General features: G+C 39.9%; 9 protein-coding genes and 3 long non-coding RNA genes across 23 annotated transcripts; 5 read left to right on the top strand and 7 right to left on the bottom strand.

The window, feature by feature from the left end:
* Nucleotides 1–75,284: 75,284 nt before the first annotated feature.
* Nucleotides 75,285–86,596, top strand: hnf4b (hepatic nuclear factor 4, beta). The gene is made up of 10 exons (XM_085401973.1): nucleotides 75,285–75,658; nucleotides 77,802–77,973; nucleotides 78,302–78,396; nucleotides 80,002–80,108; nucleotides 81,197–81,352; nucleotides 81,457–81,544; nucleotides 81,646–81,798; nucleotides 82,904–83,161; nucleotides 83,360–83,443; nucleotides 83,686–86,596. Exons 1-10 carry the CDS (start codon nucleotides 75,553–75,555, stop codon nucleotides 83,727–83,729), a joined length of 1,263 nt encoding a protein of 420 aa, XP_085258099.1. The 5' UTR covers nucleotides 75,285–75,552; the 3' UTR covers nucleotides 83,730–86,596.
* A 7,324-nt stretch (nucleotides 86,597–93,920) lies between these two features.
* Nucleotides 93,921–94,901, top strand: LOC146678640 (uncharacterized). Its single transcript, XR_014912395.1, has 2 exons — nucleotides 93,921–94,070; nucleotides 94,653–94,901. It is a non-coding gene; the product is annotated as an uncharacterized LOC146678640 (long non-coding RNA).
* Nucleotides 94,902–107,417: 12,516 nt separating this feature from the next.
* Nucleotides 107,418–122,644, bottom strand: crispld2 (cysteine-rich secretory protein LCCL domain containing 2). 3 transcript variants are annotated; one of them, XM_085401953.1, is made up of 15 exons: nucleotides 122,492–122,644; nucleotides 119,893–120,251; nucleotides 118,366–118,484; nucleotides 116,428–116,560; nucleotides 115,085–115,200; nucleotides 114,587–114,687; nucleotides 114,322–114,504; nucleotides 114,177–114,237; nucleotides 113,996–114,062; nucleotides 113,520–113,650; nucleotides 113,353–113,396; nucleotides 113,160–113,232; nucleotides 112,379–112,454; nucleotides 111,087–111,217; nucleotides 107,418–109,334 (listed from the first exon to the last, which is right to left on the bottom strand). In XM_085401953.1, exons 2-15 carry the CDS (start codon nucleotides 120,160–120,162, stop codon nucleotides 109,283–109,285), a joined length of 1,557 nt encoding a protein of 518 aa, XP_085258079.1. In that variant the 5' UTR covers nucleotides 120,163–120,251; nucleotides 122,492–122,644; the 3' UTR covers nucleotides 107,418–109,282. The 3 variants fall into 3 exon arrangements, with proteins under 3 accessions (XP_085258079.1, XP_085258087.1, XP_085258072.1); XM_085401961.1 differs by having other exon boundaries at nucleotides 119,893–120,292; nucleotides 122,492–122,632; XM_085401946.1 differs by lacking the exon at nucleotides 122,492–122,644 and adding an exon at nucleotides 121,806–121,817.
* A 7,561-nt stretch (nucleotides 122,645–130,205) lies between these two features.
* usp10 (ubiquitin specific peptidase 10) lies at nucleotides 130,206–151,396 on the bottom strand. 2 transcript variants are annotated; one of them, XM_085401928.1, is made up of 15 exons: nucleotides 151,116–151,396; nucleotides 145,402–145,470; nucleotides 144,984–145,029; nucleotides 144,508–144,567; nucleotides 141,792–143,024; nucleotides 139,723–139,814; nucleotides 139,065–139,174; nucleotides 138,924–138,982; nucleotides 138,731–138,834; nucleotides 138,187–138,286; nucleotides 137,175–137,355; nucleotides 136,140–136,305; nucleotides 135,336–135,480; nucleotides 134,702–134,767; nucleotides 130,206–133,127 (listed from the first exon to the last, which is right to left on the bottom strand). In XM_085401928.1, the coding sequence occupies exons 1-15, from the start codon at nucleotides 151,134–151,136 to the stop codon at nucleotides 132,940–132,942; spliced, it is 2,640 nt and encodes an 879-aa protein (XP_085258054.1). In that variant the 5' UTR covers nucleotides 151,137–151,396; the 3' UTR covers nucleotides 130,206–132,939. The 2 variants fall into 2 exon arrangements, with proteins under 2 accessions (XP_085258054.1, XP_085258061.1); XM_085401935.1 differs by lacking the exon at nucleotides 144,508–144,567.
* A 1,485-nt stretch (nucleotides 151,397–152,881) lies between these two features.
* On the top strand, nucleotides 152,882–154,978 carry marveld3 (MARVEL domain containing 3). 2 transcript variants are annotated; one of them, XM_085411156.1, is made up of 4 exons: nucleotides 152,882–153,045; nucleotides 153,449–153,636; nucleotides 153,781–153,878; nucleotides 154,191–154,978. In XM_085411156.1, the coding sequence occupies exons 2-4, from the start codon at nucleotides 153,449–153,451 to the stop codon at nucleotides 154,799–154,801; spliced, it is 897 nt and encodes a 298-aa protein (XP_085267282.1). In that variant the 5' UTR covers nucleotides 152,882–153,045; the 3' UTR covers nucleotides 154,802–154,978. The 2 variants fall into 2 exon arrangements, with proteins under 2 accessions (XP_085267282.1, XP_085267275.1); XM_085411149.1 differs by having other exon boundaries at nucleotides 152,886–153,045; nucleotides 153,445–153,636.
* A 5,368-nt stretch (nucleotides 154,979–160,346) lies between these two features.
* Nucleotides 160,347–199,915, bottom strand: phlpp2 (PH domain and leucine rich repeat protein phosphatase 2). Its single transcript, XM_085401915.1, has 19 exons — nucleotides 199,593–199,915; nucleotides 197,592–197,875; nucleotides 193,794–193,927; nucleotides 185,064–185,254; nucleotides 183,883–184,008; nucleotides 179,998–180,152; nucleotides 177,574–177,720; nucleotides 176,921–177,151; nucleotides 173,546–173,748; nucleotides 173,327–173,387; nucleotides 172,575–172,670; nucleotides 171,882–172,037; nucleotides 169,343–169,543; nucleotides 168,934–169,096; nucleotides 168,722–168,852; nucleotides 168,505–168,618; nucleotides 167,605–167,799; nucleotides 167,263–167,494; nucleotides 160,347–167,113 (listed from the first exon to the last, which is right to left on the bottom strand). Exons 1-19 carry the CDS (start codon nucleotides 199,803–199,805, stop codon nucleotides 165,824–165,826), a joined length of 4,323 nt encoding a protein of 1,440 aa, XP_085258041.1. The 5' UTR covers nucleotides 199,806–199,915; the 3' UTR covers nucleotides 160,347–165,823.
* An 898-nt stretch (nucleotides 199,916–200,813) lies between these two features.
* Nucleotides 200,814–204,943, bottom strand: LOC146678635 (uncharacterized). Its single transcript, XR_014910443.1, has 8 exons — nucleotides 204,676–204,943; nucleotides 204,160–204,199; nucleotides 203,968–204,014; nucleotides 203,611–203,655; nucleotides 202,183–202,212; nucleotides 201,653–201,721; nucleotides 201,372–201,446; nucleotides 200,814–201,002 (listed from the first exon to the last, which is right to left on the bottom strand). It is a non-coding gene; the product is annotated as an uncharacterized LOC146678635 (long non-coding RNA).
* Nucleotides 204,944–205,151: 208 nt separating this feature from the next.
* LOC146678634 (uncharacterized) lies at nucleotides 205,152–206,690 on the top strand. The gene is made up of 2 exons (XR_014910444.1): nucleotides 205,152–205,530; nucleotides 206,158–206,690. It is a non-coding gene; the product is annotated as an uncharacterized LOC146678634 (long non-coding RNA).
* Nucleotides 206,691–209,973: 3,283 nt separating this feature from the next.
* On the bottom strand, nucleotides 209,974–231,988 carry ap1g1 (adaptor related protein complex 1 subunit gamma 1). The gene is made up of 23 exons (XM_085401821.1): nucleotides 231,860–231,988; nucleotides 224,700–224,903; nucleotides 224,476–224,600; nucleotides 224,096–224,237; nucleotides 223,815–223,911; nucleotides 222,770–222,846; nucleotides 220,538–220,633; nucleotides 219,703–219,783; nucleotides 219,518–219,616; nucleotides 219,383–219,438; nucleotides 219,176–219,289; nucleotides 218,933–219,073; nucleotides 218,453–218,507; nucleotides 218,222–218,344; nucleotides 217,936–218,025; nucleotides 217,713–217,837; nucleotides 217,280–217,384; nucleotides 216,986–217,127; nucleotides 216,629–216,755; nucleotides 216,118–216,222; nucleotides 215,784–215,944; nucleotides 214,737–214,835; nucleotides 209,974–214,623 (listed from the first exon to the last, which is right to left on the bottom strand). The coding sequence occupies exons 2-23, from the start codon at nucleotides 224,898–224,900 to the stop codon at nucleotides 214,522–214,524; spliced, it is 2,463 nt and encodes an 820-aa protein (XP_085257947.1). The 5' UTR covers nucleotides 224,901–224,903; nucleotides 231,860–231,988; the 3' UTR covers nucleotides 209,974–214,521.
* A 5-nt stretch (nucleotides 231,989–231,993) lies between these two features.
* Nucleotides 231,994–249,862, top strand: znf821 (zinc finger protein 821). Of its 7 annotated transcripts, none has more exons than XM_085401860.1 (6): nucleotides 231,994–232,126; nucleotides 243,678–243,809; nucleotides 243,951–244,069; nucleotides 245,606–245,704; nucleotides 246,092–246,258; nucleotides 247,859–249,862. In XM_085401860.1, exons 1-6 carry the CDS (start codon nucleotides 232,123–232,125, stop codon nucleotides 248,823–248,825), a joined length of 1,488 nt encoding a protein of 495 aa, XP_085257986.1. In that variant the 5' UTR covers nucleotides 231,994–232,122; the 3' UTR covers nucleotides 248,826–249,862. The 7 variants fall into 7 exon arrangements, with proteins under 7 accessions (XP_085257986.1, XP_085257977.1, XP_085257969.1 ...); XM_085401851.1 differs by having other exon boundaries at nucleotides 232,031–232,167; XM_085401843.1 differs by lacking the exon at nucleotides 231,994–232,126 and adding an exon at nucleotides 234,287–234,707 and having other exon boundaries at nucleotides 243,954–244,069.
* A 3,726-nt stretch (nucleotides 249,863–253,588) lies between these two features.
* atxn1l (ataxin 1-like) lies at nucleotides 253,589–263,924 on the bottom strand. The gene is made up of 3 exons (XM_085401812.1): nucleotides 263,805–263,924; nucleotides 260,962–262,154; nucleotides 253,589–260,380 (listed from the first exon to the last, which is right to left on the bottom strand). Exons 2-3 carry the CDS (start codon nucleotides 262,030–262,032, stop codon nucleotides 258,926–258,928), a joined length of 2,526 nt encoding a protein of 841 aa, XP_085257938.1. The 5' UTR covers nucleotides 262,033–262,154; nucleotides 263,805–263,924; the 3' UTR covers nucleotides 253,589–258,925.
* A 2,984-nt stretch (nucleotides 263,925–266,908) lies between these two features.
* mtmr10 (myotubularin related protein 10) lies at nucleotides 266,909–287,158 on the bottom strand. 2 transcript variants are annotated; one of them, XM_085401800.1, is made up of 16 exons: nucleotides 286,027–287,158; nucleotides 284,545–284,605; nucleotides 279,942–280,078; nucleotides 279,384–279,456; nucleotides 278,013–278,155; nucleotides 275,962–276,055; nucleotides 275,688–275,832; nucleotides 274,296–274,383; nucleotides 273,973–274,061; nucleotides 273,622–273,752; nucleotides 271,819–271,888; nucleotides 271,470–271,540; nucleotides 271,119–271,291; nucleotides 270,836–271,006; nucleotides 270,208–270,387; nucleotides 266,909–269,730 (listed from the first exon to the last, which is right to left on the bottom strand). In XM_085401800.1, the coding sequence occupies exons 1-16, from the start codon at nucleotides 286,081–286,083 to the stop codon at nucleotides 269,119–269,121; spliced, it is 2,295 nt and encodes a 764-aa protein (XP_085257926.1). In that variant the 5' UTR covers nucleotides 286,084–287,158; the 3' UTR covers nucleotides 266,909–269,118. The 2 variants fall into 2 exon arrangements, with proteins under 2 accessions (XP_085257926.1, XP_085257917.1); XM_085401791.1 differs by having other exon boundaries at nucleotides 266,909–269,733; nucleotides 286,027–287,156.
* Nucleotides 287,159–288,358: the final 1,200 nt, after the last annotated feature.

The raw sequence follows: 288,358 nt of genomic DNA, 5'->3' as shown, positions 1-288,358 counted from the left end.
ATATATATATATATATAACAATTCTGTAACTGTAACTTCGGTCGTTGCTGTGCTTTTTGGAAGTCGAATTTCCCAGAGGAACCCACCCGAGGGATTAATAAAGTTCTATCTTATCTTATCTTATCTTATCTTATCTTATCTTATCTTATCTTATTTGATGTAATATAACAATTCAGCGTCAAAAATGCTTTTACCAGCTCATAATACATAAGTAGAGGCTATTTAGAGGTGCAGAGATCACTAATCATCCACTGAGGCCTAATGCTGTCATTTGCACCTCCGCACATGGCCCCTCCAATTATGCCACCAAAATTCAAACCTCTATACACCCACACACCCTCACACATTACAAGGACAGGACACAGTGGCGACTGACACTCAGCGCAGGAGCTCATTATCACCTTCCGCTGGCTGTGAATGGCTTCCTGTCCTGGGCACCGTGGAGGACTTTGGTTGCAGCCCTTCTCTTCTCGTAGCAAGGGAGGGGCGCATCCTCTAGTTTATCTGGCTCTTGGCCCTGGGCCTCAGCACTAGCCTCCTCAACACTACAGGAGCTGCTCTCTAGCATGAAGACATGATCCGAGAAGAGGGCAAGTCTACCAGTCAAAGCTGGCAGGTATAATTGCACTGAAAATCACTCTAAATATGCTCCTTAAGGATCCCAGGGCATGGGAGATGTCAGCCTCAGTCCCATGCAGTGAAATATGTTAAGAGTGGAGTCGAGCTCTCTTTCGGTCTGCCATGCACAAATACACACTTCTCATACTCGCCCACATTCGACTGCACACTAACGGGGAGCATTTTGTGTATGTGTGTTCATACAGTAGATACACATATACACAGAGACCCATACACACACACACACACACACACACACACACACACACACACACACACACACACACACACACACACACACACACACACACACACACACACAAAGAGGACAGATGAAGCTGTAGGGCTGATTCTGCAGGTTTTCCTGCTGGCATCAAGTCCACTCAACTGCGAAGACATTTCCTCATTAGCCAACCTCAGCTTTAGACAGCTGTGGGGCTCAGAGAGTGTTCATAACTGTATATATGAAGGTGTGCACAGCAGGCATGTGTGCGTGTGAGAGAGCAAGGATCATAGCATAGTGTAAAAGTGAGTGTTAGTGTGTATGTGTGTAAAAAAAAGTGAAGGCAAGGAAAGACGAAAGAGGCAGACGGATTCTCAAAAGTAGAAGAAAACAAAAACAATCAGATCAGAGTACAGTAGATTTGCAGCGGGTGCACTTCAGTGGTGGTAAGAGGTCTGCCAGCTTGACCTGCATCTCTGACCCACGTTTTTTTGTGTTGCTAACCCTAACTGTCAGAGGTTTTGGGCTCTGTGTCCTATGCTTCCCAGCCCAGGCTAAGCTATGTTCCAGAGCCAGTCAGAGTCAAGGCCAAGATCAGAGCGCCGAGTGAGGTGCTACATGTTTTAGCCTGCCCTGGCCCCGTTGCAGAGCAAGAGAGATGAAGGGATATGTGTGAGATAAATCACTAAGTGCCTCACCTTGGGTCACCGATCACACCAAAGGCCACCAGCAATCTCTATTTGAGGCACTGCATTTGCTGCTTCAGGGCTTTGCTCTCTGGCCTTGCTATAAATCAGCATACAACATCTTAACCCCATCTCTCCCTGTTCTTTATACCCCCATCCAAACCCACCCCGCCCCATTACTAAAGATTACATTAAAACTGTAAAACTGCGTCAGTTTATGAGACGCTTCCAAATAAAATAACGAAATAGCAAAAACTATGGGTACTAAACCTAATTTTATTACATGAATTAAGCTGGTATTAGGTAAATATGCTCTTTAATTAAACAGAATATATTTAATCTAGCATCTGCAAAAGCAAACAGAGTGCCAGACGCATTACAGCTCGCAGCTTCCTTCACTAATAAATCTTAAGCTATGGCATAATAAATAGACTGTTAAATGTGATGCTGTGTCAAGATGAACAAAAACATTAAGAGGAAAATACTGCAGTGACGTGACTGCTATAAAAATATTAGAAAACTGATAATCACAATGAGATTGGAGTCTTAAATTGTTGTTTAATTTCCTCTAAAACACTAATAGTGAAGTTCATGGAAATCACTACAATACTGATAAAATATAATTGGTGCACAGATACAAGTTCCACCTTGAAAAGATAAAGCCCATAACTCTCAGCATACCTTACTAAGCTACATGGTAGATGAAGAGCACAGATGCAGATTTTAATAAATGGTAAATAATGTTTTTCTTTTCTTTTTATTACAGACAAACCAAGGTTTATGTTTAAGAGCAGGCATAATGCCAGTAGTCCTGTCAAGATTCTTTCTGCCCTTTGTCCTGCTTTAAATTGTCCTCTCTTAATATGACACAGACCCTTCTCCAGTGAAAAGGCTTTAAGGAAGCAAGAAAGAGAGATCGTATCCTGGGAATAATAATTGTCAGTGTACCCCAATGTGTTTCAGGTACTTGACGTTGTGGATACGCTTACGTAACTTCACTGTAAATTTACAATATCTAAAATGTTAAAATATATACTATGAAATTAAACTATTACATCATACCAGCCCTTGGATCATTAATATCAGCCAAACGTTTCACCCCATTTCACATATTTATTATTCATCATATCCAAAACACGGATGTTTATGAATCATTTTTGACCACAAGTAATGTCAAAAAACACGCCTAACCCATTTACACGCTCCAAAGTCATAAATGAGCATGGTTTGGTTAATTTAACATGACGCTAGCTTGAGGAAACAAAAAATAACAAAAAACACAAATAAATAAATAAACAAATAAATGAAATGAAAACTGTTTTAGCCAGTTTTTGCTTACAAATGGCAAATGTTCCAATAAAACTTATATTTCTGGGAAAAATCTGAATGCCTCTGAGGTTTCTTTTTTAAACATATATCTAAAAAAGTCAAAGTCAAATTTAAGCACACCAAAAGCTTCCACATGCACGTGACTAGCTTTCCCGACACATCTTTTCTGACTTTTCCCACCTATGTTTGACTTAAGTCAGCAAACTTAGAGACACCAATCTTTTTGAGAAAAGGTGTGCTATAAAAACGGGGAAATCATACTTATGGAGCTACCTGCCTGGAAACTCTTTTTCCCCAGCCTGTCCAAAAGACAGTCTGTCAGGCTCGTACTGCCCTAAGTGTGACTGTTCTCCTTCTCTTCCATTTCCTCCTTCTCTCCTCAGGTGTCATAATGGCAGCAGACCAGGCCTTGATGGAGGTGAGATGGGAGCAATAAAGAGTGATCCACAGGGAGCAATGCGGGGGTGTCACATGTATGGCATTGCTGTATCACTATGGAACAGCAGGCCTTGGTGCTGCAGGAGAATGCTTTTGCACTGAAGGAATGCTGCAGGTGATACATACAATTACATGACATCTAGAACCCTGACAGGCTGACACCCACAGACTTCAGCCATGTTTGTATGTGTGCGCATGTGGGTGTGAGCATATAACTGTGGGTTGCAAGGTAGAGAATGAACAACAACAGCATAAGTGAAGGAGGAATGAGGGTCCAAATTTATTTTCCAGAAAAACGAACATCCTATTAAGACTGGAAAATCAGTCGTTTCACTCTCAAAAGGTTCTACATCAGCCATTCAGGAAGAATGCTAATAATAATCAGAACGCTTGGGCAGGAAGGATAAAGAATTTCAAGGAAGGATAAAATACTATGGCGCCGTTTGGCTTATAATGTGCTCATGATTGAGGGAAAAAAAGGGTACAGTTGAGAAAGTGTTGCAGAGAGGAGAGAGAAGTAAATACTAAGAGTAATTTTGCTTCTTCTATTAACCTGATGTGATTACAATAGCCTGATGGGCTGCCTTATTTCATGGAATATTAAATTCAAAAGTGGCTCAGAGGAAGGACGCTGCAAAGAGGGGGAAGGGACCACATGTCTTCTCATGTTTACTTTTTCAAATGACCAGCAGCCCTGTATACATATATATACATATACATATGTATGTATATATCCACACATGTATATATAGATACAGATTAAGATTTTTGATTATATTTGCTGTAAATGACATATTACAAACACTAAACGAGTAGCTCATTTTCATTATTATTAGTAAAGTAAAGTGAAAAAAAAATAAGCATGTTTCATTTTCTCCCCATTCATCCACAACAGTCCAGCGATGTTAACTGTAGGATTTCAGAGAGGCAATTGATTTTTCAGGCATAAGGTCAATGTTTATGGATGGGTGGAAACAGGCTGCAGTGAAAACAGTTGTTCCACTTTAGCAACTACAGGAAAGCATGTGATCAACACAGATTTCATGGCTTGTGGCTTTACCTTGTTGGTTTTACCATAGTATTTAGTGTAACACACATCACTCTTTTCCTCATGTAGTCACTCGAATTCTGCAGTTTCTTTTCTGTCTCTCTATCGCATTTAAAAACTGCCATGCCTACAGCATTATATTGGTTTGCAGTGATGGATTTTTTCCCTTTAAGCCTGTCTTAAAGTGTATCTTTGTAGTTAGACGTTAAAATATTTAGTCCCTTTTGAAACGTAACAGAAAAAGACTTTCAAAGTCACAGAGAAAAAAGTATATGAATTAACTAATTTCTAGCCACATTTGTCATAAATCATTATTAAGGCTACAACAGTTTAAAGATAGAGCTGGATTAAATTGTTTAGAATGAAGTTCATAGGTACATGGAGAGCAAATCTAAACAATTTCTACCAATCCAATATGCAGAATTTTTTTTTTCATTTTCATTAGATAAATTTACCATTTAGTGGACAAAATTGATTTAACGGTAGCAAAATGTCAGCTAACTAGTTGAGATTTTTTGTAACTAGCTGTAACATGTTTGCATGGGCTCTTCTAAATACAGGAAGTGGAAGAATAAGAAGAGGAAGGGGGGAAAAGACACAGCTACTCTGTGTTAATTTAAAGAATTAATTCCATCCACTGGAAAAACTGGACTTGTGTTGCCTCATTTCACCAATGTACCTCAGACATTTCGTCCACATGTTTTATAACACTTAAAAACACTAAAAAAAAATGCAGCTGCCCTGTGATGTCTAGAGGAAATGAAGTTAGAAGGCAAACTCATCATTAGTCTTTAGATGAAATCAGATGAGAGTGAGTGTTCAAGCATCGTTATCCAGACTGGGCTTTTATGAGCAAACACTGTGCCGTTGTATAGTATGGGATGCATAATAAGCACCTCTACCCTCTGGGAGAGTGCAGCCATCAGTGCGGCTGTGCTGTGTTGTGATAAACCTCCTCTATCAGCATGTATCTACATTAGCTATCAGCTCTCTGGGTGTAATAACAGAATAGGACACCACCTCACCGGCTTTAGAAGAAAACCCTCAAGAGCAATAATAAAAAAGTGCATCAGTTTTCAGCTTGGCAATTATGTTCTTTCCATATTATGACAAATTTTTCACGAAAGTGTCACAGCAATCATTTTCTATGCAGTGTGAAATTCACAAAGGGGGTTCACCTTGCCAAATAAAAACAACAACAACAACAAAGCTATACTGCACGTATCAGAAGACATGCAGATATTTCGTGTGTGTCTGCATGTGCACTACTAGGTAGGACTGCAGGGTGGAGCCGTGAGATAGGATGCCACCTATTATTTAAACTGAAAGATCTCACTCCAGCATCCAGTGACTGCTGTTTGTTTCACCAGCAAAATTAATGCCTACGACTTCAGTTTCATTAAAAAAATGCTATTTTGGACTAATATTGAGTGCAGTGCTACCCTCCCTAAAAATCTAATGGCACAGTATGGAAAATCTTGCTTCCATTTCACCAATGTCGGATTCCTGCTAACTACAATACAGGTAAAAAAAAAATGCAATCTATTTTCCTTCTTTGTCCCATCTTTCTCCCCTAAACCAACAGATGGCCACCTCTCCCTAAGCCTGAGTCTGCTGGAGGTTTACTAATAGGATGGTCACATGATTGCTGGGGTTTTCTCTGTTTTATTTGTATTATTATAGGGTATTTACCTTAGAATATAAAGCGCCTTGAGGCAAACGGTTATTGTGATTTGGCACTATATATATATGGAATTGAATTGAAATGTATTTATTGTTTGAACTAATCTATACATCAGTTTTAGCGTATGTGTTGTTCAATATGCACTGATACGAAAACTGCTTTGAATAATTTAGATATGTTGATAAAACCATTGTTTACGATATTCTTAACACTGTCGACAGGACATGCAGCAAAGTATAAAGAGGTGTAGACAGTGGTGCAGTCAAGCAGTGTTTTCACCGTAGCACGGTATGTTGCTAACTATTTTGTAAAGTACATTGCTGAAAAGTTAATAAACAATGACCCCTTTGTGTTCCCACTCCGTGATGATTGGCTCCACTGAGTCTGTGAGTGAATGAGCAGAGAAATGGGGGTGTACCGAAGAAAACTGATTGACCTAAAACCAGACAGCTTTCACATTATGCGGGTGATGTTTTTCTGCTTTCTCCATGTTGTCCTTCAACTGACCTACATCTTCATGCTTTGGCCCAATAAAATTAACTTTTGTGCCACATGTTAGGAAGGTGACTATTACATGCAACCTGATGTCTGCTACCCTTTAACTGGCTCTGAAATAAAGAGCAGAACACCTCTGTTTTAGGGTCCTACGGCTAACAGAAGGACCAATTAAAATAAATAAATAAATAAATTTCCAAACATTATTTTATTGAGATCTTTAATACCTAAAAAAGATAGTAAACTCCATAATCCAGTTTCAGGCCTTGAAATCAACACATGGGTCTGTTTTGGTGTGGTGTAAGGGGAAAAGAAGCAGAGGAGAGGGTGGAGAGAAACACCACATACAGGGTGTTTACAGATCTCTCCAGGCTCACCACATGAGATTACAGTCTAATGTTTAACAGACCAATTAAGGTTTTTATAGAACATGGAGCCTTTGTTGCAGGAGGGCTGGCACAGCATTTCTTTACTCTCTCTGCGTTTGTGGATTCGGCACTTAAACACTTTCATTCTAAACTTACAATCACATTCCTAATAAGGTGCAAAGAAATGCAGGTATTGATCAGAACAAAATAATGTAAAGATAGAGACAGAGGACAAGGAGGTTTAAGTGAACTACAGCGAACCCTTTATATAAAGTGATCGACAGACTTCAGAGACACTTTTATGGCGCAATAAAAGTGAGAATAAAAGCTACAAGTACTTTGTAAGAGATTTCCTTGCGAGGCACAGGTAGTTTGGAGGCTACAATTTGGAGTGCAGCTTCAGTGGGTGAAAAAGGTATCCCACAATAGTCACCAGCAGAGAGGATCACTACAATGTTAGGAACACAGGCTTCCACTCTGCTTCTCCCCACTGGTAGGCCTAATCCCCTTGGTAGAAGTCTGAAGCATGGAGGTTGTTACCACACAAAACCACAGGAGGAGCAGATTGCCCTCCTGTGTCACAGTCTGACGGGCTCAGCCTGGCGTTTCAGGAGGGTGCACAAAGGATGCCTCAGCACACAACACAAGCACATAGAATAACTGTGTCTGCACTTTTTGTTTTACTTTCAACATCTACTTGAAATGTAACTAGATCATGCAAAAGACATATCTTCAAACATACAGAACATGGGTGCATGACATCAGCCATTCTGCAGGCCGCTTTGCAACCCACCTCCACACAGGCTGCTGTAAGTGAATCGGTTGTTCTGTATTGATACCGTCCTGCTTCTTCCCCTGACCCTTCCAGCAGGCAGGCACGCTCCTCCCACCTTTTGCTTTTCAAGTACGCTTGAAGATGGGTGGAGTTTCACAAAAGAAACACCACCAGCAAATATAAAACCAAGCAGAAAGTAAAGGATAATTGAACGGTTGGTATGTTTTTTGCTTATTGTGTCCTCTATAAAACTTAGGCTGGTGTAATGTCTGAATAACAGATTTTATCAGTACAATGGAATATATACAATGCAATGATTTTTGAGATATGTGTCAATACAAAAATACTGTTTGACAGTGAACGTCATATATTTTTCCTCTAGTATTTCCTCTAGTAATGCAATAAACACAGATAGCGGCTAAAATATTTGCAGTCATGTTTAGGCATTAATGATCACTAATGCTTTTGGTTGAATGATAGTCCAGCATTTTTCTTTCTTAACATAGTTTGTATACAAATTTGTACCTATAGAAACATTCACAGCAGCTTCATTTGTCTAAGGATGCAAGAGCAAAAATATGTGCAGATCTGAAAGAAAATTGTATTTAACAACCAATATGTGTGGGATGAACAATTTAAGGTTGTTAAACTTGTTTTAAGGTACATTTTCACAAATATGCACTTATGTTTCAAGTTGTGGTGTGGCTTTATTAATATTTGACAAGTCCTTCAAAACTTCAACCAAACATTTTGTTACCTGCGCTTACACAAATGATCAGGAGGTTCACCTTTCTATTCTGAAGTCTTGCAAATCATTGTAACATTTATAGCCAAGTCTTGCTTTATTACCTAGAATTCCAAAGTTCGTAGATATACGTGCTTTGTTTCATATTTCCAAGGGTGCTGTTTAATGCGACATATATTAATTGTGCTTATACTTATGTCATTGAAATTTAAATATATATATATACACTACTCAATTTTCTGCATCGGCTGTAATAGCGTACCCTTTAAAACACCCTAGAAAAAGGCCAAACAAATATAATTTCACTGTGATGCTGGTAGCCACGCTATTCGTTTTATTTAAATACCACCATAGGTGTGATCGAGACAGATTTATGGTTTGAAGATTCTGTGTTGTGAAATATTCTCCTTGACATTTATAAAAGACAGCATTTAAATGAGCTCAGTCAGTATATATATAGACTGTAGTTTTATCCACAGTGATGAAGTAGGGAAGCATGATGTTTGAACCAGGTGTAACATGCAGGTGAAGAAGGAGTGGGCTGTTTAGCAAAGCTGCTCTCTCTGTGGTCATGTTCTATCTCCTCTCTCTTTGCACTAAGGTCTGTTATCAACCCAGATGATGTAGGGAGATACAATGGTGTGTGTGTGTGTGTGGGTGTGTGTGTTATTTTAGACTTTAAATTACAGCATCCTAATAGTAGGGTGTAGTCCTTCATTCCAAATCAGCAAAGGTTTGCAAAAAGTTGGAAACAGTGCTTCACTTTATGCTTAATAGACTCAAATCATGTATTCAAACCAACTTCGGAGGAAAACATTTATATGCATAGTATGCTTTTTTTCTGCCACTGGAACTTTTGTACGAAATTATCAGAATTATCCACAGGGTCCACATTGCTGAGCCATGTACTGTGTGGACAGACTCAGTGTTTGACTCTCTTTGGCTAACTAGGTTCTACAAACCTTTCTAAAGTATAGTACATGAGTCGTTGAGCACCTTAAAATGAGGACTCCCACTGGTAATTGTCACTAATTGTTCTTCCAACTACTGAGGTCTTCATCGCCATTCATTGAGTGCATATTACTACATGGTGCACAGTAATGACATGCTCCTTTTTGGAAGCATGCTGTAATGGTAGGCTCTTTATCCAAACCAATTGTTTAGCTAAAAATGCTGCCAAGAGTTCCATTTTTTTTGCTCTTTTCGCTGCAGTTCAGATGACTAGTTTCAAATCTGTTAAGACTCATATTCTTTACTGGGTCAAAGACGAAATGTTTTCCAGTGTGTCTACATAAAAAGGGCAACAGACATGTCTGCAACTTGCTCATTCTTCATTGTTTTTTGTAAATTTGTAAACAACTAACAATATACAAAGAAACCTTATCAGGTAACCGTGAAGGTGGGTAGAATATTTATAGACTGACTAGGATTTGAACAAATATGAAAATCGGAACAAAAAGTGCAATAGCGATCATATGAGAAGAAACGATCACCATTTAATTGCCTTAATTTACACCCTATATGACAGCTGTACATGTATGATCTCTCATGCCGAGTCCACCAGGACCCAGGACATATATATGAACAGTCATTCACCTGTTTTCAGGTAAGGACATCAGTTTATGCAAATGTTCGCCATCTTCTTGAAAACGATGTCTATTTACCCAAACGTGCACCTGTTTCTTCGATAAAGACCCAGCATGAAAGTGCTGCAGAGCCCCCTGCTCCGCTACATATGACAATAGTCTGGTCTGCCAGGGTGCAAAGCACAACAACCTCTGCTCCCAAATTAGACCTACCACTGAGCCCACTGACAATGGGATGTTGAGATGCAATTACCAAAAAAAACCTACCACCCCTCCACCTAGCCACCCATACATACACACCCATTCACTAGCACCCCCTCTCTATGTACACCCCAAATAACCACCGACTCCACACTTCTCAAAAAATTCCTCCCCTTTTCTCTTTCCTACCCCTTCTTCCCCCAAATTTCACCCACTTTGGAATCCACAGGCAACAGGAATCTGTGTGTTTTGTTCTATGCATCTATAGGTGTCAGTTGCGCTAACAGCACCGCTGACCGGTGTCCGAGTCCCTTCAAGTCAAAATCCCGCTGGGCGGAGACCTCTGTTATTTAGCACCTTTTTCTCCCCTTATAGTCTCGTGTCTCTCTTTCTCTCTCATTATCTTTTTTTTATATATATATTTCTTTATTCTTTTCAGATTCTGTCATCCCTTGATCTTCTGGATGCTGCAGTTACACTCGAGGTTGCGCTGGAAAAGGGGAAGATAATAGGAAACAAAGTGAACACGTTGGTGGGAGCATAAAGGTGTTGACGTGAGGGAGAAAGAAAACAGCACTCAGAAGTAACCTTTAAGCAACATGGTCATTAACACCTCCATTACAAACCATTCTGTATGAGCAGCTCTATTAGTCATTCAGAGCCCACGCTTCTCTTCAAGACAGCCATACATTTCTTTTCTTTCTTTTTTTTTTGAGCAAGACAGCTGGATAGTAGAAAAGACCTCTTTGTTTTCTTTTAAACAACACAGTCATCATCATCACTACCACCAGCTGTTAGTATGGCTCTTGCATTAAACTGATCTGCCTGAATTCATTTACACAGTCAACTGTAAACTATGATATGGCAGGTCAAAACTGAACAGCTAGTCCTCGAAAGAAAATGTTACAGCAAGTAAAATGACCTCATTAAAATGTCACAATTTCACAAAATAAGTATAAATGAGGTAGTTTAATAAAAAATGAGGCTGTGAAGGCGTAACAAAACGTAAACCAATATTTGCCCATTAATTTATTTTTTATTTTCCTTAAATGAAATAATGAAAGCTATCCACAATTTCAGTAATATTATCCAAATTGTGCTTCTAATCACACATTTACTTCTTGTATTTACCTATTTTGGAACTTGCTAATCCATTTTTGAAAAAGCACCTTTTCCTCCTCACCTTTATTAAAGCCACAATAGTTTTTAAACTGAATACTTGTTTTTTCTATGCAATTCTACTAAAACTTCACCCATTCACCCAAGTTGTTTCATAATTCAAATGGAAAAAATTAACAAGACAAGGAGTCATTAACACCTTAACCAGGTGTAACGGAAAAAGTGATTTGTTAGAGGTCTGAAAATAGGTCCTCTTTCCCTACTCATAATTACAGCTTTGAAACATATTATCTTACAGGTAAGGATTTAGAAAGGTCTTCCACACAGTGCTAACAAGGCCTACTGAAACTCCAAAGGACCATGCATAAGTCTTAATTACATAGGTGAATATTAATACCCATCAACCCCTGCTGCTCCAATATTAATTACTACACAACAGACATTTTATCTCACCCATTTTTTTCTGGCTTTGCCTATTACAAAGTTAACTTTCTCTCACTTTAATTCTGAGTCATATACAGCATATTTTTAATTCCTGTAATAATGGCATAAATGCCAGACAATTCAGTGTAGAAATAACATAGACAATCATTTAAAAGAGTAAAATAACATACCAGTGTGTGCCCACTAGATGAAAAACAGTCATTCAGCATAGTAAAAGTTTTGTTCGATGGCTTGTGGAGGAAACTGTACAACAAAATGTATTTACCTGTTAACAATTCTAAACTATTTGAGATGTTTTAAGTTTTTAGTACCAATACATAGTATGTATTTTTGCTATTGTAGATTTCTTGAAATATGGTGACATTCATATTTCATTCATATTCCACACAAGCGGATTCTTTTCTTTTACACAGCAATAGGAAAATTATATATACATATATATTATGTCAACTTCTGTTTATTCTGATTTTATATATTATATCTGGGTTTAATCATTGCCAAACAAACAAAATATATAAAGTGTATGCAACTTTTATAAAGCACAACAAAAATGGGTATGTGCAAATAGGAGCACAACCAAGGACCACACAAATCCATGCACCACACCAAAACATCTTGTGAAAATATGAGCAAAGTCAATTTCAGCCGGGGTCGTGCATGGTGATGCTCTCTCTGATATTGTAGTGGTCACGGTCTGTGTGTATGTGCTGTGGACGTGAGTGGATCCAGCCAGGGGAGTTAGTGCAGGGGTGGAGGTGGGATGGGGTGCTGCTGGATGGGCCGAGGGTTTCTTTGAAGTCTGGATTCCAATTAAACCCCTGACTGAGTTCTAAGCGCACAAGAAAAATGACTGGGGTACATGACATGGCCAGGTCCCCTCGTCCAGCCAAGCCTTTCCATTTTAGCCTCTTTGTCTCCATGCAGCTCCTAATATTTATGATCACCCCTCCTAACATAACCCCCACATCAGGCCTACACCCCCCCCCCCCACCCCCCACCCCCAATCCAATAGTAAAAAGAAAAAAAATCTGGATGGGACTTGAAAACAAGGATGGCAGAGAGGAGAGTCGTTTCACTGTTCAATGCAACTGAGAATACTTGAGGTATGTCCAAACAGAAAGATTAGGTGAAAGTGGAGTAAACAGAAGAGGTAGAAGACAAAGACAAAGTAAAAGACAAGGACAGAGGTGAGTGCAATGTGTAGAACAGGAAGAATTGCCTTTTAGAATTATGCATATTATTGAGCAATACAAAACTAGGGATCTTGAACTACTCACCAAAGATTTCCATTTATTTGACAGTAGGTTTTTATTATTATAAACTTTCCTGTAAGCACTGATTTCCATTTATTCAAACTGGAAAACAAAAAAATAATTTAATAAAAAGATCAAACTCAGTAAGATCTATCCTGTGCAACACATGTAGCTAAGCCTATTAGAATTCATGTCAATAACAAAAAAAAAAGTAAATCAAAAATAGAGGATGCTTTTTCTTCTTCTACTGTAGGCTCACTTGTCTTTTGATTAGCATTTCCTAGAACGACAAGTACCGCGTTTGATGAAACAATCATTTTACGTAACAAAGCAACACAACAGCAGTAATTTTCAGTAATTCTGATCTCACCAGCTAGCCCCTCACAGTGAAAAGCGGTGCATGGAAGGGGACTCTCGCACAATGCCAATCTACCTTAGAAAGCACTGCGATACATCTTTACAAAACCAGTATCTGGCTGTTACTCCGCACAGTTTTGTTTTCTCTTGAAAAAGTGGTGGTAAAACAGTGAATGTGCACCTTAGCTGGGGGACATGTTTTTTGTTGAAAGCGAATGGAGAGAAATAGTGGATTTCAGAGGTATCAGTCCTGCAAGGCAACCGCAGGCAATTCATACAGTACATGGCACTCCGTCTAAAACACACTGCAGCTTTTCTGTTTTTATTTCTGCACCTTCCGCACATGAATTCCATTCTCTTGCACGCTCAGAACAACACGCAGTAGGTAACGATACATACTCCATAATTCATTCAGCATTGAATTTCATTTCCTTTTCTTTCTCTCTCTCTGTCTTTTCACCCATACCCTACCACACATACATACAAAGTGCAAAAGTACAAACGTGTATTGTTTCTCCTCGAACTAAGTAGTCAAACATATAATAACTCAAATACACAACTAAACACACAAACATGCTCTGAAATAAAATACTGAAAAGTGTCACAGACACCTGGTCAAATGCTTATATGATTCCCAAAGGAACCAGCCTGAATAAACTACTTCCTGCGGGAAAGAAAGAAAGAAAAAAAAATGGAGGCAGCAGGTTTGAGCAGAAAGATGAGGTTTATATGATGTCTGTTCTCAGCACAGATGGAGCTGGAGATGGGACGAAGCAAGAAGGGGTTAAGACTGGGAGCCAGCAACCTTTTATCACACTGGAGGGAGACACGGAGCTGAGAGGCGTAGAGTGGTAAATATTTCAAGATGATAGGTGACATAAACAAAAGGTTTACTCTCATTCCCACTTTTTAAGTTGCAAAATTTGGGGCTGGTAATTCATAACATGCAGGCCTCGCTGACACACTAATATGGCACTGAAGAATAGGGCCCTGCAACTCGACACACAAAAAAATATATACCGTTCATAAAACACAGTTTCTTCTGAAACGCTGCAAGAAGATTGAGTCTATTTGTTTAAAATCAGACGAATAAGCATACTCATACTCAGAGCCAAATTGCAGATTTACTATTTTAATATTAAGATAGACAAAAGTGAGAAAGAAATGCAGTAAAGGGGGTGCTATGCATGGAAGACTATGGGGACTCATGAATCTTTGGCGACTTAATCATTCAAACTTTGTTTTGACATCAGTTCTTTTCTCTTGATGCTTGAACTTTTTGAAGATTTTTTTTTTTAGGCGTGTAAATGAATCACTTTCCTTTCTTCAAATCTTGGCCTCCCTTCCCCATCTGAGCCATGGCACTTGGCCTCTGCTCCGTGTCAGAGAGCAGTCTGTCAGTGCGCCTGTGAAAGCCAGATAACCCTTTGATGGAGAGTACCGGTGTTTATTGTTGTCTGTACCCTCCACCTTCCCTCCAACACATATGAAGATTTATTGAAGGAGAGGGCTGAGCAGCGGGAGCCAGCACTAACATGGCAGGCCACGATGGCAACAGGAAGGGAGGCAGGAAGAACAGAGGCAAGAGGGAAACACACCAGGGGGCGATGGGAACTCCTCTGACCTGCCTGTAGAGGACACAATGCTCAGGTAGAGCGGCCATGACGGCTTTTGAGGAGGAAAAATAATTCCGGGACCGACTGTGATTGTCTTCCTCTAACAAAGGTGTGGCTGGAACGCTTAAAGGGAGGGATCTTGGACATAAAAGAAATATAGAAAGCATAGCCACTTACAGTATTGTTAAGTACAAAAAATGTGATTATGTACTTAAATCAGTATTTACATAAAATATAAAATTGCACAACAACAGATATAGTTGTTGGGGCATTTTTTTTGTAACTTTGTATGTAAAACTATAAACACGTTAATATCGTTCACTAAAGGGAGTGCTATTGCACCTTATACTACATGCATAAGGTTAAACAAAGCAGATGAAGCAGTGGTCTGTGCAGAAAATGGTATTTGTAGCTTTTTCACAATTTCCACCTGTGGTTTTAAAGAATGTGTTCTAACTATGATCCTACATATTCCCTCCTTTTTTTCAGACATAAAGTGGCTTTTGGCTTTGAAGTACACATATATGGTGAATTGTTACAAAAAAACAGAGGGAGGCAAAACAAAGTGAGATGAGATGGACACAGAATGAAAGAGAGGGACAGAGAATGCACAGCAGCGACTCATAGTGCCCTCTTCTGCTCGCAAGCTGCATGATGCATGTTTTCCCAACTATTGATCATCAAAACACATGTGCAAAGCACCTGATAAAGGACAGAAGTCCTTCGTTTTTCTTACATTTCTGCACATGCACAATGATTTATATCCTTATTTATAGTCATAATGAAAAAATAAAAAAGCTGATGTGCAAACCTATAAACATCAACACATCAAACATCAGATATCGAAAACATGTAGACAAGGTCTGAAGGCACCACCATTAAAAAAGGAGATAGCTAGCACTGATGCATTCATCACATGCAGTTCTTACAAGTAACTGGGCACAATTAAACTTTATTTATTTATTTATTTTTATTTATTTTATTTTTTTTTTTTTTGGGGGGGGGGGGGGGGGGGGGGGATCACCCTGAAAGCTTAATTTATCTTTCAGTGAATTGTGATACCTCATATAGATGATATAATCACTCTATACAGTAAGAACACTGATCTTTGGCCCAGCTGCAACACACTGTACATATACATATGTGTGACGTGGTCAGGCATGTTTTGATTAGAAAGCTATAAAAACTGAAAATCTTGAGCCAAATTGAATTTCTGTGAATTATCTAAAGGCTCAGTAACAATGACAATTTAATACACCTTTGATGAGATTTATCTCTTTTTTTCTGTTAACTGCATTCAGGGAAGATAAACTACTTTCACCGATGTATATTTTGCTCATATTAAAAAAAAATCACAATGTCATTACAAACTGCACAAAGAAACGTAAAACGCTTTGATGATGAAGTTCTTGGACTGAAAAGAATGCAATAAGTTAGTAAGTTTTCATTGTGTGTGCATAAAAAGAAAACAATATATAGTTGCCCTTGGAGAAAATATTTACTGTATACTCTATATGTATAAGTGAGGGCTTCTTCACTGAAATGGTAAATGTGTGTACAAGAAACCAATGGCGATCAGACTTCTGTGCGGCTGTGAAATGATGACCCAATTTTAAACCCATATTTGATTACCTGGTTTTATTAAAATTGGATCCAAAGAGACCCGTTCCCCATTTGAATTTAATGAAGGCTGTGTGGCTGACAGGAGGCTTTTGATTTATACACTGTTATTAAATCCGACAAGAGAGCCAGCCAGGTAAGCAGGCAGGAGGAGGTGGAGAGGAGGGACAGAGAGAGAGAGAGAAAGACAAAGAGAGCAGGACCCAGAATCCTGGCCCTGCACCAGACACAGCAAGACTCGGGGCCCAACAAACCTTCTCTTCCTCTAACCCCCCGCCCCTCCACCCCCCACCTGCTCCACTCTGAGGAGTGCTGGAGCAGAGAACAGCCAAGGACACATGCTGTGTGGCACCCCTCTCTCACATCCCTCTTCTTTCTCTGATACCTCTTCCATTATTCATATTAAAATACAGACTGATGTAAAGATGAATAATAAATGCAGTCAACACAAAACAAAAGCTGGCAGACCAGTACTGTCAAGGTGGCCACTTGACAGAAATGAAAATTTATTGGGTCCATTTATCTTAATAATGGGTTATTTTTTCTAAGACATAACAAATTAAACAAATTAAAGTTTCTCCACTCCTGAGATTACTTTTGCTTTAATGTGTTTTGTTTTATCGTACATATTATATATATATATGTAGAGAGAGAAAGAGAGACATATAGATATATAGCTATAAATAAGAGAGAGAGAAATAATAAATAAATAAAAGGACACTAAATGACTACACCTGTTTTGTAGAAAGAAATGCCATACCTCGCAGATCCCTTCCTCTTTGGAAGTTCAAAGCAGCTGTTTAAAATACATAAGCATGCTTAATATAGGGGAGCCTCACACTTACAGTCCCGGACTGTACTGCAAACAAATCAGTCACTGACTCTAAGACACTGACCAGAAACTTGTGTGAAAAAGACAGTGGATTTCTCACTTTTGTTTTGTTTTTCCTGCCAGGGTTCAGAAACGATCGAGTGAAAATGCAAAGCATGGCTGCTCTGTGACCAGCTTCAGGACGGAAGCAGTGGGGCTGCTGACGAGCAACGTTTCCTGGAGGTTAGTGTCCGGTGGAAAAGATAGATACTTGCCAGACACACTGGCTAGACATTTACTTAAGATGGAGAAAGATACAGTGTCCCCCACCAAATCCGCATCCCTACCCCCCACTTCCATCCTAGCAACAAAAAAAAAAAAGAAAAAGAAAAAAAAGGGGCAGAAATCAGGAGAATGAGAGACAAAAACATTCAGGGAAAAAGTCTATCAGATTCCAGCCCAGCGTGCCTCTTTTAAGATGATTAGATAAGTGCCTTTATCTTTAAATGTGTTTTGTATAAATGCTGTCATTTATTTCTAGCACTTCAGACAGCATGAATCAAAATGTCCTTGATGTTTGCTCAGTGATTAATATTGTGAAAATTCGTCATGCAGAGTTTCACAATTAATATGGGCCCAACACACTGAGTGTCTGCCTGAATATCTAATATAAAAGCAAAATGGGTGAGGATTGCATTTTGTTTTTAATGTTTTGCTCAAGCGGAGCGCTGCTGTCATGCCTGTTTTTTTCAGGATGTCAGACAAAAAGAGAGGAGAGATGGAGAGGGAGGGATCCTGGAGGATGGGGGGAGGAAAGGAGGAGAGATGGAGGAGCTGCTGACATGCACTTGTCTCCAATCTCTTCGAATCCATTGCACAATTCATCTGCTTTGTCTCTACTGCCACGGCTGAGGACAATCAGACCAGACGCCCATTAGATTCCTCATACTGCCCCCCCTATGTACCCCTCCCCACCCCATTCACCCACCACCCCCAAACACCTTTTTTTTTTTTTTTCATGTGACATGCTGACTGAAGGAGAGGCAATGCAATTCACAAGCCTTCCCAAACAGGGAAATGTCAGGAAGGGAACCCACATCAAAACCATGTTGTCATGGAGATATAGTACAGTCCAGAAATTACAGACTAACACATAAGCATCTGCGATATATACAGTATACACACACAAGCTTCTGTGCGCGTCCTAAGAAATACATTTACTTTCTGCCTTTGTTGTTTGTTTTTTGGATAAACAATATATGAACAGTAAAAGGGAAAAAAATGGCTTTCTGTCTGGTGATGTTTTTTTCCACACTAAATCGCTCTCCTCCTTTAATATATTTTGGTGAATACGATTTTAAAAATGACAAAATTTATAAAGAATACCAAGAATAATTGCGACACAAAAAGCAAATTATCATGTTTTTCTTTTTACCACAGAATTTTAGAAAACGTTCGGTTAATTTCCAACAAAAGGAACACCATTTTTCTTTGTGGCTAAAAAGAAGCATGTTCAAAATTTACAGGAAATAATGCAACAGTTAAAATGAGAAAGTAAAATTCTCACTGAAAGTAAAACTGCATTCAGTTGGTGCGAGTTTGTCTGTACGCTCAAAGACAGCGTAATCGACCCCGATTCTTTGGTGGATGTGTAAATGCTTCCGCTTCGGGGAAATTCTACAGCAAGGTCATGTGACCACTGTGTCCATCCACAGTAGCCATTCTTCAGCCAATAGTGTTATCAGACGAACAGCGTTCCTGGAACGCTTGGCATTTCGATGATCTCTTCTTGCAAAAAAAAAAAAAGGCCGAATGAAAGAGTGAAGGGAGAAAGGAGATAAAAAAAAATGTGCTCCTTCACCTCACTTGTTTAGGAGGCTGCCAGCACTTAGCTTCAGCTTTTGAGAAGAGCTAGACCGGCTCTGACCTAGTGCAAGAGGATCTTCTATCCCAACAGCCATATTCATACACCACCAGGCCTCACTGGGGTCACTTTATTGAGGTTACTCTGCTCTGCACTACATAAAAAAAGAGGAGATTGAGGGATATTAATGGTAAATGTGGCATAGTTACTGCTGTAAAACCCCTTCTTTGCCCTCCCTTTTTTCTTTGTTTGGCCAGAGGAGCTGAAGGCTTAGGGATAAAAGTACTGCTCAAATCATGAGACAGGGATAAAGCCAGGAAGAGATAGCGAGCTCTGACCCAACGACAGAGTGGTGGATAATTAAAACACCCAGGGCCCCCGAACTGCCCTCATCCATCTCTCCGTTCTTTTTCTCTCCTTTTCTTCCTTCGCTTGCACACACTAAGCCTCTCCCATCACCCCTCAGAAAATGCACATACACATTCTTACATCCTCAGATAACAAAACATACAAGACGACACAAATGCACATTGAGATGTGATGCTGAAATTCTACCAGTGAGATCCACCAATGACTGGCCCTCTGGGTAAAAACCATAAAAAAAGAGAAGCACACGTCACTCCCACTGCCTCTGTGCAATCTGTTTATTTTTCATTTGTACATTTTTAAGGATCATGAATGATTCCTGTTTTTATCTGATTACTCCCAGACAGTCTGCCTCCAGTGCCTCATAAAAACACAAAGGATAGGAACAAAATGGCGCTTGACCATGTAGTCGGTTTAATTTAACAAATGTCCCTCTGCTTTGGCTTCTAATAACATTCTAAGAGAGTATTATTATTTATAAGATGAAGCAAATAATGGGTTGACTTCTCAAGCACAATATATTCCTTCTACTAGGAAACGCTCCCTTTAAAAGTGAACTGAGAGGAAATTAACCAAAACCTATAGCAAAGGCGTGCATGCTGGAGAGAAGATCAGAGAGTTTCTCCACGCCACCATGAAAAAAGAAAAAAGGACGGTGATGTCTGCATGTCATCTAGGCATATAACAAACCAAGCAAATGTCAGGTGATCACAATGTTCCAACCATGAATTGCAGCTGCTAGCCATGCTCTTAGGCAGGCCATACTGCCCTCTCTTGGTGGCTCCACGACACTGCTGCTGAAGCTTAACAAAGCAGCAATTAGATCATCAGTTTGAGTCTTTTATTTCTTTTGTGGTCTTCATGCAATTTAATGCTAATACTAAAAAAAACTTTCTGTCACACACTGGTTCATGATGATCACTTCCTGATGATTTAATCTTACAAATATTTCCTTTGCTTTTATATTTGATGAAGTGTGGCTGACTGAATGGGGCTGGTTAAAACAGAGCTGGCTCCATATGACATTTGTGTGGTCGTTGACCCAGCATGATAGAGCTGCAGAGTCCTATGAATCGCCTGTGAATGAGGAAGTGTGAAAGGACCGCTGCGCCTGGGGAATCGCAGCTCGAAAGGACCCCCACACATTACCCAGACTGAAGTCATTACCAGCGAGTCTTTGATTTCCACATGCAAAAAGTCAGGTTTAGGACCAATGTGTTGCTCCCCTGGAGAACCGCTTGCAGTGAGTGTGCTCATGCGTAAAGGCTGTCTGACCAACGTTTCAGGAAGACAGAGGGCAAAGAGCTAGCACTGATGAATTTTGAATGTCCTCAAGATGATTTATTAGAGCACTTAAAAGATCTGTAAGATGTCCTTCACACCCAGCTCACCCTCTAATAGACCACAATGTGAAATGGAACAGTCTTTACTAACCCTGGCACTGTTTACAAAGTCAGACACATTTGTCTGTCACAGCATATTCCTTAATATACTATGAGTATAGTGTCTCCAAGCTGTATTCGACTGCAGGGAGAGGGCAGTTAATGTGGGAAGCGATGGCTTTCTGCATGTGTGTTTTTGTTAAGTTGCAGCTACAGAGGCCGGGGAAGGAGTCAAGGGGCGTGAGAAAAAAAACACCTGCTGTTCACTGACCCGCATGGTTGACTGCAAGGTTTGTCTGGCTCACTCCTTGGGAGTGAGGCTGAGACACACTAAAACACATTAAATAAATACAGTGAAATTTAAAAAAAAAAAAATCCAATATGTATCCAAATTAGTGTCTTTATTTTTAGGATATTAAAAAAAACAGCCCTTTCTTTCTGAACACTCTTCGACACTATATGTACACCAGACTAGTTATTTACATAAAATTAACACAAAATATAATGTCAGGTACTTTTTCAGTTGTGAAGAAAAGCCAATTATTGTTTTTTTAATTCTCTCCACTTATTGTAATAAATTGTGTTACATTTTAAATAATAATGTTAAAATTTTGCTGGTGTAAAGCCATGTGGTAAACTAACCTAGTGCCCAATAAATTGAATGTAAAAGACGAGAGAGAGCGGGAGAAAGAGAGGAGTGGCTGTATCTTTAAACTGAAGTGAACTGAGAGCTGCCTGCTGGCATCTACCACCCATCATGGTATGCAGTAGCAATCAGCAGTGCAGCTCCCTGCACACCTGACTTGAGCAGAGAGGGTTAAAGTCAGCGACAACGGATCTAGCAGCTTTAGTCCCCAGAACAGCCAGCTTACACAGATAAGTGGGCCAGGCTGGATAAGCCTCACTGAAGTATTCTATTACAGTGCCAATTACCTCTTGGTAAATAATATGGGGATGTAGAAAAAGCTACTGACAGGAAGTGGAATGTGTGAGTCTAAAAAAATCTTTTTTCTTTTGTTTCCCTAAATAAACATTTTTAGTCACAGACATCTTAATGCAAAATACGGGAAAGAGAGAGAAAAGGTGTCTATTGCATATTCAAATATCTCAGCCAGCCTATTGTTTCATCATCAAGTGCAGCCAAACTCACCATGGTCAGGCCCAAACCAGGCCCTAGCTGGCTGTTCTCCAGTGCGGCCTGAGCTGCCTTTCACAGCAGACACCCAGAAACTGGGTTCTCTAATAGGGACAAATTGGCAATGTCTGTGCAGGCCGGTGCTGTGTGCTAGGAGCTGTGAATTGATAGTGATGCCTAATGATCCCCCTGGGTAGATCAATACCAATAATCCTCTTTCCCGCCTATCCTCCTCATTGACTATAGAGAACATGGAAGATCTGTGGAAAACTGCAGCCCAGAGTGACAGGGCCAGGAGTTCAAGGCAAGGGCTCCAACTCCCACACATTTAATCCAACTTTCACTTTACACACAAACACACACACAGAGAGAAGTGAAGCCAAAAGCTAAAACAGAGACCAACACTGGCATCTTTTCACCTTTCTCAAAGACCGACATAATATTTATAGACCACAGACATATCCAGCTTAGAATTACAGCTGCACATTTGTAGAGAGGCAACCACAAACATCCAGATGGTCAAACAAACACACGTCTATGCTCCCCACTACCACCAATACTCACATGCAGCAAACTGTACGAATCAAATCAAAACTATCCCATTCTCATGTACTGGGTGATCAATATTTATTTTCTCTTTATGCATTTATTAGTGTGTTCAATTTCACTGGCGAGGAGGGCCTACTTTATATCAATTATTTGTAAAGCACTGTAGCCACAGGCTCCAAAAACTTCAATTGAGATGTGGTTTGTAACAAAGCAAATCTGTTCAGTAATGCAATTATACAACACCACCACAAGAAATATATGATGCCACATTATTCATTTTCTTCTGCAATATTGGAAAAGCATTTGTTTAAAATACCACATATTCAATATTTTCCTGGGCGTGCTGTTTAACAACCAAATACTCCTAATTCACAGAATACAGCTTTATTTATCTGAATTAAGTGATTTATTTTCTGATGATTATTTTTTGATATATTTTTTCCTCAAAATTAAAATATGTTTACAACACCCCACTCCCCCAAAAATCTAATTTTCATCGAGCTTTGAAAGCCAACATTGAAAATATATTTTTTACTGAAGGAGAAGCTAGCTGTGAAGCCCATGATATGTTGAGCAGCACAAGGGTGAGGTGAAGCATACAGTCCCAACGGACCTCTGCGTCCATCCGTGTGTGTGTGTGTGTGTGTGTGTGTGTGTGTGTGTGTGTGTGTGTGTGTGTGTGTGTGTGTGTGTGTGTGTGTGTGTGTGTGCAAGCTCGGCAGTCATAAAGCCTCACATCACCCTATTGCACCCCATGGTCGGCAGCTGATTACTCCCACCAAACACATCCATACACTTTATCCCAGCTGTCACAGTGCATACTCATTACCCCCCCTCCTCCCACACCAGCCAGCTGACTCCACGCGGCCACACCCACCTGGACACGGCTCCAGGGCCATTCTGGGGTTTGCTAATCATAAACTAGAAAAGAATACATTTATAAATGTTCTCTTCTCTTTCCAAGTGCAACAGTACGTGTATTGGTTCTCGCTTTTCCTACGAGCGGCCGCAAATACAATTTTTTGTCCAGAAATGATTTCAAATCTACACCAAATCAATATTGCTTCAATAATTCCATCAATTATATTATGTGTAAATAACTCTACAAATTCTATAAATATTCCACCCATCATGATGTCTTCATTAAGTATGGATTCTGGTGTCAATCCAGTCAATTCTTCCACTGGGGGAAGAACCAAATCATGAACAAATAGAAAAGTAAAGCAAAACTGAATCTGTGTAGCAAATCGATAGCTGCGGAGAGAAGTAAGGTACTGTGAATAATACAAAGTTTGTCGAGATGAGGGACATATCTATCTCCTAAACAAGCCCCCATACTGACCTTACCCACAATAAGAGAGCTATCCCAAATTGCTACAGGTGACTGAGGTGTGTGTGTGTGTGTGTGTGTGTGTCCACGTGTGTGCATGTGTGTGTGTGCTGGGGTGTCCCAGTCATTTCTGTGGTGGGAGATGACAAGAGTGACACACTCCAGCTTCTGTCACACAGTAGGTGTTTCTCCTAAGAGACCCAGGTGTCGTGTCTCAGAGCTTTTCGGCTTCATAAAAACACTGCTTCAGCCAGCGCTTCAATCGATCATATACTCCATACGCCTTTGCTGTTGCCACACACAGTTATTTTAGTGCTCTGTGTTGAAGGCCATAACAATTTACAACGAGACTTGGTAAAAAAATAAAAACACACACACACACATTCAGAGTTTATATTTTAAACTAAATTGTAAACGTTAAAATGCTGCAAACTTACCATGAAAAAAAGAACAAATAAGCCGAGTAGAGAGGGGAGAATATGAGATCCTCGACAATTTTCAAGAAAAAATGTGAATCTTTCTTTTCTTTTTTTCCCCCACACAATCTCTGCGCAACTCTTCAAACATAGACTTTCAAAGACACTGAGCCGCATCCAAAAAGGAAACTAATAGGTCAATAGGCTTTAAAAATAATTTTTAAAACAAACATGTCTTAAGTTTACATTAATTTGTTACATTATATTATATAAAAATCCCCACAAATAAATATAATATAATATCTGATTTGTTATGTTAATGGTAAACACTGGATTTGTACAGATGGTAAAAGGCAAAGGTATGCATGCATCTAATTTGATGCAATCATGATTAAAATCACTGAAAACACAGGAGCGGTTGTAGGTCAAATCAAGCATAAAATGCTATTTCAGTATTCATTTGTAAAATGACTTATAAACTGTGAACTCTGTGCTTGCCAGCGTCTTAGCCTTACTTATTCCTTTCTTGTTTGTTTCCTTATCCCACTGTCCATGCCTCCCACGAAAGCAAAGTGCAGGGCTTAAACAGGAGCATTTAATTCATTACATCATTATGTCATCTCATACTAATCTGCACAGTGGCCTCCGCTGCTTTGACATGCAAATGGATTAGAAAAACGTCTGGGGAGGTAAAGGGGGTGGGAGGGGGAGGGGGGCAAAACAGCAATCATCACGTCTTGTCAATGGGGTGAAAATATGCCCCGAAGCTGCTCCACCATTTTTTTCCCTCTTTCTCTTTAACTGTATTTTTCTATCCATTTTTTCCCCCCTCTCGTTTCCCCCTCACCGGCTCCTCTCTTTTCTTTTCTATATCTTTGTCAGTGAATGCCCCAAACAAAGCAGCAGCGAGATCACACCAAACGCTGGCAATCTGTTGAGGATCAGGCTCCCTATGGAGAACATATAAACAGTAAAGCGTGTGGCACACACTTACGTCGAGCCTCCTCCCATTTACACATGCCCCTCATCTGCATATTCACAAAAAAAAAAGCCCCTCTGGCTTTCCCTCATCAGCAAAACCCCTCCCCACGGCCTCATCAGCACACGCCGGCTTGACTAAGGAAAGGCAGCCGGGCTGCAAACGTGTGCTGGCTGAGACCACACATGCACATCCAGATGATACACAAATACACACAAATGCACAAAATCAATTTTTGCACATGCTGTATACAAATGTGCAACGGCAGAGTAAACAGAAATCAGAAGGAGAGTTAGTGAGATCTGGTGATGTGAGCATTGGCCGTGCTCATCTAATTTCCACCCCTCCTTCCTCTCTCCCCCCCCCCCCCCCCTCCCCTTCTCCTCCTCTCCTCTCGTCTCTCTCTTCTCTCATCATCAGGTACCTGGTGACGAGCGGCCCGTGATAATCCACAGCCTCTAACCAATCAATCAGCAGCATCGTAATCAGCAGCGCAGAGAGGGAGAGAAAGAAAAAAGCCCATAACTTACCCCGGGTCGCCTCCAGTCTGCTCAGCACAAGTAGAGATCTGGTCAGGGCTTTGGATGCAGTTATGCTGACTAGTTCACCAGAAATATGAGAAATATTCTGATTCTATCCTTTACCCTTATTTTTCTTTCTCAAAAAAAGTAAATTGATATATTTCTCTGCATCATAAACATGAAACCAACATATAAAGCTCTCCCCCTCCCTTTTCCTATTTCAGTCTGATTTTCACCCTACCTCTCTCTCTTCCTCCCTCACTCTCTTCCTGTCACTCTCTCTCCCTATTTCCCTCTCTCCTCCCTCAGTGTCTGCCTGTTGCAACAGTGTGGACATATACACACTATACGGTGAAGATATATATTAAGAAGCATGCATCTCTGTGCAGAAGATAGAAAAGGCTCGCTGGTGTAATATCCCGCAGATCTGCTGGACCCTGTGTGTCTGTGTGTGCATGAGTTGGGGGGGTGGTGGTGGTGGGAGGGAGTAGAGAAAGCAAGGGAGGGTCAAAGCTAAATGTTCTACAAAGAACAGGGGGACCGAATTGACTTTTTTTTTTTTTTTTGCTGTGAATCAAACACATATTCCCTCCCTCCTTTCCCTTTTATTCACCCCCACCCCCAAAACCCCATTTTACCCCCACCCTACACCAAAACCTCCTTCCTTCTTCCCAATTTCTGCTCATAGGCATTCCCTCTCCAGACATCAGCATCCTTTGAGGGGGTTAGCTGTCTCTAGGAAGAGGAAGAGGTAACGCCGCCTAGCAGCCTTGTACATTTTGCCTTCAGGGTGAGATAGCTGAAAAGCCATGTGCTATCATCATTTTTTAGGTGTGCAGGGAAAGTAAAGACAAGAAAAACATACTGGTTTTACACAGCTCCCCAAAAGATCTGATGCTGAATTTAGCATAGGATTACACAAAACCTCTCCTCTGAACCTCTGAGCAGAACCCCCATTTCTACAGAGCCTGTGATTCCTCTCCTCCCCCACACCAAAGAACGAGGTGTAGAAACTCCATACAACCTGCAGCTATTGCATGGTGCCTAAGTTTAGTTCTACAACACAGCTCAACCAAACAGGCTCGCAGAGAATGAAATGCAACAACACTGACTGTTCAAGGAGCCTCTCTGTGGAGATATTCCTAAAAGAGTGCACTGCGTTGTGTATTTTTGTATCCCTGTACATGCAAAGAGCTGCGTCTCATTGTCCTGTTGTATCAGGTTGTCAAAAGAAAATACTAGAGGGTTTACAGACGGCGCAGAGAACATAGTGAGGAGGAACCTTGGAAGACCCCGCTGGCCTCAAGCAGGCAGGGGAAGGGTGCTGGCTCACTACTGTACTACTGCGCTGAGAGGGAAAACAAAGCCCAAAAGAAATATAACGATGCCCCCCACCCCACCCCCAGTACTCATGGGGTTCCATGTCTTGGTTATATTAAGGCAGGGCTTTAAGAGTGAAGGGAGGGTTAAAGTGAAAAGGGAGGGGAGAGAGGGTCTGTTGGTAGCCTCAGACTCCTATCCTGTGCACAGTGTTGTTTTATTAATCTTGTGTATTTCTGCAGCTGCAGCCCGCAAAACCCTCAACTGTGAGTCTCCTCTGGCCTCTTGACCCACAGACCGCACCCCTCCTCCCCCACCGCGCTGATTACTCTGCATGGTTTCTCCCCTAAGAGTGAAGGGAGGTGGGTACAGGTGAGTTAAGTACAATGTTGGACTGCCACTCAGCCAGGGGAAAAAAATACCCACACAAAAGACAATAGGCAAAGTGAATGACTAGCCTACACAGAGTGACGGTCCTTATGAAACTCCAGCGATGGAACAATAGGGGAGTAGAGAAGCTAAAGTGCACTGGTGTACCAGGCTAGATGAGAAGCCTCCATGTTCTCAATGAGGAGAGACAGAGAATTTACGCAACATGGCAGCACTGTGTTGTAATGCATCAACCCTACTGAGAGCAGCACTGTCACTACCACTCTTCATCATCAGCAGGAGCAAAACACCAGCCATGCATTGTCTTTGGGGCAAAAAGTGTGTGTGTGTGTGTGTGTGTGTGTGTGTGTGTGTGTGTGTGTGTGTGTGTGTGTGTGTGTGTGTGTGTGTGTGTGTGTGTGTGTGTGCGTGCGAGGGTGCAAGCGCACAGGAGCACTATGTCCATGCGTTTGTGCGTGCATGCATGTGTTGTGTTTGCGTGTGTATGTGTATATGTGTCCGCCTCCACGGCATCCATATTAAACAGTTTTGGAGGTGACTGTGCTTTGCTGGATGTCATGAATATAAGAGAAAGCATCCATCTTCGTGGAATACAATTTCACAGGTAGTGACAGTAAAACTGACTCTACCCTCTGACTGCAGACACAGAGAGAGAAAGACACAGAGGATGGAGAAAGTAAAGATATGGGAACACAGACATAGACAGACGAGGCTGCCAGACATCTTCTGATTTTCAGCACACTGTTAGATTTTCCAGCTGCATCCCGTATTAAACTTCGGCTGTTATGTTCTCAATGGTTAAATTCCATTAAAGACTAACCAGGCTGATTGATTCAGCTTTATTCAACGCATGCTGACCTTATTCAAGCTACAGTTTCTGTGAAACAGGCCTAATATCTATTCCAAACTCATCAGGGAGACTGATATTAGGTCACTTTTCAAACTCCATCCCACGCTTAACAAGTAATTACAATTTAAGAGATGCAAAGTCAAAAGCGAGCAAAGACATCTATAAAATGTATGAAGTTGAAAAAAAAAAGATTTAAAAAAATCTTTCTCTGTATCAAATCCAAAGCCAGAGAAATGTTATCATTGATTGACCTTATTCTGAAAGAACATTTTATGTAATAAAAAAATATATATATATATGACACAGTGGCATCTGTTTCAGTTAAAAAGACTTAAAGAACACATAAAATTATCCACATTTCACATTTAAACTGTGAGGGCCGTCATTTCTAATTAATTACCAGATGGAAACACATGCATGTCTTCATTTACAGTGATTTTTCATTAATGGCGTGAAAGTGGAATTGCAGGTGGGAATTTGCACAATTATTATACCTGGTGTATCACTTCATTTAATTAATCTCATTAACTAATCAAGGGGAATTCTTCCTGTCTTACAGATAAAAGTCACTGTACTTAACACCAAGCTAATTATCTTAATCATGAAGGAGATAATGAAGTAATTAGGGCAATTAAATCACAATTAACGCCATGAGAACAAGTGATTTTTTAATTCATAGAGTCATTTGTGGGTTTAGGGGAAAGAACATAAGATGTGCTTTATGTTACCTTTAAAGGAAAACATTACAAGCAAAGGGAAAAACTATAAGGAATAAAAATTAGTTGAGGTGAACAGTGCATGGCTAATGGTAAATGACAGCTGTCTGAGAGGCCATCACTCTTTTTTGAGGATGGAGGAAGATACCCCTTTTGTCATAGCCAATCATTCCAGCCTTGAACATAAGCAGGGAAAACAATGTCAAGTTCAGGTTGAAAGAACAAAGAATCTAGAAGGCAGAAAAAAATGCACCAAAAGAAACATGGCTCACATATGAAAACAACTACAGCTGAGCTGATAAGCAGCAGAGCCCAGATGCAGAGGGGAAAACCCAGTGATAGTAACTGGCTCCTGCCATCTGAGAATCGAACCACCAGGAAACATTACAGTGTGCACTCTGCTCTCTTGTTTTCTGCTCTCTTTACCGGCATTCACAAGAAAACATGGTTTTCCTCCTACCAAAATCCTGCATGTCTTACAAAACATTTCGCCAGTGAAAAACCAAAGTCCACGCAAAGACGTGTTTTTGTCAACTGTACACAGTGTTCCAGTTTGTTGTCTGTTCGGATTCACCTCAAAGAGATGTACGTGTAATTCACAGACACGTAGACGTTTTCCTGCCATGTTTTATTTCTGTTTCTGCCATTGCTTTTTGTATGTTAGTACACATCCAAAGCATCATCACGGGGAGCCGGGGATACTGTCGATGTGTGCGTTTGTGTTATTCACAAGCTTGGTTTGTGACTCTCTGACCATTGCATTCGCTTCAGCGGCCATCTCCAGGAGTCGCCACACGCTCCGTGAACATGAGTTGATGAAAAACATGAGTGACAAGATTCATGGCTATCAGAGCAGCTGATGAAAATGGTAAGGCGAGAGGCGGATTCAAAAAAAATGAACCTTTCTCTCTCTTTTTTCTTTTACTTCTATTCAAAGAAGAGACGGGAAGATGAGCCATACAGATATGTCAGGAGATGGAAAGAGAGGAGAATAAAGAATAAATAAACACACCTCCCTGTCCCTTTTGTCCCTAAAACTTAAATACCTCAGCCATATCAGGGCGAAACACACACAAAACATTATACTTTACACTTAGAGCATTGAAAGAAATATGTTTTTTATTAAAATTAATTATTTATTAAAACTACCTGTTCTGCACTGTACTCATGCAATTTATAAAATAGAATTAAATTATATTTAATTTAATTAAATGCGTTTAAATTACTTAGTTAAATTATATTTTAAAAATTTAACATTTAGTTTTATTTCTGTTTCATTTTGTATTTTTTGGTAAAATTATGGAGAAAACCAAAATAAATAAGGATACACTAAGAAAATGATATTAAAAATAATCCACAGGTAATATCTGCATGAAAATAAAACTGTGAAAAATATATTTCAGCATATCAAGAAATGTAAAAAAGAATTACGGTAACGAACATTTGTGACATTTTGGAAATTGTTTAAACTAACCAAAATTAGACAACACAGAAATATGTTTTTACTTCGGCGAGGGCTTTCTCTGTTCGGTACAGCACGGCAACGATTCCATCATGCTTGACTTTGCAGACACGCCAGGGATTTAGCCTGATCGGGCTGTGACTTTTGCAGTTCGGCCAGTACTAAAGCATAACAGCCTCTTTCACTTTCAGCTCCCTCAGCGGGGTCAACTGATTCCTACCAGATGCATCTCCACATAAAATACAACATCAGACCGAGCAACGGGAAGCTCCACAGAAAGGTTTAAATAAACTGTAAAGCAAAATACAAAAGCAGACAGCAAGGATGTGAAGGATTATGGGTTTTTAAATTGTATAAACATTTTTTTTTATTCTTTAAGTACATTTTGAATATATGAATATAAATATTTTACTGCTTTGATTTTCATTTGTAATATGCTTTTACATATTTGATTTGAAATATAATCTATTACAAAATAATAAAAAAAAAAAATAAATTGTAAACTCTGAATACCTGCTTTCTTTACCTAAATTCTTCAATCAGTCACTTCAGAAAGCAAATTTAGAAAAACTGCATACACAGTATTATATAAACCATTTGAAACACTTGAGAAAACAGCATGTTTTCCTACGTTATGAAACAGGGTAAAAATGGCACACGTCACAACACCTGTGCTGCAGCCGCCCAAATTGGTGGTGCAGCAAGAAGCGAGGGGCTCCAGGGACAGAAGGAGGAAATGGCTGCTGTGTTTGTTTGAGAGGAGGTTAGCAGAGGGGCAGGCTGGATTCTGCTGTGGCCCAGATTTCTTCAATCCCTTTTGTCCGTTTACTCCATGTTTGAGTGACTTTATAGAGAAATTGCTTTTATTGTGTCCACTCAGGAAAAGTAAAAGCAAAAATACCCCCAGCGTTTAGTCTGAAGACAATGCTCACATAAGCACCGAGGAAATGACATACAAGCCAGGACCAGAGCATCAACAATGTGCTGTACTTCTGCTCCGCTGCTCTGAATGACAGCTTACTGTTAATGATCGAGTACCTCACCACATGTTGCTCCTTCAAGGAAAACTTCCTGTCTTATAACAAAAATTTCTCAACGATTCTGAAGTATAAGTGAGATGACAAATGTAAATCTGACAGAGTAGAAATGGACGCCTATACAAAGCACGAGCTCGTTATTCTGATGTGGATGCTAAACTTTAGCCACAGTGCAGTGACTCTCGTGTCCCCCGTGAAACCAACAGCAACTCATTCATATTCTCAGGCCCACAATTTGAACTAGAAGAGATCTCCAGACCAACAGTTTTCATTAATGCGCAACCTCTCCAACAGGTTTCCTTGCTAAAACCTTCCTGTTGATTTGAATGCAATGCTGACAGACAGAGAAATCAAGGCTCCACCTCTTTGGCAGAGGTAATAAGCCAAGGTGTAAGTTACAGAGAGGTACATGCATCCATCATTCTTCTACTACATGACATCAGTCTGTAAACAAGAAGAGGAGAAAAACTATTACATAACACTGCTCTGGATTTTCCTATTAAAATGTTATTGTATTTATGAATAAAGAGTGTTGATGGTCTCTCTCTCTCTAGTACATATATATACATATATATATATTCCATAAATAATTGCCATCCATATCTTTATTCTTTTGAAACCCCTTAAATCCAACATTTACACATCTGAATAACACTAATGGCACCAAGAAACACTTAAGTCCTAGCATTATCGAGCATCCTACTGACTTTCAGCAGGCGCTGCATACACAAGCAGGTTCCATTACTTTTAGACAACTACGCAGGCTTTTTTGTGATAGGAATCTACTAAAATAAAATCTTGCAGCGGATAAAAAGCCGAGTACTGCAGGTGAAGCAGTATTCAGTGTGTAATTCTTTAAACCCCAAAAAAGTCTAGAAAAAAAGACAAAAACACCAAAAGGGAAAAATAAGAGAAAATATTTCTGAAATTGTTATTTCTGTACGCATTTCATTTTAGAAATTGTGAAATCACTGTCAAATCTAGGTTCTGGGCTCGCATACAGCCGAAATAGGGGCATAAAACTAAAGCATTACCATTCACATTATTATACACGTTTCCTATTCCCTTCTCTTGGATGAGCAATTTCAATGGTTCCTCTTCCATGCCAGAAGCATTTGTGAACATAAATGATAACACGGGCTTTTACGATTTCTGTGCACTTCCTTGTTTTCTAGCTTTAAGAAAACCATAAAGTCCTCTGTCTGTAGTGTATGTGTTAAATGAAGTGTGCAGCATCCGCATGAGTGTGTGCGCATGTGTGTGTGCGCGTGTGCATGGTCACTCACACATGTTTGAATAACATGCTGAGGAAGTGACAGACTAAAGCTGCATGATGGGGGAGGACACAATGTGGTATTTTTTCTTCCATGAGCCTGTTTTTTTTTTTTCCTCTTTTTTTTTTTTGTGGACTGACCAGACGCCATTTCATCACCGACAACACAGGCCCCAAGAAGACATCCCAGGAGAGATGCAAGATGCAGAAGGATGGCAACTGCACCACAAAATGAAATGAGAAGTCAGGGAGGTGCAGAGAGAATGAAGAATGAAGACAGGAGGGGACGAGAGGACGGCAACTTGACAGAGAAACAGAAAATGATACAGCAGTGCTCTCTTATTAATGCCAGTCCACCAGTCAATGAATCTAAAAAAGCTTAGTGGTTTTGTAATATCTACGTCATCCACCTGTTCTGTGTCCTTTTCAGAAAGGACATAAACACGCACTGGAAGGTTAGACACTTCAACTTGTCTGCAACAAAAGAGACGTCTGCATCCTGTTAATTTGCAATTCACCGATTCTCCAGTGATGCTGTTCGAAAATCAGCCTGCAAACAGTTCACGGCTAGTTGTCCAGTTGTTGCTATCGTAATTTTTGTTGTTGTTATTGTTGATGTTTTCTTGTGCATCTTTTAATGTCATGGTAAAGATGTCAACTGAGCATAGGGTTATCCTTGGGCTTATCATGTCAAGCAATACAAATTCATTTCATATTCATCAGAATGGTTGTTCTCTGCAGGGGGTTCATGGCGCTACCTATCCCACTCCCCCTTTTCTCTTTGATTTGGCTCATTTGAGCAGTGCGGTCCCCGGCAGCTTGTTAGAACTGCCACCTCAGTGACTCTGCCCCCTGGATGGAGAGAGAGGGGGGAGATGGCAGAAATGGAAGGGGTGCTCAGAGGGGTGTTGAGGGGGTGCTGGATGATAGGTTAGGGAGGCCTACCCCAGAGCGCTTTCACAAGTCACGGGTGAGCAAGCAAGGTTCAGTGAGTGAGAACTGAGAAAACCTAAACGAGGCACACCATCTACTGGCTAGGCACGAGTACTGCTGTCTGCTTTGAGTGAAGAGGTTGAGAAGAGAGCACTCCCATCAACAAAAGGTCAAAAACAGAGTCTCTGTCTATTGTTAGAACTGCTTTCACTCTGAAACTGCCCATATTTACTGAAATATTACAATGCTGAGCTCTGACAGATTCAAATGACTTCATTTGCCATGGCGGTTGCCAAATCTGCCAGAAGAATCTATTATGTTGCATCCAAAGCAGTTTGTCAGAGCAGCCACAAACAGACATACAGATGCATGCATGCAAAATGACTGAAAATCAAATCATTCAGAAAACCAAAGAGGCAACGGCGAGAAGGGAGCTTGTCCTTTTTTATTATTATTGACAAGCTCCAGAAATAATACCTTTAGGTCAAGGGACAAGAGACTTAACTGCCCAAATTACCCATAATGACTCACATCTGTAGCCTGCGCCTCAGTTTCACTTCAATGTAGCTGAAATGTTTAAATGCAAACCTTTATTAGAAACGGGCGGGAGAGTGATGCACGTTACCCGCTGAAAACGGGAAACGCGGGAGAAAATGATTTCATAAAAAGTGGGATCATTGTTTTCAACCTTTATCTATTTCCCAAGGTCACGTTCATTTATCACAGCAGGGTGTGCAGTAGACACTGGACAAAGACTTGAATATGTAATTGCAGGTGAAGAATAAATAGTGTGATGTTTGGGGATGAGGGGCACAACATATTCAGCATTAAGACTTGGCCCGACTAGATGTCCAGACATGATATAACCTTGGGGATGTGCCAGAAACAAAAAGTAAAAGATAAAAGGGGGTGGAGGGGGGGTTAAATGCAGACAGGGGGGTACACATACACACAAACACACACAGGCACTCACATAACAGCTGAAAGAAATTGCATGGCACAAACCTATTGAGAAAACATTTTCATTTTCTTCCATCTGTACATACATAAAATATGGTGAGGTGCCATTACTGAACCCCGTAACTGCCCTCCATCCTCCTTCTCTTCACCGCATGAAAAAAAAAATCTAATTTTCCCATCACTGTTATAGAATCCCCCCTCCAGACGCGTACACACACACACACACACATGCATGTACACCCCGAGCAGCCCCACCCACCATCAATTCCGGCCCACATTCAGGCTCCCCCAGCCCCTCCCATCTACACACTCATAGTGATGCACCATTTCTTTCTCTAAGCAAGGCTCCATTTTGTAATAAGTTCTGATCAGTGTTTTACCAATTTACATTCAATCCTAAGAAAATGTAGGAAGAGACTTGGTGGAGGGGGAAATGGTGAGGATAGTGTAGCAGAGAGAAACGCACAGGGAAATAAGAGTGAATTATCAAACATCCAGCTGGAATTAGTGCGAATTTACACCGTAGTTGCACGATGCTGGAAGTTTTCTATGGCTTCAAGTGCTCGTGGCTGTCTGTCACTGTTTTCACAGCTAAGTGGTCCAAATAAAAAAGCTTGACTGGCCTTTTATATGTATTTGTATTCAGCCACAAAAGCTTCCTAAGCACTAAAGAGAGAGGTGATAATGTGAATATACTGGCATTTTTAGCTAGCTGATGGCAAGAAAAAGGTAAGGAGGATATAGCAGCTTTTTTTCTGCATTTCTTGCTGCTTTTACGATAATGAGTAGGGAAAAATGTACACAAACCTTTTGAATCAAAAAGAAACTGTGATAGACATTAAGCTAATATACCGTTAGAGCCCGGTTATAATACGTACTCATTTATTGTGCAAACCCTTTAAAGGAAATTGTGGCCATCATTTGAGTATGCATACAGATCTTCAAGATACAGCCCTCGAAAAGAACTAAACACAAACAGCATCATCATAAAGTAATTCCTTTCAATTTTAACTTTAGTGTAAACATGGCTTATTTTGCACAGCATTCTCCACAGTCAATCATATCACACTGAGATTGCATTAGCAATAAGCTACTGATACGCACTGTGGCAGATAATGAATGTGACCATCTATGGACATGGTGCGATTAAGTGTGACCACAAGGCCAAACAATGTGAAACTATTACTAGAATGCAATAAAAAGGCACAATCAAACATGAATCCCCTGTATTACTTACTGAAACATCACCTACTTTTTAAGGCACGGCTAATCGTTGATAGCATCGACCAAAAGAGTTTTTTGGGTTTTTTTAAAGAGTGGCAGTGATGTGATAGCATGAATGATATATTGAACCACTCCAGATAGCTAATGCTGGTGTGCGTATCACTTTTTCCTCTATGAAGCACCGGACATGTGAACAGGAAGTAGAATGGAGGGCAGAACTTCCTAAGGTCCATAGCCAGCCATGACCTGAGCGCGAGCGGACAGCTTTTTGGGGGAAAGTTAATGGCTGGTTCAAATCACGTTAAAGGCTGTAGAGATAGCCAAGTTAATTACAACATCACTGAAGATAGGCTTTTTTCCCCTGAATCTGAATAAGTTTTTCATTAATGGTGTCACAGGGATCAGCAGTTATCAGTACCTCTGGAGGGATAGCAGGGAGGGGGGAAACAATCACTGATTCTTTCACACAATTTCACCATCTAATTTCCGACCATGCATTTTGGAACAAAATTAATTTCCTTGGCTATCTAATAAATCAGAAACAAGTGATTGCTGCTGGTGCCAATCCAGGCAGGCACAATGAGATCTCTCCGCTCTGCTCTGACAGAGTGAATTGCGTGTCCCTGCTGAAGCTGAGACGCGTCATGCAGACTGGGCTGTAGGTCTGCGTGGGATCTCCCTCTTCAGCCATTTCTCTACCATCGCACTCACTCTCATTCACATCAAGGTCTCGCTTTTTCTTTTACTGGGAAGAAAGCTTCGTCAATAGTGCTACATTCTTATACATTCTTATCTAGAGCTGTCCTCCATGATCCCACTCCTTCTTCATTAGCTCAAGTCTTCTGTGATGACATTTGTTAATATATAAGATATAAAAATTACCCACTCTGCGATTTCAAGGTGCATAAAATTAGGATTAGATTGGCTTACATGACCTGCTCCACGCTACATTATACATGCAGCATCTTGTAAGATTCAATGCATGTTTTCCACATGGCTTACCTCTGAAACAACTGGGGGGTTATGAAGATAGGCTATATGCTAAAATGCCTCAGGCTATCTTTACAAGGTTATAGAGCATTAAGAGTTGGAATGCACACCCAGGGAGACAAGGGGGTGAACCTCGTACGCACAAATGCATACGCTCGAACACTAACACCATCACCACACTCTGCACCTCAGCTCTAAGGGTGCTCCCTGGGTAGCGCAATGGGAGAAGTTGGGGGCAGGGTGCAGTGGGTAGGAAGGGTTAAACGATGGTGTTGTAAAACATTTATCTGCTTCAGATAGACCGTTAGATAGGTTGAACCTCATCCCCTGCCATTACAGAATTACCCTAACTGCTGCCATAGTGTGGCTGAGCATAGACACCGTGCCCAATCCCTCTCCGCCATCCTATTGATTTTCACACCCTGAGACAGCGTGCTCCCAAAGGGCAGTAAATTATAGGGCGTTTTACAGGGAATTACACCTGCACCGGAAACTTTACAGGGACACGGGTGTCACGGCCCACTCTTGCTCTCTCTTCTGAAACTGGACATGGAGAGCTCAGTTCAACCATTTTATTCACACACATTAAAGCGTGCACGCAAACAACTATATTAACGGCGGTTTCCCCAGCACAAAAGGAATGTATACCTACAGCTATGGCATTCAAATTCAAACAGGCATGTAAGAAAAACATTTCTAAGTTTATTTAGAAGGCGTATTACTTTCCCTATATAAACACTATAACTGTAAAATAAGGGATGATGCACACATGATTCCCTGGGTTTCATACAAAGAAATCACAGTTCTAGTCTGCAACTCCTTCAGAAATGTTTTCATTTTAAACATCAGCTAAAATTAAGTTAAGCTCCAATGCAACAAAAAAAAAAATCTATCATGCATAGGCATGACAGTGCCAGAAAGCAAAAGTAACTGCTTAGGTTCCACATGATTAAATACAAATTTTATTCAAACTCTTTAAAAGTACAGTTTTCTTGTATTAGAACATAGGATACAGTAGTTAAACTTCCAGATGTGTTCTGGATCAGATGACGTCGGAGCTGTAGGTGCTACTTTGTAAACTATATGCCTGTTTGTGTTTATGCTTTGTTTATTACGTTTCCGGTGTTCAGCAATGGCAAGATTGACAGGCATGGAATTTTGCCTTGAGGATAAAGGTTATTATAGGTAGGCTTAATACCTGTAACAAATGCTAAAAAATACAAGCAAAGGCTATCTTATAATAAATGTCTGCCACAAGACCGAAACATTAAACTGGATAAAAAACAGACATTAATTTACCACACCAAGCTGTTCATACTTCAAAAAGCACCAAGACCGCTTTCCATCTTCTTGCACAAAAGACAACTATGCAACAGATAGGCAAGATATAATGCTAAGCGATTACCGCTACAGTGGTGGAATAAGGAATCAAGGAAGGAATTGCAACTAATAAAAGCTCCAAAACTCTGCAACACCTGGATATATATGGTTTCTTTTCATTTCTTCTCCAGCTCCACTTTCTCCTAGTAAAACTAGCTCTCAACAGCAGCACTCACTGACCTCAGGATAGCCCTGCAAACATCAAAGACCTTTTATCTGTTCCAGGTGTGGGCTGACTCATGCTGTGTGTGTGTGAGAGAGAAAGTGAGTGAGAGAGAGATGCAGATGTTTATGTACATGAACAGATTCAGAGATCCACAAGAAACTTACAAAACTAAAACAGGAGAGCAATACAAACTCATTTAAGTCCCCAAGCATGTGAAAGCAATAGGATAGCCTTGTACATAGGCACTGCTCAGGCCCAGTACTTTGTATCCAGACAATGTGTCTACATACAGCTGAGACAGATTGAAGTTCACACGTAGCATCGGAATGTATCTCAAAGACATTTCAGTTAACCCATGTGATTAGATTTTGCTTCCTGCATGGCTGCGATTTGATTTCATCAGCGACAGACTAGAAAATAATGCCACACAGCTACAAAAGAGGGCCGCGGTGTGTGAGCACGGTTTTTAAAACACGGCCAGGGTTATTTAGCATTGGTAAATTATCTGAAGATACATTGTGCAGTTAGTCCTCAATGAGCTGTTACTGCAATACCACCTGGTTCACATAAGACAGACATACATCCACACAAAACATCGCCTGCAAAAGATGACAGATAAATAGATAAATACAAACATGCAGACTGGTACTGAGCAATATGCTGCACAGTAGTGACCTCAGCCCTTGGCTGCTCCCCCTTACTCTGTCTGGTTTCAGGTTAAACTTGACCCCACACACTTGACCTTTGGGGCTTGCATAGTGCTGGTTGAGCTGAGAGAGGCAAGGGCACAGCTGTGAGGGAGGGTCCACGGCAGGACAGACTCCCCTCTGACAAAGGGAGAAATTCAATTGAAGCATATTAGTGTCCAAGTAGTTGAATATCACTCATTCTAGCTAACTGGAAACATCTTTTCTTCAGCGCTCAAGGCAGCTTCCATTAACCTCTAAAACAGTGGGAGGGTCAGGGTTGGGCGGGTCACACAGAAGAGAGCCCAGCTTCAACTTTGCCAGCACTTCCCTGCAGCACTCTATTTTTAACCTGTGATACATATTGCTCTGGTCATTATTTTCAATGTTTCTGTCCTGCACTGTCAAACGCCTTGCAGGTTTGATGTATGAATGGTGGTCCATCACTTACATTGTTCCCCAGGACAACCAATGAGTGTGTGGTTCCCTGCAGTGGGACAGACAAAGACAGATACATGGGCCTGGCTCAGGCCATGGGCACCAAGGGACACTTCTCAGGACAGCTTACAAATAGGACTGAGAGAGAAGGGATGAAGCTGAATAAAAGCTGATACTCCACAGAGCTGTTCAACCCATAACTGTCACCTCTGCAGATTGAATAGCCATCCCAAATGAAGATAAACTATCGATCCACAGAGTAATATCTGGTGTTTGGTAAGTCTACAATGAGAAGAAGAGTTGCCAGAGAAAAAAATTCTCTTGCTATTTGAATATTGATCTCAATAGAAACACACAGACTTTCCAAGAATGAAACAGGAAGGTATTTAGGAGCTGAATCCAACTTCACTCTGTGAGCTCCTTTATAACAAATTAAAAACAAGAGGAAAATCATACTGAAATTGGGTCCCATCTCGCTGCAACCTCCCTCCACCCACACCCCTTTTCCCCCCTGCCATCCCCAATGTCTCTTTTCTGCACAATCAGTGTCAGAAGAAGCAGTGAGGAACGGTTTGTGAGAAACACTTATCTAGCACAGCGGCAGAGCCCTGTTCCTACACCCTTTATCTCACCAGGAGATGGAATTCAATATACAAAAACCCCATCATGCAGCAGCATCACGCCTGTGCTGGGGATAAGGGCAGGGTTGCCAGGTAATTGGTTGGTGGTGGACGAACACAAGGTTTGAGACTACCCGTGGAGGAGTGGAGATTACAGGAAGGGGTGGAGGGACTGGGTAACTGGTAGTCAGTGGGGGGGGTGGGGGTTCTTGACAAGCTTTTTCTACCCCCCCCTCCCCCCTTCTCCTTCATCCATCCATCCTTACCCCTCCTGTTCATGTAATCTGCAGCCCCACAAATGTACACATGTGCTTGTTGGCTGGTGTGTGTGTGTTTTTTTGAGCGCTCCAATGAATAACGAAAAAGGTCGAGTCTATTTGTATAGTCCCTATGTCACAACATTACCACAAGCCCCCTCCAAATAGAGAAAAAATTGCCTAGGCCTACTTTGTTTCTATTATGCAAGTTTGTATTTAGCATATGTGCGCACATTAATTAAGAAAACCCATCACATCCATGACATTTAAATTAAAATTAAAGCAGATAATGTCAGAAGAACTGAGTATCGTCGTGGAGTAAAAATAATTCCTTTCCTTTGAGATAATGTAAAAGGGGATTGGAGGGTGATGATCCTGCACGTGCAGTGGGAGCGGTGAAAGAGAGAAGGCGCACAGGAAATCCACCGGTACACCATTTCCCGTTTTCCAGCGACTCCTCGAGATAGCAGGCACAGTGAAGGGAGAGATAAAGGAACATGTGAGAGAAAGAGAAAGAAAAAGTCATTTCTTTGATTTATTTATGAAGGAATGAAGGTATGCTGAACGCATCAGAACATGCAGCAGTGGTCATACTGTCAGGAAAGATGAAGTGTCTTCATAGTCGACTGAGCGAAGAGCAGGGAAACGAAAGAGGGGGAGACAGAAAATTAGAGGGAGAGAGAGAGAGTGGAGGGTGGGTATACTGCAGAAGGGTGTTAACCATCTCATCTCTACCGCACCACCGCACTCGCCACAAAATGGCTACTTCGCTCCTTCTGACAACCGGCACCGAGTGTGTGTGTGTGTGTGTGTGTGTGTGTGTGGGGGGGGGGGGGGCATCTGAACCACCGCTATCTCATCTCCCACCTCTGTAGCCTATTCTTCAACCTCAACTATTTCTCATATTTATGGACTCGTTTCATGCACCACTCTGCTGAGTGGCTTTTTTACCTACACGGATTTACAAAATTGAATTAATCAATTAAATCCTCATTTCCTTATTTTTTCAAATGAGTCTTTTCATAATTAAAATAACCTACTTTTAACTTTAGACAAAATAGTGTCCTTGCGGCTGCGGAGAAAAACTTCTGTGTAGATCCCGTGCATAATGCATCAGGAACAATGCAGTTAAGTTCTGTAAACAGATGTAATAGATCCGCAACATGTTGGTATGCCGATGAATGTGAGAACTTGCAGAAAGAGCAGCTGAAAAGGGAAAACGGCACCAAAACACCCAGAGAATCGCATGTTTTCACAGCGTGCTTCAGAAGTGAAATCAAAAAATAAGCATGCACACTGGAATAAAAACAGAGCAGCTAGTGAGCAAGCAGATTGCTGCCTAAAACACAGGACATGAGCTCATGACCAGAACAACATCCCCCTCTGCAGGCAAAAAGAACACAATCACTGTCCACAAAAAGAAAATGCTTTATGAACTAAGATGGAACCTTGGAGGCCATTTCCTTTATTACTTTACATCTATTTTGTGTTATTGTGTTCCTATTTGAAGACCACTTCAGAGAGAACACTTTAAAACAAAGAGACGTGTTGCTTCAACAAGCAGAAGAGAGCCCATGATTCATATTGCCAAAGAGTATACGTGTACATCACACGAAGTACATGCATGCAGCGAGCCTCATCCCACAAAGATTGTGATAAAATGTAGGTTTAATTGAAAATGTTGATGAACACCAAATTGAAAAATAAAATCAACTTGTTTCCTCCGCTCCCTCGTCCAGCCTATCCATTCTGCTCTTATAATTATGTAAACAGAGCCATCTCCAGTGGAAATCACCTTGCCATAAAGACTGAACTGTGTATTCCACCAGCTAAGATTTAATGGGTCACAGACAGACAACGGTCCAAAACTGAAATTGCTGACGTTTTTATACTGCTGGAATTGCAGATAGATGTGCATTTACATAAACTAAGCATAAATGTACTGCATGTTCAGGCCTGTTCTGAATCTTCACCTTATAGCTGATAAAAAAATTGAATGTCTTCTGTTTCGGTTCAAATAAGTTTGATAAATGCAGAGAGTAAAGCGAGAAAGTTCAAAATGGTGAAAGAATATCAGCAAACACACCACACCAAACCTCACATCATTCGATTTTGAGTTTTTCAGGTCAATATAAGTGACAAGAGAGCCTTTTAGTGACTTTAATCTCTATACAGACACGATTATCAAATGATTGGGTCACAGATTCAGGACCATATATCATCAAAGCACAACAAATTATTATCAAATTATCAGCTGCATATCACTAAATTAAAAAGAAATACTATTACCATTCCCAAAACACATATAGCACCACATTTGCTAAGTAAAGGTCTGTGATAAATATTGAATACTGTAGACACATGACTTTCTTTGTTGTAGCAGCAAAAGCAAACAATGTGCTTCACTTACCTGCGCTAACTTAATCTAAAATAATGAATCACATCTTTATTACAGTGTTTACTATTTGTAGCATATTATTTGAAATCACTTTAAAATGTAAGATAACATGCCTGCCAATACCTGTACATTATCATTCTGCTCAGAAAAATTAAATATAAAAAATAAACCTGATTAAAAAATATCCCAGGTGCTTATGTGGTATTGGTTTTTGCTACAATTTATCGAGCGATTGACCTGGTACTTTTCCCTCTGTGTTGTGGACGACTTTACAGCAGAGCCTTTGAATCAACTGATGCTTTAGCACAAGCCCTCAACTCCAAGGTTATTTCTTCAGGATTTCCTTTAAGTTCTTTAAAGAAGAGCTGGCATTTGGAATACATATTATACATAAAAACTTGGTCAAATAAACTAACAAAAGTTAGGAGATCAGTGGCATCAAAGCATTCCTGGGCTGGCTCAAACCACACGATGAGCCTTGTGTCTTTGTGAGCAGACGCTCGTAGATGTTCAGCACATTTTGGAGCCTGGCTTTAGATTTTTTCACAAGATTATCTTTTGGTCTTTGAAGCACAGAACCCACCTGCTTCAATCCTAACAGCGCTACCCCTCCGGTTTCCAGGCTATGGCTCCATTGGTCAACATAAACAGCACCTATAAGCTTTACCCTCGGGGGGGATTCCTGTTTATTACTGACCAAAGTCTGTGAAGAAGCCCTGCAGAGATCTTCAAGAAAGCTCTGGTAAATATGCTCCCTATGAAATATGAATCATTTGGGAGAGTTGCTGGCAATCTGAAATAATTCTGTGAGTTCAGACAAAGTCAACTTGGATCCCTGATATAGTCTTGTGGATTTTACCTTAAGAGGAATCCAAATAATCAATGTGACAAGTGAATCTGCTAAAAAACAAATAGCCATATATTTGTGAACTTAGATCAAGATTAAGTGCATTTCAATTAAAAACTGCTTGGAGTACCATAAAAGAATAATCCATAAATCGCTTTTTATGAAACCAGGAGTTAGCAAGCAGAGGACTGAATGAAAAGGGGTCATCTTGCATGCTACCTTCAAGGTAGAATGAATAATAAATGGGCTAGCAATGGACACAGAGAGGTGTTATCAATATTTTAATACTCGCCCCTCTAATTCGAGACTTACTTTTTCAGACTGCCACCAGTGTCCCAACACGTATTCTTAACCTTTACTTGGCAATATGCTGATTGCACACACGCAACCTTGGAGCTGGAAACACTGAACTTTGGGATTAAACCAAATAGAGTTACATTCATGTGACTCATAAGACGCAACGTAAGGCAATTGAAAAACAAAACATTGCTATTATCTGAAATTAATTATAGATTTTTTCAAGTATGTTGTTATAATGGTCATTGTATTTCTCTACAGCTTTTCCTAGAGATGAAATTTAAATTGCATGAAATAAATGCATTTAAACAATTATACTAAACTTAAGGTTCTCAAACTTTATTTCTTTTAACTTTAGTTCCTATGCAGTCAGCTTCAAACACTGGAGGCAAATGAAATCTATTCCTCTGTCAGGCTTTGTGTGTAAATCCTTTTGTCGTCCCCTCTCTCATAAAGTGTCGCTGTCCTGATTACCCTGCAGTGCGGTAGAGAAGCAAATGCATGAGCGGGAGCGGAGGGAGCAGGGTGAGGTGGGAGGTATGCGAATGAGATGCTCACTGACCCTGCCACCATCACAAAACACCAGTCTGATCTAATAACCTGACTGACTGAATGAGCGGGTGGATTGGTACATATCAGTCTAGTTCTGCCCAGCCGCAGCTCTTGCTTAAGTATCAACCACTCCATGAAAGCCAATCATCAGCCATCCACCACACAACAGTACAAAAACTACTGTTGTAACTTCTAGATGTTGATGCCTGAAATAACAGTAAAAGTAATTTCGCTCACAACTGGACAAACGCAATCTGTATACAGTCTGCATTTTCCCTCGATTGGTAACTTTTAAATAACTTTCCGATCTTCACTGGATGGCACCACTATGAGGTTAGGCCAATATTTAAAAAAAAAAGATTAAATATCACAAAGCTAGCCTTGTCAGCCAGAGACGTATCCTTATACCACCGTCTAAGCCCCTCTGAAGTTAAGTGTTCAGTTTCGATCAGCCAACAACTGGGATGAAGTTAATTTTTTAATCCAAAACACTCTTGGAAAGTTTGATTCCTGCTCACTCCTATCTCTCAAGTGCGCACACCAGGGGTAAGTTACGCATATACTGAGCAAAAGACTGAGATCACCCAAGTCACATAGATTCCTGCACAACAGCCCGCAGACAGGCCTATGCGCTACTCCTCAGAAATCAGCAAAACGGACAGTAACACCAGGGACTGGCTGCATCTCACGTCTGTTCGCATTAAATGAGAGGCTGACGATGTTAATTAGGCAGAGTAAATTTACATCAACAAATTATGTAAGTAGCTTCAAGAGTAACAAAGCGTGATACCAGTTAAGTCACAGTTTGGCAAGCGCTGCCCTGCCACTTCATGCTGATGTGGCCATGGTCGATCAAGCAGAGAAGCCTCAAATGCCAATTAGACATGAGTGGGTAATTGTGTCGGGGGGGCTGGTGGCACAAGGGAGTTTGTTACAATGTCCTGAGGCACTCTGTGTTTCCATCCTTCCCCGACATAGAAAGTGACACATCTGAGTTCACTGATAGGGAATGTTTTTTTCTCACACACTCACGCACACGCACTAACACACGCAAAAGGAATGACTGCTTGACTGTCAGGAAAAAAGAAGATCATTGAAAGGAGGATTTTAAGCAGCTACACTTTTACAGTTTTTGGTAGAGTAGTTTAGAAACCAATATATGAAAATGAAGACAGTCTCACTTACAGTGCCATGAAAAAGCATTTGCCCCCTCCCGGATTTCTTACGTTTTTTCACACTTACGTGTTTCAGATCATCAAACAAATTTGAATTTTAGTCAAACACAACCTGAGTTAATATAAAATGCTGTTTTTAAATGATGATTTCATTTGTTACAGGAGAAAAGCTTTTCAAACCTAGTTACTGGTTGTGCCACCATTGGCAGAGAGAAATGCAGTCAGTCGTTTGTTTTATTTGGCAATGAGTCTTTCACGCTGTGGAGTAATTTTAACCCCTCTGCTTTGCAGAATTGTTTTAATTCAGCAACAGCGGAGGGTTTTTGAGCATGAACGGCCTGTCAATGCATTTCAATCTGATTTAGGTCTTTAAGACTTTGACTATGCCACCATAAAACCTTTTTTTTTTTTTGAGCCATTCAGAAGTGGACTTGCTTATGTTTCGGACCATTGTCCTGCTGCATAACCCAAATACACTTGAGCTTCAGGGCACAAATTGATGGCTGGGCATTTTCCTTCAGGATTTTCTGTTTCCAGCAATTTCAGCCAGTCTCTAGGTCCTGAAGCAGCTAAGCAGCCCCAGACCACCACACTATCACCACCATGTTTGGTGTGATGTTTTTTACTATGAAATGCTGTTTTAGTTTTATGCAGATGTAACAGGACTCAAACAAGAATAAACACCTTTTGTCTCATCAAACCACAGAATACTTTTCCTAAAGTCTTTGGGGAACATCACTTCTTAGGAAGTAACTGATGGTTCGGCCAGCTTAATGTAAGTGCCGACTGGCAAAAGGCAGTAGAAATGTAATCCTGCACAAACTATAAAATAATTCTGCAAAATAAAAGAAAGGCAGTAATATATATGCAAATATGTGCATATACCAGCTCACACAGCCAGTGAGGTACGCAATGATGGGAGCATTGACATGTCACAGTCGGTAGCTAGATCCCCAGTTCGGTCTGTCCACATCTCAAAGCGTCCTTGAGCAAGAAATACATTTGTAATTAGTGGAAGAAAACACAGAACAAGTCATTAGTTCTGTTTTCCCACCACTGTGAATTGAGCCTTTATACAGCCACCTCTCAACTCAGCACTGTTTGATACAGTTTGCACACACTCAGAATATAATAAAGCTCTTAAAAGAGCACATCAAAAATTTAAAAAAAAACTGCACTATTTATAACAAGGACAATATTTACACATTTACTATTACTTCTTATTTGTTCATCATTAGTAAAATTGTTTCATAAAACAACATACTGCTGAAAAATGCATATTATCTTCAAACTGATTATAAACTGCAAGCGTTTTATGCAGTGTATACTCATTTAGGTAAGATTAAATGTATCTACTCACAAAGAAATGGGGTTTTTTGTAATATAAATGCTTATCAGGAGGGAAAAAACATTTCATAGCTGGGGGTATTATTAAAAGACTGAGTGCATTAAGTGTGCCAGTTACTCATGGCTTGTTCTGTTGTGCAAAAAGTAAAAGCCAGTGTCTCTGCTCTACTTTTTGAAGCACTACTGGTTTCCATCAAGCCCTGGCTGTGAAGTCCTCCATCTCTCCCTTTCTCTCTCTCTCTCTCTATGTCTGTCTCTCTCGCCGTCGCAGCAGGACTTGGTAGCCCAGGATGCCCACCCACATCTCCGTTTTCTAGGCTGCTCTTGATTCTAATTGGCTCAGACCAGTCTTATACCTCAGTAATACTCGCATATTAAAACTCATATGGTAACATTCTCTCACCTAATGGCCACACAGTGAGAGGCATTTTCAACCACATTACTTCTTATTGAGTTACGGAGTCCCATCGTTCCAAACACGACAAATTTAATTGATCCAGTCTATAAAAATCTCTGTGCCACTGTGAAGGACCTGTTTCTTAGGTTTATTTATTTATTTATTCGCTCTGTTTCCCCACTTTGGAGAGTGAAGCACTGCATGAGGCACAAGGAAATTAGTTTTATTCCACTCCTTACAAAAAATGAATGGATGTAGAGGAGAAATTCAAAGGTTTCAAAATTAGATCAATGGTCTCAACAATCAATCAAAGGCAGGGTTCCTCCGGTGTCCGCCTTAGTTGTAAGTTCAAAATGAACCTTTAAAACAGCAGGTACAGAGTCCACTCTTAAGTGAAGCACGCAGGGGGGACCAAAGCTGTGGAAAAAGCTAATAAAAAAAATATAAGCACACAAAAAAGAGAGAAGAAGAAAACAGCCACAGCACAGATTTTATATTTCATTATTCCCCATTTTTGTATTTTCTGACACAATTTTCATATTCAGTAAGATGCTTGTTCCAACTCCAAGTACAAAAGAGGCATTCAACATGTGCCAGCCAGACCAGCTGAAACTGACAGACTGCAGCCATCCGCCAAGAATGTTTGAAAAGGAAAATTTACTTTGAAAACTTTTTTTATGCCGTGTACATAAAAAGTATGTTTATGCCCTGACATTCACCCATCATACATATAATGCTGCTACCAACTACTGAAGATACTGAGCTCAGCGTGATACTTAAGTGATTAACCAAAAAATAAATATTATATCCAGTGGAAAAGCTGGGGATTGAATAGAGCTGAACATTAAAACACTGGCCTTAAACTTGCCTGTTGGGGGGGGAAAAAGTGATAATAAGGAGAGAAAAGGTGGACGAATACTGAGGTAATCCTACCAACAGAGTGCTTCCCCCATGAAGGATTTAACTATTCCCAGCAACTAGATAAACCGGATATTATATTGCAGGGCAGACTGTCTCGGTATATGTGCGTATGCAGTTTGCAGTGCAGGTAAGATATGCGTATGCTGGAGGAGGCATAACCTCTGAAAATGCCATGAGGTACGTGGAGAGGTCGGTAACTTGCCAGGGAGGATTTTGCGCTTTACTGTAGTTTAAAAGCAGCTGAACTAGATTTTTGTTCATTAAACCTTGTTTCAGGACACAGAAGTCCTCATTTATTTCCTTTCCTTTGAGGAAAAATCCCTGTAAGTCTCATTTTCCTGATTACAGTTTTAATTAATGATGGTCAGTGTTATGGCTCATGTTCATATCACCTTTCTCCTCTCAAATGCTGCGTAAAACAGTTCAGATAAAACTCGGGCAGAGAAATATTTTCTCTTATAAGCATTTTTACATTATAAATATATAATATGAGTAATACAAGTTGACAACTGCTTATTAAATGCTAAATCAAACTCTGATTGATCATAAAATCTTTCTTTAAGTAAAATCAGGCTTACTGCAGCTGTTAAAAAACAGGTATGGAAGAAGACATATGTTTCTCATACCAAACATTCTCTTGAGTTCACAAAAAAATGCATCTTGATAATTTCCATTCACTTGCTATTACTATTCATCCTCAGAACATCAAGCTCAGGAAAAAAAGCAGAAATGTGGTGCTTCTAAAGTGGCATCATGCAATTAATTACATATCCATCAGAGTAACCCTGTGGTTGAGTTATCCATCAGACACACTTAATTCTAATAATTTAAGAAAGGAGAAAAATCACAAAAATGCTTTCATTTGTTCAATTAGCAGAACCTTCTCATCGAGCTTCTCAGGTCTAGGACTCTCTGAGTGCCTGTTCTTTTCCCCCATGTCTTAATCTATCTGGTTACTTTCCAAAACATTAGCTATGAGCTTTTAATAAGAAGGAAATTAATCATACCAGCCAATTACTGATCTCATCACGTAAGTTAAAGTGGCTTCAAGTGGAGAATCTAATAGAGAACAAGTTTTGGAAAGGAGCTATTGCAAATATATTTCAATGTACACAAGTTTTAAAAAAAGAATTTAAAATAGAGTGAGGTAAAAAAAAATCCTTGAAATCAACATTCAAATGCTCCTGCAAGATGAATACTAATGAACTTTAGAAAAGGGACTGCTGGAAGAAATTGGGAATGGGGCAATTAAAGAATGCCTGAAGCAACTTAACAGAGGACAAAGCATCCAGTCTTTCTAATTAAATTCTGTGGCAGACACCTGGCCTTTCACCTCCTCCTCCATTTCCCTGTGCTCCCAAGTGGCAGTCATGAAGAAGGGTGTCTTACAAGCCTCATACTCCTCTTCTTCACTTAGGGTGCAGCCTGTCTTATTCATGGACAAACACTCCCAGCAGATCTAATCAGTGCTGGTGGGCTGTTGTCATGCACTAGATATATCACGGTTACTATTTGCCACACACCACATGCGCGCACAGAATTATTTCTTTACAGCCTCACTCAAAATTCAGGAATTAGTGAGAATTGAAAGTAGGTTCAGACTTGTTTGGACCTTACTGCCCGAGCCTCGGGGGCTACGGGATTTGGGGTTGGATGCTTGAATCACTGTACATGTAGGTTCATCTAGGTGCCCTATCATCTGAACCGGCGATACACATGACACACTGGCACAAGCCTGCAGAGGGTGGAGACGCCGTTCTTGGCGATTAAAGGGAACACAGAGTACAGGATAAGTGAGGCTTCACAACCTTGCTCCCATAGGGATCTCTTAGAAGTACAAGACAGTGAGGAGGAACAAGTGTCAAAGGGAAGCTCTCTGGTAATGGTACGGAAGTTAATAAAATGAAGGCAGGTAATGGAAATTGGTTTTAAACCACTGGCCACATTCCTCCTGAGATAGAGATGGCTTGGGCTAATGAAGCCTGACAGCCTATTCCACAGCAGTCCCACACTTACAGCACATTCACCTCCAACACTGTCTCCTCCCACCATCAGGACAAACCAAGGTAAAGAGGATAAAGTTACAACTTCACATCGTTTAACTACTGCCTGTTATCTAGTTATTTAACACCCAATCAAACCCTAAAGTGTGCAGTGGCAGCACAGCCCCTCTCACATCAAGTACACTGAAAATTCTCCCCTTCTGCACAAATAACTGAGTCCTGCTCAACCCAAATAGTAGATTTACTAAGCTTTATTGTCATTTTGGTCACTCCAGATCTCAGCAACCCACAATTAACTTTGCAATGGCCACTTGCCACCAGATCTGTAAGGGTGGTTTTTTTTAACTACCACCTGCTTTAACTTCTTTCCTGCAGAGTTGATGCATTACCTCATATAGTGGAGAGAATTTGTGTTTTATCCAGACTTGAAAAAAAAAACACTTATGAGTTCACTGATTCATATTAAATAATTCTTATTAAGGATGGCATAAAAGTAGAAAATAGTTTTGAAAATCTGCACACAGACTGAAAAAGAAAAAAACAACCTTTTTTTTTAAATCTGTTCTAGAAAGTTTCCCAAGTTTAGGCATTAAAAAACCCACCAGCAGGAGATTAAACTGATTAAAAACATCATTTGACATATGATTAATGTCATTTTGGTACAAGATTAGAATTTTCACACACTATTCATTAGTGATTAGTTAAGACCTTAGGTGATCTATTTACAATGGAGATAACTATTTTTAGACAATTAACACTTGGAGCTTACCTAATTTTTAAATGAACCTTCTTAGGGTTAATTGCGTCGAGCTGTTGCGTGATAGAATAAGGGCAACCATGTCAAGGAGGAGGAAAAGTCTTGAAGTTGTACACTGCTTAGCGGGCTGTAAAGAGGAGACAGATTATGGATTGCCCACTGTGTCCTCATAAAAATGTAATGTCAAAATGTTTTTTTCTTCATGTCCAGATTAGGTCCAAGTATGGCATATCTCATATATGCTTTATAGGAAAAATCATAGTGGGTGTCAAAGCCAAAGGCTAGATTACAAAAATGTATTTTGTTTTTATTATTTATTTATTTAGTGCTTATAAATTGAAAAGAGAAGCCTGTATGAATATAGCGTATGCAAAAAGAGAGGAGGGTCAGATAATGCAGTTAATCAACACATTATGGCAAAAGAGCACTAAAAACTTTGAAAGGCAAGAAGAAAGAGACGGGTGCCCCTCTAACACTCCCCAGAGTCCCTCGTGCAGCAGACTTTCTTTAACCTTTTCCCTTTTTTTGCTGTTTCTTTTTTTTTTTTTTTTTAATATTTTTATTGAGAGACAAGTGTACAGTAGTTTACAATGACAACACAATCTGTTCCCCTCACATATTTTTTAGTTTTTCTTACATGAACAGACACAATAACACACACACAGGCACATCTACACACACGCTTAAGTAAACAAACAAAACAAAACCTAATAAGAAACCCAAAACAAACACAAACCCCAAAAGGGGGAAAAAAAAAAAAAAAAAAAAGGGGGGGGGGGGGGGGAAGAGACATGATATTAATCAGCTGGTAGAGCGTTTAATGACTTGCAATAGTCCACGAAGGGGCCCCAGATAGAATAAAATTCTCTGTATTTGCCCTTCGCCACAAGGCCTATCTTTTGCAATTTAAGAGATGACATCACATCTCTAAACCAAAAAGAAACTGAAGGTGGCTTTGAAGATTTCCAAAGGAGTAAGATGCAACGTCTAGCCAAAAGTGATGTAAAGGCTAATATTTTGAAGTGTGTAGGGTCGGTTAGACCAGTGTTGACTGGAAGCCCAAAAACAGCTAGAAAAGGGTCCATGCAGATTTGGGTCCCAAGAGCTTTGGAAAGAATAACTGAATACTGACTCCAGAAGCCATGGAGTCTTGGGCACAGAAAAAACATATGGCCTAGGTCACATGGGGTGGCATGACATCTCTCACACTGATCCATCACTTGTGGGTAAATCTCAGACAGACGAGACTTTGAATAGTAAACCCTGTACAACACCTTGAACTGGATGAGTTGTAACCTGGCACAGGACGTACTATAACGGACATTGGATACTGCTTTCTCCCATTGCTGATCCGAAAAAATTATTCCTAACTCCTGCTCCCAAGCCCCCCTAATTTTAGCAACGGAATGGACATTTAAATCCATAAGTTGTTTATATATTAAAGATATAATTGACTTCTTATTGGGTTTAAGGGATAAGAATTCCTCCCACGGTTGGACATTTGGGAGAAGAGGGTAGGAGGGGAAGAGAGCAGAAGTGCAATGCCGTGCCTGAAAATAACGGAATAGATTGGTAGCCGGAAGATTTGTTTCTGAACACAGGTCTAAAAAAGTTAAGAAAGTGCCATCTTTATAGAGATCCTTAAATGTATTAATACCATGACGCTTCCACTGTACATAGGTACCATCAATGAGGCCAGGAGTAAACAGATGGTTCTGCGTGATGGGCATGTGTACTGACGCAGAGATGTACTTAAAATGACTCCTGAATTGTGACCAGACCCTTAGACTAGACTGTACCACGGGATTTTGGGTGAAATGAGAAGGCTTAAGTGGTAGTGGAGAGAATAATAAAGCTTCTAAGGATGAGGAAGTGCACGACAGGCGTTCCAGTTTGCACCACAGCAGGTCTTGAGATTCAAGCCAATGGGTCAATTTGTGAACATGAGAGGACCAATAGTAAAATAAAAAGTTAGGCAAGGCAAGACCACCATCAAATGTCAGTCTCTGTAATAATGATTTCCTCACCCTGGGGTGTTTCCCTCCCCACAAAAACGATGTAACTAGCTGGTCTAACTTTTTGAAAAAAGCTTTAGGTAAAAATATAGGAATACTCTGAAACAGAAATAACAATCGAGGCAAAATGTTCATCTTTACAGCATTGATCCGACCAATTAGGGACAAAGGTAGCGATTTCCATCTCTGAAAATCTGATTGAATTTGAGTCATTAAAGGGGAGAAATTGGAAGAGTATAGAGAAGACAAAGTACGAGTCATGTTAACTCCCAAATATTTAAAGCCATCAGGGCTAAGTCTAAAAGGAATGTCAGATTGTTTAAGTGTAAGACTTAAAGAATTTATGGGGAAACATTCACTTTTAAGAAGATTTATTTTGTAACCTGACAGAGAGCCGAACTTGTTTAGTAGAGACACAATCGATGGTATGCTAGATAAGGGATCAGAAACATATAGAAGCAGGTCATCTGCATATAAAGACAATTTTACGTCAAGGCCTGACCGGGAAATACCACGAAAATGAGGAAGGGCCTTCAAAGCTACAGATAGGGGTTCAATTACAATAGCAAAAAGTAGGGGGGACAGGGGGCAACCCTGTCTCGTCCCGCGTGACAATGAGAAGTAGCCAGAGGAAACACCATTTGTATAGACACTGGCTTGGGGTGCCCTGTACAACAGTCGAATCCATGAAATGAATCTGTCCTTGAAACCAAATCTTTGCAAGACCGCAAAGAGAAAGCTCCACTCTACACGATCGAAAGCTTTCTCAGCATCAAGTGAGATAACTACTTCTGGATTAGTGGTTGAGTGTTGGGAAAGAATGACATTCAAAAGCGTGCGGACATTAAAGAACAGCTGGCGGCCTTTAATAAAGCCATTCTGTTCATCTGAAATAATAGTAGGAAGAACCTTTTCAAGGCGAATTGCTAAAATTTTAGCCAAGACTTTAACATCATGCTGTTTCTTTTTTAAATAAATGTGGAACTAATGTGTTTTTCCCCTTAAAACATAAGCAACTTGTCTTTCTTTCCAGACACCTAGACCAAAGAGTAATGGGAGAACTGGGTATATGGAGCATGCGCTATGGATTTTAAAAGGTTTCCCACAAATCTGACAAACTTTCTCTCCAGTTTTGGTATTGTTTATGTAAGCATATTAAAAGCGCATTTACTGGAAGCACATTTTTAAGCATTGTAATTATTCTACTGTCAATAAAACAATGCTACTGAAAATAGCAAAAGTAGCTATAAGCACAACATATCATTTAAAACCGTTACAAAATGCTTCAACAGGTCTACACACTGTATCAAAATAATTAAATTGGCATCAATTAAAACACCTTTATGAGTTTTTTTGTAAATTATCATCTAAACAGAGTGACAATGCTTCTGTCTTACATTAAAGGGGGAAAAGGATATTTTGGGGGGCAGTGGGTTGTCATAAGTACAGACAGTTTCTTTCGAAGGACATAATGCATGCTCTTTCATGATTCTCTTGGCGATAACACATAATCTAAGATTCCCTCCACTGATAAAGGTTCTCCTGCACACCCTAGTGGAAACGTAAGGCGAATGTTTGAAGTGAAGAAATACGCCAGTCCCCTGTTATTCAGAGCATCAAAGACAGAGAGAAATATAATCTAGTCCCAACTCCCCTGAACATTTATAAATAAAATATCAAGTAACTGAGACCCTAAGACAATCCCCATCATGCCAGAGTGGCAGAAGAAACAAGCATGGCTGATCACGAGGAGGGCAGCCAGGGGAGAGTATAAATCCCACCGGTGTTTGATAGTTATATTTAATGAACTGGAAGCATGGGCAGTTTTGCTGGGTCCCTGTGCCCCAGTTTGGCCCACACTCACACAGATCCAACCTTCAGAGAAAGGTGCTCTGTCTAATCTGGCTTCATTTTATGCCTCTTTAACCATGACCAATGTATTTAAATGGCTGTTTCTTTGACAGATGCTCAGTTCAAATTATTCCTAACTGGAAATTTGTAGGAGTGATATTAAATATCCTTCAGGCCAGGGTGCCTAAAGAGAACATAGGAACATCAAAAGGCCAAACACTTCAAAAACTAAAACTAATGATCTTAGCCCACCTCCAGGGAAAAGGAGGGCTTCAACTTTGTCCAACATCCCCTTGGCCACAAAAAAACATCACTCCTTTAAATGGAGATTTGACCATTTGCCCAACCCTACTACCACTGCATTTAAAAGTGATTTAACAGGAAATACATAATGTATATCTTCCTATCACTAAATCCACAGGGGGGTAGATGGGGTGAATATGCCCCTTCTTATCCATCACATCTAGCCACATCTTTAAATAAAATAAAAATCTACAATAGAAGCCTACAAAATGAGACACTTCAGAACTTTCTCCCTTTAGTGTATTGTAGAGTGTGGGACTTTTTGACTGCATCTTCAAAGAAATATTAAAAAACCCGTGGTTGGTCCAAGTCTGGATCAACACGACAGTAAAGTACTCAACACTGAAGTAGCTTCACCAGCACAAGGCCACTGTACAGAGTCAGGGGAAAAGGTATGGCCAGAAAAACAAAGAAATATGGAGAGAAGGAAAACAGCTGCAAACTTTCACGTTAAACCATGATGGGGGCTGACAGCAGTAATTAAGTAATAACAAACTCTCCAAACTGTGCCTGTGAGTGGGTTGACTGAACAGGCGCACCTGGTTATACAGGGCAGAGATATCAGGGGTGAGAGAAGCGACGAGGTGGTTTTTTATGCCTCCGTGCCAGCAACAGCTGTGGCAGGAAGCATTATGTTTTCTGTCCATTTGTCTGTACGGACATCCGTCTCATTCTTCTGTTACGGCCCTGGGCCTTGGAGAGAGTGAGACTACCCTTTTGTGCTTATGTTATGAATGCAACATTTCTTGAATGCTAGGAGGAAATATCTGAAAAAAATGGCCCAAGCATTCACCTGGACTTGGAGGAAAAAATCATATTTTGATGATCAAGGGCGAAGGTCGCTGTGACCTAATAAAACAAAGTCATGAATTCAGATGTTTAGTTACGGCAAAATTTCACTCAAATTCCCAGCAGGAAAAAATTATGAAATGATGGATTTTCATATCAAGGGCAAAGATCAAATTCACATCGTTCTGCAGAGACATTTTTCTGGAGATTATTCAGTGCTGTAACTCATGAACAGAAGGGGGAATTGTGACTATATTTCACATTTGATGGGATACTGAGTTAATGGTGCACATTTCTGGTGCCCACCTATTAAATTCCATTAAACTCTTCACTAGATGTATTATGGGTCTGAACAGACATGAATTAAACTGCAACTTAAGTGTTACGGGCAGTCATTCAAGTTTAACCTAATATCTGTTAACAGAAGCCTTAAAGGGAATATTTTTAATCATTTTTAAATTTTATTTTCCAGTATCATCACTATAATTTAGAACTTTTGAATTTTTAAGGGAAAAGCTTTTCTCTGTTCAGTGAACACCTCATACAAAGCACAAAAAGCAAACTACCAACAATAACAGTACGATGTCAGGGGTTTATTTAGAGATGACAACAATTGCGACTTAAATGCGCAGTATGACATTTCTGCCACTAGGGGTCTCTCGTTTAAAAACAAAAACAACATTTTTGAAGTAGCAGAGCATTGTGGGAGTTTTTCTCAATGTATTTAAGTTTCAGTAAAGTTAGACCATGTAATGTTAATTGTTACCTTATCCTTACATGTAGAACATTAGCTGGAAAATTCAATCTTGGGGTTAGCCAAACACTGTTATCTACGGTCAAAACAATAAGGAAACAATCCATTAGTCTGATAACTTAGCCTTGCCAATTTTTCAGGGATTTTTGTTTCTGTTCATTCATAAGTTTTAAAAAAATTAACTGTTGTCAGATGGAAGCTGACTGTATTCTATAGTTATCCTTTTTTCATCTCTGCATGGATTGTTTACCTGAATACCAATGTTTACCAAATCCTGCTAAGACGTGATTGGTCAATAGCACAAAAGTGGCAAAAGTGGGATACAAATAATCTGCCAATAATCATGTCCGTTGCCTACAAAATATGTTTCATGTGAATATTTTAATAGAACTAAAAAACAATTATACTAAAAACAACATTACAATATGTTGAGATTTTTAACATTACAGTTTGCATTGTATTTAAGTTTAAGTTCATTCAGTAGCACTGAGGGTTTTTACCCTCCAATATGAAGTGTTGAGATGAAGTACTTTTAATCAGAGACTGTACACAAGGCAAAAATGAACTAACATTCCTTTAGTTGTTATTGGTCATTTCAACATAAAAGTGCTGAGAATTATCCCGTATACCTAAAGAAAGAAAGAAAAACATCCAGTATATATATGAAAATTCTTCTTCCCTCTATCAGTAAGTGGTCTATTCATGTGTGTTTTTCTATCATCAACATATAACAATACCAGATTCTACTAATATGTAAAGACTTCATTCTTTGAGGCATTCCAAGAAAATTTCATACAGTACAAACAGAAAAACTGAACCACGACTTTAAAGAATAACAGGGCTGTTTTAAAAAAGTGAAATGAAAGGGCACATTATGTTTTCGTTTTTTGTTGTTTTTTTAAAATTAAGCACTTTCTTTTCCAGCGAAAGCAACACTTACTTCCTACATGCAATGGGGCAAACATAAAGGCACACGTTAAACTTAATTTCCTTGAAGCTGTTCCTGCTGGCGTTGCTGTGGAAAGCAAAGTCTGCCCATTCCAGCTGAGAATTACTGACTTCTTCATGAGTCAGAACGAATACCTGAACAGATTAGTGCAAATAATTTATGACACGACTATTTTAAACACCAGTGACATGTTTCCACTGCAACAGCCAAACAGCCAAGAAAGTCAGAGTCTGATGCTATTTCCAATAAACACTGTACAGTTTCATTAAAAACAGGTGAAGAAAGAACCACACTCACTCTTGCCAGCCTGTGACCTAATATTTAGTTAAGGAATGCCACACAAAGGCAGACTTAGCACCATGTATTCCACGGTTTGAGTCCCAACCAGTTTATATTTAAAAGCCCTTGAATATAAATATATGACAATATGTTTTATTTTAAGGAAGTTAAGGCTGTAAAGAAAAAAATATATACAAAGAATTTTTCAAATTAGTCTTTAAACATCTCCATAGAACACACAATAAAGGTCCTCCTTTGTATGTAAGCCACAAATATGCAATATAATGCTTTACACTTCAAAGAATGTGTCTACCTCATTATTTCCCTCGTAGTACCGCCTAACTCAGGACACCAACAAGTATCAAATTCTTTTTTTCAATTATATATAATTCAGCAATCTAAAGTAGCACCAGTTGGTCTTTCTACAGTGAAGCACTGCCCAAAAGAATCAGAGCTCTCTGTGACTTTAAGTCTATAAGAGGTTGGTATTATCCAACCATTAAAGTCAATCAAATCAGACTCCTGACCAATTCTAGGGAATTAAACCTGATTTATGTATGACTACTAACAACAGTAGCAGGGTGTATATGTATATATATATACATATATATATGCACAAAGTCCGCCTCTCCTAACAGCAATGGACTCAAAAAATGTTAGCTATGGCTGGCTGGATGTAAACCTGTAAGTATTAACACAGAGCAGCTGTCCTCTAGCCCTCAGGAACTCTGAGCTCCACCATCAGAAGAGTAAGCTCACAGTCCTGTTAGCCACATGCCACATGTATTTAATTTTCAACATCTGCTGGCTTCATGCTTCTATGCTTTCCATTCCCAGTGCACATTCTTCACAAATTCAGTAGCTTCCTTCTTCTGCATTTGTAAATGTTTGTTGATTGTGGAAACCATCCATGTTTACTTTGAATCCCAGGCCATTTCTGGGCCAGCTCTAATTACTTACAGATGCTGACTTTGCTGCTTCCATGGCTATATTTTTGAAGCACAGGCTTAGTATTTCCATTATAAGGTATAAATGTATAACACACTGCATCTAAAATAAAGTGTTATAAAAACTTTTTGCGCAATGCCAGCTCTAGTTTTAGTATTTTCATATGAACTTTGAACTTTTTTACAATCACAATTAACGCAGATCTGTTAAAAAATATTTTTTTCTACCTCGCCGTAGACTCTTGGATGACCTCTTGCTAAGTCACAAATCAGCATTAATGTCTCAGTGAACTCACACGCTGTTACTTTCAATATGCAGCAGTGCACTAGACATGCTTTCACTGCTTGCCAACATCAACGTTCTCTATAGAAAACACTACCCTGGAGGCATCATCTGCACAAAAATGTCTGTATTTTACTTTGATTGTCGGGCTCTTGAATAACATGTTTATTTATCCCCCATGCCTCTAATGTCTGACTGCAAAAAGGGAAGAGGGAAGTAAAAAGAGAGAAAGAGAGAGAGAAACTCTTAAGGAACAGTCAGCTGCTCCTTGCCTGAGGACCTTGTCAGCTCTTACCTGCTCTGTTTGGCGGCAGTGTAACAACAAATTTTACACAGTCTGGGACATAAATTGGCATTTTGAACTCTGGTTATTCCTCCGGTATAATCTAATTAAAAGACACTGCCAGTGGGTTAGAAATCAGAGCATTATAAAGTTTGATAGACAGACTGACATAAAAGTGTTTCCAATTTCACAACAAGTGTAAAACTTCAAGAGCCTTGGCTGGAAGAGGTTTGGGCTAACTGAATTAGTCCAACTACACGCTCTGTGGTGACTATAAGCACAATATTAGGTGCTGAAATAAGATTTCCCATATTTTCAGCTTTGAAGTCCATCCAAAGATTTTGAGACTGACGTTAGATGTCATGCTTCCAAAGAATGAGTGAACCGGTTGCTCTATGTCCACCAAACCTGTTTTTATTTTCTTTATGGGCATGAAAAAGTATAAGGTTTCCTGGTGACTTGCCAACTTTGACTTAACTGAGTCAAAACTGGGGGCCGACAGAAAACTACTTGAGGACTGTACAACATGACACTTTCATGACGACAAAAAAAAAACTAGACAAATGTTTCGGGTTCAGTTTAGAGACGCGCTGATGATCACACATGTGCAGTACCGAAGATGTTTTTGTTTGCATCAAAGTAGATGTCTCTGTGTAAGACACCTTTTTTATGTAAACATTTGAACTAAAAACATGCAAATTGTAGGATTTTTCTTGTCAGTCTTTAAATCAGTGCGGAGATGCAAAAACGTGGAAAATAAAGCATATTTTCTATCAGTTCTGAGTTTTTATGTATCAGAATATGACAAAAAAAATCATCTAGTACTGACCATGTTCTAAAAAGTGTAAAAAGCAGAGCGTGAAACACTAAGGACACCCCATGATACAGAAGCTACCTTTATTACCTTCGTAGTAAAGACGTTGAAGTAAGCGTTTTCTGTATGTCTTTATTAGTCTCTCGTATCAATGTGGAGGAATTCTGGCCCACTCTTCGTTATAACTTTGCTTCAATTCACTGAGGTTTGTGGGCATTCGTTTATGCGCAGCCACGTTTAGGTCTCACAACAGTATTTCTAGACTTTGTCTTGGCCATTGCAACACCTTGATTCTTTTCTTTTTAGCCGTTGTGTTGTAGATCTGCTGCTGTGCTTGGAAACATTGTCCTCTGGCATGACCCAACCTTTAGCTGTAAGATAGATGGCCTCATATTTGACTCTAGAATACTTTGGTATAGTGACTACATGATGCCCAGGTCACGTGGCTGCAAAACCAGCCCAGATCATCACGCCTCCACCGCTGTGGTTGACAGGTGATATCAGGTGTTAGTGCCAATATGCTGTGTCTGGTTTTTGACAAATGTGGAGATGTGCTTTATGGCCCATTTTGTCTTGTCTCTTCAAAGCACGCTGTTCCAAACACAACTTTTCAAACCTAAGCTGTGCTGCCATGTTCTGTTTGGGTAGAAGAGATTTTCTACTAGCCCTTCCAAACAAGCCCTACTTGATCACAGTTCTTCTAACTGTGCTGTCATGAACTTTAATGTTTCACATTAAATTTAATATTTTAATATTTAATATTTAAGGACTGTGGACTCTTGAGATGTAGCTCTTGGGTTTTATGCAGTTTCTCTGAGCACAGCATGGTCTGACCTTGGGATAAATTTGCTGGGACGGTTACTGATGGGAAGACTGGCAGCTGTCTTGAATGTTTTCCACTTGTGAATAATCTTTTTCACTGTAGAATGATGGACTTCAAATTGTTTGGAAATGGACTTATAACTCCCCCATATTGATGACGGCTGCAATACTTGTTTCTCTAAGATCACTGCTGATGTTTTACCCCTAAGAAAACGTCCAAAGCTTCTGTTTTTTTCAGAGATGTTCACATTTTGTTAATCCAGTGCGCTCTATGAGAATGGCAGTGTGCACACACCCCAATGGAAAAAGACTAGAATAAAAAAAGAACATTTGATACCATCTGATTGGGATTTTAGGGGGTTTTTTGGGCCGATTAGGAAAGAAGGCCTGGCTACTACTAGAGAGTTCATGGCTAAAGCGTCTTTACTTTAGTTAAAAAAAACTTACTTTGTGACAGTGAAAATTCCAGGTTTGGGCTCAGCATACCATGCTACACCCACCTACAGTATTCCTATACCTGTCTTGTCCCACAAGTGATACCCAGTGTTAAGGCTGGAGAAACAAAATCTCAAGCATTACTAAAGCCACCAAACCTACCAACAAAACAGCACATATAATAACTTATATGCGGCTGAAAAACGAGAATTCAAAAGAATAGAAGTAAACTCTACCTTTAGGAATTTTACCAAAAAATAAACCACTTTAAAAGAATATTTAAACAGGAGAGAAAATGTCTTTCTCCCACAAACTCCTCATCAGTTCAATTTCTGCGACTCTGAGACTAAGTAAAAACACAGAACTGTAACTGAGACAATATATTATAGAAATAACCCACAGCACAATGTGGGACCTGTTAAGAGACTATAAATAATCATAAGGCCCTCCAAAATGTCAGCGACAGCTGTGCAAAATGTTAAAGCCAATAGTCAAACAAAGCAAGCAGGCCAAAGACATTTTGTGTAGAGACTAAAACACACAACTTCACAGAGCAGGATATAGTAAATCCTACTTATCAGGAAGCATGAGACAAAAGCTGTCAAACAAAGAGGAAGCAGCTAGCTCATATTTTGCAAAAGAAGACAAGTGTGACCCCAGCAATTATCCACACATTAAGAACAAATCAGTTCTTTAATTAGATCCACAAACAGTAACTGTTCATTTTCAATAACAACCTTGCTGATCTGGCCTGTTTTTGTTTGTTTTTTTTAGCCCCAAACACTATTTTCTTGATCCCGAACCCTTAAGTTCATGGTGTTTAAAGACTAAAATAATCAGTTAACAATGTGTGAGGGGAGGCAGAAAAGAAGATGCAGCAGAAGAGAGTTTAAAGTTGCAGCATATATAAGTTCTTTATGCTGGCTGGGGAGAATTGGAAGAAAAAGAAATCTGCAGTAACCAGATTCTTTAAATTAGTGTTACCAGCTGAAAACAATGCACATCTTTTCTTCACTGACTGGTCTGATCGACACCCACTGGGGCCGTGGGCTTCCTCAAGAGCCGGTTCAATCTTCAAGTATAATTTTCCCATTAAAAAAAGTGAAAAGAGGAGCATTATGATGTGGAGCAAACAGCTCACATTATGAATTGCTGCCTCAAATTCTAGAAAAGACGGACATAGAGTGACGTCAAAGATTTACTTTGAAACCTACTGCTGTGTTGTTTTTATGGAAAGAGAAGATACCACATTTGTACAAAAGGCCGGAGTGCTAGTTATCAGATAATGGCAGCAAAGTTGATTAGCAAGCCACACTAATAGGCCGAGGCACAGATACATATACCTAATTATCACTGATAAGTAAAAGACTAAATGGACTAAAAGAAAATACTAGAATTTCACTCACCAAAACTGAAAAACAAACTACTTACAAAGGCCGTGCTGCCCAGAAAACTATTATTTGTCTGGCGATCCATTAAAAATGCTCCAAAATGCATCAACAGCACAAACACAGTGGAAAGGTCTAGTTCAGTGAGTCCAATTACTTCCTGTGAGGCCTAGCAGACACCAAGAAAGTACAGCTACCCGTGTCATACATAAGAGTGGCCACTGCTCTAACTTTACCTGGATGGATAAAAAAAGAATGACGCCCAGCAGAATCATCATTTAGGAGGAAACTAACCATATAGGGTAAAACTGTTGTGTAGCATGCTATAAACATGCTTTTTAATGCTGTACAGTTGTGCATTTTAACATGGAAGTCTTTGTAGATTAAGTTTACAGAGCCTGCCTCAAGTGGCCACTAAAGGAACTGTAGCTCTGTGTTTCATCGCTGCTGTCCAGTAGATATTACTAGACGATATAATCAATTCTACTTCAATATGATAAAACCCCATTAACATTTTCAATTTGCTCAACAGGAAATAAAACTTTAATGAGGAAGTACATTTAGTAGGTTTGTTGACTACCTCTTCTGCTGACTTTACTTGAATATGTGTCTCATCAACTGTCTCATTAACTCATTTAATACAACTAAAAAACCATATTCCTGGCATTCCTCAAAATATTTATAACTAGATTCCAACATCAAATGTTACTTAATGCTAGTACATTTGATGTCAGCATTCAGGATCCTCACAATGGTACTGTTGTCTCTTTGAAGAAGTGTATTTTTTTAGTAATCCTATTATCAAAATGGAGTAATGATGCCCCACCAAGCTTAGCAAAGAATTTCTCTCTGATACCGAAGTCTGCAGATGAAGATGTACCTGTGCATAGTGACAGACGGTGTTTGTGCCAATCACAAAACATTTTAAACATGAAATATATCACGCTACATGAAGTGTTATGTCATCTTGGAACAAAAAATGGCCATATTTTCTCATATTCATACTTTCTTTTTTTCATTTGTCTTTGTAATTCTTCTGGTTCTCGTGTCATGTCAACTCATTTTCAGGTTATTTTTTTAAGCAGTTAGGGTGACAGCAAGGGTCAGGACTAGGGTGTCATCAGTTAACGCTACATGGTGTGAACTGATCCACAAAAAACACAATTTTACATTGCAAAATTATTCAAGATAATTGGTGTTTTACTCATTTTGTGATACCAAAATGCAGCGTATTTTGACTTCTCTGACCTTTAAGCTGTCAAAGCTCAAACAAAATGCAGTCAAATCCCATTTTCTTTGGCTGAGCAGCAACAATGAGTACCTTTAATTTCTGTGTATACAGCTGGAATATAAGCGCAAGAAAAAATGAATGCAATTGTGTCTCCATTTGCCATCTGTCAATATCTCACAGACATTGCATCCCTTTCTTCTTTTCATAATTTTACATGGTAAATTTCCTGAGACCATAATGAGAACGAACGAAAGAAAAGAGAACCATGAAATAGCTACCGGGTATTGTCCCCTTCTCATTCTTCTCAGTCTATGATAGCAAAGGGTTTTTATTAACATTATTTAATTATCACACATTATCTTTTTTTTTTAACACTGGTCCATCTCAGCCGGTGTCCTACTCCCACTGTGTGAGTTTGTAATTTAATAAAGCTTCATTTAAAAGAGAAGTTGATTAAAAAATTAAGCTCCAGTGATCACCACAGCCTCAGCCCTCCCTATTTTATGAAAAGATCTGATATTTCATATTAAGAACATGTCGGGCAGAAATTATCACCGCAGGACAAGTTAATGCTTTCCATACAGTCGTATGACAATGACAGGAAACTCCACTACAGAGAATGCCCCACTAAAACGCAGAGAATGACAGGGGCTGAAACAATTTCAATTCTTTTACAGTAGGTCAGACGTTTTTTTTCTCCATATCCCTGCTGCCTGCCTATCATCTAACTGTTAATTTTTTCATCCATAATTCACACTTTCCTGCTTCTTCTGACAGCAGGTGACTGTCAAAACTTGTCTTACATGGCTGTAAAGGAGATTTCTTATACTTCGACCTCTTTCCAGCGAATGATGACACATTAACTGCAATACCGGATTGAGGCAGGAGAAAAATTCCAGCCTTCTGCCCTCTGCTTGGTCTTACTGTAAAAAAACAAAACAAAAAAAATACCAAGAGTCTAATTACTAACACTCATACAGACTCTTTGAAATACAAACTCCTTAAGTCATCCCATCTGTGCACCAAAGTGTATATGCACACGAACTCAGTGATATAGAAAATGTGCAAGCTGTCAGTTCCTGCTGTAAAAAAAAGGGGGGGGAAGTAATGATAAATGCAATCTCTACACTGCAGCTTAAAGCTAAATACCTTCTCGCTGCTGAAGAAACATAATCCACACAATTAATGCTAGAAAATTATAGCCTGGATCTAGTGGCAGTTTTGAACCATAAGTTATTGATTTGGAAATGAAAACCTGTGCTCTTCAAGGTTAAATCCAGTCCACCCTCATTACTGCTCTGTCCTTGAGAGGCCCGCACCAGGGCTGCTGCAAGGAGTAGAGAGGACTGCTTTAATGAAGGTGAATTTAATGGGATTTAATGTAGCTGGGGGCAATGGAGCAACAGAGATATGGTTTTAACAAAGAGCAAGGGACCAAGGGTACAGCCAAGAGAGCAGCCATTTTCCTTTCTTTTTATTTATTTCACATTTGGCTGAGCAGAGTAAAAGCACACCACATTTTCGTCTGACTCAGCCCCAAGAGTCAGTGGTTACATTTCTGAAGTCAGGACAATACAGGCCTCTAGCTTTCCATTGTAACAATCCCACAGATACTGCACAGAAGATATCACTTTGGAATCAATGGGTAACTATGTTTGTTTTATTTTTGTATGAAGCTTTTCTTTTTAATTATACCTTTAAATATAAAAAGAAAAACAAGTGTTTTTCCCAGAAGGTACGTCAAATGTTGGTTCCTCAGTATTGTTTTCACAATAAAACGCTTGTGGTGGAGTGTTTTATCTTTCAGGAAGAAAAAGAGAAATGCTATTGAACACTGTGTACTGAAGGTAATGTGATTCAAGATAATACGATGATGAAGGCACTATTACACATTCACAATCATCCCTAAAAATCGTTAGGGAGCCCAGCAGGGATAAGAGTAAAATATTTGATCATTCGTACACACACAACTTTTTAACATCTATTCTCTCTCTCTTCCGTCTTACTGAGGTGGATGTTTTGACAGATTAAGCAATGGCACGATAGCATGCCTCTCCAGTTCAGAATTGTGTATGTGTGTGTGTGTGTGCGCGCACGCCTTAGGCTCCTTAACACAAAGCTTTAAGAGAAATAACGCTCCTACATTTTTAAATTTATTTTCCTAACGTGATTCTTTTATTAATTGTAGAGAGCTCTCACAAATGTTGAATCCCATCTGCCTCGTGCAATTTGGCTCTCAGCGGCGAGGTCACGATCACATGGCTGTGCCTTCAGCTTTTCTGAGCTTGATGTGAACAATGTGCGCTTTCTGCAAATAGCCTTAAATGGGCCGCTTCTACAGTAACACTCCATAAATATGCCAAAAACCTCGAACAGCAAAAAAGGAAAAAAAAATCACTTTTATACCTGTTTTTAAAATGCTTGCACAGTCATTTCTCCTTTTCTCTCTCCCTTCCCTTACTCTTCCCACTCTGGAAATGTGCTGGAGAGCTGACAGGGTGCTAATTCACAAACAGAAAGAAAGGGCAAAAGCAAAGATGTGATTGTAAATGCCAGTGCAACGATATAATTCATGCAGTGTTTGTTGTTATCGGTGACAATTCTTAATAGTCGCATTGGGCATCGGCCAAACTCCTTGCTGATCATTGCTTTCCCTTCCTCTAGACATGCAGTGCATCTGTCCATCCGTCACTTCTTCCCTAGTCTCTCAAAAAGAACCCAAGCAAAAAAAAGGGGGTTATCTGCTCTGAATAATAGTCATCAGTGCATTTTAAATGCTGAAACACACTGCTGATACACCACTGTAGGAGGCAGGATTAAAAGCTACATTTCTCTAACAGATCAAACACAGAGCACATTTTTACATATATATATAAACCCAAGGCACAAGCGGCACCTAATTAAAGTATGCTTTTCAAAAACACTAACCCATATCCACGTGTGGATATGATATTTGAGCAGAGGGCAGCAGGAAATGAAGAAGAGGGCAGAGGCTATCCAGTCTTGCACTTTTTTTCTGTCCTGAGACATTTCTGCACAATCTGATGAAGACGCTAAGCAAGGGTTGATTGACAGGGGTGCTAACCTTGTATCAGCGGTCACAAACGATTTACAATGCATAAAGACAAGCTAAAGAATACAAAACGTGCAGGGCAAATGTTACAGCGTTTGTGATCCATGGGAAAGTTGCACACCAACCAGATGGATAATCAAAGCGCTGCTCACCACACTTTTTTACTGTCCAATCAAAATAACCCTTTATATGCAGTGTCATGTAATTAGGTACATTTAGATTCAACATAATCAGTCTTTTTCCCAGCAGATACTTTGACTCATCACAATAACAAAAACCTGGGTGTTTCTGATAATAATAACAATGGCTTTGTTCTGTTGCAGTAAATTGCTTTTTTTTTTTACATCTATGATTTTTCCACTGTGACATGTCCACAGTAAAGAAATGAAAATGTCTCTGTGGAAAAAAAAGAGCCATAGTCACAAAAGAAGATCATGTCATCTTCCATTCTAATGAAGTTAATATAAAATCCTTTGAGGATTTATTGCATAGTGCTTATAATATGATTGAAAAGGATATGTTTTCAGTGAAATCTCATGGCTTCCTTGAGGACCTCCCCTGCTGACCAACCAAGAAATCTCTTCCAGACATTTCTCTTTCAGAAGATTGTCATCTTTATTTGTAAGTGAAAAGGGAACCTTGTCACTGCCAGTTAATTTTTTTTTTTTGAAATGACTAAAGAGCTATGATAGCTATAAAATGAGCCGCACTGTTCACACATCTGCATTTTCCATCTAATCTTTGATTTGCATTGGTGCCGTCTGTAATCCCTCAAATGTGACTAATGGGAAATATTAAGCACAGGTTTAGGAACAAGTGCTTTTAATTAAAATGCTGGCTCACAGAGGAGCTTGGAAAAAGGGGAGGTTTTTAAACATTTTTCACAGACCTTTTTATGTTTTTATTATTCTTGCAGTTCTCAGATCTTAAAACAAAGAAAGACTATTTTCAGAAAAAATCTCCAAAGTTAAGTAAAGTCAAGTAAATAAATGGCATTTTCTCCACTGACGCTTTAGAAATGGCAAAAACGTAGAGGCACTGCTTCAAACTGTTCTTAAACCTGATACACTGAGCACTAACACTTTTTTAAAATTCTGGATTTCCTTTTAACAAAACAAGGAAGGACCTTAAAACAGATGGGTGGCACAGAAAAGCGGCTCTAAAGGAATACACACAAAGACTTGCTTTATTAATTCTGACAAGAAAAGAGGCTCTCCACTTAAGCCATTCTTGAACTCCTGTTAACAGTAGTCTGTTCAACCCACATCTTACGTTACTTAATCAACAGCACTTCAAGACTTTCAAAATCTCAAGGTCATAGTGACATCATGACCTTTGAAGAATATCACATAAGGACGCATTCACTATAACAACACTGATTTAAGAGCTAGCAGACTGAAACACTTGGCTTTGATGTCAAAACTCACTTCACTGCTGCTAGCAGCTCTAAAAATGAAACATAAGCCGGTAATAATCGTGTCATGGTTGTGATTCATGTGCATAAAGTGTGCATAAAGTGCTAATTTGATTCTATAACACTCACAAAAAAATTAAAAGGGGTTGACTTGAAAGCAAAAGTTTTGAAAAGTGGTTGAGTGCCATGACTATTCCCCGAGATGGAGATTTTTAAAACACTTTAGGATATATAGTCATCTGACTTCTTGCCAAGGTTAGTTTAAAATGATAGATACAACTCAGATGTGCGATGTAGCTACATCTGTATTCTTGTTTTACAAGAAGTTATCTGCTGGTGCTTGGGATGTTCTACCGATTATGCTAACTGGTTACTGTCGGCTGAACTCGCAATGGATACATACACATAGCTGCTCTCACTCAAGCTGCTGCTGAAGCATCGACATTCCTGCCCTCATCTATGGCTATGAGCTGTGGTTAGTAACTGAAAAAATGTAACTGCAGATACAGCAGAAATGAGCTTCCTCCGAAGGGTGTCTGGACTCTCTCTTACAGACAGGATGAGGAGTTTGGGCTTTTGGGAGGGACTCAAGAGCAGAACTCCACATCAAACTGAACCAGTCGAGGTGGTTTGGGCATCTCAGTAGGATGCAAAATGAATGAGACGTTCCAGACATATTCTACCTGGAAGGAAGCAGGGAGCAGACCCAGGAAAGGCTGGAGATATTATATCCCTCAGTGCCTCACTGGTTAAGCTGGAGGAAGTGGCTGGGGAGAAGGAGGTCTCAGCTTCTTTGTTTAGATGGCTGCCCCACAACCCAGACCCAGACAAGCAGCAGAAAATGGATGGATGGATGGAGAGTTCATGTACTTTAGACAGTGGGGGCATTAAAATGATTTCCAAAAGAATGGCTGCTTAAACAAGTATTTAATACTGATGTAATTTATTTACTTGAAAAAGTTGTAAACTGTAAATATTGTTCTGATGAAGACACCAAGAAAGACCCGTCTGAGCAGCTTCAACTGGCTTTCATAAGCCAACAGTAGAGAATAAGTCAAGTCAATTTTATTCATAAAGGTCAGAATCAAAATTGTTTTGAATGGCTTTGAAATCTGTGCACCTGCCAAATTTCCACCTATAACATATTATATGGCCAACTTTGTGGATGCACCACCACCATGTTAATGCACATGGCTTTGGAATGAGACCGTTATTATATCAGTCATTAGTAAGAGTAACATTTGGGTGTTTGTGCACTTCACACACATGTGTGTCCCACTCCCACAGGAGAGCTACTGTACTCAGCGAAAATCTTCATGCTGGTATGATCGATACAGAATACAGAGCGGATCAAACGGGTCTGATCCCGTCTTGAGCCTAATCATGGTCCAGAAGGTCTACAAAGGGGGACACAGTGTCAGAATTAGACCAGCAGCGGAGGATGGTGGCCTTTTTTTTGTCACGTGGTTTGATCATTACATATGGAAGTTGGACGCACTGCTGGAATGAAGCGAGTCAGTGTGATGTGCTCTGCTACAAATACATGCACTTTGATACATACCAACCACATAAACACTGTTGCACTCCTGTTCATGGCAGAGGTATTCCCTGATGGCGCTGGCCTCTTTCAGCAGGGTAATGGACACTGACACACTGCAAAATAGTTCAGGAATGGGTTGAGAAACATGACAAAGAGTAAAAGTTGTTGACTTAGACTCCAAATCCCCCAAATTTCAGCCCAATAAAACATCTATAGGATGTGCAGGAAAAACAAGTCTGATCCATGAAGCCCCACCTCACTACCTAAAAGGACCTGATAAAGGATCTACTGCTAATGCATTGGTGGCTGATACAACACTTTGTTCAGAGGTCTGGAAGAGTCCCCCTGAACTATGTGGCTAGTAAGCCTACGGGGAGCAAAGCTGTTGTGGCAGCAGAAGATGGACCTATACAATATTAGTTTTAATGCTGTGTCTGACTGGTGTATAATGTGTTTTGTGATTTATTTAATTCTTTCTTTCTTTTTTAAGCAGGGGTGGCAGGCTACTTAGTTTTTACCTATCAACAGCTATAAATCAGTTAATGGTGTTGCACGGTTACAGTCCTATTTAGTGATTACTGTTTTTTTTCTATGACACAAATTCACTAAAACAATGAACTAAAGATGTCTCGATATGCAGCTTCATGCTCAAAGTTTCATGAAGCATTTAGCATTACTGCTAGGCCACATATGAAGCAGGACACAGTGCCTTCATTAATTAATGCCTATGAAGTATGATTACAAAAAATAAATAAATATAATTACTGACCCTTTTTACATATTTTTACTCACAAAATATTATTTACATGGCTAGGTAGTCATCATGTAAATGGTGCCGATTTGCTTTTTCAAAACAAACATGGGATACTGCTGCACTTTATATGTTAGCTTTATTTTCTAACCCTACTTTGAATGCTAGGTGATACTGTAGGGTCAGGGTAAGAGAAAACAATACAGTGTCAGTTATGGAGATAATTTAGACAAACTACCGGAAGTTGGAAGCTAGTTATGTGTAACATTAACAGTTGCAGCCCTGCGACTATCTAGCTATCTTAAGCGCTTTAATCTTAAATTCTACTTGTTTTTAACTTAAATACTTCAGTGTTGGCTAAGGTGTACCATTTTTCTGGCTTTTGCAGACATTTAATGGTTAACAATGATTTAGTAGGTCGGTGGTTTTCACACTCCAGTAACGGGCATACTGTCATAGCTGACTTTTAGCATCTTTTTCCCTGACTTAAAGCCCAACTCTTAACATTTCCGTAGTCTCTTTAACATTAGGACAACGTACTTGTGTTTTGAGGACATCGTTCTGGCATCTTAATGACTGAAAACCTTCTCCGTCCACTTTTTTCATTCCTTTCCGAGCAAAAAACTACAGGCGACAGCCGGAAGTGACGATTCTCCTGAAACAAGACTTATTCTTTACAAGAAACAAGTACACAAAAAACAAGTTACTTTACTCATCAGGGCAAAAATGTACAACAAATTATAATTTAACTATAAACAAACTTATTAGCCAAATCGCTTCAGCTAACAAGAATATGAACAACTTACCACAGTTTCATGAAACGTTTTATATGCATCTATTGCATTGGACACCACTTTAAGTTTCCATGTCAAACAACGTCTGTGTTTCATAAATAGATGGCTATTTTGGGTAGGTTTTTAACCTTAAAACTAAAAGTTATGTTAAAAATTACTTATTTTTAACTTGTGTTATTCAATTGGCCATAAGGGTCTCATGGCACAAGCTTTATTCAGAGCCTTTTGCAATTCACTGAAACATCATAACCCCTGACATTGTTACAATAAAAAGTCCAATAAAGCTTTTCCTGTTCCCATCAAAGGGTCCTGCAGCTGTAAGCCTTCTAAAGTTTCACCCTCCTTTTCAGCTAACAACACCCATCCCTCAGGAATACTGTGACAATGGAGCTGCAAAGACAAAGTGCTCGTCACCCGTGTAAAGTCTGTATGTGTCTGTCTGGAAAAGACATTGAAACAAACAGGTTGAAGGGCCAACCGGAGGCTCTTTCTCTCTCAAAATGCCTCCCAGACCTAGTGGTGTCTCTGACAGGCTCTCTCCTGGTGAGCTAGCCTCCATGATGAATGACCACCTTTCCACTCTTTATCGCCCCACTAAATCATGGGCTTACCATGTTTTTATGACCAATTTTTGCTGCTTTGTTTTACTTTCCTCTAGTTTTGAATGAAACTCCAAAGGCTGAGGGCTTATTATTGAATTGGTATTCATGTTGAGATTGGAGATCTAGCTTTATTAATCAAATTCACTGAGACAAATGTGTCAGACCTTGTTTGGACCCGAGTAATGCTCCACGGAGAGATGCTCTTATCTAAAGAGCATCTATTTGTAGAATATTTTATGTTTTTATTAAAGGTTTCCCTGCGTGGTGTTGTACAGCACTTCTTTATTTTATTTTTGCTGTAATTCTGGAAATGTATAAATTATTGAAATGAATTAGGTTCGAACTTGGAGTTGGTAGTAGCCCAGAGATGAGATGGGCCAGGGTTAGGACATAGAGCCTGAAAAAAGGCTGGACAATTGAGATTGCTCTGAGTTTATGCCTGTCCAAGTCCTTATAGGCTTGCTTCTGTCTTTAAATCTGTTTTCTGTTATGAAACCCCAAAACACATTGCAAACTTTGATATATTTATTTAATTTTGCAAAACATAAAGCTGTATAAAAATCTAATGTTATTTTAGATTGTTGTGTCAATATAATAGAAATAGTAATCCTTAACAAGGTCTTAGCCTTCCTGTATCTACTTCATATTAAAGTTTTATAGTTAGAGCTTTCTGCAAGTTTTCTGCCAGGGTTTTCTGTAGTGTTTATATCAATAAGAGCTGAGACACCATAGAATAAATTTAGGTTGTCTTCTGTAACTGAAGCATCAAAACTGTGGTAATGATTGAAGTGTATAAATCGTCTTTCTTTTCTACTTTGTATAACTGGTCAAATAGTCTTATATTGTAATGCACCAGCTGATGTTACAGCTGGAATGTTAGTCGTGTGCATGATGACGCTTGTTGGTGTTTAGGATCAAAGAAAGTAAATCTTGAGTAGATGTGCAACAAACATTTTGATCTTGTCCTTTTCCAAGCTTTGGCTCCTGCAAAGCAAAGCTCTGGCCAGATGTAGTGTACTCTGTCTCCCCCTAGTGGGCTTAGAAAAACCGTCTTTTCTTCTGAGTGACAAACTTTCCAATCTTAGGGGAATAACATGGCCTACACAGATAGGAGGAAGAAAATTAAAAAAATTTAATTTATTAAACATTTAATGACCAAGAGCTGATCAAAAGTATTTTGCACATATTTTGCACATAATTTTCACTATCCTGCTTATCAGTGATGGAAAGGGTAGACAATCAATATTCACAACTCATTTTTAACCCTTCTATGTTAGAAACCCACAAGCCATAGAAACCCATTCTGTAGTCCACTTATGGCTTTGGGGGTTTTATGATCAATCAATCACCTAAGCAAAGCTTGAGTGTGTGAGCCACTGCCAGGGGAGGTCTGACCCACGGCCTAGCATGACATTGAAGGAGGGAGTGCAACTCACCCAGGAAATCCCATTACACCAAAGTATGATGGATATCGGTACTGGGGAAGCTCATATGTGGTCTGACATATAATTTGTTATAATTTGTAAAAAATTGTGTGACGATGCTCACCTTTCTCCCTGTCTTTCACATTTTTAGAATTCTGTCCCTTAACACACCCTGACTTGAATACCTGAAGTCTAAAATCACACATCGTGGTATATGTGCTCTCTTTGTATCTCAGATCATACAGAGTTTAGACTGTGAATGTCTATCCTAAAGTCTTACACCACAGGTATACTTCCATCCTTTTGAATCTTACAACAAACAGAGCATCTCTGATTTTTAATCGGAGCTATATTTTCAGAAGCAACAAAAAGAGCCAAAATCAACATCAGTTTTTTTTTTCAAACAGGTCAGTTATCTTGCTTTTAAAAGTAGCAAGTATACATCAAGCATACATGAAGTATACATCAAGCTACGGTTTGCTTTTTGCGTTTTGTTTTTTTTCCCTGAGCTGTAATGGCATTTTCTGAAGCAACCGCAGTGAATGAAGAGACAACCTCGGATTTTGCACTTTTGTACAGATAACCTGAGGATTTCAGCACTGATCAATAAGACCAAATATACAATAGTCTGCTTATGTGAAAAGGTGAACAAAAGAGGGATGTCTGTCTCTATCAAGCAAATAAAATACCTTCTATCAGTAGAAGGGAGACAAAAACAGCGATCCTCCGTAAATAAATGTCACTTGTGCCCCCTGCAATGTGGCACCGTCTTGTATTACTTACCTCAAAAATTAAAACAAAAGGTTAATCAGGCATGGCCCGTACTCTTCTCAACAGTCTCCCATTCTGTTTGTTTATGCTACATCACTCTTCAGTGGCATATTGATTGTCCAAGCTAAGAGAATACCTTTCCTAAAATCAATGAAAGACATCCCAGCATGTAGTCTTTGGATTTCTTTGTCTTTATTTGATCACATTTATCTTCCTAATAAAGCTAGATAAATAAATAATAAAAAGAAGAAAAAGAGCAAGACATTTATATTTTTAACATCTAACTAACACTGGTCTTATCTATTTGTGCTCGTCACAGTGAGCCAAGTTTGTCTCTGAACTTTCCCCTCGATATGCTTTGCAGATACAGATAAGAAAAAAAGCAAACGGACAACGACCCAATTTGAGTCAATGACAGGTTACTTGAGAGGACCGTCATGGTGCAAGCTTTTCAGCACACCACAAGAATGTTACAAGTGACATTTTAAAGAAGATTAATACCTGTAGAGTGGCTCAAGAGCACAAAGACAAAAGCTTTCAAACAATAGTGGGAACGAAAAGAATTGGAGCCACACACGGGAAACTTGTGAGGGATGAGAACTAAGCCGAATGCATGACCTGGAAGTTAAAATTGACACTGCTGGAGCTTTGCATATCTCAGAAACCCTTCACAGAGTCCAGAGACCATGAAGCTTACTGGGACTATCCTTAAACTGGAGTGCACTCATGGCAGCACAGAGACTAAACTGTTAAACAACATGATGCTGGTTCCTCTACGAGCAAATAAAACAGGTATGATGAGCTTTCACCTAAATTGCTCTTACAAGTAACGATCTTCAGAGTGTTGTCCACTGTCACACCAAAAGATACTGAAACTGCATAACTGAATATTAAAAAGAGATCTGCTTTGAAAATGCATCACTTTGGGGATCTAGTTTTTGTTTTTGTTTTTTATTAATTAGTCCAGCTAACCTTATTTTAATACTTGAAATTACATCCAAGTGTGAAATGCCACAGTTTCACAGGGTCCAAGGTCCAAGTCCATATCGGGCATTGTTGCATAAAAATGTTTATGTATAAGGCATAAATTATCAAAATAGTTGCAGATTACTTTTTCCATAGGTCTACATCAGTTTACATTCTGATCTATTGTCATTCTAATTAGGACTCTGTTGAGCTGAATCAGCCCCTTTCCTTGCCAATTTAAATGAAGAAGCTTCACTACTAGGCTGCTCTTTAAATCCAGATAACTGCGAGGCAAATGTATTCTAATCTCTTAATTCAATCTAGCTGATCTTTGGCCACAGAAAGCATTTCCTTGTTAAATTGAAAATCCCTAGCTGCTTCATCTGCCTAAACTAAGTGTGCAATTTACAGACATTATAGCTGGGGGCATGTAAAATATGTGCATTAGTGCAGGAATATTACACCAAGATGGCATATTTGATGGTCAGTGCTTTTAAAGCGAGACAGTCCTGCAACAAGAGGGGTAAGATGCAGTTTAGAGCAACACGGTGGGAGGCTGAGTGCCCAGTGTAAAATTAGCCAGAGGAGAGTAGTGGACTTTGGTTCTTAACTGGCTTCTAAACTGCTTTAATTAAATGGGGAATTACCTTTTACTCATGGGTACAGTGTTCCTTAGGGGTCCATGCCATTCATATACAGCTGATATCATTACCTATAACCCTGCTTTTATTATCCTCACACTGTTCCAGCTATGAAGCAGTGCGAAGATGATTCTGAGGGGTTCAAAAGTGCATAATCAGCACCTTTCTGCAAATTCATCTCTGTGTACAAAGGTATTATTTTCACGGAGGTGAAATATGATTCATTACGTGTTTCTGTTAATGGGTTAGATGGAAGTGTAACATAATTAGAAAGCAGAGTACAGTTACAACTTAAATAGATGGTAATCAGAAGCTACAATCCTAAAATGAATCAAGGATGAGCTGATCGGAGTTGGTCAAAATATTCTACGTGACCTCATAAAATACTTTTTGGCAGAATTCAAGACTTGGTTAGCTAATTGTGACAAAAATATCACATACATGTCTAATATGAAAAGATAATGAAATGGTGATATTTGTAACATAAGATGATAGCCAGAAACGCACAACCACACTAATGCTTGTTTTCCAGACTGCTTCTTGTTTATTACACACTTACTCACCTTACACCAGCCAGTTGGATGGTGACTGTTTTATCACATGTAGCCTGCCCTCAGTCACAATTTGAGTTAAAACGCAAATGGAAACAGAAGCTCAGAGACAGGAAAAGCCTCTCCAACTTATAACACTGCTTCTCAAAAAATGCCTTAAAGGTACATTCTGCAATCCTGACTCTTGCACAATTTATCTCCAAGAGGTCAAAGGTAAGGTCTGGACAGACATGGAGGTGAAATGCAACATAACAGTGTGGTAGACACAAGGTGGTTTTCAGTGTAGTTTTCACTCTAATGTAATGGGGGGGAAGAAAGGTCAAGGCAAAATTGTGTTTTCTTTCTTTCCAAGTAAAACATCTCTATCGGTAACTCACTTGATCGGTGTTTAGTTTAGGTAACATCATTTTTTGAATGTAGCTTTCATTCACAGATTTACATGCAACAATAATGTAATGCAGTAATAAGTGGTTTAACATGCTTTAAGCTGGAACATTTAGATTCAGGTGAAAACATTTTAGTTGTAACCCACCACTGAAAACAAGATCATAAAAGATCCTCTGTATCACATCACAAGTTTGTTCCTATCAAAGTGGAGGTTCTTTGGAGTATGGCCATCTTTCTGTTTGTGTTGTTTAGAAGCAGCTCAGAGATATTTACTTATTCGTTTGTGACCAGCTAAAAAGGTTCATAGAGAATCCCACTTTCTTACAGTGGACGGCTAGTCAAACCTTTCCTCGCAGGCATATTATCTGAATATTTTCTGCTGTCCCATAGGTTCAGTAGTGTCAGCATCCTCCTCATCCCTGTCAGGGGCCGATGGCGCAAAGACGCAATGCTTCATATGTGCAGACAGAGCCACAGGTAAACATTACGGTGCACCCAGTTGCGATGGCTGCAAGGGCTTCTTCAGGAGGAGCATTCGCAACAACCACACTTACAGCTGTAGGTGAGTACTATCATAGGGCCAGCTGATTGCTGTACAAAGCATAACAATTTTTCTATACCTAAAACAAATCACCAAAATATTAAAATGAAGTCTTTGGTTCAATGGTTTAACATACTTTGAGCTATAACATTTATATTCAGAAAGTACATAACTAGCAAATTTAAAAAAAATGAATAATGGAGCCTTACTTGACCTCTGCTGCTCACTTTAAACCTGCAGATTAACCATTCAGTGCAACGTTAGCGGCGTAAATTCTCTGAAACAGTTCAAGACTGAACTGTTTGTGCTTGAGATGAAGTTCTTATGCAATACGACGCATTCGTTTCAGGTTCGATAGGCAATGCATTGTGGACAAAGACAAGAGGAACCAGTGCCGCTATTGCAGACTACGAAAGTGTTTCAAGGCCGGAATGAGAAAGGAAGGTTAGAGTTAAGATTTTCTTTTTTGTGTAATAAAACTTTCTTTTAGTCTTTAATTTGAAAAAAAAAATGCACTTAGCTATAACAACCTACCTAAAAAGGTTCAGCTGTACCTTATTGAGAATATCCAGGACCTCACATTTTGCTCTGTACTTTTACATTTAAACCTGTCTACTTCAGTGAAAAATAAAACAATCAATATCACTTCATCAAAAAAAGCGGAAAAAAAAATCTTTCTTGAGAAACAGTGAACGTGTCAGTGTCAATTTCCAGGTGTGTTTACGTGGACCGTGTCTATCGTTGGCTTTATCTTTTATCGACTCCTACTGAGAAGCAAGGAGAAAGCGATGCAATCAAAGGAGCCTCGTTTCACATGAATAATTAACACAGCTGAGCACGGCCAAATATTTGCTCTCCATTTTTCTGGACAGCAGTTGCTCACAACCCTTTGAAGTCACGGCCAGCGGTGTGCTTTTAAACGTGTATTTCATTAATTTGCCTGATTTGCATAACATGTTCTAATAACACTTTCAAGTACAGCTGTTGTGGGAACGGATGAGTAAAAATATTGAACAAGTCTCCAGTATCGTGTTATTTTGTACTCGACCTCCAAGTAAGCCGTGTAACTGTTTACTCCAAAACTAAACTTAATTTATGTTCCACAGAAGGCTCATTTGTGACATTGTCATGCAGCACCATGTCAGTGAAGTACAGAGGGACCCTGCTGGTGCTGCTGCTGCTCCTTTTCCTCCTTTAGTTTGATTAATGTGCTCCAGATTGGTTGCTGAGAGGACACCTCTGATGACTGATTACTCTGACACTTGGTTGTGTTGTCTGACTTTGTAGAGCCATTTTAGAATTAGTCTGAGGCCATCCAGATTGCCGTGTTTCTAATGACACTTGCGGATGGGTCAACAACATGTGATGACATCTTCCCTTCAAAATATAATCTTAATCAGCGAGCGCCCAAGCCTCCACATCAACTGTTACTGTCAGTAGCAAATGTAAGAAGCTGTCAAAAACAAAATGTCACATTAAAGCACATCAAACCGAAGAAAGTCTACACGGCTGGATTAAAATATTAACGTCACCAGGTTTACATTTAGATGTACTACATACTTCTTATTGGTTCCCCATACTTCCTCTTCTGCAACTTTATACTTACCAGTGATAAACCTTGAGTAGGATGTTGCCAGCATTATATGAAACATAATTGTGCACCCATTCATATCACATTTCATCATCCTCTCAGTTATTTCATATTAAGGAATGTAACATTTACTCACTCGATACTCCTTTAAATCCTGGAATAGAGACACTTAAATATGCAAACAGAAGGAAACTTAAAGAGGCTCCCGGAGAATTTTATTTTTATCCAATTTGTGCCACATTTCCCGAGTATGCAGCATTTGGCGTGGCTAATATAGCCATAAACAGCAGCTTCAGTGTCACGGGGGATAGAGGGACTCTGTTGAGATGAAGAGTAGGGCATTTCTTTCGGGATGTATTTGCTGAGGAGGCGAGTAAAAAAAACAGTCAAGTGCAGGACTAATGTGCGGAGATGCCAAGAAGCTTGCCTGATGGTTCTTTCCTCTCTTTAATGTCCAGCTGTTCAGAATGAGAGAGACTGCATCAACAGTCAGAGAGCCAAGGAGCAGACAGTGGGCACTTTGTCCATCAGTGTGCTGCTGCAGGCAGAGACCACTGTTCAGCAGGTAACACACTACTGGTCTTAGATGTTATGTTCTTTGGCAGAAATTAATCCTTTTTTAATGTGTATACCACTTTTTTAAAATCATTTTAGAAATGATTTAAATAAAGCTAAGAGATGAAAAATTCTAAGGTTACATGATTTTAATGAATTCATTTTGGTTCGCAGTAAGCCAAAAAGTTAACTAAATTTAACAGAAAAGGAAAATAGTTTTGATCCTTAAGTATTAAAGATTAATCTGAAGTCAAATAAATGCAAGACCGCAAAAAGATGTTAGAGCACACAGCTACTGAACAAAGTGATTCTTCTTAACTGCCCTGCACTTATGAGCCGACTTTTAACCTTACAGCAGTTACAGAAAGCATTTATTTGAAGGACCGTTTGGGTGCATCTCATGATTAGAGGGCAGCCACTAACACTTGAGCCACAGGCGGCCCACTCATGTGCATTTGCATGATATTTGAGCCGATGTGCTGTTTTTAAAACAGCAGTTATCTAAATTCATTTTTTAAAAGTCTGTTATAATTGTTACACTTTAAATGGAGACTAATATCCAAATTGGATGAAGTGTGCAAAAAAGGGTGTAGTCGATAACACTTCTTATACCTGTAATTTGTTAAGTGCTATGTAACAAACTGTGTTGACACAATGGCTAATATGAAGAAGTAATGTGATGTTACAAAGCATAAGAGTTGGTGTGCTTTAGCATTTGTTATCAGGCAGTCTTCAAGCAAGTTTTAAGTAGCACAATGTCACGTCAGACAGTGTCTCTTAGAGTGATTTCTCTTGTTGTACATGTAAGAAAATAGGACTTGGCATTGTCTGCTTTTACATAGTATAATAAGAAACTCAGTAGGACACCATGTAAGACTGCAAGTGTTTGTTATCAGGGTTTACTGCAGCATAGAGAGACGGTTGGTACACTAATTACAGCAATGCAGGAATTCTGAAATGGATTGTTATGTGGTCCAACTGATCCATTTAAAAAAAAAGAATGTTTGTGGTTTATCTCCTTAATCGCGCACATACACTAAGGTTTACATCCATGGTACCTGTTTACTGTGAATTCAGATTATACTTTGTTTCTTTCAGTTCCCAGCACTTCTCTCTCCTAGGAGCCATGACATCACCACCAAGAAGACAGCAGGTGTGGGAGAGGTGTTCGAGTCCATGAAGCAGCAACTCCTCCTGCTGGTGGAATGGGCTAAACACATCCCAGAGTTTTGTAGCCTTCCAATAGATGACAGGGTACAAAGAGGAATGAACCTTTTATACTAAACAGCTAAGATATATCTGTCCATGCCAAGTTTGACTCTTTATATTATGTGAAACCCGTGTATGTGTGCTTGCAGGTAACCCTTCTACGAACCCACTCTGCAGAACATCTTATCTTAGGGGTAGCAAGACGCTCACTGCCTTACAATAATGTCATTCTTCTTGGTAGGACAGATGTGTTCTCTGTAGTATTTTGTGCATTGTAGCCTGAACTTCACACTTAAACTTCTTGGACGTGAATGACTATCTTTTTCTTAATTGACTAGGTAATGACTTTGTGATTCCACCGAGAGGTGCAGAAGTAGAGATATCCAGAGTGGCATTCAGAATTCAAGAGGAGCTGGTCAAACCTCTCAGAGAGCTGGTCATCACAGACAAAGAGTTTGCTTGCCTCCGGACGATTGTCTTCTTTGCCCCAGGTTAGTTCAGTCAGCATGTGAGAAGGTGAATGAGGTTGATTTCTGTTTGCCCTTTTCTATTGCACTGAAAAAAGGCTGATTTTTTTATGTTCTCTCTTGGTTTATTGTTCTTGCCAATTTCAGCTATAGTTTAGTCTGAGCGGTCTGAGTTCAGTACATTTCAGAGAGATTTTCTAATATCAGGATGTGGTGGCATTCTTGGCAGTCAGGCAGAGAGGCTGCCTGCTTAACTTCATTCCCCATTTACCTGTTGTGGTAGGGATAGACCGGAGGTCCAAACGGTCTGAACTGGCAAACATATTCATCTCTGTCCAAGACAGAGATGAATATAATCAGTCATATTCTAGGTTTGATTTCAATTATCCACATATAGTTCATTCAGCCCTATTTTTTCATTTGCACTTGAAACACTCCCATCACGCCTTTCCCCTAATTATACAAAATTAGCCTTGTATAAGTAATCACACCTGTCAAATAGATAACATTCAACTGGAGAAAAAGTTTGTGAATTTGCTATATTTCTGGATAATTATTACCGTAAAACGTCAACAGACTCTCACACAAGTCCAACTAGCTTCAACTTCTATTGGGTTTCAGCACTTGAACACCATCCTGACGTTTGTTGTCTTTCTGCACCACCTACTGTGCGTGTAGATTCAGTCCACAGATAGATATCTTCTGTAAAATAGTGATTGCATAACTCAGAATTCATTGCTGCATTAATTAAGGAGAGCTGTGCTGGCCCAGACACTGAAAGGCAGGCCTAATCAACAATGTCTGTTTTTTCATGCTTCAAACAGAATAGTTCTTATTTAGACTAAAAAATCATATTTCACATAATCTATCTACAAAACATTGTTCTAACAGGATTCTGGTTTGTCTTCATGATGATCAGTTGGTCAGTTCTTATTCAGTGCATTTCATTCTGTGAGGATTGTTGATATTATTTTTATCATTGTCTTATTGTTTCTTTTCTTCTTTCATTTACATTTTAAACTTATGGTTACCCATGCTTAGATTAAATTTGACCAAAGTGCATTTATTTAAGTGGTTCCCTTATACAATATTATATTTACATAAGACTTTCTTACCTTATGTAATGCAGACTGTTCGGGACTGAAGAGTCCTCAGGTGGTTCGACATCTCCGTTTCCAGGCCCATCTTCTCTTAGAAGAAGCAACATGTGAGCAGCGAGGAAGGTTTGGGGAACTCCTGCTGATCCTGCCTCCCCTGCAGAGTGTGGCCTGGCAGATGGTTGAGACTCTTCACTTAGCACAGCTGCTTGGCGAGGCCAAAATGGACAGCCTGCTGCAGGAAATGTTACTAGGGGAGGGAACTGAAACGGGACAAGGAGTCTGTACAGGTACAACAATCTGCTGCTGTGTTTAGTTAAAGGAAATGTACAAGAAGTCTAAAGTGAGCTTCAACTGACATCAAACTTGAAGCTGAGTCATTTCCAATACGCAGCAGTATATATTTACACTAACTTTGCAATTTTGTATTTTCAGTGTTTATTTTCTGTCACTCTTACTGTGTGCTTCAGTTTGTCCTGTGCCTGCAGGAAATGACCCTACTCAAGACCAGCAGAATGACCTGAATGCTTCACCTGCAACCTTCCCATCTGTGATCTGTCATGCTTCAATGGGTGAGTATTGACTGATCAAACCATCACTGCTAATGTAACAGCTTATTTGAGAAACTTTGATTTGGAAGCTATAGCTTTTTAGTAACGACGTAGCAGATCTTCCTACTTTTAGCGGTTTTACGACATCAGAAAAAGAAGCGTATTTAAATCAGCATTTAATGGGTAACACCTGAAGCTGAAACGGAAAATAACTGATATGCACTGAATCCTCGTGTGCCATTAAATTTTTGTATCTCACACAGCTCCTACAAGTGGCTTCCTTGCTGCCCACATAGACTGGCACTGAGGTGTACAGACATGGAAAGTCTGCCAGCGTGCCCACAACATACCGAAGGCACCTGTCCACACCAAGAAACCCCTTGAAAAACAACTTAACTGAAGAAACCGGGAAATTTTACAAGTTCGAACCAGCAAACATACTAATACTCACACTCAGCTGCATACATACATAAGCTACACACATGCAATTATGAATGACTACTGAGAAAATAATGTTATTGTTATCTGAGAAACAACAAAAAATATAAAGTTTATATTTTATACAGGAACTCATGAAAAATTGGAATAATGACATGCAACACTTTGTAATGATGAGTGCAAAAGAAAGCTAAGGCACACACTACAGTAAGTATGGTTAACTAATTGCTAACAAATTATAGCATAATACGTAGAAAGCTGAAATGCAAAATCCATCATCTGTCAGCAGAGGGCACAAAAAGCCAGTGCTTGAACATATTAGTTGGAGCTGTGGGGCTATTGTTTTATCCCAAATGAAAGCCTTGACTAATGGTGTCAACAATTTGCAGCGGAAATAATTAAAGGAGTGTAATCCCCACTGTCAAATCACTGCAAGGAGCGCAAACGTAACAGAATATTGCCTAAAGGGAAAAAAAAGAATATTTTAAATAAAAACAGTTATCACCATCAACCAGATACCTGTTGTACCTGTTCCTGAAAGAATTCACTTAGATGAGCAGTGAAGGTTGTTATTAGAAAGGTTTGATGTGATGAGTAATGAGGGCTCAACAGCACTGAAGCTTAGAGGCTCAGCAGTAAAACTCAGTGGCAAAATTATGGTCTGCAACCCGTTTCTTCTTTCTTGCTACCCTCATTGTTTTGTTACCTTCATCCCCACAAAGAAATCCATCCTCTCCTCTACCATGGAGGCATGGACAGCAATACTCACAGCAGTATGTATAATCTAAACATAGTATTGACTGTTAGGTCCATTGTCCTGAATATCTACCACATGTGCTTTCCTATAAAATTAAATACTTAGATGTTGTCTTTTAAGACAACATCAGGTCGGTGACATATTAGCCTATTCTTAACTAAGAATCATCAGTTTTGGAAGAAGTATATAAAACAATATGTAACTTTAATGTGGTTTGGTGTAATTCGAGAAAAAGAATTGCTTCTTCAGCAAAGACCCTGGAAATTTTCTGGAAGTTTCTATTTCCTTTACAGCAAATGCAGAACAGTGTTTGGCACAGAAAGTATGCCCCAACCACATGTTTGACGCAGAAGAAAAAGAATAAATACACTAAAAGAACTGTAAATTTACGATTTAAAAAAAAGTCCTTTTTCTAACTTTTCTAACTTAAATAAATACATTTTCCTGCTTGTTTATTTTAATGGTAGAGCACAGAAAATTAAAGGAAAGTTAAAGAAAGGGTTTTTTTGTGAAAAAAAACCCAAAAACGTTCTGTCTAAAGAAAGACCTTTTTTGATGGCTGAATCAATAGATAGTGTAGTTGACTCTTTCTCTATTGCCCTGAAAAAAACAACAAACAAAATGATTGTCCAGCAACTTTCCACAAACTTTTCCTGAAGTTAAAAAAAAGAATAAATGTAAACAACATGAAGTGATTACAAAATCTGAGGTTTCAAATTTATCTGTGTTGACCTACATTCACCAATCAGCACGTGTGGGAGAATTGAGAAACAGTTTTATCATGTATGGGAGGATATTTGGAAACAAAAAGACCAGTGGAAAAATCTTCAAATGGGCATTTTTTTCTGAAAAGCTTTCTGTGCAGCAACACAACTCTTAAGTCAGACTCAGATACTTTTAATAATATACGGTGCCAGCAGGACTGCTTCACTGAATATAGGCTAAATAAACTTGAGTTTCCCAAACAGACTCTGTCACAGCGTTCATCTTTGAAGGGTTCAGGTTAGGGACTGTAATTACGCAATCATATCTATTTGAACTGACAAATAATTAGAACCTGATTGTTCATTTTTCACATACTCGCCCAGCACTGACTCTCACAGCCAATCAAACAGTTAATTAGGCTTTTAAACGGGAACACAAGATAGCTGCCAAATTGGGGTCCTTGTCATACTCGGGTTTCATTGTCACTGTAAAAAGGTAAGCAGTGACACTGCTGTGATGTCTTTTTACTTCCCAAGGGCCTGCTGTGAGGCAGTCTATTGATCTGTCAAGCTCAGCAGAGAGCGAAGTGATGCTGAAGTGTTAAAAGCTGAATACTTGCTCTCAGTTGTCAGTGTCATCCCTTACATTCACAGTGGAGGGAGTCCAGAGGCAGGGCTTTTTTTTGTCTCTGCTAAATGTTCTTTTAAAAACAATATTTAACCTCTTTAGTTTCTACATCAAAGATCAGCTGTCTGCTTTTCATGTAGGAGAGTCACAAATTTGTTGGAGCTTCTTGGATTTCTGCTGTACAAATATTGTCCTGTGTTGAATCGCCCTCTTAAAGGGCATAAAGGGCTTGATTATGACACAGTAATATTTGGTTGTGCCAGGAATTCAGAAAAAAGAAGGGAAACGATAATATCAGCAAACCAAGACATGTTAACGATCATACCTTCAGCCATTCAAGTTCTAAAGTTTTTATTGAAACCACACGAATTTCCAAAATTTGATGACCTGTACCATTTGGAACAAAAGAATAGTACACAGAGTTAAGTAAGTTAAAGTAAGTTAAACTCGGATTTGTGAAAAGAATAAAAGAAAGACTGAGAAACTCTTGTGGTAAACCCCATAGTTTAAAGACAAACACATGATTACAGATTGTTAGTATTCTAAAAAAGTTTCAAACTCCACAGATTGATGCTAAATCTCCACCTCATGGTTGACATCCTTCGAGAAAAACAGTACTAAAGTAGCATTGATTTTCTGGAGGAACTCTGCATAATGTCCGAGTGGTATGTGCAAAAGAAGAAACCATTAAAATTTGATGTGGATACTATGCATCTTTTTAAAAATAAAAAATAAAAAACATCTGAAAATATGGCATTCATCTTATTTTAAGATATACTCATTTCTGTATTACAAGAGTTATATTTTGCTTAGTCAATGACAAGAACAGCTCATGGTGGAAAAAAAAAAAGCTGCAACTGAAAGGCTTTGTTTTACTCAATCTTGTAAAGTTGCTAAATGTTGGTCTACGTAACAGTTTTGGGTTCTATAGCCAAGAGACCAAGAAAACATAAAAGAGACGAAACAGAAATAGTGGATCAGCCACTGTATTACTTAAAACACTAAGTACATACTTATCAATTGCAGGTAGCAACACTTTTTTGATAAAGCTTATAGTTAAGACTAGATCAGTTGACCCTGAACAAACCCTTAATATTGCTGCACTAGTCTCTAAGTGCTGCAAGATTTCATGTAATATACTGTGATGCACTGCGCACTTCTCCTCCACTCACCTCCTTTCACTCCCTACATGTTTACATAGCTCTGCAGAATGTTGACTGTCTGTGCTCTTTCTTTCCTTGTGTCTTTCTTCTTTTCTCTTTTCCCCACACCCCTCAGCTGGTCATGGCAGATGGTTGCCTTGCCCTGATCCAGGTCCTACTGGAGTGTTTCCTTCTGTTAAAAGGAAGTTTTTCCTTCCCATCGTAGTAAAGTGCTTGCTCATAATTTAATTGTTGGGATTTTCTCCCAAACACTGTAAAGTACGTCCATTACACTAAGGTGACTGTTGGTTTGATCTGTTGACCAGTGAGTTTCAGACCTGCTGCCGCTTATACCCTGAAGATCGCTTGTGTGATTTTCCATTTAGCTCCCATACTCTCCATCTTACTAACTTCAAACAACTAAAAAAAATCACCTTAACTTAAATAAAACCTACACTATCGTTGCCTTACATTTCTATTTCTGTCTTGTACTGAAGTGTGCCTTTGCCACTATTTCTAGTCATTTGCCATTATTATATACTACCATCATGGATAACAGATAGTCCTTTTTGCTACCAATAGTATTGCTTTTGCATCACAGGTGGGAGAATTTCTACGTATACATCCAAAAATAAACACGTCTGTTTCCCATTAAGGCAAAGCTGCATGTGTCTTTCTATCCAGACCAGTGGGTCCATCGCCCAGATGTTTTTTCTGCCCCCCTCAGGTAGGATGAACAGACAGCAGACTTCTTTGTATTATGTGTTTGAAGCTGTTCAACCTAAATATAGCTGTACAGACAGCTGCTCTTGCTTTAATTTCAATCAGGGATCCTGAAGGAACAGGTAGAACTGAATGTTCACTTAAATTATTCTGTTGTTAAAAAAACAACAACAACCAAACAAAAAAACAAAACACTCTTGCTTTGAAGTAAAAGTGATTCCTGCTGCGTCCTTCTTGAAGGGAAAATGTTGTATTTTTTTTTTCATTTGTTTTGTTTTTTAACCCTTCTTTCTTGAAATTAAATCCAAACAGAACAAAGGTTCATCCATCCCTGGAATGTAGCACCGAGGAAGAAAAAAAAAGGATCTGGTCTGTTTTTAATACTCTTACAAAGTTATATAACTGTACTCTACTGCCCAGTAAACTTTAGATTATTTAACTAACGGAGACAGACAAAAATTGCAGTGTCACCATAAATCCAGAGTTTAATAGTGTGCCAGTCTTTGATCAGTTGTTTAAGTACAACTATAAATAGAATGGATTCTTCCTAATGCTGCACAAGGTCTCTGCTTAGTGTATTTTGGAAAAGAAAAATGTCCTCAAATCCACCTTATCGATATCATTTTGAGTCACGGCTCTGTGTTGAATGTATAATTTTCACAAGGTTCTTAAAAATGACGAAGAAGGCTTACTGGTCCAAAATTCACAATAATAGAAAGGAAGGAAACATGACTGCTGACACCACAGTACAATGGATTTAAAGATTGCCCAAAAAACGTGTTTGTTCTGTAGAAGTTATGGAACACAGGCCACGGCATGCTTTCTCTGAAAGATTGATGATTTATGTAGTTTTGATAACCCGAGAAAAGGTCACTTTAAATAACCACTCACAGCAAAGGCCCAGATCCACAGTCTTCTAGATTTCCCCTCCAGGCTAAAAACTTGAAAACAGCCACACAGATGGAAGTCTCATAGTCCTGAGCAACTGAAAAAATCATTCATCTACACAAAGGCGTTATACAAAAACTCAGTGTGTCTGCTGTTTATTAGACAATATAGATCATCAGAGGCCAATGCACAAAAAGACAAACCAATAACATTGGCCTTTCCCACTTACAAGATTGTTATAGCACTTTTATCTAGTTTTCTCATGTGAAACAGTGCGTGTAAAACACCCTTTTATACCGATTGTAAAATACTTGCTTTGAAATAGGTGCTATAAACATACCCAGTCTGTCTAATGACCTAACCTTACCTAAATAAAATGTGAACATACTATATACCTAAAATGTAGAACAACAACTACAGACCTCATAAATAGCCATGTGTAAACCCTTACAGGGAATTATTAATTCTATCATGAATACACGACAAACTGCAGAAACAAAAGGTGAACTCTGTTGTGTTTATACCCAGTTAATTACAACATATTACATTGATATTCCTGTTAAAACTTATGAGGCACAGTACTTGCAGAAGGCAGCACTTACTTGTGTTGCCTTTGAGTCCTGAATGAATGCTTCTTTAGCACATTTTCAGTATAAACTGGCTGCTACTTCTGTGTTGACCTGCTTGGTTTGTTTGGCCAGGGGAATTCTGGGCAAACGAGTTCAGACGGCGAGGGGTGACGTGGGGACGCAGTAACAGCTGTGTTTGCTAGGACAAGGCAGAGACATGTGTTTGGTTTCTCCTCTGTGTACCTCCCAAGAGCTCCACAATGCTGAAGTTTGGCCACTTGAATAAAATGCACATCCAAATTAGGGCAATCCACATAGTACACACAAAAATACAAAGAGAAAGACTTGCGATTGAGTAAAAAAAATGAAAAGTTGAAAGTTGAGTGAGAAGCAACACGACTGGCTGTTGGCCACTGTGATGCAGGCAATCCTTGAAATCCCCTGCTTACACAGTAAGAACCAAAACTGCCACATAGGCTCATAATTTGGGTTTTTCCACTGTGAAGAAGGACACAGAAGCACAGGTCTAATCGTCCACGTGTTCTTTGTTGAGTAATGTCTTCCATGGTGTGCATTAGTTTCCAGTAATCAGTGTATCATGTACATGTACTTATATCTTGGTTTAAGAATCTGGTAATTGACAGGTGACGTCTTGAAAGTCAGATGTGAGACATCGAGAATTAAAAATTTTATGGTTATGTACCAACTCAAGAACAGCTGTGTTCTCGGGAAGAAAGCACAGCCATGTTTTGGTTTTCTTGTCTTCATACCAGAGCACTACAGCGAGAGAGAGATAGAGAGACAGTGGGAGAGCACTAAAGTTGTGCAACAGACTTGCGCATTTGTGATGCATTTAGTAACCCCTCGCAGGCTGGGTTTTTCAAGTGCAAAGAAGCAAGTGCAACATGTGAAAAGAATTAATAAAACAATTGCAAAGTGTGTGTGTGTGTGTGTGTGTGTGTGTGTGTGTGTGTGTGTGACTTACTACTGGGTCATTGTGTCTCAGATAAATCAGACCTAACTGGCTTTTGCAATTTAATGTTTGTTTGTTTTTTTATTACTGTGTGCTGAACAGAGATGGGCAGTAACGCGTTACTTGTAACGCGTTACTGTAATCTGATTACTTTTTTCGAGTAACGAGTAAAGTAAGGGATTACTATTGCAAAAACGGTAATTAGATTACTGTTACTTTCCCGTAGGAACGCTGCGTTACTGCGTTACTAAAACCGTGATTTTTTGCGAGAATGTCTCATGACAGTGACGTAAGCGAGTGCGCCGTTAGTGACAACAGCTGTGTGCAGATCAACAATGGATCATATATCGAGTGCAGAGAGAGTATGAGCGTGCAGCGTGGAAGTACTTACCTTACTTTGAGTTTGATTCCATAAAAAGTGACAAAAACATTAGCGTCCATTGTGCGTGGGAAGAAAACTTCTTTTTACAGCGAAAAAAAACCCTAAACTTCCAAGCAAGCACCGAGAGCGGAACGATGTAATGGGAAACTCACAGAGACACTGCCATATCCTTCCACTGACCGCTGCACACCTGCACCAGGGTAAACCTCCGCCTACCGCAGTCCTGCTTTACAGGTGAAAATAGAGCAACAGGACCGCTGAGTCTTTGACTTTATTTATTTTCTGCTGTGTTTTACTTGCATCTATTTGAAAGAGTGAGTGTAAACAAAAAAAATATTTTATTTTATGTGCTGGAATGTGCAGAAAATAGGTTTAAATGTTAAACTCATTTATTCAACTCAGAGAATGTTGCATATAATTAAATTTTTGCTTGATGCATAAAGTTAAAAGATTAAAACTGATAAAACAAGTTAAAAAAAGAGACTTTTCCATTTGATTACATTTTGTATGATGGATTATGTAGAAAAAGTAGAATTGGGCTGAGAGATCACTTTATCACCTCTTCAGGTTGTAAATCGTGTTTTTAAAAAGTAACTAAGTAATTAATTACTTTTGAAAATAAGTAATCAGTAAAGTAACGGGATTACTTTTTGGGGGAAGTAATCAGTAATTAGTTACTGATTACTTTTTTCAAGTAACTTGACCAACACTGGTGCTGAAATGCTGGACTTTTATTCATCTTCATTTCTTAACAATCCAATAGTCCGGCAATTTTTGATGCTTCTGTCCCAAACTACAGATCCTGATTAATTTTGATGGTAAGAACAACTGGTGAAGATTTCAGGCTTTTATCCTAATATTCTGTGATATATTAATGTTCAAACATTGCTGCAAAAAGTGACAGTTTTTCAAAAAAATATATCTTGAAAAGTAGTTGATATATGAAGCTAAAATTTCACAGCACGTATTATATATGTTCAAACACTGTGCTATAAACATTGTAACAAAAATGGAGATAGCTGAGCAGGAAGTGTTCTGAAAATTGGTTGATTTGAGATGGAATTACCCTGCTAGGATCTATTAGTGAGTCATTCATGTGTTATTTATGCGTCTAGACTTTATGATGCTTTATATGATGCAATTCACATACAGGATCCAGCAACTTCACGGCTTGTTTGCCTGCATGATGTCTGTTCTCCATCTGTATGCCTGATGACTTTAATCCTCTCTCTGTCATAACTGACTTTCAAGACACCACTGCCAGTGACCAGATTAGAAGCCTTCTTAATCCAAGACATAAATTTACATGATACACTCATTTGCTGGAGCTAATGCACATTCTGAAAGACATTACAATAAGTACTAAAAGACAGATCTTCAGAAATGCGTTCGTTTATACAGTTAAAATGTTGGGTAGTAATAAATTAAGGCAAATGATTAAAGTTTCTGTGAAAGTTTCTTTGCCTTCCTGTAGCAAATATCCTGCAATAACCTTTAAATCTAGTTCACCTCTGATACCTCTTTCCCTAAACAAATATGCACAGTGTAAAACTTGATTCCACGACCTGCCTCCTTTCAGTTTGAAGCCAGCCTGAGATTTACCAATGATTTTTGGACACATAACAAGGAAAATAGCAGAAAAGCAAGACTTTATAAACTGCAGCTCACTTCGTCTCAGTCTTCTCTAGCACTTTTTCTGAACTCAGAGCAACATCTGGCTCAAACCTGGAACCACGTCTCTGACCTTTTAAAAGACAGCAGGTTTTCTAGCGATATAAATAATACAAAATGAGGTCAACTCGAGATTTATCTGTTTGCACTACTTTTGTGAAAGTGTTAATATTTTAAGATTCAGTAACCTGGTAAATATTAACATTACAAATGGGGAAAGTGCACTTTTTGGTACATAATGTACCACATAAGGAAGAAAAGGACATTTTGTCTTGTGTGGAATTTCCACAAAACCAAGTGTTTTGTAAGATGTATGTTTCCATGTGGCTCTCAAGCTGGGGACCATCCAACAGCTTAAACTGTCAGAAGAGTCATCATCCGTGTCTTCTGTTCGAACACATTTTATTGTCGTGCGGTGAAATCATATTTGTTTAACGACCGCTCTGCTTAGATTGGGCGTATATTATTATTGCGTTTTCATTTTGTTTTGAATTCAGGCCAGTGTTTCGACTGACTTTCGGAACAATTTGTTTTTATATTTTTTTGAAAAGGCAGTAGCGCCCGTGCTACAAAAGGGACTTCAAAATAAAACAGAAGCAGCATTGGTAGTCTTTTACTATTCAAATTAAGTCATCTAAAAGCATACAGCGTAAAATTATTATAGTATTTTAAGCAGAAATTCATAATTAAGCACTGAGGAGGCAAAAAAGCAACCTGTTATGAAACCGTTTTTATTGTCTACTTTACATAATACACTTAGGAGAAAGGGTGGGTGGGGGTTGGACTGCGATACAACACATCTACAACTGCACAAGAGTTGCTAGCTGTAAATAAAAGCTATGTGCGTTTTCCTGGAATTAAGTACAGCTGTGTGGCAATGGAAAGGAAAATGCACGAAGACGATGAGAAACACTGAATAACACAGACAAAGTGGGACAACGTAAGCAGAAAAACGTGTTTGTCATCTGTGTCTCAAATTAGCATGTGTGTGGCTAAAATGCTTGTTTTTTATTAGTTTTCCACAGTTTTAACTATTTATCTCTGGTACATTTAGTGCCAAGGGTTGATATAATAACAAGACAAAGCTAAAAACCTGTTTGCAGACAGTCTAGTTAGTAAAAGTGTGCAGAAAATTAAGCACACATGTTACTCAGAAACAGAGGTGTGCTATAAATTAGAAGTACCCAAAAGGTTTGTTTCCTTTTTCAAACTAGCATCCAGCGTAATGGTTACCTAAGAGGATTTGAGATTAAACAAGTTGAAAAAGAAAACTTTTTGAGCTCCCAGATGACATGACTCTTTTCTACCTTTATATTTGTCCAAGGCCATTTTGGACAATAGTTGAAATCTGGAGAAATCCTTTGGAATTCGGAGCAAAATATAGTGCAAAATATAGTGACCAGTATGCTCCAGCAGGAAGCAGCATCCTACACAGCAAATTCAAAAGTGTTAAATTTTTTGGTGTTAATAGTCTCCTTGCAAAAGTAGAGTTAATTTTACTCTAAGCAGAGTCACATTCTTTTAATGTAACTCTGAGGTGTAAAATGATAGTAGTTAAAATCGAGTGTTAAAAATGAGTGTTTCTCTGTCAAATCTGGAGGTGTTAAAATGGAAACATTAACTCTTGACCTCTTAACTCTGAACTCCTAGAGGGGCTATGACACCAACAGAGTAAATTCACAGACTCCGCCCCCAGCACGGCTCCAATCGAAGCTGAAGTGAAGCCGTTTCAGAACATTTTGCTCTACATATTTGAGTTGTTTGCCATGCTTGGTAAGTCATTTTTTCAAAGATTGTTTCAATTGTTATTAGCTTTTACTTCTGTGGCTCTTTGAAGTTGAGACAAAGCTGTGTGAAAGGCATTAGCCATGTTGCTCGCTGATAGCATAATATTCTGTTTTAGCTAGCTGAAAGGTATTGTTTGCGGGCAAATACCACAGCCTTGAAAAAAAGCTTGCATGTGAATTTTCAGTCAAACTTTTGGTCAAATACACCTAAAACAATGTGTAGAATGTGAAATGTTGGTGTAATGGTGCTACTTGAAGCCTGAAAACGATCGCCCATAAAAAAACAACAACGAGCAAACAGCAGTAGCAGACGTCCTGACTGGGTTCTACGTTAGCATTTAGATCCCTCCAGAGTTTTGTGCACACGGTTTAGGTTAAAATGAAAAAGGTTGAGGTTTTACATTTAGTTCAGTATTACCTGTTGCCTGTGTCTTTGTCTTTTGGGAAAATACTTTACACAAGTAATGGCTCAAAGAGGATTCCTTTTTTTTTACTGTGCTGCAATTGTTTACTGGATTATTTGTGCCATTAATTAGTGTCAACTAATTTTTATTCAATCTCCACACAGGATATGCTTGTGAAGATGGAATATGGGGGAGAGCAGAAGTGCGTTGAAGTTCCACAAAGGGATGAATGAAGGACATGCATATTGTATTGAAGAAATAAGTGATGAGAATGCTGTTATTTGCATTTACCATGTCAGACCTTTTGATAAACAAAATTCTAATGAAAGTGAGAACATGTATACTGTTACATCTTTCAGAAAATGTTTTGAAATTGGGGTGCACAGTTCAGAATAAATGTTTTTCAAAAACCATTGCATCTTTTTAGTAAATGTTTATTTCCAAAAGAAATTTCTAGAAGTTCAGAACAGTAAAATTCCCGCTTTTTAGAATGAATTAGAAGATAACTCTTACGTAGTTAAACTAAAATACTCTTTGAGAGTTAATATATAAACTCTTAACACCAAGTGTTAAATTATCAACTCCAGACAGATTTGGTGTTTAACACTAAATCAGAGTTAACGTACCAACTCTCCAAAAAGAGTTAAATTAACACTCTGGTGTGGACCCATATAGACACTTTAATAGTGTTGAAATCAAATCCGACAGTGTTAATTTGGACATGCTGGATTTGCTGTGTAGAGTGACATCCTAGATAAAAGTATTTGTTTCAATTCAATTCAGTATTACTTATACAACGCCATAAGTAGTACTGCATGGTTAAGAAAAACAATTTCACAACATTTAAACAATCACAAGGAGGTCGGCATAACAAAGTCTACCATCACAGGAAGCTTTCATTACTGTAAATACAGAGGGTTTACATGAAGGTGCAAAACACTCGAAAACAAGGCCAAATTAGACTTTGCCAGAAAACATCTAAGAGCCTGCACGGTTCTTTGGACAGATGGAAGCAATATTAACTTGTACCAGAATGATGGGAGGAGGAAAGTATGGAGAAGTACAGAACGAGCTCATGATCTGAAGTATGCCTCATGTCAAACATGCGCATGTTTGGTTGGCAGTGGAACATCATAACTAGTCTTTATGGAAGCAGCAGGATGAACTGGGAAGTGTACAGGGCTGTGCCTCTGAAAATAGGAGACTGTGTGTAAAAATGTCTGTAATTTCTAAACAGTTCATGCAGAATTTTTATAAAATCATTTGAATTAAAGCTGAAAGTCTTTAATTCAAGTGATTCAAAGTACAGAGGGAAAATTACAAAACATTCTATGTTGTCCAGTAAATTATAGTAGTGAATTGCAAGAGGCAGAGACTGGACTTCCTCCAGAGTCGGGGCATTGATGGTGGTAGAACAAAAATGAGGAGATGGCTTATAGAAGCTTGAAAACATGTAACTTAAAGAGGAGAGGCTCAAAGAACAGGAGCGGATAAATTATGGGACAATATCAGCCATACTAAAAACAGAAAGAAATGTATCTGACAGTGTTTGAAAATTAGATGAAGAACAGCAAGCATGGCCTATATTTCCACATTGTTTATAAACTCTTATCACTGTGACTACAGTCTCGTGAGGCTTCTGGTCATCATCTTTAAGGACATACCCACTTTCTTCTGGGCAGTGGTGTCCAAGTGCAACAAACATACTCTGCAGCTGGGGATTAATTATTTCAGATTTCTCAACTTTTTCAATTTTTTAATTATTGTTTTCGTGTGTTTGTATTTTTTAATTTACGCCATCACTGCCCTAAAGTTCTCGTCTACCCCCAGAATCAGGAGAACTACTTTTCCTACATGACTCACTGAATCTAGAAAGCAAAAACTGCACATAGAGGAATCATCATAACCTCAACCCTGAAATATTTTCCATATAAGAAATAGAACCAGTGGTTGTTATGCATTCAGCTTAATGTTTTTGTTTGTTTGTTAGTTATAATTAATTCACATAGACATAGACTTAGGTGAATTTTGTGTGTTGAGAAACAAAATATGCAGCATAAACCTCCCCAAAGATGCAAGTCATGAGTTCCAGCAAAGCACCTCAGCTCACACTTATCAAATCAATGAAGCTGATGTGCATTGTCAGGATTGTGTTGCATTTTCATCAACAGATTTTTCTCCTTTTAATGCTTTTCACTCACTCCAAACAGTACTGTTCCACTTTGACCAACAGTCCCAAATTACAACTCCTGGCTTTGGAATTTTTTAGTAAGTTCATTCCCAAAACCCCACTATCTCCCTACGTATGGTTGTCTCAACACCCATACGTAGTTCACTTGCAAACAGAGCAATGAACCTACTATAATAATTTGTGACCATAAAATACAGAACGGAAAAAAAAACATTTCTGGTTTGTGTTTTATACCATGATAACATAATGGAGGACTCACGTGCATGTTAAGTAAAGTCCAGATACAACTAGAGAAAACATTCCTATAGAGTGAAAACTGTTCAAACAAAATCGTGCATAATTACACAAAGCAAAGCAAATCCAACATACATTAATCAAGCTGTCTGAAGCTAATGTGTAATACTAAAGTATAAGCTAAAAATAGAAAACATACCAAAAACATTTCCTGGTGACTCCCAAACAAGAACAGGAGAATTTTACAGTCTATAACAAAATGAGATAACTCTTAAATACACTACCAACAAAAAAATAATAATTTCTTGGCAGCGCCCTACAATCATGGAAAAGGCCACCAATGAGCAACACGGCCTTTTCTGTCTGGGAACCCAACCTTTCCCAGAGCCCCATACAGTTCCACTGGGCACGAGGCAGCTTAGAAGGGATTTTCAGAGTCTAATATAATAAACTCACTACCACAAGCTGGGACCTGGACAGTGAGGCCTCAGCTGACATTTGTCTTGGCATGAATAGACACTGCCAACATTAGCGCAAACTGCCTGCTGACATCAGTTACATGGGAAACGTGGCCTCAGGGCTTTCTCTGAGATTCTGTTGATTCCGCTCTGTCCAAAGCACTATTAATGAAGCAGGACTGGCATTAGAGTTATTTACAATGTTGCACCACTGGAGGATTTACATGCATCATAAGTGACTGACTCTCGTAGTGTTAGGCCTAGTTAGAGGTAAAACTCGTGCTGTATATAGCATAGAAAACAAAGGATAGTGTAGTGTTTTGCACATTAGCCTGATTAAACAAAAGATCCAGGGTTTGAGGCCAGGATAAGACACAAATCCTTAAAAATAAATAAATAACTGCCAAATCAAATATGTGTGTAAATAGTGTCTCTGTATGTTGCTATCAACTTGTGCGGTGGAGGTCTGAGCAGTTTGTTCTCAATGTGCCATATCTGGAGTGGAAACTTGATCTGATTTTATCAAGTACATAAAGAACAAGGGTATCCATGTGCCAACACCAAGAATGTATATTAATGCAATGCACAGCACATCTGTTATTTAATCTGCTTGGAGTCCTGCTGTCAAGTGTGATGGATCCATTACATCTGCATTGTGTACTTTACTGAGCGCCCTATAAGTATGGCCTCTGCACTAGGCTGAGGTTAGTTAGAGGTAGGAGATTCATTTTTCTCTGAATCGTAAAAGGTCAAATGATTGTGGGGATACTTTTCCTTTTCCGGTGGAGTAAGAGCTACTCTAGCTCATCAAAGTCCTTTTGTCTTCCACTCGTAAAAAGAGCCTGACAAATGCAAGAGGTGCTAGAGTGGAGATTTATCACCACCTGTACGTTCCTTCACATAGCTGGGCAGCAGTGGAGTTGCATAAAATAAAATAATATTGAACTGAAAGTAACCCTAAGATCACATATTCAGCTTAAGGTAGTGATATTTAAGCGTGCGCTGCTCCTAATATGTTGCAATTACAATTTTGTGACTTAAATTCATCTGGCGGTGGAAGTTTTTCTCATACTTGCTGCACTACAGGAAGCTCATTAGATCCCTTACCAGTGATGTGCAACTGCAGTTGTGTAAATAACATATCCAGCGTATTTAGAATTTTGTTTCCATTTAATTTTCACAAAATAAATAATTGCTTTCAGCTCACCCTACACCCAGTTTCGCTTCTGTATTTACAGCGGGGGAAGTGTTTATGTGTTCTTTTATCATTGCTGCCAATGACTGGACAGACTAGGAGAACACAGAAGGCGAAGGTCAGTTTCATCCAAACTCTCGGAGCCTCTCAAAGAACACTTGAGCAAACCAGAGGTTGACCGATTCCTTCCTGCTCTTCTGTGAAACACTGGTTGTGTTCTTTTGCACACTTACTGAGGATAGAGCTGTTTAAACAGATAATAACACTGGCCTCAAGTCTTGTTTACTTCTGAGTAACTTTCCACTTGTCTCGCTGCTCCTCTCAGAAGAAAGTGCCAACGCACTCATTGAATTCATATGTTCACCAAACTGGCTGGATAACAGCAAGGGGAAGAGTTACAAAAGGAGCAGGGGTCCATTAGTAGCATGTGATTATGTGTCCACTGTGTGATGCTGGTAAACAAAACCTGACTCTGAGGCTCAAAATATCCTTTTGTGATGAAATCTATAAAACACTGTCTTTACACTGTTTTACTAACAGCAGGATTGTGTAATACTTTCACAGCATTTTATTGGACCAATATTGGAATAATGGGAATTGTTTTGAGTGGTGATGTGCAGAGAAGGTCTTTTATTAAACTTCAACATTTAGAACTACTTGGGTCCTTGTTTTCAGTATTATGTTTATGAATTTTATGATGTAAAGGATGATTTTGGGCCAAATTCTCAGTTTTCAGAAGGCTAGAATGTATTATTGCTTTTATCTTTAAGTTTTGTTATGTATACTTAAAATCTTAAAATCAGCTATGATAACTGCATACATGGGGTAAAAATTAACACACCAAAATAAACAACGTATTAATAATTTATAAATGATCTGGTTTAGGGGTTGCATTTGAACTCTACAGTTACACTATTTTTTTTTTTTATCAGAGCTTTGAACTCTTCCTGGGAGACAGAATCACTGAGCGGCATTGTGTTTTGAAGGTTGTTATTCTGTGTGCCCAAACGTTGGTTGACCAGTCTGCTGGAGAGGAGTTTGAGCAAGACAACTTCAAGATCATCTTTTTCTTAGTCATTGCACATTTGCATATACAGGGAGTGCAGAATTATTAGGCAAGTTGTATTTTTGAGGAATAATTTTATTATTGAACAACAACCAATGAACTCAATGAACCCAAAAAACTCATTAATATCAAAGCTGAATGTTTTTGGAAGTAGTTTTTAGTTTGTTTTTAGTTTTAGCTATTTTAGGGGGATATCTGTGTGTGCAGGTGACTATTACTGTGCATAATTATTAGGCAACTTAACAAAAAACAAATATATACCCATTTCAATTATTTATTTTTACCAGTGAAACCAATATAACATCTCCACATTCACAAATATACATTTCTGACATTCAAAAACAAAACAAAAACAAATCAGCGACCAATATAGCCACCTTTCTTTGCAAGGACACTCAAAAGCCTGCCATCCATGGATTCTGTCAGTGTTTTGATCTGTTCACCATCAACATTGCGTGCAGCAGCAACCACAGCCTCCCAGACACTGTTCAGAGAGGTGTACTGTTTTCCCTCCTTGTAAATCTCACATTTGATGATGGACCACAGGTTCTCAATGGGGTTCAGATCAGGTGAACAAGGTGGCCATGTCATTAGTTGTTCTTCTTTTATACCCTTTCTTGCCAGCCACGCTGTGGAGTACTTGGACGCGTGTGATGGAGCATTGTCCTGCATGAAAATCATGTTTTTCTTGAAGGATGCAGACTTCTTCCTGTACCACTGCTTGAAGAAGGTGTCTTCCAGGAACTGGCAGTAGGACTGGGAGTTGAGCTTGACTCCATCCTCAACCCGAAAAGGCCCCACAAGCTCATCTTTGATGATACCAGCCCAAATCAGTACTCCACCTCCACCTTGCTGGCGTCTGAGTCGGACTGGAGCTCTCTGCCCTTTACCAATCCAGCCACGGGCCCATCAAGACTCACTCTCATTTCATCAGTCCATAAAACCTTAGAAAAACCAGTCTTAAGATATTTCTTGGCCCAGTCTTGACGTTTCAGCTTGTGTGTCTTGTTCAGTGGTGGTCGTCTTTCAGCCTTTCTTACCTTGGCCATGTCTCTGAGTATTGCACACCTTGTGCTTTTGGGCACTCCAGTGATGTTGCAGCTCTGAAATATGGCCAAACTGGTGGCAAGTGGCATCTTGGCAGCTGCACGCTTGACTTTTCTCAGTTCATGGGCAGTTATTTTGCGCCTTGGTTTTTCCACACGCTTCTTGCGACCCTGTTGACTATTTTGAATGAAACGCTTGATTGTTCGATGATCACGCTTCAGAAGCTTTGCAATTTTGAGACTGCTGCATCCCGCTGCAAGATATCTCACTATTTTTGACTTTTCTGAGCCTGTCAAGTCCTTCTTTTGACCCATTTTGCCAAAGGAAAGGACGTTGCCTAATAATTATGCACACCTGATATAGGGTGTTGATGTCATTAGACCACACCCCTTCTCATTACAGAGATGCACATCACCTAATATGCTTAATTGGTAGTAGGCTTTCGAGCCTATACAGCTTGGAGTAAGACAACATGCATGAAGAGGATGATGTGGACAAAATACTCATTTGCCTAATAATTCTGCACTCCCTGTATCAATACTTTGAGATGGACTAAAGTGTTCTTTCAAAACAGCACTGATTATGGTCTACACCACAAAACCCATACTGCTGAATGAGGCATAAGCATGTGCGCACAACATTGTTTGATCAGTGGGCTCTAAATCTTCGGCGCACTCTTCCAAGAGTAAAAGTGCGTCACGAGTGAGAAAGAAAAACTGTCTATGTGTCTGTCAACACAGACATCACTGAGGTCCTGTCATTTCAGCCCAATACATGGGGCTTATAGAGCTACCCATGGCGTGAAGCTTTAACTGTTCCAGTCCACATTGGTTGACTACACACCATCACCACAGACTTATCATCATCTCGCTGACAAACAGCCTTTGTTCTCGGGCCTGGGTTTGCCTCCTTCTGGACTAGAATTCAAACTGGTTCCCTGGGGAACCCAGCCAGGGATTCACTACGCTGGCTCTCATGCCGAGAAAAAACAAAGAGAGCCCAACCAAAAAAAACAGCAAGGGGGATACATTACTTAGCAGCGCGTCATCACATGAATTTCCGTGTGTGGTTTGGCTGCATCTGTGCTGGATGTCACTTAAACATCAGACTATTCGTCCTATCTGACAGAGTAAATGGAGCAACGCCTTCAGACTGCTTCAGACAGACAACTCGATCCGCATGCATCATGCCCATATATCACACATCGCTCATCTCACGTAATACCAAACACTCCCTTTTTTCAGCCATCAGTTTCAGCTCCAAACTTCTCATGACTCCATCAGATATGTCAGTGTTGCTTCAACACCTCCATAACCACAGGTTAACGAGCAACTGTTTACTTATCACTCTGCAGTTTTTGTATCTATGTCTGCAGAGAGCAATAAGCTCAAAGCCCAAGCACCAAGCTTTAACTTTATTCTTCAGCTGTAGTGAATCCCTGCTTGTCTAACTCAAATGGTTTTCTTACCATAACCATAACAGAGAGTCCACGTCTGAGCAGATTCTCTGCTATCACTTTGTGCGTGCCTAATATTTTGTTAAATGTAATTCTGATGGACTACAACTATGATGTTTTCCTTTATGGTATTAGAATGCTAACACATATTAGCTAAAGCTGATGTCAAATAGAAAAGGATTTGGTCAAAAACCAAACCTAACCAAAATTCAAGCTGTGGCTTTTGAGATTGGTACCGAGTGAGTTTCCAGAGGAATTTCAGTTCATCATGTGAAGAAGATTAATGTCTGCATAAATATCTCAGCAATCCAAGCAGAAATTGTCAAGATAATTAACTGACGACCGCAACTGTCCACCTGTTTTTAGAGGAAAGGACAGATGATAGCTAAAACTATTACTATTCATCATCTGGTAACCGTGACTGTTACCAGATGAGGAATATTAATGAATGAATAGGCTTTATGAAAATTTGGACCAATCATTGATGAGGTAAAAGGATGAAAGTCTCTCCAACATGAAAAAAAAACCAAACCTTGGTGTCAAACTAGTGGAGCAGCTAGCGTTGCCATTCATCAGGATCTCCAGACAGCCAGAACAAAGTGGACCTTCATGGGTCCTTATAGATGTCGTTTTGTTGGCTGTGGGAGGCGCAGGTGCCGGTGTGAGGCTGGATGCAGAGGATAGCTGCTGTAGCACAGTGTGTATGGATGATGCTTACAAATTATTACGAAAGGGAAGTAAGACAGCAGGTACGATGGTTGGTAGACAGCAAAATGAGTTGGAGGCCGCCAAATAAACGACACAAAAAGGGGAAAAATTATGTATCTACTATTGCAGAATAGTGATAATCAGTAGTTAGGAATCTAATCCTTTGTTGTACTGGAACCTTAAAATGTAGATAAGTAATAAATTAATCATGTAAGCAAACATTCGATTCTGCCGGGGCCGAAACAAAGTCCACATACTCCCTTTAAATAGATTTGGTAAAGCCCTCTTCCTCCATTTGTTTCTACAAATCTCAGAGCAATCTTGTGATTAATAAGCATAAACTCAGCTTTGTCTCTTTTGGCACTTGTTTTGACCAGAAACCTAACATCACAATCACATAATTTGAGTTGTACAACAAATTTTTCTCCAACGATCAAAATACTGCTGGGAGGTCCTTTGCGGTATATACAGACTATACTTGGAATAAGCTCTCGTCTTTCCTTCCAAAACCCCAATAATAAAATTGTCAATATTCGGTTAGCATGGCCACACACAAAGTTGTTACACTGTAATCATCTAAAATTGCAAATGAAAGCACAAAGCAGTTCTCTCTGTGTTTCAGACTTCAGCAGCACCTACTGTATGAGTGCTACATGTCAGACAGCATTTCATGCAAAGCTGAGTCAAAGCTTTGTCAAAAACACAAAAGTCAGCTTACTGTATGATTTAAAAATCATCAGAATTAATAAACAATCATGAATGTCTGTCGTTGTGACAGCGCATCCATGACATTTAAACAGTAACAATCCCAAAAGCACAAATGCTGCTGCTTCAGAAAAAGGGAAAAAGGATTATCTGTGTCAGCAGAATTAATTTTATAGGCATCGATAAACGTAGCAGTCTCAATCAAAAATGGTAAATGGCCTGTATTTATATAGCGCTTTACTAGTCCCTAAGGACCCCAAAGCGCTTTACATATCCAGTCATCCACCCATTCACACACAGGTGATGGCAAGCTACATTGTAGCCACAGCCACCCTGGGGCGCACTGACAGAGGCGAGGCTGCCGGACACTGGCGCCACCGGGCCCTCTGACCACCACCAGTAGGCAACAGGTGAAGTGTCTTGCCCAAGGACACAACGACTGAGACTGTCCAAGCCGGGGCTCGAACCAGCAACCTTCCGATTACAAGGCGAACTCCCAACTCTTGAGCCACGAAAATGTTTACAGTGTCAGTAAATTGATAAATCAGTGTAAAGTTCTGCATAGGTTACATGTCTCTAATGTAAAACTTGAAACACTGTTTTACACGAGTGAGGCAGATGCTCACTGTCGCCGGCTATTTTGGCCCTCTTTTTTCAAAACACTCTTAAAAGCTTTTTAAAAACTCTTGGATTTATAGTCCTTGACCTCTTTTTTTAAGTGTCTGAAGAATTTAGATGTTTCACCAGTTGGGAAAATAATATTATTGCTGCTGTGTCACATGTAGCCCAAAGACGTAGCTTATTTCTAAGGAGATAGTCGAAACTGTTTTTTTTTTTTGTTTTTTTTGTTTTCTTTCAGTGGTCCACTCTATTTACTCTCTACACTTTCTGTGTAGAGTTTGCATGTTCTCCCCATGTCTGCGTGACTTCTCTCTGGGAACTCTGGCTTCCTTCCACAGTCCAAAGACATGCAGTTAGTGGGTTAGGTTAACTGGTGACTTTAAATTGCCCCTAGCTGTGAAAGGTGGTCTGTCTCTTTGTCTTGACCCTGTGACAGATTGGCGACCTATCCAGGGTGTACCCCACTTCTTGTCTTATGGAAGACTCAAGATTTAAACTGGAGCTTAAAATGATGATACTGATGCTGATAAAGTTTACTAGAGTCGGTTAGTTACAAAATCGCAACACAAGAGAAGATGCCAGTAGAGGCAGAAAGTAATGTGCACTGTTTGTACATCTGTACGAGGAAAATAGAGTGTATTTGTGAGTTTTAACCCTTCAGGGGTCTTTGTCACGGTCTGGAGGGCAGACCGTGGGGATGTGGGGAAGGAGGACCCAGGCGCGGAGCTCAAAGTTCAAGCAGTGCGTTTATTTACAGAGGGTGATATCAAACAACAATAAATCCCCGTGTTTTTCCCCAGACTCCCGTGTCGTGTCCTCCAAGTGCTCTCTGCTCCCGTGTCTGCACTCCCGGTGCTCGCTGCTCCTTAAGCCTTCCACGCTCCTCCTGCGGGAAACAATAGCGGCAGTAGTCAGGACACTGAACAATGGCAGGCATACACTACACGACCAAAACCTAAACTGGGTAACTAACGTGGAGTCCCAAGCAATTATCCCGTGTCGGTGGGAGCTCCAAGACTCTCCTAAGTAGCTCCCCCGACGAGCCCTGATCAGCGGCAGGTGTGTGGCTTCGGGTGTGGCCCAGGGGCGGAGCGTGGGGGTGGCTTACTGGGCTTAAGCCCGGGTTGTTTTGTCAGAAGCCCGGGGTCTTTTGGAGTGTAATTTTTTCATAGATGCCTGGCTGACAACTGTATAAAACAAAAAGTACACACAATATTCGAAGCACATAGTGCACACTTGGGGGAATTTACGACTGTGCGTGAATCCCCCCTGATATTGGTATGATCTGAGCTCAGGCACTAAGCGACTGAGCGAGGGGGCGGGGCAGCTGCTGCCTGTGTGCGCTGTTGGAGAAACGGAGCCAGCCATACTAAGGAGAGCTTAAGTTTGACCAGGTACCAAAGCAAATCATTCGTACCGTATAAATAATGTAAATATGACGGTGAATCACGAAAGATTGATATCAAACTGATCACTTGACCAATATTACGTTACTTGCTCTTCAAGTGAATCAACAAATGGCGAAATGAAAAGCCGAACAAATGCTATTTTTTTTAGAGAGTCTTAGCTTACGTGTGTTTATTTCATATTTTCAGTTCTTACCCTCCCCGACTAAATCGGTTTCAGTTATGTACTGAAATATAAGAATGGACATTAGAGGCTTCTTTCAAAGAAAAAACTCAGGTAAATGTTATTTTATATATTATGCTTTGTATGTTGTTCAGTATATTTCTATGCAAAATAAGAGGGATTTCAGTACACAGCAGGATATTCACATTTGTAACCAGATATTTACATACACTTTAGGGAGAAAACATAAAAATTTTTACTGTACAACATCAATTTAGAGTAAACTTTTGTTTTAGATAAATATTGAAATATATTTTGAATTAGTTAAATGTCAGAATAAAGAGAGACAGAGATTTCTGTTTTTTATCACTTTCATCAAATTTAGGAGTACATGTACACTAAGTTTATTGTTAATTAATAAGAAAACTCCAGACGATTCCATTCTGAGCTGAAGAAGCTTCTGATAGGTTAGTAGAGTCCATGTGAGTAAATTGGTGGCACAGCTGTGGATGCATATAAGGCAAAACACAGAGTCTGTTTCTTTGACATGGGAAAATCAAGAGATGTCAACCAAAACACCAGGAAAATAATTGTGGAGCTCCATAAGTGTGGCTCAGTTTGAATACAATTTGGTGCCATTTACAATTAAGAGCCAATTAATCTTTCAGTCATTTCTACCCCCCCCCCCAAAAAAAAAAAAAAATCCCACATGCATACTACCCTTTTTGGCTAAGCCCCGGGTGTTTCAAATGTCTGGCTCCGCCTCTGGTGTGGCCAGTCCTTCCGCAGGGCCACACCCCTCAGGCCTGCAGGTGGCTGAGCTCCATCCTCCAAGCATCCCCGCAGACATAAACACACACACTCACATCTACAATCATGGAGGAGAGCAGCAGCAATACCAAAATACATATAATAATAATAATAATAATATAATACATAACTGCTCAGGGATCCTGGGTCGCCCAGTCCCAGGACCCTGACAGTCTTAATGTGTGCGGCAACAAACAAATGAGATTCTTCTGCTTTTACCCTAGGAATCCTTTGTGATGCAACAAAACAGCCTGTTTGCAAAGTACTTCTTGAGCACAAGAAAACATAAAGTTGGTCTGAAACCAGGAATCTTTTTTCCTTAGCAGACAGGGGATTTACTGGGTGAGTACAAATCTTTATCTCCATTGACAATGGGAGTAAAACAGTCATCACACAAGCCAGTTGCAGCTGTTTATCAGTAGGATAGTCAGGGTCCTGTCCAACGAGGGCTTAACTGAAACTGAACATCTGCCTCTCATATAACCCCTGGGCTTATGAGGAGTTATTATTGCTTACAAGATTGTTTTTTCCCTCTTTCTCCATTCAGCCACCTTTACCCCAATCATAAATAACACATGACCTTTGGCCTTGATTTTTTAATTGGAATTACAGGATGATGATATTATAGTCATGCAGACAGACTTCTTTCTTTCTTTCTTCTTTCCTGTATTATTAAGACCCTATTGGCAGATTATGTGTAAGTCCGTGAGAAGTGATCCCTATTTGTGTTGCTCAGCTCCGCCCATTATGCTTGTGCCCACAAGAAGCAGAGCCAGGTTGTGAACATGGTCAGTTATATTTTTCCAAAGATAATGGACAAATCCTGGGTGGCCTGGATCTAAATTTCATTCATAATTCATGTCACACAGATTTTAGTCCAACATTGAGGCCAAAGTACATTTAATACAGTTACAAGATCTTATTAAAATACATTTTTTTGCAATCTGCACAGGCATTGGTTTCAACCACGTTACTGTGGACACCAGTTAAAGCCAGACTTGTAACATTTCATGGTCATGAAGTCAGGACCTTATGTAGCTAAGAGTAAGCTAAGGGTTGCTTCACTTTTCTGGATATGGATATTATCCTTTACTTAGTAAAGCGGCTCATTCTTCAAATATTATTGCTCACAAACACACAAAAAAAAAATCACAAAATAACACCCATGATGCGTAATGATTTCTAAAATATCATATTTGACAAGACTTTTTAATTTAAAAGAAAAAAAGAATTGTGTACACTGGGATTTGTAAGACACTCGATTTTCAAACTGTGCAAAAAGTATAGAAGGCACCCTAAACCTGTATAAACGCAATACATCCAAGACAATTGAAACAAATTCACACAATTACTTAATTTTAATCTTACTGTATAAAGATGATTCAAAAACAAAAATCTTAGTATTTACAGATCCCACAACTTTACAAAACCTTTAGCGTTTTCCACAAAATTCCCACATAGAAAAGATCTAAATACTAAGCACAGCGATAGGACTGAGGTAGGATAAAGAGACAGGAAGTTGGAAAAGAAGAAAACCAGCAGGTAGGTTAAACGGGCTAAATGGGACTATGATGTTGGGTGTGTTTTGCAGGAGGGCAGCACTTCTACACAAAATGGACTTTACATTTATTTCATTCGTTTCTACTGAGTATCATTCCCTCATGTCTGTGCATGTAAAATTATATCACAGAGCTAAATGAAGAGCAAAACTATTAATCAGACCTGACCAAATACAACCGTGCTTTAATCCACTATGGTGAGAGATATTACACTTGTCTCCTGTGTGTTCTGCACAGTGTTAGTGTCAAACCTTCACAACGTGGTCCAGTCTCTGAACAAAAAGCACTCTTTGTACCTGAAACATGCAACACATTCAACGGTCTCACGTGGGAAGGGGGGGAGCATTTTGCATTTTCATGAAATGTATTTATTAGAAACAAAGAAAAGAAGAAAGCACTGAGCAGTTAATAAATATAAATTGGGATGTTACTACTTATTATTATAAGTGCACAAACTGTCTCACCTACACCGGCTCTCCATCCACATGGCAGGCACTGAAGCAACACTAGTCTTCTTAAGGAAAATATTACTTCTCTCCAGCAGTGCCTGCTGCCTTTATACACATTCATTTCGCAGAATATTTGTGCTTCAAAATCTCTGGTCAAAAAAACCCAGCAAAACATCTTTGCTCACACTAAACTTGGACTTCGCTGCTAAGAATTAGAAAAGCAATGATGAAGAAGAGGGCTATATATTTTTTAAATGGCTAGAACTTAAACATGTTATTATTTCTTTAAAAAAACCAAAATATAATATATTCTGTACACAATGATTAAATACAGTGTGATCTGGATACATTCCTGTGTATGAAAAACAAATAACACTTGTAATAAGAACACCAATGTAAACATATTGCTTTTTGTAACACAAGTCTAACTCAAAACTTCCAGCACCAGCTGTTCAATGCATTTTATATAATATAATTAAAAAAAAAATTCTGTATTCACAGATTATGTAAGTCTAAGAAAAGATGAAGGAACATGAAGGACTATCAATGTGTTGGATGAGTGGATGAATTTTACTGTATGACTACTGTTTGTTAACTGAGTGGGGAAAGTTTCTGTCAGTCAGATGGGACAGACAAACAGCCATGGCATCAAAGCTATGGGCACTTTCTTCTCTTCGAGAGCAGCTGAGGTGACTCTGTTGGTCTTCAGGTTACTGAACTTAAGTCTCACTGCCTCACAGTAAAGACTCGGAAGGATCCTCCCTCCATGTTGCTTCTGCTGCAAATGGACATGACAAAAAAGTGTTAATTTTATCACTACACCATGAAAAAGTATGTTCTTTCAAAATTCTGAGAAGCAAATTTCAGAAGCCTGATCAAAGGTGAAGGAGCAAATGTGGAATAATCTTGCTTTCCCGTGAGTTTGTGTGCTCCTTTAAGTCAAATGAGACCCCTCCAGTTCCTCAACCAATCAGAGCCATCAAAAGCACACAGTCATGGTGCACATGATACATTTAGGAGGAAAGGACACATTTGCAGAATCACTCATTGTATTTATATTTCTGTGACTGAATCTTCCAATTACCTCATGTGTTGAACTGGACGGCTGTAATTTGTTCATTAGCGGAAATATCTCAAAGTCTTGCCATGCTACATAATCATGATAGGCCAGTGCAACTGGTATCTAATCACAAATAATTGTCCATATAGGAAAGCACTCTAAGTGGCTGACAGCATTTCCAGCCTCGAGTAATTGGATAGGATGTGATTACTTCCCCAGTAATCCAAGCTGCCCACCCTGCCATGATGTTGGCACATGGCACAGACTTTCTCTCAGCCATCTACTGACCTCCTATCCGAATGCCCCGAGTGAAACCTTCACAGCTCTGCATTAGATTTCAGAGAATAAGACTTGGCATGCTTCTGACCATTCAGCACTTTGCACACTCAATTGAAATGCCTGAGTAAAGTAAGCAAAGGTCCCATGTGTGGGCCGTCCACACACCAAACCACACCATTACTCTTACAACCCCATATGCCACTAGAACTGGCCACAAGGGCTTCTTTGCCTGAGCTTAGTCCACTGGAGCCGGCCACAGATGTGAGACTGATTTGAGAAGCATAGTGTGCATGAAGGGAACCCACTACTTGCAGTATTACAGTGCACATAAATCAAGATAGGGTATAGTGAATAAAAGCACTTTTCTCTGGCATATTTTATAGTCTCTTTTACAGCTCCAAGGTGTAATGGTTAACACATTCACCTTAAACACGACAGATCCCCAGTTTGAGACTGGGAGGAGACACAAACCCAGTCTCAAGGGGTCACGAGCTAATGTAATCTCAGGTCTGGTCCTAAACCTGGAGAAATGAAAGAGTTGTATCAGGAAAAGCATCCAGTGTCCATCCATTCGAAATAAGGGAGCAGCTAAAAGTGCCTTGTTCTATTTCAGACTCTCTTGGACAGTTTACTTGTCTAAATTTCAGCAAGCTTCTGGTTTTTATTTCAGTTGCATTTGACTTTTTGGTGACTACACTTTATACAAAATTTGATATAAAACTCCACCTTCGATTAACTTTAATTTGATTTTTATTAAATTAACTCCTCCTAAAAGAGAAATAAAATGTCCCTTTTTGATAAAGCATATAGTTTGAGATGGAACAGGTGTCTCTGAATCCTCCCTTGAGTTACTGATGCTGCTGGGGCTTCCCTTGATCCACTGACCTTTTCTTCTTTACTCATGTGTTTTCCCTCTCTATGTGTTTATACACCATTGCTATATTTCGTTTAATAACTAAACTCTGCCTCTCTCTCCCACGGTGTGCCTTTTTGCTATCCTAACTTCCCCCCTGACCTCCAACTAGTAGTGGCAGATGGCTGCCCCTAACAGAGCCTGGATCTGCCGAAGCGTTCTTCCTGTTAAAAGGAGTTTTTACTCCTCACTGTTGGCAATTGCTTGTTTAAAGGGCTACATTTTAAACATAGTTGTCAGGAATAATAGTAATCTCCAAAATCCCTGTGGAGCAGTACCTTTCAGATTGGATGCCATTTTTCAGAACTCCTGTGTAGCTCTTTCTCTTGTCCAGAGGCAAAACATCAACAAAACCGCCATTGGGTTTGATTACGCCTGCATGGATGGCCGCTTTGCAAATGCTGGAGTTCTGTGAAGAGAAGATATGGTGAACTTGAGAGAGGATTTAAAAAGATGGAAAACCACTTTTTCACTGTGCAAACATTACTTCAGTTTAATAATTGTTTAATACAGCATGAAATATATTTTACAGAAAGACGTCAGCAACCACACACACACACACACACACACACACACACACACACACACACACACACACACACACACACACACACACTCAAGGAGTAGAGTTTGAGCCAGAAGCATGGCTCCAGCAAAACAGACCATGAGCTCTTATCAACAGTTTGGAGTACAATCAATCATTTCTACTTCAAACATAGATCAGACTGTCCATACACCCTACCAGAGATTGTAACCAGACAGTTTATGCCTCATGTTTAACCAACATTCAGCTTATACACCACTGTGGAAACAGATGTGGGTGCCTCAGATTGCAAAGCATTCCTGGGTGCTGGGCATTTGTTATGAGTCAAGTGTGCTTGTTTCAGGACCTCAGAGAACCTGTGATCTGGTTAAGAGTCAGTTTCATCAGTGGTTAAGCTCTTTAAACCCAGCATTGACCTCATGTGAATTCACAGATTAGCAGCTCTAAAATAAACTTCGAAAGTAACATAAAAGCTTTTACATTTTACATCTGATATGTTTAGTCTGAAGGGCACTTTACAGTGTCCTCTCCACTGTAAACATCTTTTTAAGTCACTTCAGAGAGATATTCTAAACCAGTCTTCCTAGGAGTATTTCTTTCTGTGTCTTCTTCAGTGAAAAAGAGGCACTTAGTTTGAGATAATGCTTGAGTGGTAAAGCCCTATAGAGTCAAAGACATTCTCCGGTTTGTCATTTCATTACTCCAATTCTCCATGATCCTATGATTCAGCTGTTGTTCATGGCCATGCAACATAATCACGCAGACATAATCATTCAGACATCTCCCCGTTTTTGCTGAGGAGGCCAACAAGTTATAATAAACAATCAGCTAATTTTTTTTATTTATTTTTTATTCCTACCATCCTAGCATTATTGGAATAAAACATACACTTTAAAAGCACATAAAAGTACACACCAGCAGGTAGGTTGTGTATTAGTTGCACAAACTGAAACACATACGTTTACTTGATTGTGGTTTATTGCCCCTTAATTCAGAAGATACAGATTGGAAGCTAGTGTTACTTACATCTGTGTAAATCTTGTTTCCAATAACAGGCGACCAGTATGAGGGCTGAGCCTTGCAGTTCTCTGGACAGAAGACTCTGAGAAACAAATTGCACTTGAGTATAAATCTGACAGACAAGAGTCATAGAAAGATGTTTTGCTATGGGAGGGTTTCTTCAATAAGTGGTAATATTTTAGCACTTTCATTTAGCATTCCTATATTCTCAGTTAACGGATGTAGTTGGCAAAAAGACAAACATTTACATTTTATTTTCAACTGCATTATATTAAATTCGAAACTATTTATTTGCTATGCATACAGTGCTGTGCAAAAGTCTTGGGCCACCCCTCCCACCCTTCTTCATATTTCGCTTCCAAGGAGCCAGACTTGTTTGTTCTTGTTCTTGATTTTCAGTTATGTCCTTTTACCCGACAATCTTCAGGGGGATATATTTATTGTTTGTTAAACTATTAATGTATGCTGAAGAATGAAGGTGCTCGTACCAAATTTTGATTTTGCAGCTCATCAGAATTGTACAAACTCTATTTTAGCCCTTTACACCATGTTTCTATGTATGTTTGCACAAGTTTCAAGAAACTATTTCCCATTTTCCTAGCAAAATATAAAGAAATGTGGGGTGTCTCAGAACCTTTGTACAATAATGTAAATAACTAATACAAACACCAAGTGTCCATTTACTTTAATTTACTTTTTATCTGAGAGGACAAGCATTAAATATGTCATCTACTGTTGTAGTAAAAAGCTGTTTTTGAGTAATCAAATGTTGGATGTGTGGTGACACCTTGGACAGTGTGAGTTTGGTTCTTTGTAAGGGCAGATTTCAGCCACTGTGGTGTAACAATCAGCTGTCATTTCTGTCACAGAGAGAGAGAAAAGAAAATCACTTAAAACTCTAATATATATCTGAAAATAATGCAAATCAGCACACAATCGTGACTCAAAGCTCCTCCGAACAAAAGAAATGCTTCACTTACCTTTCACTCTGGCCACTGTGAAGGCATTTCCAGCTTTATATTTACTGTAAAACACATCAAATTTAGAAACCTGTAAAGTCTTCCGAAACCAAATTATTTCATTGTGTTAGTCACAGAAGCAGGCACATTTGTTTCCTATATGTTCCCTTCAGAGTACATATATCTACCTGAGAGACTCAATGCCATTCTTTGTAGATCTGACAAAGAATGGTAACTTATCCATTCTGGAGATATCGATTAGTCCTCCGTTGTTGTCAATCACACCATGATGGATAGCAGCTCGGCAAATACTTGATTGCTGAAACAATGAAAAACAAACGCTGGGTGAAAATCCTGTAAAAATAGCAAAGCTCTTATTTACAAATCAAATACCAAATCAAAACAGTTCCATAATGCGAGAAAAGAATTTAAAAAATGTGAAAACAACACTCATTAGATTAGGATAAATGATAAAACCGGAATTTTAGGAAAAACCTAAAACTTGGATGTCCTGAAGCCTATTTTACATACAGGATACATATGAGATATTATTTAGTGCCTTATATGTTGTCGTCCAGTGTGAAACCAGACTAAACCACGTTTACGGTCCCATTATAAACTGCTGCATGATGCAGTAAGTTTGCTTCATACAGGACAGACTCACCACATCATAAGTGACAGTTCCCCAAACTTTTCCTTTCTTTTGCACACAGTTAGCAGGACAGTTGTATCTGCAGAGTCAGAAAGCAAGTTGGCCACCACAGTGCATGGATACTGCAAACTGTGTTATCTTATTTGCAAATCTTAAACTAATTTTACATTAAAACACACTGAAATAACCTCACCTGCTGCAGGTTGAGCCACGGCATTTATCTCGCAGTCTTGTCTCACACTTAATATTGTGAGCTGCAAGGGAAAAAAAACATATTAAAAAGTGTAAAATATTAAAATTCATGATGATTTTGATAGGTATACAGTTGCTATAGCTACCAAGAAAAGTGCTGCTGGGAGCTTTTGAAGGCGTTGTCCTGGGATTAGTGTTCTTGGGACTGGAGGGTCTGGACACAGGTTTCTTTGGAGCAATAGTTTTAGGTCTGGCAGTGGTACGAGGTGGCAGTGGGACCTGAGGCTTCTCCACCTCATTCATGTCTTCAATCTCTGGCTGCTGAGAGTCTGTAAAAGGACAGATAGGGTTCAGCTTGGTAACCAGTTTAATGTTAAAATGACTGAGGGAAAATCGCGTGGGTTCGCTCACCTTTGTAGCAAAGGTTATTTCTGCATCCTCCTCCATAGCTTGGAGGGCACTGGGAACAAGGTCGGCCATGCTGGTATGGAGCCTCTCCGATCCAGTTGCCCCTGCAGAAATTTTGAACAATGGGCGTCTTGAGTAAGGTGGAAATTAACCATGAGTCAACGTCACTGGGTTCGTGACCTTGTAGCAAAAACACTCCTCTTTGTCTCTAAGGCAATTACATCTCATAGGCTGTCTGGAAAACAAACTCCTACTCTGCTCTTATTTTCTTTCCCCGTACCTCATAATTACTATTTTTACTCTGACTTCTGGAGGAATTTTAATGGCAACAATATGTCATATGAATGCTTTGGACAGCTAGTGTTTCTTATCTACAGTACAACTATATTAACAACTCAAAATGCAGCTTTTGTGAGCCCTGTAAGGAGAAGGTATGTAAACAAGAGCCTGGAGACCAGAGGTGTTAACGATCAGTACAGCATGGAGGAATACTGATCTTACTTTGGGGAATAGTTGCACACAAGGTAAACAGAATTCTCCCATATTTCTCCCCACACGTTCATCCTTGGGCACACGTGCACAGCGCAGCCCACTCGGTTAGTAGTTGCCCACACCAGCTGTAAAAGGGGAGGGGAAAGTAAATGGCAAACATTAGCACGTACAATTTCCGAAAGGACACACAGAAAAGTAAACAGTCGATCTCGTAACCTAGATTTGTTGCCTCTCTTTCCTCACAACCGATAGGTCCACCATCATTCCAGAGGAAGCACCTATTTAGGCAGTTATAACTAATGAGGCCTTTGGGATTTCCAAGACTGCCTGTTCTGTTATTCTTCTTCAGTCACGTGGTCATCACGTGAACCCAGTTTGCCCTCTGTGACACAACCGGGAGTATTTTCATCATCCAGTTAGAAGGAGGAAATGTCAGTTTTTAATATCTTAACTTGGAAAGAAATTCTCCAAGCCCCAGAACTGTCCACAGTAAAATAACGCAGCTCACGAAACGGAAAGCTCCTGCAGTGGTGTTGCAGATGAATGATGTGCCATTTGACAGGGAATACAAGACATCATATTCGAAAGCGTCTCCAAGCTTTCCTCCCAAACGTGCACTCTCCCCCTTCAGGAATGTTCAGTGGAAGCAGTGAGTCAGCTGGTGAGTGCTGGTAATCCAGGACAGTGCGATTAAAATGTGGTTTGACTGCCTGGACTGCACGTGTATCGGCACTTACAGAGAAAAGGTGGTGATGCTCAGACTTGGCATTGCCCACTCTGCAGCATCTTCAAAAGAATCCAGGTCAAACGGTGTGGCATGTCTGGTGGGATGAAAATGACTACCAGATGGCAGCAATCAGGTTTCAGGGAGGAGTCTAAATGTTTCTGTAAACTCATCCCAACATCCACAAAGTAATGTCTGGGGAAGGATGAGGCAGGCTCATTCATTCCTGTTTCTTTTGAGCGTCTTTCTTTCTTTTTTTTTTCTTTTTTTTAAAAAAAACAAACTTTTTTCTGTCCCTTCTCTTGAATTATTTGCATCAAGTTATCAAACTTTGCAGGTTCTTGTAGTAATTGATCAAGTTAAGAGCAGGTTTATAAGTTACTGCTCAGGGATTTCTTAAAAGAGCAGTCCACCAGCTTAAATTTAAACTGTCAGACTCCCAATGCAGCAGATGGTGCAGTGGAAATTTCATGTATTCTTTTTACTTGTCCAAATATGGTGCCAACATTACCCACATTCTGACTTGACCACCAACACTTAAGTCAGAGATTCAGTTGTGTTATGCTATGCAGAGTTAATTGTGGGCTTCAAACAAAGATGACAAACCTTTTTCTTGTATTTGTCTCACCTGGGTGTAATGAGTGCACATTGGCCCAGAGCAACGTTCTGGACACCAGGGATTGCACTCATGAGGGTAGGGGTAGGTGTAGTCCTTCACTTCATCGTACCAGGATTGGACGTGGGAGGAAGGTGAACGGTATCTGTAGGATACACACACACACACACACACACACACACACACACACACACACACACACACACACACACACACACACAAACAGACAGTAGGCTCAGTCACAGGGTACCAGGGGCAAAAGGGAAACATCTGGGGTATCTGCCAGGTGCTTTGGCTAGACTTGAGAAACTACATGAACCTGCCTTGCTCTACCCTTGCTCTAACCCTTTTGTCCTCAAATGATGAGTCTGAATATAACCTGGCACACGGAACAGCAGTCTGTTCCCTCCATAACAGAGGGAATCAAATCAAGCTAAAAGACAACAACAAAAAGAATTAGAGCAAAGCTAAACACAGCTTCCCAGTTTAACAAATCAATTCTAGCTCCTATTATAAACATCTCTTTTTACGGTGTTGAAACGTGCAGAGCTTATAAATGGAGAGCAGAGGGGGAGTGAAAAAATGACTCCGCATCAGGGTTTTTTGGCACAGGAAGAAAAGAAGGGAGTAGGAAGGGGGAATGGGTTTGTGAGAATGAGGGCAGATTCCTGGAAGGGCACCTGCTGCGATAGCCATACACTATTAAACACAGAGGCCTACTGTCTGATGTCCACTTGGACACACACACACAACCTCATTCATATCAGACTCCATATGAACAAGGACTAGCAATACCTATGGTTCATGCACTGACACTTTTGTTATAGTTTAAGTAGCTCAAGTACAACATTCATCACTTTTGCTTAGAGTTGATGATAATCTCTTATAAGGACGTTTAGGAGTCACTTGGTACAAAAAAGCTACAAGAAAACTGCCACTCAGTTAAAGTTCAGATTTATAGCCTTCAGAAAAATGATTGCAAATCTGCTTAAAGGAGCAGTGGAAATAAAGTTGCTCTTAATCCATATAGTAGCTGCTCAGATTTTTTATTCTGGGCTAAAAATGGTGGACTGACTGACTAACAATTCCACCGTGCTAGTCCTAGAGCATGTTTAAAACTCCTGTTGATCAAGCAGCCACCTTAAAGGGCTGAGACCCAACTTTAGCTATGAAATTTGAATTCTTACAAACTCATACAAGCCCTTTTTGGTTTAACTTAAAACGAAAACTGCACAGTTGAGAGGAGGAGTGGGATTATAACTCACTTGTTTGGGACTTAATATTAGGGGGCATGGCCATGTTGATTAACAGCCTTACGTCCACTGATTAAAGTCTTTTATCTGTATTTTGCTTAATACAAATTACCCAGCAAACATGGCTGAAAACCAGGTGTTATCCCCTTCATCAAAACTGGTCACAATAAGGTGAATGAACGCATGTAGAACACAAGCCTCCTCACGCTCTTACAAAGTGAGAAATAAAGTTTTGACTATTGCAAAGAAGGAATTCATTGCTTTGTTTTGTTTTTTGAACAGCAATGCAATGTGGTCAGTACATGGTTGTCAACAGATGTCTAGCATCACTAAAAAAAATTTTTTTTAGCCATTTACAGTTTTTACATCTAAATTCCAGTTTATTTGTTGTGTAGTGAACTTACCTTATTTTGTTTAATATATACATTATATACACATTTAGATGAACTTGCTCTTGCCAGAAATTCTAACAAGGACGTCCACACATCTCAAATGGACATAAAAAAAAACATCCATGACATCAGTTAGATGGTTATTCAACATCAAAGGTGGTCGCATTCCTACAAATGTCTAACAAATAATCTACAAAGTACAGAAGAGGATAAGGTCCAATGATTTTTTTTCTCAGATTTTGAAAAAAAGTCATTTTCCAAAATAAAGCAATAAAATATTCATATTTAATAAGAATGTGTCTCACCTGCCCCAGTGAACTGCCAGGTTTTGTCCAATAGACATGAGCAGGTCCTGAGGTCCATGGTCCCACTGACACTCCTCTGCCCACTGAGTGGCAGATCGCTCCAACTCATCATCCCAAATCTGCATGCATATAAGAAAACAATCATTCATCACCTGCTGTATCAAGTGCAATCCACACTATGCTTTCCTTCCCTCAACCTGCTCTTCTGCTCTTGCACTTCCTTCTCTCCCATTAAGCTGAAACTAAGCCGCACACAAGTACAACAATATCCTTAGATGGTGACATTTGAGCGGAGCTCCTAGCGCCTGGCCTTGGTCCACTACAAATCTCCAGCAATCACAGCTGAATTATCCAAATTTCCTCAGTGGGATTTATTATAGCAGTGGACAAGAGGGTGGAAAACAGAGAAGATACCTGACTCCCACTTTGGAGGGGGCACTGTGAAGTGACTGAACACTCCATACACCATGGCCCCTCAAAGTACATCCCTTCAGTAAATTTCCAGCCTTTTGGTGGTCGCTAACACATGCACACACAGACAGCACTGTAACTCCAAACACCCTTACACTAACACAAACACATCCACTGCCTGTTCGCTGGAATTTGAGAGAGCAAAGACAGTCTGCAGACATTTTCCTTCACAGTGTAACCACACTCCAGAGACACACAGGCCACCACTGCTTCTCTCAACTTTATGGAGCACGTGGTTTTCAATAAGCTTATTTTTGTCTCCACAATAATCCCTCTCCTACTTTATGTATTAATGTGCCATGCGGTCCCTTAAGTTTCCCTTTTCCAGCCTTATTCTCCTTCCTCTTTTAACCAAGCCGCATGTGCTGAGCTGTTTGCAGGTAGGACAGAGTCAGCATTATTATCCTCCCCATAAAAGCGTGGCACAGCAGGCTGGCAGTAGTTCAACATCTTGACTACATGTTTCCAGCAGAGAGAAACGATTGTTTTTATTACGGCAACACCACTTTTTGTACGTCAACTAAAACCCTGATTACCAACCTCATTGGTGCTGCTGACAGATGAAAATTACCTGAGAAGCTGCTATGTTTATATATCATTATATATATTATATATAATCCTGTGTTCATATCATTTGAGTATATATATCATATATATGATGATACATGGTAAAAGATCTGCTTCTCTTACTATGGCTCTTTGTGATGTCACTTAGAGGAGATATTCCTTATATCGTGATCTCAGGCACAACCTGACTGTGAGCACAGAAGCCCCGCCCACCTACTGTTCAACTCCTGTGTTTGCAAGGTAAAGCCAAAAACATGAAGGTTGGCATAAAGAGAAGCTTGTTTCACACAGTGATTAAACTGATGAGCTGAAGAAGGTTCAATATAAGGTAAATAAATGTAAGACTGAACTGTGAATTCTGCAAAACCACTCAAGTAAAGCAAATAAAAAAATCAAGTGCAAGAAATAAGTATAACAGTTTTTTTCCAGGGTAAAGTAAAAGGTTAGCTTTATCTGCATGATAATACTGAAATAGGTCAATAATCTTACCATGTATTCCATGTTTGAAGCGGTGGGGTAAACCCCACCCCTCAGCTTGTTGTGCAGCTGCAGGATCTCCTCACGGTCTGACCAGAGGATGGCTCGGCGGGTCCTGTTACCAGCTGTGTTGCTGGTGCCTTTCTGCTCTGCTTCCTCCTCATAGCGGCTCAGTAGCTTCCTGAGCTCACTGGAGTCTGGCAGGAAGAGGGAAGCCGAGTCTCTGATGCACAACAGCACGAGGACGAGGACAAGGGGCCAGGTCACTGTAGCGCAGGTCATCCTGACACTTGAGCTGCGTAGTTTATACTTTAGGACTAGACAGCAGCTTGTGGATATAGAGAGGCTCCTTTCACAGTTCCAGATAAAATCTGCAGGGTGGAAATGACGATTCAATGATGGTTTCCTTCCTCTGTGATTCAAGAAAATGACCAGATTACAAAATATGGGCACACACACTTCCCACACTTAACTAATATAGGAGGCACTTCTTCTAATAAAGTTGCAAAATAAATGCACACACCTAGAAACGACTGCACAGCAAGACTCTTCTTTAATATCTGTCTCTCCTTCAGGTTGTTTTTAGTTGATAACTCTTCAATATTCCCTTTGCATTGCTATGTGTTATAACTCCTACTGATGAAGAGTGTTTGGTGATGGGGAGGAGCAGTAAAATAAAATTTCCTAACTCAAAGGTGGACTTTTTTTCTCTGCAGTTCTGCTTTGTGTAAGTTCGGCTTTTGGCCATCTTATGACTGTTTTACTATTTGGGCCAATAGACTCTGATGCAATCCAAAATAACTGCCCTGCAATAACAACATTTCTTTGAGAAGCTTCTGAATGCTTGGTTTTATTTAGGCCAAAGCATAAAAGAAATACTTCAATGTTCATTTTTTTGAGGTTATGAAGGTGTTTTTGTTTATTTGCAGTGCCATAAAATATACTGAAAGGTGTATGAAACAGATATTGGCCACGGAGTTCAATCAACCACTCTCATATAGCATGAACAAAATTATAATCATAAACTTCCATTAGATTTATCTGATAAATTGCTGATTATTTGAGGCATTTTGTTTCCTTTTCAGACACTGTGAAGTGTACATGATCAGCTTGTAACATATTGTGACATTAAATGCTTAAATGATCATTTTTAGTGGCCTCAGTCTTAATGTACAAGGATCTGTCTTATTCATAACAACCTCAATTATTTGACCATAAACATTAATATGACATAAAGTGTCCCTAATAAATTAGTTTTATATTCATGACTAAAAATGTATGAAAAAGTCTGTGTACATAACCCACCTGGACCTAGTGCACCTTAATTATATACAACATCCATCCTGTATCACTCCAGTTATTTTAGCCAAGCCAAGCAGCACAGTGAGATCTGCTGAGGGGGACCTGAGTTCAAGCTGACAACTTCTCACTCAGCTCTCATTAGGCAAAACACTGCATTCCTCACACATATTAGGAAGGTTCATAATATTGTGTAACTGACTCTTTACCTGACCTCGCTCCGAAAGGCAACAAGGTGGAGGCAAGACGTCCAAAACTAAAGCTAAACCAAATATCCCTAAGTCATAAACTTCTAGAAAGAGAGAAGAGCAGTCAGTCAGGGTGATCAGAGAAGAAATGAAAAATAAACCAGCTTGCACTGGTTGCTCTTATCCTTGAATCCCTTCACCTCTTTCCCTTTGGCTGGAGATGCAGCCTGAGGTCTGGCATCGGCTCTGTGTCAACATGCTGTGCCAGCTCAGGGAACTGTGAGCCAACAGGCAGCCCAGCCGCCACACCCTTCTTCTTTCCCTGTGCCCCGTCTTCACACTGAACCTCTACCAGCTTCTCTGTCTGGGCCCTTCTCAAGGCTCTCATGAATTCGATACCAGAGTGACAGACAGAGGAGAAAACCTGAACGCACGTACGTATCGACATCTCGTCTATGTAAACTTGACTCCTTTTTCAACTTCTGGAGCTCCTATCTGATCCAAAGACGGACTGACCTCATCTCCAGCTCACCACGAGGCTGAATGTAAACAAAAACACATGCCATAATGTAGATTCTATCATTTATATAACTTTTTGCAGTTACTTGAAATTTTTGTAATTTGCAATTACTTTTTTAAATTTCATTTTATTGTTTTGGGGGTTTGGGCTTTTTTTTTCTTCTTCTTCTTCAGAAACCTTAAAGGTCATCATTAAGTAAGTTATTTCTTCTGTTATATCCTGGTCCCAGAACTCTAAAATATAGGCTTCCATAAATGAAATATAATCTTTTGATCATATCGATAACCTCCAAATACACTTAAAATGCTTTGCTCATAAGGTTACTTCCTGCACATAGGGTTTCCATCATGCTACGGCACTTTCCGGGCTGCAGACACTGAAGACCGGTGTCTTGCTAACATCAGAGTTACAATGTGTCAGAAGTTTATATCGCGATGTGAGTGCATGAATAAATCTGCAGCAAATCTCACCAGGTGGGCAGTTCTGCCTTTCCTGCTGTTGCAGAGAATGTGCATTATAAAGTACGGGTTGTTTCGGAGAAAGAAAGAAAGAAAGAAAGAAAGAAAGAAAGAAAGAAAGAAAGAAAGAAAGAAAGCGTGCTCACCTCTCTGTTTCTTTGTTAGTATCCAGTAGATTGAGTATTTTCGGTGCAGCTTCCTCTGAGCGCCGGAAAGCTGTTAATTCTCTTATGAGAGGAGCAGGCTGCTGCTATTGGTGGTGTTCCCGGGGAACATAGAGACTGTGTAACTCCTGAGAACTCTGAGAGCCTTATATAGAGAAGGAGACCCCTTAGGACCAGAGGAAAAAATTAGTGTCTCTCCCCACTCGCCAGCTTCCCTTAAGCAGACTATGTTCTTGGCACACAGAGCGCACAGTGCGCAGACTAATGTCAGGAGGACATTTACAAATATTGTAAATCAGCGGTCTGTCAAAACAGCCAGCGGCAGGCGGTGGGATTATAATGAGTCATTTACGTTTGGCTTAGATAAGAAAAAACGCTTCAGAAGAAACAAGCGCATAAGTGGACCATCAGCAGTTATAACAAACATGACGAAATTAAAGGACAAACTTTTTATGCCGACGCCAATTCCAGGGTCATTATTATAACTCGAGACCACACACGAGGATCGATAAATTGTAATTATTGGATTTGTGATGGTTAATAAATAATTTGCCGATGCTTTCTGGATTAGTTCATCCACCACTGTCCATTGGCTGGAAGTATTTTCTGTTCGGTCATAATTTGCATATAAATGCCGGTAATTCACTGTTATTAAAAGACAAAACAAATAGTGCTGCTACCATTTAAAAGAGCCATCAGGTCATTGTGAGGATAATTTATCTCATGACTTACAGCTCTGCGCAAAAATCTTGAGCCACTCTCGATTTTGTTATATTTTGAAAGGAAAATTGGGAATCGGTGAAGCGATTTGCTGAAAAACGTGTAAACAACCATGGAAATAAAGTATATAAGACGCATGTGCGTTTCGTAAGTGCTTGAATGTCAATCTTTGGTGTGGCCACCTTTCGGCACAGCCTGGACGCTCTCAGGCTAGCTTTCTTGTAATTTCTTTAAGTAGTCTTCAGGAATAGTTCTCCAGGCTTCTTGAAGGACACTCAAAGTTCTTCTTGGATTCTTTTTCTTGGCTGCCTTTTGTTCTTTGTCAAGATGATCCTACACTACTTCAGTAATGCTGAGGTCCGGGCTCTGGGGAGGCCAATCCATGGCTCCTAGTGATCCATGTGTGTTTTTCTATCCATCTATGTTTTTACTGCAGTGGCAGTGTTCTTGGGATCATTGCCATACTCAAAAATTAAACCACTGTCAATCAGATACAATCCAGATGGTTTTACATGTTGAACAAAATCTTATGTTACTTTTCTGTGTTTATAATTACATCAGTTTTGACAAGATCCCGAGCAATATTGGCAAAAACAGAGCACCAAATCATGACGAGCCAGATAAATCTTTAGACCCTTCTTGTGTCCTCTACTTGACAGTTTCCTCATTTTTTTCATGGCACAGAACGCCAAGGATATGCCAGATTTTCAGCTAACATGTATCTGGAAATCACCTTGTTGGTGAAAAAACACTATTTTAGGTCAAACTGTTTATAACTAACAATGGCTATCAAGTGCAAGTATGAATGCCGTCCTACATCCTGACTTGCACTTACATGTGGGGACTCATAATTTAAAAATAAATTATTTACAACCCATTTAGGATCTGTAATTTCTTGTGATTGTAAAATCTGAATGGCATCGTCTTGGATTGTCAGTTTAACATGAACATGTAAAACCATCTCAGCCAGATCAGATGGAGGCCTGAAGGCCAATTGTAGGAAACATATCAGCTTCATCTGAATTGCAGCCACATCAAAGGGTAGAGCTTTTAAGAAGGTTTTATCTGTAAAAAAGCACTTCCTATAATTTGCGTCATTTGGATGAGAATGAAGAGGAAGGAAGGAGGCTTTGTGAGCTTGCATGAGAAAACACGAATCGTCTGCCCTGAAAAGCGGCTTCATGGTATGATGCTGCCATATCGCCTTACTGACCCTGCAGTGTTCTAGCTGTGTTATGACCCAAATAGTTTAGATTTTATTCCATCGTATACTTGATTTTTATTCTGAAATATACCAGATACGTACAAGAGCGTGGCACTCAGAGGGCATGCCAGCAAACTAAATCCCCAGACAAATTCTCTTCCCACACGGTCTCTGCCAGCACAGGCTCTGAACTTCTTCTTATTATTGCTTTCTTTTGTTTTCTTAAATACATGTTTAACAGGAAGTCTGGCCATCATACCCTGCAGAGATGCTTTTAGTGATGCTCATACTTGATGGGCTTCATTACTAATAAAGTATTCTCTGACAAAATGTAAGAGACGTTTCATATTTACACAGGACGTCAGACCAGTTTTCAATGAGGAAAATCTTGCTTCGAGAGAATTGTGATCCAGATTTTGAAAATAAATACATTTATTCATTTTTAAGGAACTATAAAATAGAATTATATAAATACAAGCTGCATCGAGCAGATAAGGTCAGTAAAATGACACAATAGCTCTGACCTCATTCAGTTCTTGACCTTGCTGACTAATCGTTACGGACTGATTAGTCAAACATAAATCCATCCATGTGCCGGGAATAAGCGTGAATATTCGATCATGTTGCATAAGATTTCATGATATTATCATCGTTGGTATTCCGGATTTGAATCTTATTGTGGTTTTGATCACAATCGGTGTAAATATGAGGTAACATTTAATAGTATCCAGATTTCTTATTATCTAAGAACAGGCAAGTGTTTCCCCTTTAATGTGTCAAATATACTTATCTCAGCAGATGAGGATGAGCAGTTTCTGGTTGTGTGATCTCTGATACATTCGAGTGTTTTATTTAACAAATATTTTGCTGCTTACTACTCCAGACTTTAAACTAATAACACAGCTGTATGCCCGTGTGATAGGAGTAAGGATAATGCCATCTGGCTTTGTAACACTTGTTTTGTGTGCCATTGCAGAGCAGAGGCATTGAATACATTAATGGCTAAAATATTTAGGACAAGAGCTTTGTGATTTGTATATTTCAGATTGTTTTAAAACTGCTCCCCTTCTTTTGTCTTTATGGTGCCACCGTCACTCTCCTTGAACTCTTTATGCACAGATACTTCAGATAAACCTAATGGCTTAACAGATTTGTACTTTTCTGTTTTACATTTAGTCAGCGGGACTTCTTTGGGATTTATCTATGTTGTGTGCTGTAGCCACTTGTTGACAGAGTAATGATATAGATAACCCATCCTTGATGACTTGTTACAGATGTTGAGGTACAATAACTTACTTCTCAGAAATGTTATTCATTACACGGGTCCATTAACCTTGATATATATTATTCATTCCGGGCCAAATGGAAACTGGAAACTCTCAACTCTGCATTAGTCTCAGTTGAAGACAACAGAAGGATTGCACAACTCAAACATCCCCTTCTTGTTTACTTGGGTAGTATATAAGCATTAGCGGGTGGAAAACAAGTTTCCTTTTTGTAAAGATCAAGGAGGAACCACCATCCGTGACATACAACTGTGACAGGACAGTTTGTTTGGACAGACATCCTTGAAATTCTGGTTGCCATGTTGTTTACCTTCCTGAGAAGGGAACTGAGAGCAAGTGAACCTCTAAACACGAAGCAGTAAAAGAGGAGGAAAAACTGGGGGAGAGTGAATGAAGAAACCATATGGTACACGGGGCCGATTATAAAAACTAGCCAGTGGGTGGATTGTAATGGAACAGGAAATGCATAAAATCACAAGTACTGAGGGAAAGATTAGTAAACTGTAAGCACTAACACAGGAATTAGGTGCGGAGAAGCCTTTTTACTGAAGCTTTAGAGGTTTAGAGGTTTAGAGCTTTAGAGGTTTTGTAACATCTTTATTGAAGGATGCCATGTACCTCGTTCAAGGTTACTAAATTTCAAATGAACATTAGAGTAAGAGCAGAAGCACAGTGTTGTTTTTACCTGTGTCCCAAATGTGTACTATACACTCACTTGGCAGGTCATTAGTTACACTTTCCGACTACCAGGTTGTAGTCTTTTCTGCCTCCAGAACTGCATTTCTTCTTTGTGGAATAAAATCATATGACATGATGTCAATCTCCCATTCCACCACATCACAAAGGTGCTCTACTGGACTAAGAGCTGGTAACAGTGGAGGTCATTTGAATAGGATATTCAGGAAGTGTGAGATGCCTATAGCGCTTTGGGGTCCTTAGGGACTAGTAAAGCAATATACAAATACAGGCCGTTTACCATTTACCATGATTCAAGCTTTGTTATATGGCACAGTATCCTGCTGGAAGTAGGCATCAAAAGATGGATGCACTATAGGGCCAGCATACTCAGATTGGGTATGGTATCAGAATGATGCTCATTTGATACTGAAGGAGCCAAACTGTGCCACGCTATGACACCACCACAACTAGCCTGAAATGTTAATACAAGACAGGAAACCAACCACCAACTGGATGGAGGCACACATAAGGTTATAGCATAGGTTATAGTACAGGGTTTTAGAAGGGTGCAGTTACAATCTATGGCATTGATTTAATGCAGACATAAATCCACTGAACTTCAGTAGGTCATCTTGACCTTGTCTAGATGTCTAAATGCAGTGAGCTGCTGTCATGTTATTGACTGATTCTACACGTGCAGCTAACTAACAAACTGACCTGTGAGAGTCTATCAGGAAATACAAACTGGCCAATTTGAAGCTTTTAAAGAGATTTTTGATTCTTGACAACAGATTTAATCATATCAGAAAAGTAGATAAGTGACAGTCTGGAGGTAAATATTAAAGGGAAAAAGTCAGAGTCTCCTTGAAGAGCCCAGTGTGACCCTCGGCGGGGCTTTTAATAATGGAGTCACAGAGCATTGTGCTCTTACATTTTGAAGTCATGGATATCCTTAAGTGCACATTCTGAACAGTAAGAAACTAATCTTGCATTGCAAATTGCAGCTTGCACCCAAGGCATTTGAGAAATGGCAGCTGGACCTTTAAGTGTATTATTATGATCCTTGTTAACTTTTATATAAACCCAGCCACAGGGGGCCACAAGCCAGTATACTCTTAGTGCTGCTCCGGGTGAATGGGAAGGGTTGCATCAGGGAGGGCATCTAGCATAAAATCCTTGCCAAATCAAACACGGGAATCATCAAAAATGTGATCGGTCTGGGCCTGGGTTAATAACCCAGTGCTGTTGGCCAACAGGGTGCCACTCAAAACTGTGCTATTGTTTGCCAAAGTCAATAGAAGAGGAGAGGCAGAAGGTGTATTCAGAGGCAGCTAGAAAGAAGGAAAAGCAGGAGTGTGGAGGTGAGAGTGGGAACTTTAAGAGGAACTATGACTGGAAGATAGATATACTGTGTGAGCAGGAGACCAGGTGGAAGGGAAGCAATGCCAGGAGGTTTAGAGGTGGATTTGAATCGTTTTACCACAATGTATATAAGAATCAAAATAGATTAAAGCCTTTTTTTTATGTAGTTAAAGATTTATGCTGTATAATCGATCCAAAGTGGAAAAAGAGTCATTAAAAAATTAATTAATTAAAAGCCCAAAATTACCATGACATTCATGGCCATGATCACTGTACCTGCAGATACACAGAGATGTCCAGCAGAGAGGGCAGAGTACTGTTTTTTACCATAATATTTAATACAATCTTGGAACGTGACCTGACACCCGAGGCAAGACCTTTAGTGGAATCGATTTTCAAGAACAAGAGTGATGTGCAGGGCTTTAGTAACTACAGATGGATAGCGTTTGAGTTATAACATGAAGACAGGAAAGTTGTTGAAGATGGGTTAAGAAGAGGTGACGATCAGCAAGCAGCACTATGGCTTTATGCTGAGAAAGAGCACTACAGATGTAACGTTTGCTTTGAGAGCATTATGGTAAATGGTCTGTATTTGTATAGCGCTTTACACTATACACAATCATCCACCCATTCACACACTGATGATGGCAAGCTACAGTGTAGCCACAGCCACCCTGGGGCGCACTGACAGAGGCGAGGCCACCGGGCCCTCTGACCACCACCAGTAGGCAACGGGTGAAGTGTCTTGCCCAAGGACACAACGACCGAGACTGTCGGAGCCGGGGCTCGAACCGGCAACCTTCCGATTACAAGAGCCCAACTCTTGAGCCACGATCGCCCGCATTAATGCAGAAGCATAGAGGTGGGTCAGGAGTTGCACCATCTCTCTGGATCTAAAGAAAGCATGTGATAAGGTGCCAAGAGACGAACTGTGGTGCTGCATGAGGGAGTCAGGAGTGACAGAGTATGCGATGGTGGTGCATGTACAAGAAACAGACAATGGTAAGGTGTGCAGTAGCAGTGACAGAAGGGTTCAATGTAGAGGTAGGAATGTAGGGAGTGATAGCGCATGAGTTTACATACCCGGGGTCAACTATCCGAACCAAAGGGCAGAGAGGTGAGGAAAGCAGTACAGCTATTGTGCAGCAGGTGGAGAAAAGTGTCAAGGGTGACTTGTGACAGAAAGATGGCAAGAGAGAATGGGGAGACTTACAAAGGACCTGCTATGACATACAGTTCAGAGGGGAAGGTGGCTGAAATGAAGACAGACCAGATTACAAATGAGTACATCAGAGGGACAGCTCAAGATGAGATATTTAGGGACAAAAAAGCAAGGTTAAGTTGGTCTGGGTGTGTGCAGAGTGGGGATATATTGAACTAAGCATGTTGAAGATGGAGCTGCCAGGCAGCAGTTAAAGAGGAAGACTTAAGAGAAGGTTCATGGTTGTAGTGCAGGATGGAGGCAGATGATCTGCTGTGATAACCCTTAAAAGGGAGTAGCTGAAAGTAGCAGTAGTACCACGTGTCCTGTAGTGTTTGCAGCTTGAAGTGTTTAAATGGTTCTTCTGTCTACCAAAACATGTGCCTCGCTGTAGTTAACAGTTTAGTTGTTTGTGTGGTAAAACTCAACTGCTCCACTACATGTGGTTTGACTTTGTTGCCTAAAGAGACTCAGAATAATCACTAATTCCTGTTGCTTCCGTCACCTTGGCCCAACAATATTCTCACATTACAGAAAATAACATGTGGTGCTGAACCAGTTCCATGCATTCTTGCACTTAAGATCTGGTAGTGAATGGTGCAATACTTGCTGTTGAAAAATAGGCCCTAGTTTTAAAATCAAAAAACAAAAACAAACCATAGGTAGGAGCAGGCCACGACATCATTCCTGAAACAGTTGAGAGAGCCTCTTTGTTAGTAAAGGTGGTCTGTCTGTAGATGTTCCAACGTGACATTTTCTTTTCAGGCTATAATAGGGAAGATCTTAAAGTAGCCTTCTAACGTTAACAAGAAAAATACTACACTCCACTGTAAATTTCACAGTAAAGCCACATTGCAGTAGAGGAGTGAGCTATAGTAAGAAAGGAATAAATAGTAAAGAACACTAAAGGGCAGAAAACCCTTACACTGCAAATTTTTCAATGATAGGTCTGCTTCCCATTAAACCAAACGGAGGCGAGAGCAGCCATGGCCTTAAAGAGCACTGAGGCTGCCAGTGAGACCACAGGAGGGGGAGATATAACATACTACAAATACTACACATAGTACATGTTGACATACAGAAACAAGAGACCAATTAAAGCATGTGTGGTAGACCAAGACTCTGTGGATCATTTTGGGTTTGTTTGTTGTTTCAGTTTATTGTGCACATGTTTCTGTAAGCCAGGCCGCGGAGTAGAGGCTGCAAAGGTTTTCAGCGGATAATGAAGCCAGGTAGTCTTTAGACTACACTTGATTAGCAAACTGCTTTTTGCACAATCCTTTATTTGAACAATAAACAAAATAGATGCTGGAGGCTTGAAATTAAAAGACAGTATAGATTTTTTTTTATGTCAATAATATCCCAACAGTTCCCAGCAGACATTAGAGTTAGGAGCACATACTGAAAGAAAGACATCATTGAAGCATTTCACCAGCACATTTCCTGACCAGCCATCTGAGACCGAGATAAAAACTATACAACTGAAAGCATAAGCCATCTGTTCTAAAGTCCCATCATCCAAACATTCTTTAAAAAGGGAAAAGAAAGAATGCAAATCAACAATGTCATAATGTGTGCAGAAATGACTACGAAGCCAGCGGCAAGACTGAACCAGATTTTAGGATGTACTGACTATCTAAGCAGCATGCCATTCCCTGTGTGTGACGATCAGCGGACTGTGATGACAAATGGCAACGAGACTGAATGAAAAATGGTAGGATATAAAGTGAATGGTAGGCTGTAGGGCCTATATATAATGTTGACCTTTGGTTTCACGTGGGGAAGGCTTCTGATTTGAAAACCTACAAGGAACTTTAATCAATATTTTCACCACGTAACGATGCTAAAATACTTTAAATCTAGTGTGTAATTTTGAAAAATGTTACTATGTTACTAAACTTTAATTTAAAGATAGGAACCAACTTTCTCATTGATTCCCATTTCAAGAGACTTATTAAATTCACACAAAGCTCTTAAAAGAAAATAAAATAAATGTCATTACACTGCAGCTTTTCTTTGATCAGAGGCAGGGAAATGGTTAACCACTATCTCGCCTATGTCCCCAGTTCTTATTGTATAAAATCATGTGAAAATACTTGTGCTGCTGTGTTAATACTGAGATACTGACAATGGTGGTTGGAATAAAATGGGCCTTGAGCAAAACAAACAAACAAAAAAAAAACCCATGACATAAATTGAAATAAAATTCAAGCAAAGAACTAGTTCAATTTTATTTGTTGTGCTTTAGCCGCTGTAATTTCTTTTCAAACCAACTTAAATGCAAGCATATTGTTCTGAAGGGAGCAAGAGCATTAGGACATCCGATAAATGATCAATGACGAAGAAAAACAGAAAAGAAATAAACCTAACATTTTTTTTAGTGACATAAACAAAAATCATCACAATAAGTGAAATCATCAACAGAAAATAAAATCATCTTCAACAAAAGCAAACACTAGCTCCTTTTATGTGCATGCCTGGGGTCTTTATGCAGAGCTTAGCACAGATGTTGTCCAACTTCCCCGCAACACTCAGTTTTCCTCCCTCCACTGTGAGGAGCCACGGAGCCACAAAAGAGTAAATACACAGGTGTCAGGTACATTCCCTTTACTCTTCACCTACATTAGACTTGCAGTCGCTGCCTGATTAGGGTTAGACTCGTACACTGAGTGGAAAAACGTCACACAATGAACCTAAGGCAGCCCCCCTGCTTTCTGCTAAGTTGGGGGTTAAGGAAGATGGTGTGGCTCAAAACTACACTGATAAGCCACCAGTACACAGATGGAACCTTTACATAAGAAAAGACAAACAATTAAAAATCATGATAGGAGAAGAAAATGTACAAGGGTGGGGTTTGCAGTGGGATCTGTCTTAACTGGCTGCCACTTCTCCAGTGTAAGAACTGAGTCTTAAAAGAACAAAACAAAACAAAACAAAAAAAAAAAAAAAAAAAACACAGGCACATTCCTTCAGAACCCAAACAGGCATTCAGTCAGCTAGACCTTAGACTTTTTTCCTTTACATTTGAATCTAAATATTGGTAAAATTATGCATTTTACTGTACTTGTAATCAATCAGTTTATATTTTGTGCACAGAAGCTTATTAAGTTCTAAAGCTCATTAATATTTTGTAGATATTTTTTCTTTTACCCCCTAAATCTAAACCCGAATAACATAAGAAGGACCTCAAAAACAACAAAAACGTTCAGTTCCCATTCCCAACTCACTTCCCGCCCCCCGATGTTTTTGATGGCTCCAGTAGACTTAAAAAGCATCATAAAAGTGACAAAACGGAGGAGAAGGAGTTGGTGGTGGTTGTGGTGGTGGCAAAGAAGAAACCTGGCCTTGGGAGGAGAGACTTGTGATAATGCTGGTGCTGGGCCTTTTCAGTGCACGAGGGCAATTAACAGGCTTTTAAACTGCTGCAAATTCACTAGGCCGACAGTTCCCCCTTAACTAAAAAGGCAAACACTGATAGTCCATTTGCAGCCCGTGGTGGATAGTTTTTCTTGCATGAGTGAGTCCACTGTTTGAGCCGAGCTGTGGGCTCAGTCAGAGGTGAGTCTCAGGTCCTAACCTGCAACCCCAATCTGCCTATTCAACAGTCCTTCCTTGCTGCTTTAAAAATAAATCAAAAAAAGAGGAACTCAAAACACAGCAGTGGTGCACAGAGAAGAGAGCAGTCACAGGGAAATCTTTGTGAATGCAGCTTGCCTCTCTTCTTAAGAAAAGGAGAAGAAAAAAAGGAGACGAGGAAAAAGGTGTTGGAAAAGCTGGTTCTCAGGAAAGCGGGGACAGGAGGGAAGAAGAGGAAAATCTTGCAAGAGAACAAGTTAGGCAGTGTTCCTGTTCATTAGTTTTGTGTGTCTGTGTCGTGTGTAGATGTACTGTCAACGAGTGCATTGAGGATGCATGTTCTGTGTGTGTTTGTGAATATATTCAGGGTATCTTGCATGTACGTTGGGATGTGCGTGTGTGTCTACAGCAGGTCGACGCGACGGTAGTACAGCAGGTAGGCGGTGCGCTCTGCAGTCTGCTTCACCACCTGGTACTGGTTGATGACCTTCACTGTCTGGTCGTCAATGCGCAGCCAGCCGTTAAGACCGATGTGGAAGACATCCGTGGTGTAATGACCGCCTGTCGCACTGTTTCCATGGTGATACACAACTGGTGAAGTTGGAGAAAAGTGGAAAATTTTATTTAAGGTATTACTCATCCATGACCTCAATGTTGGGCACTGTAGTGCCAGCAATTCTTAAGTAAAAGCAAGCCAGTAAAGATCAGGTGATCAGCACATTGGTGTAGCGTAAAGAATACACTATACCTACAGTACATATTACAATGTCTCCTCATATATTTAAGAATAAATAAACCAAAAATGCATAAGCAGCTTTATGTGTCAGCTTCATTCTCTCACATGGTTGGGAATTGTGTTTGCTTTGGTTCATTTAGGTTTGCGGGCATTCATTTATGCACAGCTCTCAAGGTCACATCACACAACATTTCAATGGGGTTCAGGCCTGTTCTTTGACTGGAACACTAGAACACCGATTCTCTTATTTTTCAGTCATTATTGTAGATTTGCTGCTGTGGTTGGGAACATTATCCTGTTGCATCGCCTAATCTAGGAGTCCTCTGGTTGTCAGATGGCCTAACATTTGATTCTAGAATACTTTGGAAGACACAGGAATCAGTTCTTGGTCCACTCAGTGACGTGGTGCCGTGCATTGTGGTCAAACATCTCTAATTTGGTCTCATCTGTCCAAAGGACATTGTTCCAGAGGTGTTGTGGTTTGTTCAGATGCAACTTTGCAAACCTAAGCTGTTCTGCCACGCTCTTTATAGAGAGAAGAGGCGTTCTGTTGGCAAACCTTCCAAACCAGTCATACTTGTTCAGTTTTAACATGCTAACTACAAATGATTTAACTCTTGGGTAACCTGCAGTTTCTGAGAAATACCCAGCCAGGCCTTGGGGTGAATTCGTTGGAACACCCACTCCCAAGATTGTGGTATTTTACAAACACGCGCCTGAATGCTGCAGACCAGCAAACTGCCAAAATGTCTGCTTTTACTGAGGTGTTGCCAATGATCAGTTGCACCTGGCTGCTATTTACCCTCTTAATTCCTTTGAAAGCAGTAAAGATGTATTTAAGCTTCACTCCTGAATTTTTGGCTTGACTTTAATTAACTAAAAAAATGACACTGTGTGAAATTATGTTGTTGAGGCTGTATTTACCCAATTTTAAAACCCGCTAAGGAAGATGACTTTGTTCCCTGATATGACCTTTGAATTTTTTTAACATGACTATGTTCCTGATATCCTAATCACTAAATCTATTTCTCTGACATATTAGGGATAAAGCAGAACTCAAACCATTCCAAGCTCGAGCTTGTTATTGACAGTTGTTTGTGCATTTTTCATATTTTGTATTTTGTATATTGCTTGAAAATAAAACAGGATGTTTAATGTGGCTTTTGCTTGAGCTGAGTGATGTTTGTGTTTTTTGTATTACTATCCAAAATAATTTCCTGGCGTGAAATGAAAGAACCAGCTGAGGTTCAACAAGACAGAACAGCAATCTTTTTTCACCCTTGGCAGCATTGTTATTTTGTGGTCAGTGGAATCGCATCACAACGAATTACTAACTCCCAGAGTGACAACAGAGTATAAAATAAAGCTTAATTACAACATTATGCAGCAGATATAAAAACAATATGGCCCAAATTAACAAAACACAAACCTGCAAAGAGCCTGTAAGTTCTTTGGCCTTTCACAACTTTGCTTCGCACTCCAGAGGACAAAAGATCTGAAAGAAAATCTACTAATTAGACCATGATGTTTTTAATGACTGCTTAAACCAGGACTAAAAAACACAGAACGTTCTGCACCATGTTTTACTGTTGCAATGTGAAATTTGACAGCCTTTAATGAAAATCATGCTGATGTTGCTGTAATTAACAAGCAGTGAGGTCTGAAGAGTCACTTGGAAACACATCTGAGTTTGCACAATTTCTGTCAAATCAAGAAGTTGAAATGTCATAATTTGATGGTATAAACTGCAGCTGTAAGCTCAATTTTATCACATTCACTTGTGGCATATTTGACTACAGCACAGTATTAAACTCAATATCACTTTAAAAACCACATTTTTTTAACATTAATTCGAAAAGCTTGAAACAAAAACAATATACACTTCTCAACTTTTGCCAGTCTGCTTTGTTATGGTGCACACCAATTATCTGGATCAACTCTTAAAGGCACTGTGGGCTGTTCATGAACCAAGTATAACACTGACACGTATATAGACTAGGTAAATCGAATTAAAGGCCTTGCAATGACACTGACACCTCAGTGGAGTGTTGATCGAGCCATACCTTTGCTGATTTCCAAGTCAACGGGGTAATCAATATTCTTTGTCAGTTTCTGGCAGCCTCCAGACTTTTCAAAAACAAATCTCTTGAGATGGAGCACCAGCACAGGGGGCAGCTCTTCTAGAGTAACCCTTCGGCTTATCTCAATCTGAAAGCAACAGCGAGAACAGTGAGCAGTCGCAGAATTTACCATGCACATTAAATAATACAGTTTCACAGTTACAAAACTAACTGTAGAAATAAAATTTGTCAAAAAAAGTGAACACAAAGCAAGGCTTTAACATTTTGCTGGAAATAAAATCAGCTAAGACGTTCAAAGCAGCAACTAGTGTTTTTATATTCTCTGGCTTTTAGAAGTACCAAAGTAACATTTCAGGACAAAAAGACCAACGTAAGATCCCCCCCCCCAAAAAAATGCTTATTATACAGCTGTGGAGCAGATGTTCCTGCACCAGTTCTTCTAGCCTGATGTTCTAACACAGCACTGTTGCACCGATCCCTGAAGTTTTCCTCCTCCTTTAGTTGTTGTTGGGTCTATACCATGGTTCAAGGCAATGATTACAATATGTGTGATGAAATCAGTGATGTTGTGTTCTACAGTGTGTACCCAACATCACTCTTCATCTAAACATCAATTCCAAAAATAAATTACTACACAAAATCACGTTATTTTGTGTGATCTGTTAAAGTCAGAAAAAACATTAAGAAAAAAAAGAAAGGGGAAAAAAATGGAATTCGAGATCACAAAACTGCAACGCAACACCGATCTGAACTGAAACATGTCATCAAAGTTTACTTTTCTAATACCTCTTGCTTGGTTTTAGAAGTGTAGCCCTGGACTGACTCTCGAGCCACCAAGGTTTCGAGAGCTTCCTGGACAGTGCGGATCTTGTCTGACTGGATGTCCAGCTGCAGGGTAAAGAATGGCTGCAGAGTGGCCGACTCTTTAGAGTTTTGCTGATACACCACCGATCTAAGAAAGAAGCAAACCAGCCAGTTGTTAGAACTGTAAACCAATACCAGTAAGATTTTTAATAATATTACCTCTCAGTAGTCAAAACATACAACATAACACAATCAGCTCAAATACATTATGATGCACTTTCTAACCACTTTCTGAAATTCCTGTTAAAACTACTCAGAGGGATTCAGTTTGTTTTGCAGTTTACAGCTTTCACTATAATCATGCAAGTCATTTAATTAAACCTTTAAATTCAAGAAAGATGATAATCTACTAATGATTACTGCTGTAATTCCCCAAGTCAAACCAATTTCTCTGAACAGCGGTTTAAAAGGAGTAGATGGGTTATAGCCAAGCTCTGTGGGCATACCCACCACTCTGTAAACACATGCCTATATTCAGTTTCTCTCACAACCATTTCGGAGAAAAAAATCCTTAAGGACATTTAAAACACTGTGCAACCAGCGTACACCATCACCGTGCCAGACCAGAACCTTGCAGAACATATTATTTAGTCAGGCAACAGCCGCAGATTCTTAACTTTGCAATTTGTCTGAAAGTTAAGACCTTTGTTTGTGGATGGTTGCCCCACGTCATGCTGTCGAGACTTTTGACCGCACTGACCCACATGGGCTGCCATTCTGAAGTGCTGTGGTGCGTGCTGGAGAAGAGCTGGAAAAAACTGGGGGTGGATGACTAATTTGTGATGTCACCATGAAACGAGGTCAAAATCTTTAACCCAGTAACCAGCTGAGGACTCGCAGATGGAGCCGATACAAATTTTTGATTGGTGTATAACAGGAAGCAAGACAATGCAACATTATTAAGTTTAATCAGAACTTCTTCCTATACAGAGGGTTTCACAGCAATCTGGCATGTACCTGATGTGTCCACCAAAGATATCAGTTATGGGTGTGCGGACAAAGTCAGCTTGGCGAGTGATTGAAGTCTTGTTTCGGGGACCCACTTGCTCCCACTCATCCTCACTACCTTCCTCCTCCTTATCAGCACCATCCTCCTCCACACCTGGCTCGGACTCTGGCCCATTAGGTGTGAGAGCTTCTGTTAAAAAAAACATAAATAAATGTAAACCACTCTGAAGAACAGCTATTTGATCTTTAAAGTGCATGAAAGCAAAATCTCTTCTAAAACTGAGCCGTCTTAACTGAGATAAGTACAAATATCTTCCATTCTGAACTACAGGGCTATAAGTTTTGGATTGATTGGCTCTCATTTGAGTAGATTCTCATTTGCTGGACAATTGCCAGTGCTCCTTTCAAAATAAAAATAAATAAAAGTGCTATATCAACAGTCATTAATTCATTCTGTGATGGGAAGAGCTCCACAATACCTGTGAAAAACACCCCCGCATATGGGTGGCTGCCAGCAAACTAACAACACATTAAATAAGCCTTTGCTTTGGCTGCGTTTTGTAAAAACGGCCAAAAGGGTTTACTGTAAACTCTGGAACAATTTCCATGTCAAAGCTTAGCTAGCAGTCCTTTGGCCTTTGGTTGTAAAGTTATCAGAATTGTTATAATGTTTGGTCTAATGATGAAGGCATGAGAATATGTCCACAGCTTCACTCAGGCACTTCAGGCTCTCAGTAGCAGCAGCTCTGCCCAGACCAAGCTGGATGTGAAGTTTCCCTCTGAGCCATTTTTCCATTTTGGCAAGAGTCAATTAAAATGATTTCAGCTTATAATAAAAAAAAAAATAGAAAAAGGAAAAGAGGGAAATGATTTAATATGCTGCAATACTAGCTTTTTGTTTCTATTTATAATTAATTTAGGCCAACACTAGGGAAGTTACTCTAAAGATAACATAAGCAAAAAAGGGCAAAGCATGCTTAGACTTAACCTGGCATATGCTATTCATAGACAAGTTACTTACTCTCTTCCTGAGGCGAGATTAGTTTCTTCAATGCTAGCATCTCCTCATGCAATCCATTGAGCGTGAACCCAAGATACTCCTCCGCGTCCTCTTGTCGACCCTGAGATTAAAGCATAAGGACATCAGCCACATTAACTCTTCAAAGAATGCCTAAAGTCAAATAAAAATCTTGCAGACATTAAAAAAAAAAAAAAAAAAAAAAAAAAAAAAAAAAAGCAAACTCATTCACTGAGGTAAACAGAAAGAAAGCATGCACACAGTAAGAGGCAGGATGAAAGGAAGCCTCATTAAATATCGAAGATAACCATCTCCTACAGTGCATCAGAGTTCTTTTCTTAATTAAAACCGATTCAGACTTGAATCAGCAGGTTGAATGTTAAATAGGAAATAAGTTATGTCCTGCTAAAATGTTTCTTAAATACAACAAAACCTCCCGTGGGCACTGTCTGTCCCACAAGAAGTACATTTAAACTGTTATTTAAAAACAAAAACACCCTTACATGCTGATTTGCAGTGTTTATATAAAGCTGACACCGTGGTTTACCTTCTCAGAAAGACTTGATTTGATGAGAGTGAGGAGTTTGTAAATGTAAGTTGGTTCAAAAGGTGCACCAGGTCGGATGTCTTTTGTGACCTTATCTCCAACAGCTGTAAACACAGTTAGGAATCTTAAATCATCAGTGACGCCAACAGGAAATGACGCAAATATCTTTGGGCATGCTGTGTTAATATCTTACCCTGCTGTTTGGCTTTAGATGGCACGGGCATATTGTTGAACTCGTTCACCAGTCTTACACTGAGAGACACAAACAACTGCGATGTCTGTATGGCTGATGCTTTTTAATAAAAAGATATAAACTTGTAGAAATGCTACTTACAAGTTGTCTATCATGGGTGTGGAGGTGCATGGTCTCTGCGTTTCATTGTGCAGAGGAATGGACTTCATCAGGTGATACATGGGAGGGCAGGCAATCAGGGCCTGTAGAGTCTGTGTGTTCAGAGTCAAGATGAAAAATGATGTGTAGGAAAGGTATTATGACAAGCTACTTAAAGATATCTGCATTTGATGCAAATGTGTGATTAAGTTTTAAACTGAGGAAATCCCCGGTGGTCTTTAAAAGTCTTAAAATTGAGACGTCTTTTGCATTCAATTAGTTAAAATACACGTGGGAAAAGTCTCAAATTTTCCACCAGTTTGAGAGAAAAAAAATCCCAACACTAAACAAAGAAACAGACACCAAAATCACAGCATTGTTGTCAGCAATATCTTATCACATTTACACGCGACTGATGTTAAGATATCAAATGAACCAGATATACCTCAAAATAACTAAGTTGTTAGCAATCTAAATGCCATCAAACGAGCAGGCCCTATAAAGGTTTTGAAACAACGTTACAACCAAGTAATATTTTTACAGTGGCACACGTGCCCTGAGACTTGGGCCATTTGGCTTAATAACAATGTAACATCAAGAAACTAACAACCAAGTAGTTAAAATCAAAAGAACAATAAAATATGAAGCATGAAAAGGATACAGCGTTGATATAGCACCAGTTTCCCTTGTTGATCAGTCCTCTCGGCTGCAAAGACACTGGTTTATGTATCAACTTCACATTCTCAATAAGTTCTGGGGATTCAAAGAAAACACAATATTCTTAAACAGGTAGCTTCGCACAGCTGTGACAATGAAAAAAGTATGTGTCATAGCGATACATCAAAACAATTGTTTCTTCGTCTATTCCTGCCTCAAATGGCAACAGCATAAGAGACTGAATGAATAAGACCAAGGTCTTGCTGTACCACGCCTAGGAAGGAAGACTGTCATTCAAAAAGACAGCTTCCATGGTAACGTGGGAATAGTTTCATAGTTTCACACAAATAAGAACAAAAAACATCAATTTGGCTGAGACTAAAGGAACAGAGGCAAATGCACATTTAGACAGAACAAATAAATCATAAGTACAATCATTGTTACTTCTTTACAAATTGGTATTGTCTCCATTTTCATAACAAGTCAAACCACTGAGCTCACTTTTAAGTTACAATTAAAACTAAATGTCAGTTAATCGCATCTCATTTATCATGTCAGTCACAGACAGCAACCCTTTAACAGCTTTTTCCTATGGGTATTATATTTTTCCAATATATACATATTTACAGTGTAGAAATGGACACTGTTTCATGTCTGATTATGGTCTACTTTTCTGATTTTACCAACCTCTAACTACTTTTGAACAGTGATATGCACACAAGTGTGAAGTATCCAAGAAACTTGCATATAAAGAAAAGGCAGGAAAAAAAGATAGTTTGCTGCAGTGCTAAAGAATATATATACATGGATAGATTATTTTTTCTTTTTGGTCCATTTCAATCAATCACTTTTATATATACAAACAGCTAGTCTGTGGCTCCAAACTGGTGTATTTCAAGCTAGTCTGGTTGTTTAAGTTCAAGACTAAACACCATCAAATAAACACATTTAAATTAACGTGCTTAGAAACCAACATGCCCGCTACTCAACAGCGAGTATACATTTCCATCTTACAGTAAATGCATTAATAATTATAGCCTACCTTCTTTGCTATGATGTGCCATACTTGCATTGTGTGTACTTCTGCACACTTCTAGAATAACTACTCCCTAAAAAAATGGCAAAGATTGATCGCTGTCACGCTACGCGAAATGAGAAAGTTTTATCTGAAGGGAGACATAATATCTGAAGGGTACCTTAGAAGAGAGACAGTGTGTTGAATATGTGAACTTTCACAGGATTGTGTTTAAATTCTACCTCAAACCAGTGTCAGAGAGGACAAACTAATTAAGCCTGGTAAGTTCCCGTAACCTTCTGTGACAACAACCACAAAATGTAGTGTAATTAGGTTCATCTCCCCAGAAAACAATCAGCACACCACTGTTAAGAGCAAAACACTGAATACGATTTGAGGACAAGAAACAACACAATATTTTGCATTTTTCATTCTGTCTACCAGCTTGTAAAATCAGACTGTTCCGATCAATAACACATTTCAAGATGCTGTTTCACTGTGTGAAATCTGAGGCTGTGACTCATCTTGAATCATTATCTCATTTCCTTAAGTAAAAAAACAAAGTATTCATGAGGTGTCACATCTCAGCTCCTTGCAGTTGATCATTTATACCCATACTGCAGCTCTGATAGGAATAACTGGAATGATTTAAACAATAAATAAAATCGGATAGCCATCCTGCATGTAGCACTACCATCTAGTGGTCATTTCTTGAAAATGAATGCAACAGTCCCTTAACTTCTCTTTAAAGTAAGCTGTCAGTGAGAAATCTGTGCATCTCAAACTTACCATACCATCAGTATAATGAGCTGCAAAAATGTATCTCTTTTTTAAAATATACCCTACTCTTTCCAGTGATCCCAATTTTAAAAGCTTATTCTGTTAGATATGCAAGTATGAACAGTACAATCACCTCAACACTGCCACCAAGTGGGATGGATTGAATTTCGCAGAATATACTTTTTGCAAAAAAATAAGTTATAAACTTACACCAAATTAAAAAGTAGTAATGGTGGAATGTTTTTAGAAGGTAAATTATCAGCTTCTTTATAAAATACCTGCAAGTTTAGGGGCCATAGGATCCTCAGATACATGGACAGGGCCTTCTTTTACTTCCCCAACTTTCTCAGGCTGCTCTGGCACAGCGACAGAGGGAGATACTGCTTCCACAACATTCTTTACCTCCACAAATGCCTGAGGGCCACCAGGTAGAGGCTTGGAATTGTGAAAGAGGCTAGCCCAGGATTTCGGAAGATTAGCAGTAGGTGCAGCTGGAGTGGCAGGTGAATGTGCCTGCTCTGTCACTACTGACTGGGCAGCTGACTCTGGGATGACCTGCTGAACCTGGTCCCCACTCTCAATGTCCTCTTTGTGTCCATCTACACTGACAGGAGTGGTAGACTCTGCTAGCCCATTTGCCACCCCATTGTCTGCCATCTCTCCTCCCTCTAGTTCAGTAGTCGTAATGGAAGTGATGACAGAGATGACAGCAGCTGAAGTAGGAAGAGGTGATTTGGAGAGGGGGCTATGTGGAGTATCTGAAAGTTCAGGGCTCTGTGGAGCCAAATGATCTGGCTGCTGATCTGCAGTCCTTGGTCCCTCTGTCATCCCTCTGCTTTGAGAGGAGGATGAACAGGGGGAAGTGGCATTGTTGCCATCTGATAAAGAGGCAGCTCCACTTGCTAAGTCCAAAGAAGAGTCATCAGGGCTATCACTAGTCCTCTGATTGGCAGTGGATGTGGGGGCACACTTGGCTGCTGCCACAGCAGCTGTTGGTGTTGCTGTGGAGGCGGGTCCCGGGGTGGAAAGTTCAGCCCCTGACAATGCCTTACTGTCCACATCCTCAGTACTGTGGTGTGGGCCACTGAGTGCATGTCCGTTCACCAGTGCTGTCACAGGTGTCCCATCCGCTGTACTGGTGCTGCTGCTGTTGCTGCCAGTTGACGGTTCCAGGTAATTGTAGTACCCAGGCGGTCGTTTTTTCTTTTTCTTTCGCTCTCTCTGTCCCAGGCTGCCAGGGAGTCCGTCCATGTCCGGGCACGGCTGGTGATTGTCCAGGGCTGAGGCCTCCGAGTCAGGTCCGTCCAGTGAGTTGAAGTGTGCCCCGTCAGGGACATCAGCTGCTGGAGAAGCCGTCTGTTGAGCTTTCTGGGCCGGCTGGCAGCCCAGGATGAACTCAGGAGCCTGTGGGTTTAGGGTACTCGACACCTTGTATAAAGGATCGTTGCCCCCAACAGCCTTGGAATCCATCACCTCGTCAACACCAAACTCAATGTGCTGATAGTCTTCTCCTGCAGATAATATTTCAGTCAATTAGAAATACAGAGCACTGTTTAGATTAATTCCTACATATTAAAACCAGGCTGTGGTATCTGACTTTGCTGCAGAACGTCACATAAAATCCTTTTTCCTGAACAAGCAAACTGTTACTCAAGGGGTCGTGGGAGCTCTGACAGGATCAAAGATACCAACAAAAAGAAATTCTTCTAGACCTATTTTTGACAACTACTGCTGTCCAATCCAAACCAAATTCCTTCTGGTCTCACATAAATTCCAGAAGTGGGGTGATTCAACACTTAAAATTGGGTCTGGGAAGGACAATATAGTCTTATGGATAAAACTTCTTTCACTTACTTATGATTCTGATTTGAAGGGGGAAAAAACCCCAATAAACTAAAAATAAATAAATAAAAAACATTTTTGGCACAATCCTGTGTGGTCAGTGGCCAGATGTTATCAATATTCTGTTGAAACTATTCAAGTTAAACTGCTACAAAAAAAACATTCAATGTCAAGTTGACAATCAATAGTTTTAACTAATGGTTTATTATAAGCCAAGTTTATTTTGCTGACAATTTGAGATACCATTTTTCTCAATCATTCTTGAAGATTTAATTAAAATGTTTTTGTTTGTTTGTTTTTTATTTAGGCAATGACATGCGATTTAACAAGTGTCTAAAATCACATTAAAAAAAGATTACAAAGGGATACAATACGGTTGATAACCAAAGGTAGTCAATAGAAAGGAAGTCTGGCTTAACTGACTGCAGACACGCATCAATAATCCTTACTTCCTGAATATTTTTAACAGCATTTTTAAGTGTTGGAAACTTCAGCAATACAGAACAATGTAAAACAAATACATCAGTTTTTATAAGTTAATTTTTGGACAAAATGTGTCACACAGCAGTTTGAACTGTAAGTTATTATGCAGCGAGAGGTGCAAAGTGCAAAGGTGAAACATTAGCAAGTGCAAATATGAAAGAAAAAAATCATCCAAGTCATCATGACACAGCTGATTGGCCAACCAAATGTAATCTCTGATCCCCTGCAGAAGGTAAGAGGGCACTGAAACACAAGGTACTCCCTCTACTGAGATGAGAGGAATCTGTTAGTGTTAGTGTTACTGAAATTGCACTTCATTACTGTAAAATGCATTCAGCAGTGAAACCTCAACTTAAGAATAAACATGTACACACATGTTAGCAACCGCATAAAATCATCTCTATGCCCTTAGTAAATAAGCCGTGATTGGTAAGTCATTAAAATGCAATTCAATTTTATTGTAACGGAGACCTACAGTAGTGAAAATGTATTATATGCAAGAAAAGATAAGATACTTCGCAGTACCTTAAGCATGCAAAGCTATATAGGTTTTACCAACAGGCAAGAGAAAGAATACAGGCAAAAAGTTTAGAAAGCCACCAGTTTTTGAAACCTGGATTTTCAGTTTTACAGCAAACGTACAAGAGGGTATCAGACTCCTCAACTCACCGCAAACCTGCAGTCCCATAGACTCCATAATAAAAGGTACAGCAGGAGTGCAGTAAGATCCTAAATAATCAATACAAATCAAGGTAAGGCAATTGTCATGTGCATATAGGTACTATTTGAAAGAAAGGTGGCTGCTCTAACATTTTTGATTTTGGTGGGCAAAAAAAAGAAAAAGAAAAAAAAAGGTGGTGGGGAGGGTCAAGATTTAGTGGAATTTATAAACCGTTTCAAACAATATTGCACAAATGTATAAAAAAAATACAAATAAATGACAGGAAAAGCATCTTCCTGCAAGGCCAGCCAGATCAGCTATACCTGGGCTTCAGCCATACATTTAGTCCTGCTGTGAAAAACAACTTGATGCCAACTAAGAGCAGGAGAACAGTCAGCCCATGTCTACTTTAGAGTATTTTGATGTATTTTGAATAATTAAAAAAATAAAATATAGGAAATTAGCTTATGTAAGAAGTACATACCAGAAGACTGAGTGACACACTGGACTTTGTCATTGAACGGAGGAAGCTGCAAAGAGAGAGAAAATATAAGTTGTGATAAAGACCCAGCAGGTAACCACAAAAGTAATACTTAAAATAGACATGACTGATATCTTAAGACCATTGTCAAGTGTAGAATTACCATTTACCAGATATATGCATTTTGGCTCAATGGTCAATTTCAGTAATCCTGAAGCCCTGATTTTGGACTATTAGGGCTGATAAGCAAATTTATTTTAATTATATTTCTCCAGGAACCTTGCTGTTTCCATTGAGAGGATATCCTGACGAGGCCAACACGACTACTCAAAAAATAAATTTAATTCTTTCTCTTTAATTTAATAATGACTTATTAATGGAATAATGACCTCTACTGCTTTTTCTGGACCAATCTGCTTACCTCAACATAACATCGTGGAGTCACAAAAAACTGATTGATCTCATCAGGGCTGAATTCCCCAAAGATGTACTGTGGGAACAAAATTAATACAACCATTAACTGAAAAGGAAAGACAATGGAATAAAATACACTATAAAATAAAATAAAAAGTTAAAAACAATCAAGAACTTTCAGATTATTCATTAGTATAAAATATAAAATCATGGGGAACATTTTTAAGCAGTGTTCACTGTAGACAGGTCATTCAACCTCATAACTGGAATGCAATCATAAGGTGCCGTCATTTCAGAATCTAGGTATTGGGACACATACAGCAGTCCTTCATCACTCATTCAATTTACAATGCTAACCTGTGCAAACTGATGAGTCATGCAGTGTTATACATAAACCATGAGCACAAACAGCTCTGAATCTAGACCTGTTTTATCTAGGTGAAGTAGGTTTGTCAGTTTGTTAACACAAAGCATTCAAAAGAATGCTTTGTGTTAACCGTTAGGCATCATAAAAAGCATTGTTGTACTTAAACCAAGCCAAAGCAGGCCTCTGATGTAACTTCACGGACTGCTTTTAACACATGTGTAGCTTTGAGGTGACACAAGATTACTGGGATTTGAATTAAACATATTTTACCTACTTTTCCACCTATACCACCCACTCCCCTTATATAATGGTATCTTCACTTTACCTATTAGTGTAGCTGAGTTAGTTGCTTCTGCTTTGACACACACAGACATGGTGAAACAGAGAGCAGAGGAAAGAATCCATCACTGACGGCATATGAACTGATGAGAATTTAGCCATTCCGATTCCGTTATCAATATCACTTATCAATCGATTCATTTATCAATTGTCATTCCATTTTCACCGGCTCCATTTTGAAAGTCACTACCATCGCTATTTTGCATCTATAACACACAAACTGAAATCAGCCGATTGTAGTGCGAGTGCAAGAATGGATAAGCACTATTGATAGGCAAGCAGACTAACAATTTCAAGGAAATTGACTGCTGGGAACCAGTTTTCTACAAAAACTGGTTCTTGATTCCCATCCCTACCTCTCAGACTGACCGACAGACCTTGTTATAATCAACAACTTGTGTCACCCGTGTTTACCAAATTAACACTTGTAGTGAGGTAGGTTCCATCAGTTCAAGACGCTACATGCCATTAAACATTCATCAGTCAAGCGCACACACACAGGACACGAGGAGGTGGCACTAACATAAAATCTATGATCATCTTCGAATTGTTTTTGAAGTTGATATTTCAGGTATCAAAAAATGTATATATGCATTGCAAAATTAAAACTGTTAGAAGTTTATTATTTTGAAATTTTAATAAAGCAACCAGCTAGACTTAAATGAGTAGTCAGCTGCTCAGCCAGCACTTATGGAAAGCTGCATATATGAACTTGAAATTAAGACTTCAAAGTTAACTCGTTTTATTAGATTAGCCAAAAACAATCAAACTACAATATTACTCATTGCACACACTACAACCAGCTTCAAATGAAGCCAGGTCTATGGTAGTAGGGGTTCATATTATGTGTAGTGGATGCAGGCAAAATGAATTAGAACGCTTAAAAATCTTCACGCAGCGCTTCGTCATGCACCCTCTGATGACGTTTAGGCAGACTGTATAAAAACCGACATTATTTGTCATGTTTTTACTACACTGCTGTTTTCTGATGTTGCTTACAGTGTTATTAATTAATTTTCCACAGAATCACCACGACATCAACTATAATTGTGCGTTATACCTTGAGAGGAAAAAAAAAAAAACCCAAAAAAAACACTGAGCCACTGAAGGGCCCACATGCACAACTTAAAAAAGGTAAAATGGACTCACTAGCCATGCTGTTAATCTTTTCGGTGCAATAAACAGTGGAACGTGAAAGGGTAGTCACAGAGAAAAGAAACTGCAGCTCAAGCATATATAACTTTTTGCAAACGAGGCCCCACGCGAGGGCCCACATTGCTGAAATGGCACTACAAGCGACAAACAGCCAGCAATGATCCAGCGGCCTCAGGATGGCTAATACAATCACAACAGAAAGAATGTCCCTTTGCTCCTTTCTGCAGGCATGCCACACGTACCACACTAAGCTTCCCTTGCTGATCGTTTGGACTGCGGATTACAACAAATTAGCCATCTGTATGATTTTAGCACAATTTAATGACGACATCACACAAACAAGAAAGAGCCAAGAATAAGAAGTAAGAAGAATAAGTAGTCATAAGTAAGAATAAGACTAGAAAGATAAGGTGATTTATAGACTTTAGTGAGTTTCACTATTGGTGACTGACTATTAGCGATAGTGTGGTTCACAAATTTAAAATTATGTCAGTGCTGTGAAATATACAGATATGTACTACGACAATTCTAAAACTGATGTCGCGCAAACAATCTTGTTTTATTCTAAGCACAGGCTTGTTTACCTAAACTGATCTGCGGAGTTATTAATGGGCAACTTGGCTGAACATAAAAATGCTGCAGTGCCAGTACAAATAAGGTCAGACTAGTTTTTCAATGAGTTTGCCGAGCATGCCTGTGCCTGCCTGGTAGTGTGATGTAGTAAAAGGGTGGCAACAATTACAAACCATTAAAATTATTAAAAATTGGGACAAATAACGGCGTTACAATCATTTCCATTTCGTCTGCTCTCAGCCAAAAGCAACTGCTCATAAATGTGCGAACACTTTCAATTTTGCTGTATCAGAAAATTGATTCAGCAGACTAAGCCATAACACAGGCACATATTCCCTTTTAATTAATATGAGGACTTATTTGAACATTCTGATTCCCATTGGAAGATGAAACAATGATACTAGAAGAACAATTTAATCCTGTGGGCCCCCGATATTAATCATCCCAAGGACAAGTTCCAGATTAATGGCAGCTAAACTCACTGAGTGATAAATGTTTTTAAGGTGCAGATTTATTTTTACATTCATTTTTAGGATGCTTAAAGTTTGATGCTGCTACATTTTTAATGTGTCACATTGAGAAGAGTTTCTAATCTTTAGTCTCAATTGAACTAATAACAGTGGACTAAATAATTTGCTGATAAATGGCCCTCTGCTATCACTATGTCACATAATCATGTAGATCGGCCAATAGTTGTTGATAAAAGTTACTCTGATAACTAATCTTCACAGCTGGCATTTTCTTTTTGTTTTGCTTTAAATTGGATTAATTTACAATTTCCTGTTTCCCAATCATGGATTTCTTTGTGTTTCTTTGTGTTTTCAGTTTTAACATCTATAATGGGACACATGCCAATTTCAAAACAGGGATCAAACTACTAGAATCCCTCAGTAACAAAGCTGATGTGGTTTATACTTAAACTTCTTTACAGCTTTTTTTAATCTCTAACAGTCAATGAGTAAGATATAAAGGGAAGGCCATTGGTTACACAGCCTTGCTGATACAAGGAGAGGAGATAAATACAGCTCCCGTGTTCAGAAATGAAAAATAGCCATCACTGTGTAAAGATCTTTATGGTGTTATAACATGTCGTACTTACACAAGCAATAAATGCTACCGTGCCTATACCCCTGAACTACAGCTTAAGGTTAATGATGGTATTTCAGCAGAGATGTAAGGCTTTTTGTGGTCAAGACAACTTTAGAAAACCTTGACTCAGATGTCTACATTGACAGTGGTAAAATACACTTTTTTGACAGACTATCATAACAGGACTATCGGAATAAAAGGTTTAAATATTCATGTAATTTAAATGTCTCTTTTTTAAATCTTAGAGGTTATTAAACTAAACCAAAAACCAATACAATCCCAAATAAAATTACCACCCCAAAAAATAAAATATAATCACTGAAATACTTTAACTAGTTTTCAAACTAGGGTTCAACTTTGCCAATAAGCTACAATAAAGGAGCAATAATGGTATGTTAATTTGAAGTGTCACATTTGGTAGATTATGCATTAACAAGATGACTTACCACAAGCAGAACACTATCTGCCTTTATCTCCCAGTGCAGAAGAATTGATAAGCATTTCCAGAATTACCTGTTTGCTAAACTTCTACTCAGAAGACCGATGTCCCTTCTGGTGCTCATATGTCTTTTACTGCCTCACCTGTTTATCGACCAATTTTAGCCCCAGTGTTAGTATTTTTACTCAGCAATAAATCAACAGCAAACCTTTCAGTCGCCTGCCTTCTGTGACTACTTTACAGAGGGATGGCTATTAAAATGAGGGGTTTTGTAACAGAGTAAAAGTGGTGACAAACAGAGGAAAGCAGACCCAATGAAATAGTTGATGATGCTCCAGATCTGCTGGGTTACCGTTGCTGTGGAGCACAGTCTGGAAAACACTAATTTAGAGTGTTTGTGAAAGCTTCCATGCATTACTATTCACTCTATGCTATTCATACTAACAAAAACCAAAAAAATACTATGCAACTCTGTATCAGTCAGTTCAGTTATGAGAATTTATTTCACCAAATATTGACATGTAAATTAAAAAAAAAAAGGGGGGGGGGGGATGTTCAGCCGGCTTTCCCCTGAAACTTTCACTTTAATAAAGAGTGAACCAATAGAAACGCTCAATTTGGAAGCCAGGAAGAAAGTTGAAAGCATGCAGAATTACTTTAGTACAGCAGATTTCCCTTACTACAGTGGTTAGCCAGGTTCCGTTTCCTGAAAAAAAGTTAGAACTGAACACTTCACTTGACTCCATTTCTGATTAATTTTTACTATATGAGCTTTTTCTTCTCTAAACTTTAATTGAGTCCCTTACTAGTAGACTAGAGACCTGGCATGTTTCTTCATGTAAAACTAGACCTCAAAATGGGCCTTCCAACATGACAGCTAGCTTTTCCAGAAATAACACCAAACTTGTTAGGTTACCTCCAATCCAAGTCACGTGGACGGTGGCTCTGTAAGCAGCGTGCACGCTCAACCCTGATCCTCATTGTTTCCATATCAAGTAACTCTTCGCTATCAACGAAGGCCCACACTGTCGAATGTGTATTTAGCTAACTAGCTAGCGGACAGACCGCAAAGTCTAAGCACACCACCTGTGCAAAACAGTTAGCATACTAGAAGCTAAACGAGCAGCACGAAAACGTTACACCGCTCCAGAAACACTTATAAACGCCAAGTGATCGCATGCAAAATATTCCACTAGACCGTTATTATGCTTTCTGACTACCCCGAGAAAACCAATAACTTACTGGTAGTTATAAAAATAAGATATGGCAGCAGGCCTGTGGCAGCACTGAGCAGGTGGGCCATGCATACACGCAGCAGTTTTCGGTCACTTTTCTCTAAGAAATATTACATGACATTTGTGGAATATAACTTCGAAGTATCACGAACATTTGTTTGAGCAAGTTTTCGTGTCGTTTAATTAAAAGCGGTTGTCATCGCCCCAAGAACTGCGACGGAAAGTACTGCTGGTTCATTTGAATGGAAGGACCTGGGGCCTGTTAGCTCACGTTACCATGCTGGTGGTATTCCAATGAGGCTTAGGGGGGGCATTAGCAAGCACTTTTTAGTACTTCAGCAGTTCAATGACACGACAGGCCAAATGTTTAAAATAACAACACACAACTGACCAAAATTTAATTATTGTGTGGCGTTAGCTTTGGTCAAAATGGTGCAGAATCAAAGAGCGATCTGAAGTCCAAAAATAAGAGACTGCACGAGTTGTTTTGGAGGCTAATGATAGCCAGCTAGCTAGCTAGCTACCTGGTTGCTGTAAGAAGCCATGCTCCCGGTGAGGTTTTCTGTCCTCCGCTGACCAGATGAAGAATCCCCCGGAAAGGTGTTGTAGGTTTCTACTGACAGCTACAAAAGGTGGTCTATTTCGACGTCATTGTCATTTGCCCAACGGTGTCCTGCCAGTCGAACGTTTTGATCTATGTAATGCATCAGCACTTCATGCTGTTCGCCTTGCCGTCACCGCCATTTCTGTCTAGCATCTTCCTTGCTTGCTAGCCAGAGCAGCGCGCGGTCGGTTGTAACGGCAGCGTGAGCTCAGGGAGTAACGCCAAATACTTCCGGTGAGTGCTGATTCTAAGATTTCATAATAAAAAGGCTTCATTAATACTTTTAGTACTAATACTACTACTTGCAATGATAACAATATTAATATTAACAATACTCGAAAATTTAATAGAAATAAATTACGGGGTGCAGATGATTGCCTTTATATTTACAAAGTTTCAGCATTTAGACAGTAAATGAACCGAAAGAACAAAACCCAGTGTGGATAGTAACCAAAATTAAACTCAACTGAAAAATAAATAAACACTAAATAAAATATAATAGAATATAAAATTGCACTCCAAGATCCTGCAAAGGTTTCAAGGTATTGTGAAAAAAATCACATTCAGTGTAGCTTCAGTTTGTAAGTGATATTATGATTGCTGATGGTTTACGCTCACTGATAGGTTATCTTGCTTGTGTTCATCACAGCTATATCATATCATATCATATCATATCATATCAGATCTTAATGACCGCATAGTACCATATTATCCCAACATCACACCACCCTCTAAGACTACAGGATTATTTGTGGTTTCTAGAGGTTCTAGAGAGTCTCTGCAGTTTTAATATTAGACTCAAAACATTTGTTTCAACAAAGCTTATAGATGATAAGGAAAAGGCCTGGATAAGATGACTCTGATCCATCACTTATTCATGCTGCAATATGCTCAGACTGCTGTAAAACTTCAAGTAATACACTGTGGTGTACTGAGGACTTCTTCTCCAATCACGTCTTCCCTCCTCTAGTCTGTGTTTTTTCTTGTCTCTCTATGCTCTCTTTTCTTTTATCTTTCTTCCTTTATCTTTTCAATCCCCCACTACTGGTCATGGTGGATGGTTGAACCTCACTGAGCCTGGTTCTGCTGGAGGTTTCTTTCAGTTAAAAAGGAGTTTTTCTTTCCTACCATCGCAAAGTGCTTGTTCATATTAGGTTGTTCAATTGTTGGGGTTTATTTCTAGAATACTGTAAGGTCTTTACGTTACAGTACAAACTGCTTTGAAACAACTATCATATTGAATTGGTGCTAAATAAATAAACCTAAATTCCATTTAACAGCACTAAATATTCAGCTTTTAATTACATGAAAATTCTCCAATTGTCTCGTGGTCATGTCTTAAAGAAATGCACGGAAGAATATGTTACCTATAATTACAGATTGCAGAGCAAGTTAAGAACTCGAGGCATTTATTCTGAAATCTGTGAATGCCTCGGCGGAAATGCTAAAAATAATGTTATGAACTTACAAGTATGAGCGCATGCGCGGTGTGTGTTCTCACTTCAGGTTGGACGTGAATCGCAATTTTTTTTTTCTTTTTCTTTTTGAAAGTTAAATAAAAATAAACGTTTTATTTTAAGCACATTTTTGTTGTTTTTTATGAACCTTGGTGATTTAAGCTGCATAAATACAGTCAAAACAGTGAAATAAACAGCAGCAACTACATGCAATCAACCCCATGTGCCTTTTAAATGAGTAATGCCTTCGACAGTGCAGGACAATACCCAAACTAGTGGGCGTGGCACAATACAGGTGAGGGAAGAAGGTAATCTCAAACAGGAAGCCGTGACAGGTGAATGATCTTCTGGCCATAACAGAAAACAAGACCGTACAAAGAACAGTATCTGAAGGTATGAAACACAGGCATTATATATTTGTATCATTCACAAACGCGCAACTAATTAAGCTAACGTGAATTTGCAACAGGGACGAACTTTACAACAGGGAGGACGTTGCGAATGAGCAACTTGGAAGAACGCTCTGTTTTCTCATGTTGAGATAAGATATCATGAAACGGATAAAAATCATAATTCACAGACGTTTACAGTGCCTCAAGTTATCACCAGCTTTTGATAAGCTGCTTCATTAATGAAGAAACTTCTACCTCATCGAGACATTTTTTTAAGTTATCCCCCATGCTGCTTTATTGCTTGCAGTGCGTCGTGGATAAAAGCCAACTACCCACTTTGTTTATGACAGGCTGTAAAATAAACAAGATACAGGTCTATAATTGTATTATGTTGGCACAGGAAGATGCCAGAGAGGGGAAGACGCGATCAGAGTGGTGACGGCAAAAGCGGGGATAAGCGCTACACGCACAATCGAGACTACTCTGGGTATGACGCCGAGGAGAGGGGCACTGCAGGTGACAGGAGGGCCGGAGAAAACAGACAGAGGGATATGACAACTGCCTCTCACAGACATGAAGGAACCTCAAGACGGTAAATGTAGTTCTAAACATGGTCTGCATTCACTAAACCTTCATAAAGCCCGAAGATCATATTTAACTCTGCAATGTTTTGACCTAAAATTACATAAACCTGTAGCAAAATAAATTATTTAAAAACATTTTACTTTCCTTACAGGCCCAGAGAGACTTCAGGGGATCTCTCTGAGATGGAGTATTACGAACCACAACCGAAGCCAGCGCTTTACAATTTCAGATACATATTAACCAGCAGAGGCAAGTATATTTGGTTTTAATTTCTTCTGTGAAACATTACATGCAAGCTACAATTTTTTTGAAATATCCCTAAAATGCATTCAGGGATGTAAATTATATGATAACGAGAGGATAGTGCAAAAATTTGAAAATATAGCACAATAGTAAATTATTTTTAAATGCTGCATTGGAACAGTTAGTATTTATTTATTTATTCTGTTGTTTAATGTAATGTGAAAATAAGTTTCTTTAAACAATTATTTTAAGGCAAAAGTCAAAATCCCCAATTTGAAAATATCTTTTTCTTAAAAAGCCATAAATCTTTGTCTCCAGGTATCTGCCAGCTTGCAGAGGTGTTTGTGAACCTGCTTATCATAATCTGTGCCGGGGTGCCTTACAGCAACAATGGGGGTTACCGTGACCTGGCCAGCCTCGGTGGATTATACACTTATTACTACGGTGGTGCCAGTGCCTTCACTGGAGCCGATGCAAAGAGAGTGCAGGAGCTAGACCGGCTCTTCCATGAGCTTAAGCGGCCTCCGTACATCTTCACCATGGCGGCTGGTGGAATTTTAATGATCTACGCTTTTGCCATGCTGGGCCTGGGGATTTTCAGAGTCCCTTTCCGGTGTCCTCCTGTGCTGCTGGTTGAGGCTGTGCTGAGTTTCCTGATCGGTCTGGGGTACATCCCAGGAATTGCCATCTATTTTATCAAGCTGAAGGAAACCTATGACAACCCCATCTGTAAGGAGAGGGAGCAGATGTACAAGAGCAAAGGGCACCAAGGGTTTGATTGCAAGTATAATGGTGCAGACATTGCAGAGGGACTGTTTGGGGTCTTGGGGGTGGTTGTTTTCATCTTTGGTGCAGTGTTAGCTATCAGAGCTTTCAGGTCAGTGCGGGAGCTGAAAAAGCAAAGAACAAACCAGGATGATAATTTTTAAGCTGCCTTTCCTTTTTTTATTCACAAGTGAACAAAAGTAGGAGTGAGAAAAAAAAATCACTTTGACAAGACTTTTTTTTCTTGTCACTCTCATTAGGTGTTACTTGTATATAAGCTGTTTTATACATTTTTATGCCTTGATAGTGTTTTATACACACCTAATCTTTTTTATTCTTTATACCTGGAGGAGGGGGAGGAGGTGGAGGTGGTCAACAAGTACAAGTACCTCGGGCTGTGGGTGGACAATAAACTGGACTGGTCATGCAACACAGAGCACCTGTATAAAAAAGCCCAAAGCCGACTGTACTTCCTCAGGAGGCTGAGGTCTTTTAACATCTGCAGGAAGCTCCTGAGGATGTTTTACCAGTCGGTGGTTGCTGGAGTACTTTTCTATGCTGTGGTGTGCTGGGGGAGCAGCACAGCAAAGAAGGACTCATCCAGGCTGGAGAAACTGATCAGGAGGGCTAGCTCTGTGGTCGGCATGAAGCTGGACACTCTGGTGACAGTGGCAGAGAAAAGGACATTAAAGAAACTGATGGACATTATGAACAATGCTGGGCATCCTCTGCACACGGCCATAAACAATCAGAAGAGTCTGTTCAGTGACAGGTTGCTTCTCCCCAAGACAAGAACTAACAGACTTAAAAACTCCTTTGTCCCACACGCCATCAAACTGTTTAACTCCTCACTGGAGGGGAGAGGGAGGGGAAACAGGAGGACAAAGGAGGGGGGAACAACTAAGCTGTAGTGCCTCTTCACCTCACTGTACAATACCTTGTGCAATACTTTCTTGGGTTTCTGCTGCCTGAGGTATTCACTGAGCATGCCTGAGGTATTCACTGAGCAATATATATATATATATATATATATATATATATATATATATATATATATATATATATATATATATATATATATATATATATATATATATATATATATATATATATATATATATATATATACATACATATATATATATATATATATACATACATATATATATATATACCACTACGCTATCCAGCTGCTGGATAGCGTAGTGGTTAAACTACACGCCTTTGGAACAGAGGATCGCAAGTTCGATTCCTGCCTGGGGCGTCTGTATCCAGTAAGGGTCCTAAGGCTAGACCCCCTATGCTAAGCAAGCCTACCGCAGACATGAGCGAGACAGATAAATATGAAGGCATGCCGGCTCGGATCAACAAGGTCCGCGTCAGGTGTTGAGGAACCAGGGCACCCTGACGAAAAGTGGGCTACTGGAACAAGAAGGCATCGGTGGGCAAGAGACGAAAACAGGGCGTTGTTGGAATGCTACTACGCAAGTAACCCCGGCGGAAGGGGCTACATGAATAGGATGAGGGACCTATGGATTCTTCGATACCCAACATCCACAATGACGGCGAAACAACTAGTAGCTCAGTGTTCCAACATTCGAAAGAAGGGACTGCTCTCACAGCTAGAGATTGACGAGGTACAACACAAATGCTACGGCAAGGAGGAGTCAGGACGCCAGGTCAGGGGGGAGATATCATCACCCCCACCCGAGATTGGGTACATAGCCCCAAGTGCGATAGGAGAAGGATCATTGAGTGCGAGAGGAACTGACCTGAAAAATAGGATCATGGCCAAGCTTGAAACCTGGATCCCCCGTAGCCGGTTACCAAGATTACGTGAAGTACCCTCAGAAGGTCTGCTAGATGATGTTAATGCAGCACTACGGGCAATACCTACAACCACGATTACCGACACTAACAAGCTGATCTACAACACGGCAGCAGTGATCAGTGAGATGCTTGGCTACAAGTTGAACAGCCACAAGGGGCAGTACCCTCCATGGAGAAGGAGGCTAGAGGGCAAGATCAAAGTAGCACGGAGGGAGGTTAGCCAACTAACGGAGTTGCAGAAAGGTGCGACAAATAAGGTGCCTAAGAAATACAGCAAGCTATCCATACCTGAGGCCTTGGAAACTGCCAAGCAAAGACTCACAGCCTTGGCCAGCCGCTTGAGGAGGTACACCAGAGAGATAGAAGGCAGGAGAATAAACCAGCTGTTCTCCACAGAACCAGCAAAGGTGTACTCTCAGTGGCAAGGGAACAATAAGAGAACAGCACCACCAAGGCTGGAGACGGAGCAATACTGGAAGAGCATATGGGAGAAGGATGCAACCCATAACGGCAATGCTCAGTGGCTAGTGGATCTGAGGGCAGACCACAGCGACCTCCCTGAACAGGGTCCAGTAACCATCACAGTGGCAGATATCCAAGAAAGGGTCTCCAGTATGAAGAGTTGGACAGCACCAGGGCCCGACATGGTTCACGCCTACTGGCTGAAGAAGCTGACTGCACTCCACGAGCGTCTGGCAGCACAAATGAACCAGCTGCTAGTTAACGAGAGACACCCGGAATGGCTAACTGAAGGCCGGACGGTCCTGATCCCCAAGGACCCCAAGAAGGGACCGGTCCCCTCCAACTACCGACCAATAACCTGCCTCAGTACTACATGGAAGCTCCTGTCAGGCATCATATCGGCTAAGATGAACAGGCACATGGGTCAATACATGAGCGGGACACAGAAAGGAATTGGCAAGAATACCAGAGGTGCAAAACACCAGCTACTGGTAGACAGAACAATCAGCCGAGACTGCAAGACCAGACTGACCAACCTGTGCACTGCCTGGATTGATTACAAGAAGGCCTATGACTCAATGCCCCACAGCTGGATACTGGAATGCCTAGAATTGTACAAGATCAATGGGACGCTAAGAGCCTTCATCAGGAACTCAATGGGGATGTGGCGTACAACACTAGAGGCCAACTCCAAGCCCATAGCACAAGTCACCATCAAGTGCGGGATCTACCAAGGAGATGCTCTGTCCCCACTGCTGTTCTGCATAGGCCTGAACCCCCTCAGTGAGATCATTAACAAGACTGGCTACGGATACCGACTATGGAACGGAGCAGTTGTCAGCCACCTCCTGTACATGGATGACATCAAGCTGTATGCCAAGAGTGAACGAGACATCGATTCACTGATCCACACTACCAGGCTATACAGCAATGACATTGGAATGTCGTTCGGACTGGAGAAGTGTAGTCGGATGGTAACAAAGAGAGGGAAGGTAGTCAGAACTGAGGGGATTGAACTACCAGAAGGCAACATTGCAGACATAGAGGACAGTTACAAGTACCTGGGGATCCCGCAGGCAAATGGGAACCATGAAGAGGCCGCTAGAAAGGCTGCAACCACCAAGTACCTGCAGAGGGTCAGGCAAGTCCTGAGGAGTCAGCTGAATGGTAAGAACAAGATCCGGGCCATCAACACATACGCCCTGCCCGTGATCAGGTACCCTGCTGGGGTAATAGGCTGGCCAAAGGAGGAGATAGAAGCCACTGACATAAAGACAAGAAAGCTCCTTACCATGCATGGAGGGTTTCACCCCAAATCCAGCACCCTGAGGCTGTACGCTAAGCGGAAGGAAGGGGGCCGGGGACTGGTGAGTGTCAGCACCACAGTCCAGGATGAGACAACGAACATCCAAGAATACATTAGGAAGATGGCCCCAACTGACCGAGTGCTCAGTGAATACCTCAGGCAGCAGAAACCCAAGAAAGAGGAGGGAGACGAGGAACCATCATGGAAGGACAGGCCCCTGCACGGTATGTACCACCGGCAGATAGAGGAGGTGGCTGATATCCAGAAATCCTACCAGTGGCTGGACAAAGCTGGACTGAAAGACAGCACAGAGGCACTAATCATGGCAGCACAAGAACAAGCTCTGAGCACAAGATCCATAGAGGCTGGGGTCTATCACACAGGCAAGACCCCAGGTGCAGGCTGTGTAAAGATGCCCCAGAGACAATCCAGCACATAACAGCAGGGTGCAAGATGCTAGCAGGCAAGGCATACATGGAACGCCATAACCAAGTGGCCGGCATAGTGTACAGGAACATCTGTGCAGAGTATAACCTGGAAGTCCCGAGGTCAAAATGGGAGATGCCCCCAAGGGTGGTGGAGAATGACCGAGCTAAGATCCTGTGGGACTTCCAGATACAGACGGACAAAATGGTGGTGGCTAACCAACCGGACATAGTGGTGGTAGACAAACAGAAGAAGATGGCCGTAGTGATCGATGTAGCGGTTCCGAATGACAGCAATATCAGGAAGAAGGAACACGAGAAGCTGGAGAAATACCAAGGGCTCAGAGAAGAGCTCGAGAGGATGTGGAGGGTGAAGGTAACGGTGGTCCCCGTGGTAATCGGAGCACTAGGTGCGGTGACTCCCAAGCTAGGCGAGTGGCTCCAGCAGATCCCGGGAATAACATCGGAGATCTCTGTCCAGAAGAGCGCAGTCCTGGGAACAGCTAAGATACTGCGCAGGACCCTCAAGCTCCCAGGCCTCTGGTAGAGGACCCGAGCTTGAAAGGATAAACCGCCCGCAGGGGCGTGCTGGGTGTTTATATATATATATATATATATATAACAATTCTGTAACTGTAACTTCGGTCGTTGCTGTGCTTTTTGGAAATCGAATTTCCCAGAGGAACCCACCCGAGGGATTAATAAAGTTCTATCTTATCTTATCTTATCTTATCTGTTTACCACATCTTTCATATTTTCTATGATGTTGTAGTTATAATAAACTACCAAAATAGTATAATATTACATGGTCATCTGTCATTGCATTTATCTGTGAAAGAGATGGCTGAAACAGGCTGAACTGACTTCCTGAAAACAAATGTCTTTGACATTTTAAAAGGAAATGGAGTTGAGTGTCACATGGTTTCTTGTTATAGTTTTAAAGCTTTTCTGATGGCTTTGGGGTTTTTTTTTTCCCTTTTCTTTTAACTTAATGTGTTGATTTAAAACACACACACACACACATAAGTCTGAGAAAGACACACACTCTGTTCTTCTTATAGCACTCACAAGAGATATACTTATTTTTAATTAAAATTTATTCTCAGAATTTGTCAACCACTTTACCTGAGCTTAGGATAACTCATAACTCTGAGCTTCACCAACAGATGGGATCTACTGTGATTAGGAATTTACAAAGTTAAAACATTACATATAATTCCACAGCAGCGGTCACTGTTTCTTCTCATTTATTTTCTTGATCTGAGTATTGAACAGGACAACACATCAGCGATAACCGCATAACCTGCCCTTTTGGGCATGGATTAAGGGGTGAGATTACATATAAAAAATGCAAGGATGCTAATAATTCTAAGAATGTAAGAAATTTTAAAGTGATTTTGTTTTTTATTGGGTTGAAATAAACACCCTGAACTGGATACGTGGAAGACGATGGATGGATGGGTTGATATAACCGTTAATAATGATAAGTAAAGTTGACACTGGACAAAAACAAAAAAATTCACAGTAAAAAGTTTTATTGCTACTTGGCTTAAAGTTAAAAACAAAACAAAAACCAGCCTGTCTGCTGAAAACTAATGATAGCAGCATTTAAAATAAAATAACCACCTTCCACTCTCAGTGTTCAAGAACATACAATTCTTTCTGACAAACCACAAAAGTGCCCATTGTTAGTTCTTTTCCTAAATAATTAATCTTCTTAATGATTCTTAAAAAAAAACTAAATTTGTAGCAGTAATCTGCATGCTCGAATAAAAACCTAAAAATATCGGATATGCTCCCTTTTGTACAAATAAATCACATTTTGTATGTATTCTATGTTTTTTTCCCTGTAGCCTTATATTTAGAGCATGCTTTCAACAATAAATACAGTTATAGTACCATCAATAGTACCATAATGGGTGACAGATTTCTTTATAAGCCCAATGACTTTAAATTCTGTAGCAAAAAAGGGAAATATTAATTTGCATGAAAAAAAAAGTACAAAAATAAACATCACTTTCTTGGCATTCAGGAAAAGAAATATTCAAGCATTTCTTGAAAACAATATGCATAAAGGAATAGTGAGATTAAACAATGGCTACTTTGGTCACATTTTAAACAAATGGAGCATCTCTGATCGGTTTCATTCACCATATTCACACAGAATTACAGTCGATCCATTGTTTCACACAGACATGCATACACTTACAGCACGTGTGCGCTAAAGCTTTTATCTACACACAAACACAGACATTTTGCAACACAGATGCACAGGGAGCTTGTTATGATGTGCAAAGAGAAATTATACCGAATAGTTAACAAAAGAAGAAGGTTAAAATAAAAACACTGAAATTGCAGCCTAACAAATGCACTTACCCTCTACTTTGTGTACAAATGCATTTAACTGCATGAGTATTGAGCTCGCGAGCCCCTTCCACTAAAGAATTAAAGGGAATATTTTAAGCCAATGCAATGTACCCCTCCATCTTCCCTCTGTGCATACAATCTGCTTATGTACATGCACACTGATTACCGATGGATCATTATCCAAATGTACTTCTATTTTGTGAGTATATTATACCGGACAGAGGGTGAATACATGGTATCAACCAAAAGACAGACTGAACGCATGAATGTACAACAACGGTACAAATGTTATAAAGCAAAAGGAGCCAGTTAGTTTAAAGAGCACTAAATATAGCAATGCAGTACAGTCCCAGCCTGACATGGCAGCTGGGGGCAAACTCATAAAACCACACTGCCAAAGTGCCAAAGGGACATAAAAAAAAGCAACACAATGCAAATTACAAACACAACCTCCACAAACATTATACACACACACCAGCCAATATTCATTATCAGACATATTGAAACATGAGTCGTATAGTTAAAGGTGATGGGAAATTGACGCTCTGATATACAGGTATATATGTACACTTTGCATATTTTACAAGGGATTTTACCACTGTGGGATATGAAACCTTATAGAAAGTTCAGTTTCTCCTCTCCAGACTTCATTAACATTTCAGATATGTATCAGTAACATTCACAATCATAGGCTAGCTTAGCTCTCCACGTGGCATTTACACCTGCAGTGCCCGTCAGTGTTCCACTGCCAGTAATCCAGATGTGTGGCACTATGTGTGGGCTCCAATTGTGGAGGTCTAGGCACAGACAGAACCACAGAGTCCAATGTGTTTGGCATGTCAGACCCAGCAAGGACTGATCAATAAAGTGACAGGAATAAAATGATTATCTTTATCACAAAACTGGATTTGCTATTTGTAATTTTAGATATTTAAAAAAAAAAGCATTTGGGAGTTAAAATTAGTTCTTGAATTCTGAAAAAGCAGAATACGGACAGTACCGATGCATCTAAATATGATCTCAGACTCCTACATGTGGATAATAACTGTATGTCCTGATTTTCATTAACTTATATTTACACAGAGTAAAAGCAATGCAGGAAGATAGTGTTAGTTTATGTAGTTTTGTGGTGTTAATTTAAAATATTTAAATATAAGTTAAGATAGTAACAAAACTCTAAGTGGTGACAAACAAAAATACTTTGAATGAAAAAAATATCTTTGTGATGTTAATAAGACTTAAAAATATTGTAAATTAACTTTATTGTCAGTGTCGTCATAGACAAAAGATGATGCACTTGGCTGAGGGAAGCCACAATAACCTTAGAACACTATGCTAAAAAAAAAATTATATAATAAAATTAAATATACATAACTCTGGATATTACTATTATATTCTATGTACAAGGTGCTTTTGACAGTGTATATTCTTTTCAGGAGATAAAACAAGGAGGAATTCATACCCACACAGCATTTAAGGCATCATCACTGACTTCTCACTCGTTCACATGGAGCCAAAGACCTCATTCACAGACAGAACATCAACGGAAAGAAACAAAAAGCTCCTCGCTTCAAAATACTGAGTAGTGTTACATTAAGGCTAAAAGAGAACACTGAAAGGTCTGAATGTACAACGGCTGTGTAGTTCCTTCCAACATGTAGTGGCAACCAGAAAAAATAAAAATCTATTGTAGTAATCACTGACAAGAGCAATTACCCAACTTTGGCCTTCTCTTAGCCACAGCAGCTCTGCAGAGTTGCTTCCTCTTTTGGCACAATGCGGGGAGGTTCAGGACTGGACAATGTGAGGTTTCCAAGGCTGCAGAACATATAACTGACAGTTTAAACAATAATGTATTTTTTCTGTCATATATATGACAATAGAGTTGACTATATATTTAAAAAACATGAATGATGTGCACTGCTGAAGCATTGAGTTAGACCCCCTTTTGCATTCAGAACTGCCTTAATTCTTCATAGCATAGACTCAGCAAGGTGCTTGAAACATTCCTCAGAGATCTTGCTCCACGTTAGCATGATAGCATCATACAGTAGCTGCAGATTTGTCAAGCGCACATGATGTGAACCTCCTGTTCACCACATCCCAAAGCTGCTCCATTAGATTGAGATCTGGTGACTGTGGAGGCCATTTGAGTAAAGTAACTCATTGACATGTTCAAGAAACCAGTTTGAAGGAATTGACGTTATCTTTCTGAAAGCAGCCATCAGAAGATTCGTACAATGTACTCATAAAGGGTTGGACATGGTCAGCAACAAGACTCAGGTAGACTGTGGTGTTTAAACAAATCTCCATGGGTATTAACTATGAAGAAATAATACCTCCCACACCCTTACACCACCAGCAGTAGACTTAACTGTTTATGCGAGGTAGGATGAACCCATCCTTTCATGCCATTTACATCAAATTCTGACACTCCCACTTGAATGTTGCCACAGAAATCAAGACTCATCAAACAAGGCAACGTTTTCCCTTCTTTTGTTGTGCATGTTTGGGGAGCTAACACAACTTGTTCTTAGCTCACAGTAATGTCACCCAAGGTGGATCTTCTTAAAGGTTCAATGTGTCATGCAGTCAGAGGTGCTCTTCTTCATATGTTGGTTGTAATCTGTGGTTATTTGGGGTACTGCTGTTTACCTATAAGCTCAAAGAAGTCTGCCCATTCTCGCCTAACCTCTGACATCAACAAGGAATTTTTCCACAGAGAACTGCCACTCACTGGATATTTTCTCTTTTTCAGACCATTCTCTATAAACTTTAAAGGTGGCTGTCTGGGAAAATCTCAAATCAGCAGTTTCTGGAATATTCGTACCATCCCGTCTGGCACCAACAGCAACACTGCATTTAAAGTCACTGAAATGACCTTTCTTCCCCGATTCTGATGCTCGCTTTAAACTTAAGCAGGTCGTCTTGATGAGGTCTACACATCTAAATGCTTTGAGTTGCTGCCATGTGATTGGCTAGTTAGATATTTTTGTTAATGAACAGCTGAATAGGTGTACCTAACAAAGTGTCCAGTGGTTGTACTTATTCTTAATGGAAGGGACTGAAATAGTGCATTCTTATTTGGGCACCTTTTACTGCTGCGACACTCATAATATTTGTACATTAACTGTGTGTAGCCGCAACTAAAGTAGCCATATGATTACAAAGGCGTGTGGACATAAATGTGCCCAAGTAAAAAGCTACATCAAGCTCTTCCTTTTGTGATATGTCATCAATACACAGGCAGCAAATCTCAATGTTTTTATGTTTTTAGTAAAACATACAGGTGCTGTAACTTGTTCCTTCACCAAGTCAATTTATTCTACCGAGAAAGCTAATTAAATGATATGCCAATGCTTTTAATGTAGTTTTTCAGATAACACAGTGATAAGGCAGTCCTTCCTGCATTTTGTTTTTGTCAGTTGCACACATATCTATGGTGTATAATAGATGACTGAAAAAAATGCAAGAGAATAGGGTTTCAGTTCTCTTAAGGGTCTAAACACCACACGCCAAACCTCACCTGGATGTATGTGTAGTGCATTATAGAGGTAAGATTTAAAACATTTTGCAAAGTAAAAACATCAATAATGAAATCTGCCTCAAGGGACAGGATGGACTGATGGTGTCAAATTTTAAAAAGCAGAAGCAGAAGCAGCCTCCAAAATTCAGATATACTAAAATGTAAGTACCAGAGGGGATATTTTCACACATGCAGTACAAATCCTGATTTTATATCTCTTGGCCTTACAATATGTAATACTTCAGTTTTGTGTCTTAGCTCATTTGTCCAGTCCACTATCCAGTGACCATAAAACTGACTAAATTCAAATGAATCTTTTATCTTCCTATGAATGTTTTAAGGAGCTCATTCTATAATGCATTGTCACAGAATATACTGCAGTAACAGTTGTTAACCTCTACTAATTGCCTCTTGCTTTAGAACTAAATGACTTTGATATTGCATTGCTCTACATAGAAAAAATATTCAGTCTTAATGTCAGCAGTGTAAGCACATCACATCGGCCACCCGCTAGATGTGAGTTTGTACTTTACTATGTAGGAGTGATAGACAATTCTTTATATATGGTGTGGAAATGCTAACGATAAAAAACAGACACAATGAAAATGCAGTTGTGTTGTTTTCAGATCTGTGTGTATTATAAGCATTTAGACTCTCTGATTTCCTTCGTAAGCCACAGGTGGAGGAGGAGGAGGAGAGCCGAAGCTGTGCCAGTCCCGGTCTCTTAGAGACACTATCCATCCTGCAAATTCAACTATCAAACTCACGTCTCTGAAACACAGCCAGGATGTAGGGAGCTCTAGGCTGTGTCTTCTGTAGTAGGCACTTTTTCATGTTTCCGTCATAGTACTTCCCTCCAGGATCTGAGAGACAACGGAGCTCCTGGAGAAAAGATCTGACATGATCTCTTGCACACCCTCCAGATTGCTTTGCTTTCCAAGTAAAGGGAAATGCTGCTGACGAGTTCAAACACTCGAGGTATCCAATTTCAGGTCAGGCTTGTTCTTTGTCTAATACAGCCAGCTTTCTGTTTCACAATGTTCTGTTACAAACTGAAATCTTTTTTTTTTTTGCTTTTGTTCTCTCAGATACTCAGACCGTACACTTTTTTTGACCTCACGTTAAAAGGCATTATTTAGTGACCATTAAGATGCCACAGGTTTGTCTCGTTCTCACAAAGTATCTGAATTGGCAACTTTCACTGGACTTTCCCTCGTGTATGAGAAAACTCTTCTGTCCCAGAATGGCACAATCACAGAAATCCTCCCCCTTAGAGGGCGGTATCATAAACCTCCTGTTGTAGGATAGGAGTCGGGCCTGGACCTGGAACCAGGCTGGATGGAAATGCTGGGGGGTGTGGATGATCCCACACCGGATCTTTTAAGGAGGAGGGTGTGGTTGGTGCAGAGGGGCCTGAGACTAGAGGGCTCTGGCCTCGTAGCTGCTCCCTGACTTCCTGCTCCAGACTAGGAGGCACAATCAGCTGGTCCTCTGGGTCCTGCTGTGCTGGAGCTGTGAAATAGCCAGACTTTTTCTTGGGAGCCTCTAGGGCAACCTCAATTAGGTTGTGACTGTCTTCAGGGGCTACCACAGAACCATTGGACAACTTCTTCCCAAACAGGCTGGATGTGGAGGGAGATTTCTTAAGGTCAGCAATCTCTCTCCCACATACAGCAAGCAAGCAGCCGTTTGTAGCAGAAACCACCACGCTGTTCTGTCTGCGCATTTTACCACCGGGATGGTCAAAGCCTCGTTTTTCAAAGTCCAAGTCTTTGGAGCTCTCATGGGGCCCCGACCGCAGCTGAAAAGCACAACAGTGAATGTCTACTTCCACTTCTAATTTGCTGCCATTGGAGATGACACCCTCGAGTGGAGCTTCATCATCACTGTCCAAGCCATTGTCCGACTGGTTACTTGAGAATGTGGTGCTGGACGGCTGCTGCTGGAATAGACCTGGGTGGGGTCCGGTCCCACCTGAGCCTGGCACCATGATGCCGCACAGTGTGGTAGCGGGGTGTAGGCTACAGCGTCTCTCTGGGCGGGTCACAGTGCCAGAGGACGGGTGTTCATCTGAAGCGGTGGACCCCGCTTCGCTGCCGATCTCTGAAGCTGATGTCTCACTGCTGAACTCAGTGACAATGCCACTGCTGGAGGAGAGGTTGGTGGCTGGGTCGCTAGGGCCCGGGATCACAGGCGCAGGAACAGGAGCAGGAGCAGGGCCCCGTGGCTCGGTGGTGGTGACCGGCGGCTCACATGTGCAGCTGTCCTCACCAATGTGCAGGGACACCACGACAGCGCCGATGTTGTCCTTGCAACCGTAACTTTGGGCAAGTGAACACAACTTCTTAGCAGCAGCACGGGGATCCCGGACAGCCTGCACGGTGCAAACAGCCTCCTGGTAGGAAACTCGCTCAAACAGGGCTCGATTCCCCAGGATCAAGAACTCATCCTGGGAACAAAGCGGCTCAGTGTGCACCCAGGGCTTTGGAAGCACCCAGGGAGACAGATAAGAGCAGCCCAACAGGCGAGAGCAGCATGTCACTCCACTCACTTTGTTATCCTACAAAACAGAAGCGCCATTAGAACTGCAGCAGAGCGTATAGCCTCATAATGTTTACACAGTGGAATATGACAGAGCATATTAACACTAGATTAGAGGCTATGTGCAATTGCTCCCATTTAACAGCTGAAAACCAACATAGGCATTACCTCTGTAATAATGGCTTTACTGACTTTAACCCGCTCCATTTCCTCAGTGCAGTTCTCCAAACTGTAAACCTTAGAGAGAGGTACAGGTTGTCCATTTCGGCACAGCACGGCTTGGCAGGTACCCACATTGGCCACAGTAAGGCTAAAGGATGCTCCTGGATCTGAAGTCTCATGGTGGATGTAACACAGCAGGCCAGATGCACCCAGCTTCTGACCGGCCATACCAAGTTTCCTGTGCCCCCACCAATCGGCAAACGACAAAAACAAACTCTTACAGTCAGTGAATGCAAGTAAAAGCCAGGTATTGATAATGAAAAACAGTTACACAGAACAACATGTTACCTGTGTGAGGTGAGGAAAGTGTTGCACATATACACACTGTCAACACTAGAGTGCTGCAGCTCCTCGCACAGCACGTCTCCCATAGTGCACTGCAACAGGCGAGGCACTTCCTCGTTGCGGTCTCCGTCAAAGATACCATAGCATGCTTCCACGCTGTCTCTGAAGTGGTCTACAGCCAGCACAGACACACACAACCTGTCCCCAACAAAAGACGCACAATAATAGATTTAGCACATCCATCCACAAAACTTCGCCACGCTGTGTAAAATGTACAGCGCTCAGCATATTTATCACAACACCACTGATAAATCTATGGCAATGAATGAACAGTGTTTGTAATTACCAACATTATTTATTGTTTCTGTAAAAGTTAATCTGTCACTATGTGTTTCTTAAATATGACAGGCGGTCTAAGAAATGATCAAGTACTGAGAATAAAAACAAAGTGTAAAATATTTAAACTGTGCATTTAAATGAGAAGACATTATGTTCAATGTAGAGACTGAGAAATTAACCAGCGGCCTTCAGTTGCCACTGCATTAGAAAATTGCACTGCGTGGGCTTATGGCAGTGCAGTGAAAACAAGGAATCGATGAAAACTGCATCCACACAAAAACAATGTGAAACTCAACAGTGGAAAGAAACAGATGTGCATATTTTAAGATCAAGAAACTGTGCTGTTGCTTGGCTGGGCCCAAACTCTTAAGATGGGCTGAGGCAAACAGTGTTATAGTTTCACTGTATGAAAGGTAAATAAATTATAAGCCAACACTATATGAATTATTGTTAAAAATAAATGATTCCAGCAACAGGTAATGATAAAATTGATATTAAAAAAAAAGACAACCCTATAACACAGTTATAGAAGAAAAACACAAAACAGAGAAGATCTGTACACACTTGTTCCTTTGCCCGCTCATTTCAGAGTAGCCATGCTTCCAAGGACTGGAGGCGCTCAGAGAGTCTCCTGCTGTTGTGGTAGATTTCTGGTCTAATTTCAGGGTGGTGATGTGGCTAAAAATAAAAGAGAAAAAAAGAAATACACTAGAGTGCACTGTACACCTTTATTGTGTGCCCCTATGTGACAAGAAGTTCAGTATTGGGTGCTGCGCCTCACCTGAAGAGATTGAGGGTTTTGTGTTCCAGCATCAGGCTGCTGTTGCCTGTCAGGTCCAGCTCTTGTAAAGTGGCAGGCAGGGAATCGGGCAGCTGGATCTCAGTGAGCTCATTGCAGCTTAGATCGACAAGCTAAAGAGATGCAAAACCAGGTGAGCCGAAACACGCTTAAAGTTGATCATGTGACACAAAGAAAACTGCAACGGGCCTGACCTTGATCTCAGGGAGGTTGAGGATCTCTGGAAAGACGCTGATGTGGTTCGAGTGTGCTATGAGGGTGTGCAGTCTCTTACAGCTGGACACAGTGGAGGGTATTGTTTTTAGATTGTTGCCGCTTAAATTTAGCTCCTCCAGCAGTTCCAGCTTACTTAGCTTACTAAAGACACAAACATGAAACAATAACAGCTGGGCTGAAACGGGAAAAACTTACATTGAATTTATAATGCAAGTAATGCTTCAGTAATTATTCTTAATAATAACTTCTTTAACTGCACAGTAACCCTAAAGAAGCACCACACATTTTGTTGATCCTCATAAAGTATTTTGTGGGTGCTTAAAAGGGTTCAATTTGCACCTTGGTTTAAACTAATAGTTAAGACACACAGAAGGCAGGAGAACTCACCTGGCAGGGAATGAGAGTAACTGGTTGTAGGCAATGTGGAGGATCCGCAGGTTCTGGTGTCCGATCAGCAGAGCGCCACAATTCTCGCTCAGGTTGTTCTCCGTCAGGTAGAGCTCCTGGAGTGTGCTGAGGCTCTCCTCTGATTGGCTGCTCGGCGGAATGCTTTCCAAGGCATTGGCTGACACGTTTAAGTATTTCAGGCTGTAAGAGAAGACAAACAGAAAAACAATTAACACAACAGCTCAAGTAATCAGCAGTGCATCTGAGGAACGCACCCACCCATTCAAATCCCGTTTACCGCAGCTGATGTTCAAGCTAAAAGGTTTTGAAGACTGTTGATGGCTGATAAACGGTATCAGTAACATCGCATGATTCTCATATTGAATATACTTGACAGGGTATATTTCAGTGAAAGTGAAGCGAGCTCAGTCTGCTGGTGTTTGGGAGGCCGGGTGCAAATTGAATTTGATTACGACACATTTTCACCCTGTTTGCGATGAAACATGTTTAACTGCAAATTAAATAATATTCCAGGTGGCCTCAGCTTCTGCAGCGAAATGAAGACGACTGAGGCGTCTGAAATCTGCATTTAAAGAATTATAGAGATTTTAGGAGCTTCCATATTTTCTAACATAAAAAGCCTTCTTCTAATTTATTCTTGCGGGTGGAGCATTGATTTGCATTTCATTGACCCTGCGCATTAAAGTGGGCCAGTAATATGAGCTCCAGTGGTTGTTATGTAATTGGTGTCAAGTCATTTTCTGTGTTTATCATGTACTGTAAAGTAATAAAACTTGTCCCTCTGACCCAGTGAGGAGTGAATCTCATCACGCTGTTGTTATAAACCAGCCTCAGACATTACTGGCGTGCACTGACAGCTCTCCAGCTCATACACACCACGATAAAGTTTACAGCTTATTTGGAGGTCTGGCTTTTTTTATGTTTAACATAGTTAAATAAAAAATTAAATGGAGTTGTGTTCAGTTAGTTACTGAGAAACCTAATTAAACTATATACACTGTTTAAAATGCTTTTAATTACAAATGAGTAACATCCGTGAGGTTAAGGTTGTCTCCATAGGAGAAAATCGTCTTGGATCTGGAGACTACTGCATCAAAACCCTTTACCTTCTTAATGAGCACGTGCTCAGAGTACAACAAATGGGATGGATAAGCTAAAATGTGACTCTTTTTGACCTGGTTGCGTATTTCTGGATATTCTGGGTCACTAAGTAGTTGGAGAAAAAACCCATAAAAGGTACGATGGCTTACAAGGAGTTGTTCTATACATTTGGGCCACCTCTGTTACTTTGTTATCGATTTTCAGTGCTGCTTTCATTCTGAACTTTTACAAAAATAAAATACTGGAGGCTGCCAGTGCTACCTGTCAGCCTCCTAGTAGATTATTATGCTATAAATTAGAAAATCCTTGGTAATTTCAGAAAGTTTACCTGAACTTGTGTGACATTTTAAGCAGACACACCTATGGCATGAATTTCAAAATTCTAAGTCGCCTCGTTCTCGAGTTATGGCATGGACAAACTTGGGTGTCCGCACCGCCTGCCCGGGAGGGTGGTGACAATACCCCATCGGTCATTTATGGCTAAGGGATAAAAACATAACTTTATACGCTAAAGTTTGTTTACCAGCAATCAAATTTCTATCATTCTACCAAACCTGAAGAAACACCTACAGCCTACAGAGTAATTTCTTTATTGCCCAGTTCATAACATTTAATAAAGCAATAAAGAAAGATTAGGCCATCTTCTCCTTTATTTCCCAAGGGACGGCCACAGCAGATCGTCAGTTTGATCTGTTACAGATTTTACACTGGATGCCCTTCAAAACACACCCCTCCCATTAATCCAGGCTTGGGACCAGTACCAGGAGTCCAGTAGTTTGTGATCCCCTGAGGCTCTGGTCCCATAACAGGGATCTTTTTTGTGTAAGTCAAATATGTTAGCCACTACACCATGGTATCAAAAATTAAGTAAGTAATAAGTAAGTAGCTAAGTAATAAAAAAAGATCATTAAATTTAATAAGTTACATTACAGTACATGTTTTGAATAAACGGTTACATTACATTGCATTTTTCAGATGGGTAGCTAGTATTCTGTAACCTATTTTATTTGGAATAAAAATAACCCTCCTAACATCGCTCTCAGGAAACACATAATGCACAAAGTAGTCACTCCCATTACATCTCGGCAATAGAGACAGTAAAGTGCATTAGACCATTTGAACTGCTAATGGGTGTTAAAAGATTTACCACACAGGAAACAGGAGAGAAAATGAATCTCCAGTTATGGTATGGAATGCTCCACTGATCTTGACCACAATCTCTTCCTATAATCTCCACTTCATTCCCAAAACAATGAGCTGTAGTACAATGACTGTCCACTGCAACACAACAGGGAAGTCACTGCCAATAAAAGTTTCGAAGCAGGCGAGCCAGCTGATAAAGGACACAAATGATAACACGAAAAAGTCAAAAAGGCCACTGAAAAAAGAAGGAGAGAGTACAGCGATTCAGACTTACTTTAAGGCCTTCAGAAACAGACTCTCTGGAAGCTCAGCTAGCATGTTGTGCTGGAGGTCCAGGGCTTCCAGAGGGACATGGTCAAGGAGTTCAGGCACTCTTTGCAAGCGATTGTATCCCGTCAGCAGCTTCCTCAAACTCAAGCTGTTAAGCAGTCTGCTGGAGGCCAGAAGACACATCACAGAGCAAGATCAGGAAAAGAAAAAGCACTTATGAAACTTTGCGGGTGGTGGGTAGCCCTCACCAATCTATCAGTGACCTACTGACCTACAGTTTACCTGCCCATACAAACTAGCACAATCGCTTTTCCCCCAGATACCAGCAACAAAGTTATGAGTGCGTACAAAAGACAGGGGAGCAGCATCCAGTTTTCAAAAGTCTTTTCTGATTCATTCACTGTTGTCTGATACAAATACTAGAGCCTGGCAGTGAATGAGGGTACTCTGAGCCAGGCACTATAAGATGGCCACGTTTTAATGTTGCAGCCAAAACACACAGACACAAGAAAACCTCACACCACATTTTCACTACTGTAAAAAATGGTCTTTATCTGCACCAGCTGGCATTCATGCGAGTAGTTAGAAAGAATGTTTAAAATCATATCTCATTATTAAGGATTTTAGGCAGCTGTTTATTAAACGACAGGCGGAATAAATTCAATTTGTGCAAAAATGTTTAAAAAAGGTTCATAACCTGGAAGGAAGCTCCGACAGGAGGTTACGTGTAATGTCCAGCATCTCAATTTTTCTGCAGTCACACACCCAGTCTGGAAGATACTCCAAGAGGTTCCTGTCTCAACACACACACACACACAGAAACACACACACGAACTGAGCAGTTGGTCAGGCCAAACCGATATTCTCCAGGGCTATTTAGCCCTGCAAATGATCTGTACTTTAACAAAAACAATTAGCGCGTGCAGTTGGGGATAGATGTTTGGTAGAAAGAAATTGTGCAGATGTTTCTCACACTGGCAAAAACACAAGACAGCTTATTTAACCACTGGCCTATTTCAAAGTTTGAAAGGTTCGTGACCTTAAAAGAGATTTCTCAGATTTGCGCATCTTTTACTCATTTATCTGTCCAGCTATTATTTAATCCCTACAGGCAAAGTGACTCTAACAGCTGAAAGGATGAGAATATGCTGCAAAGGGGCTTCAGCTGCCTTTGCCGACATGATAAAAAATAAACCAAAGCGATGATTACATTCCTCCAAGTCCCATAAATTTTCCATAAATATTGTAACTCCAAATCCTTTAACAGTTATATAAGTACACAGAATATGTTTGGAGGTTGTTGGGTGATAATGATCTATTTCAGTATTCATGTTGATTTACAACCACATAAACACTGAGCAGAACTAGATTAATGAGCACAAAGACAAAGATACTATTTTTAGACATCAGCGTCTCTGTAGCCACTTCTTATTCCCAGCCAGAACTCACTGTGATAGGTCCATGTGCGTCAGCTGGTTAGGGACTGGATAGATGTTGACTGTTGTAAGGCCTGTAGGCAGATAAAGGCAGCAATCATCAACCAAACATCTGGACCATTCCTACGTGCACTTACATGATGCATGTAACAGTGGAGGGAAGGGCAGGAACATACAGACAAATAGCCAGTGATGCATTAATAGCAGCTACTTGACGCTCTATTTGACTCACGGTTGCTGCTGGCATGAAGCATGCGCAGTGTGAAACCGCTGAGTGTGAGTGTCCCCAGCTGGTTGCGTTGGCAGTGCAGAGTCTCCAGGTTGCACACAGAGCCGAGGTCTAGCGATTCTAAGCAGTTGTCCCGCAAGTCCAGCTGGGTCACCTGGCTCACTACCTCTAGATTCTCACTTTTCACCCACCGCAATCCATTCAGCCTATATTTAACAGAGAGAACAGAGCACAGAAAAAAGGATTTTGTATGCAAGCGGCATGATTTTTAGGGCTGTCCCAAATCAGTTTATCTTTTAAAATATCATATCACAACCTTTGATGCCGGTAATACGTTTAAAAACACCTTCCTCACATAGTGAAACAAAAAGGAAATACATTCTGATTTCAGGAGTGCACAGTACATCACTGTACTCAGATACATGCTCTTTAGTAGCTCATCCATCTTTCATGAGAGCTGCCAGCATAAATTCACCACAGCTGCACCTTGGTCCTTATAAATATAGCCTGCACACCACAACTTAACTCACAAGGTTGAGAAATTATCTTGCTGTGGTTGGAGGAATGGTTGCCAGCTTAATCTTCGCACCACAAGAAAAATTAGCATGTTTTTTTATCCCAGTTTACCAGCCATGGAGGTCCCCTTGAGCAAGACACCCCACTTGTACGGTGCAGAGTTCTTTCTCACTGTGCTGCCTTGTATAATCATCCCTCTGTTTTCATATAGTTGTGTTTTTCTCTTTGCCCTTTGTCAGTCTCTTGTGCCTTATATCTTTCCATATTCTTTTTATTTATTTTTTTATTCCTCTGGACTTTGTGTTTTCATGTTTTTGATTTTGGTCAATAAAGGCTCATTTTGTTTTCTGCCTCGTCAGGCTCTGCATCTTGCAGTCAGGTCCTCTCTTTGCCGTCCCTCCATATGACATATTGTTTATTTGTGAACTGCTTAGAGGCTGGCATATACAGAGTGGAACAATGTCAGGATAATCAATTCAGGACACTGTCAGAAGTTTCCCTTACTCAGTCAAAAGAGCTTGCAAAGAAAACTTGCAAAGACTACGATGACCTGGATGACTGAGAACCTTCACAGACATATTTTCCCTTACTCACATACTACAGTATATCACACAGCAGGAGATAGTTTACTTCAAATGCATCCTGCTGGAAATGAACTGCGCTTCCAGGATAGAGCACGCAGGAGGTAGGACACATGACACCCACTCACTCGCTTAAATTTATTGGACAATTTCCTGTGCTAGCCTCGCGCAGGCTCAGTCAGCCATGTGATAGGGAGCTGGCAGGTTAAAGGCCACTTAATGTCAGATCCAACTATGTTGATGATTTGCGTTCTCACATTCACAGTACAGGTACAGTGTCATGAAAAGTACCCCCCCTTCCTTATTGCTTAGTTTTTTAATATTTGCCACACCTACATGTTTCAGATCATCAAACAAATTGTAATATCAGATAAACATAACGCAAGTAAATACAAAGTGCAGTTTTTGAATTAAGATTTCAGATATTAAGGGGAAAAAACTATCCAAACCTACCTCACCCTCTGTGAAAACTAACAAGCACTGAATCATGAATTAAGTGTGATTAACATGATTTTTTCAAAAGATTTTTCTTCAATAGAGTGATTTCTTGATTTCAGACTTCCTGTCTGAGAAGTAGTAGCCTAAAACACCTTAAAAAGCAACATATCATACCATGATGTAAAAATACAGCTTAGATACAAGTCAGTGACATTTATCAGTCTGGAATGTGCTTTAAAGCCATTTTTAAGGGTTTGGGATTCCAGTGAACCACAGTAAGAGCAATTATCCACAAATAGAGAAAACTTGAAAGAGAGATAAACCTTTTCAGGAGTGGCCGGCCTACCAAAATTTGCATATCGACGACCCATCCAGGTGGTCACGAAAGAGCCATCTACAGAACTGCAGGTGGCACTTGCTTCGGTTAAGGTCAGAGTCCACGCTTAAACAATAAGAAAGGGACTGGGCAAAACTGCCACCTAAAAACTACACAAAGATTCGGTCTTTGGTCTCACATTTGTCAAAAAACATCTTGATGATCCCCAAGACGTTGGGAAAATATTCTGTGGACTAATGAGAGAAAAGTGGAACTTTTTGGAAGGTTTGAGTCCCGTTACATTTGGCATAAAACTTCTCACAGTGTAACCAGATGGGTTACTCTCCCTGCTCCAACACTCTCTGTCTCTCTCCCTCTCTCTCCCTGCCGATCCAGGTTGCTCCTTTGCCTTTTCTCTGAGCGTGATATCAGGCACCAGGGAATTTTTTTGCGATAACCCAGGCAGCTTTGATCATGTTCTGCAACAGTTACAGGTACTCTAATCTGTGTGTTTGTCCTCCTCTATCCTATCTACCCTACTAGATTAACCACCATGCCACAACAGCATTTTATAAAAAAGAACATCATACCAACAGTGAAACATGGTGGTGGTTGCAACTCTAACTCTGAATGACTCAAAAAAAGAAAGAAAATCAAGGATTGGTGGAGTGGTCTAGTCAAAGTCTGTTTGAGATCATTTAAATGTGATTGAGATGCTTTTACAGGACCGTAAAAAGGCCGGCTGTGATCAAAAAGCCTTCAGTGTGGCTGAATTAAAACAATTCTGCAAAGAAGAGCGGACCAAAATTCCTGTACAGCAATATGAAAGATTAATTGCCACCTACTGCAAATGCTTGGCTGCAGTTCTTGCTGCCAAGAGTGGCACAACCAGTTATTAGGTTTAGGGGGCAATTAATGTTTGACATAAGGTCGAGTAGGTTTGTTTGGCTTGTTTCCCCTAATAACGAAAATCTTAATTTAAAAACTACATTTTGCATTTACTCAGGTTAATTTGTGTATTAATGAAATATGACACGTATGCAAAACAACTAAGAAATCAGGGAGGGAGCAAATATTTTCTTCAGGGCACTGCACATCTAAAAACGTTTAGTGCTGCAGTGCAGTGAAAAGTACAATTCTGGACAGCTCCCTGGTGTTAAATTGGACACTGCATTTATTCAGAGGAAATGTGCCATCTATGAACATTTGTTAAAGAAATAGGTAAGGCTTAGGTGAATGCAGCCCTGGCTGAAGTTCAGGACATTTAATGGAGAAAGAGACAAAAGAGGAACTTGTAGCTAATTGGCAGCACAGAATTATTCTCCACCTGCCACCTCTCTTTGTAGGCACTGAAAGAATGACAGTCATTAGTAGGATCCTTTTAAATATTATATCCTGATCCAGCATTATTCTATTCAATAACATATGGCTGAGCAGAAGACCAAGCAGAGAAGGATATGACAGAGTGGAATGAGTCAAAGGGAAGCGCAGATGCTGAGAGCTGTTTGTTCCTCACTGGCCTCTTACCGGAGGTCAATGTTTTTCAGGTGGCTCATTCTGACCAGAGTGCACAAATCCAGACTCTCCACTCTGTTCCCAGCCATAGCCAGCTTGTCAACTACACTCAATCTCTCCAGCACAGCAGGGACGTGAGAGAAGCTGTTAAAGGAAAGCCCCAGGCTGTTGAGCTGAAACAGGCCACCCATCTCATCAGGCAGGGAGCTGAGGTGGTTTCCATCCAAAGACAGCGTCTGCAGGCTAAGAGAAAGAAAGGGACAAAACAGTCCTTTGCTTTCTTTTACTTTAGAGAGCGGACAAAATATCTGCTCACAACAATTTGTATTTGTAGCCATTATCTATTGCACAGCGACCTAGGAAATGCTGCATGATTTAGCTTTATTTTATCAGAGTGCATAACAAAATGTTCTGTCCTTTTCAACTCCCTTATTCCCTCATTATGTGTATAGTGGATTAAAAGTACAAACCACAATGGCGACTGGCAAAAAATAATTATTGCATCCTTTTCGAAAAATATAATTTAATGCGCCTTTTATTTATTTTGCAACTCTGGCATCTAACTGACATTTCTAACATCTTTTGTCTGTGCTGCTATCAACTGATATCTCAACAAAGTGTACCTATGCAATGTACGCACTGTGTGCAATTGACGTGTGCCAAACCTTTGAAGGTTGCCTATCTGTAGAGGGATGGCGTGGAGACTGTTACAGGAGAGGTTGAGTTCAGTTAGGGTGAGGATCTCGCACACACACTCGGGGAACACACCCAGACGGTTATGAGATAAGTTCAGGCTCTTCAGCTGAGAAAACCTGACAAAAGAAAAAACTGAATGTGAAGTCTACGGGCTCACTTTGTTTACGATTTACATTATCTGCATTTGCAAAAAAAAAAAAAAAGTATATCAGGAATGAACACCATCAAGGCCATCAAACTGTGTTTGAATTCACCACTGTCATGTATCACAGACATACTGCTCTCAAAAAAGTTTAAACTGGTCGATATAAAAAAGAACACAGATGGGCTTTATGTCTGGAACAAAACAGCGATCAAATCATGCAAGTTAAAGTACGAGAGGTAAATGTTTATTTGTGGTTCTGCTTTTGTCATCGTTGTTGCCTTCAGTGGATGACTGGTTCAGCACACTGTGGTGAAAGAGCAGTAAAAATAGTTTAAATCCATGTTGTCCACCCTCCAGCAGAGGCTGAACAGCACTTCTCAATAGTCTGGTGAACATTGTTGGACGTGTGCTGCACGGTAGGAGTTCTGTAATATTTTGTAATGCTGCTTCAGGCTTCACCATGTTATGCCTGTTTCAGGCAACAAAGAACAGTATTCATAACTGATAGGAGCGATTTAAATACACACACACACATATATGTATTTAAATCGCTCCTATCACTTCCCTGATATTAACAGTTGATATCTCAGTTTAGAGTGGCCAGGCCTGCTTTGCATACAACACATAAATGTGATTTTCATTTCTCTCTTCATGTGCATTTGTTGATTAAAACATATAATCACACCCTGTGGTCACAACTAGAAATTCTATCTTGATTACTAATTTTCACCTCCCATTTTGCACCCCAGATGCTGGGAGTGTTGTCATGAGTCACAACATTATTCACATGTAATATTCTTCTCCTTCTTCTTTCGGCTGCCGCCTTTAAGGCTTGCTACAGCAGATCGTCTAGCGCTATCTCACCTTATCCCTAGCGTCCTCTCCTATCACACCAACCCTCTGAATGTCCTTCTTCACTACATTCATGAACTTCCTCTGTGCTCTTCTGCTTTTCCTCCTGCCTGGCAGCTCCATCTTCAGTTTCCTTTGTCCAGTGTATCCACTATCCATCCTCTGCACATGTCCAAACAATCTCAGGATTGACTCTTTAACTCCATCTTGAAACTTTTCAACCTAAGCTTTCCCTCTGATTAATTCGTTTCCAATCTCTGCCATCTTCAACTCCACCTCCATCTGTGCAACAGCTTCTAAACTGTATATCACAGCAGGTGTCACTACGGCGTTGTACATCATCCTTTTCACTCTTGCTACTATCCTTCTGTCACTAATCACATCTGACGCTCGTCTCCACCCACTCCACCCTGCCTGCAGTTACTTCTTTTCCTCTCTTCTGTACTGTCCATAGCTTTGGATCTTTGACCCCATCTCTCTCACACATGTATTCTGTCTTGTGTCTATTGACTTTCATTCCTCTTCTCTTCAGAGCTTAACTCCACCTCTCCGGGCTCTCTTCCACCTGCTCTCTGTAGTTACGTCTGCGAACATCATAGTCCTCAGAGACTCCTGCCTGACCTCATCTGTCAGCCTGTCCACCACAATTGCTCACCAACTTTATTCTAAAGACAACATCAAGAAGAGCAGTGAAATAGAAACCAGTCTTCTTAGTAAGCTGCAGAAAAGAATCTTTTTATAACAGCATGCATTCAGTACACTAACACCCATTCAACCAGGCATTCAACAGAAACTAAAGCGGGTTGAGTCACAATTTATAGCAATGTGCTAATGACCTCAGCTTGTTTAAACAGGCTCAGCTCCAAGGAGCAAGGACATACACCTAAATTCATGCCCTATGTAATGAAAGCCACACATACGGAGCCACAGATATGACATAAATGAGTGGGGATCATTAAATGTGTGATAACAAAGAGATGTGCAACATATGCTCACAGTAACACTGAAACAGCAGACTAACTGGAAAATAACTAGAGTGAAAAACATAGTAATCAATGAATTATTATTAAAATTTTAAAGAGACTATCTAATAAAGCACATAATTAGTGAACAAACAACAAAATATTTTGTGATATTATTAAATAACTAATTTCCATCCTAAAAAGTAACGAAGGGACGGCGACTGTCAAGTTTAAAAGGTTTTACTGATAAAAGCTTTCCAAAGCCCCGGCCATCAAAATAACAAGCACTGGGGATTCAATGCAGTGGCCAAGGCATAGTTCAGCGAGACAGATACTTAGCACCATACGGATATGATAGCGTGCTCTCCAGCCACAGGACGATGTAATACCATCTCTTTCTTGCAAAGATGTTTCATTTGATTTCATGTGGTTACCTGGGGAGGTTGAGCAGGCCTCCAGGTCCCTGCAGGCTCATGAAGTTGTGTCGCAAGTTGAGATGGGTAATGTCCTGACTGTAAAACAGATATTCAGGCACTGCTTCCAGACTGTAGCAGGACAAGTCCACTAGGCTTACCGTCTGAGACACCACCTAAACACGCATGCAGACACAAGCAGACTGAGTTAACACCGAGTTACAATTCATGTACCTAAAGCATCACTCTTACATGCAAACTTGGCTATGTCGAATATTTTTACATTAAAATAAGCATGACATGGTGCAACCACAGCTACAACTGTCAGGCAACATTTCTAAAAATGAGAGCTACGAGCTCACATCTGATGATTCATTTTAGAACAACATATTAGCTATGTGTTTGTCGTCTATTTAAAAGTCAAGGGTCAAGTAGTGAGTTGTGCTCAGCTTTATGATATATGACAAAAACTGAGTTCCACTGACTTCCGTATCGGCACTACCGAGCTGCCTCATCAAGAATTAACTCAGATAGTTTCCCACATTCCAGTACAAGAAGTTTCTAGGAAAGCAACAGTTAAAACAGTAACAGAATAACCAGTTAAAGTCTGATCTTATTAACCAAAAGCATGATGATTTGCAGTATGTTAGGTACAGCTTATGCATTGGATGTCAAAATGTCTTTATATCACGGGGCAAACACAGCCCACAGACCAGTGAAACTCCCCGTTCTGTCACTGTACAGATGTTTAACTGCAAATTTAATCCTAGGGTTATCTTAGTATTAAAAAAGTCACGTAATTACAACAGCATGTCGTTTTTCTACACAATAGGAAGACACTGCGCTAGTAAATGAAGAAAGTAATCTGTCAGCATGACTGTTTGGGCTTTAACTATAAGAAATAATTGTGAATAATTACAGAAAAGTTCTGGGAGCTCGATGCCGAGACTGTCCTGTAGGTTCTATAAAACTTAGCAAAAAATGTCAGTTTCTGTTTTTTTCTTTCTAACTTTGGACACACTGTAATAAAAACAAACAAATTTAAAAAAGAGAAAAAAACAACAACTTTTCTGTCATTTAAATCTTTTCCATTACTTATCTCTTACTTAGTTGGTGTAATATAAATGTCCATGGGGGAGGTCTGGGAGACATTTTCCAAAGCAATTCAGATACTGGTGCCAAGGCCTTACAATTGACACCTCTGGCTTATGCTGTCTATATAACAGCCCTGTCTTTAAGCTTACCATCATCATGGTTGTCTTTCTTTTCTTTTCTTTTTTTCAGGAAACTGATCGTCATGCGTGTGTGTGTGAGGTTTGAGTTTGTTCTTGATTCTTTACCCGTTCCTTTAAATTTATGAATTGTTTATATTCAAGTTTTGTAATAGTTAGCCCTGAAATTTGCATTCTCTAGTGCATCTGAGTTTGTTATTTCTATTTCTTCATTATGTGAGTGCCCCTTTCATGCCCTGTCTGTCCCAGTCATGTCTCTGTGTTTTGTTATCCTTTCTGTCTCCCCGGTCACATTCCCGTGTCTGTCTGATCTCACTGCGTTTTGTCTGCATTCCCTGTCTTGTCTAATTAATACTTGTCCTGTCCCCGTGTTTATCCCTTACTGTTAATGTCTGATTATGTGTCCTAGTCTGAGTCTTAGTGTGTGTTTCTTCCTGTTTTATTTTGATAGTCACCAGTCCTGCGTGAGAGACGGTTCAGGTTTGCCTTCCCTGTCTCGTTAGTTATGATTCAGTTCAGCTATGTTCCCATGTGCGTCCACTTCTCTGAATCACCCTCCTCTGTACACATTGTTTGCTTCTCCCTCATTGTAGGTGAAATCTTCTGCCTGTCAGTTCTCATTATGTCCTGTTATTGTTTAGTTTTGTATTTGCCTTTTTTGCAACGAAGCTCTGATTTTGAGTTTAGTTCCATTTAGTTCCATTCTACCTGCTCACATGACAGTGATTTTATAGAGTTGCTGACGCCTTGTGATCCTGTCCAGTTTGCAGTGCTGTTGTGAAACTTTTTCCACATAAATTTTAAGCACCAGGGAGGGTGTGATTGCATCTAGAGTTGGGATTTTACTGCTGTTTGTCACTGGATTTTTTTTTCCCCTCACAGACCTGGGAGACTATAGTTTACATGCTGGCCATCAGTCCAGGCTATGTAGCAGTGCTAAGTCAGTCTACTCTGACAATCATCTCCCCCATTAGCTCCAGAGCTGCACACTGTGCAGCTACGCAGAAAATGGGATGGCTGCTCAGTCAAGCATGGCATCACATCACTGGCTGATAAAGACGAAACTGCTCTTCTCCCACAAAACAACTCACAGGACAGATGCCCTCTGTTCCTTCAAAAAAAATAAATAAATCAGTGATGCGACACTCTGAGATCGAATTGGAAGGTCGGGACAGATTTTGCTGTTTTGAATTATTTGCTTTGTACTTCAACACTGAAACGATGAAACACAGCAAAGATATGTCAGTTTAGGTATGATGGGTAGTTCAGTCCTTAATCAACGTGACACAAAGTTTCCTGCAAAGCTGAGAAACTGGAGCACTTGGGCCACTAGCACAGCCGATCACAGCTTGAGTTACAACATCACAGTTTAATATTTCATTGAGATTCTGTAAAATGTGTTAATGGCATCTATAAAAGTAAAAGCCATTTCTTGAGAAATATCTAGTCCAGTCAGGCTGGACTTGATTAAAATCTCCACAGACTTGGACATTACTTTTGAGTGACTAAAACTGCATTTTAGCTGCTATGTTATCAGTTTTGATATTTTATTTGATATATATACATACATACATAAAGCCTGGAGGGCTATTGCTTAAGACGATTTGTAAAAAATTAGAAGAAAGTCTGTCTCTTTGGAACCAAAATATAAAGAAATGTTCTTCAAATAGCTAAACGCTCAACAATCGAAGTGCCTAAGATGATGTGAGTTTCTTTTGCAGCAATTAACATCTGACAAACACTGAATTTTCATTGTTAATGTGATTGTTGTAAAATGCAAATGCTTTTTTTTTACAGTCTGACTTCCAAGATATCCAGAAGTGCTAATTAAGAAAGCAAAAATGCACTCCCTGACCGTTAGCCTCGTACACAGGCTTCTGATTTAAGCGATGTAGCATAAACGTCGGCCCAAATCCACCAAAAACCTTCATCGGCCATCAACTGCAGTCTCCATAGAAACCTCTAGTCTAATACTCAGCTAAAATACAGTTCGCTAACAGGCTCGTCTAACCCAGTAATCCATACCACCGTGAAAGAAAGAGATCTTGGACTTAGCATGAATCTGCAGCTAATTGGATTTTCTTTATTTCTGTTGGCTTTCTCCTTCCATGGCTAATTGTATGTTGGCTCAGCCTCTGTGGAGGCTCTCACAGAGGCTGTTCAGCTCCAAGAAGGAGCCGCAGCACAACAGACATTAATTAGGATATTAGAGACAAAGCAATCTGCGCAGTGCAGAGACAATGATTTTCTTTTTGAAGAGCTCTTAGAAGTCTCTGAAAGGCCCATAGATTTATTGTATATCACACAAATACAAAAATACATTCATTTCACATCATCTGACTCACAGACATTCTGATTTAAGTTTAAAAAAAACACAGGAGATAATTAATCTGTATTTCAAGAGTGGGACCACCTCCACACACGCCCCTTCTGGTTCTATATATCTACATATGACCCCCCCCCTTTCCCCATTTGTTCTCATTTTCCCACCCTCCCTCTCCTCTGCAAGGCCCGCCAGTCCCATCTGAGGTCTTCCCCAAACCGCAGCCTCAATTCATGTTCACGCCATCTGCCATTACCTACTAGAAATGCCGTCAAACCTAAAGTGAGGATGTGGTCCCAGCTAGTGAATGTTTAATGTACAGATAGTGAGACGCGCTCGCCTTTGACTTACCTTTGACGCCTGCCGGTGCCATCGCTGATAGTCTGCAAGTGTGTCAAAGTTGACAAAGTATGTCTGGGCCTGAGACCCGGCTGAGCTGAACATCAGACAGTGCTGCCTCCGCTTCACCTCCTCCACCTCGACACAAAGACAACACAGAGATGAGATCAGGAACACTGAACAGACATATTTAATTTGTGGTGATTTTGTGTTTGTTTCTTTTAGTGTGTTTTTGTCTGCTACATTCAGTGATTCTGATTTTGACATTTCCAAAAAAAACCTTAGATAACATGTTTAAATCTGGTCAACTTGGATAAAACATTAGCTGGAGGCCACAAAGACTGCAGCGATAGCGCAAAAGCATTTAACTCTGTATTTCTGTGACACTAGTGGACTCATTCAGCACAACTGGAAAAAGAAAATAAAAAGAAAACCTGGGATACACATTAGCCACAATGCAACTCCAAGAGCAACACTGATTCTGCTATGCTAGTAGAGAATTCATTCAAGATCTAAAACTTGCCAATGTGGAAGTCCTTTAAATCCTGCATTCCTTCTAATGGCCAACAGGGGGAGATACTAAGATTTCCAAATTATGCCTGGTTGTGTAGAGGCTTATAGGAAAATGACCCTTTTTCGCTCACTTGATGCCAACCTCAGGAAAAACTTTTTTTTTCTGGTGAGTTTAGGGTCTTAGCGTCCGTAACAAAGACATTATTAAAAGTTCAGAAGGAATACACAGTAGCAGGTGTGTGACTGAAAAGTGTGCAGTGTCCTTCGGTTTTTCGAGCCGAGCCACCACTCGCTCTACATTTGCAGTTTCAAACCACCAAGCTGCCAACCGATGATTTCCATCTTTTATATACAGTCTATGGTTTCACGTGGAGATACAGAGTGTGCCACTGAAGTTTTATCAGCTCAAACACAAACACACCGATTTTTTATGTATTTTGCGCTTTAGTGTGCAGCTTTGCTAATCTTTGAGTAAGAGGATCTTGCATTCTCTGTTGGCTGAGAACTTTTCATGACACGGTTCTGCAGGCATGTCATCTTTTTAACTTTATCCAGACGACCAACCCAGCTGTGTTGTTGAAGAGTGTTATGGCACAGCTTGGAGCATGTCCTCCGCCCTGGAGAAAGTGAAAGCTTACCACCCTTTCAGGCTGTCAAAGCTCTAAACCCTGAACTCTCACCTTTCCCCCCACCAGGGGCAGGATGTGCATCTTCCCGGTGAGGCTGTCTTTCACAGAGGCCACGATCAAACAGGTGCCACAGAGAATGACCTGCCGCTCGGCCCACTTGTGCAGCTGAGTCTTGCCCTTCCTGACGCTGAACATGCCTTTCAGCAAGGTCCGCTCCTGCTGGTCCGCATTCACTGGACGCTCTGGGAGAGAAAGCCCACGCACAGATGTTAGTGCAAATCTGCAGCAATCGATCTAATGCAAATAAACCCAAAGCCACTGCTGAGATAAGCAAATTGAGCTAATTAATTGCAAATGTTTTGCAGTTACGCATTAGACAAAGGTTCCAGAAAATGAAGTCACATAAGTACTCGAAGGTCATGATGATATCACCTGTCCGTTAGTCAGCTCCACAGTATAGCTATTCCAAGAAATGGTCTTACATCAGTGCTTAGGACTGTGCTTACTGAAAAATAATTCATTTGTTCTTCCACTAATCAGAAGAGAGTTTAAACTTTAAACTCCATTATTAAGCATCTATTAAATTAAAGCCATATTAGAGCTCTTCTGTTCAGCTCAGTTGGAAAGGTTTCTCTCTACTCCCTGCTGCCAACCCAACATATAAGAGGCATCAGTCATATTGATGAATGAGTCAGGGTTTTGTCACATTTAACTCCACTCTGCTCAGTTTAATTATGCCAAGTTGCACTACAGGTAGTCTTAGCTGGCCATTGCTGAAGGATACATCAGACAGCAGTGCTGCCGTCTCTGCCAAGTACACTCAGGTTAATAGCAGGTCAAACAAGCACAGAGGAGACACTGCCTCAGCCTCCTGTCCTCTGTTGTTAAATTTTCCTCGAACCAACTTATGCTGCCTCCCACTCGGAGGCTCTCGTTGGCAATCTGCTTTCGCTCTCTCTCGCTCTCGCTTCACGTCTAACTTGTTTTCATTCTCCACCTCCCCTTCCGCTTCACAAGGGCATCTAAACGAAATGAGAGCCCCCTCATGTTTTTCTTCGCCAAGGAAAACTGATAATGAACAAGCCAAGTGCTTCTGACAACAAATTGGCTCGCTGGCAGATCAATAGCAGCTCCTGATCCTTGGGTGTCCCTCACTCAGAGAGAAAATTAGAGACACAAAAACCTCACGGGGTCGATGACGGGTACAATGGAGGTATCTAAAAGGGGGAAAAACAGCTGGACTGTAGATAAGTGCTTTTTCTTGCCGCCTGTGGCAGGAAACTGTCGAGTCACGCTCTGCTTTAGTTACTCTGTGTTCCCAGAGCTTCAGATTAAAACTCGCAATTAAGAAAAACATCATCCCTCTGCAGTGCACAAATCAGCTCGATACAAACTGACACAGACCGACAGGATGCCCTCACAGCCTTCGCAGCACATCACCAGAAACAACCACGCTCTATATCCGGCTTTGTTAAGGCCCATTTGTGGTAATTTCATGGCAAACCTTTATAAGAGCACCGCATGCAGGATGGTAACACATACGCCCGTCTCTAGTAAAAGACAGAATTCCAAAACAGCCCTAAAACCAGGAAAATGTGGTTTCATCCCTGATAATATTGTCACCCCCTCACCATTTTCTTGTGTATCATCACATTTTTTTCCCAAATCAAATTTTTCTCAGTAACACTAATCATCTGAGAAAGAATTATAATTATCTGTGGATCTGTGTGAGAATCATCGTGCTTGCTCGCTGCAAGAGCACATTGGGCTTACAAAGGAAAATCAAAGTGCCTTGATTAAATTAGTTAACTGTGGGAGTTATCAATGAGAAAAGCGCCCAAATTATGAATACAAATGTGTGCATTCATGGTGCGAACGTGCAGGTGTCCAGGCATACAAAGTCACGGCACTGTCCAAACGCAATATAAAACATCTCCTAGCCATAAAGAGCCAACTTCTAAAATAAAAGAAACACACATGCTATCCCCAAAGGTCTGCGGGGCGATCAGTTGCTAAGGAAACAGGTTGTTCAAAATCAAAGTGTGAGTATGTAAGCCCTTATGATGTCTCCCTCCAAATCAATCCCATCCCTCTCACGACAAAAATGCTGACCGTTTCCCCGTGGCTCCAGAGGGGGTGGATGACACGGTCGTAACATGTTGCGCAACACTGTTTTCTCAAGGAGCAGGGCTGCAGACAGCTGCCTTCAAACTAATCATCAACCGGTGTCAAACGTCCTCCGGGTGGGAGGCTGCCAAACCTCAGGGACAAGTGACAGACCAGAGAGTGGAATGTGTGATTTCTCAGAAGTGTGGCTGAGACCTTCGCACAGCAAATTTAGTGATATCTCACTTCAGATCCAATATAGAAAAGTTGCCAATACGCACAACATTAACACTAACTCTAAATTCTTTAAGGAATACGTTTATATCACAGTATGCCAAGCCCGATGAGTAAAGAGTCAAATTAATTTTCCACTGAAAAATAAAAATGGATAGATAAACAAAGGAATGAGGTGACAAACAGAAAGGAACAAAAGGGGAAGTGAGAGACACGAATGTATAATATAGAAGGTGATTTGATTATTAAAAGAATATATATGGAAACAAGGGAGGAAGTCTAGAAAGATCCAGAGAGCTATTTGGGGAAAACTGAAGCCAGTATGCACTTACAAGCCACTTAATTAGGTACACCTTTTCAACTGCTCATTAAAAATCTCTAAACAGCAATGCAGTGGATTTACACCTGCAGACATGATCAACACGACCTGTGAAGTCCAAACTTAGCATCAGAATGGGGAAGAAAGGTAATTTAAGTAACTTTGAACATGGCATGGTTGTTGGTGCCAGACGCGCTGCTCTGAGTATTTCAGAAACTGCTAATCTACTTGGATTTTCCCACACAACCATCTCTTTTACAGAGAATGGTCTGAACAACAGAAAATATCCAGGAAGCAGCAGTTCTCAGTTCACACAGGCTCAACAAAACTGGACAGCAGACGATTGGAAACACACAGAGTGCAGATCCTTAAAAGAGAATAAAACTGGAATATCTACATACTTATGAGCTGGTATTATTATTGGTTCTAGGAAACTGATGAACATTTATACTGTTCTCTAATGTTTTGTAGGCCTAATGATTAAAGAACAAAGTAGCCTGTAGATGATTCATCACTGAAGAAAGGACAAGGGTCCAAACCAGGCAAAAGTGTCTGTTCTTTCCAAGGAGAAAAACTCTACCAGGAGTTTTAGTGTGTAGGTTCCTCATCTTGGTTCTTTCTATTGTTTTAAAATCAGTTTTTGTCCACATGTTGGATCATTTCAAGGCAACCGCCAAATACAATACTCCCTGTATCCCAGAGCTTTTTTGTCTTGCTCAAGATCGCATAGATTGCATTAGCATGCAGTAGGGGGTCAGTGGAGGCGGAAACACGGTCTGATTTGACTCAGAACAGCAAGCTCTTTTTGGCAGAAAATTCTAATTCAGCCCACCACACAGATACCTCCTCTAGGTGGTCTGTGTTTATCTCAATTTAAAATAACTGTTCGTTAAACTTTGAGCAAGAGTTTAACTCCTGACATCAAATAGAGCAACTGTGCAGAAAACCAGTGGAAGACACGCAGCTGAATGCCGCCTTTGAATACAGATGACTTTAAAACAGAAGATTAAACTGGTGTTTCTCCCTCAGTAAGCCGTCTCTCTTAAAAACTCGCCATGAGTCTAGGATGACGGACGTCTGCAGGTTTAAAATGGGAAAGAGAAAATCTTGGGAGGACCAGAACTTCATCTCAGAAACAGCATGTTTATGAGGAGCTGGCAAGAGCTTTGTCGCTCGGGGCAAGTCTGTGCAAACTTGGATCTGAACAGAATTAAATTTTTTCTTAAGCCTCAGTCCGACTGTTTCTCTTATTTTTGTCAGGGCAAACAATTTATTCCCTTCTTTCACACCGCAAAATGTCTCAAACCTTCACACACCAGTTCAGGATGTCCACAAACTTAATTTGGGTTTAAATTCCATCAGAAAGTCAGCATTAGTCAAACCAACAACTTATAAGGTGAGCTGACTCTGATTAATTTCCCTGTGAAGCAGATTTATTTCCCTCAGGTCTGATCCTGACAGCGGGCCTTACGTGAACTGTGGACAGCAGCTACAAGCCGCCTTTCTCAAAGACGTAAAAGATCACGCAGACAGAGGTGGAACACAGCCCGGGGCATGAACGCCAGAGCTTACAGCCAGCTTCATCTGCGCTGCAGCTGCACAGGCTGACACAAAGATCCGCTGGCCCTCAGGTCTCTGCGGTTGTTTTCACTAGAAGTGTTTTTTATTAAGTCAGTATTTAGAAAAGTTTACTCCCCTGTCCATGTTTGTTTTAATTTCATCCATGCAACACAGCTGAAGGGTGTGCGTGTATGTGTGTGTGTGTGTGTACAGTGGGTGTGGAGAAAGAAGGTCCCAGATGAGTTTCCTGAACATATAAGAGGAGAGTAAAGTTTAATAAATTACCTGCTGCATTGCACTTTGAACCTCTTTGGTGGCTTGAGAAAAAAGAAAATCAGGCTGTAAAGCCCTGTGGTTAGAAATGAAACTCACGTGGCAGTGCGTAGGTAGAAACGCACATGTATTCGCACCACTGTCTTATTATAGAAAGTCGGCATTCTCGTAACCATGATCCACCGTTTGTATGCCTGTGAGACAGTCTGAGATGAATACTTCTCACACTGTCCCACAGATTCTTTTGAATGATCTGAACAAGCCTGAAGACATAACTAATATCAAAAAAAGAGCAAGCTCACAGAAACAATTTTACAAGGGCAGTTCAGCGAAACTTAACAGAGCATCTTTTCTTTTATCAGTTTTCAGGAATCATTAAGAAGGTCATATGTGGATTATTCGAGGCTTCTGTGGAAAGATGTGCTGCTGAGGTCTTTACTGTGCCATTTTAATACCGTGAACATTATAAACAAAAGCCCACCTCCCCTGGTTTGTGATGATGATCCTGGGCTCATAAAACCAAAGCGATCTGCATAGTGAGACAATCTTTAATAAACGTGGTTTTGGGGGAGTTTCCATTACAAACGCTCTCAGATTCAGAGCCAGTAAGGTCCAGTAATGCAGACTGTGCAGAGCGTACAGCTGGCACGCTCAGTGTACCACATTAGGTGGTCTTGTAGCAGCTGTAGTCTTTACTGATGGATCACAGTTTCACTCATCTGCTTAGTCAGATCGTTACCACAACAACGGTTGTTAGGCAAACAGACACCTGGAGGAAGACACACAAGGCCATCGACGCTGTAACTTTTTTTTTTGTTGTTGTTTGGTTTGTTTGAGGTTTTTTTTACTTTTTGTCTTAACTTGAGTTTTGTGCATACTGCCTTAAAAATGTGAGTAAGTTGCTCTCGGCTTGATTTGATAAGTCCTCATGAGTTGAGACATTGCAAAGCTAGTTACAGTAAGGATGCAAGGAGAAATGAGAAATATAAATGCGGTCAACCATTCAAAGCAACAGACAGTGCACGTTGGGGGAGTCATGGCAGGGTGGTGTGGGTGGAGATAAGCATCAGGGGTGATTTTTGACAGAAGGATAGCAGCAAGGTTGAAAGAGATGTTTTACAAGGCCGTAGTGAGTGTTAAGATTTTTAATTTGGAGTGAGCAAAATGGACAAGATTAGAAATGAGTAGGTCAGAGGAACAGATCAGGTTGAGCAGCTTGGAGACAAAGTCAGAGAGGCAAAGTCTGAGATTGATTGGACATGTGCAAATAAGGGATAGTGGATATACTGGATGAAGGATGCTGAAAATGGAGCTGCCATGCAGAAGGAAAAAGAAGAAGAGCACATAGATTCATGGGTGTGGTTAGGAAGGACATGCAGACGGCTGGTGTCACAGAGGAGGATGCTTGGCATTGGGTGAGATGGAGGCAGGTGATCTGCTGTAGTGAGCCCTTAACGGAGCAGCCAAAAGAAGAAGAAAAAGAAAAAAAGAAGAAATTATTAAGTTAAGTTACATTAAGCCATTGAATTGAACCTGCACACTGTTCCAGACTTGATTTACTTTTCTCAGTTTAAACCTGCAGAGTCAGTACAGAGACGACCAGTGACGCTGCTCCCAGTGACAGTTACATAAACTGCTGTATAAGCCAAGTCTATGGGGATGGGGGCTGAATTCAATGCATTTCAATCCTAAACCCCGTAACAGACAGAACCGCTTTCACAATGGACAAAAATAATTTTTACTCTCGTCGCACTAGAGGATAAACAAGATAGCACCCTCTGTACAAGTAGCTAAAAATCATAGCTGCATTAATCTTTTAAGCATTTGCTGGATGACAAGTAGTTGCAAACACCAGGTATTCAAAAGGGGTTGCCCAATGCTTGAGGGCGTAGCACACTCAACCTTTGCACAACCCCTTTCGATTGCAAGACAGCTGAGAGAGGCAACCAATCTCCAGACAGACATGGTCTGACTCAGACTGACTGCCTTGACTGGCAAAGGCTGGCAAATAATTGCTGTGTACTTCATAAATGCAGACCTACTCGCAACACATTGCAACAGTCTGAGCCAATCTGAGTACAACTCAGACACGTCATCATTCCTGTCTGATTGCCTTGTCGCTTGTCTTTATTGCCATCTTGACACAGCAAAGTCACAGCAACTGTGACTGGTCTCGCCTTCGAAGTAACCGTTTGCTCCAACCAATGTTTTCCCTAGTGTGACTGTAACATAATGTGAACATATTAAAAGGTATACGGCAACTTTCCATCATGTCTTTCTTACAAAAAAAGGCAGAATCCCTGAAGAGTTTGAACTTTCTAGAAATGCATCATGGGAAGTATGCAAGTTTTGCCTTTTAGAACAAAACTCTAATGAATTGAGTGAAATTTCATGTGTTCACTCACTTAACTGCAGTGGAGTTTCCTGAAGTTAAAAGAATTTAAAGTAAAAAAGAAAAACATTTTATTTACACTTTTCTAGATCACAAAGCGCTTCACAATAAAAATGCTACAGCACTAAAACAAAAAGTTACTTAAAAGTTTAACATTTTAAAAAGCTGACTTTTTAGCTAGTTGAAAAATTGGTGAAAAAAGTGGTTAATTTTAAATTACGTAAATTAGAAAAGATGAGTTGGTCTGATTAAATCTCTGCACCTGTGCTGTGAGTTAAAATAAAAAGACAGGGTTCTCTGTTACCAGCCAAAGAATTAAATGCAACGGTAAAGCTTGCTACTTAAGTTATTTTAATTCTTCATAAGAAACCTGTACGTGAACAGAAGAGGTGACTTGCCCATTTTATAGATATCTGTCATTTGCTGACATCATTTGTGTCCCCACAACAAACTCAAAGCTTTATTACCAGCTGTCACTTTAGCAGTTTAGCAGGTATTTCACGGCCAAATCAAGTTGTCCTCTTGGCCTGTACTGGGCATTAAACGAGCCTGAAAACCAGTCATGTCTTGTCCCTGGTTCTCTTTTCCCATGAGTCGACAAAAGGAGGCAGGAAGTCTCCAAGGGGCCTGGCTAGACTCTACCCAGTGTGGCCTGATTGCTGATAGTAGCCAAGATCTGACCAGTTCTCATGTTGACAAGAAGAAAACAACAGTGGGCCTCTGGACACATGAGGACTACCAATAAGACTCAGGCCAGAGTGATCTTAAGATCCGTCAGCTAAAAAAAACCCCAACATCATTTAAAAAGAAGCTAGCAAAAGAAAAAAAATGTACAGCTTAAATATCCTGATCTGAGGGCTGATTATCAAACTGAAACTATATACAATAAAAGGTCTAGGACTCAAAATATCGATTTTTTTCCACGGGGCATCGAAACCGTTAAAAGCATCACAATAATTATTAATGGTGTTCTAAACATTTTTAGGATAAAAGAAAACTGGGCGTCACCGTTCTGTTTCACATGCATCACAAACTAATTATATCTGTTGCTAAGACTTCATGGTGAGTTTGATTTGTTTAACTTTCCTCATCTGTCACTCATCAACCGCAGAACTTCCATACAGAGCAGATTACGTTTGTCTGTAGAGTGTATTTCAGTCACTACAGCAGTCCTGCACTTCACTCTGAGGAGAGCTATGTGCCTGATGTGGGAGGAAGTGCATGTGAACCCTTTAGACACTGTGGTTTACCCAGTCTTGCTCTTTCTCTGGATACGTGAGCAGTTCAAAGCCCAAGCTTAAGTTCCACTGACTCAGCGGGAACATCCGCTGGTTGAAACTCATTATAGCACACCAATCACCATTTATGCTAAAAGGAAAATCCCTAACTGCAACTACTGTATGAGTATTAATAGAGCAGCCTTCAAACGGGAAGACTGAGAGAGGTTTTAGGTGAGCAGCGCTTAGATGCGTTCACAAATTCGTCACTGGTTTCTCCAGAGTCGCATCCATTCTGGTGCCGCATTAATCACAAAGACACAGGGACACTTAGTCACTCCAGACCTCAGGTCAATGAAGCATACAACACCACAGGATGAATGATGGTCAGTAATCCATCATGAGGCCATGACTGACGTGTTTATCTTAGACTGTACTGAAGACTGGAGGCAGCTTCAGAAGCAACAAACTCAGAGAGCCCTAAAACAACCTCTCTCACTTAATCCAATCGTACACACTCGCCAGAGGATGTGGCGAAACCATTTTTTGGAGCGTTCTAAGAATGTTTCTGTGCCCTCAGGTCTGTGTGCAGAGGAAAACTCGAAGCACATGCCAGATTCCAGTCAGCAGCAGCAGAAAGTGAAACCAAGGGCTGATTGCCGCTGCTGATGAGTACTCACCACTGTAGAAACGGATCAAACAGCTGAGGTCTGAGTTGGCGGCTTCTTGCTGCACTCGTACAGGGTCTGCATAGCCCATTGACGCCAAGTAGTCATACACCATCTGGAGCGGACGCTCAGAGGGATCCAGCCTCCTGCGGGACCGAAGGCAAGAAGATGAAGAGGTGTGACAGCGACAGCAACAATTATAAAATACACCTCACAGAATCTCAGATGAAACAGATTATAAAAGTAAAAGCTTCCCGCCAACAAATGCCACGATCCAGGTTAAACGGGGCACCAGACCAAGCTAAAAAAGCACTCCTGCCAGAGTCAGCACCACAGTTAGGATTTTGTTTCTTGTTTTAACACAAACTAAAAAAGAAGATGCATTCTTGCAAAATCACGCAGTGTCATGGGTACACCATCTGCTGCAGCAATGCTTTAGGTCTGCACAAATATTTAAAAATGAATTTCCGAGAAGAGGCACCTTTAGTATCTTTCTTATCATTAAAACATAGCCATTAGGGGTTTTTATTTCGACATTACGGTAAGTTTGTTGAAATGAATGAAAATGATATTAGATATTTCACTCTTAAACCATGAGTTTGAATTCATCTGTAAATCTCTCAGCTCTCTGTTAGTCACTGAAGCCTAACAGGATGAATACTAATAGAAGCAACCTTTCACATAAATGCCCACTGTCGAGCTGAGTGAAGGAAGCCCCGAAAGCACAATAGCAGCTGCAAATCCAGCTTTCACTTTCAATCTAAAACAAAAGCTTAGAGTTAATTTATGATCACTTAGTCTCTCACTTCTGAAAACTGTTTTATTTTTTTAAGACGGGTCAATCTGCCAGCTCATAAAGAGCTAAACACAGATCTTTTTCAGTATCTGTCAACAGGAAGACTTACAGGGGGGAAGAAATGTGATTAAATACTAACATTTAGAATAAACGAGACAGAAAAGTGCTTGAATTTCAAAAGATTCTTAACAACAGCTAGAGCACAGTACCCATGCCTGAGGACATGACTTTACCTCACTCCGCCTGGAAGATTTGCAGAATCATCTTGTTTGATTTTAGACAGCTGTGACATCAACATCTAAAAGCAGGATTTAGGCAGCTTCCAGCAGGCAGAGTGATGATGAGTGGCAGTCCCTATTGACCATTCACACTTCACACTGATATGCCTCATTTATTCACAAATCTTCCCACTTTGGCCAGTGCAGCAAGAAGCTGAATCGCTGTCAAATGGTGCCCAGCGGGTTCATCTGTCCTCGTGGAAAGTTATGCAGCCAACTATCATGGTGGGTTCTTGATTTAGTGCAGACATACCCAGTATTTCATAGATATATGAGAAGTTAACTGGGCCTCCTAAAAACACAATGGTACGGATACACGTGCGTTTTTAAAAACTAAAAAAAGCCTTGTATTGCTTCATCTTTCGATATTTTACATTATAAGTTGGTATCTTTTTTCATGTACGTTTATGTGGCTGCCTAAAAATAAAACTAAAATAACTGATCAAGCCTTCAGTTTTAACTATAAACACCAGCAACAAAAAATTAGTCGTTAGCACAAAAAGGAATAAACCGAAATGTGCAAACATATTAATTAGTTGCTATTCTTGAACTGTGTTTTGTTTGAAATGAAAATCAGTCAAATGTGTCAACTTGAATGTTAGATAGAAAGAACTTAGGTAGAAGAAAGTGCTTGTATGAATGGGTGAGACATATTGAGTGCTCGAGTAGAAGAGTGCAAGATAAGAACCAGTCCATTTACACAATAGACCGGTTGCAAGACCACCACAGACCTTACAGAGAGTGACAGAAAACCTTCTGGCTGTGTGGCAACAGTGCTAACCACTCCACCAAAGGGCTGTTTAGCTATTGCAGGGCAGTATTACCAAAAATTTCCTTCTGCCTTCTTCTGCTGCTAGATTAGGACAGTTTTTACCATTTCCCTTGATCAGGAAGCCTTTCGATTAATCAAGATTTTAACTTCAAGATAATGGCCCTGTATCACTTATCCTCAGGACTGAGTTGAGCTACTAGATCCAGCTTATTTTACATTTCTGAGTGAGCTCACTGATAAAGGAGGTCTTTGGTATGCAGCTACTAACTTACTGGAAATAAGCCAGTTAAGATGTGTGGGATCATCTCTTTGGAAATGTTCTGGAAACTCCGGTTATACCCAGAACATGTTGAAGGGATTGCATATCCCATCTGTCCTGGAAACTCTCATGGATGGAAAAGCCTCTTGCTGGGAAAAAGAACACTAGACTGCTTCGCTCACCCTGTTTGCACTGTGACACTGACAGACATAAGTGGTCCAAAAGGGGATGAACAACAGGATGAAAGTCCTCCATCAACTCTACTGCCTCAGTAAATTTATCTGTAAAGGGATTTTGTTGAACTGAAAATGCAAGCAGGAAAGAGCCCCGAACGTGCCTTCCTGTAAGCAGCACGTAACTACATGCTCTAAAAAGAAAATCAACAGGAAAAGCCGCATAGCTCACAGCTGCGTCGTATGCTTCACATAACCATTTATAGAACGAATGCATCTATTATCAAAGTAATGAAGCCTTTTTATGCACAGAAGGTTCATCCAAAAGGTCATAAAATAGGGATGAGAAAATATATTACTAAAGGACCGTTTGAGGACAAACATTACTGGAGTTCATATGCACATAATACATTTAACTTGTCTTTACCGTATGTGCTGCCAGTTTGTACAATTTATGTTTTTTTTAATTATTTATGCAGTTCTCCTAACTCGCCATTATCCTGTTTTTCTTTTCTTTTCTTTTTGGAAGTTGAAGACTTTAATATTACATTTAAATCCACTCAGTCATACTCACTGGCAGACCAGACTGCTTTACTGCTGGAGTATAAACTGAACCAACAGGGCCCATCCACAGGCTTACCAAAAGCCTTTCATTTATTACCACTCTGCATCCGTCTCCAGTGCCTGCAGCTCTCAGTCAGCAAAGATATAAAGACATTGTTTCATATGCTACTATTGGCTAACAGCATGTGAGGTGATTACCGACCTCCAGTCATGTTTCCAGCATAATCTCTGCAGCACATCTGTGGCACCATCTCCCACCAGTTATTGCTTACTAACACAATCATTCACAACTCTTTGCTCTAAATGCATCTGTTGGCACTTTGCTGGTTCCCCACATTTTTTATAAGATTTTGCTCTTTCTTATTCATTTAAAAAAATTGAACAGACAGAAGCGCTCAGACAGAATGAGCCATAACTCATTCAGGCTTAAGCTGTACAGCTGAGCTCTCGTTTTAGGCTCCTTTATGTCTTCACGTAGGTTTTCCAAGGGAAGCAAACAAGGAACTGAATTCTTCCTGGTCACGGACTAGTGAACCAGCTTTTCATCCTTTCACAGATCATCAATTACTATTTCGGTCTACGCATGTCTTGTACAGTGGTGAGAGGCGTAGAGACATGTTCCCTGAGCGTATCCTTGGTGGGGAGCTGTGGGAGTGCGGGATGATAGGGCAACTGCAGCAAGTGCTCAGTGGTGTGTTTACCTTCTTTGCATTAACTGAGGATGAGATTGTATTATACATTTTTAGCAAGCTCCCATTTCACGTGCTTATATTTGCATAATTCTTCTTGTGCTTTGATTTGTCTCTTATTTTCTTAACATGATTAATTGGTATTTATTTAATGAAGCTGTTGGATGCCTGATGCATGTGTTGGCCCCATCTTGAGTAGCTGATGTGGACTGAACTCTCTTTACTCTGCAGTTGCTGAATGCAACTTTGTCACCATGATTCGACATGATGTAAATTTACCTCACTAGGTCTCCGTGCAGTTGAACGTAAAGTGCGTGTCCTTTCTTCTGAGCGCACAGCTCCTCCACTGTGGTACTGGTGGAGCAGAGCACCAACTGCAGGTCTGTCTGAGGGGTGGAGGAGGCCTGTGTGCCAGAGGCAGGTGGCTGAGGGTCTACTGTTCCCCCATACAGACACACACAGCCCCGCTGGGTGTCCCCTTTCAGCCAGTCCCGCTCTCGTGATCCAAACCTGGTTTTTCTCGTCACGCAGCTTCGACTCCCGTTCCGCTTCATGTTGCGCTGCTAACACAGAAAAACACAGAATATTAGTCTTTCTCACACACAGATTGTAATCAAAAACATAGCATGAAAGCCAAAGGGCATCTGAGGAAACAGAGAGTGGTTCAAGATGAACTACACACTCTCCCAGACGTGCTGGGGGTTTAATCCAGCCACAAATCAATTTGCACTGGTAGTTACCAATTGGATAATCTTCATAGAAATGTTCGCTCTTCCCTAAACTAAAGTCAACCATTAAAGTTTATTCGTTCGCATTGAGGGTGGACGGTGTGACTGCTGAAGAGAAACCACAGCACCATTATTTTCACTAATCGCCCGTGATGACATTAGCCGGATGTGGAGTAGCCTAATGTTACTCTTAAACAGACATCAATGAAGAATAATCCTCTCCTGAACGATAAAATATCAGTAACAGCAGTTCTTGGTGAGGCTGGAGTTTATCACGTGGGATGCATTTAGATCTAATCAGTACAAAGAAACATATCAAAGGTCTGGAGAGCATCCGTTCTGGTGACAAACAGGTATCATTGCTGTTGTTTTTAAATGATGTCATCTTCAGCCTGCACTGGCTTCCATGTTCGATAAGCCTGAGAGTAAAAAGTGTGATAACTGATCGTTTTTGGTAGGGTTTTTGAACAGCATTGGCCACAGTTTCTCAGTATTTGGTACTGTTACTCAATAACTGATTTAATGACTGATTTCCTGTTAAAATAACGGTAATTTTATCTTGATTAATCTGATGAATTACTTGGCAAATCCTCTCATTTAATGCCCAACAGACGGCTTAATTTGTTTCTTTTCTTAGACTCTTTCTTTACGGTAACAAAGTCGCATCCTATATAAGCCTCTATTCTCAAGGTCAAGAATAAACATCCACACAATGGATCATACCTGGAGCAGCATTGCTCCAGAGGTTAGAGAGCTAAGGCTGTGATCAGGCGAACGGTTGATTTAAACGAAGAGGTCACAGAGAAAGTAAAGTGCAGATGTCTTCTTTGTCCGCAGCTGTGAAGGTGTGTCTGATGAAGCTGTGGAATCACCCCACTGGACTACAGATGTCCTGGGCACCTCCCCAGTATGGATGTGTGTCACTGTGGGAATGTGACTGAACAAGCTGTCCGGACTCAGAAGGAAGTACCTCTACTTTAATCTATATCTGAGACCTATAACTGTGAAAAGAATTCACTTACTCACCTTTCTGTATTGATGCTGACAGGCAGGTAGAAACTAATGCTCTGGGTGCAAACATCAAGGTGTTTAATACTTATTACCTATTTCATTGCAAATCCTCAAATACCTCTTTTAAATATAATAAACGTTTAATACTCACAGTCTAAATGAAATACCAGAGCTGAGGTTCTCTGTATGTACGCGCGTGTCTCTTGCTTTGGGGACTTGCGTGTCATTACTCATCATGTCTTCCCCTAAAAATTTCTAAGAAAACTGTTCAGCAGCGGGCCTGGGTATATGCGAGCTATGAGTGCCTGTAGTGTGTGGTCTGCCGCTGTTACCGGCTCCGGTGCATTCCTGACTGCCTCGGATCAATTATCAATTAGACGCGATATCACAGCATTTACATAACACTGCTGGGAAGGATGCGCGCGTATCCGTGGATGCACTTTGCCCTGTTCCGAGCACCTACTGCGATGTAACCACCTTGACATGACAGTTGTCGATCACTTTAAATCCCCCCCGGCTGCTCCCTCTGGTTATGACCTGCCTTTAGCACTCGGATCCCCGTCGCAGCGTGAGCTCCGGGACCACTGCGGCTGCCGCGACCCGCAGTCTGGTTCAGCCCCGCCTGGTGGACCACCGTGTCCGGCTGCCTGTCTATGCAAGCCCCGTTATCTCCGACATCACCTCCTCTCTTGATGCCCGTTCGGACGTTGGTCGCAGCGACCTCCGCGTTATTGTCCTCGTCCTCCATCGCCATGTGTGATCCCTTTTAACGGCGACAAAAAGCAAGCGATGTCCCGGCGCGCGACTTGTAAATTCCCACGGAGAGGTGAAAATTCATCCTGTGTCGGTGCAGCGACGCCATATCCCGACTCATCTGACTGCTGTCAGATAGGCCCCGGAGAGCTGATCAATAAACATGAAATGGGCGGGCTCAGGGTATTTATTATTCAGCAGCCAATAGGCCTTTCTGAAGGGGATGCTTCATAATAATGATGAGGCAAGTTTTCCCACTTGATGCAGTCATAAAAACACGAGAGGTGTTTGCAGGGCGTGTCATTAAGCGTTAACCCTCTGCTGCACCTATTCAATGAGAGGGGAGAAAGAAAGGCTCTTATTAGTCTGTGGATAAAACTTTTTTTTTCATTATCGTTAAGTAAATAGGGAGAAAATGTTTAAAAATGCATTTATCTGTTGGGTGTGTCAGACATGGGTTCATGTTTTTGTAGTGTCTCGTGATGGGTTTACAGTCTGTGTTTAAAAGCAGTTGTTCTGAGCTGTCCCATACGGTAAAAAAATATATTTTAAAATACATTTTGAAATATATTTCAAAATATACAAAAAATGGCCAAAAAATATATGTGCTAAAATACATTTTAAAATATATTTATATATTTAAAATGTATTTTAGCACATATATTTTTTGGCCATTTTTTGTATATTTTGAAATGTATTAATAAAATATATTTCAAAATACAATTTAAATTTATTTAAAATCATTCAAAAAAATATAAATTTAACCCTTCATATATTTCTAAGAAAACACATTCACATGTAACATCTGAAAGAAATCTTTATTTGATGTTTAAAACATACATATAGCATATCAATCAAGCAAGGAATATTCATTTTATAAGTTTATTCTCATTACATACTCAAACATTCTAAAAGAAACACACACACATATACATATATGTGTGTGTGTGTATATATATATATATATATATATATATATATATATATATATATATATATATATATATATATATATATATACACACACACACACACATATGTGTGTGTATGTGTATATGTGTGTGTGATTGTATGAACATAAGTCAGCATACTTAAAATGTAATTTCTTTTCCTTTTCCAGCAGTCTCAGTTCCCCCAGCTTTCACGGCAATCCTCAAAGCCCTTCTGGACACGCTGGGAAACCCCTTCCTTACCGCCACTGTAACAAACAAAAGTCACAGTTCTATTACTTTTATCAGAGTTAAAATAAAAATGTGATTTATGTTAGCTGGCTTCATTTAGCAAACAGATATTTCTGTTTATATTTTACGCATAATTTTACCTCTTTTTTTTCCTAGATGGGAAGTCTATCCAGTTCACATTACAGTAATGCTAACACCCCTTTTGGTCGTCTCTCCTTACCTTCCAGCATTCATAAATCTGTTGACCTTCTTTGTCTGAGACCAACCACTACAATGCATTATCACCTATTTGTATTGGTAACTTACTTTACAACCTATTTTAATGGTTGCAAAGTAAGTTACTTGTGCTGTATGCAATTTTAGATACACAGAAAGTCTTCACTTACTATATATGGCTGTCATAGTGTCCTTATCAAGGGCAGTTCTTCACTCTGCGCCGATGTCCGTTTTGCTCTGTCCTCCTATAAAAAGCATGAACATTTGAGTGTTTGACTAGTTTTAGATTTCCAAAAATTTGATATTTGTACAACTAAACATTTGAACTACAATATATGCTATTGAGCGATACTTTTATGGGTAATTTTTGGTAAAGAAACTGGTGACAGAGTTGTAGGCTTTTTAAAGTACTATTAGCTAACCATTTGAACTGACTTTCAAAGCTGATTACCTTTTAAATTGCTGTGGATCAAAACCTCCAGTGGGAAGGCGGCCATTAGAAGAACACGCACCATTGAACCTGAAAATAACAAAAACAAACAAAAAACAGAACAATATATAAGAGTCCGGTAGGGTAATAAATCTCTTCTGAAGCAATATAGTTCATTTTGGGTGAAAAACAAAACATTCCTCTAAAATATATATACTGACATCAGCAATCAACATCATGATTGTAATTATTTCCTTTTTAGTACATCTACTGCTGTTTGCATGTGTCAAGCACTACGACTGTATCTATGCATATAAATTCACCATATATATCCAGCAAAAATGTTTTGTTATAGTCAAAAGGAAAACAAACAAAGGCATTCAATCAGAGGTGAGAAATTAATTGGGAATATGAATTATAGGTGAACTATTCTTTACCTACTAGCAATCAAGCTTCTTTAACCAAGAAGCTTGAAATATTTGAATGTAAAATAAAATAAATAAATAAATAATAATAAAAATAACATGATGTAATTAAAATGCACAACTTACATTAAGGAAATCTGCATTTGTATCCACAGGCTAAAAGTAAAACAGTAAATGTGTTAGTGATAGTACAGGTATTTGTAAAAAAAAAAAAAAAAAAAAGAGGCAGTAACTGTGACTGTCATGGTCCCTGTGCCTCCCCGGCCAGCCCAGTGTGGCCACAAGTGTTTGTTGTTTTTCTCTCACTCTGTCTCTCCTACCTGTCTGCCTGGGCGGAGCTCTGATTGGGCTCCTGCCCTTGGCCCACGCACCTGCAGCTGATCTCGAGCGGATTGCAGTTCTCTGGCTCTTAAGGCTGGGGCTCTGAGCTGTTCGTCGCTGGAATATTGAGTAACTCTCGTTAGTATTGCCTGGCTTCCTTGCGATTCTACTGTTCCCGTGTTTGCCTTCGACTTACCCTCGTCTGTGTAAACAGGTTTACCTGGATCAGCCCTTTTGTGACCCCTGGACCCCGTGAGTAGGAGAGTGAGCTGAGCTGCTTGTGTGGAGACTGTTTGGACGAGGAGCAGAGCGAGTGCGAAGAAGTGTGTCTCCCCAGCCAAGTGATCCCCGGGACCCTGGTGTTTCCCCCCCCTTCACGTGTATATAGTGCACCAGTGTGATTAATAAAGTGTCGTTGAACTGTGCTACCTCAGTCTGCGCCTGAGTCCGTTCCACTCCCGTGACAGTGACGCTTCTAGTGGGATGCTAAATGCAGAGATTTATATTTACAGTATAATACTGCATGTACGGGTAACTGTGTTGTGAACTGTAACTGAATATTAGAGAATCTCAGAGAAATTAAATGTATTTATTTTTTGAATTTATCAATCATAAAACCGTCTGTTTTGAAGGCCTGTTACGATAGCGACTTTTTGTTGGTCGGTATATTGCCCCATAAACAATTGCGACAAGTTATGTCATTGTCATTTTAAGACCATTTTATGTCTTTGAATGTATAATCATAATATAACACCATAATAATGCAAGATCTACACACTTTCAATTGACAAACCAACATCTAATTCTTAAAGTATTTAGATCATTGAAATTAGGAATCAAAATATTAGATACCTTAAAAACTTGAATAAATAGTAAATTTTCTAACAAATAGAAAACAATGTTATTTAATGTTATTGTTTTGTTATCATTATATTTTATTTTTGTAAATATAATGGCGGATAAATTACATCATCAACAATTATTGAGGTCATGTACATGTATTGTGTGTTAAGTCGATATATCGATTATTGTGATAGGCCTACTGTTTTGGTATCATAACGAGCTTGTCAAACATGCATGACCACTAAACAATGTCTAAGCAGTAGTATTGGTCTGAATGACAACAAACATAACTAGTGTTTTGGAAAATCTGTTAGAAAACAGTTATTTCAATAATTATGATTAGCATGTGACACAGACACCGCATAAAAAACTACAACAACAAATACTTACTTTAGGAGGATGGGGGAGGGCAGCATGAGGTTGAGACTTTGACATCTGTAAAAAACAAATTCATGTATTACAAACAAGTCACTTAAAAATACATTAATGTGGCAGACTGTTCCCTGTTCAGATGCAGTGTATAAGTACAATCAGGGCTGTCACAACAATGGGGTGGGGCCAAGTAGCTGCAACCCTAGGTACAATGTGCAGGTATATATAATTACATATAATATATGTGAATAAAGCAAGAATCTGTTTAGGTTAGTCACTGTGCTGACTGATGCTTGCTAGGTTTATATGATTGCAAACTGCACAAAAACAACAACAGCAACAACATTAATGACAATGACAAACAAAATTACTTACATTTATGTAAATCTCACATTAGGAAGATCTGCATTCGATTTCATGGGCTGAAATAAATAGGCAGAAACATTACTGCTAAAAAAATAAAAAACAAAAACTCTAAAAAGCCTAAAAATGACTTAAAAAGCAAGGAAATGTGGAACATTGTAATTAGCGAACATTAATAAAGCATAACTGTTCTTTGTTTCTAACCTTGGTAAGTACTCTGTAGCCAGAAGGAGAGGTAGGATTTCTGTGAAAGCCAAATTAAATGTGAATAGGCTTTGATAGTTATTGAGAAGGCAGAATAATAAGAAAAGGCAAAAGTACGTCACAATATAATTAATTAAGTTACATATTTTGATTACCAAATTATGGAAGCGTGGAGCTGCCACCCAGGCAAAAGAAAAATAGAGCTGTATCACGTTATGACGTGAAATGTTTATTGTTCTAACATTATGCTTTTCATGTTTGTATAATATAATATCACGTTATTATAATATACATAATTGTCACGTTCGCACAATATTGTACGGACGTGATAATTATGTACATTTTTCGTACAATGTTGTTCAAACATGTTGTTCAAACATGATAGTATATTGTTAGAACGATAAACTTTTCACGTTATAACGTGATATACTTATATTTCTCTTTTGCCTGGGTGGCAGCTCTACGCTTCCGTTCCAAATACACGAGAATAAAGTAATATTATATGGGAAAAGGCACCTGCTAGCTTGATGATGGAGGCTTCTTAGACTGGCCACCCGCCTTGGCTTCTTGTCGCCACTCCACGAAATAAAGGTCCGTTTCCTCCATGCCGGCTAATTATTCATCCTCATTAAAATCTCGTATATGTTCAGTTGGCAGAATTGAGAATTTTACATCTTCCAACCACTTAATTAACGCGAACATAATCGGCTTGTTTCTTCCCGTCTCCTGTATCCGGCCGTTCCTCTCGCTGTCAGATTTCGCGCCTCAGAGACGTCGTTATTTTTTAAAAAAAAAAAAAAAAAAGAAAGAAAGAAACAGTAACAACTACTAAAGAGAGTTTTTGCACGTTCATTGCACATTTGTGGGAATGTTTAAATATTTAATTTTTATTAATTACTTTTCATTAGATCTTTATTTTTTAAACCATCGTGGCAATGCGCATGCGCATACACTCTTGCACGCAAAGGGCTTTGGAGTTGACGTAATGTCGCAATGCATTGTGGGAGCGCAGCACCATCTTGGCAGGTCACGAATCAAAACAAGATTGCTACGAACCATTCTGAAACGTAGCTCAAAAGAAAATGACGGTATAGAGACAGATTCTGTCCAGATGCAAAGAGACGGTACTTGATTGTTGAAATGTGGACCCGTATGAAATATAGCCGTGGAGTAGAAACCCTGAAGACCAAACCGCTATTGACTTAGCATGATCTACTCTCATACCTTGTCTGTGGAGTCAGAGCATACACGGCGCACCAATTTCGCAATTATAAATCTCTGGAGGCGCACATCCAATTCACCAAGGACTGGGTACAAGATTTGGCTATTTTTAAGCCTCCACGTTGTGAGTACGCCGTCATTCAAGCAAAGGTAAGTCAGCTTGAGTACTGCGAGTAAAATGCGTTTGATTCCCCCCAGCATTCAAATTAGTGCTAGCAAAAATTCATTCGTGAGGGGGAAATTACAGTGAGAACATGTAGAGGCTCTGTTAGAGGGATAACATAGTGAGTTCAGTGCATTGATGTGACATTTTCCTGAAGGATTTAGTTATTCTTTATGGTTAAAGAAATTGCCCTAATTAATTCATATTTATTATAAATAATCCTAATTACACATCTTGCTTCCTTGTTTGTGTCCTGTGTCACTAAAAATACATTCTGTTTTAGTTTTATACATTGATTAATGACCTGCAGAATCTGCTTGTCATATTAGGTGTCCATAGTTGTCACTTAAAGTCGAACTTTATGTTTTCTCCCTCTTGAAAGTGATGACATCCTTGCATTACATACTTTAGGTTCATTTTTTGCTGATAGGTTTCTAAAAAGAAACATGCAGATTTAGAATATAACATGCAGCGTTCTATAGATGGATACATAAAAACACTTTATTTGTTACATTTATGATAAATGGATTTGAAAGTAAATAAAACACATTTGTGTCGGACTTGGCTTATTAAAGTTCTTGTCTTTAAATGAACTTTGTCTGTGTGTGTTTTAGGTCCTGCACTCTTAAAGACTGAATTGCAGCATTGCAGCCACAGGTCATTGTGAGCATCACAGGGAAGGTTGAAGCCGCCCACTGCAGCTGTATGGCTAGAGTCGTGGAGACTTGCAGCCATGTCACTGCTCTTCTGTTTAATGTAGAAGCAACAGTGAGGATCTGTGGCACAAGGACTGTTACAGATGAACCTGCATACTGGGTTTTGCTGGGTAATATGACCAAGATACAGCCAGAGGTTGGCCATAAGATAGACTTCTCCTCTTCAGCTGCCCAAAAAAAAGGTTCTTGATCAAAACATAAACAGACCATTCGTTGTGACAGGTAAAAGAAGCCATCCTCAAAAAAGAAAAGTTCCACCTGCTACTGTGGAGGAGTTGGATCAACTGATGGGACAATATTTTTCCAAGCATAGTTCTGTTCTGAATAACCCATAATGTTTTAATTTAGGGGGCCATGTAAATACTTTGCATTTACTGAATATGTACTTACTAAATACCACTGTTCAAAAGTTGAATAAAGAAACAAAGAAATGTTTGCCTATTTTTAATTAAAAGCACTTTGTCGAACATCACATCAGTTACAATGTAGAAAAAATGTTATGTATAGTTTACAAATGACAAAATGTTCACATAAAATCATGACAGCATTTGTATAATATCACCCACTACTAGCATTCTGTAATTTACTGTCTCTTTTGAAAACTTATCACTACATAAACAGCACAAGACTTAAAAGTATTTAACAAGAGCATTTTTCCCTGGTTTTACTACCACACTGGGGCACATGTTCACCAAAACGCAGCAAACCTTTGCCATCTTATCCAGGAAGGTCACCTTTTTACCCTCACATGGAAGAAGTAATCTGATTGGCATGGTGGTATGTAGCATGTAGTTTGAAGCAGGGATTTCATAGTGCCCCATGTGTAGTGTTGGAACCCAGTCAGGATTTGTTTCATTCATTTCATAGGCTGGTTTGTTGCAATAATGCCAAATAATTAGCAACTCTATAAATAGAAGGTAGTTCTGCATGTTTGTTCTAAGTTTGTGCTATTGAAAATAAAATTAACAGGCTATAAATAATAATATGAACTTATTTAGAACTTACCTGAATGAAAATACTGGAGCACACCAACAGATATCTGTGGCTGGTAGAGAACTGAATATCAGCTCGTCTCGCAGCTGCTATCCAGGCTAGACGCCTTCTTTTGGTAACATCCAACACATAAGCTCCCTCATGATGTTTCCAGGTGAGGAAACAATGAAAAGAGAGCCTGTTTTCAAGCTTATTCCTTTGTCGGTAGTGCAATCTAACATTACAACCGACCACACAGCAAGCATTTGTTTGGCCTGCTAATATGGCGCCTTGACCAAAAATCCTGGCTACGCCCCATCCCGTAAGATCACGCTCCAGAGCCCTATTAACGTACGGATCTAGAAAGAAGACGCTGCATTTTTAACTCTGAGGGAGATGGAGAATGAGCCTATTTCCAAAACAGTGGAGTGTGTTCCTTTAAGTACTAAATTGTATATATTGTCAAAAACTAAAGTGTACATAGCAGTTGTTGTATCTTGTTTACTGTATCACTGACAGATAATTTCAAAGTCAATGAACGCTACATTATAGTGAGATATTGTGTAATGTGAAATACTGTAAGCAAATGAATAAACAACCTAATTCGTGATAGACCTTTGACTCTGTTTTGTTTGAATCCAACTGTTTTTTGCAGATGTGCATAAAACATGTTACTTTTAGTATTGTTATCATTATCATCATTATTGCACTAAATATATTTTAAATAAAGGATACTTTGATATACATTCTACTGTAAGGTTGGAAATGTATTTTCTTCACCCTAAAATATGTTTTGAAATGTATTTTGGTTTGAAAGAAATATATTTTCAATTTCAAAAATATATTTTTTTGGAGCATCACAAATACAAAATATATTTACCATATATTTGAAATATATTTTGGCCAGGAAAAATGTATTTTTTTACCGTATGGGGTGTCACAAACATTACGGTTTTTGCGCGTGACTTTGGGTGTGACCGGCCTGTCGCTCTGTGACTGCTGGGATATCCTGCATCTCCCCCGCGACCCTGAATTGGGTAAGTGGAAAAGGTTGATTTGATGGATGGGTGGGTTTAGATTGAACCTTATCACACATAGCTATTGAGGTTTCCTGAATATCCACAGCACATCGTTAACGTTTGCTGGCATTCATTTTTGCACAGCGTTAAGCTCCAGTCACAGCATTTTAATCTTATTGAGGTCTGAACTTTACTGGATCATTGCAACACCTTGATTCTTTTCTTTTTCAGCCCTTCTGCTGTACTGCCATGTTGCATGACCCAGTTTTAGCAAAGCTTTGGCCGCCAGACGGATAGCCTTGTAGTTGACTCTAGAATACTGTGGCATTGAGAGGAATTGACTAAATCTCTGTCAGCAGGTTACCCGGGTCCTGCAACTACAGAACATGCCCGGATCATCATCCCTCCACCGCCGTGCTTGATATTTGATGAGAGGTGTTTGTGCTGATATGTTGCATCTGTTTTTCACCAAACACTGCACTGTGCATTATAACCACACACTTTTGTTCAGATGCAACTTTGCAAATCTAAAGTGTGGCGTCATGCCCTCCTTAAAGAGAAGAGGCTTTCTCTTCTGTGATGAACTACTGTCCTGGACTTCATCATTTATCATGCTGACTGAGGCAGGTAGAGTCTGAGATGCTGGTCTTGGGTTTTTTTTGTTTGTTTTTGTTTTACAATTTCCCTGAGCATCACAGAGTCTGACTTTCGAGTGAATTTGAAGTGATACACATTCCTGGCAAGACTGTAGCATCGTCACACACCTGAATGTTCCAGATCACACTGATCAAATGCTAGCAGCACCTGCCTGCTACTTACACTCTTAATTCCTATGGAGGGAGTAACTGTGCATTTAGATTTTCATTAGGCAGCCTGGAGTCCTGTGAAAACCCTTTCACGTGACTAAATCGTGAGTGAAAAGTACCCAGTCAACAAGGAGAAAATTTCTGAAAACCGGAAACAAAACAAGGCTTCTCTTCAGACACATTTTTATTATTTTTTTTACAGTTAAAGTCATTTCTAAAGCAAATAACCTGATCTTCTTGTCTTACTATATGAACCTAAGAAATGATGATAGATAAATGACTCCCATACCTTTTTAGATTGCTCTTTGACACCTTTATGATCATTTCACTTGATTGCAATCATTTAGAAACTGTGCAGTAGACGCTTCATTTTGGCCAGAGGGTTTGAGTAAGCAATTTACTCAAGGGGCCACAAATCCAAGTGTTATATGCTGACTAATCTAGAACTTCAATTCTGAATGCCTTACAATTTACTTTTCATTTTGTAGAACTCCCTCACAATAAGGCACAAATGCCAGGATCCTGAAACATTAGAAACATACCTTTTGGCGCTTTCTTAAATCTCCCCTCTATATCATAAAGGTCAGTTTAATTTTATCCCAGGTCCAGTCATGGTTATTAAATGCCGATTAAAAACAGATACATAGCACTCACAGATCCACTCATACTTTGAGTCGATATTAACAGCACAAAACATTTTTAAAATCTAGGTGATTATAATAGCAATAAACTCATTTCTATTTATATCTCATTCTTATCCCAGTTTTCAACATTTGATAAACAGGACATAAAACAATTAGAAATGATCCATCCTTGGTATAAATATTAAATGAATAATTTAAGCCCAGCATTTCTTTTCAGTAGACTCTTACACACAAGACCCCAAAGCACAAAAGAAAACTACCGTAGCTCGTGTAGATTTTTGACTTTTTATTCGCTTGATCATTTTCTCCAACCCAAAGACAATACACAGCATAAATTGAAAATATCCCATTTAATAGTTTACAACTCTTCATCTTTAGTCATCCTTTTATATTTTCAGTCTGACATTCACACTCACCTTGAAGCCACAGAACTGTGATAACAGTTCATACGAGTCAAAAGTGAACCTCATGCCTTCACCCTCCCCCAACTAATCAGATACAGTTTTGTTTTCAGTCAGGGCAGGTCAGGAGTTCGGGTGTGTGCGTGTACAGATTTGGTTTTCAAAATACAGCAGATGCATTTTTTTTTTTTTTTTTTTTTTAAAATTCAACAGGGGAAGTTCATGAACGTGGTGGCAATTCAGACGCTTTCCCAAGCCCTTTGCACACTGAATTCACCCCAACAAAAAAAAAAAAAAAAAAAAAATCCAAAAAACAAAACGAACAAAAAAAGCAATAATCAATAAACCAAATAACAGATGCTTTAAAAACATCGAGAGCAATGTGAGCACTATTTCAACAACTCCTTATTGTACATGTTAGTACTGACCCATGAAGGTGGTGTGACAGATTTGTATAATTGGAACTTTTCTAGCACTTCAAAAAGAGTCTTAGATCGAGAGTAGAAATGGTGTTATTTACACTGGTTTTCACATGCAGCTCAGAAGCTGAAAGCAATTGCAGCCACAAATCATGTCCTATGTAGACAGAAGACATGTCGCACACCATCACATCCTCTCGGGCATGACTCTTTCTTTCTCTCTCTCTCTCTCTCTCTCACACACACACACACACACACACACACACACACACACACACACACACACACACACACCTCTGATGAGTACTTGATTCCATTTCTTCTCTTCCTTTTACAGTTACAGTGTCCAAAGCACTTATGTTGGGTTCATTTCCATTTGTAGGTTTTAAACAGCATGAATGACTGAATCATCAAAATAAACCATCTAATGTGACGGACAAGGGTACATACTGGTTGAGTAAGACAATACAAACAACACAAAAACATTCAGGAACAGTAGGAGTATCAAACTTCCTTTCCCATCCCTTCAGCCTTCCATTTTGCACAGCTCCCCCTTGTGGTTATTAGCCAGCTACACAGGCTTTTTCCCCTCTGCCCCAGTTTTGTTTTAGTTCTTCAACAGCAGAAATGGATTAAAAACAAAATTATAAAGACTCAGACAAAAAGAATCCACCCACTGCTGTTCATCATGTCCTGCCTTGATTTACAGCCACTTAAAGTCTGGTTTAGAATAGCAAGGACCCAGATCGTTTTCTCTTTAACTGGTATATTGGAGATCACAAAGCGTTTACTGAAAGTTGTGCCATGCTATAATGGACTAAAAAAAGGACCCAAAAGAAAGCACTGTGTTGTTCTGAATACAGCGAGCGCACAAAATATCCATCGTGGTGAGCTGAAAAACCCCTTTGTGTGGCACTGATAAGGGCCTTGACTGTTTGGGAAGATGCAAAAACAAAAAGACAACCAGGCAGCTAAGAGAGATCACACACCAGAATAATGAAGAAAGAGGGGGGGGGGCTTCATTTCACAAAACAATTTGCAGATTGAAAAGCGTTTAATAGAGGTGAATTGTCAAAGAGTGCACATAAGGCCAGAAGGAAGAGCAGCTTCTTGGTAAATAAGCCGCTGCTCTTCCACAGGAAGCCACGGGTACATGAGGTGTTTGAGGGGCAGAGAAGCAGATGGAGCAGGGTGCCATTTCTGCTGCTGCCTCTGTGCAGCACTGTGCTTAGGTTTCTCAGTAGTACATCACCCATACAACATCTGTTAGGACAGATTTAACCCTTTTTTCCCCCAACATCCAAAAAAAAAAAAAAAAAAAAAAAAAAAAAGGAACCCCATCATGTGGCCCAATGACTCAAAGTATCATCGTAAAAGAAAAGACGACATCATGAATGAAGCATGACAAATAGTAAATCATCAGCATGTCAATTGCATCCTTCTTAAGATTCTTTTTGTACATATATGCATACAATTATACTTTCTAGCTAATCTTTTTAAGTCTTCATGTGGGTTTTATTTAATCTGATCAGCGTTCGTTTTACAACTATATACAATGTACAGGCAGCAGATCAAATACCTTTTACAATGAATGAGTGATGATACAGGGAAGTCTTAATAGACTAATGTTGACTAGATCTATTTAGACAATATACATTGTGAATAATTGGAATTTTCTTTTAGAAAATGGCATCTAAAAAAAAGGATGAAAGATAGTACAAGAGACAAAAATTGTAAAAGCCCTCAATATGTACAGAAAAAAAGCCAATATAGCATTTGTCAACAACAGAAAAGAAGAAAAAAAGTTAAACTGAAATTATTTTCTCCATATACACATATCATAGCTCAAAAATATTTCCAAAGCTAATAGTCTCTCTGATTTGGTCACAGAAGTTAGAAGACAGTGAAGCATAGTGAAAATAATTACACAGCCTGATGAAGATATCAGCACAGCATCGTCACAGGGCTGCTAAGGTTAAGTAATGAGATGCACAAACTACTGTTAGTTTCTCTCATGCAGATGCTCCCCCTGGATTCTAACTCGTGACTAAGCAAGATGTCAATCTACTGCCACTGAAGGTTAACAGAAAGAAAGAGCATTGTGAGGTATTAAGGTTACCGTCCCCAACAGCATGGTCAGAATTCTGATTTGGAGAGGACGAGAGCAAAGAAATCATACTCCAATCATCAAACAAACAGTCACCAAAGAAGAACCTGTCCCAGTATGTGATTCAAAGTCACATTTTAATTTTTGTTGACTTAAAAGGGGGCGTTGTAGTGATATTTGTACATTAATAGTTTGCAAAAAACACCTGAAACCTCGATGCCAGCTTAAGAAAAGTTTACATCTATTAGCTGCCATTATCTTTGTTTTTGTTTGTTTAGTCATCATCATCCATCAGGTATTTTAATGGGGGGGGGGGGGGGGAGAAATCTGCCACACTGTAAAGAAACAACCAAGAAGATTAAAATACATATGTGTCAAAACTAGAAAAACATTACTGCTGACATCCTCGTGAGCTCATGAGACTGATTTGGGGGTGACTGATTTTTAACTCGTCATTAGACTAAGCAGTGAAAAGGCTAAATCAAATCAAGTGACATACCCATTCTAATCCACCGGGACCATTTACCCCCTCAGATTGAAAACAGGACCATCACACAAGCAGACTTACAAACAAAGCTCATACAGAACTCAATAAATTCAGGGGCTTTTATCTAGCTAAGTCAGAAAGGCACATCACTTTGATATCAGGCATAAATTAAGTCAAATTACTGCAGAGATAAACAGACTTTCACACAAATAGTGCCAGTAAGATGAGCATCCCCATCAAAGAAGACATGAAAAAAAAGAATTAAGGGGAAATAAAAGCATTCAGTGCATGTAACTACATTCATAACAAGCTTAATTTACATGTATGTGCATGGTGACCACGTTCAACCAGGGTAAATAAATCTGAAATGTAACTCATCTAGACTCGGGACACAGATGCAGGAAGAGTTTAAAAACACAAACTTATTATCAGATCAATTTTTAGGCCTGGATTATATCCACTCTAACGAATGAACACCCTCAGACGAAGCAAAGCAATGAACAGTTGAATGTTTTACGTTGATCTAAAAGCTGCTGCTTTACTACAGATGAGATAAGAGCTGAGTAGGTTCTATGAAATTAGCCACAGGTGATCAAAGTGAGCATCTTGGATCTGTTTGTTCTTAATGTGACAAACTAACGCAGACGATTCCCTATAGAAACATAGGATAAAGAGGCCTACAGAGTCGGAAAAGACGAAGTCCAGGTGTGATTGTGATCCTAACGATGCTCAAACATGCTTTAAGCAAATTAATGTAATTCAAAATGAATACAACTCTGACAAGTTATATCACTCATGATGTGGCGGATCAAAAACGAGGTTACCCAACAAGTGTGTGACTGCACTGAATAGACCTTTCAAAGCTTTTTTTTTTCCTGCTGCCTTTGTAGGATTGAAGGTTCATAGGTAAAACACCCAAATGCAAAGCCAATCATAAGTATCAAGGGAGCAGGGTTTCCACCTGCAAGTCCAAATAAAACTATGGTTACTGCAGTGCTTATTAGTGGGCAACACTTTTCTTCTACAGTGACTAGAGAAGTAAAGTGTACCACAGTGAATGGTGTGCGTGTGTGCTTTTGTGGGTGATGTCGGTGCCGGGCAAAGGGTGTGTGTGAGAGAAACATACTAATCAAAGAGATCAGGAAACCAATTAAGAAAAACAAATAAGAAAAGTTCATTGATTGATATGTTTACCCAATTATTCGTGTGATGTCAATAGTCAATAGGGTCTTCGTAACATCTGCATTTTTCTCCTGTATTCAATGCTTTGCTGCTCCCCATGCAACTTGAGGGCAGCTGTCTGCACTGATGTCACGGGGGGCCGTTGGAAGAAAGGTGGGAGGTGAAAGGAAAATCGTTTTCATAGTTCCCTTGCTTGGGGCTTTTGAGAGCAACAGGAGCAGCTCATCACTGCCAGGACTGAGGGGGGAAGTTATTAACCTCAGCCAGGTCTTGCACAGCCGAGCCTTTGTGGGTGTACGTCAGCTTGATCCTCATTCGTAGTTGTTGCTGAAATTTGGGAGGGGTGGATGGATTTATAAAAAAGGAAACTCCTCATGAGGACAAAAAGAAAAAACAAAAACAAATATGTATTCATTACAATCTGAGAAAAAGAAACTCACCTTCTGTGGGTTGAGTACTCTGATGACCTGTGTGACAGTTCCCTGGTTAAGTGTTGGGACGACATTACTGCTAGGGGAAAGGAGCTGCAGCTGGAATGTCTGACAAACAGAGAGGGGACGGCGAGTTAGATGAAAATTTAATGATACCACAGAAGAATTGGGGTCATAAGAGCAGCTTAAAATACGGACACTAGACAGCAACTGATCGATGGTCACTCGAAGCCACTCATCACCACTTTATCAAATTTATTCATTAGATAAGATGACTGTAAAATATTCCATGGCACATATGCAAGGTGGGTGGTCAACTTACACCCACTAGGCCCCCCCTTTGCAGTATGCGGGCAGAAACCCTGGTTTTATTTAAATCAACATAACCGGATATTACTTTAAGACTACAAAAACAAGAGCGCATAGTGAGACTTCACTTAAATTACACTCATAGGAACGTCAACATTAGAATATAAAAACTGTACATTTCCCCATGAAACTAACAGTATTGTTTTAAAAGCCCATTACTATGGAAAAATACTATTTGAAGAGTTGAGAAGTTTGAAGATAAATCAGGTAAACAAGAGACCACAGGGCAGTTACTAAAGATCCAGTAACAGCAACAGTTACCACAACATAAATATTAATTAAAGTACTAACAGCAATGTGTCATGTGATCTGAAAAAAATAAGCATTCCTGCATTAAATAATAATTAAACACAACTAGTTGAGAGTACTGCGGATAACAGAGAAAAACAGCATACCAAAGACACTGCAAGTCTATTAATAATTAATTCCCACTAGCACTGACTGCTCAGTGTTTCCAGCTTACAGATCCAATATTTACAACATTCATGCAGGTTCAGCCTACAGAACAAGCACATTATTGGCACTGTGAGTTACTGAATAAGCCTAATGTCAGTGGAAACCCATTTACATAATGGAGCTAAATGAAAACGAACACTGTCGTGATCAATAAAGTATCCATTATTATTATTATTATTATTAGGAATTAACTACACTTTCGTCACATAATACCCGTGTTGGGCTGCTCACCTTTGGTACTGCAGCCTGAAAAACAAAATCGGTCATGTCTGCTTCTGTCGAGTTGGATGCGTGGATAGTGATAACCGCGATGTTGGGGTTGGGGTTAGCTCTCTCAAATGTAAAGTCTATTTTCAGGCCATTCTTGTTGTACGCCGTCATAGGAGGGATACCTATACAGAGAGCAGATGATTAAAAAATGTAGATGTTAAAGTACTAACGCTTCACAGGTTGGGTAAGTCCAGAAAAAAAAAAAAAATGACCAAGTGCTGTATTATGTAAGGATTGTGTCATAAAATTGTGTATATGTGGCAGTGGATGGTCAAGGTGAGAAACATACTCTCACCTGCAGCTGCAATGTCATTAAAAAGGGGCGGTGAGGTGAGGCCATCCAAGAGGAAAGCGGGTTGGGAAGAGGGCACTGAGGTTGCAGGAGCAGGGGCTGGACCGCCTGGGAAGGAGGAAGCAACATACGAGGGTTTAAGAGGACATGGACACAGAATGATGATATGCAGAGATTACTGATGTGTCATTTTCAAGGGGTTTAAGGGGGCATTGCAGCATTACTGAGCATGTGTTGTGTTCAGAATTAACATGATTATTATTATTATCCAGTCACACAATCACAGAAAAATCATAACTTTAGAAACATAGCTGGAATAAAAGTGGCAAGTGAGAATGCTGATATACATGGTCCAACATTTTGGGTATCTGCTTTACTTTTCAAGTACTGCTGTAATCACTGCAAGTGCAATTTCTAGTTCATTAAACAAAAAGTCAAACTCAAGTTTTATAGCAGGCTCTTAAAAAAATAAATAAATAAAAGGTGTAATAAATGTGTAAACAGAGTACTCTACCACTAAGTGAGAGGTCACCCAGTAGATCAAGCAGCTCTCCTCCTGCTGAAGCTGGCTTAGTGGGCACCGTGGTCTGAATTACCGGCACCACATCGTGACCACCCAGCAAGTCTAATAAATCATTAGCCTGTGGAATGGGGACAAGACATTAACATGATAAGTACATGTATACCATTTTTAATGATACTACAAAAATAAAATACTCATCAACAGACTTAAATGAAGCTGGTTCTAAATTCAATAAAAATATGGTTTCTTAAAGAAACTTAAGACAAATAGATCTATCCTGTTAATTGTTCATATTGACTACAGACGTGTGTTTTTCGTGATAATATAAAGGCTGAAAACAGTTCTTACCTGGTTGGTTGGCTGGGTGACGGGTGGTGGATGTTTTGCTTCCACAACAGACGGCTCAGCCTCCCCATTAGTCTGTACAATCTCTGTGGGGCCATTAGAAGCAGTTTTCTCCATAATGGGCATTCGCTCTAAGAGAGCTGGCCTATTGTCAGGGAACAAACAAGGACAAAAGACAGACCAAACTCAACCACTTGAGCTTTTTTTTTTCCCTTTTCTTTCCCCGCCCTTAAATCTACTCAGTGCTACAATGTGCCCGTCACAGATATGAGTAATTCCCTAGTAAAGTAGTTTCACCTCATATGGTCGTATTTCTTGAAAAGCGCATTGTACTCCACAGCTCTCTGCTGAAGCTCCACATCGATGCTACTGCCATATATCGAGACCACCTTCTTGATTCGACTGAAACAAAAAGTGAAGGTAGAGCTGGTTATTACACAAACTTTATTTCTTACTTCATTTTATTATTATTTTCAAAACATGGATTGTTTTTCAAACACACTCGAGCTTAAAAAGTGAGACACAAGTGCTTTATGTATTATGACGCTATGTCTTATTATTTCTTATTACCAATAATAAACACTCATATATTTAGGGCCCACTGAAAACCCCTTCAAACTGTCTCAAAGGAAATGCTGCACTGAATAACACATGTAACCATCTTAAGATCATGTGACAGTAAGTCAAAAGAAAGACTTAGCCACTGTAAGTTTAAAAAGCCATTACTCACTTTACACTAGTGAAGCGAGTAGACAGCTTCATGATAGCTGTAAGGGCGTAACCCCGGGTCACAGGTGTGGACAGGTTGGACACCAGGAGGCCTTCCAGCACGTCCAGAACCTCATCCTCAGTCACCTTTGTTCAAAAAGAAAAGAGGAAAACAGAAAATCTCATGAGCAGGTTATATCATCTTAAATCTTGTTTTTGTATATGCTCTTGAGATGTTTGTGTACCTGGATTGGCTCCTCCTCTTCACACTGCCCAGACACAAGCAGGTCCCCATACTCTCCTATGCACCAGGATGCTACCTGCACTAGAGGTTGCTACACAACACAGAAATAGAAATCACCCTCTCACACTAGTTTGAAATACCAAAGTTTTGTTATGTAATACATTCTATTAATGTATGCTACAAAAAAATTAATAAATAAAAAAATATGGAGACATCACAAATCTAAGCATGACCCAAACAAGAAATGCTGCGAGAACTTGCAGGTTGCTACAAACACGGAGACGAACCTGTGAGATGTCATCCAGCAGAGCTTTGTAAAGTCTCTGTACTGTGTAGGCGTGCATCTCCACGCTGTTTGTGATGAGCTGGATGAGGTTAGGAACGGAGTCGTCTCGCACGTAGCTCCCTGCCTGAAAGGATGAGCAGAAACATCAATGAGAAACGCGAACAAACTACTAGTGAACTAAACAACAATCAAAGGACTTTTTAGGGATTAGAGTTTTGTGTATTTTACTTACGGTTGTCAGGACTCTCATAATGGTGTCTATGTGCCATCTTTTTGAAGGAGCATATCTGTAAGATAAACAATACACCCATTAGGCCCAGCAATGGACTAAAAATGTAAATGTATTAAATTCAGAAGAGCGTCGACTGCTAGGAGATAAATGCTGTCAGAGAATAAAGGTGTCAACAAAGTCTGTCAGACGATGGATCACTCATTGTATCATCATACAGCATTTCTGTGCTGGCCATAAAAAGAAAGATATATACTAGATTTTCTAATTCATATAGATACATTTAACTTGTACCAAGTAGTACCAAACCAGAACCTTTCATGCTTAAAGTACAGAAAACACACACAAAAAAAGAGAAAGTGAAACCCAGAAAACTTTAACAACCTTGAACATGACAAGGTCAGCCAGCATGTGTTTTACACTTCAACAAAGTAGCAGTGGCTAAACTTGTAAAGTGTGGTGAAGTCTGTATCAGTGTCATACTTCTCAGCAGCTAGAAACACTCCTGATGCACAGTCTGCTTTGAATTCAGGGTCACAGGAGTCCAGGAAGTAGAGCAGCTCTTTCATCATGCCTCTAATGTTGTTGCCGTTCACAAGCGCAAAGCTCAGTTCCATTGCACGTCTACACAGTAATGAAAAACAGACGAGGGTCAGAAAAAAAAAAAAGGCAAAAAACCCCCAAAACAGCATGACATGTTAAGTTATGTGTAGCACCGTGAATCACCTCTTGATGGACACGTCCAGGTCTTTTAAACAATCCACAATGGTGCTCCGATGTCTCTGCACTGCATTGTGGTCCGTTTGTACGGTCTTTAGTAGAGATGTCAATGCCACATATCTGAAGTTGATTAAAGAAATGTCGACAGGTTTTAATCAAACTTTAGATAAAATCGATGGCTTCAAGGTGAAATACTCCAGGCAATTTATTTACCTTATATTTTTGTCATTGTTAAGAAGGAAGCGACCTAATATGTTAATGGCCAAGACCTGTAAGAAAGAAACAAGCATTCAGATGAGTTAAAATTTTCAAAAAGATTCTCATAACCTTTTCCTAAAATGAACTCACCCTCAGTCCACTTTCAGACTTGATGTCCATTATAGTCAGTACAGTCTCGTACAGGATTGCATTGCCTACATTTTTACTCGTCTCTGTGTTTGTAGCAACCTGCAAGTATACAGACCGTGGATTTGTCAGAACAACACTTAATATGTGAGGACTTAAATCTAAGCAATATTTTTTCCAATTCCAACCTGCGCAAGAATGTCATTCATTGCTTCACTGGAGTCGTCATCACCCTTGCCTAAAATTCGCAGTAGTCTCAATATCCGCACCTAAGAAAAAGAAGAAGCAGCAGTCCTGTCAAATGTGATTTACTTTATTGTTACTCACAAGCCGCTCCTTGCTTGCTGCCATTTTCTCTCAACAGCCAATCATTGGCAGCAACTCAATGCATCTGTGGTCAAGACAACCTGCTGAAATTCATACCAAGTGTGAGAATGAGGAAGAAATAACTATAAACCTGCTTGCTGGTGCCAGCCAGGCAGAGTATTTTAGCAACTGCTCTACTCAGATTTCCCCACACAAACTTCCCAAGGATTTACAGAGAAAGATTTTTTTAAAACTGAAAATCCAGTGAGCTACAATTCTCTAGGTAAAAACGTCTTGCTGATACCAGAGTTCAGAGGAGAATGGCCAGACATGTCAGGCAACAGTAATTCAAATAACCACTTGTTTCAGATACCAAGTACACCAATGACCTCTGAATATGTCAAACCTTGAAGCAGATGGGCTACAGAAGCAAGACAAAGACAAACAAAAAAACAAAAACAAAAACAAACAAAAAAAAAACACCAGGGGAGGGAATCCTAACAGGATTCCCTCATTTTTGCTGGCCACGCCCGTCCCTTTATGACCACACTCACGTTGTTGAATATGTCCAATGAAGAATTAAGACAGTTCTGAAGTCAAAAGAGCTCCAACCTGATACTAGCCAGGTGTACCTAATAAAGAGTGCAGTGAGTCTAAATTCTAATGATGGTTAACTGTTGTACCGGGTAATTGTATAATGAAAAAAGTGAGATTTACCTGCAGGAAAGGGTCACTTATGCCTGACACATCATGCTCAGGAGAGTATCCAGACATTATTAGGTTCTTCAGGATTCTCACCAACTGTGGAACAAGCTACAAAAAACGAGAAGAGGTGTCACAATATTTTGTTAAACTCTCTGAAATATGATTCTTTCAATCATTAATGTGTGTAACACTACTATTAATGTTTGAAGTTAACGATTTCTCAGTTAAAGCAGCAAGTTCTTATGCAATGCAAAAGGGGTTGGGATTCTTGTTTATTGATGCAGAGCAATATGGTTAAAACGTGTGTGACTAATTGAGATTGTGAAATCAAAAACTTGACTGTACAAATGTATTGGGTTAGAACATCTGGCTTCGAGAGAAAAAGAAACTCTGCATACACACTGCTATGATTTTGAGCATGGCTAAGCAAAGAGTAGTAGCACTAGTTTAAATTAATTCTAACATAAAGTGCATTAAAGCAGGAAACTTCCCATCACATTAATATCATCTATCCTACATAGTTTCAGTTTTTCAGGGCTTTAAAAACAAACAAAAAACAACTGGCCATCAAAGCATGACAGTTTGGGAAATAGTTTGGCATCTTACACAGCACTAAATCAGAAAACTGGGTACCATTTTCAACCATGCCTATTAGTGTAATAGGGATGGGATACATTTACTTTTGTGTTTCACTGGAGGGAAGCCAGAACTTAAATTGATGTGCAGGAAGAACTAAAATTTGTGCAAGAGGCAAAAAACTGCTTCACAGGGAAACTCGAAATTAGCACTACACGGGCAGCTTACAACACCAACTGTACAGTGATAGCCAAAACCAACAGAGGCGGTTAAGCCAACTTCAAGTCGGCAGACAGCAAAGTTAACTAGCAGTAGCTGGCTCTCCTGACTTGGTGTTCTTAGTAAGGTGAAGAGCATAAGAACTGAGGGCTGACTGTGATGACAGTTTGGTATCACTGATCTGCCGTGAATAAAGGTATCTTCAGCCAGGACATGTGGCGGTGTGATATCCCATACTTTGTGTGTTTTACCTCATTCGTATCCTTTAAGGAACAGAAGTTATATAGACAAAAATTTGTTTAGCAGTACAGTGCATGCAAGCCCAGTTGTTGTATATTCTTAAAAATTAAGGTGAGAAGCTTGCAGCATGTAAATAACAGTTAACAGTTCTGAGATGACAGAAGAACTTTTTGCTTTCCAATTTTATTTTCATGCTGCTTTGCTACATCAAGCTTTCCAGGCCATTTCACTTGACAAGATCTTTTTTTGCAGAAGGTACGACAAGAAAAAAGCAAATCCAAATCAGAGTAGGATATTAAAAGGAAATTTTAAATAGAAGACTGAGTTTGTCCTTAACATGACATCCCAGTGCAACTTTTGCCAAACTCTTTCTCAAAAGTCAAAAATAGCTAAGAAAGTTACTGATGTCACAAAATAAGCTTCCAAGCCTTTTCACAGTGATATTTAGTGAAAACATTGTTCACTGGTGACAACACCCGTGGCAATTACGTGGAAACACACCAACCTGACTGCCTCTAAATAGACACTGATCAAATGAGTGGCTTATTTGGCAAAAAAATTCAAAAACATTCAAAACAATAGTGAGAAATGTATCTGACAAATGGACCAAGAACTCTTTATAAGATTCAAAAACACCGACAGTAATGATCACCGTACAAGTTAAAGAAATTAAAAGATTTCTAAATTAAAACACAACATGACATTACTGAACACAAATCTGATTACATTTGAGGTGACTGTGAGGAGTGATTACTATTTACAGCATGCACCAGCTATGAGATCAGAATGTACTCTTACCTTCTCATTCTAACACAATGCAGGAATTGTAACAAAGACAAATGACAGAAAAAATATGAGGTAGATGTTAGGGAGGGGAAAACTGGAAATCATTCACTTTCAGAAAGCTTAAAAATAATGTTCAGATCATGAGCATGAGGAGTGAGGTCTCTGGCATAGTTTTGTTACACCTAGAGAGGGAAAGGTACAGTTGGTAGCAGTTGAAATACAAGAGGAAAAGACAGTGGTAGGAGATAAAAAGACTAAGACATACTCTGAATGTCGAGGAAACCTCTCAAACAGTTAAAATGCTTATCTAGCTTAGCTACAACAAAAGAAAAAGTGTAGGCAAAGGAAGAATGAAATGTGACGTAGGCCTTAAGACAAGTGCATAAGTAACTTCTTTAAGGTCCTTTAAAAAATAATCTGTACCTTTCTGAAGTGGGCCAGCATGTCAGGACTTCTTTCACACATCTCAGTGAGGAGGACAACTGATGTATGGAGAACACCTGGGGGACCAAACGATGACAGGATGACACCACTTTCAAGGAAAATGCTAGCGTGAGTTGTTTTGCTCTATGAATCACCCATTTGTTACTACAAAAAACAAAACAAATCAGTATTTAAACACTTTGATGGACAGTGAGCAGTCACACAGAGACTCAAGTCAGAAAAATATGCCATATATGGTAACTGTAACAGGTGACAGCACCATGCCTCTGACTTGAATATATCCAACAGGCTAATCATTCCCTTGTGACCTTATATTATTGCTACAAGGCTGAAAACTAATCTTAAGGACATCAGTGGAAAGCAGTGGCAGCTGTGTTTTCAAGCCACACAGTTGTAAATATGTCACATTATAAAAATAAATGTTGAAAGTTAGAAACTTGGTCACATTATCGATTTGACTGGGTGCTGGCAACATTCAGACACATGGTCTGTTAACGATATGCATGATTGTGGTTGCATAGGAAAGTCCACAGTACCAATACCTGACATTGCTTTGTGTATGTAGAAATCTATCTTGCAATACAGAGCAGTAACTTATAAAATAAAAATACAACTGCATAATGAGAAGCAAACATTACTGCACTGCCACAAAATGTTAAGAACAACTTATTTTATCTGTCCTCGGGATTCCCATACACTTGTTTGCCATACACCTACGGGTCATTTTTGACCCGAGGACAACACAAGGGTTAGAAAAACAACAACAACAACAAAAAAAGCCAAAACAACTTTTCCTTTGATATATCCTCTGTATGCTATAACACACAAGCCCCTGGAGTATCTGACAGACTCATTAATTCCACCACCCTCTGCAAAGGACAACAGAGAAAGGGCATCAGCTGCCCAGCTGTTATGAACAGACCAATATGAGTGGCAGGAAAGAGGACACACTCCGTTTTTGTGCAGGACAACCGCATTTCCCCATGAGCCAGCAACTGCATCCCGACAAACCATTTACACTTACCGTGGTTCTTCTCGCTCAGCAGGTTTTTTGTTGCTGGAAGGAACATTTCCATGAGTTCTGGGACCTTCCTGATGACATGTACGGCGCACAATGCCGCCTGTAGACAAATATACAAATATTTAAATAAGATATGCTGAAGCCGTTCACACAATCTCTCCTTTTTTTTTTTTAAGTGTTGGGTGTGGTGTTAAGTGCTCAGCACACATACCTACCTTTCACCCCCAACACATTAATAAAGTAGTAGTAGTAGATAATTAAAACATGACAAGAGTAAAGCTCACCTTTTTCCTTAAGTAGGAGTTGGACGTTTTAAGCAGCTTCTCGACCTCTCCTGCCAGGTCACGACACATTTCTGAAGAACCCATGCAGCCTAAAGTACACAACGCCAGGCCCTGGACATACTGTGTGCTGTGATTCAAATCACTGGTGTGGGAGAAGAGAGTCAAATAAGTCACGGAAACAAAGAGTCACTTTATATGCTATACCAGAGAGGAGCATATGAATACTTCACAATCTTATGAAGACTATGAAGAAGTCGATGAAGAAGGTTTTCAACTGTGTTCAGGGGACCATAAACTCATATTTTAAGTACTGGACTAAAAAAATTTTTTTTTTTTAAATTTAAGTGTGCGTGTCTTAACCCAGTGTAGCCTCCACTTACTTCTTAATGCAATTTGTCATTAGGAGATGGACATCCTGCCTCTCGTCCAAAAGCAGCATAGCTCCCAAATAACCTATTCGTTTGTCAGTGAACTTCTGGGATGCAATCAGCTTCAGACACTCCAACTAAAAGGAAAAAAACCGCATCATCAAACTATTCAGAGGTGCAAACTTAAAACTCCTTTGTATACATACTGCCCCCCCCCCCAACATAACCAAACATACCTGTCCAAAGTGCGCTGGGTAGCCCAACATGTGCATATAAAGCAACTTTGCGACATTTCTGCAACGGTACGTATTGTCTTCCTCTCTAAAGGACGAGCGGATAGCAGCACACTCTTTCTGGATCATCTCACGCTCCTCTGCCTGGGTCCGTGCTGTCCGGATAGTCCGGATCAGCTCCCGCAGTCTGATCGGAGCTGGCATTCTCTGGAAAACACAAAGAAAGGAAACCAGTTGGCATCAGGACAGACTTCACTAATGGAGAAAAGCTACAATTCTGAAATTTAAGACAAATATAGAACTCTCCAGTCTGCAGCATGGTATGTCACTTTTTTTACCTAAAATATGACAACGTATACTAGAAACCAAGAAAGGGTTTTAGCTGCTGTGCATGTAGGCAGAAATGTAGGTTTTACAGGTACCAATCAACAGTCTAGACTTCACTTCCTAAAATGTTCGCTGAAACTACAATCATAAATTTTACTTGGGTAGCAAGAATAACAAAAGGATTTTATGTTTTTAGGAATAAAAAGTATTTGTCAGTTTTCCAGTAAAAACAGACTAATTAAAAAAAATCCATGTTGTGTAAGATTTGACTTTAGGTGGAAACTGTCTCTTTTGTTTAGATCTTTTAAAAAAAATAAAAGTGCAAAGGCAAAGAAGAAATGGTGAAATTCAATCCTTGCACACAGAAGCTTCTAAGCAAACACAAGCTACAGAAAGATGTTTAAATATTTATGAAGGCACATGCTTGCTTGAAAATCAACTTTTATGTGTTTGCATCTACCAATTACCCGAAACTACACTTTACCAAAACAGATCCAAGAGCTACAAAGATGAAAACATGAATTGCAAACTGCATGTTAAATGAACTCTTCGATGAGGCAAATCTAGCACTAATATGAATATTACAAGAAAGCTGTGAGCCAATGCAACAAACCTCGGGGAAGCTTTTGCCATCCTCTAGAGGAAACTCACCCGGATATTATCCATACTTTATCAAGTCTACTTTCATTTTATACAAACACAGAACACCGTTTCGTTGGCAGGGTCTGAGATTTTTTTAACATGTTAGGAGAGAGCTATTCCGGTCTGTACCAGTGAGTAAATTATCTTAAATGACCGGGGTTTAATGATTACTACAGCACAGAGACTGAGAGCAAAGTCAGTTAAATTTATTTAATATGCAGCCCAGCAAATGTCAGGTTGTTGGAGCAGACGGGAGGCTTGCAAAATATGCTCAGCCAAATTGAATTTAACACAATAACATTTTAGAGAATATTTAAGTTAAAAACCAAGTTTTTAACTAGGTTTATTCAGGTAATTTAACTAATGACCACACATTTCTAACATCCACCTTAATTTTAACTGTCAAATAAACTGGAAAGTTATTAATTGTGGTGTTTTACTGAGCAATAGGTACATTTTGTCTCCCATCTAATGGAAAGCTTTTATGTAGTAGGATGCAGGACATAATTAAGCTGCTACTGCAACAGAAATGATGGTAATTACTTGATGAGCAAAGCCATAACTCTATCCAACTCCAGCTATGCAGTGCTGAAGTGGGAACATAATGCACTCTGACATATGAACCAGAGCAAAGAGCTGATGGCCTAGCAGATCCACAACATTTTTCAGGAACAATCTCACGTATTGGTTGTGTTGCACACAAACAGTGACTTCGCCACAGTTCCATACAATTTATACCAGCACTGAGGGCATGAGTAATGCAATATTCCACATACAATACGTGTTGCCAGAGGCATGCACTGAGGCACCACTCCTGTTTTTCAGACATAACCTTCACATCAGCACTGGTTCAGGAGAAGTTGTCAAAATCTGGAAAAAAGAAATCTGAGTTTTTCCTTCTTTTGCTCCAAAGTTTTTTTCAAGACAAACTCATTTTCCTCACGGTCTCTTTGAAAGCCTCATTCAAACTGATACAACATTTCCCTCAGTATAATCTGTAAACAAACTTCTGTACAGATACAATATTATACTAAAAAAAACAAACAAACAAACAAACAAAAAACCCACATGATCGTAAATTCGTGTTTTCAACCCTGAAGCTACAGAAACAGAGGTGCATGACCGGCCAAAACACAAAAGGACGGTTCGCGCCAGCAGATGACGTCACTTTTGGTGTGCACCGCTGTTGCAGAAGGTGAGAACAGCAAGTTTAATGGGCCTGTCAGTCCTCTAAATGTGCGACTGCATCGATTAGTGCTTTATAAAATAATGTCTACGACCTTAACCGAGTAGCATACAGTAAAAAGATGGTTAGAAGTCACAGGCTTTCCTTGGTTTTATTGTCTAGATCAGCGATTCCCAAAGTGTGGACCAGGGACCGCTGCTAGGCTGTGAAGGCACTGCAGGTGGACTGCAGTATAAGTAAGTGAATTAATTTAAGTTGCACTTAAGTTTGTGTCCAAGTGGTAGGTTTGTCACACATTGGCCTGCATATGACTGGTTAGCATTACCAATTTACAGCCAACACCCTTTCGCTTGTTTTTGAAGATTTGAGATCGGCTGGTTTTTAAGTGGGCCACAGCACTCTTGACTTTGGAAATAGCCGATCTTGATAAGCACAAGGATTTTAATAACATTCACAAAACAAAAATGATTATATTTTTGTTTCATAAACAATCTCATACTAGCAGGAAAAAAAGAAGTTTTATAAAACAGTGACACACAGTAATTTAACATATTTTTTTATTCATTTTGTAGTCAAGAGAGAATTTATCCCTCAGAGGCAATTACTGCTGTCACGATAAATATTTGCTTTTGAGTTTTTGACTTTTGTCCTCCTCAAACATCTTAATGAACCATAAGTGACACTGTATGAAACAAGAAAAACAGATCAACCGTGTGGCTCTATTAAATCATTACACGAACACATAATGAAATCAAGCCTCTGATTTATCCACAACAGCTCTGTCATGTCTTATGGAAATCATATGTTGTCAGTGTAACAAGAAATGTACAATCTCTGACTGTTTAGAACAGGCTTTTATGTAACCAAATACAAACTTTACATCTGTCTACAATATACCTGATTACATTGGCCAGTATTCAGCAGAAGCTAGATTTTTTTCATCTGAATGAATAAAGAGGGGCGGAAAAAACTCCTTAACATTTCGTTATTAACGCTAACACTTGTGGGATCAAAGGAAATCCTCTGAAATTATGCCAGTCTGAAGGAAATAAGGACACACACACACACACACACACACACACACACACACACACACACACACACACACGAGGAATGAGAACATCCTTTGCTGAGTAAGGTGGTGGCTTGTGGACAATCTAAGAATTCACTTTGATCAAAGAAGAATAGGAAGGGTGGTCAGGCAAGGCCACACTTTAATAAAGCCAGAGACTTACTGTTCATCTTAACACCGTTTAAATTACCTGCACTGAATGGACCCAGTGTTGGGCTCCATTAATCATGGCTCCCCGACTCTTGCTGTGCTCATAATCAAATGTGTACACATTAAAGAACGTAAATCCAGCCACTGCTGAGAGCTGATTAAATTACAGTTTCACATTCTTGCAGTTGCAAAACAGCAGCACATTCTTCTACAAACAAAATATCAATTTTAATTGCAAATTACTGACATTGCCTTCAGATGAACAGTGTAGTTTGCCTTCTCATCCACAGATGAATGTGAAACTGCGGTGGGGAAGCAAGCTTGTTCAACACTTGTCGAGCGACAGCTTTTAGTTCACTTTATTGTTCCTCACTACAAAGACCAAATTTTGTAAAATTGTTTCTGTTCTTATCAAAGGTTTTTGGCCTTAAATGAGTTTCGGGAGGCTTAATTCACTAAACAACACTTTGTTTTTTCCTTTACCAAATAACCAGAAATAACAAGAAAATGGAGCAACTTCTATTTTGTAAGGCAACAACCCCTCAAAGGCCCATTTCGAGCTAGGATAAACCCTGATAATATTTATATACAAGAAGAACAGCTGTTATACTGCATCCAGATTGCTTTGGACATTTTTACACTCCTCAGACCATATAAAAGCCTAACACTATGAGTTATCGCATGCATCTGCTGACATGTTTTGCATACACTGAAACATTCATAGAAGAGCTAACCCAAATCTGTTTTCAAAGAGCCTGACAACCAGCAACAGGTTAAAAAGCACGTAACACTTCCCATTTACCACAGGGAGCAGTCACCCTGTCGAGACACAAAGAACCACTTTTTTTTTTTTTTTTTGTGGTTTTAGATTATATTCCTAAATGCCACAAGCACTGTATGGGTAGAAATAGAAAGCATGATGTAACATCCATTTATGCTGTCTTTTTTCCCTTTTTTAAAGAACTGCACATTTAAAGTAGACAAAAAGGTCAGACAGCTCCAAAAAGAACCATATACAGAGCTGTGACTGGCAAACTTTGGCAGACTGCATAGGGTTTTTGTTTTTTTTCTTCCTCTCACCATTCAGCTAGACATCAAGACGTTCTAAATTAAATAATACCAACACAGACTATTCTACTGCTTCTTTTATAACCAACTATAGATGCTCGGCTTTACAGAGCTACAAATAACTAAACACTGAAGTTCAAACGTGAGTATCAGCTTTGACATGGATTACATTTACACCTTGGTTCCTATGTGCACATTCAAATGTTGAGTACCGTACTTGTGTATGGGGAAGAAGCACTCGTAATAGTCAAAATATTCTGTCGGGTGTTTTACATGTACTCACTCCAGACCTTTATGGTTTTCCAGATTTTGTTTTCCTCTCTTAGCAAACATGCAGAGATCAGACAGATCAAAAAGCCTGCCGATTTCTACATCTATGTGCAACTGCAAATAGTCATTTTACTGTTGCAGCTACCACGCCTTTCTTCTACCACTTAAAAAATCTTAACCTGCTGAAGACAACACTGAAAATAGAGAAATTGCTTTTTTTTGACTGAGGATCAAAAGAGCCATCAAAGAGCCAATAATGAGATCAACTTTAAGTTCAGAGACTCTGAAGGTACACAGGAGATCTACAAAGGTCTGTGTGTGCCTTCACCATCAGTTGGAGTCAGTTAAGCTAAGCACTTCTTAATTTAGCTTTGTCAGCCTGCAAATTGACAAAGCCTGCTGGAAACTAGCCCTGCTTAGAACGGGTCTTTGGTAAGCTTTTCCTGCTCAAAACTAATCAGAGGCAAAATGTGCAACAACCCCAATGCTAAAATGAGGAGGAAAAAAGACAAAATAACAAATGGCATTTACAGTACCTTATTTATCACTAAGTTTGTGCGGCTATTTACTTAGGGTAAAACCATAAAGACTAATCAGTTTCTGTCCAAACAAGATACAGAGACAGTGCTAACTCACTCAGTACTTAGGTTGGCCAAATGACATTGATGTGGAGTCAAAATGAATCCTAAACTGGAAACCAAACCAAAAGATCTTAAATAGCCCTGAGGCAAAGCCTGGAGCTATCTGATTTCACATTGTGTGGGGCACTGATATGCAGACACAGTGATCATGTTAAGTTGTTTCAGTGCTGTGTGATTAATGCACACTAACCCTGCTTATAATGCACCTGCTCGAGTGCATTTTATGCATGGCATCACTGCCATTAGAGGTAAAGGTTAAATGTTTTTAATTAAGGTCATAACTGCATGTTTCAAGCACAACATTATGCGCCGTTCTATAATAATGCATCCTGGCTATTCCTTTGCTACAACTAAATATGACTTTTTATCATTAACTCTCACCTAACTACAGCTAATAACAATAATAATAATAATCTACCCCATATAACAGACAATACATGTGAACAGAAAAGGTAATGCAGGACAACATACTGCATATTTAGTTTTATAAAGTGAAGCCAGTAGGAACTGAATATGGCTGGAATCTACAGTACTGCGTGTGACTTGACTGTGAGGAAAGTAAAATTATACATTTAACAGGTTGATTTTCATTAGGCCTTCAAACGTATCAGTACAGTTGGTCCGGAATCCCTCGAAAGCCCACGTCAAGCATACAGATAAAGTAAACTGCGCGTCAAAGGCGTTGCAATACACTTGGCTTGTAGTTTATCAAGACTGGTTTTGTGTGTCGGTGCCACAAACAGTGGACCTGAAGAGCTTACTTCGACCTAAGCTTGTGGAGGCGTAATTTACAGCTCCTGTCAAAACCCGTAGAGAAATCACCCATACTGTACGTCACCTCATTTGCTCACTTCCTACTTGCACCTGACTTCCTTAACACTTACATGTAAAGTGATCCTGGAAAATGAATTAAACTCGGACGTTGATAACGCAGTTATAAAAACAAAAAAGCGCGTGTCTAGGTATTTCCTTCTCATTTAACAGCTTGTCAACACTAATTAACCATCTCACGAAACTGGACAAAAACCCAAGTCCACGTCCTCAGAACACCAAGCTAGCTATCGTTAGCTTCCTTGGTATTTCAATTAAACGCTAACTTATGGATTAAACGCTTACAGTTGGTTACATATTAGGAAAGTCTAACTGTATTAATAACCACGCCGTGAAGTGTCACATGTTTAATATGACTTAGAAAACGCAAATCACACCTCTGAAGAGCCAGCTAACAACTAGCTAATTTAGTAGCATCTTAAAAGGGCAAGATATCATGATGACACTACAGGAGTAGCTTCATCTTAGCTGGCGCTGTATTACATTAAAGTTTACATCATCAGCTGTATACAATCAGAGGCAGGCCATTACACCTGGCTCTGATCGCCGATTGATCAGGACATAATGCAGTTTAGGCCTTCTTGAGGCATTTGGATTATCAAGCTAACGTAGCCACCTGACCATTAGCTTGCTTCTTCATTACCTTAACCGAATACTCTCTGAATTAAATGCAACTTGTGCCCGCTAGTTAGAAAGACAGGAAATAATACATTGTCACTGCGCGTTGCCTTGATGACTTTGATTTAGTGGACACAGCATACTGCTGAGCTACACATCCCTAGTGCAGCAAGACTATAACTATGCTAAACATGCTAGCTAACTTAGCACAGCCCCGGTGCACTAAGGGCTGCGACTTCCTATGCAGCGCCACAGTGACAGTTGTCAACGTAAATACAGTCAAACCGCGGACAACTACTCACAGGCAAAGCCATTTTCCCAAATTTATGCCGACATATTGTTGCTAGGATGTACTTACTAGCCGTAATGATGCCAGAAAATGACTGGAATCGTCTCTATTAGCAATGGAGGGAGGAACACACTAGACATGCAAAATGGTGGCTACTCCAGCCTCAGCACATCTACCGCAGGCGGAGGGTTACACTGACAGATCGCAAGGGGTTCGCGAAAGAAGAGCTCATGTTTATCATCAGCGTACAGTAACGTTAGCTGTACGGGAGGACTTAATCACAGTCTGTGCCCCTTACTCGAGACTCCTGCCTCATATGTTCACTGGACAACATGGGTAATAGTTGAATTATGTCTTCATTATGATGGGAGATGTAGGTAGGTGACTGTACTCAACCCTTTCTTATCATTTACTAATTGCTGTGTGGCTTGTTCGCTTCCATCGTTCTCACAGTAACTATAATGGGCTAACGTTAGGCTTGTTATCATTAGCCAGCTAGCTGATGTTATCCCGTTGTACTCACTGACTGGATATCTAAATAACAGTGCATAACGTGACGTGCCGTTTGCGTCTGAATGTGTGTCATCTGCCACTTGCCTCACAAAGGCGATTTCATGACCTGACGAGATTATTTTGTTGAGATGGCATATTTTTGCTCGAGCGTGCGGAAGAGTACATTTTCACCCGGTCAATGTGGTGCTGCGGTCAGTTTACTCGTGGCAGTCAGTGATGACGACTACATGCAATGTTATGACATTGACAGTCCAACGGTTTGTAGCGACATCTAGTGTTGACTGTAGGATATGCAGTTAGAAAGAGAGTTGAAAATGAAATTACAAGTGTCATGATCAATTGTAGCACTACTTTTTCTTCCTATTATGGCTAAAGGGAGCACAAAGGTATCACAAACCGTGCGAGAGGCTCAGAAATAGTAAGGCTTTTGTAACAGAAAAATACTCTCAGCTTTGTCAGTGTCCAATCAGTGGAGGCATCTCTGTGCATTTTAGAATAAAAAATATATGCATAATAAAAAGTAAATGTTCATGTATTTTTTTTAATTATTTGAAATAGCACTGTCGCCTCACAGCAAGAAGCTTCTTGGTTTAAATTCAGTCTGAGGCCTTTCTGGATGTTCTTTCCACATCTGTATGGTGGGTTCACTCTCCGAAAACTCTTAACTTCCTCCCACAGGTCAAAGACATGCATGGGGTTAGATTAACTGGTGATCCTAAATTAGCTTCAAGTGTGAATATGAGTTTGAATAGTTGTCTCTATGGGTTAGCCCTGCAATAGATTGGCAGCTTGTCCATGGTATACCCTGACTCTGACTGGGATAGGCTACAACTGCCCCCCCCCCCCCCCCCCCCCCCCCACACACACACACACACACACACACACACACACTTCACTCAAGGAAAGTGAAGGACTGGATGATCATTTTATTTAGCCTATAAAAGTACCTCTATCCTATAGGTTTATCTATACACTTTAGTGGTAATCTTAAAAATATATCCCTGTTAATCGAAAAATGCCAAATTGAATGTATTTTTTTATGTGTGTATTTATTGTAAAAATTCTCCTATGAGGCCCTAGCACACTCCCTGGACTGCCGCTCTCACATAATTTCATTGTGTAAAACAAAAGACTTATATTGTATAATGTAAGTTACAGAAATACTGAGTGTATATCTGTACTAAACAGAACTGAGTCGTTGCAGTTTTCAGTTTAGTTTTTTGTTTGTTGTAAATCTAAAGATGTGCTATTTATTTGTTGCATACTGTACTTTTCTTTTTTAAATTTGGTTGTCCAGAATCACTCTAGAAGGCTTCTGTATGTTGTCAGTTTCTTCATTTGGCCATACAGCAGGAAAAAAAGTTTACTTTGTCACTGTGACAGGATGCAGCATCCCGTTGTATGTTGTGTTTGTACTCTTTGTCTAATGGCAACATGAACTCAAAAGTGTAACTGACTTATCAAATGTGTAAGTGCAAAATAATTGCTTGAACATTAATTTCCCCTTTCTATTTAATAACAATATTCATAATACAAGAATATGATTAGAACAATAATTTAACCTAAGAATATGATTTGACACATTAATCCTTCAAGGTCCTTTCAGATTATGGGTTTGTTTTTATGTTTTATTTATCTATCTATTTATTCATTTATTTTCGGTAGATTTCAGATGCGTAGGTGAGTTCTTATGATAGTGTTTATTGGGGATGTGATGTGCTGAGTAGTCCTTGGATGGATATTTATTAGTTATTAGTTGAGGTGTCATTGTCAGGTTATAGTTACAGAGCTTATGAAGTTAAATAGGAATCATTGCTTCGTCAAAACCGCCCACAGAAATTTACTTACTTTAAATTGATATTTGAACATGGTCGGGTTTTTTTCTCCCACACGACCTGAATGCAGCATAGTATCTTTCACTTGAACTCCCCTGCGTCCCTACACATCCCACAATGCTGTTCGACGTTAGCTTCATTCCTTTTACGTTTAGATATCAGCTGAGCTCGTGCTGCGCTGCAGTTGTGCGCGGGTGCCAGCGGATCGGGATCGGAGCAGCTCGGAGCTGCTCGGAGTCTCTCTGTCCGGGCTTGGACATCGTCTTAACCCGATAATCGGCTGAAGAAGGGGGCTTTTAAAAAAGACAACAACAAAAAAGACCGCAAGAATGTGACTCTTAAATGTGCCCGTTTTTTTATTTTTTAATCTCCGAAAACGACCCAGTTTCTGATCTAAACGATTTGATTTTTTTATATTATTATTTTCTTCATCATCTGCTCCCTCTGAACATACTTGGACCGTCCGGGGTTAGGATATTCTTTTTTTCTTTTCTTTTTTTCAATTTTTCCAACCGGTTTGGGCAGTAATATGTCCAGGCGAAAACAGACCAACCCCTTCAAAGTTAACTGTAGGTATTTCAGGTATTGTCTCTCTTACTATTTCACGAGTTTTATTGATGACACTTGCGCTATCCGTGTATACTTGGGTCGGTTGACATGATCACGCTGTGAGGCAAGCATTGTGAGTTTTCTCTCTCTCCGTGTGTGTTTGTTTGTTTGTTTTATCTATATTTGTAGGATATAAACATCGTAACTAATGATATTTGTGTTGCCAGACAGCTTTTAAAGAACCAGGAATTAGGCAAAAGGCAGTTTGGGGTTCAAAAGTTGTTTTTTGTTTTTATTTATTTATTTTTTGAGGTAGAGGTAGGTTAGGGTTAGCACTTTAATTGTGATGGTTAATGTGAGGGTAAGGGGTTAGGGAGTATTTTAACTCTATGAAGATTGTCCAAAAAGATATGCATGTGTATCATAGTTTTAAAATGCAGTCACAGGACACCTACTGTTGCAGGAACTACCACAGAATTAGTTTTGAGTATTTTGGCAGGTGCTTTTGTGCATGCATTGAGTTTTGGGTTTGTTTGTTTTTTCATGGGTGGAAGTTGGATTTTGTGAGGTGGCTGTAAGTGTGATTGGTCCACATAGAGCCAATGCAAAGAGTGGTAACTTCCTTATCAGAATTCTTTGATTATTTGATAAACAAACATGTATTTTAAGTTTGAGTAAATCAACCCCCATTTACCAAGACTACTGGGTTTTTTTGGGGTTTTTTAAATATTACAGTCCTGGTGACTTTTCTTTGTATTGAAGGTAAAAACCTTTTTGGAATGTGCCAAAATGTGTATATTTGGGAACAGGTTTTGCCAAAATAACAGATAAAGCCATGAAATGTGGCAGGTTTGTAGTTGATGCCAAGCTGGTAAACTTGTGTGATCCAGCCCATGAGCCCTATAACTAGAGACCATCTTGCAGTGGGATGACACAAGTTGTGACACATGCCAGAATACTGACATTTAGACTCATTAGTACTAAGTATTCAGCACTCATGAGTTGGACCACACCCATCTTCTGACTTAACCGTTATTTCGCTGAAGAATACAGATATGTAATGTTTTGTGTCAGCGCCTTACAGCTTTTGTGACATTACTGCACTGGAAAAATTTGCCCACAGACACATATACAAACAACTGTCAGCATTTTCGAAATTCAGTTTGAGGTATCTCTATGGTACATTTTACCATGATGACACACACAGAATCACAAGTAGAAACCAATAATAGCTACTCTATCATGCTTGGTAATAATGCAGTAATAACCATGCATACTTAATGCCAGCGTGTTGACGGGTGATGCAGCCACTTTGATCCAATCTTAGTGCGGTCCCACTTGACCACAGTTATTATTTACAGGTATATGAAAACAAAAGAAACGGGCATAAAATGGGCAATAAATGCAGTGAGAGCAAGCTCAGGTCAGATGCACTCAACAGACTAGAAAATCAATAGTGACCATCTTGCAAGGTTTTTCCAGCATAATTTTAGTGTTTACCACACCACAGAAAAACCACTCGCACAGTGATAAAACTATCAGTCAGTTTTTATGTAGGGTTAAATTTAGTCTTTAACCCGACTCGCTTTTTCATTTATCAGTTGTTTAAAAATAACTAAGATATGTAAGATACCCAATACTCTCACCTTACCTGTATGTGGCGTCATCCCCAAAAGGCCAATTTTGAGCCAGGAAAAACCTTGTCTGGTGATCAGAAGGCATTACTACACTTTAATGCAAATACTCGCCGCACCACACACAATCTCAAACTCGGCCTCATTTAGATCTCATCTGTAAAGTTTTGTGTGTGTGATTAGTACTGTTGTTGGCACTGTCTTTCACTTCAGTTCAATTTTATTTATACAGTGCCAAATCACAACAACAAGCTACCCACAGACAGACAAACACCTGCCAAAGTACTCACACACATACAGGTACACAAGCTTATAACAATGCAAGCTACACTATTGCAGCATGTAATGACAAATAACTGAATGTGTTACATAATATGTGAAAGAGCACACTCCTGGTACATTTTTAAAAATAATTTAAGTAGCCACTATCACTTGTATTTTAATAGTGGAGCTTATTACTTGTTGGTGCTGATTACAGGCTTAAAATATTTTTTATAAATATCTCTCCTTTAAGGCCGACAAGCTTATATTGACTAGAAATGTTGTGTGAAAGAATCTTTCAGTTAATTTAGGTATCAAGGCTTGTGGCTAACCATGTTTCTGGTTTCAGTTTTGAGATGTTATTTTTGTCAGTTATCTGCTCTTTTAAAAAAAAAAAAAGTATGAGGCATTTAAAAAAACAAAACAAAAAACCCCCCACCTATGACTAAACCATGAACAGAAGGGACAGAGGTTTCAGCTTGTACAAACAGTAGCTATGCGTGCACTTGATTCAGTTTTCTCTGACAGCTCAGATTTAGGACAAGATTGCAGGAGAGCATTACTGAGCACACAAGCAGAAAGACTTCCCTTGTGTTGTATGCAAGAGTGTTTCTGTTATTTCCCCTTTCTTCCCTTATTGAATGATACGTCTAATATTTTTCTACTGCACAAACACTTTTCATGCTTACTTTCTAATTCTGTTCAACATCTTAGTTTTCCATCCCAGATTTTAATTAAGATTTTATTTTAATGGTAAGCAGTCATCTGAATAAACAAACATCTGGTTTCTGTTGTTTATATGTGATGGTTTGCTGCTCATCTGTTAAATAATTTTTTAGCTAAATAGTAATTTCTTCCATTTAAAGAAGGGACCTTGGGCTTACTGGTCGCTTACAGTGTAATGCATACTGACTGGATTACTGACATTTGTTGACCAAATTCTATTTTAAAATAGTGTCATATTTTTATAAAGCACAGATAAATTTATTGAAGCAGATCTCAGGAGCTCTTGGGAGACCCTCTAATGTAGATATTTTGTTGGTGACTCATCTTCTACCAGGATGCTCTTGTCAGTGCTTACCCTGCTGACCTCTTATCTTAAGCTAGTTTTTGTCCACTGAAGGGGATTGCCCAGTGTAATCTACTGAAGTATGCTGCAACCCTCCTTTCTAAAGAGTTTGTTTAAACTTCTGGAGAAATGCATCTCACACTTGCTGCAGACCGCAGTCATCCCTGTGAGCTAATGAGCTCATTTGTTGCTCTGAAACACCTTTGAGAGTGAGCGAAAGGCCTCAGGAGGCCCCAAGACTGTTGTATAATATGTTGTTTGTTTTTTTTAATTCTTGTGAGTGCAGAAGGACACCTTTTGCACACCAACTTTCATTCTTCCTCACCATGATTTGTTTTACCTGTCTTTTCTTGTGAGGTATGAATTGCATTCAAAGAGCTGTCCCCTTTGAGTGGGTCAGACCAGACAGACTGACAGACCAGACAGGCAGGGAGACAGTCTGACAGGCAGGCGGGCTGACACACATGCACATGCTCACACACACACACAAATGCACACACTCAGTAGTACGCACACACACACACACAAACACACACACAGGGAATTCCAGACAATGATACAACAGCGGTGTCTGTCTAGCTGTTAAGTTTGATGTACAACAATACTCAAGATTTTTATGCATTACATAAAAGTATTTTGTTTGGAGGTGGTGGTGCATACCCTCGTGGTGTCAAGTGGATGCCTGTCAGGGAAGTACAGTATATTTGTGTAACAGTATATGTGAGGCTTTGGTTTCATAATTTTTCTGTACCTAAATGTAGAAGTTCTGAAAACCTTTATTAGTATTAATTATAACAAATAAGGTGTTATTTCAGAATATTTCACATTATATATGTATTGTTGATCCAACTATGAAATTGAGTTCTCAGGTGGGGGGGCTGTTATGAATCCAACTTTGAGTCTCGTGTGGCTACAAGGTGTTTGTCAGTCTTGTAGTTGAAGCAAAATCCTAATCTAAACATGTAGGTTATTCGTGGTGAGAACTGATCCGATGTCTGGCCCACCGTCCTTGTTCTCCAGAAAGTCTGTGGACGTAAGAGGGGGGGGCCCCAGTACTTCTGCAGATTCAGACAGTGTTGTGTGTCTGCATGTGTGCGTTTTTGGAGGGGATGGCTGCTGAAAAGGAGAAGGAGGGGCCTTTGAATTCAACAGGACCCCCATTGCTCTGTGTTTGAGTAGAGTTTTGGCATTCTGTCTTTTGTCTGTTTTGTTTTGGGCGCTACCCCTCCGTCACCCTACCACCCCCGGCCTGCCCCCCCCCCCCAACCAGCCCTCTCCCTCTTGTGTGTGTCTCTTGGCTGATGAGTTTGTCTCTTTGTCTGGATTCAGTCAGACACTGCGTCACCTCCTGCCTACAGACACACAGACTCAGAGATAACATCGCAGTGCTAGAGACTGAGGGAGCGAGGAGGGTGGGTAGTGGTGATGGTGGCGGCGGGGGGGAGCAAGGAGAGACAGATGTACAGACAGAACCGTAGCGGTGGGGGGATGGGTATCTCTCACACATCAATCATTGGCTATGTGCCGAGAAGCCAGCCTGTTGTAGTAGTTCACAGTTCAATACTCGGACCCACTCTAACGAATGCTTGGATTTCTGTGGGAAAAGTGCCCAAACTGTGTTCACATACCAACTTCTCACAAGTAGCCAAATGACTAGCTTTAAGATTATACTTCTGTCTTGCTCACACACACAATAAAAGAGAAAGTGTGTGTCTGTGCACCGTGCACAGTACCTCAGGATTGTGATGAATGCTGTAATTACTTCTGCCAGTCTCAGGTAACTGAAGTCAGGATCTCTCTCTCCCATCTTCTGATCTGTGTAAATGGAGAGGGAGCACACAAGGGAAGAAAATTGGATTTTAAGCTATCATTAATTTTCGCTATCTCAAGTGGTGATGTTCCTATGTGTGAATGCCAGAGGAGTTTTCACCAAGACTGCATCCAAAGGAGCAGTGCTGGCAGTTGAATGAGCGTTTGCGGAGTCCAGTGTAATAAGAAGAAAAGTGAAGGGATTGCATCGCATCCTGCAGCCAAAAAGGGCCGCTGTGTACAATAAAGTGTGGCATCGCGGCAAGTGAAATGAGCTACATATGGGCTGTCATGGTGCAAAGCTTTATCCTCCCCCTCGGAGCTGATGGTAAAGATATAGAAGTAGACAGAGCTCCATATATAAGCTGGGAGGACAGAGGGCGAGCCAGGCTGTTCAGTGTGTGGGTGGTACTGAAGGAGAGAGAGAGAAACGGAGCAGCTAGGCAGTTAGCTGGAGGATAACAGTGCAGGCTGCTACCCCCGTGGGACTGCAGCATGGCTGTCGGAACAGCTAGCATGTATCTGTGATTGTATATGTGTGTAAAAATAGTGGGGGTTGGGATGCAAATGAAGTAAATGTGCATGCATATATGCAACTGGGCTTGTCTCGCTGCTTTTGTATGAATCCTGCTGCTTGTTGTATAGGTCATATAAAACCAGATGAATCTGCTAAGAAGTTCTTCTCAAGCTGATCGCGCCCCCAGAGTGCTAAGAAAAAGGTAGAATGGTTTCAATAATTTACTCTCTGGGACAGCTTTCTATCAGTTTTGCTCTGATTATAGGTTTTGTTTTCATTAGCGTGTTATATTTCTGCAATAATCTCAAGATTTTTTAATTGTAATTGGATGGCGTGATCCACATTAAGTGTGATCAAACCATGGAACTTCAGCAATAGGTGAAACCACTTCTATTAAAAGATTTAAAGATTTATACCTTCTTGTGATACACTACAGTAGCGGATGCTGTAATGAAGTTGCTATGGAGATAAAGCTTTCATATGCCGGGTACAATGTATGGGTAGAGACAGTTGCTCAGAATCGTTTTCTTTTTGTGCCCAAGGCAGGACAAAATTTCAAGGTATACCTATAAAAGAAGCCTCATTTGGAATATCATCAGTTCTTCTGATTGTGCAGTCAGATGAAGATATTTTTGAGCAAAAAGCCTTCAGTTCTTTTTGTGCTTCACTATAGGCTGCACTAAACTCATCAGATTCTGTCATACACAATCCAACAGGCAGTCTTGTTGTCCCTGGTTCTGATCCAGCATCTGCTGAAGTGGAGATTTCTCTCTGAAGTTATGTCAGGATTCCAGGTGCCTCTTTAGCTTCCTTGGCAACATGTTGGCATTTTTAACTCCTTCCAACAACAGCTGCAGTCAGGCTGAAGGCCAGTGACTGTCAGTCATGGCTTTTTAATATTTAACTGCACAAAAAGTATACCTGCAGTACTATTAAGGCACACTATTATGGCCCAAGATTTTGACGCATAGAACCAGATGGTAGTAGTTGTCCTCTGTATAAGATTATTGTTCTATCAATGTCCAGGATATGTTAGGGACACATCCTCATTTGTATTTCTCAGCATCTTTAGGTGTTGTGACTTTTTGCTTACAATACAGGGAGTGCAGAATTATTAGGAAAGTTGTATTTTTGAGGAATAATTTTATTATTGAACAACAACCATGTTCTCAATGAACCCAAAAAACTCATTAATATCAACGCTGAATGTTTTTGGTAGTTTTTAGTTTGTTTTTAGTTTTAGCTATTTTAGGGGGATATCTGTGTGTGCAGGTGACTATTACTGTGCATAATTATTAGGCAACTTAACAAAAAACAAATATATACCCATTTCAATTATTTATTTTTACCAGTGAAACCAATATAACATCTCCACATTCACAAATATACATTTCTGACATTCAAAAACAGAACAAAAACAAATTAGCGACCAATATAGCCACCTTTCTTTGCAAGGACACTCAAAAGCCTGCCATCCATGGATTCTGTCAGTGTTTTGATCTGTTCACCATCAACATTGCATGCAGCAGCAACCACAGCCTCCCAGACACTGTTCAGAGAGGTGTACTGTTTTCCCTCCTTGTAAATCTCACATTTGATGATGGACCACAGGTTCTCAATGGGGTTCAGATCAGGTGAACAAGGTGGCCATGTCATTAGTTTTTCTTCTTTTATACCCTTTCTTGCCAGCCAAGCTGTGGAGTACTTGGACGCGTGTGATGGAGCATTGTCCTGCATGAAAATCATGTTTTTCTTGAAGGAGGCAGACTTCTTCCTGTACCACTGCTTGAAGAAGGTGTCTTCCAGAAACTGGCAGTAGGACTGGGAGTTGAGCTTGACTCCATCCTCAACCCGAAAAGGCCCCACAAGCTCATCTTTGATGATACCAGCCCAAACCAGTACTCCACCTCCACCTTGCTGGCATCTGAGTCGGACTGGAGCTCTCTGCCCTTTACCAATCCAGCCACGGGCCCATCCATCTGGCCCATCAAGACTCACTCTCATTTCATCAGTCCATAAAACCTTAGAAAAACCAGTCTTGAGATATTTCTTGGCCCAGTCTTGACGTTTCAGCTTGTGTGTCTTGTTCAGTGGTGGTCGTCTTTCAGCCTTTCTTACCTTGGCCATGTCTCCGAGTATTGCACACCTTGTGCTTTTGGGCACTCCAGTGATGTTGCAGCTCTGAAATATGGCCAAACTGGTGGCAAGTGGCATCTTGGCAGCTGCACGCTTGACTTTTCTCAGTTCATGGGCAGTTATTTTGCGCCTTGGTTTTTCCACACGCTTCTTGCGACCCTGTTGACTATTTTGAATGAAACGCTTGATTGTTCGATGATCACGCTTCAGAAGCTTTGCAATTTTGAGACTGCTGCATCCCGCTGCAAGATATCTCACTATTTTTGACTTTTCTGAGCCTGTCAAGTCCTTCTTTTGACCCATTTTGCCAAAGGAAAGGACGTTGCCTAATAATTATGCACACCTGATATAGGGTGTTGATGTCATTAGACCACACCCCTTCTCATTACAGAGATGCACATCACCTAATATGCTTAATTGGCAGTAGGCTTTCGAGCCTATACAGCTTGGAGTAAGACAACATGCATGAAGAGGATGATGTGGACAAAATACTCATTTGCCTAATAATTCTGCACTCCCTGTACACCCTGTACCGGGGCAGGTCCACCACAGGCGAATCAGATCTGTGTGTTTGTCCCTAACATCTTGGCGCACAGCTGGGGTCTTTCCTCCCCATCCACAGCCATTGACTGCAGCGCTAAGCAATCCCTGGAATCACCTTGAAGGTGGTGGCATAGGGTTTGGCTGTGCATCTCCAAGTGTTTAATAAGTTTAACTGTGGAATGCTAAACTGTTGCTATCCAGCCTCAATGCTCTGCATCTGATTTCAGCTGAGTGTGTCACAGCTTTTTCCCATGGTACTTTTAGTTCTATAAAGTAGACAATACAGAGAGTGGTGGACCAAAGTACCAGATCTGGTCTTTGGGCAGAAGCAACTATTTCTGATGGGATTATAAGCTGTTGACCTGTATCAAAGAACATTTTCTAGTAACAACCTCCTTCAAAAGTCTTCCTGGTCAGTGATGGAGGGTATTTTTGTCATTGTTCTTAAAGTGGCAGTGGTGCTGCTCTTTTGGCATTGATAGACAGAGACTTCAGCACCTGGTTGTGTCTCTGAGTATACCTGCCTTGACAAAGGCTCACTTTAATTAAAGTCATGATGTGCCTGAGTGCGTTTCCAGTTGATTGTCCCTTTATTCAATATTTCCCACTTCATCCACTTTTGCTGTTGGGCTTCTAAGATTAGCAAATCTTGCAGCCGCCTCCTGCCACTGGAGTTCTAAAACTACCAGCTTTCGCCATTTTCCTTTGTTCCACAAGGGTCTATCTGGAAACAGGCCCACTCCTACTCTCCTTTGCTGAATGTAGCTCCCAATCTTAGAAGGATGGAGTGCTGATTTAGCCTGTAGTACAGTTTCTGTTGGTGTCCATTTCCAACATGTTGTTAATACTGGCATGACGGGTCTTATGGTTGTGTCTCAAGACTATGAGAAGGTCAACTCCAGTCTTGTCTTGAAGCCTAGTTTGAAAGAGCTTGTTGGCTTTTTCTACATGTACCACAAGTGAGAAAGTCAACTTTTCAAGAATCTTACCGACGGTCCTTCTACTGTCTTTCTATCTTCAGGGCCATTCCACACTTCAACCATCACAGGACTCCAGCACACTATTAACATGGATGGCAGAGACGAATTCACAGAGGACAGTGAATGCTGCAGCAACAACTCCCAGGAAGTCCAAGGGCAGGATAGCTTCTCAGGTACAGGATGGAGGGAAGGGTCAGGGAAGGACTGTTGGACTCTGTAGGAATGTCCTTGGAATGAGGGGTGTTAGTGAGAATAAGCCCTGCCCTGTGTTTTGTTGTCTGTCCGTATTGATAGGGCTGTGTTTGCCTCCATAGAAGACAGCGATAGTGACCCAGAAAACCACGGCGAAGACTCGTCCTCCAACACCTCTGCTGACGACCACATGACCACCAAGAGAACGCAGTGTCTCCTACAAGGAGCAGGAGTCAAAGAGGTGAGAGGGCTGCTAATTTAGACACCTTCACTCCAGTGTTTGTTATGATGGTGCTTTGAATGGCAATAATGTTTATTTCATTCTAACAAATACAAAAAAGGAACACGCACAAAGGTTGTGGTAAGGTTCTCATAACTGGAAAAATAATTTTATCTATTTCTCACTGTGTACGTCTTTGAAAACAACTTCTTGGCACATCATCAATTAGTTTGAACACAACTTATGCATTACACTAGAAGAGACCATACTGGTAACGTTGTGGTGTGGAATAAACACACAAACAAAACACGACAGAGATTAAAAAAAAAAATGAAGACAAGTATCTGCCCTGCATCTGTTTGATTATGAAATATGTGGTTTATAAACGAGTTGGTAGGCGTGAGAAGAATTTATCAACTCTCATCCATCAGTCGTGCATGAAAAACAAGTCAATGTGAACCGTAATTTGCATCTAGATGCCCACCCCGTCATCTGCTCCAGTTTTATGATGTTTAATTAGGTTCATGCATCTGTGAATTTAAAGCTAATGTGCTGTGCTAGAGAATATTGCAGATATTTCTCCTGAGATAACCGGAAAGGAAGTAGTGATATTTCACCAAAATCTTTCTATTTGTATGCAAAATAACAATTAACATAATAAACTTTTGACATTTTTGTTTTATTACTTTGAAAAGATAAAAGTGAAAATGATAAATAATCAGTTAAAAGACATCACTAATATAGTAAAAGTGTGGGGGGAGTAGTGGGCTACCTACTTAGTACATTTACAGGAGCCATGGAAACCCATGCCATGAAACCACATGCAGTTACTGAATCAGCAGAGCGTTGGTGAATTTTATGCACTGCTCTGTAACTTTACATGATCTGTCACATTCACAGATGAGTTGCTGTGGTTCCTAAAAGCTTCCACTTTGCAATAATACAGCTTACAGCTGATCGTGACTGTTTGTGAGGGAAGAAATTTCATGAACGGACTTGTCCTCGCAACGCTGGCGTCATTTTACAGCAACACACATGAATTCAGAGAGCAAACCATTTTTTCACAAATGTTTGTAAAGGCAGACCATATGGCTGTTTGATTTTTTTAGACCTGTGCAATGGTTCGAGAACACCTGGATTCAAAGATGAAGAGGTCTGGCCCAATATTTTTATTCAAAAGTGCCCTTTGAGTTATTAAACACCCCCAGGTCCAACCAATATGTTTTCTGCCTGCACCTTCTGTTTGAAAATGTTCTGTGAGTCACATCTGTCTCAGCACACAGTGTGATGTCACTGTCAGTGAGTCACCGGGACTTGTGGGAATTTTGCTCAGTCATACACTCAACACATCTTCATCCACTTGTGAAAATGCTTCAGACCAAAACAAGGCCTCTTTTACGTTTTAACTGCCATCATACAAATTGGAAATCTTAATTTAATAAATAACTCAGAATTCAGATTTGTGATTTACAACTGTAAGATGTAGGTGTAAAATCATTTGAATGTAGTGTTAATGTGCTTCTGAAACGAGTTTAAATGGTTCTTGACTTTCCTCAGGAGAGCGAGGAAGGGGGAGAGCACAGCAACAACTTTGTTTGTCCTCTCTGCCCGCTGGATTTCAGCAGCCCAGATAAGCTCATCTCCCATGTCTACCAGGTGAGAATAACATCGTCTCACCTGCCCCGATCTAGTACAGAACCAAAAAAAGAAATGCAATTTTCAAAGCCGTGTGGCAGCAGCCTATCTGCTCTGCAATCTGTCTACTTTGTCATATAGCTGCATAGTTTTGTTTTTTAAACTCTGTATGCTGTTTGCATTTATACTACCATGCATAACAACCACAGCATCAATTATAACTGTTGCAGACATGAATTTAAATATTATAATTTTACTTTTCAAGTTCATAATATTTTAAATGTATATTTCCTTTGTTATTTTTTTCTTTTGCAAACATATTGCAAACTGATAATCGCCTGCAATACAAAGTTATTATATCTTTTAAGTTTGCTGCTTTTCTCATCTCTGTTTGCTGTCTTGTAACAGCACACGACTATGATGAGCAACACCAAGAGCTATGTGTGCCCAGTGTGTGGGCGAGCCCTGAGTTCGCCCGGCTCACTTGGACGCCATCTTCTCATCCACTCCGAGGACCGCCTCTCCAACTGCGCTGTCTGTGGTGCACGCTTCACAGACACCAACAACTTTAACAGGTTGAGCTCATCTCTGCTGTAGCTCTCATCTCAGGTCTTAAATGCAGATTGAATATAGATGTTGTGATAAAATTATACTAACTGGGTCCTGAAGTTTCTGTGTTTATTTAGTGCTTATTATTTAATTATGTCATTTATCTTAAAAAATTTTAAAACAATATCTCATATGTGGTCCCTTTATGACAAGGTGAAAAGACACCACTGATTCAGAAGGATGAGCTATTTAAAATGAGGCCTTTTAATTTTTCTAGTATCTAAAAATTGATTCTGGCAGGAGTGTAATGTAGAAACATAAAAAACTGCATGCTACTTTTTTTCTTTTTTTTTTTAAAGACAAACCTTTTCTTTTGTCGAACCTTTGAAAATATAAATTGAGTAAAAAGAAGTCACATTTTCTCTTTAATACATTATAATAGAATGAGAAAGAGCAATGGTTTTCCAAGTGTGGGATTAGACAGAATGCAGAGCATGAGGGATGAATAAAATTAGTACTGCAATGACAGATTTAATGGAAATAAACTTGCGTGTTGCTTAGCAACTACCATTACATTTCTAATTTAAACAGCACTGACAAGGTCAGGACGCATTGTAGAAGGAGAAGCAGTGTGAAGTGATGAAAAGGAGAGAAGAGAAAAGTCATGAAGCATTACAGTTGGCAGAAGCATTTGCTGCTAAGTTTGGAAAAATAAAACATAAATACTTGTTATTCTAAAGAGAGACAAAAAAAGGTGTATCTTAGATGTACGTGGAAAAGCTGTTTCATGTTGTTCCAGCCAGCTACAATAAAGTAACATAACCAGCATCTGGCAACCAGTGTTTTCTGAACAGTCACCTCCTCTGAGGCTGTTAACAGCCTGTTAAACTTCTCTCCAGAGAGCTAGCCAGAGTTCATTTGACGCATGGCCCTTATTCCTCTCTGAAGCAAAAAGGTTTGGGAAACGACTAACATGGAATCAGTCATCTCTTCCCATTGCAGCAAAGTGGTTTCAAGTCATGTAACTCATCGCAGCTTGACAGAAGCTAAATTTTACTGTTGCCTAAAATATGTGACCATACGAGCCAGGCTAACAAAAATTCAAGGCAAAAACAATGCCTGTCAGTCTGATGTATGAAGCCTTTGTTGCAGGCTGGTGGAAAAAAATCCCTGCGGGGTGAAATCTCGGATTTCAGACTGCTCTGAACACTTAGTTTCAGATAGTTTAGTGTTTTTTTTTCCTCCTGCTCTTGTCTCTGTGTAACGTAAGCGAGAGAGTATATCACAGATATCGTGATCTCAGGCACGCTGTGGCTGTGTGCACAGAAACCCCACCAGCTGTTCAAAACTCAGATGAAAGTTAGTTTATAGTGACGGTGAGAGAGCTAAAAGCATTTTACTTAGACGCAGTATAAAATGAATACGTTTATTTTTAACAGGAAACAAATCTCGTCTAGGAGACCTCAAGTGAAAGGCTCTATGATCCCCACATTAAAGATTTAGACAGGAGCAAGCTTTCTATCAGGGATCTAATGCTTCCCTGGAAGAGTCCAGACCACTTAAAAAAAAAAGAAAAAAAAAGAAAAAAAAAAAGGATGTTTACCTGATTCATGTTTCCTGTCGTAGGGAGAAGCTTAAAGAAGTCCTCGACACAACTAGGATGGATTTTACTGGGGGAAGGGACACCAGTTCCATGTCCCAGTCCCTCTCGAGCAGCCCCATGAGCAGCCCGGGCCCCTGCACTGACTCTTGCCATGGACTGGGCCCTAGTCCCAGTTCGTGTCAGGGTCCTTGCCCGTGTCAAGCAACTAACCCCAATCCCAACCTATGTCAAGCCCAACGTTCCTGCCAAGGGCAGGGTCATATCTCAAGCCAGTGTCAAGGCCCCAGACCATGTCATGGCCCTGGGCCAGGATCAGGACCGTGCACAGACCAGGGACCCGCATTTCCCTCACTGCCCGATAGTCTCCTCTCTGAAGGGCCATCCCTCGCCTCAATCCCTGATGCACTCAACTCCTCCTCTTCAGGCCTTCCTCCTATCCCTGATATCCTGAGCCCTATGCCAGTGTATCCTGCCGGAGTGCTGCTGGTGTGCAACAGCTGCGTGGCTTATCAGCAGCTAGTGGCGGCCCAGTCACCGATGCGAAAATGGGCTCTGCGTCGGAAGAACGAGCCCTTGGAGGCCCGACTGCAGCGTCTGGAGCGTGAGCGCACGGCAAAGAAGAACAAGCGGGCGTGTGAGACAGAAGAAGAGAGGGAGCTGAGGCGGCTGCGGGACCGCGAGGCCAAGCGCATGCAGAGGATGCAGGAAACGGAGGAGCAGCGGGCACGCAGGCTGCAGAGGGACAGGGAGGCCATGCGATTAAAGAGGGCCAACGAGACACCAGAGAAGAGGCAGGCCAGGCTGATCCGCGAGAGGGAGGCAAAGAGGATCAAGCGACGGCTGGACAAGATTGACCCTGCTCTGAGGACACAGATAGAGCACGATCCTGCAGCCATGGCTGCCCTCACAGCAGACATGAGTCTCTTCCAGTTTCCCTGCCCTATGCCTGTCCCCTCCATTGATAATGGTCTATTCATGAAGCTGCCCTAGTGGGCCCAGGCCAATCGGGTGAGGGCAGAATCCAGTTGGCTTCTCGCAGCATCATTAACCTCTGCACTGCGCCATCAGGCTGCCTGTTCACAGAGAACCATTCCTAGCTGGTTTCCTCTCAGCTCGATCTGCGTCGAACAGCTTCGCACACAAGCTGCTTTGTTAAATACAACAAAAACTTCTTCAACGTCTTTTTTTAAACAGCCTAGAAAACCTTGGGAACAGGGATGAGAATGTTTCTTATTGTATGGATGATGACATAAGAGCATGTTGTAAAGAGATTTTATCTGTTGCGTCAGTGGACTAGCAGATTTAACACAGTTCATACTCATAGGAGCAGTTACACTTCCTTTGAGGGGACAAAAAAAAAATCATTTGCACATGGACCTTCAGTGACAGGAGAGGGGACTTTGTAGCCACAGTCCCCTCTCCTTTCTGGTCCACTCCGCCAGCCCAGTGACTCTGATTTCCAGGTAGCTACACCTCTCTTCAAGCTGCTACCATGGGTCCCTGGGAAGTTCGTGTTCAGTCAAACTACTACCTCAGCTGGCGCCGTGGACGCGCCCTCTGTCCTGTGGCTTACTGCGTTCCAACTCCAAGCTTCCAAAGCTCTATATGTACTGTACACTACTACCGAGGATGCAGGTCATTTTTGTTTGTTTTCTTTACATTGTTATGTTTGTATTGATCATTCAGGCACTTTAATAGGACACACACATTCACAAGTGATTTTAAAAACAAGAGGCGTTATAGATTCTGACATAAAGTTTGAATGAATGTCCTATTGAACGTGTTCAGTGTTGAGCTACATTCCTCTTATTTCTGAGTTTTACATCTCAATGCAGTCCACCTTTGTACATTCTCTTTGCCAAGATACGACTCTCGCGTCTTTACACTCCGAACATTTTTGCCAATGTCATTTATATTTTGACTTTCTTTTACAGAGGTTTTCTCTGGCTCTTAAAAAACAACAAAAAAGTAAAGTCATAAAGTCTGTGCTGCTGTTATTGTACTGTAAAATACATTAGTTACCTCTTATATGTTTGGGCTCATTGCATTGAGGAATATTCTATTCCTGTAAGTGGTTGCAAAGAAACAGTACACAACATGTTACCCGTTGACCTCAGAATTTGTCGCATTACTTGAATTCTGCCCTAAAAGATGCATTTGTTTTCCTCATGAGCGGGTTCCGACATGGTGGGTTTTTACCGTCATACGGGAAATCGTACATAGATAATGCAACCTCTGCTTTGTGCAATTTGTGTAGCATCCACATGTATTGTAAGGCTGCAGTACCTTCAAGATGTGTAAACAGTACCACTTAAATTATGTTTTATATCTGCAAGTCACTTTTATGGAGTCACATGACAAGTGGAAATTGTTCTAAACACTTTTTTTGTTTGTTTCCTTCATCTGTTACTGAGCACTGGGGCTAACTTCACGGCACATACAGCCCATACCAGGAGATTCATTAACCTCATTCCAGCACATATTTATGCAATATGATGTGAATATATATATATATATATCTGTTTTTTTTTTCTTGTAAAAGTGTTTTGAGGTGTTTTGTTGATTTACAAAATGTTAAAATTAGAGGCCATGGTTGGATAACCCTTGTTTAATTTCCTGCCTGTTACCTCCACTTCTTGTCTTTGCTTATCCAGATGGAAACATTTAACAGTGTCAAATGAGCAGTTTCAGAAGTACTCTTTAAAGAAGAACGAGCAGCGGTTCTGTTTGAGTCACTCCTAGACAAGCCGCAACCCACCTGGCTGTTAGTTCCAGCAGGTTTAATGAAGAAAAAACAAAAGACAAAAAAATTAAAGGGAGTTTTGGTTTTATCCTCAGAGGCTTTTTTCTAGGAGTGCATCAAACCTCTATGCAACAGATGTTATTTATTAAAGGAAATTAATTCACTTTTCACTGAAACTATGCAGAATGCGACCTCAATTTTAAACAGACTTCAAAGCAAACAGTTCAGCTACTCAGGCAGTTTAACTCAGAGGGCTCAGGGCCTGGATACGGCACCCCAGCCCATAAGAATCATTTGTAGACCTGTCATGCAAACAGAACAGTTTTAGGCAGTTTTGGGACTTTTAGTAGAGACATTTTTGTCTTTTTTTGAGAGATGTTTCCTCTTCCTAGTTCAGCACAAAAAGCAACAGGGTTTCACTGCCATCCTTCTCATTATACACTCTACCAAGGGCAGATCAGTGTTCTCAACAAAGGCTTCAGGTGTTGTCTCTTTCTCTCAGAATATGAATACTGGGTATTCTCAGAGGTTGCTCTTTGAAATTGCTGTGACCCTGTTTGTCCTACAACTTCACTTACTAGTTGAAAGGAAGTTCTGTGGACTCTGACGTGGCGCTGTTCTTTGGCAGCAGCGCTCTCTCAGTGTGGATTAGGTAAAAACACTGCATGTCCTGAAACTGCACTCGTCCTAGAATGGTTCAACATGAGCTTGTGTTCTGTTTGTTTATGCCTGCCTGTTTTTTACAGTTTAATCGAAAAATGTTTCAAGATGTTGGCCTTTCTATATTCTATCAGGATTTTCTCTCAATGTCCATGTTTACAAAAGAAGTCTTTCTGATCAAGGCCAAATGAATGAGCTAAACTGCTAATGACAACATGCTAGTTGTGATATCAATGCATTCTGACTGGATGGCACTTTGGGGGACGCCATCCTCTGTTACTGGAATAACAGATGTACAGACCGTGACGAAACCTGGATAAGAATGTGGAAATAAACATTGAATTTATTATAATGTTGGTTTGCAGCATTGTTTACATTTTTTGCATTGTTTTTTTTTTTCCTACAAAGCACTGCATAAGATCAGTTCTGTTGTTTCCAAACCTTGAGCCCCTGCAGCCCATTGTCTTCATTAATCATTAACAAGGGGAAGCATTTAGGTTTCAAGAATCAAACTAAAGTAAAAGCACAATCTCACCTGCAAATTGTGTTTATACATGAATCATTAGTTCAACTTAAACTCGCTGCATTACCACCCTGGTCATTCATTGTTTTAGCTGAAGTGGCTTTGTCCTCCCAGGAGAACCTGACCCCTATTTTTAGATACACTGGGTTAATTGGCAATTCTAAATTGTCTGTAAGTGCTAATAGTTGTAAAGGTTAATAGCTTAAACTTTAAGCACAGAGTGAGATCATCACTGAGTGCCAAACTTAAAAAATGTAGGTCTACGCACGTATCCTCATAACAACTCAGGACTTTAGTGGGCACCATGCACGCTTAGACTGAAATTCATAAACATTATGGTGGACAGGGTAGTAGTTGACACCGACATCAAAATAGCCAGCTATGATATACTCCCCAAGACCATCAGGAAATGATGAAACACAAACAAGAAATGTCCTGCAAAATAACAGACATAATAAAAGGAGAAACAAATTTCAGGACCTATTGTGATATACTATGTGAGGTAACCAGTGCAAGTACCAAATGCGCTCAAATCCCAAATAACTAGATTACATAATAGAGTTACCTGTGTGCATTTTACTTTGGACAGCTGTGTACAGACGTGTATCTTCTGAATGTTTCCATTTACTGAAAGTAAATTGATACATTTTATACAATTTGGCTTATAACACATATAAAACTAAGCTAATGTAACATATGTGTTAAATACTTGTGAATTTCACCCAAAACACTTTCTTTTTTTTGGATTAAATATGTCATTTTTGCATCTCACTCTCCTACCTGTGTGATCCGAGTCTGTGTGCGTTCATGTGCATGTGTGCGCTGCGTGGTGACGTAGGCGCGTGCATGTGTGCCCCGGTCACAGCTCCTTTCAGCATGGCCGGAGGAGAGGTGTACTGGCAGTCGCATGACACACACAGATCGAACGCATATTTCTGTGTTGCAGGTATGGAGATGTTCTTATGTTTTGGAGATGCAGTCTTTCATTTATTGTTCTTATAAGTTGTTTTGATGTTTTTTCAGTGACATATTATTTATTTTGTGCTTTTTGTTTTTGAGAGCTTAAGTTAATGTTTTAAAACAATTTGTTGTATTTGATTCATTACATTAATGTACATTAATGAAGCTGCAGGCTCAGCTCCTTTCAGCATGGCCGGAGGAGAGGTGTACTGGCAGTCGCATGACACACACAGATCGAACGCATATTTCTGTGTTGCAGATGTGCAGTAAAGAGCCAAAGACTCAGTACTGTCTCCTGCCTCTTACTTTCACGCCAGAACACAACGCAGAACAACAGGCGTAACGCATGAACGGGTTACACTAACACTGTGTAACAATGTGACATGAGCACTTTTGTTCAGCAGCTCTTATTGTATACTACTATATTTACCAGCTATACATTACAGGTCAAGATGTGACAATCAACTTGTAAAATGGGTTATTCACAAGCAGCAAAATATAAAGTAGATAAAATAACCTCCCTCTAAAGTGGGTGTAGCTTGTGTAGAACCAGTGTGCACCCACTTCTTAAAGCTGGTCATGAAAGCTGTATGCTCTGAAAAAAGAACAGTTTAAAAAAAAAAAAAGCCACGAGTTACCATAACATTCATGGCCATGATGGGATGAGTGCGTGTAAACCTCTGACCACAACTATAATTAAAAGCATTTTTTCACCAAAAGGACTATATATATATATATACCGTATAATCCTGAGAAGATCTTTTATATACTATTGTAGGTGTATAGAACCTACAATAAAGAAACTGAAGCCACCAGTTTCTCTAAAATAATAAATGCACAACAGGACTAAGAATCACAGCACACAAGTTGGATAATTGTTTATATTTATATTTGTATATATATTTATATATATATATTATATTGTGTTTACTTAACAAACATGATAAATGCAATGTCTCCAAGTTAGCTGTAACAATAAAAATACAATATCTTTGTGTCCTTAAAGTACATAGAATTAAAACAGCAAAACAAATCAAAACAAACAAACAAAAAAAACGCTCTAAGTAGTTCACAGAGAGGTACAAATATACAGTACAAATCTATTTTATTCAAAAAGGATACAAATAAAAACGCAACAAAATAGAGATAGTAATGCTTTGTTAAAGTCAGGTAGGTGTAGGATATTCTAAGGGAGCACTTTGGGCCGACAACTCTAAGGCTTCTGATTAAGATCAATACATATTGGTACGGCCATACGATATTAAAACTCACTATACAAAGTTCATACAACCTGGATTATACTTGAGGATTGAATGTTACATTTACATAATTGCATATATTTTTGCAGATTTAGGCATTTAAAAAGATGCTGTTTTTTGTTTTGTTTTTAGTTATGCGTCACATAAAAAGCAGTGTCACCGTGTGCAGAAGGAAAAAAAAAATAGTACAAAGTCATATCTGAAAATACACAGACTTTTTAAAACTTTTAACCGTTCTCATTTCTCCTGATTTAATTCGACATCAGCGGCACCAAAACCGTCCTAAATTCACCTTTGCAATACTGGATCAACAGGAAGTAGTTCACATAGAAATCCCATCGAGCAACGCCACAAAACATTGAAGAGAAAAAAAAATAGTCACATTACCACCGATAGAAAAGTTTTGGCTTTATGCAGCCTTTCTCACTTATCCAAACCCGCCTCTGCTGTTCAGACTGTCAGAGCACAAAACACCAAACACCACCCATTAATTTCTAAGGAGGAAAGAAAAAAAAAAAACCCTACAAATTCTGTGCAACAACAATAAAAACAACTGTGCATCTGTCTATGCATGTGAGGAATTAATAGATTGCCCTCCTTTTGCTGTCTTGTGTACAAAAAAAGTGCAGAGAAAAGCCTCCTTTCCATTCCCACATACTGGAAAAAAAAAAAAAAATAAAGGATCTGAATGTTAAATATGAGCCTAAAGAATCTATTAAAAACGGAATAAGAAATGTGTTTAAAAAGAAAAATGAAACCAAACCAAAACGTTGCAGAGTTCATGTCCCAAAGAAAGCCCACAGTCAACCTTTGAGACATCGAAATATGAATGTTTGTCATTTCTGATTCACTCTTATTCAACCTGAAACTGGGACGCTGAGCCTACCTGGAGCATCGTTTCAATTTCACATATTGTACAAAGCAGAATTTAAGGCATTAACGACAAGCATCATCGAAGCTATCTATACAAAAAATACAGCTATCTACAGAAACGCACAACCTGTGATTTCTCCGTGATTTTTTTGTGTGCTTTACATTTTGAAACTCTTCAAACTACCAACAGATTTCAAACACTGTAAAGGAGGACATTTAGTGCAATTACTTACAGCAACAGACGATCAGTGATGTGGATCATTAGACATCTTTATTTGAGTGGATACTTCCCAAAAGCAGAGGGGGAAAAGAAAAAAGTCACAGGTGGCACTGCTCGCACCATTTAAATGTCGTCAATTGAATCCTGACCTTACACATAATGCAGAAGCAGCAATCGCGCCATGGTAATGCAGGACGAATGCATTGCTATTTGGCAAAGTGTGTGGCGTCGCAGGACAATAAACATCGATGAGAATCACTGAGCATAAAATACAAAGTGGTAAAGCAAAACACTGCTTAGATTCCTATTAGAAGAGTAATTTAAAGCAAAAATCAGCGTGGAACGACTGCATCCGCCGACCTGCCCCGCTGCTTCAGAGTTAAGACAATGAAGGGTACAATACTGAGGTTACTGCATAGAGAAGACTACGTGAAATGTTTTCAGGTATTGTGTATATTGCTTACAGGATGAAAAACTCCAATCAGATGATCAGATATAAAAAAAAAAAAAGTCTGGGTTCACATGTTTGCTAGTTTGACTAACCTGTCCATATCAAGTTTGACAGTTATTAGTTGAAATCTTTCCTCCTGTCCACACCGGCTGTAAAAAGGTTCATTTCAGGCCTACACTGACATTTAAGTGGGATGTGAGGGCAGCAGGCGAAACAGAGACATCCAGACTTGGCTCTCCATGGCCAGCTCTTCTGGAAGGACAGTAAGGGTTTTCCGAGTAGGACACACCTGGACCTTACCAAGAATGCAGGAGACATCTTGACCACATGTCCGAACAACCTGAACTTCGTCCTTTCAGCGTCGATGAGTAGCAGCTCTACTCTGTGCCCTTTCTAAAAAACCAAACTCCTCACCCTGTCTCTAAAGGCTGAGCCCCAGCACTCTTTAGAAGACGCTCATCTCTACCGCGTGCACCCACAGTCTCACTCTTTCATCATTCTCCACAACTTGGCGTCTTCAGGAGTCTGACTTTCACAAATCACAATGTGTATCTCCAACAAGCATGATATGCGGGTGTTAGGATAACCATGATTTTTTTTTTTTTTAAAGAAAGAAATACTGACATATTATTAATACACACTTGAAAATATCAAATAACTGTCTAACAGTTATAGTTACAGATTTTGTTTTCCACATCCCTACAATTGTTAATACTTTTTGGAAAGAAACTGCACACGCAATAAACTAAAGTATTATTTTTATAGATATGGCACGACTGTTACATTTTAAACGTCTAAAAGTTATTTTAATGTGCGACTTTGCCATATGACTCCTGAAGCCCAATATTACTATTCCACAACACTGCATTGAAAGACCGCTGTAGCTTTGAGAGGGAATCTTTATACAAGCAAGAATGGATAGGAGGAATAAGTAATATGTGTGCGTGAGAGAAAGAAAAATGTGAACCCATCCTTTAAAACTGCTCAGGCTCAATCTCATGACCCCTTCTATCTGCTGATAGAAGTTCAGTGAATCACGAGGATATAAGGGAAACACACAACAGTGTCTGGACCTCACAAACAAACTAGTCCATAACAGCACACATGACAATAACAACCACACAACTGATGCTGCTGTCAGAGCACGTCGAATTTAAAAGATACATGAAATATTCCTAAGTAACTTGCCAAAGGTAAGTCCAGATATCTATGGCAAAAGAAGTACTTTTTGATGGGAATGTCTGAATGAGGAATGTCGTCTGATTACGATTTTATGTATGGTCTAATTGCACTTATTTTTAATTACACCCTTTTTTGATTCTTTTTTTTTTCTCCTGTAAGAAAGACAAAAGGAAGAAACTGCAGCATTTATGTCGGCTAATTTGTAAACAGATTTAGAAACGCAAGTCAGTTTTTTTTCCTCTCGCCACAAAACCCCAACAACAATACTTTAAACCTATTCCCTTCATTAAAAAAATAAACTACTGTACTGTGATTCCTATTTAAAGGTCAGTATGAAATAAATGTGACATCTGCTATGTGCAACACAAGACAATCTTAGGAACCACTGGAATAAAGACAGCCTAGTATCAATGCAAAACGTACACTTTAAAAGGTAAAAAAAAGAAGTTGATGATGATTGTGATTTCATTAGAGCCGGGCATCTCTTGGATGTGCACTTCAGTAAATCCATTAAAAAAAAATTAAAAAATATCAGTGAAGTGAAAAATCCATGTTTGGACAATGACTTCTTGAGAAAGTTTCCAAAGGCTTTGTTTGTGCAGGATTGCTAAATTAATGAAAATGAGCATTAAAAAGAGTGCATCGCCTTTAAGAGTCAAGGGATGAGAGGGTGAGATCTCACACTGCACATTTATCGAGATTTACCACACCCCACAAGAAGTTCCTGGGAGAGGGCAATACGGATCAGTAAAGCCACATAGCATAAAAATAACTATTGCTTTAATCTGGTTACTGAGCAAGTCAAGTTTAGAACATCACGGCCCCACTCATATACACAAAAAACTACTACACCCTCCAACTCCGGACTCCTGGGCTGTAGGTGGCAGTGCAGCCAGCGAAGCAAAAAGAGAAACAACTTGCTGGCTCATTCCCACAGGTGGCTTTAGTGATGACCAGGCGGTGCCTCCTCCTTAATTACAAAGTTCACAAGAGAAAACTAAATTCCCCAGTCTGGTTGTGAAAGCTCTGAGGTAAAGTGAGGAGAGGAGGCCATGACTTTGGAAGGGAAATTAAATCATTTAACTAATGTAAAAGGTCATGCAACAAATTCCTATGAGCAAGGACTTGGTGACAGTAGCGAGAAGAAGCCTGACAATACCCAGCTGAGGGGCGTGGCCATCTGTCTCGACCAGTTTGGGTGATGAGGAAGTGAGGAGAGAAGTAAAATGATTCAGAAGTAAAATGATTCCCTACATGGGGGAAAGTTAATAGTGGAATGCGTGACATCGCTTATTATTTCTGTAAATCTACGTTGGGGCCATCAACCTAAATCTGAGAGTATGATGGTGAATGGCTTTTGGAGAAGGAGAAATTGATTGCTGAACAAACAAGCTGATTGATTTATCGCTATTTCAGTGTAAGACAAGTGGGACATGCCACACTTGGCCTGAGACGAGATCTTTGCAGAAACGAGAGAGGGGAGAGAGTATCTCTGCTGACAGCAGAGGTTTCAGACTCCTGCAGGAGAAGCATAATGTAACATACACTGATGAAAGCATCAACAGTGCCAACATCACCAAAGGAGCTGCTGATGTCTGCAATTCTACTCTATTTTTTTTATTTTTTTTTTTTGGGGGGGGGGGGGGTGCTTTTCATAGAAATAGGATCTTAGCAGTGAAGCAGATTAAAGATCCCTGGCGGTGATCTTTTTAATAGATCACGACTTGCAGGGTTGGTAGTTTCACTGCGATACACGTATATTATTTTTCTGTAGTCTGTGTTCTTCTGAAGAGACGGTCTGGTCAAAAAGGAAGCTAGAGTGATTTGAATGCAATGGAAACCTCCAAGTATGGTTAAGAGGAAGTGGAGACGGAGGAGGGAGGGAGGAAGAGAAATGCAGCGTATAAGGACTCTATGGTAGGCATTTCTTCAGCTACATACTTTCTGCTCCACTTTTCATGCCCCCCCCCCGCCCCGTCGCCATGAACTCAGCTGGCTAGAGACCGAAAGGTCTGCATCTTTTGGCTGAGTGGCATTCGAACAAAATCAAACTTCTCACCAGACAGACAAGGATCTGGTCATTTTTTTGTATATTTTAGGTGTGCAAAATCTCAAACATTCTGAGGATACATTCACACTCTTTTTTTCCCTCTTTCTCTCCTTGTCAGACTCATTCTTACTTGTGGCAGTCTCATCTATAGTTGCTACCAAATGTGATGCTACTTCCCTGCATTAGAGCGCCCCTCAATGGACAGTTTGACCTCCTGTGGGATGAAAGAAGGCCTTGTGTGGCTGGAGCTGATTATCTGAGGGCGTGGCCCTTCGTCTCCCTTCATACTGTATCTTCGGAGGCCAGGCGAGGACCAGCGTCTCTGTGAGGCACCTACTGCAGCCTGCATTGCTCCCATCCCTGCCTCTGCAAAAGCAGAGCCTTCTGTGTGCAAGTGGTAACTGCTCTGGCTCCTTGGATGCTCTCCTGAGGTCCTACTTGGTCTGATGGGCGACTCAGTGCGGCCTACAGCCCCGAGCTGTGTGGCTTCCTCTTTATCGGCCAAATCTTTCTCTCCATCCTTCTGTCTTTCTCTGTGAATGCGGTCCAACCTGAAATGAGATGGTGGCCGTGACTGCTGAGGGGCTGGAGGCCCCATTAGCTGGTGACCAGGTCCTGATATAGCATTGGCTTTGCTTATAGTCCTGGACAGGTTCTGTTGTTGTTGCGTTTGTGAATGATGGTGCTGTGGTTGCTTCTGTTGTTGTGGAGGAAGCGGTGGCTGCTGCTGCTGCTGCAGGGTGATGGACACACACATGTCACCAACTTGTAGATGATGGCAGGCCAAGCCGTAGAGCTGGGCCGTGCGTTCGGGGCTGCAAGATGACCATCCCTGGCCAAAGACAAAGAAGGGGTGCTCCGGGGGCACGTCGATGGTCACTTTGCTCTGCTGCTCCCCCACAGTAAAATGAAGTGAAACCAGGCCGGGTCTCTGCTGGCTGGCGCGGATGTCCATCACCAAGCTTGAGTCGATTTTAAGCCCTCCGCTCACTTCGGCGCTACGCACAAAATCCTGAGTCTGCAGGTCCTCCACACGCTTCAGCTCCCCAGTAGCCAGCTGAATAATTGCCCCCTTCATGAAGTGCGATGGGTTGCAAGAAGCCGGTGCGGGAGCAAGGCTTGAAGTTAAGGCCTGAGTCGCATCTGCTGTAGGCTGGACTGGAGGCTGCGGGAGAGGCTGCTGCTGAGCTGTGATTGGCTCCACCCTTTCAGAGAGGCACACTCTGGCTGAAGAATCAGAGGCTTTAAAGCTTGGGCTAGGGGAGGCCAGTGTGGTAGAGGCATGGCTGGCTGAGGCATCATTAGCCTGTCCCGGGTAGTGTTGCTGTGGTTGCTGATGCGGATGACACTCCAAGGGAATAAGTACCGGTTGCCCATTGGCAAGCATGACAGCGTGGCCTGGCTGTCCTGCTTGCTGCTGGAGGGCGGTGACTCTGTGATCACTGTAACTCGCGTTCTGCGCCGCATACGCCGTTCGGCTGGAAATTACACCTGGACTCTCTCCGTGGACATCTCTGGCTCTGTGGCCACCCTGAGAGAGGTTCAAGGGAGCAAAGGAGACCTCTTTCCGTGCTCCGATACCACTTTGGTTAGAGGAAACCAAACGCCCAACCACCTGCTGCACCTGAGAGTTGAATAAATAAATGAGTAGTTATTTGAACAACTTAATTTCACAGAACAACTTAAAAATGGCTTTTGGTACGCTTCCTCACAGCAGCCTGAAGAAACCAAATGTGTAAAATATGAGTGGCTTTTAATTATTGAGTTCCTAAATCTTCAACCTCTCCAACAAGAGATTTCAGGCCAGACAACAACCACAAAATTATTATTTTTTAACTGATGTCAGAAAAGACAGACACCATAGAGCTCCCTCTGACTTCTTTTACAGAAAGGCTGTAAAATGGTTTGATCTGCATGGACATCATTTCTAGACCCTTCAAGTGTTCTCTATTGGTCATGCTCTGCTTGCCATGTTCAAATGTGAGATTTTCTTTGCATCAGGTGACGCTTCCCTTCAGTGTACATGTAAAACACAAAACTTAAGCTGTAACATGGAACAATGTCACACACCGTCTTATATCACTCCTGGCTCTTCTTATTTAACTGTTAACTTTGGTTTATTCTTTGTGCATTAACTTGTAAAGAGGCATTAAATCACCATTTCACTGTTAGAGGGTACGTTAGAAAGCCATCAGTGTGTCTCACCTCCAGGTCACTGTCCGGAGTGCTGCGCTGACCAGGAGAACTTCTCTCTTCCAGTCTTCGGTTCTGCAGGACTTTGTCTTGGCTGTGCTCCTGTGATGCTGAGCTGGATGCAACCTGTGGTAGACGTGCATTTCTGGCAGTGTAGACCGAGTCTGGTACAACCTCTCTGGCTCCCTGCTCTTTGTCCCCTCCATTCACCTCCAATTCATTCTCCTGCTGGGAACTGTGGCAGTCTCTGACAGCAGTGGCACCCCTTGCTCCCTGAGGGTGGCAGAAGATGGGCATCCCTCGGGAGCTAAGCTCTGTTGCAGGCAGGACTCCAACAGTACCAAGGTGCTGCTGGGCAGCTTGCTCTGAGGGCAGCATCAGTGGGACACCACTGGAAGCTGCAACTTTGGCAAAGGTATGAGCAGCCACCTGGGCCTGAGGAGGTGGAGAAACAACACCTTCTTGTATGACAGATGGGTAGGGAACAAGGTGGGACACAGCATGGGGCTGCGGGATGGTCCCTGAGGGAGAGATTAATGATCCTGGGACAAAACCAGGGGGGAGCGCGTAAGGTACTGCTGCATAAGGGGAACTGACAAACTGGAGAGAAGAATGAGGGATCTGTGCATAACCAAGAGGGGGATAGGGAATGCCAGGATGATGCTGCAGGAGGGGAGAGTGTACAGTATAGGCTGGAGAAATGTGGCTTAACACTGGGTGTAAACTGGTAGGTGAGTAGGTAGCAGATGGAAGGGCCACTTTGTAGAGCATACTGTACTGGTCAACGGGCACTGCCGGTATGCTGTCAGAATTATCCACTCCATAATGAAGCCCTGGCTGAGCTCGCAGCCACTCTCCAGAGGGGGTCCCTCCCTGAGTTTCACTGCTGGCTCCACAATTCTGGATGGAAACCACTTCCTCTTCTGCAATACCACCAGCAGCACTGCCAGCTCCGCTGTTAGCCCCTCCGACTGGAACCCCACCTCCCACTGTCCCTCCAGCTCCACTGCTGCTGTTACTTATTGGGAGATCCCTTTTCTTAGGAGGCAGGCACTCCTGATTACGCTCCTGAGCTGGTTTCATTGCTATCCTCAGACAAAGCCAGTAGCTTTATTGTACTGCACAGGAACTGAAACTTGCAAGCCAGTCAGCCCGCACAGGAACCAGTTCTGAAATCACCTGGTTCACCTCATCTACCAAACTACCTGAAAAGAAAAATACAATAAAATAAGACACATAATACTGTCTCATTGCATCAGTGCTTAAAACTTTGATTTTTAGGCTTTATGGTCGGCCACAAGTTGTGTTAGTTTACCCTCAACCACAGAAAGAAAGCACTAAAGCAAACCTCTTATGGTTTCCTTTTTTTGGTCATTCATATATACTAGTAAAGTCACAATGTGCATATTAAACACAACCAGGTTAGGGTATTTGCTGTGGCAATGGCAATTTTATTTATATAGCACATTTATTATATGCAAACTCAATGTGCTCAACACAGAAGACAAAAAATAAATAAATAAAATCCCAGTACAGGTTTGCAATGCATTCAGGAAGTAAAAACGGCAAAATATGATAAAACAATGTCTGAATAAAAAGTTTTTGAGCCTGTTTTTGAATGTATGCGTAATTGTACTTGATCTCAGGTGAAAGAAAAGGATCAGTTTGAGTACAACCAAAAAAAATCTCAGGCTTCAGACTACCCAAAACTCTTGATTTCAAACAGATTTTTCTGCTCTTATCTCTGTTTGACAAGTTCAGTTAGCATAACTTTGAATTATTCAAAGTTACTGTAGTAGAATCGTAAAAGAAAATATGGAGCTAGAAATGGGCAAAAATTAGTCCACTTTGAAAGGTACAGCTATGCTGATCTAAGAGCAGAATTTTGTTAATCATCTTTGATCATGTCTATCTGTAGAAGCAAAAATAAACCATTTGACTGGGAAAACAAACCCTTAAGCTGCTTGACATATATATACATACATAGTACTAATACATGAATACTCATTACTGTTTATTACACACAGACAAAATGTAATTTAATGCCCCATTTTCAAAAATTTAGCATTTTTTTATATTAACTACTTTTTACAGTCACATTTTAATACAATAAAACCACTGCAATTAAGTGCAATACATCCAATTCACACACTCCCTGCCCCCCTCCAGTAAACATTCAAGCTGTTCCATGTCTACTTGAGTAGTAATAAAGTTGGAAATATAACTGTTGCAATGCATATCAGCTTGTTTACTATACAAACACAACCCCATTCTAAAGAGATTAAAACATGCTGACAGATTTTTTTGGACAGCTCCTAAAAGGCACATTTGCTAATTTAGCACACACTTAATTTGAAAAAGCTTATATTTAAAAATAAATAAATAAATCAAAGTCCAGAATCCAGACTTCTTTCAGCATGACTATACGGGAAACAATGTGAATTTTCATCTAGAAACATCTCTTCAACTAATGCTGTAACAAGTCAAGAGTTTTCTTCCTGTTATCGCTACACTCCAGGGAAATTTGTTTACCGTTAGCTGACTTAGCTAAAGTTAGCTAGCTACTAGAATTCCTACTTTTAAGGAGAAAGAAGTGACAGTGTGACACTTCGCAGTGCAACACCAAGCGTAGCCGACGAGTTTAAATGGTAGCTAATGTTATACGAGGCCACGACGCCTATCGCTATAATTTATCACTGTGCATCAGCCCAGAGGTTCAGGCTAGTTAGCCCCACGGCTAAAGCTAAATGAACTGACTCCAGCCCTGCTCGACTCACATCAGCTCATAACTACGATGGCAGCGCGCGGGGAGCCTCTAATAAACGCCCGTGCTTCGTCTCGACCTGCACACATACCTCCAAATGTCATCGCGAACAGGAGTTTCTTTATTAAAAAGTTGATATTCGGAGGGGACAATTGAAGTAATCAAGGCTCAGGAGTCGAGCCCATTTCGAAGGCCAGCAGAGGCGCTCAACAATGACGTCACTACGTTTACTCCCTTAGATTAGGCGTGCACTACTACCAGCAGAACGAAGTTTTTATCCTACTTGCACATGAAAAATATAATATTACTTTTAATGCTGCGCGAACAGATACTCACAATTGCTTTTCTGGCAGATTTTTTCCAGTTTTTTCAAAATAACAGCAATAACACAACACATCAAAGCCAAAAAACATGGCGTTCATTCACTTTATTGCACATATAGATATTAGTATCAGTTATTTTCATTTCATTTTGTTTGCTATTGCTTTGTTTTGATCAGTGTCTGCCTTAGCTTTAGTTTTTACAGAGATATGACTGAAGTTATATTGTTATATTATAAGGGGTACAATCTGACAGGGTCAAAACAGGTATAGTATACAATATACTATTTTATCTACAGTCATATAGACATCCCAATCTCAGTAAACATGTGAATCAATTCCAGCCATTTTTCACAGATGTGATCAAATTGAGAAAAACTAAATACATTTCCTGCATGCTGGTGTGTCTTATTTCAGTCATTTATATAAATACATGTTTTTGTAACGTCTAGTTTTTGGGATTTTCAGTTTTTTTCATACCCACTTACTATTTAATTTGGGTGTCGTGAACTCTAATAACCTCGGTATAAATTAATTAAATGTACAATACGAAGTGTCACACAGCAGGGGGAGCTGAAGACATGCACCAAATAGAATTTACAATTGGGTAGTAACTTCATATTTTCTGTAGCATCAGAAACCCTCCATTAATTTTAGTCATTTTTATAGCCTATGTATATTAATAGTTAAATGCTTATGCTTCATACGTTTGTTTTGGTACCTTTAATCATTTGATGCAGTAAAATAGCCGTTTCATTTCAAAAACAGTAGCAGTACATAATCCTGTTGTCCTGAAATGACGATCTGCAGTTTTTTTTTTGTGTCATCTCCTCTGCAGATGCTGATTTGACTGAAAAAAAAATATGAACAAAGGCTTTGCTTTTACATGAAAAGAGCAAATTCTCTGAACTGACAAACAGCGAACATGGAGGTTCTGAAAACCAGAAAGTGTTGCCTTGTTGATAATCCACCTTTGAGTTAAACAAAAGGCATGTGACTGTAGAGTAAAAATATGCAGGTGTGTCCACATTGGCTGGAAACATCTGAAAGGTGCCAGCCCCAGCACAAGGCCTTTACAGACTCTAAGAAGAAATATGTTTTTCAGACATTTCTTCAAAGGTAAAGCTCACACGCAAGCGGTGATATTTCCAGTTCCCTTACATTGCACACAGCTGACTTACCGTGGCATCTGTCAGTGAGATGATACAGTGGAGCAGAACTCTTGTTGATGCTGGTAGTTATACCAGTGTTTTTACTTCTATGAACTGAAAGAATGTATGCTCTATAAAAGCAAGCAAATTTGTATTTTCAAAAAAAGAAACTTTGTAACACACTAGCCTAAGCTCATCTTAGAAGTTTGTGTAATGTTTCAACAATCAGCTGACAGCCTGTAACAATGAAATCAGTAACAACAGTGCTACTTCAGGGCCCCTTTGATCCTGCACATCATGCAAAACTGACAACAATGTTGACTTTTTTTTGCTTCTTATCCTGCAAATTTTGTTTTTTTAGTAGTCAATGAGGGTATCTCATAAGATCCATTGGTTATCCATTGTTTTGGTTTTGTAGTGTGGTTGACTGATGTCCATCTAAAAGCAATTCTCATTACTCTGCAATCATCTAAAAGGTTCCAAGGCATGCATTTGGGATTTGTTTTCCAAGCTTTTTCCAAATTAACTTCAGTGGTCTCCTTTAGATAAAAAAATAAGGCTCAGAATCATCAGTCAAACCAGCTATTCGCCAGGTTATACTTCTATCAACAAGTTTGGTTTTGCAGATATTCTCTAAGAAATTCCATGATGATTATAAGTTCTCTGACTATCTCCTACCACAACTCCGGGTCCAGACAACATTACTGAACAAAAAAACCCATCTGAGAAAAGTTCTGGAGCTGCGTAACAGCAGCATTAGTGACACTAAACTAACCACTACTGCACCTCACCTGTTGTAATCAGCAATTTTATTCTGAGCCACTGTCAAAGGGCACTCTGGGTAATCAGAGTTATGCTCTTGCAGGAAAACCTCAGCCAAGATTAAAGAGAGACACTTAAGCTGAAGTGCAGCCTCCTTAAAAGGCTTGGTCTCAATCTCAGATATAGTTTCTCCTTTTGTATTCCAGCTGTGCCATTTCACACACTAGTTTCATTGTTATGGAAGTACACAAAAATGTAATGCCTCCATGTCAACATGCTATTAAGTGTAGTGTAATTAGTGCTACATAAAATAATGTTATTTGACAACCTAATGTGTTTGACCTCTGCTATCTGTTGATCAACAGTTGATCAACAATGTATTATGAATGAATGATGAATTTTTATGAATTATTATGTCTATTTTTATGCTTAAGGACAACAGATGGAAATTAGCCCTTGGCTATAATCTGGTATGTTTACATTCATGTAATTTTTTTTTTTTTTTACATTTATGTTCATTAACATGCACTGTCCTAAATAAATAAATAAATAAAATAAACAAATAATGTTAAAAGGGTTTATAACAAATCTATGAATGTATCCTACTAAGATAAAGTCTTTAAAATCCATGTATAACTAATGACACCATACCGAGGATGGTAAATGCGCTGGCTCTTAGGCAGCTCTTTTTTATTCTACTTGAGGACTCAAAGTTTTTGTGTCCATTGGTAACCAGCAGGTGTTTGTTGGGGGGGGGGGGAATGGTTTGTTTTCCTCATTTTGCATTAATGGATTTTTTCCCCATGAATATCAACTTGGTAATTTTCATGCCACAACAAATACTTTCAAATTAGCTGTGATAAAGACATATTATTGTCATGAACATGTCATAGAAAAGCCAGAACACAGTTTCATTTGCAAACTTATGTAATGATTGGTTACTAGTACATATTTGAGCTGTATTTTCTGTTATGAAAAAAAAAAAAAGCTTCAGTGCAGTACCTCCAAATTTAACTAAATTTACACAATTGGTACAAATCAACAGGTTTTAGAAAACTAAGATAAGCCGACAGATTTAGAACAAAGTTACAAAAATGGTCAATCTTCCCAAAAAACAAACAAACAAACAAACAAAAAAAAGGCACAGAGGACGTCCAGCAGCTGCTCCATCCCTCTTAGAGAACATTTGCATATCTGAATAAATACATCTGCTGTTAATCGATATCAAACGGTGCCACAGAAGAAGCACGGTCATCATACACTTACAGCAGAGTGCAACATTGTGAATTAGTGGAAAAATAACACAGCATATAAATATCTCTTCATAAAATATAGAGACTAAATCAAGGATAAAAGTTATTTAGTACCATTAATCAAAAATATTAATTGGAAATTTTCAAGCATATACAATATTTATAATATTTGCCAAAAATTATATTTAACAAATCTATCCTATATACTGAGTAAACTGTGCAATTAATAGCAGTTGGGAGAGCAGTTTTGCACTCACATTATACACTACAGAAACACCTGAACTAGTTATTGCAGAATAAAACCCTCATATCACTGGAAACTGATCAATCCAGCATCGCAGGACCACTGCGAATGACAAAGGGTTTGACAATAAACGGCATTTTAACATTTTAAAGAGGAATTACACAGTGATCTTTTACTGATGCCATTGATGATGACATTTTCCCCAAACTTGCCAAGACAGCACACAGTTGCACAAAGAACAGCGGGGCATGTTTAGCACTACATCTTCAGTTCTTGTTTTCGAATGCTGCCATTAGTCTCTGCAGAGTAAATGTATCAAGAGAAATGAGGAAGGATACAGTATGCTGAACAGTGTGTGCAGTTCATGCTTTTAAACTTTTCATTCTCTACAACTGAACCCTGCAAAGTCAAAATTACAGGCACATGCATTTATGAGGCTTTGCAGTAACCAGATGACTTCTTGCTAATGTGCTGCCCTGAAACTGTGTCATGCTCTCTGAATGCTTGGACTCCGTGCCTGATATCTGATTCATCATTTACCAAACTAGGGACTGGATTGAGTCATAGCATCTGTCCATCCCTTTACTTTGAAGAAAGAAAAAAAAAAAAATTACCATTCAGCTACTATTATTCTGAAGAATTTCTCCTTGGTGCCTTACCAGAAGGCCTCTAAGTTTAATAAAGCTGCTTCGTAAGAAAAGAGGAAATATCTACCACAGATTGAAGTCCTCACAGCTCCATTTCCCCGCAGACTAAAAATACAGGTCCTTATTGCTGCTTCAAAAAAAAAAAAAAAAAAAAAATAGAGTTAATCTACAGTTAGACCCTGAAATCACACCATTTGCTACCAATCGCAAAAACCCGAAAACAAAAACAACCCTTAAAATATGGGCACTTGTAGCAAACAGCAGTAAGTTTGTGCAAGAGGAAAAACAAAACAAAAAAACCATTACATTCAACCAAGGCAGATCTTTTTTTGACGCATAATACATGTTAGCAGTATTATTTTCTGTTCCTCTTTCTGAAATATAAATTAAAAAAAATAATCTTCAATTAAATCTCCATGAAGGCACAAGCAACTTGACTACTTGGAAGTCAGTGTTCAGTGAAAAGCATCATTGCTGCTGCAACACTAAATGGGCAATTTTTCTTTAAAGTTCATATAACATTACTCCATTTCAGTGAGACGTCTTATTGACCAATAAGAATTCAAAGAAATAACAATTTAACTCATAGCACTATCACAAATATACCTCATTCCATTATTGCTTTAAAACATACAGTAAATCAGAGGTAAATGTCAGAAAAGGTGTATTAAAAAGCACTCTTTAAGTAGATGGATGACAAAAAATAAAAATACATCCATCTTAAAAGTTATGATCTTTCACAGTCATACAAGAGCTCATGGTAAGGCCAATAATGATGTGCTTACAAGACTGAATTCCTCAACTGTATTTTTCAGTGCTACAGACATTACTCTAGAAATTACCTCAGATTTGGATGCAGCATCAATGGCGCAAGTTCTAGCTTATAAATAATTCAGTATAAGTCCAAAATGGCATATATTTCTAATTCTAAGTTTAGTTCTTGGTATTTAAGAAAGAGGTAAGAGAAAATAAGATGATTAGTTGTTAGAAAAACCTGTACTAGGCTCAAAAAAGTGAGTCCTACGTCCTCAGACGGTGTCATTAGCAAGAGTCTCTGTTGAGAGCCAGATCCTTGCACCATTCAGAAATTTGCTAATGGGAGTCCCTTGGACAGTGCGGCGGGAAAGGTTGCCCGTTGGGGTGAAAGGAAAGGAAGATGTAAGGCATTCTGGAGGTGTAGAGGGGTCATCAGGAGAACTGGCTTGAAAATACATCCTCCGTTGGTCTGTAGGGTTTCCACCTGAGCTGGTGAGTGGTGTGTTGCCTGGACTGGTTCCCTTATATTGCCTGAGTTGGCTCTGCAGTATCTCAATTTCATCAACCAGCTGGGAGAGCTTGTGGTAGGTGGTGACTGGGCCTCCTTTGGAGATGCAGGCTTCAGGAACCCAACGGAGAAAGAAGAGCTTCCAAAAAGCCATATGAGAGGGCATGAGAAAGGGAATCAGCAGGCCCTGCAGGTCAGCGGGTCGAGAGAACCAGTCCTTGAAGAAGCGCTCAGATGGACTTAAGTCTTTCACTGGTGTCAGCTCAGACTTCAACTCGTTAGCTAGAGAGCTTCGTCGGGTCAGGGACTCCTCCCCACCCTTTACCCCATTACGCAGATTTGTGGGCGTCCCTCGTAATGTGGAACTGTAGGCTTTCTGCTACAAAAAGAGGAAACACTGAGAATTAGACTATTTTGACTCTCTCTGTGACAGGCTGTACTGCAAAGACTCTAAAAATGACAATTTAAAATGTATATTTTCTGTTTAATAATCCACCTTCTGTACATTTACTACAGATATTTCAGAGGACAAAGGTGACTCAATACAAATTTACCTACATGTCCTTTGACTTCTATAAATAAGAGATAAGTGGAAGAGAGACTACTGTATTTGCATTCTTTGAGTTCTGTGAAACTTTCCCTTCAAATGACAGGAATTCTGTAATTACAATCTGACTGTCAGAAAATTGCCACTTTAAAAATCTTAAGATGTCAACCTCTTAACGACAGTTTAAAAAAAAAAAAAAAGAAGGGGGGAGAGAGAGAGAGAGAGAGAGAGAGAGAGAGAGAGCATGCACATGTAAATGTGCTAATTCGAATCCTGAAAACTGGTGAACCTCAGTGCTTTGCGTACCTTGCGTTTGAAGGTTTTCACTTCACCGTTCTGAACACAGGCAGCTCCTTTGCCTACATACATGGGGTTGTTAAAGAGGGTTTGATCTTTAGTTGAGAACTGCTGTGACCACTCCCAAACTGGAGGGAAATACACAACCTGGTCTTCTCCTTGAGGGATGGCTTTGTGCTTGGCAAAGTCCTGCAGAGTAAAGACAATGTTACCCTGTGACTCTGTACGTAATAAGAACTACTATACTCTATAAAAAGCAGCTTCCAAAGCGGAACAGTTTCAATACATGAAAGTAAGAAGGAGAAAAAAAGAAAAGAAAGGTCCACAACTTGCTTTTGTCTTGACCACAAGTTAAATGTTATCCTCTCTTTTTGTTGTACTCTTTCCTGTCAATTATCTGGCACGCACAGAAGGAAATTACAGTCTGAAGCATTCAGTGACACATCCTCAAGTTATGCTTTCCTTCTTTTCTATTCATTTCCAATTCATTATTCCTCTTCATTTATTTATTTTTTCCACAGACAGACCTCTCTCACAAACATACACACAGTTGCATTTACTGCTCATTATGGCATTTCCACTGATGATTACATTTATCCAGAGCAAGTGCATACATAAACATTAATCTATCCCTCACCATCAAGTGCTGGGCACGCTGCTTGGATGAACTGAACAGGAAAGTACTGAACAGTGGGATCCACATGCTGTCACTCAGTACTGTCAGATAGGTCTCTGTGAACTCAAATGCTGCTGGGTACTGGTTCATAATCTGCCACACGCAGTCCAGGAACAACAGGAACAGTGGGGACTTTACCCATAAAACAAACAAACAAACAAAAAAAAAACAGATGCAGGAAGCAGGGGTGTCAAGTCACATCTCTTGAATAGTTGGATTAATTTAAATTACATTAATCAAGTACCTCCTCTTTGTCATTTTTCTTCAAGTGGTTGCATCTGTCCAAGAAGCGATGGCCAGCCATCACCCACTCCTTCTGCACCAAACTCTGAAAGCCAATGAGGCTGCGATAGCGAGGGTCCAACATGAGCTGCATCAATGCGGATACTACACAGTTTAGGTCTCGGTCTTCCTCTTCTGTGCAGGTGCAGAACAAAGGAGTAATAAGTCACAGACTCTTATGTGGCACTGATACATTAAATGCATATTATTGTACATTTTAAGAAAAACTTAGCTGTAATATAATAAATGATCGAAAAACATAACTCCACATGCAGGAGTGAAGGCTACAAAATAAGGCTCAAAAAGAGTTTACCTTGAAGAATGACAGAGGAATTCCCTCCCTCTAAGTGATAGACCATCTCAGCAGAGTGTTTTAAAAAGGCCCTTTGGTCACAAAAGAAACAAACATGTTAACTGCATTGATATTTATTGTCAACCGTTATCATACCTTTAGTCTTTTCTGCATCTAAATAATCCTGTGCAAACATGAAAGTGTAAAGAAATCATTTTAAAAAGCACCTTTTAATCCTATATTCTAGATTTAACTGTGACTCTACAAACATGCAGCCTTATGGCGCACTTTAAATTTGTCCCTTTAAAATTTTATATGACCCTCTTGAGTTTACAATGCACAGTCATGCACTGTCAGCTTGTTTACATACCTGACATATTCAAGCCATCGAGAGTTTTCAATGGTTGAAAGCCACCTCTCCTCAGACTCCTCAAACGGATCTGCACAATAAAAAACATTAGTACGTTTATATGTATAAAACTGTACACGCCAATGCCATTAAGTCTCCTGCATTTTTTCAGCAGAGCATTGAATTACACTGCTTTTACAGTGGGGCAAAAAAGTATTTAGTCAGCCACCGATTGTGCAAGTTCCCCCACCTAAAATGATGACAGAGGTCAGTAATTTGCACCAGAGGTACACTTCAACTGTGAGAGACAGAATGTGAAAAAAAAAATCCATGAATCCACATGGTAGGATTTGTAAAGAATTTATTCGTAAATCAGGGTGGAAAATAAGTATTTGGTCAATAACAAAAATACAACTCAATACTTTGTAACATAACCTTTGTTGGCAATAACAGAGGTCAAACGTTTACTATAGGTCTTTACCAGGTTTGCACACACAGTAGCTGGTATTTTGGCCCATTCCTCCATGCAGATCTTCTCGAGAGCAGTGATGTTTTGGGGCTGTCGCCGAGCAACACGGACTTTCAACTCCCGCCACAGATTTTCTATGGGGTTGAGGTCTGGAGACTGGCTAGGCCACTCCAGGACTTTCAAATGCTTCTTACGGAGCCACTCCTTTGTTGCCCGGGCGGTGTGTTTTGGATCATTGTCATGTTGGAAGACCCAGCCTCGTTTCATCTTCAAAGTTCTCACTGATGGAAGGAGGTTTTGGCTCAAAATCTCACGATACATGGCCCCATGCATTCTGTCCTTAACACGGATCAGTCGTCCTGTCCCCTTGGCAGAAAAACAGCCCCATAGCATGATGTTTCCACCCCCATGCTTCACAGTAGGTATGGTGTTCTTGGGATGCAACTCAGTATTCTTCTTCCTCCAAACACGACGAGTTGAGTTTATACCAAAAAGTTCTACTTTGGTTTCATCTGACCACATGACATTCTCCCAATCCTCTGCTGTATCATCCATGTGCTCTCTGGCAAACTTCAGACGGGCCTGGACATGCACTGGCTTCAGCAGCGGAACACGTCTGGCACTGCGGGATTTGATTCCCTGCCGTTGTAGTGTGTTACTGATGGTGACCTTTGTTACTTTGGTCCCAGCTCTCTGCAGGTCATTCACCAGGTCCCCCCGTGTGGTTCTGGGATCTTTGCTCACCGTTCTCATGATCATTTTGACCCCACGGGATGAGATCTTGCGTGGAGCCCCAGATCGAGGGAGATTATCAGTGGTCTTGTATGTCTTCCATTTTCTGCTGATTGCTCCCACAGTTGATTTTTTCACACCAAGCTGCTTGCCTATTGTAGATTCACTCTTCCCAGTCTGGTGCAGGTCTACAATACTTTTCCTGGTGTCCTTTGAAAGCTCTTTGGTCTTGGCCATGGCGGAGTTTGGAGTCTGACTGTTTGAGGCTGTGGACAGGTGTCTTTATACAGATGATGAGTTCAAACAGGTGCCATTCATACAGGTAACGAGTGGGGGACAGAAAAGCTTCTTACAGAAGATGTTACAGGTCTGTGAGAGCCAGAGATTTTCCTTGTTTGAGGTGACCAAATACTTATTTTCCACCCTGATTTACGAATAAATTCTTTACAAATCCTACCATGTGAATTCATGGATTTTTTTTTCACATTCTGTCTCTCACAGTTGAAGTGTACCTCTGGTGCAAATTACTGACCTCTGTCATCATTTTAAGTGGGGGAACTTGCACAATCGGTGGCTGACTAAATACTTTTTTGCCCCACTGTATAAGCTGCAGTGGAGCTCACCTAGGATACATATCTGCCTCAGTTTAACAAATGCGCTCTGGATGTCCAGGATAGAAGGCAGACTCTTGTCCAGATCCGATCTAAACGGTTCATTGCGCTGTGGGTGGCTTTTTGTGATAGCGGCAAAGATTCTACAACACAACACCACAGACAGTGATGACAAGATGCACACTTGACTAATGTAAACAATTTAAATATCAAAAACCTGAGCAGAAACTGAATGTTCAGACTTGTATTTCCTTCTCCTAAAGTAGCACTTTCTTAATGGACTGAGAGCTGAAAATCTGCTAGAGTTATTAAAAAAAAAAAAAAATCATTTTCAATTTAGGTTCTGAATCTGAATAGTCTTACTTCTGCTCAGTCTTCTTTAGCTGTAATGGATCAGTTAAGCTGGCCATCCGGACAAGAGCACTCCCATTGGAGTGACTCCAGCACCACATCTGCAAAAAACAGACATTAATTAAACAGTCACTGATCAGCAACAAAGTAATAGTGAGGCTCTGATCAGTTAAATTAAACAATAAGTGGGATAACTCCATTGGTGGGCCTGCGCTTTGTCTGAAAAAAAGACACTGCAGGTTAAATAATGACCTAAATGGAAATTATATTTGGAAGCATAACGTTTATTGGAGACTTCCGATAAACGTGCGCTCTGTTAGAGTGTAGATGCTCACAGGGATGCGACGATCAGTGAATGATGATGCATACTGCATCAGATCTTGATCTGTCAGAGATGACGGGACTACAATGTGCTCTGGAAGACTAGAAAAGAAAAAAGAAAAAAAAAAAAAAAAAAAAGAGAGAGAGAGAGACTGGTGTTAACACATGAAACAAACACAAGACTTCATTTAAAGCGGATTAAGTAAATAACAACTAAGACACTAACCCAAAACAGAGTGAAAAAAATAATAATAATAAAAGGTATAAGTGGTTAACAAATTTATTAGACCACCATCTAATAAAGGTATATGGCACAGATGCCCTAAATTAATAGTATTGGAAAAAAACAACATCTCAAAATATTTGTTTATGTTTCTAATCAACCGATATGTGCAAGCCCTTTTATTAAAATCATATTTTTAATGTTAAACTACAATTATTGTTATATACTTGAATTATGTCATTTACAGTTTTATAAAGAAGCAGAAAAAGGTGAAGCACTTTTTAGATGACAAATTACAATTATTTACCCATATTTCTGAAAAGAAAAATTAGTTTTAGTGGTTGAATATTACACTTGATGACTCTGCAGAGAAGTCCAGCGTGCTGGCTTAAATCTGGGTATAAAAATGGGACTTCAGTCTGTCAATCGCCAAATAAACAACAATGTCATTCTTACTTTTAAATAAATTATTTTTCTTGGTTTTATGACAGGTGGTCTATTAAATTTCTCAAGTAGTATAGTATAAATGTGAAAGCTTGTAAGGACTGGAACTGTTTTGCTATCGCTTTGGATTATTTCAGGCCCATGTTGTGTGTTTGTCTTGGTGAATAATTGATCCTCTGTAATGAACACCAGGGGGCGACTCCTTTGGTTAAAAGACTAGATTTTATAATAGTTGACTGAAAACAGAATTTGGCTCCCTTCCTCTGTGATCTTGAAAACTTTCTTGACAACTCAATGGCTAGTCTCCAGTTATACTGAATAAAACATGAAGTTCATTTTGAAAAATCACAGAGTCAAAAGGGAGGATTTTCCAGTCTCAGGACATGTAAACTAAGTTTTTAGCCAGTGCAAGTCAGAGCCACTCCTTTGTCGTCATGTCCTATTACAAAACTACCAAGATGACAACAGTGAAGACGCTCTTCTCCAGGCTTACTAAAGGGCAATATCACTCTGGCTACGACCATATACTGTCTATGCTTTGAAACCATCTCTGGCGATAATGCTGCTGAACTGAGATGAATAGACTGTTTTGTCAAAACCAGACTGACATGTTAGTTTTTGTTTTTCTTGTCAGGTACCTCAATATAGTGTGGAAAAGGCACATTATGTCACATGTCATCAAAAAAATGATTTTAAAAGAAGTTTGTAACAAGTAGGACTGAATGCATGAAATAAAAACCTTGATGAGACAGTATAACTCTGGTTGATGGAGCACACTCTCCACTCTGAAGCATTCGTTCTCTTGATTTCCCGATCCCAATCAGAGGAACGGTCAAAAATGGGGGTCTGTAATCCTCTCGGGGTGGAACCATTGACTCGTTCCTCTGAGAGAAAAACAAAACAAAAAACATATACACTTATTTATACATGGAATTAAAACATTTATCACTTTCAAATAATATGGCAGGTCTTTTACAAACAGTGAAAGAACTATAGCAATCCACAGGCGTTACCTTTAGATTCATGGTATCGCCGTCCTTGATACTCAAAGCCAAACAGCAGTTGAAGATCAGCTGGATGAGAGTAGTGGGCAATAGCCAGGCAAACCTATAATTAAAAAAGAGAACTACTAAGTACTATGGGATATGCAGTACAAAAGAAGTAGAAGTGAGAGGTATAATAAATATTGTCAAGGCAGATTAGGTTTCATCATAACTTCCCAGTCCAGGTTTATCCAAGTGCTAACATTAACTCAGAGGCATGTTTTTTTTAAATAATAGCAACACAAGCAGTCAACCCTGGGGTAGAAAATGTCTAACACACATTCTAGTGCTCTGAGTTCAGAGCTGAATCTCTGTGAGGCTCAACTTTAGTCATACAAAGCAAGTCATTCAGAGCTAAAGCTGTGAATGATACTAGAGGGCACAGAACAAGTGCGTGCGTCTGTCCTCGTGTGTGTGTGTGTGTGCGGATACAAAGGCTGCTCCACACTCTGTAATTTCCTATGGCAAAATGGGCCATTATAGGCTGGCATAATTCCATATGTCAGAAAAAGAACCGAGTCCTGTTTTACGCTGTAATTACATACATGGTGTCCATAAATAAGCTCACAAGGAGTGCAGGAGGGGAGACATTTTTAATTTTAGTGCTCTATACATAATCAACCTTAAACAGAACATGTATATTTCCACAACTGTGCTTCTGGGCCTACTTGGTGCCTACCAAACTGTAGCTCTACTAAATGAGCTGGGCATCAATAATGAACCATCTGTTCTCTGTGCAGGAGATGAGTCAGAGTTACACTGCCAGTCGTTCCTACAATCAGGATCAAATTCTGCTTCCTCTGCTTTGACTGAGTATTGTTCTCAGGGTCCTTTCGTATTGTACCTTCAGCAAATATGCTAATTGAGAAGTTCCTATTCTAACGGAGGCTGACAAAGAAACACAGAAAACCTGGTCTAATATAAATATTGCTGTCACAGAGGATGTGGTCATAACTTGAAACTTAATGTGGGTATGTAGTCAGTATGGGAAAGAAAACGTTTGGTCAACAATAACCAACGTTTAAATCGAAGACTAGAAAACCAAAAGGTTATTTCTAAATAGTTATTCAGATACAAGGCATACATTTATAGGCTTGATTAAAGAATGATTAAAGAACTATGATTAAAGATTAAAGGCTATGATTAAAGAACAACTGTTTAAATCTGACACCTACATTAATGTGACAAGTCAAAGTTTTACTTGCAGTAAACTTTGGTGAAAATGGTGAATGTGGGAAATGAGGTAGCCATTGCTCATTTTCTTAATGCTGCTACCGTCACTACCAACATATCACTGATATGATGCACAGTTGTTCAGTATTATCATAGTTTAATAGTAGTTTCAATATCCTGTTTGGTTACTGTATATAATTTATTAGCACTTCAAATATCCACCCACAATTTCCTGTTTGCTCTGAGAAAATAAATACTAAGAGTGTCTCATTAGGTACCCTGTTCAAATGCTTATTAACTCTTTAAATGTTTAACCATGTTACAATTGCCAAAATTCCCAAGATCCCCATGTCCATCACTCTTCATGAAAATAATACTGGGGGGGGGGGGGTGTCTAAAATCCTTTCAAACAAAACCTGGTACCTGGTCCAATGAGTCTCTGTGACAGATAGTACAATCAGAATTTTTTTTTTTTTTTTTTTTTTTTTTTTTTAATATGTGTGATTCAACCCTGCATTGTATGAACAATCCCAGTTGAGGGTAGGGGTGTAATGATGAGGGAGACATTTCTCTTGACACCATTCAGGCCCCACAGCATCAACCAAGCTTCATTTAGATGCCACATCCTAGCCAAGTCCTAATGTTGACCACGATGTACCCACAATAAAACATGCCCTTTCTGCAGACAAAAGGCCCACGTAGTCCCCAGACCTCAATCCACTATATCAAACTTTTGGGTCACATGTCAGTGTGGGGTCTAAACTAGCATTATGTACCCAGTAAAGTCTCCTAAACAGCTTAAATGGGCATTCTGACTCAAAGCATGCAGATGTTTCTGTTTCACTGACCTTTCTGGCACTTTCAGGTCCAGCTTCTTCAAAACAGAACCGTATCATGCGCAAGTCTTTGCAGTACAGTATGAGCTCAGTGGGGTTGAACTTCAGCTTCTGGTTGGAGCCCAATACTTTCTTCTTTCCCTTTGTATCATTCACTGAAAGGAATAAACACAAAACTTAAAAAGAAAACAAATTTTTGATGACTGAATTTCCAAAAATTTACTATTCTGTGGAGTGTACTGCTAATGAAGGACACCACTTGATACTTGGTAAACTTTGGCCCCATTCTCTCCTGTCTCTGTTGCTGCCTCTTTGATTTAATTAATTGTTATGGAGTTCTACTGTGCTTATTTCACTAGATTCTTATGAAGAACCTAACAAACATGGTTAAAACAATTTAGCCTGATTAGCTGGGCATGCTAACTTTAGTTGGATTCTAATAGTACTCATTCTCCTATAATACAACAGCACCATGTAAGCCGTTTGAACTACTTTCCTCAGCAACCTAACTTATTAAAGTCACTACTTTATATTGCCGCATGATGACACTGATGGCATAATGACAAGAGGAACAGGGTCGAGCAAATCACAATGATTTGACACAATATTCAGATTAAATAATGACAAAAGACCAGATTTCATTAAATATATGCATCTCTTTCTTTTTAACTGCTCAGATTTGTATTTTATTCAGATATTTTTATTTGGCTGCCCTGTGGGTAGTGCTGGGACGCTGTGTTGTTGTACCATCGGTGCTGCTGACAGCATTTTGTCACATCTATCACAGTGCATGTCTGCAGTTAATTTTATACCAGTATTTGATTTTATAAGTGAACCAGCATTAAGGTCTTATTTTATTCCCGATGCCCTTATATTTGCTCTTGTCCCACAGTGATAGTGTCCTTAGATGCCGAGGTCATACAGCTCAAAAACAAGCTGGGTAAAACAAACCCTCATAACACAATAAACCTTGTTCTGGACAGACACCCTCACAGTGTCAGCAATGGACTGCAGTGAGATATATAAACAAAGCTAATCCTAAGCTGGGTAGCATTGTTGCTAAACACTGCATTAGCCATGAGATCATTTGCTATCAGATCACTGACCAGGAAAAAGGGAATGACACTAGGTGCTCCTATACAATGAGTGGGCAAAGCTTCTGTGTTTGTGACCACACAGTTGCCAAATGCACAAAATGATGGCCTAACATCATTAATAAATTTCACATTCTGTGCTCTAATGGGATTTCAAGACATTTCATTTGGGCTCAAGGAATTCCAAGAATATTTTCCTCACAAACATTAAGAAAAGAAATGAAAAAAAAAAATATCAAAGCTTTTCCTTAAAATTCTTTCCCTAAAATTTGGAATTGTAATGAGATACCTGTTACTACTTGCTCCAGACAGGTCAGGGGGATGTCATGCTCTCCGAGCAGCAGGTGGGACAACGTGGACTTCTGTAGTGAAAGGAGAAAAACAAAAAAGTAGGTTTGATGTGTTGCAGAAAATGTATTAGCCCCCAAAACTAACTGAAAACGGTCTTAAAAGGCTGTTTGATATATTGAGTTAACTTTCCCAGACTAAGCAATGATCAAGTTCCATTTTCTTATCAAGTCGCCAATCTGCCACATAGGTGGAAATGACGTCTGTTCTCTCACTTCTTGTGCGATATCACTGACAATGTAGAGCAGGAAAGTACACGAGTTTTCCTTCCTCTTTGAAAGAAGGCTGTAAAGTAACAGTATTCAATCTATTCTGCAGCATGGTGCTGGCGATACTAACATATATCACATCCAAATATATAATTGAAATTTGCCCCCCTTAAAAAACAAAAAACAAAAGACAAACGAACATTAGGTGCTCTTAAGAACCTCAAAAATGAATTTTCACACTATTTTTCCTCTAAATAGCTTAACTGCTACTAAGAAATCCACTCAAATACCTGCTTTGGTGAAGTGTCCTGAGGAATGAAGGACACCTTAAAGTTGGTACATATCAGCTTCCCCCAAAGGCCTTCTTGGTTGTTTTCAGTGCTGATACATTTCCTCACAAAGTTCACCTCATTAACTACTATCTCACCTAGTGACAAATAAATGAGCAAAAAGACCAGTGTAAATCCAAAGGTTATTGCTGCAATTCAAAGAAACAAGTAGAAAACAAAAATTGGAAACTCAAAGGAAGTCCAAAAAACAGCTTGTGTATTTCCACTATACTGACATCAATTTAGAAAGGTATCATGTTGCAATACAGTAGGGCTGCTCAATTAATCGAATTTTAATCACGATTACGATCTGGGCTTTCAACGATCATTAAAAATGACTGAGCCGATTATTAGCCCCTCCCTCATTTATCCGCGACACCTTAAAGGCCGGTGCGTGAAAATATTGTCGGGCATAAACCGTCCGTGGCGCAAAAAAGGTTGGAGACCGCTGATTAAGAGGACCCAAGGGAAGCTCGGAAAGCTAAGCAGAAGTTATTTGGAGAGGAGAGTGACTGCTGTTGGTTGAAAAGAGAGTTTTAAAAAAAAAAAAAACTTCAGTGGTGTTGCACACTATTTTATATTATTTTTTAAAGTCATTGTTAACCCTTTAAAGCCGGTCAGAGCAGCATGCTCCGTTTTGCGTAACTATTTTTAAATCCCTGTAGAACCTGAACCGTGTAAGCTAGCGCAATAACCCGGAGGAGTTGTACTTACATCTGATGCCATCAGCTTGTCCTCGGTCACGGTTTCCTTCCACATAAAGCTTTACAAAAACTGCATAAAAAGCGCTTGCAGGAACAAAAACACAATATTCCAGAAACACGCTTTGCCGATCCGATCAGCTGTTCGTAACACTTCCCACATTGAAACAGTCGTCAGCACGAACTACCGCATATCCGCCATTTCCTGGCCGAAACCGGAAGTGACGTCATTTTCGCGGAAATTGTAGTTTTTTTACTCGTAGGCCTTAAAAGCCTATACTGGTCATGTTTGACCTTTCTGAATAGTTTCTGTGATGCTTAGAACTCGAATTGCACTGCTGGAAATAGTTTATTTTGATGCACCTGCTGTTTTCTTTGCAAATTTGCATCATAGGATTGTTTTTGTTTTTCCTGCAGTATATAAAAATTGCTGTATCTCCAAAATAAAACTATGAAGACACTCAAAATAAATTTCCTGTTGTTGTAAACTATTTTTTGCAACTTTTTTGTATTTAAAGTTTTGAGGGATAAACCCTTAAATTTCTCCAAGTAGAAATATATGTAAAAAACAAAAACGATTTTCAATTTTTTTTTTAGTTTATTGCACTTTTTTGCAATTAATGTAGTTACTATGGACTTAATGCATACATATTATTTAAAATATGGGCTATAACAGTTGCATAGCAACTTGAAATGCTCCCACAAATGGCACTACAACATGTAAAAAAAAAAAATAATATAAGCTCTGGCGGACTTGGTTCTATAGTAGGTCTTAAAGGGTTAAATAAATATCGTCAAATAATCGAGATCTCAATTTCAGTGAAAATAATCGTGATTATCATTTTTGCCATAATCGAGCAGCCCTACAATACAGCATCAAACTGTTTTATTTATGCTTTATATTTACATACATTCATAAACAGTAAATTCTGACAGAATACTTTTCTGGACAAAATGCATACTCCATAATTGCATATACCATCTCTTGAACTTATAATTATACATGCAGACCTTGCTTAAAATTTTAATTACACAATCATTTTCTATGCTTCTTATACTGGGAAAGATTAACACTGCAAAAAAATTTCCACACAACCTTTAAGTTAAATTATGAATGGCCATCAGAGGAGGACAAAGGAAAGCAAAGAAGCCTGAATACTTAAGCTGACCTAGATAAATTAGAGAAGAGGGAAAATGAAACAATCATATCACAAGTCAAACAATGCTGACTTTGAAGTATACGCAGACACAGGTGAGTCATAAAAACATGGACTTTAATCAAGACGAGTACCTGAAAACTCTATTCACAGCCGTACTCATGTGATATATTGTAAATTATAAACAATATCCAGAGAGTGCATTTTCTTTTGCCTGTGCGTGCATGATAGCTCTTGTATAAATAAAAATCATTACAATTTCTTGCAGCTACTTTCCCCATCTACTGCTACTTGATATGTTAAGATGGATGGTGAAGCAGTAGCTCAGATCTGGGTTTTGCTGACAGTGCAGAAGGAAAATAGTCACAGCTTGCAAAGTACACCAATGCATGCTGATACACATCAATTAAAAATAATCCCACAAACTTTACCGCAAACTAATAAGTAGACAGCAGTAATGCTATAATAATGCTATTAACTTCTTACTAAGTAAAGACTTTAATAAAGTATCTGCGTTTTTACAAGTCTTTGCATGCTTTAACAATGATGTCACATCAGATTTAAAAAGCAAGTCCACCCAGTCTAACAAGGTTAATTGTACTTCATAATACTGGAAGGAAGAGTACAAGAAAGAAATACTTAACATTATTATGCTTTATGAGAAACTAACGTTTTAGATCAGGGTTAGACCCAATGACTGATGGAACTCGAGTTAACTCAGGCCCTCCACCGCTGGATTTTGGAGGGGCAAATGTCTTCATACTCAAAAGGATGTCTCCATCGTTTCAATTTTCTTTACGTTTTTACAAACGATGATTAAAAAAAAACAAAAACACAGCAAGCATTGGGGTACTTTCCTTAGAAAGTACATTAGTTGAGCCAACAAGATACTGAGATCACTCTTGCATATCTGATCACGTTTCTCATGTATGACTGCAAAAGGATGTGCTTCTAAAGCAAACACTAAACAATTTAAAAAGCTGGCGCTAAAAGCCAATTCTCTCCACACACCTCTTAAATGTCTGCAAAAAACAAGTGAGACGGTAACCCTCAGTTCTCCCATATCTAAATGGGTCAGCGTTTTTCATACACCATTTACATGAGCAATGCAGACTTTGTACCTTCACGTGAATCCGGCTATAAAAGGTTGGTCTGCAAATTTTAAAAAGATGAGAACTGTTACAGAGGGTGGAGTTCTTTAGAGGCGAATTCAAAGCCCTGCCTCAGAGGAGTCAACTGAGAATGCACAGTTAAAAATAGGGAAGCTAATCATGTAACCTGTTAGTCTGTCTTGCTCACAATTCAAAAAGGGAAATAACCAACAGCCTTCAGGCAATACCACACTTACCTCCTAACTAGTACATCAGGTTAGTTAAATCTGTCATCTTACTTGTGACCTAAATTAGCCTACACTTTATTAAACTACAATTTTACATGTCACATGACTGAAAATGAAAAACAGTAGCTCTGAAGAACTTCATTAAAAAAAACAAAACAGTAAAACTTGCAACCAAAATTAGGCTCAGTTTACAGTATATTATACAAAGAGCATGACAAGCCATTTCCACAAGGCTCACAAGCTCCCAGATAATACTGAAACTACTAAACTAAAGGCTTTCCTGCTGTTTCAGTTAATGATACAACTACAGTCTGCCATTGTAATGATAATATTTGCATCAGTAGGCACATCTTGAACGGTTGAGATTCCTAAGCTGAATCCACTTTAGCTTCTAAGTTTAAAGGCTGTTGTTTCCTGTTAACAAAAAAAATGTTGACAGAGGACAAAACACCATTCGGGTGACGTTTATAAATAGTTATGAAGAGGAATTTCTGCCAGAGCACCTGCTGCAGTGCAGTTGACTAGATGTTATGATACAATCGTATCGCCTATCAACCACGTGCCAAAAGGCTAAAATGACCCACTTGTGATAAAAACAAGAACAAGCACAGTAAGACTTCATTAAAACTTTCATTGCACATGTAGTATGTCATCTTGTTTCCTAGCAACCAGGTTGCAAGTTTAGGACATTTCTACAACGCCTTCCCTTTTCAGACCCAGAAGAGGGGCAGTCTTTTATATACAGTCTATGTGCAAAAAAAAAACTGCCTGGAGCCATTACCAGTAAGTCAGTCTGCGGTGGGCATTGTACAAACTTTAATAGTCAAGTATTGAGACTTTGACACTAGATAGCCGTCTAAGGAAATGCACCACCGACCCTGTGTTGCAAATAGTTTACTAGAATAAAACAAAAAATAAAAAGCAGAAACATTCATTCTAGTTCTCCATTTCATGAACCTTATGCTCAGTTCTCACAGACACCCAAGGTATCAATTTGTACTGTGAACTGAAATAGAATAGCTGCTTTTGATAAAATGTCTCTTTCATCTGCATCTATTGAAACAAAACCATTCATTTTTCATTCATTTTGGACCAACTATTTCACATTTCTGAAGTCACTAAGAAAAATAATCAGGCATAACTATTAGATAATTCTGCCTGCTCTCTGCTTAAAGCAGTAAACCTCTGTAACCAAGCACAAAACGTTTTAGTTAATGAAAAACTGCTCATTCACAGATTATACACAGCACACAACTCATGAATGCAAAATATGAGACACCGTGTAAACATGAAAACTAACTTCTCTGTGATCAAACAAATTTTAGTGACAACTATTCTAATGCAGAAAAAAAAAAAAAAAAACTTACCTGAAAGCAACTTTGCCTCCAACTTTTTAAGAGGTTTTTCAACTGTATTCTTCACATCAGTCTGGAGACAGACACACACATACACCACATCTTAGTTAGTCATTTACCAGCTCTACAGTTAATTAGTTAATAAACAATTAAAATTATGCATCTTTACACTGTAAGAGAGTAAAACCTGCCGGTCAAATGTGTTATTACAATGTCCGAACCCCGCAAATCATAGTTTAAATTAATCTGTGCTCTCCTAGCATTCAAGCTGAACATCCTGTTGCTGTTTTGGCAAATTACTGTTTCATAAACACCATCAGCATGCCCCAGGTAACAATACCATTGCCTAATTTTTGCTGCTTACAAAATTAGGTACCAAGCATGTACAGCTGTCAGCAAATGCTTATTAAAAACTTTCCTGTGATGCTGTGACAGTCTGTTAGTATCGGGACGGCTGTGTGCTTAAAGTAAAACTCTACTCTTTGAGATTGAGTAAATGGATGTGAGGTTAAAACACTAAGTTTCAGCTGCAGGAATTACTTTTACACGTTGGGCTAAAATTTCTACATGTTACTGCTTATACTCATATTATACACAGTTATGGTTTTATTTTAAAACTAACATTTGGTGATCCCTGCGCTTAAATGCTTGACAAAGCAAAATTTAAAAAGTTTTTTTTTTTTAAAAATGATCAAAACCTTACTTTAAAAAAAAAAAAAAAAAAAAAAAAAAAACCCACACACACCCCACAACAACAACAACTCAGTACAACTTGATGAAGAACTGCCATCCTGCTGAAGTTTTATTGTTAAGTGCATCACTTCTAGCCTCACCCAAAATGTGAAATGCCCAGTTTTAAATAATCAAGATACACAAAAACACTATCATCACCAGCTCGGTAATCAAAAGAGCACAGCCATCCTTATTATGTACTTGAAAACAGCGACTTTTTTTTAAGTCACACAGATACAAAACACTTTAAAACCCTTGTACAATGTTTGTGTTGGCCTTTCTCAGACAAGCACTGGTTTTATTTGGGTTGCTCCGCCAGCGACTGTAAGCAAACACTTACCCTCTGTCTAGAGCTGCATACACCTGTAGGCAAAACATGAGACGCCCAACCGCTGGGTAATTATTTCTCTTTTTCAAAATGGTGGCACATTAGCTGTATGTTTGTTAAAGGTTTCATTTCTCGAATTTATACGAGAAATGGGTGGGGGGCTTTTTTTCCTTTGCTTGTGCCACTTCACTTGACATATATAACCGTAAAGCAAAAGCAATGTGGTGAAGTGCTTCCCTATTTTATGGTACGATGGTGCTGCAGAAAGAAGATACCTCCGCTGGCATGGATGCTTAATGTGCAATTCATGTGTTACTTATCTGACAATGCGCAAACACGTAGAACAGCAAGTTAACAAAGTGTTAATCAACCCAGGCAATTACTGCGCTAACCAAAATATGCTGTACCATTATCGATCATGAGCCCGTACATACCTGAGCAGGAGGGAGATAACACTTGAAGGTCGGTTTCGTGACTTTGGCAGGAAACATTGTTTATGTAATTTACGTTCCCAAACGGACGCCTGGCAAACGATATCCTGCTGCCAGTAATATTAAAAATAATATAATAAAAACTATCCAAGGGAAAATCTTGGAGAAAGTTTCTAGGTCAGCCCTTAGCTGAGCAAATCCAAGATATCCGTGTGTAAAACATTCATTGAGACACTGTGGGCAAGCGACGGCAGTCCTTCATTTTGTGAAGTAGTCAAGTAGCAGATGAGGCTGGCTGGCAGAACAAAGTTGACAGAAGTTGACGCTGAGACGTCGGCGTTAGCTCGGTGTTAGCTAGCTAGCTTAAAGTACTATATCAAGTTTATAAATATCGCTCCCATGCACAGAAAAAAAAACTAAAGGAAAAAAAAGATAAGACGCACTGGCTGCGTGTCTACATTTTCTTTACACCTGTTACAGTTTTAGTTAACCTTACCGACTTACTCAAAGTCTAACTAATTCAGCCAAACGCAGTACCTGACGCTGTAAAGGATTTAACGGCCATGTTTATACAGAGCAGAGGTCCCGCCCTGCTTCCGGGCTCCACTCCACTCCGAGATCGTCTTTCATTAAAGTTTCCGAAAAGCTGGAAGGCGACAGGAAGGTACTCTGGCTTTATCCTCTGCTAAATGGATATTTGCTACTGTGTGCGATAGTAAACACGTATAAACCTGTCATGTTAAAGTTTTAAACAACAATTATTTTTGCGTTCATCAAGTGCACCACTTATGGACTACAACTCCCATGAGACACAGAGAGAACTTAGGCGACCGACCGTGCCCTAGTTTTTCCTCTTTGTTTTTTTTCAACGCAACTGCTTAACTTTATTTAGCATGATACTCAAAGCTTATAACAGAAATGCATTCATAGCACTTTTATTATGTCATTTAGATTATTAATTGTAGTGGCAATTCCTTTACTTTTGAATGATCAAACGTCCCACAACTTAAAGTCCACAAGCCACTGCTGCACTGAGGTAATATTTCGTACGCAGGCAAAAGAAGTCCATTGTCCAAACCTTTTAGTTGAGAGTTTTGGTTTTGGTTTATTTATCCATTTGGCAAGCAATAACAAGATCCTTCCTACTGCTTCTCCTGCTCTGGTAAAAAAAAAAAAAAAAAAAAAAAAAAAAAAAAAAAAAAAAAACCATAGGCCCACCCCAAATGCATGCTGGTCCTATACCAGTCTATTTATAGAAACAAAATGGCCCTACAGCTCTTACTGACTAATTTAACAAAATAACAACAAACAAAACAAATCATTTAAAACAAAATATTAACCAACAAATAAACCCCAAAATATAAATAAACTAACAAACTTTAACTAATTTCAAAATAATAAAAAATAAAGAACAAATAGCTCCAACACTCCGGCCCCTAATTGTGCATACTATCACAATTACTTTAAAGTCCCAAAAGGAGGAGCTATTCCCTTAAACAAATCCTTAATTTTCATTGATGATTTTCTTCACGATGAGGCTTCCAGTAGCAAAATAAGTTTTGTCACTGGCCTTTCCAAAACACTGGTCCTTGTTTGTAGTCTCACAGAACGCACCAAGCCTTTTGCATCCTGGTTTACATTTAAGACTTTCGCCATCATCCATGATCCTCTTGGAGCTGTAGCGTCTGCAATTAAAACAACATCTCCAGGTATAAGACATCTTTTAGTCCTCATCCATTTTTGTCTTTCTTGCATCAAAGGTAGGTACTCAGAAAGCCATCTCTTCCAGAACAACTCTGCCATGTACTGTACCTGTTTCCACCTTTTCCTGACATGCAAATCACTTGGATGAAACAGTCCTGGTGGAAAAACTGGTTTATTTTTCAGCAACAACAAGTGATTGGGTGTCAGTGCTTCAAGATCATTTGAGTCATCTGAAACTTTAGTAATGGGTCTGTCGTTCATTATAGCTTCAACCTCACAGAAGACTGTGTGGAGTCCTTCATCATCCAGAACTTGCTCCTTAAGAACTGAGGCTAAAATATTCTTTATTGAACGAATGAGACGCTCCCACACACCACCTTGGTGAGAGGCTGCTGGAATGTTGAAGTTCCATTTCATGCCATCCTGAACAAAAGCCTTTTGAATTTTGGCATGGTCCAGCTCAGTCAAACTTTCTTTCAACTCTCGATTCGCCCCAACAAAATTTGTAGCATTATCAGATCTGATGGTCGTAACTGGGCCTCGTCTACAGATGAACCTCCTCACAGCATTTATACAAGAGTCTGTATCAAGTGTACATGCAATCTCCAGATGTACTGCACGACTGGTGAAA

This window comes from Rhamphochromis longiceps, linkage group LG1 (assembly GCF_057381845.1).
Source record: "Rhamphochromis longiceps isolate RC_006_pf linkage group LG1, R_longiceps_female_GT1.1, whole genome shotgun sequence".
In the NCBI taxonomy this organism is placed as follows: Eukaryota; Metazoa; Chordata; class Actinopteri; order Cichliformes; family Cichlidae; genus Rhamphochromis; species Rhamphochromis longiceps.
The sequence above is the reverse complement of the archived record's forward strand: the minus strand, read 5'-3'. Positions and strand labels throughout refer to the sequence as shown.

Excerpts from the sequence above, each read along its gene's own strand:
- hnf4b (XM_085401973.1), top strand. The coding sequence starts at position 75,553 with ATGAAGCTTACTGGGACTATCCTTAAACTGGAGTGCACTCATGGCAGC. Across the intron at positions 78,397-80,001 it reads GGCCGGAATGAGAAAGGAAG|CTGTTCAGAATGAGAGAGAC; the intron begins GTTAGAGTTAAG and ends TTTAATGTCCAG. Across the intron at positions 81,799-82,903 it reads GATTGTCTTCTTTGCCCCAG|ACTGTTCGGGACTGAAGAGT; the intron begins GTTAGTTCAGTC and ends TATGTAATGCAG.
- crispld2 (XM_085401946.1), bottom strand. Across the intron at positions 114,505-114,586 it reads AAATAACCTTTGCTACAAAG|ACTCTCAGCAGCCAGAGATT; the intron begins GTGAGCGAACCC and ends GTCCTTTTACAG. Across the intron at positions 109,335-111,086 it reads AATGGCATCCAATCTGAAAG|CAGAAGCAACATGGAGGGAG; the intron begins GTACTGCTCCAC and ends GTCCATTTGCAG.
- usp10 (XM_085401928.1), bottom strand. The coding sequence starts at position 151,136 with ATGGCTTCTTACAGCAACCAG. Across the intron at positions 145,030-145,401 it reads CTCCACGATGTTATGTTGAG|CTTCCTCCGTTCAATGACAA; the intron begins GTAAGCAGATTG and ends CTCTCTTTGCAG. Across the intron at positions 138,983-139,064 it reads ACACCCATGATAGACAACTT|TGTAAGACTGGTGAACGAGT; the intron begins GTAAGTAGCATT and ends TGTGTCTCTCAG.
- marveld3 (XM_085411156.1), top strand. The coding sequence starts at position 153,449 with ATGCCAGAGAGGGGAAGACGCGATCAGAGTGGTGACGGCAAAAGCGGG. Across the intron at positions 153,637-153,780 it reads CATGAAGGAACCTCAAGACG|GCCCAGAGAGACTTCAGGGG; the intron begins GTAAATGTAGTT and ends CTTTCCTTACAG. Across the intron at positions 153,879-154,190 it reads ATACATATTAACCAGCAGAG|GTATCTGCCAGCTTGCAGAG; the intron begins GCAAGTATATTT and ends CTTTGTCTCCAG.
- phlpp2 (XM_085401915.1), bottom strand. The coding sequence starts at position 199,805 with ATGGCGATGGAGGACGAGGACAATAACGCGGAGGTCGCTGCGACCAAC. Across the intron at positions 172,671-173,326 it reads ACGCACATGGACCTATCACA|GAACCTCTTGGAGTATCTTC; the intron begins GTGAGTTCTGGC and ends GTGTTGAGACAG. Across the intron at positions 167,495-167,604 it reads ACTTTCCTCACCTCACACAG|GAAACTTGGTATGGCCGGTC; the intron begins GTAACATGTTGT and ends GTGGGGGCACAG.
- ap1g1 (XM_085401821.1), bottom strand. The coding sequence starts at position 224,900 with ATGCCAGCTCCGATCAGACTGCGGGAGCTGATCCGGACTATCCGGACA. Across the intron at positions 224,238-224,475 it reads ATGACAAATTGCATTAAGAA|TGATTTGAATCACAGCACAC; the intron begins GTAAGTGGAGGC and ends CTCCCACACCAG. Across the intron at positions 218,345-218,452 it reads TTATGAGAGTCCTGACAACC|GCAGGGAGCTACGTGCGAGA; the intron begins GTAAGTAAAATA and ends TCATCCTTTCAG.
- znf821 (XM_085401835.1), top strand. The coding sequence starts at position 234,668 with ATGTCCAGGCGAAAACAGACCAACCCCTTCAAAGTTAACT. Across the intron at positions 244,070-245,605 it reads AAGGAGCAGGAGTCAAAGAG|GAGAGCGAGGAAGGGGGAGA; the intron begins GTGAGAGGGCTG and ends GACTTTCCTCAG. Across the intron at positions 246,259-247,858 it reads GACACCAACAACTTTAACAG|GGAGAAGCTTAAAGAAGTCC; the intron begins GTTGAGCTCATC and ends TTCCTGTCGTAG.
- atxn1l (XM_085401812.1), bottom strand. The coding sequence starts at position 262,032 with ATGAAACCAGCTCAGGAGCGTAATCAGGAGTGCCTGCCTCCTAAGAAA. Across the intron at positions 260,381-260,961 it reads CTCCGGACAGTGACCTGGAG|GTGCAGCAGGTGGTTGGGCG; the intron begins GTGAGACACACT and ends TTCAACTCTCAG.
- mtmr10 (XM_085401791.1), bottom strand. The coding sequence starts at position 286,083 with ATGTTTCCTGCCAAAGTCACGAAACCGACCTTCAAGTGTTATCTCCCT. Across the intron at positions 278,156-279,383 it reads TCTGGAGCAAGTAGTAACAG|TGAATGATACAAAGGGAAAG; the intron begins GTATCTCATTAC and ends TATTCCTTTCAG. Across the intron at positions 271,541-271,818 it reads CGATGGCTTGAATATGTCAG|GGCCTTTTTAAAACACTCTG; the intron begins GTATGTAAACAA and ends TTGTGACCAAAG.